The sequence below is a fragment of the Patiria miniata genome, unplaced genomic scaffold, assembly GCF_015706575.1.
Source record: "Patiria miniata isolate m_02_andy unplaced genomic scaffold, ASM1570657v1 HiC_scaffold_1, whole genome shotgun sequence".
Taxonomy (NCBI): Eukaryota; Metazoa; Echinodermata; class Asteroidea; order Valvatida; family Asterinidae; genus Patiria; species Patiria miniata.
In genome coordinates this window covers 21,143,089-21,431,446 of record NW_024037047.1, presented here as the reverse complement: position 1 = coordinate 21,431,446, position 288,358 = coordinate 21,143,089, and the positions used below count along the sequence as shown (strand labels likewise).

At 41.1% G+C, this 288,358-nt stretch overlaps 6 protein-coding genes across 8 annotated transcripts; 4 read left to right on the top strand and 2 right to left on the bottom strand.

Annotated features, from left to right (window-relative positions):
- The first annotated feature begins 41,367 nt into the window (after positions 1–41,367).
- Positions 41,368–41,901, top strand: LOC119731650 (uncharacterized protein K02A2.6-like). Its single transcript, XM_038204856.1, has one exon. The coding sequence runs from the start codon at positions 41,368–41,370 to the stop codon at positions 41,899–41,901; it is 534 nt and encodes a 177-aa protein (XP_038060784.1).
- A 59,891-nt stretch (positions 41,902–101,792) lies between these two features.
- On the top strand, positions 101,793–104,903 carry LOC119731622 (lactadherin-like). Its single transcript, XM_038204824.1, has 4 exons — positions 101,793–102,102; positions 102,280–102,424; positions 104,121–104,304; positions 104,757–104,903. The coding sequence occupies exons 1-4, from the start codon at positions 101,793–101,795 to the stop codon at positions 104,901–104,903; spliced, it is 786 nt and encodes a 261-aa protein (XP_038060752.1).
- A 78,998-nt stretch (positions 104,904–183,901) lies between these two features.
- On the bottom strand, positions 183,902–249,566 carry LOC119725430 (liprin-beta-1-like). Of its 3 annotated transcripts, none has more exons than XM_038196839.1 (23): positions 249,495–249,566; positions 234,851–235,046; positions 231,978–232,216; positions 223,152–223,340; positions 213,887–214,018; positions 212,414–212,476; positions 210,926–210,988; positions 207,774–207,822; positions 205,653–205,714; positions 204,453–204,653; positions 204,109–204,321; positions 202,238–202,487; positions 196,513–196,645; positions 195,521–195,655; positions 194,138–194,288; positions 193,356–193,556; positions 192,451–192,573; positions 191,507–191,554; positions 187,394–187,519; positions 186,465–186,653; positions 185,262–185,456; positions 184,509–184,592; positions 183,902–184,211 (listed from the first exon to the last, which is right to left on the bottom strand). In XM_038196839.1, the coding sequence occupies exons 2-23, from the start codon at positions 234,930–234,932 to the stop codon at positions 184,164–184,166; spliced, it is 2,976 nt and encodes a 991-aa protein (XP_038052767.1). In that variant the 5' UTR covers positions 234,933–235,046; positions 249,495–249,566; the 3' UTR covers positions 183,902–184,163. The 3 variants fall into 3 exon arrangements, with proteins under 3 accessions (XP_038052767.1, XP_038052781.1, XP_038052774.1); XM_038196853.1 differs by having other exon boundaries at positions 202,343–202,487; XM_038196846.1 differs by lacking the exon at positions 191,507–191,554.
- On the top strand, positions 217,058–221,962 carry LOC119725452 (monocarboxylate transporter 14-like). The gene is made up of 4 exons (XM_038196863.1): positions 217,058–217,637; positions 218,659–218,802; positions 219,879–220,853; positions 221,701–221,962. Exons 1-4 carry the CDS (start codon positions 217,454–217,456, stop codon positions 221,841–221,843), a joined length of 1,446 nt encoding a protein of 481 aa, XP_038052791.1. The 5' UTR covers positions 217,058–217,453; the 3' UTR covers positions 221,844–221,962.
- Positions 249,567–250,664: 1,098 nt separating the features above from the next.
- Positions 250,665–270,023, bottom strand: LOC119725419 (12S rRNA N4-methylcytidine methyltransferase-like). Its single transcript, XM_038196828.1, has 5 exons — positions 269,946–270,023; positions 268,486–268,598; positions 267,676–267,815; positions 251,636–251,827; positions 250,665–251,433 (listed from the first exon to the last, which is right to left on the bottom strand). The coding sequence occupies exons 2-5, from the start codon at positions 268,528–268,530 to the stop codon at positions 250,812–250,814; spliced, it is 999 nt and encodes a 332-aa protein (XP_038052756.1). The 5' UTR covers positions 268,531–268,598; positions 269,946–270,023; the 3' UTR covers positions 250,665–250,811.
- Positions 270,024–271,608: 1,585 nt separating this feature from the next.
- On the top strand, positions 271,609–288,064 carry LOC119725409 (kinesin-like protein KIF18A). The gene is made up of 21 exons (XM_038196816.1): positions 271,609–271,729; positions 272,778–273,081; positions 273,556–273,742; positions 274,270–274,427; positions 275,537–275,641; positions 276,514–276,624; positions 276,832–277,032; positions 277,188–277,364; positions 278,024–278,098; positions 278,677–278,777; positions 280,350–280,515; positions 281,260–281,415; positions 282,086–282,207; positions 282,941–283,197; positions 283,937–284,089; positions 284,563–285,114; positions 285,965–286,163; positions 286,293–286,459; positions 286,653–286,731; positions 287,750–287,848; positions 287,988–288,064. The coding sequence occupies exons 2-21, from the start codon at positions 272,845–272,847 to the stop codon at positions 288,040–288,042; spliced, it is 3,357 nt and encodes a 1,118-aa protein (XP_038052744.1). The 5' UTR covers positions 271,609–271,729; positions 272,778–272,844; the 3' UTR covers positions 288,043–288,064.
- Positions 288,065–288,358: the final 294 nt, after the last annotated feature.

Genomic DNA, 288,358 nt, shown 5'->3' with positions numbered 1-288,358 from the left:
GTTTTTAAGTGTACAGATTTTTGACCGTTTTGATTATTTACAACGTCTTCTAATTTAAACGTCTGCTCGTTTTGTAACAAGTGAAACGAATGCATTTATTTTAAAGGTTTTTTATATTAAAACTAATGAACGATTTTATGTTGAAAATAAAAAGATACAATTGATAGCTGATGAGGTATACTAAAACGTTAATCGTCTCATAAAAATCAAATTCTTTGAATATGTTTAGGTTATATTGCTCTTTGTGTTTACCAAATTGCATTCCCACTACCAAGTTCGCGGGGGAGGGGGCAAAATCGCTCATCTGCGGCCCGAAAACTCAGTCCTTTTAGAGTTAAATATGTCCTTTTCAACACGTTTTCACATATTGTTTTAAAACATTGATTTTCCATTTAAAACATTATTCACTTTGAATGAGATATTTACAGACAATTGGAAATGTACTCACAGACCAACAACTTGTAATTTTTGCTTCTGAACAGTCTATACATGCAGTGGTGATCTGCCTCTACGTGTAGGCAATCCAAAAGACGCAAAAGAAAAAAAGAGGTTTTTTTTCCGGTGTTAAAATCAAACACGAAATCCCCTTTAAACTAGTATAAATGCCGATCCATACCTCATGATGGGAGTGCAGTTGAATCGTGTTTAAAAAAAAAATTGCGAATTCGCAGCGCGGAAACTTGACGGACCTCACAAATTTGCGATTGCGTTCGCTTTCGCACTCTATGAGCCAGCCTATATTTGTACCTACCTAATAGAGATAATGACGAGTGTATGAATATTTTCGCATCCTCTTCTGCATTTTCATGTTGCCCCAATTCTTCTTGTAGAGAGCGGATAAAAACTTTCCATGATCTGTTGTTCACATAGTGAGCAATGACGTGGAGGTAGTTGTTTTCCATGGCTTCATGACGCCATTCATAGTCCAGTAAACTGACTCTGGTATTATTGATTTTAACTCTGCCGTCACCAATCACAGTACTGAGCCACACAGTGTGCAACTTGTTGTCGCGGGAGTTGTGAGCGATTTTCACGTCGTTTTCGGAAATATCGATGACAAGTGCCCACTTGTAACCCCGCGACCCATCACCTTGCTCTAGCTCAAGAATGTTCAACAGCTTCGCTTTTCTCTTCAAGTCAACGATACCGTCCATGTTGTACCATACTCCCAATTCGTAATTTTCTGCGCTTGTTATATCAAGGAAACGAAATAGCAGATGTACGCATAGGCCTACTTCAAAAGTCTGTACCAAACAAATAACTATATATTCAAGAATCAACAAAACTGTTTGTAGCGGATCCATTCTTTCAAACATCCAGTCCTGACATCAGGGTCTCGTGTAAGCATTCTCGAAAGAAATTGAACGAATGTACTGCGCATATTATTTACAGCAATGGTGTCAGTCTCTGTGTACATGTTCACGTTAAGTATTAACATAAATAAGTATGTAAGTAGCTACATGTAATCACAACAGTAATCATTAACGATTCACAGCTAGTCTTCGCAAATATACTGCATTGTACTTATATCAATTTAACATGATACGCGGCACCCTAAATAAAGAACAAAGTGCAGAGAGAGCAAACAGTAAACGTTGCAACCACAACAAAGGTCAAAATCAGTCGTTCGAACCAATGTAATGGGGGGGGGGGACGTCAACACATTAAAAGACCAAATGGTGAAGCAATGAATCAAATCTTGCAATATCGAGAGATGCCGTAATTTAAAGTATAATAGGGGGAAGAAATGGGGTCAATTTCACGAAACTCTAAGACGCGCCTCATTAGGAAGGGAATTTCCTAGGAGTACCGAGGATCGCAAGCGACCAGACGTGCTCTACTTTAGCTCCCGATCGTCAAGCAAATTAAGCCTTAAAAACCTGTTTTTTACTCGTGTACTTGCAAACATCGAAACAATCACAGTAAGTGAACAATCTAGACTTGACATAGAAACCAAAAATAATAGTGTTTTCACGATATTAAAGGTGAAAACATCATTCGACTGGAAGAAATGACGACATACGCCAGCGCAATGAAAACGGGGGCGCCACTCCCAACATCACAAGACCAGTATTCTTTTTACAAAGATCAGTCACGTAAGCAGAAGGGTACAGCAAATTAGATATGTATGAGATCTGCACAGCTGCTGAAAAGGTTTCTGGCTACAACACCCTAAAAGGAGCCCAGCTAGTTCGAGGCTTGTTGCGAATCTACCCTACGAACAAGGAAGCAAGAGCTACACTACTTGCCACTGGGATATCACTACGAAGGCAACACGTCAAGCTCCTTGATAACAACCCTTTTCTGGCTGAAGATGACCAGTCCACAAAGGTGACAATTTCAGACCTCCCTATCTCAGGGTCCAATGGGGACATAGCGCCCGAACTGGGAAGGAATGGGGCAAGATTACCATATGCGAAGTTCACTAATTTTCTTCTGTATTGACTAACAAGCCCCCAGATAGCAATTTCATGTCATCAAAGTCAATTTGAGCAGTGAGAAAATACAAGCATTTTCTTAGAAAACACTTAGAATTTTTCAGTCCACTCTCATAGGGTTTGTACATAGAGTGTTGAGTGAACTTCGTATATGGAAATCTTTCCAGGAATGGGGCCAAGCTCTTGTGTGCCGTCAAGATGGAGTGCGCACGGGACGACAACGGCAGACTTACTCGTTTCAAAACAGGTAAGCGCTTTGTATACATCACCATCCCAGCCAAGCCTCTTCCTAAACGACTAAGAATATCTGGATTTAGTGCAACCATCTACCATAAGGAACAGAAAATCAAAGAGAGGGAAGACCGCATGAAAGATCACGTGTGCCTCAACTGCCTCCAAGTTGGCCACGATGGGGGAACTTGTCAAAATCCTCCGACATGCTATGAATGCCACCAATCGGGACATAGGAAAGGCGACCCCTGTTGCCCGTCCTTTGATGAAAGCCATCCTGTGTTCAGACCTCCACAGCTGATAGAACGCCCACAACCAGAAACCCTGCAATCCAGCATGCCAAACAAAACCCACCCACCAACAGAACAATCCAAATCAACAATGTCGTCACCAGCTGAAGACAATACAAACAACACAGCGGACATCGCTCCAACGACTCCAAACACAGCTGACGCGATCCGTGTTATCGAGTCAGCCTTTCAATGCCACATCGAGAAACAGCCCCCGCCACCAACACCTTGTCCCACTGAGACGACTGTTACCCCGAAGAGACCTCGACCAAGCCCAACAACCCCTGTCGAGCATGAGGAAGGAGCAGCAAACAAGCCAGAGAGACGAAGCAAACGGAGGAAGCGTCACAGCAAACGGAAAACACCAGTACACCAAGGAGCACGAAATCAACCCACAGAAAGCCAGTTTGACACGGACGAGGAAGAATTCATTAGGTATAATACCAGCTGAACCTACCCATAACTAAGGGACAAACTTCAAGATAAATAACAAAGACGGTCTGATATCCTTCCTTTACTATGACGTCTCTCCATGTAATTAGCTTGAATGTTCGGGGATTGAGGGATAGAAATAAACGCCTAGCAATATACCAATGGTTTAAAGATCAGAAAGCTGATGTCTTCTTTATTCAAGAAACACACTTCACAAAAAATATAACAAGTATTCATGATATATATGACTTACATGATGGAGAAAGTTTTCATTCACATGGTGACTCCTACAGTCGGGGAACTAGTATAATAATTAACAAATCAGCTAATATTGAGATAAATGGTATACACTGTGACTCTTTTGGAAGAATATGTTTAATTAACACAATTCATGAAGACAAAAGTATTTCGTTTATGAATATATATGCCCCCAACACTTGTAAAGAAAGGGTACAATTCTTTAAAAAGGTAGAAAAATGGATATCTCAATATATTACTAACAATAATGAACTTATTTTAGGTGGTGACTTTAACTGTGTTTTAAACCACAAATGTGATAAAGAGGGATGAATTAAGATATGTAAGCGAGATACAACCTTCATTAACGACCTTTGCAAAAAGAAACTCTTAACAGACATACGGAGAGACCAAAATCCAAACATGTATCAGTATACCTTCAGAAGAAAGAATCCAGTAATAGAAACCAGAATTTACTACTTTCTTATTTCCAGTTCGCTGGTAGACATGGTCATATCAAGTGATATACGACCAGGCATTAAAACCGATCACCAAGCGATTTCGATGAAATTTATTGTAAAAAATATTCAACGAGGACAAGGATACTGGACATTTAATAGCTCACTTCTCAGTGATAACACTTTTCAAAACAAAATGCAATTGTACTTGGATAAGTTGTCAGAAGAGCTAATAACGGATTTTGAAGATGAAAGATGTCGATGGGAAATTTGCAACATAAAAATCAGTGACTTTACTATCCGTTATTCAAAAAGGAAAAAGAATGTAGAAAACTTAGTCAAAGAATCGATAAAAGCCAGAATAAAAAACTTGAATAAAGAATTTGAAGACAATTCTTTTGAGATAAACAAACTTCAAAGCACATTAGAGCACATGTATGATAAAGAGATTGAAGGGCAAAAGGTTCGATCCAGAGAAAGATGGTCTGAGGAAGGTGAAAAGAACAGTAGATACTTTTTAGGTCTTGAAAAACGCAATGCCTTGAGCAAACACATTACACAGCTGAAGAGTGAAAACGGCAGCATAATAAAAGATCAAATTGAAATACGCCATGAGTAGAAAACCTTTTACCAAAAACTTCACTCTTCAAATATTGTTAAGGCCGATCAAATGAACGAATACCTAAATGACACAAAATTTGACTTTGTGCTAGATGAAAAACAAAAAGAAAACTGTGAAGGAATCCTCACTGAAGCAGAATATGCCGAAGCATTAAAAACTCTGAAAAATAAGCCCAGGTATAGATGGTCTAACCGTAACCAGGTATAGATGGTCTAACCTTAATGTCAATTTGAAGTTGGCCGGCCAACTTCGAATTGAATTTGTATTCGACACGGCAGTAGCACGACGTTTGAAACCGCGCCGTGCTACTGCCGTACTTAATTGATAAGCACGGCAGACCCTCTCGAGTTAAAGTCTTCTGCCGAGCCGAAATCAAAATTTGTTTCAAACGTCGTGCTTGTGCCGTGTCGAATAAATAAAATTCGAGTTTAATTGAATTCGACACGGCATAAGCACGACGTTTGAAACAGGCCTCAGTGTTGCTTCGGCAAGTTCAATGCTGCGCCACAAGGCCAATATTGGTGGAATTCAAGGTGAGAAAAATAAAGGCCTTGCCCGTGTTTGTTGTAGTTTGGACCCCGTTCAAATGAGTTGGCTATTAGTCAGGTGGCTTAGACCCAATATTTGACAAGATCGTGACCAACTGGTCCAAAGCAACAAACTTAGCAAATATGTTGTTATAGCCTTAGAGAAGATATTTTGAAGGGGTGACACCTGAAATTCTTTTGGGAAGGGTGCCTAATTTGCATAAATCGTTAATCCCTAATGTGTAATACATAATCAGTGGCGTAGCCAAGAATTTTTCGTGATAAAGTACCGTACATCGAAATGTCTCGTATATTACCAATATCGTTTGTTAAAGGCATATATCATTTGCATTTATCCGAAAAGTAAATGCCGACTAATTATCGACAAGCTTACTAAGTCTTGGATTATAGACTAGTACCGTACACCCCGTGAAATTTATTGTAGGTGAATCCCAACGATCAGTTAATATTAACTGACGTCTGCAAAAAAGAGTGCTATTGCCGAAATCGTTTGTCGCGATCATGTGTATTGTTTTTGTTTTCTCTAAAAGTGTACTATTCACTGAGCTGAAACTTCAACAGAATTTGAGTGGTGTTACCCGTTTTATTATTGGAAACAACCAATATGCATGAAAAGCAAATGACCCTAAAGGCTTTTTATAAGTCCATGCACACCCTGCCTATGGGGAAGAAAGATTCGAGCGTAGGAAACAGAGTCCGAACAAGCAACCTTGCTGAGGAGGGTGGGCGGGACAAAAAAAAACACCAGGCGACCTTTTATGTCCAAACTCGAGAGGATAACTTAAATCTCCTGTACCTTACCGCTTCTGCTTCACCTCACGGTTTATCCCTGCCACAGCCGGTGCAGCATGAATTTAGGTTTTATGAAATACGGACTCATTGGTGATATTGCGCATGCTCATGCATAGATAATGAGGAGGGGGACGGGTCACGTGAGAGGGTTTAACCAATACAAGGGGAAAAGGGTCCGATTTTAATACGAGTCCGATTTTCATATGACACCGGATTTAACTTCTGATGTACACTTGTCCGCCCTCTACGTCGCTAGCGGTGCAAAAAGGTTGAAAATACCAAACGCGAGTATGTAGGCCTACATCATCATCTAGCGGTCGCAACCGGGATCTCGTTCACAACGCCTCGCCACAGTTTGCTTTATTTATTCGCATGCATGCACATGTGCTGCAGGAGTCTGCGTGTGCGTTGTTGATTTGATTTTCTCAATACATGCACATATTTTTGATAAAACCGAAATTCAAGGGATAATACGGAAGCGTATTTAGGACATGACCGAAAAAATTTTTTTAGGCCCACTACTTCGCTCGGGCGGATTACTGTTTCGCCCGGGCGGATTACTATTTCGCCCGGGCGGATAAGTATTTCGCCCGGGCGGATAAGTATTTCGCCCGGGCGAAATAGTAATTCGCCCGGGCGAATTAGTAATCCGCGCGGGCGAAATGGTAATCCGCCTAGGCGAATTAGTAATCCGCCCGGGCGAAATAGAGGGCCGGATTTTACATAACATACACGTCATGACAAGGCAAATATCGGTGCAGAAGCACGGAGTTATTTATGTGCTCCATGATCGGTGCGGTCATCGAGGGGTGATCGACCATCGGTCTCCGTATAGAACGCATGGATTCATTAGCTCTCTGATCTATTATTAACACAATTCCTCCCTGGTTAAAAAAAAATCATCGGACTATACCGTGCAAGTACGCTGTTCACAGGTGAGTGTTTGTTTACTACAAATACATAAATTATTTTTTTCAAACTTTTTTAAAACTCGACCAGAAGAAACTTTTGCATGTCTGTACACGTACACGAAATTGTTTCTTTCTTTCTTTCTTTTTTTGGAAGGGGGGAAGGGTAATGGTTTACTGCAGCAAAAAATTGTAAGCGTTATGATCAATACCGCAAAATCGACAGGCATTCAATAATCGTTTAATCGTGGCATTTTTATATTCGCGTCGTTTCCACTCTATAAGCGCGTTAAAACATTGCCCCCCATTCACAAAATTTGTTTTCCTCTAAATGTCTATACATAGCGGCTCTTGATAGACCGAGATTCTTCATTAACTTCTCCCAAGGTCGCTCGCACTCTCCATTTTTACCAGAGTAAAAACATTTTTTTTCACAAGATTCCCAGCTAGTCGGCTTAATTGGCGCTCTGTTGGTGTGGCCTGCATTTTGTTTTTATTATTCACTGTTAGCACACTGCTTTTGAATGAATACAAATGATAGTCTTGGTCATTTTAAACGTTTGACATTCATCTTTGTCCGATAATCCGGCTCCAGTCTCCATTTTGTCCGATAATCTGGCTCAAGTCTTCTTCTGCCCTCTACTCCAGTTCAAGTCTCCCTTTGTCCGCTATTCCGGTTCAGGTCTTCCTCTGTCCGCTATTCCATCTAGAGGGGTGGGCTGCCCCCCCCCCCCCCCTTTGTCCAATATTCCAGTTCATGTTTCCCCCTTGTCCACTATTCCAGTTCCAGTCTTCCTCTGTCCAATATTCCATCTAGGGGATGGTTTCCCCTTTGTCCAATACCGGGGCCTTTTTTTAGACCCGTCCCTTGTCCGGTAAAACTTACATACGCCCATGCACTCTTTTATTATGCTAACATCATCCATCGATTTGCTAATTGGTTTCATTGATATGCAAATGAGTCAATTGTCTTTGTGCATTATGCATAAAATTATTTTGTCTTGTCCGATGAAGACCCTACTCACTACTTGTGCCTTATTCACAGTTGGCCATTTTTGTCGAGTTCCCTGAACGTATTTAAGTGTTAATTGTTCAAAGGAATGGCGTTCGTGCAGGCACAATGATTTTGTAATTACAAATTAAAATTATTCATTGAAGCAGACTGGAATTAATTAGGAATCAAAATGCTGTCATTTCTCTTCGGAAGTTCCAAAAATTAAGGTTTTACCTCACTTTTAATTCAGTATGGCCGACTCGTGAATAAGACCCATAGGCTCACTTTTGATGTGTGTAAACAAAACATATGGGAGGTCTTTCTAACAAACAAAACAAATAAGCAAATGAGGGAATCATACTGGGTCCATAATTGAAGGTGTTTGCAAAGAATATGCGCGCGCGTGCGTGTACAACCACTGCCTTGTAGGGAGGTACCCCACAAGGAATGCCCACCGACTTGCGGGCTACCGTTCTGGTACCCCACAAGTTTTTCACGAAACAGATATATGGATTTTACTCAAAAACTAGGAATTTCCAAGATCGGTTGATTTGTCGCAAATGGAAGAGTTTTAGAAAAGGGGTATGAAGTCCGAATTTCAGCCCATAAAATTAACTATGGTTAAAATAAAAGCATTTTGACATAAGTGTGCGACGTTGCAAAATTTGAGTACACGAGAACAAAGGAAGTACCCCACTTCTATGTCTATGTAAGCGTGCGTGTGTGTGTGGATATTCCAAAATATTAATGATGGGCATAAAAGAAGACAAATACATCACTTGTCTTAATCGTTTATTCAGAACTAGAAATGACGATCGTGTTTAGTGCTATAAATAAGAAGTTTTCCCCGTGAATGGGAGCACATGGGGATCTTTCTGTTTTCCTGTTTTGTTTTGTTTTAACCATCAAACTGACGGTGAAAAGCAACACATAAATTTAAGTCCTCAGTTTATTATCAGTGGAAGCACAACTACACAATGGAGAAACCTTTGCAATGATAAATGACGGGGTTTTTTTTAATGACATGAGTATTACTTTCAACACTGTCAGAATATGCTTCTCATCGACAAAACATGTACTACTCAAATCACTGTGTTCTCCTAGACAAAAAAAGTATTGAATTTAAAAGGGCCGTTGCCACACCTTTGATTTAATACGTTGTTCACACCCATAATATAAACATGATTTTCAAATTGTCACTAAAGACCTTCCACATTATTTTCGGCTTCTTACAAATTGTGTCTATCTGTAAATGTGTATTAAATTTCATTGCATTTTCAAATTCGGTAAATGTTTCTTTTTAATTCTCAATGTGCACTGTTTTTAATGTAATTGCTGTCATGTACACATTTCAATTCTAGTCAATGGTGCTGCTAAAGAATGTCCCAATAGAAGGAATATTTCGATGATTTAACTTTCGGTGAAGTCGTGAGCACAAATTTATAACCAGTTCTTCAAAATTACTTACATCTCGGATTGTTTTTTATGTCATTTTAAAACATGCGAAGTGCGGTGTTATAACTATTTCCTTTTTGAGACAGGTTACAGCCAAAATTGGTTTTTATTTGCTATGGTGTTCAATAAATGTAGTGTCACATTTTTGGCGTCTAAAGGAATTATTATTCGAAGTGATCTGAAAAATGCAGAAAGACAAATTCATGTCTCTGAAATCGTTGCCAAAGCTTCTCGACGCTTGTATGCTTTATGCATTCAGAGAAAATCAAGTGTTTCCATCCAAGATATGGTATCTAAACGCAAATCCTACATAAGGCCCATATTAGAATATGGCTCACAAGTCTGGCACATCGCCATTACTCAATGCAATTTAATAAAGTAGAATTGGTATTAAAAAAAGGCAATTTATACTTGGACAGAAGTACATTTACACTGAAGCTCTTGATCTGATCAAACTTCCATCTTGGATTGAACGAAAACTAACCCTCCAAATCTGATACCAATTCAAGAGTCTTGCGTTACATGTTTGTGTTTAAACACGATTAAATGCAACACAGAGAGTTACAGTTAATAAACTGTTCCACAACTAGATAAAATCCTGAAAAAAAAATTATCTGTCTCCCTTTCCCTACTCCATGTTTGTCCTAGACTATGGTGCTTTGCATATTTATAGTTAATTATTTTGTTTAAATTTGTATTATATAACTGTCTTATTTTTCATTGATTTGTTTAAACTTTTATCACGTTTTAATTATGACCTAATGTGCAATTTTGTTTATGTAAGTGTATTTTTATTGATCTAAAGTAACCCTTTTAGCTGGTACTGTTGATCATTGTGTTGTTGTAAACCAATAAAGTAAACAAAAAAAATGTCACGGTAGGATAAACCATACTTGCTTGCATGAATATAGTCGCTATCTGAATTCGTATTTATTTAATCATAATGTATCTGACTATGATAATTGTTTACGAATTGATACATGTAAAAAAATTAATTACAGTAAATTTGGTATGCCCAATGCGTTTAATTGTACTTTTTGCAGAAAGAAGTCCAACCCTCCTGTACAGAGGTTATTTGATTTGTGCACACAATGATTAATGCATGCTGATGCACTGGCCAGCATTTTAGACAAGGTTCAAAGGCTTTTTGTATACAGCTGTATTAATTAATGAATATTTCATGCAGGTTCAAACCCAGTTGGCATGCACACCAGTGCAGTACTTAGTGTGATTTTTGTTGTCTACACCCCAAGCGGGTATCATTTCGAGGGACTGCATGGGGATGAGTGGAGGCTTAAGCACGATGGAGTTGAGGAATTGTTTTCAAAGAATTTCTCATTCTCGAACTGATGGAGCGAAACGGCCCTGTCACACTGTCTGCGATCTTATATGCGCTCTCAATGCATCCTTAAAAAAAATAGCTGGGGCGCAAAAAAACTACTAGATCGCAGCGACAGCTACATAGGTCGCCAGATGGGCGCCAGAGGGTCTTAATGGTCTCCGAGGAGCGCCAAGGTCTTTGAACATGCTCAAAACAATCGCAACACCTCTGCGCTCTGGCCAGGGCGCCGCAATGACGCATCTCAGGCACTGTGCAAGCGTGAATCGTGCGACGTTAAAGTGGCATTGAGGCAGCCCATAGGCGCAAGGCAGTCGATGTAGTCTCCGTGAGAAAGTAACTCGACTGCGATGAACTTGTAGAATATTTTGAAACTGGACTGTACGTGTATTGACCGTTTTGACGTGGTATTTATACAGCGCAAGTGACGTCACATGAGCGTATTTTGGTCGAATAGAGAGCGCGACGCATGCTACTAGGACGTATCAACAGCGAGCAGAGCGTATAGTGGGCGCAGTGACAGCGCAGCGGCAGCGACTAGATCGATCGAGTAATTGAGCTTGACAGGGGCGCATAGAGAGCGAGGTGAGAGCATCGTAAGCGCGGGAAGAGCAAAGTATGAGCGTAGCTTGAGCTTGAGCTTGAGCTTGACAGAAAGTTGTCATTTTCTTGCGTCCTTGCTGCGATTGTTAAATTTCCGAAATATTTTTGGTCGCCGTAAGGTCTCCTATGAGATGGCATATAATGTGACAGGCCCTTAAGATTCGTCAAGCTATGGCCTCGGCACTCAGTCCGGCCCGTCAACCAGTACTGTGACTGCAAATGGGCAAACAGGCCTGCCAACTAGTGGCATAGCTGCAGATGAACCAGGCCCATCCATCAGAAGCATCCTATTCTAGCTCTCAGTGCCTAAAATATTAATGGGTCAATTTAATCTCAAGCCAACTGAGTTTTCAAACCAGTTTGCATTATGCAGTCTGTATTGTAATCACGTGCACATACATGTTCACGTTTATGTATTTGAAACAAGAGTAATAACTTTCCAGTCAATATGGTCAAACTTGCAGAAAATGAAGCCAATTCTTGCATATTTTAAGTGACAATTTCATCTGTAAAATACAGTACAACATGATAGTTTAATGTAATGTGAGTACCTGTACCAATTATGAAATCTTGTTTATTTTTTGTGCGAATTATAAACCTGGATGTCAGATTACAATCTACAGCCAACGCTCAGAATAATAACATAAATAGGGTCCGATTCTAAACATGGAGTTCACAAGGCATCACTTGCTGAAGTTGGACACTTAATAGGTTTCAAACATTTATTTTTTAGTATTTTGTTTAAATTATGGTTATTTTTATTAGGTTTTAAGGCATTTCAAAAAAATTCTGAGTCCGATGAGAGGAGGCTTGTGTCCCCGGTTAGACATTGTAAAATATTCCACATACAATATGTAACTACAGCCTATAGTTATTTGGAAGCGAGTATGTATTTTTGCTGATGATGCAATGCCTTTGATTTGAAGCTTGAGTTGGAAATTTCCTCCGTCGGGTTTTCTGATGTAGACTCATTATTATGAATACTGACTATAATCTGCAAGGGTTTGTTCATTTAGTGATCAATTATTAACTACGGCATTGTACATGCAGCGGATCCTATACGTGGGCTACGTGTGTCCGTAATTGCTTTTAGGTAAATTGTGTTTCCTGCAAAACAGGCAGACAATAAGGTTTAATGATTAATGATAAAAAAACAACGCATCGAATTTGTCCCAGCTTGGAATTTTCATTTTCAGCGTGTGTGCATATTTAAAAGGGGGGAGAGAGTACATTATACAAATGCATAATTTGCAGGTACAAATTAATCATTTATCAGAACTAAAAATGCTGATCATATTTAGTGCTATATAATACAAGAAGAGTTTTCACTAAAGAATGTTTTGGGAGTGACGACCTCACAATGTTTTTAAATCGCCGAGTCTTTTATCAGCTTTTCATAAGTTAAGGAGTTAAATTAAGGGGGGCAACAAAGGAGGTGATAAACCCATTGGCCAGGATTACCCGAAATATAAAAACAGGGGAAAATAGAAAGACAAAGTGATCATTCAAATTGAACATTACATGTAATGAAGTATTTTTGCGTCCTGATGAAAATAAAGACAAAAGGGTACAAAAGTACGTAAAAGCACCCTTTGCGTACGACAGGTTTATTTCTATATCAACAGAGGGCGCGGTTTTTATGGGTTTTTTTTTTTAATATTTCTGCATTTCCAAACAAACTGTGGATGCGGAAACAAGGCTTATACGACAGTACACCATAATTTACATGTCTGGAAGGTTCTATAAAATTTGGCGTACCAGATCTCCTACTTCAAAACCTAATGCAAAAATTGAAGTGCTTTCAGCCACTTGTCCCACTCATTTTGCATGTTTCGGTACAGAACTGCGATACTAGGTACACATGCGCAGCGGTCTCTCACGTTCAAACTTTCATGACTTTGTGGAGCGGCTGAACCAAACGCCACGATACTTGTCAATTAACTTTCATGCGCATCGGAACAATTACAAGTATATGCTAGCTGTGCGCATGACCGATATTGTTGGTCAGCATGGAGGCTATCTAAATGATTCATGAGTATAATATGATAGATTACATAGAAGGTAATATCTATTACTCATGCATTAACAATATATATTATTAATATATGAAAACTGTATAAAAGCTTTTAACATGCAAAGGTTAGGGGAACTAAAGGAAACGGGGTCTACCCGATGTTCCACAATACCGATGTTCCCCACTACCGATGTTCCCCAAAATCCTTAGGATTAGGGTTAGGGTTGGGGTAAGGGTTAGGGTTAGGGTTAAAATTTAGGGTTATAGGGTAGGGATTTCGGGGAACATGGGTATTGGGGAACTTAGGTATACGCTCAAGGAAACAACATTTACAGCAAAATGCAAACTATAACTAACACAAACAAGTTCTCAAATGAACCCCAAAGGGGAACTGACTTGGTGAATTATAACAAATGAAGGAAGCAACATTTACAGCAAAATGCAAACTATAAATAACACAAACAAGTTCTAAAAATGAACCCCAAAGGAACACTGACTGAATTATAACAAATTGGAAAGTCTAACAAAAAATATTGTTCACCCTAGAATAACGCCCAAAAAACCGGCAAATGTTTAAGATAGTTTTGTGGAAGCCTTTATACAAATGTCTAATGTGTTCTTTGCAGTTGATATAATTTTGCTTAAAACTAGCTTAAAACTAGTTTTGTAGCCCTATTGGACGCCTTCCAGGAGGCAGTGCCCATTTAAATCCAATCGTTTGGATATAGCTGTTAAATTTACAGAATGAGACTGTACTACGTAAGATACGTTGGAAATGCCCAACTCAACTTACAAATCAAATGTATGGAACCATAAAGAACATTCCCGACCCTCTTCCAACATATCCTTTATCTCATTACTACTTGTTATGGTATTAAAAGTGGTGTAACCGGATTAGGGGGCACGAGCCTCCCAAGTTTAGATCGTCTCTCTCAACCCCCCCCCCCCCCCCCACCCCCACCCCCACCCCTCTACTCCCCCGCCTCAACTTCCCCCGTGGACTAAGAATTGCAAAAATAAATAACGGAAAACGTTTCAAATTGAGTGAGCATCTTCGGAAAATGAGGCCTCAAAACTCGTCCCTTGAAATTTGACTACATGCTTGTTTCATATCGTTTACAAATGATTTGCTATACGTTTTATACAATAATGACTTTAAATCAAATTATTTAGTTTGGATTCATATTGCAAAAGTAAAATTTGGGACCAGCCGAGTAAATATCGAACATCACTGTTAGTTTGGACAGAAATTTATTGAAACTTGAGTGAAACCTCAATCTATTCGATTGCATGAATTTCACTCTAAAAGTTTTGTCCCTAGTTTCATTCGGTGGGAGTAACTTGGTCCTCGCATGTAGTGAATTTTCACTCTTGGAAAATAAGAGAACAGTCTGCACAAGAACGAAGAAAAACCTGTAGTCGTTCCCGTTATTTAGTATTCACACACAATAAGCAATAACGGTATATGTCATTCTTCTGTTTAATCAGCAACATTGCAAAAATATCTTAATAGCAGCAGATATGAATTCCAGCCAATTGCCAGCAGCCGTTTCCATTGGCGCTCTGTTATCTAGAACGGTTGCTCTACCTCAACTCAGCTGTACCTGGATGACTGTGAGAGTCGCCGTCTCCATCGTCGCGGTGCGCCTACGACGTGACGGGCCATGATGATGATGATGATAACGTATAAAGAAATTTATTAATTACTCCAACATTTGTTGTTAAAAAGATATATGTTTTCTCCAGTTCCTCATGCCAACATATCCAAAGAATGTGGTAAGAGCATCTTAAACCAGAGGTTAACTATTAACGTACATAGCGCGATCCTGGTACCATGCATGAAAAATGCCATACAACGCAAAAATTGGCATGCAAATTCAATCATTCTGCCAACAAGACTAGTCAGCAAGCTCATGTCACGGCCTTGGAAATCTTTTGAACACATTACAACCTATATTAGACCGACAAGAAATGGCTCGGGGAATTTTTCATCCCTATTATTACGTCAACTACCGTAGTACGGTCCTGTGCATAAAAAGGCCGATAGTTAAGTCTTCCTCTCAAGTGGCAGTGTGGGTGTTAGCCAGTCTGGTGCAAATGTACTAGGGTTTTGACCCTCTGAGTCCAGTCAAAAGCTTCGGAAATCTGTGATCAGGACAACGTTGGGGTGGATACTCTAAAAACACAGTGTAGCCTGAAGGCCGAAGTAGTCTTCACTGCTCCCGGTCATTACCCCGCATTCTGGTTTATAAAGGGGCCTATTAAACACAAAAAAAAAAAAAAAATATTATCAGGATAATTGCCACAGCATTCAACGGAATTAAAGTGTGTTTTTTTTCTTGAACACTGAGGAACAGTGAAAGTGTGGGTACTCGTCATCGCTCTTTAACGAAACAAAATGCACTTATCAGCCGTATGGTTACGAAGGCAAAGCGTCTGCCGTTGATAAGCAACGCTAATCCGATTACGCACTTGGACCCTATAACAGAGCAGTGAAATTTATGCACCCAAAAAACATGACCTTTTGAAACATTGTGTTTCTCAGAAAATATGCTCAGTATGATTAAATTGTTAAATTATAACGGGAAAAGAAATTCTAAACTTTATATCAGTGACACAATCGCCGTCATCGATGCCGAAGCGTTAATACATGGCACTGGTAAAGCTGACCTTAAACTGGGGAAGAAATTGTTCGAAAAGTCATCTAATTTATGTATTTATATTCATTTCTAGGAATTTCTCCAAGTTGTTATTTCACGATTAGTTGGACACTTATATCATCTAAAAAAAATTTAGAATTTCAGGTTAATATGTTGTTACAAAAGCTAGTGTTACACCTTGAACTATCTCCAAAGAAAATTTCAACGAGGATATTTGGCTGACCCAACCCACTTGTTTGGTTCAACGAAGCACCGTAGGCGCTACGGGTTGACCGATTTCGGCCCGTCACCACACTGACAAATGCATATTCAATAGAGTCACTCGGCGTAATTTGGCGTGGGTCTCGGTTTCGACCAATGGAAGCCGGCAAAAAGAATGATATTTATCAATCAACAACTTGTGAAGGAGGCATTTCTCCAAATGTTTACTGTACACCATAATGGATAGGAACCTTAGTAATATTCGCGAGGCTTGAAAAGATTGACGGATATTGCAAACGCCATGTGTTACAACTTTCCAAAATGCACGTAGCCAGGCCTATTTTTCCAATTTCAAAGAAAAGTAATGCACATATTACAACAATTTTTGGCACATACTTAAATAGTTAGAAGGGAAATAAACCCTGAAAAAATTGCATTAAGATACGGTCTTTCAAACGAGAGAAACTAAGTTTCAAAGATTCGGCCGCCTGTGTGAACATGTCTGTTTTGTGTGCATGTCGTTTCATTCGAAATAAAGTGTCACGTAACCTTTAGAAATCTTTCTTCGCAACCATACGGCTGCTATGAGCTTATACATACGCAACCGATTTGTCACAAAGAAAACCGGCTTGACATCATGTCAAGTGGAAAGACAAGATCTTTTCAAAAAAAGTGCACGGCCCGGCACGTTCTAAATAAGACCAAAGATGATTAGATGCAAGAATTCTCGCCAATCTGTAATTAAAGGAATTCAGTGCGCGAAGGCAGTCTTTGATAGTGTGGGTTTTTTTTTACAATGAAAGAAAAACAAGAAAATATTATTTTACGTAAACATTATCGATTTCCTTCACTCATTAAAACATCGGTTTACATAATGATAATGAACTGTTTGGGGACAACTAAAGTATGAAGTTTGTATTTGTGTTCATTTGCATTTGTAAGTTCTGGAATTCGCCGATGAATAGTAGATGGCGCTTTGTGACCCCCTTCGAAAGGCCTATGGGGAGTGAAGAATGCTGAGGTTAGTAAGCGGTTCAACAAAAATTGCATGAGTTGGCACATTATAAGTTCGGGTGATTCACAATGCAGTGCGTCACCCAGAGTTTGCCATGGACATGCCATTTTTCGAGTTTACGGTCCACAAATCATTGCCCTTTTGTAAGAGTGTCAATTGACAGCTTGAGCTAATATGTTGTAGATTGGGGCATATTGTTCTGCCGCCTTACAGCAAAACATTCCAAAACAAATTATTGATAAAAAGAAAAATAAGGGCAAATATAATACTCGAATCATACGCTCGCAAAACTACTGAGCGGGAAACAAACAAGTTCAAGGGTCCGGCGCTGCGCACTGCATTGTAAATCGCCCAAACTGCGTGTGGCGCAAAGAACGCAGGATGTTTAAATGCAGCACTTTCTCCTTAAAAAAATTATATCGTCCACTTACCTACGAATGGCATATTTAGAATTTGATCAGAGAAGTTCTTGCCGTACCGAATTCTGTTGACCAAATGCTCGCAGTTGTTTTTAAAAAGATTGTACTCCGGGTGTTTTTTGATACTTTGCTCAGTGAGATGTTGGATGATGTTAGTAACGACGTCATTCAGTGACAGCGACCTCACATCGTTTGTAACGTCTCGGCTGTTGTTGATCCTCACGTAGTTGATACCGAGTGGTTTCTCAACCGAGTCAATACGGTAGGCTGGTTTATCCTTCGCCAAGGGACCGCGGCCGAAGGGCAGTTTAATCAAATAGTGCATTCCAGTTCCGTCGCAGAAAAAGTGAAAAACTAGCAATATTTTTCGCAGTTTGCCGAGGAAGATGCCCCAATGACTGTAGCACAATCGGCTGAATTCAAGCCTGTCACCCACACACAATCGACACTTCAATTTCCAGAGACTCTTCTTTCCCAACCATGTATCGCTGACTTTTCCGATATTTAATTCGGTACGGCCCTGACAATTGCGTCCAACTAAACCTGTTGATCGAGATAAAGTTTACGGGAAAATGAAACAAATTATACGATGCAATTAGAAACAGGATAACATATAGTTAGTATTTTACTCTGCTTTGATCGGGCTCAAAAGTCTTATTGGGAAGAGAGATGCAAGCGTAGAAACAGGAATCCGAAGCAATAACTGCGGAGTGGATGGTTGCGGGTGGCAGGGGGGAACTAAAACAACCGATGAACTTTTGAGCCAAGACTTTCTGAGGATAACTGAAACTGCTTTACCTCACCGTTGACCATCTCCTCCACCAGATTAGATGGTGATGACTTACGCTTCAGCTCTCTTAAGGGTATTTTCGAGCCTAAATGGGCTGGCCTGCAAGTTACTCTCTAAACTCCAAAGAGTGAAAATTCACTCCATTCGAGTGAAGATTCACTCCCACAGTCAAAAACTAGGGACTAGACGTTTTAGAGAGAAATTTCTTTAATCGTACAATCGAGTTTTTACTCGAGATTCGACTGAAGTGGTTCTTTTTTCGGACTATATCAATCGAAAATGACAGTGATTTTCACTCTAAAACGTAATGTCCATAATTCACTCTTTCGAATTTAGAGAGTACGCGGAGCAAACACGAGACTCGTGTGGCCATGGGGTAACCAGACTGATGATTATCCCTATCAAGTCATATTTCATCGCTCATGCATTGGTTACCACACTTCTGTGCACACAATTTACGCTCGCACGAGAGAGAAAATTGTTTAGCAAACTTTCAGTGTAAAGCGCCCTCACTAGACAATATCATCAAAGGCCACTATTGCCATTACACATTACACTCCCAAAATTATGACAATCACGACATTAATTAGAAGACTACTGACCAATTTTAATGAGCACATAAAATTATAGAAAACCATTTATATGAGCTCTCATATCAGACCTTGCGGCGACCAAAAATGTTGAATACATTTTTACAATCGCATTGAGGACGCAAGAAAATGACAATTTTCTGTTTCAGGTTGCCAGAAATTAGCTAAAGGAAAGCTCATGCTGCGCTCATCCTGCGCTTACGATGCACTTAACTCGCTCGCTATGCGCCCCTGCCAAGCCCAAATACTCGATCTAGTCTCTGCCTCTGCGCTGTCACTGCGCTCACACTACGCTCTACTCGCTGTCTGTACGACCAAAAATACGCTCACGTGACGTCTCTTGTGCTGTATATACCAACTGCATTTGTGCATCTAATTTCAAGACAATGATGCTCATTGATGCATGACTCAGAAAACCTTAACACGGTATCATTGAAAAGTATAGAGAATAGTCAACGCTTTCAGATGATACCATTTTTGTAGCCAGTAAACATATTGTCTGTCCATACTCATTCTTTGAAGCTGGGTTTCCTTTTTTTAAACACCCTATATACTAACCTATCAACAGAAATAATGCCGATTCTATGAATTTCTTCGCATGCTGTTCTGCATTCTCATGTTGCTCAAAGTCTCCTTTTAGATAGCAGATAAAAACTGTCAATGATCTGTTTTCCAGGAAGTGAGCAATGACATGGAGTCTGTTGTTTTCCTTGGCTTCATGACGCAATTCACAGTTCAGTAAACTGACTCTAGTATTATTGATTCTAACTCTGCGGTCACCAATCACAGCACTGAGCCACTCGGAGTGCAACTTGTTGTCATGGGAGTTGTAAGCAATTTCCACGTCGTTTTGGGATATATAGATGACGAGTGCCCACTTGTAACACAGCAGCCCGTCACCTTGCTCTAGCTCTAGAATGTCCCACTGCTTCGCTTTTCCCTTGAGGTCAACGATACCGTCCATTTTGTACCATAAGCTGCATTCTTTATGTTTTGCACGTGCTGTTGGAATATCATAACAAAATAACAGAAGTAGGCCTAGGCCTAGGCATACCAATAAAGGCAGCACAAAATGAATAGGTTCATAATCGAGAATCTTGAATATTGAAACTGTTTGCAGCGGATCCATACTTTCAAACATCCAGTCGTGGCATCAGGGTCTCATATAAGAATTCGCGAAAGAAATTGAACGAATGTACAGCGCATATAATTTTGCAGCAATTGTGTCGGTCTCTGTGTACATGTTCACGTTAAGTATAAACGTAAATAAGTTGGCTAATCAATTAGTTACATGATAAGGCGCAGCAACCAGTAAACTTTGCAATCACTTCAAAGGTCAAAATCAATCGTTCAAAACCAATGTAATGGGTTTAAGGGGGGCGTCGACGCATAAAAATACCAAATGGCGAAGTAGGGAATCAAATTTTGCACTATCGAAAGATGCCGTTAAAATTAAAATAGGGGAAAGAAATGGGGCTGATTTCACGCAACTCTAAGACGCGCCTCATTAGGAAGCGTAGATCGTCTCAAGTCGCGACTTCTCCAAGGATTGATTTCACCAAACTTAAGACGCTTCGACACGTCCTAACTTCCTAAGCAACGAGGCAGAACTAGTCTTAATTTAAGATTGGTCTTGGGGTCGTTTTATCTTATGGATATAATAAAAAATGTTAATTTGTATATCGTCCGGACATCATTGCACTGTTTCCTTCGAGTGCCAGTCTAACCTGTGGTTGGTAATTTTGATAATAAACAACATATTTACACAATTTAATTATTGGCCATGCATCTATTTTGTTTTAAATACAACACTTTGGGTTTTCAAAACGAAGTGATAAACTGGGGATCAAGTTGTGTAGTAATGACGGTATTAATGGCTCTATTTTTTCTTGTATCGGCCGACATTGCGTGTTTTGTATGGTTATTTTCAACGACTATTTCGTCGAGCAGTAAGAGCCATTAAATTGGTAATTTTGATGAGTCTTGGTTAAGGGGGTTTTCCCGATGTTCCCCAAAACCGATGTTCCCTACAACAGATGTTCCCCGAAATCCTTAGGATTATGGTTATGATTAGGGTTAGGGTTAGGCTTATAGGGTAGGAATTTCGGGGAACATTGGTATCGGGGAAAATTGATATTGGGGAACATAGGTATGCACCCTTGCTTAAGATGCGTTTAGCATATTAGGTCTCAGGACGCGTTTTATAATAGGATCGATCTTAGAGTGGGGACTCGTCTTGAGTCGTACGATGAGTCGTTAGATATGAACAGTTTCGTGAAGCCGGCCCTGCTGCGTCTGGAGCCGACGAAGGAAGTCGTACCAGCCGTAAGGTTGCGAATGGCGTTTTCTAAGGTTACGTAACACTTTATTTTGAATGAAACTACATGAACACAGATTATGTTCACGTTGGCGGGCGAAACCTTTGTAACTTAATTTCTCCTGTTTTGAAGACTGTATCGTCGTACAACTTTCAAGGTTTATTTCCCCTATTATTATCTAATTATGTGCTAAAAACCGTTGTGGTGTGTTTAGTTTTTCGTTGAATTTGGAAAAATAGGCCTGGCTACGTGCATTTTTGAAAGTTCTAAAGCCTGTCAATCTTTTCAAGCCTCACGAATAATCATTACTTATACTCAAACTCCAATAAAGTAGACAGATTCCCAAGTTGTGTGTGTGTATGTGCCACAGCTTCAAATTTAATTTAAGAAAATTCACCGGAATACCAAAACGTTGGGCAAACCGGAACATAAGGCGGTACTCCTGACCACCGTAAATCATCAATGAATCATGATATCTACAGGATACATGTATCCGATAGTGATACCAATACAAGATTACCGGAATACCAAAAAAGGAAGGGCAAACCGGAAACATAGACGTTACGCCCAAACTCACAAAGGACTCAATGATAACAATAGTCACTACATGTATATGGATATTGATACCCAAGACCACTATCCACACAAAGCATCAACAAAGAACGCAACAATGGCTCAATGGTAACAGTAACCACAATAATAGATAGTGATACCCATGACCACTATCCACACAAACCATCAAAAAGGAACGCAACAGTGTGAATGTTTTCTACTCAATAGGAATCGCTACTGTAAAACTATAGACCATAAAGATCAACAAATTATTTATTCCAGAAAACTTTCTTAGAATAGTAAATTACAATCAATTCGTCGCAGAGCTGACAAACCGGCGAATCGACCATTTTGGCGATTTCGATTTTTTGTTATTTTTAGGCTTTATGAAGGTTGCTCTTTCAAGTATTTATGCCAACATTCTTAATATTTGTCTGGATTTTGAGATTCAGAGCCCCCCTTGTGGCGAATCACTCACAGAAACAAATCCATAATTTGACATAATGACGAATACGAAATTTCGCTGGTAACCAGCTTATGTAAGGTGTGCGTTCCAAGTACCAAACGAATGTTATTCGTCAGTTTGTCGGATTGCGCGTGCGTGCACGCGCGATCCGACAAACTGACGAATAGCTTACAAACATTTCGCTGGTAACCATATTATGTAAGGTGTGCGTTCAAAGTACCAACGAATGTTATTCGTCAGTTTGTCGGATTGCGCGTGCGTGCACGCGCGATCCGACAAACTGACGAATAGCATACAAACAGTGTGAAGAACAACCGGATATTGCAGATTAATGTAATTTGACAAACTGACGAATGCGTTTACGATCAAATAAAATCATATCGCACAACTTCTCTGATTAAATAAGTGACCTGGTGGATACTTAGTTTCATATTTTATTCAGAATATATACTAACAGTTTTTTTATCGAAACTTTAAGGGTAAAATACGGCGCCCGGAGAAGTGTCCAACTTCAAACGCGAATTACTCCAAACAAGGTTTTTGCTTATTCGTCGGTTTGTCAGCTCTGCGATGAATTGTTCCAACCGCTGGAATATGCGGCCGGTATAATCCGTGTGGGATGTCACGGGCTATTTGTTACACATTTATGTTAACAATAAGGATAAACTCCCAGGTATGATAGGGAATGGGCCGTCACGGCGCTATATTGTTACATTACAAAAGTACATCTAGCACATGAAACTTTAGAGGTACATGTACAAGCGAAATGTCCCATCCTATTGAAGTTAGCTAATTCCATATCCAAACAAGATTGTGTGTTCGACTTCTTATTTGGCACGAAAAAACGCCATCTCCTTCTCAACGGAACCAGTCGCAACACATTACAAAGGAAGGATTGTAGGGGAGGAGGAGGGAAATTATTTTCAAACTAAACTTTCATGTTTGTCTTTTGCAGCCGCGACATAAAATGAAACACATCTATCAATACGTATACATGCCTACGGATTGGCCTAGCTTTTTGGCGGCAACCCACTAACGATGATTGGCTGCCTTCAATCCCAACGCTGATTGGCTGCCTACAATTCGAGCTATTCATATTGCGTCTGCAATCGTGAGATATAAGACGGCTAGCATGGAAATTTGCACACGGCACCAAACCAATGTTTTCTGTTGAGTATTATGGATTTTATCATTTACTTGATAAAATTTCCAAGTAAGATTCATTTCCATTATGGTGTGCAGTAAACATTTTCGGAAAGGCCTCCTTCGTTAGTTATTGATTTATAAATATCATCCTTTTCGCCGGCTTTCATTGGTTGTTACCGAGACCCACGCCAAGTTACGCCGATATGCTGATGTGCGCTTCGTCATTGGGCCGAATTCATAAAAACTAGTTATTGCTACTAAGCAGAGGCACAGAGCAAAAGCAAAAGTTCATCAAGAAGAAGCTGAATGCAAAACTATTGCTTAAAAACATAAAATAACCTTTTGCTTCGACTAATTGCTTTTTTCTCAAGCTAGCCCAGCAATGTAGGTTCTTAATAAAGCGCTATTCATGTGCGATGACGCATGCGTAAATGTGAAGCTTTTTTATAGTCAGGTTTGCTTTCTTCACACAATTCCCAAAATGACGGCACAGAGTGATGATCAAACTGCTATCAAATGTGATCAACAGGTGAGTGCAGTTTTGGTCAAAATCATCCAAAAATGACCTGTGCTATTTAGACAAATCTCAACTGCCAAGTAGCAAGGAAAAGAAATTGAGGGCACTTCAGAATGCCAAAGCAACTATTGCTACAAACACCGGGAAAAACATTGATGATGGAAAAAATTGAAGAAGGTGGCCAACATGAAAGCACAGGTCAAAAAGAAAACGGACGCAAATGAAACGGGTTATCGTATGATCATCCAGTGTTCCTGTTTTCGACGCACTGAAAGGGCATGAGAAATCCTACCATAAACAATATGGCTTCCGCAATTTCAGCGGGTGTTTGTTTCTCCAGTTGTGCTTCTGCTGATGCCTGCTTTGGTTTTTTTTTCCTTCTAAAGTTGTCTTCTTCTTTTTTTACTGCTATTTAAAAATTGTTAGAAATGATTTGATCAATATTCTTGCTTTTTACCATTCTATCTTACTAAGGGAATAAATGTGTGCTCCGGAGGTTTTTATCACTCGTTTAATACCGCTTAGAGTCTGGGTGCTGATAATTACCCGAGCCGGAGGCGAGGGTAATTATCAGCACCCAGACTCTAAGCGGTATTAAACGAGTGATAAATACCGACCGAGCACATATTTATTCCCATTCATAAATACCTTATCCGTAAAAAAAATTCAAATAATTCGTTCAAAAAATCCCGATTTTGTTCAACAAGTTCACTTCATGCTTTTTGAAACATCCCTCTAGCAAAATAATGGACTGTTCAGCTGGCGAGTAAGATGTAAACAACCCTTTTATGGAGATTGACGCGCGCGTAACATGTTCTGCGCGATGTCACGCAGAACGCACCTGGGGCGTTGCGTTTTGAATTTAGAACTATAAAATTCTGACTCGCTTGTAGTGTTGCGCATGCCTACGTGAGGATTATGAACGTTCAACCAATGAAACGGTAAGAGGCACTGGATTTTTAGGAGTCCACATTTTATTGTGACACTGGAAAAGTGTTTAAGACCAGCTAGCCATGTCTTTATCATCCGTTTAATACCGGCCACGTGACGGGCTCTCGACCAATAGGAATAGCTAAACTGTCTGAGGTATTTATGAATGAATATTAATTCCCAACCATTTTGTAGATAAATCTGTATTCCACAAACAAAAAAATAGCAGTTGCATTACTTTATACATCAACTTAATACTATTTTAATAATGACAAATCTGTCCAAAATTAAACATACAAATAAGACAAAGATATATTTGAACCATTCTCTAATATGCGTTTTTGAATTTTCAATATTGTACTCAATCTATATTATATAGTTCTAAAGTAAGTTTAGGCATCAAAACTAATCATTATGGGAATAAACATGATGAAATCTTCTCTGATATCTGTATATCACTAACAATTGAAAAATCAGGCTACCATGTGGGGATCTTGTAACACTACCAGCAATTGCTGAATAACAAACAAAGGTTGTTTTTATACATGCGTTTTTAGGCAATTGCTATTTTAAATCCAGATGGCATTTGCTTGCAAGAAACAAGCTTTTGCTTTAGCTTAAAACTAGAAACTTTTGCTTGCTAGCAATTGCTTATTTTTATATATATATATGTTGCTGGACTGAAATCGGTCAACCGGAGCGCCTACGTTGCTACTGGATATTATCTGAAAACCATGCACGTGGGTACCTTGTGGGGGGAGGTAAAAAAAATCCTCGTCGAATTGTTTTTGTAACGCTTACGTTTGCAGATTAAGCTGAAATTCGGAATATACTTGAATGATATAAGTGTTCAACTACTTGTGAAATAGCAACTTTCGAACATTCCTGGAAATTGATATAAAACATAGATTTGGGGACATTTTTGAACAATTTCTTTTCGACTTGAGCGTCAGCATCACCAGTAACCAGTATTGACGTTTCGGTATTGATGACAGTGATCTTTTTTTTTTATTGACATGAAGTCTTGAATTTCTTCTTCCGTGTATATTTTACCATTGCAATCATACTGAGCATATTTTACTGAGAAACACAACGTTGAAAAGGCCATGTTTTTGGAGGATGCATGAATTTCACTGCTCTGTTACAGCGTCTAATTACGTAATCGGATTAAATTTGCTCATCAACGGGCCACGCTTCGCCCTTGCAACCACACGGCTGGTACTTGTGAGCAAGATTGCACTTGTTTGGGGAACTAAAACGTATAGATAGACCAGGCTTTTTCGATAATCTCACAATGGGGGGGGTGCATTCCATTCCACCCCACCCCTGAACTCAAACGTGAAGCGACACAATTTTGCTGTAGCTCTATAATTCCCCACAGCTTCGCATATAATTATGCATTCGTCATGAGTGATCTGCACTGAAATAACAGAAGTACTATATACTTAAATCAGCAGCAGTGGAAAAAATATCACCTGCAAGCGTCTGCAATTGGAAACTGTTTCAAAACCAAGTCCTGACATTATGGTCCCATGCAATTCCTTAAACACTTATCGAAATATGTTGAATAAATGAATTGCACACAGCATTTTTCAGCAACGGCGCCGGCTTCTGTTTACTTTCTCAGGTCAAGTATTACAGTAAATAAGTTTATATAAATTACCAACTGATAGCAAAACAGTAATCATTTAATGCAAACATATGGCATTACGAAATTCGTAATAAAAAAAGACTTATAGACTCGGATTCAATTGGACAATTGCGATCGATTTATATCAATTAATCATGATACGGCATTCCCAAAATAAAGGTTTTGCAGGTTCTTTTCAACGACTGGTTAGTCAAGCGGTAATCACAAACACGAAACAGCCATCAAATTAGGTTTGATGCGTCTTGCTTAAGCCATAAGGACTGTTGAGTCGTAAGATATGAAGAGTTTCGTGAAATCGGTCCGGGTGTCTAGAGCCACCGAAGGAGATCCTACCTGCGGGCAACATTGTAGTTGTTTGGAAAAGCTAAACCTGGATGGACCAGGCTTTTAGGATCATCTCACAATGTGGGGTTGAACCCCCCCCCCCCGAACTCCAGCGTGAAGCAACATAATTTAACGATGTGGTCCAATGGCTACATGGTTTACGACTCATGCGAAGTTGTACGTAGGTTCGAACGTAGGTTGGGGCGCTGTGGTCCAATGGTTACGGTGTTCGACTCGTGTGCCGTGGTGCATGGGTTCGAATCCTGACCGTGGGAACATGGTGCTTGTGCTCTTGAGCAAGACACTTTACCATTATTGCTTCATCCTTCGGATGGGACGTAAAGCCGTAGATCCCGTGTGTTGTGTAATGCACGTTAAAGAACTCAGTAACACTTATCGCTGAGAGAAGGGGTTTTCCCCGGTGTTTCTGGCAGTGCAATGTGCGCCGCAGCACCTTGTAAACCATTATAAGGTGCTACATAATGGGTCTCATATTTCTCATAAACTTTATTTACCTTTCTTTGATAATTGACATAATTTCCAGCGCCTTGAGTAACTAATTGTTGGTAGAAACGTGCGCTACATAAGACTCCGTTATTATTATTAACCCTGCCGAGGGATATGATGACTGTTCCTGGGAAGGACACTTTATTAAAGTACCTGTCTCTATCAAAGAATTCAAATGAGTACCTGCGAAGGGTAGAGATCAGAATGCGCTGATTTCGAGCTGCTGCAAAAGCGGTAATCATGGCCTTATGAAAAGGGGTTCTAATTGTGAGCATTTCGTGTAAACACTTCATATAAGTGTTCACGCTCGAAAAAAACGTTGTTGTTTTTTTCGTACTTTGTGGGATGAAAGGACTTGGTGAGTAATTAATCAAAATAGACTTTTTAATTCAATATTTGCCCGTTGCCATGGTAACTGGCAATTGTGTGTTTTGGCCATTTTGGGGCAATTTTGAGGCTGCAAAAAAAATCATTCTTCCCAAAGGTCATCAAGGCAAAAATGCGAAGTAATGTCACAGAAGAAGCTATATCATGAAAAAGTATCATCCTTACCCTTAGAAGAAAATAGAAACACTTTTGAAAATCACATTTATAATATCTTTAGCCAGTGCACTACAGCATGTTTTGACAACTATCAACATTGAATTTTTTGCACCATTTGTAACCCCCCGAAATTCCACTTGCCAGGGCACTCAGACTACCTTTTCTTTGGTTAGTGCAGACATTGGTCTCTTCATATCTGGTGACAAAAATCTTGGGTTACTGTTTATCCCCTGTACAGTAGCGTTCCACTCGAAAAATTGTAATTTTCCCAAAAATCTTAAAAAGTGCATTTTCATTTTTCCCGTTGCTTTGAGTAATAACTTGTATAATTGGAATTTTACCTGATTGTAGCACATTTTTACAAACAGAATCACACCGTGTATCATTGTTAGACCAGTGGATTAATAGTAGCTCGTGTAGTTTCCTCCACATCCTGTTGAGCCCGCCCACTCCTCCTTTGCCACCGAATTTAGATTCTACATCGTTTTTGATATTCACCTCGATAGCGCAGCGTGACCAAGCGTGTTCATTGTGCTGCTGAACCTCGCGACGTCCAGACGTGACTTATTGTCCGTAGCGAATAGTTTCTATACTTTATGCACACAGCATGGCTGGACAACCGACTGAGCACTGCAAGTTGACCCTGAGCCCGGAGGATGAAGAACTGTTTGCTCTCCTCTCACCTCAATCTTTTAAGTTGAATAGTCCTCGGAGCTCTGGGTTTCCTGAGGCGCTCTATGGGTTTCCACCCGCGCAGCCTGGTGGTGGCCAGGAATGGCGCACAAAAACAGGTAATACTGTTAATAAAAAAGGAAGTTTCCTCAGAATAAAAAGCGAAGCTATGAAGAGAACACGAACGAGTCGCAGTTGGATAATTCCGAAACTGTACAAAAATGTTCCCAAGACAAAATGGCTGTAGGCCAAATGATGAAAGGGGCGATGGAATCAATGCAGACAAGCTCCACTAAACAATTCCAAGAATTTACCCATATGTTCATGGCCGTGCAGCTACAGTCTAATGACGAGGCTGAGAGCAAATCTGCTCACAAAGTAATGTTGCCGGGAAGCAAACGGCAAAAAAAATGGATGATGGAAATAGAAGCCATATGACCATGAGTCTAGCGTTGCAAGACTACTTAGGGAAACAAACCCTGACACAGCAAGCACAAGTGCTGTAACGCCAGAAAATAATTCTGAACAAAATGAGTTACTTACAAATATTGCACAAGATTTTCAGATAGATGAACAAAGTTCTGATGCAGTACATGCTCAGTTGGCATTAATTTCAAACTCTATAATGCGGACAAATTGTCAGATGACAAAGTAAAAGACATGTATAAAACGTATAACAGACCAAAAAACTGTGAAAAGGTGAACAAACTCATTTAGGACAATATGTCCAGCAGTACCCGCTCTCAGGATGTCAAATTTCAAAAAATTCAGACATCCGTCATTAAGTCAGTTGTACCTGTGGTTCAGCTTTCGGAACAACTGCTCCAAGCATCTTAAAAGAGCTTGATAAACTTGACATAAAACCACTGCTGCGTAACGCAACAAATGCAATCGTACTTATGGCTAATGCCAATTATCAGCTAGGGAATTTATCAAGCAAGATATTAATCCCAATTTTGAACATCTTTGTGATACTACTGTTCAGCTCGCTGAGCAACTTTTTGGGGATGACCTACCCAAACAAGTCAAAGATATGTCAGAAGTGAATAAAGTTGGCTTAAAATTTAAACATTAAACGAAATGATATTAAATAAAACTGAAGTTTAATTGGAATTCTACCGAGTCACCACAAGCACTAAAGGATTTACGTGAGATTGCACCTGCCACCGGTAATCTATCATCACACTTGAGAGAGTTCATTATTTTAACAAAAGAGAGCGCCCCTTTATAACGGTGCCCCGGCACATACGCCTCAGTGCATATTTGTACATAGAACGTTTGCAGTCAGCCAACGGGAGGGCATCAGAGTCGAGTGCCTCAATTTTGTCCCGTCATTTATGACTTGGAAGGGAACGTGAGTCCTTCAGTGCTAGTGGTGACTCGGTAGAATTCCAATTAAACTTCAATTTCATTTCATTTTATTTCGTTTAATTTTTGAATTCTACCTCGTCACCACATATCACCTCGGCCTTGCGTGAGATGTTTGGAGCAACTCTGAATGCAAACCCAGTAAAGCGAACAGCAAATGTTCACCAAATACATGTACAATTTTCAGAAAGTACATAGACTTCAAAACACATTGGGTTAGTGGAATAATATCTTTTTCCAGTGGATATTGTATTCATCATACACGTGCATAGCACTTCCTGTATTCTCAGTAGTTCTATTTTGAACATTTTCAAACATAAGTTGAAGTTAGAGCGCCGGTCCTTACACGGCATTGATACAAAGTTTCGTTCTTAACTGTATTTTCAGAGAATAATACATAAATTAAAGTTGCTTTAATACAAAAGTAAGTTCTAGCTAATTCTTGCCAAGAACCGCATCAGCATAAGCGGAATCTCCAACAATACTTAATTTCCGACAATAATTTTGACCACCAAGCAGTTTTCATAATTGTATTTAATGACACTCCGTACCTGAAAGCGGTACTACATGATGCTGATCTGGTACTACGAACAGTTAATTTGTCAACATCGATACCAGCTGCTTTCAATGTACTTTTGATCTAACGGCCTATAGTTTCTGAACCTACGGCCTTGTGCGGCTGAACATAACTTAAGAATAATCGTCTCTCAGTACCTCTTAGATGTTGGGTTCTTTGGAGATATGTTTTTAAAACATTAACAACACAAAGTAAAACACAAAGTAGACGATCCCGTAAGGGATGAAGTCTGTTTAAAATGGAAGGGTAAGCAAGTCAGGTCAAGTGGATAAAATGCAAGGTTTATGTACAAGTAATTTCGGCATTTTAGGAAACTGTGGTTGTGTGTGCCACAAAGGTGCCACAACAATACCCTTTGCTTTGTCTTGCTCAATTATTGTTAGCACTCTGTCAATCAGGCTAAATGGCGGGAATGCATAAAAGCATGCATAGGCAGACCAGTCAATAGTGAATGCGTCTATATGCGCACATGATGGGTCTGCTTGCCAAGACACATATGAACTCACTTGGTAGTTCAATGAGATGCAAATAAATCATTATCTGGCATTAGAAACATTTCTGTTAGTCTTTGAAACATAAGGATCTAATTTCCATTCCAAAGCGTCCCTGAAGTGTAGGGACGCATAGTCGGCTACAACGTTTTTTGAGCCCGGGAAGTGCGATACTGTAAGCCAAATGTTACGGTGCATGCACCATGTCCAAATTTCTCTGGATAAGGAATTCAGCAGTTCTGATTTCGAACCGCCAAAATGCTTTAAATAAGCTACTGTTGTGGCATTGTCTGATTTCAAATGAATTACAATTCTGCCATGGCTCGAAAAGATTGATTGCAGAGCAAGGAAGCAAGCTTTAAGTTCAAGATAATTGATATGATGAACAACTTCCTGGTAAGACCATTGACCCCAAGTAGTGCGGCCATTACAATGGGCACCCCAGCCTTCCATTGAGACATCAGTTTCAATTACATAATGCCTATGCATTGGAGCCGTCAATGACGGTAAGGTTATTGACCACCAATGTAAATCAGACATGGCCTGTTTAGATTTTGGCCTCAAAATTTCCACCATTTTGAGCTAGCATTTTGTTTTTCGTTTTCGATTGTATGTCTGTACATTGGACCATATGTAACTGCTAATTCACATGAAACCAACAGGCCAATAATGCTAGCAACATCCCGAATTTTCGGTGTTTTCATCTCAAGAAGTTTTTGGATTGCCGTATGGGTATTCTCAACTTTGGTTGAAGGAATTGAGATGGTCATGGTCACTGTGTTTAGGTTAAACCCGGGGAAAACAATTTCCTGGGTTGTGTTAAGATTGATTTCTTAGCATTAATCGTACACCCAAGATTTTGAGTAAGGGTTATTCTTGCGTGTACATTATCAACACATTCTTCGGCTGTTCGCCCTACAAGTAACAGTCATCAATGTAATAACATGATTCGTGCCGCATTTGCCTTTGTGAAGCGTCAGCCTCTCGATTTTTCACAAAACAGGTGAAGCCAGTTTATTCAACTCTAAGAAAGAAGGGTTTTTTATCAGTTGGTTATATTGATGACTCCTACTTACAAGGAGACACAAAAGAAGTATGCACCTAAAAATGTTCGGCATTCAGCCACGTTGTTCACCAATCTGGGGTTCCGAGTCCACCCCGACAAATCTGTGTTCGAACCAACACAACACTTAACATTCTTTAGATTTATTCTAAATTTAAATAGTATGACTATTCAACCAACAATTGGCAAAGTTGAAAAGGTCTGTAACCAGATTACATCTGTGTTAAGCAAAAACCTGATTACCATTCAGGATGTTGCATCCATTATTGGCGTCCTAGTTGCCTGCTTTTCAGGGGTTGAATACGGACAATTGTTCTATAGAAGCATGGAAACAGACTTTGAAACAGCTATGCAAAAGAGCAAAGGCAATTCTTTGTGTTTATGCGGTTGTCTGAGAAATCCAAATAGGGTTAAACTGGTGGCTTATTAATATAAGGGGCAGTTTCCAAGAAATTTCTCATGGAGAGCCAGACTTGGTTATTCAGTCAGATGCATCCAAGCTTGGTTGGGGGGCAGTCCATGAATCTCTGCATGCAGGAGGCTAATGGACAACCACTGAGGCTACTCAGCATATCAATTATCTTGAATTGCTAGCAGCACACTTGGCTTTACGTTCCTTTTGTTCCTCGTCAAGGAATGTCCATGTGCGTATCCAGATGGATAATGCCACTGAAGTTGCTTAGGTAAATTCTATGGGTGGTATAAAATCTAAGCCATGTAATGAACTCGCACAAAAACTTTGGTTTTGGTGTATAGATCAGAATATATGGGTATCTGCTTCTTTTGTCCCAGGATCGCAGAATGTTGCTGCGGATAAGCAGTCCACATTATTTAATGATAGGACTGTATGGATGCTTAAACCCAAGATTTTCAATCGCATTCAATCCCTTTGGAGCGATATAGCAATAGATTTATTTGCATTCCGACTGAATAAACAAATCGTTCCTTATGTTTCATCAATGCCAGATCCGGGCGCTCTCTTTGTAGACGCCTTTTCAGTGTCATGGAAACCTTATTTTTTCTATGCGTTTCCTCCCTTCAGCAGGATCGCCAGGTGCCTTCAGAAGGTAGATCAAGAAGAGGCAGAAGGGGGTCTGATATTTCCGCTCTGGACAACCCAATCGTGGTTTCCCAAGCTCATGGCGATGCTGGTAGGCAAGCCAGTACTGCTGCCAAGACACAGGAAATTGATGACCCTACCAAGCAGCGATCAACTTCATCCTCTACGGAACAAGCTTCGGCTGAATGCCTGCCACTTATCAGGAAATCCTTCCAAATGCAAAATGTTTCTCAACAAGCAACCGAAATCCTCATGGCCGCATGGCGAGAGGGAACCCGAAAACAGTAATCTGGCTTCCTCGAAAGATGGATTTGCTTCTGTCGTCAAGGACAGGTTGATCCAATATGTTCCTCTGTAAACACATTTTTGACTTTTTGGCAGAACTATACCATTCTGGCCTTGGCTAAAGTGCACTTAATACCGCTCGGTCTGCACTCTCAGCTACGGTAGTGACTAATAATTCCACTACTATTGGTACTCACCCTTTAATTTGCAGATTTCTTTGGGGTGTATTTCAGTTAAGACCGCCCCAAACAAAATATACAGAGGTTTGGGACGTCAGTATCGTCTTAAGATATTTAAAGAGTCTTTACCCAGTAAAGAGATTTATTTTAAAAGAAGTGATCTTTAAGTTAGTTACTTTAATGGCTTTGGTCTCGGCAAAAAGATGCCAAACTTTTAATTTGATGGACATTAAGAATATGACTGTATATGACTGAATATGACCGGATTATACCTTCTTTTTTGCTATACTTAAGCAGAGCCGTCCAGGTCTGCCAAATGTAAATGTTATTCTGAAGCCTTAATTTGACTGATGCCAGTCTGTTTGTTGTTAAGACTCTTGAAGAGTACTTAAGCCGAACAAGACATCTCATAGTCATATAGGAGAGGAAAGTCAATTGTTTATTTCTCATTCTAAACCTCAAAAAAAGGTTACCAAGGAAATTATAAGCAAATGGATTAAACAATTATTGTCAAACTCTGGAATTGACGTGTCAGAATTCAAACCGCAAGGTACCAGATCAGCTGCAGTGTTTGCGGCAAAAAAGGCTGATGTTACTATTGTGGCGGGACTGTTCCCGAACCAAGTTATTCCTCGGACCAGGGACTGCACAAAGCAGTCTAAAGGCTAAGGATGCAGGCTCGTTTTGGGTGGAAATCTACCGCCTTAGGAATTGATCCCTAAACCTTCTGTTAATTAGGCAATAACACAATAACAAGGACAACTGGCAACTGAATGGTCGGTAATCTCCAGTATTGACAACGATGATTTATTTCAGAGACAACTATTAAATGATTAAATGATTTGGGAGTATTTGTCTTGGGTAGCTTTATTACAACCTGTGGTTTTCGAATATGAGCCCTATTTGCAATACACAACTAATATCGCACTGCTCACTCCAATAATCACTGCACGAACTAACACTGCATTACAGGAACGCTCTAGCCATGCACAACCAATGCTGTCATACATGAACGCTATAGCAATGCACAGACCAATGCTGCAATATAGAAACACTACAGCAATACAACAACCAATGCTGAAATACACGAACGCTATCGCAATGCACAGAACAATGCTGCAAAATAGAAACACTACAGCAATGCAACAACCAATGCTGTATTGCCTAAACAATATCGCATTGCATAGCTCAGTGCCACTGTGGAGATATGGTTCGCGCGCACGTAGCACTACGAAACCATGGGCCCAGCCCCTATCAACCACAATGCACCCGCATTGGAGACCATGTCGTGAATATTGGCGTCAATATTGTCGTCAATATTTGCGACTTGGGTCCATGTCGTGAATATTGACGTCAATATTTGCGACTTGGGTCCATGTCGTGAATATTGGCGTCAATATTGGCGCAAATATTTGCGACATGGAGGCCGTGTCGTGAATATTGGCGTGAATATTGGCGTCAATATAAATATGCGATGTCCCTTTAAAGCCACCATACTTGCCTGAAAGTCCCGCGCGTACGTGCGTAGCAATCTACCTAAGCGCATACATAGCACATGCACTTAACCATTATGATGCACTAAACCTATGGGGCTTTGTTAACCGATCGCGTGCTTGCATACACGCACACACTGGTTGCTAAGCCACGCCCAGTAATAGTAGGGGGCCAATGTACAGATTAGGGTTCCCGTGGAAATAACATGTTAATTTATGGCAACCATTATAAATGGAAACTTATGAGTCCTGAGAAGAAAACAAATCGATGCTGCCATTTTTTCCATGGACCTTTAGTGACCTTGACCTGAGGTCAAAGTTCATGGGTCATTTTCACCTAAAATTTGCCTATCGGAAGGGTGTGTGAAGATTTTCGAGGCAGGTGAGCACATATCGTGTTTGGTTGAGAGTTTCTCCATCATAATAAATGTTATTTTAAATGTATTTAAAGCATGAGCAAATGTCACTTTTACCCGAAAAGGGCCGGGTGTTATGACCATCTTACACGGATTCCGCACTCCCCCTCCCCCCAAGACCTCGGCCATCGAGTAATAAAAAATTATGAAACTCGGTACATGCATAGAACAATTTAACATGAACATACCCAAGAAATTTTATAATAGGTAAAAGGGTTTTGGAATTGTGGCTAATTAATTATTCATAAGCACGTATGGTAATTCAAATGTGTACATTACGTACCGGTTTATGGGGGAATTCGGTTTTGACGGTGGGTAGCGCCGAAAATTGTTCACTGCACAACCTGTGGTCCAAATTTTATGTTTTTGGTATCAAAAGATGTGCAAGACTCGAGGCTAAAAAGTCAGGAAAGCTCTGGCCACGAAATAAATCATTTTGTAAGGGTATCGCGGAAAAAATTGAGGGGTGAAAATCTGCCCCCCCCCTTTTAGGGCTGATGTTGATTTTGAGGACTTGTATTTATTTAAATGCAAAATACGACCAACCCTTCAGTGCTTGGCATCCAAATATGAAGGTGTTGTACAGTGTCCTCTGAAGTACCGCACTCACACAGGGTGTTTGTCGGTTGGGGAAAAGCCCCACATCTTCATAGTGCTTTTGGTGCAAGCCACTCCAGATCGGAGGCGATGTAAGCACCTCCAGGTCTTCCATCCTGCATTGGACCCTGTAGGTAAGGCTTCTGTTTCTGTTTCTGTTTCTGTTCCATAAACGTACAAACACCTAGAAGGTTGTCGACGTACGTTGGTCAGGGTCAGGTGTGCAGCAACTAAATTCTTGATTGGGTTTTGGAAGCCAGGTCTTGAATATTGATGTTGTCCAGAGCCAGTTTGAAAGTCTTAATGTCAGGTGAAGAGCGGATGTTTGGGTGAAGTTGATTCCATTCTAGGATGGTCTTTGGGTACATTGAGTAACGAAAGCAGTCCTTATTTGTGGTGATGACTCTATATGAGAAAGGTCCGGTCTGTCTAGTAGAAACCCCCCTTGATGAGTTGACGATGTTCAGATAATCTTCCATATTACTCGGTGTAAGCCCATGGGTTTCTTTGTAGAGTGTGACTAATCGAACTTTGGTCCTTCGATCTTGAAGAGTGTCCCATTTGAGTTTATTCATCATTGCTGAGATGCTTGACTCCCTGCTGTAGTCTTGCATAACAAATCTAGCTGCTCTGTGTTGAATGCTTTCTAATTTCTTTTTATCCGACGCATGATGAGGATCCCAAATGGCGGAAAAATATTCTAGCCTTGGTCTGACTAGTGTCTGATACGCAATGGACTTGGTATTACTGTTGCAGTGGTGGATGTTTCTCTTGAGTAGCCCGAGCATACGATTGGCTTTAGAGATGATCTGATCAATGTGAGTGGACCACTTGAGATCATTACTGAGTTCAACCCCCAGGTAGGGATGGTGTTTAACCTCTAGTAGTTTGGCATTACCCATGTGATAACTGGAGTTGACTGAGTTCTTCTTGTGGGTGATCTTCATGCTGTGACACTTGGAGGCATTGAATGACATGTGCCAATCTTTTCCCCATTTTTCAAGTGTGTTGATGTCCTGTTGAAGAATGCAAGGGTCTGCTGCAGTTTTTATTTCCCGGTACATGACACAGTCATCTGCAAAGAGTCTCACATGCGATTTGATGTTCTGTGGCAGATCGTTAATGTATACTAAAAACAGGAGAGGACCCAGCACTGTCCCCTGTGGAACCCCAGAAATGACCTTCAACTTGTTTGAAGAAGTGCCCTCCAAAACAACTTGCTGGTGACGTTGAGTGAGAAATGAGTCAATCCATTTCAGAGCATTGTTCCTGATGCCGATGTTGTGGAGTTTCCTCAAAAGACGTTGGTGAGGCACCGAGTCAAATGCTTTCTTAAAGTCCATTACAATTAAGTCAGCTTGACTCTTATTGTTAAGAATTCCAGCCAAGTCGTGGGTCACAGCAGCCAACTGGGTGTCACAAGAGCGACCTCTGCGAAAACCATGTTGGGCATCCGTCAGTACTTGATGTTTGTCGAGATGAATCATTATGTGATGATATAAAATATGTTCTAGTATCTTACATGGAATAGACGTCAACGACACAGGTCTGCAATTACCAGGATTTTTCCTATCACCTTTCTTGTAAAGTGGAGCGACGTTTGCTTCAAGCCAAGCTTTAGGTAAACATCCAGTATCCAGTGATTTTTGGAAGATCTTGGAATAAAGTGGTGCAAAAGCTGAGGCGCACTCTTTCAAAATTCTAGGAGGTATGGCATCAGGTCCTGGTGCTTTGCTTGGTTTCAGATCTCTCAGTAATTTCTCTACCCCAATTGGATGTGTTTGAATTTCTGGCATGTCGGGTATGTCCAAGTCTGGTAATGTAGGGAAACTGTCCAGGTTTTCGTTTGTGAAAACTGAACTAAACTGTTAGCACATTAGCCTTGTCAATCGGAGAGATCACAGTGGCACCAGATGAATCAGTCAATGTGGAGATTCCAAACATCTGCTGCCTTTGGGCTTTGATGAAATTCCAGAATGGTTTTGTGTTGTTGCTTTGGAGACTACAGCCAATGACATCATGGATGTATTCTTTCTTGGCTTTCCGAATTTTGCGGTCAGTCGTTCTACGGTGTTTTTGAAGGCGTCCCATGCAGAGGGTGTATCACGCTGTCTAGCTTTCCTGTACAGGCGCTTCTTCTTACATATGTCCCTTTTGACAGAACGGTTTATCCAAGGCAGTTTCCACTTGGTTGATGTCATTTTGGATGGAATAAATTTGCTGATGGAATCTTGAATGACATGGTCAAGTTCATTCACAAGTTGATTAACGTCCTTCTGAGCAACGTAGTCGGGTGTCATTTTGTTGTCAAAATCCTTAATACAGTCGGCAAAAGCAGCATAATTGGCCTTGGCATACAGCAGTATCTTCCTTCTTGCAGGGCGAACTAATTTTAGTTTAACTAGTATGTTAACAACAACCGCTTCATGGTCGCTTACACCTTGGATGACATTGGCACTCTACACAAAGGAAGGGCAGTTAGTGAAGCACAAGTCCAGTATGTTATGACGTCTGGTAGGTTGCTTTACTTGTTGACTCAAGTTGTTGTCAAGGGCAATTTCAATCATGGTCTTACTCTGTCCAGCGTAAGACCCTCCAGGGTTGAATTTATACTGATCCCAGTTCACATCAGGGAGATTAAAATGCCCAAGTAACCAAATTGATGCATTACGAGGGATTTTACTGAGGGCAGAATCCAGATTTTTTATGTACTCCACATCCGATGTAGGGGGACGATAGAAAGCACCTACATACAGTGGCGAGACACCATGAACACGTATGCTAGCCCATATTCCTTCACAGTCAGTTTGGAGATCAATCTCTTCATTAGCAATCAGTGTATTTTTGATAGCGAGGAAGACGCCACCGTGAGAATCCCCTGTCTGCCTATCCTTTCTGAATATCTGGTAAGACGTTGGGAAAATTTCTCCATTAGTAATGGTGCTGTTTAACCATGATTCGGTACCGGTAACTATATCTGGGTAATAGTCAGGTCTGCCGTCATGTCCAGGATCTTCTGAAGGAGTCGGCAATGGTTAACAGTGTTATAAGCAGCTGTAAGATCAACAAAGACAGTGCCGGTGATCTATTTTTTCTGATGGAAGCCGTCCTCAATGTACTGAGTGAGATTAAGAAGCTGTCCAGTTGTAGATTTGTCTGGAGGAAAGCCTGCCTGCCTGCCTGCCTGTTCCTGTATCAGTTGTTTCTCAATGAAGAGGCAAGACGGCTGAGGAGGGAATGTTCCAGCAACTTGAATATGTGACTTAGAAGGAATTTGGGAAGATAAGTTTTGACCTGCAGTGGGTATTTCCCGGGTTTGAGGAGGGCGTTGACCTTCGACTCTTGCCACACTTTAGGTATTGTTTGTGTGGCAAGGCAGGTGTTGAAGAGCTGGAGTAACCAATTTGAGGCGTTTGGTCCAAGATGTTTCAATTATTCGGTGAAAATGTTATCCAGTCTGGTTGCTTTCCTGTTCTTTATTTATATTAGTCGCAAGTTCATTAGTAGAGATGGATTTTGTAATGTATACATACATGTATTTACTTTATATAGTTGTGAGCATGCGCAGTGCAACATTTCGTAATAAAAACACCCCCTTGATACTGGCACCTATTGCGTGTATTAGTTCATCATTTTGCTCTACGGATATTACAAATTGGCGACGAGGCCGGGATGTCAGACTGAAAACATTCACAGTGTTTTATTCAGTGAACTTTTCTTGCACACCGGCGTTTTCTGTACGTGTGTGTGCACGCATCACGTGTGTGTGGGCAGCGTGCGACGGGAGAACTCATTCATTGATTCCTCGATCGCGACCGCGCTGATCGTTGTGCACGGGTCAAGGGTCACGCGAGCACCGGGACAAAATGGCGGCGTCAACGTGCTACATCGGAAACCTCGGCACTTACGATAAATCAAGGGAGCCGTTCAGCTCTTACATGGAGAGAGTGGACATGTTCTGCAAGGCAAACAACATAATGGAAATCAGCGGTGAAGGAGAGGCAGTTGCCGCTACAAATGAGGCCGTTCGCGAACGCATGAAAGCGATTCTGCTCACGGAGGTCGGTCCTGCAGTGTACGGCACAGTTGTGAATCTCCTCGCTCCTAAGAAGGCAAAAGATGTCCCCTTCAAAGACATCGTGGACAAGTTGAAGGAACATTTCAACCCAAAGCCTCTCGAAATTGCTGAAAGCTACACATTTGGAACCAGAAACCAGAAACAGAATGAGACAATCAGTGAGTACATTGTTGCCTTGAAAAAGTTAACTTTGCACTGTAACTTTGGAACCTTTCTCAACCGCGCATTACGGGATAGATTTGTCTGCGGGTTAGTGGATGAACGAATTCAGTCCAAACTCCTGAACAATCCAGATCTCACATTTGAGAAAGCATGCAAGATCGCGACCACAATGGAAATGGCATCAAAGAATGCTCGCGAGTTTCGTCCACCACAGATTCCAGCTGCTGTTCACAGTCAAAAAGCAGTCCCAGTGGCCAAACCAAAATGGGCCAAACCAAGACAAAAACATGGTGGGGAGGCCAGTGCAACCAGTTGTTATCGTTGCAACGGTAATCACTCGCCCCAGTCGTGTCAGTTCAAATCGGCCAAGTGCTACAACTGCCAAAAGAAAGACCACATCGCCTCAGCATGTCGAGCAAAGCCAAAAGCAGAATATAAGCAACCTGTGGGGAATAAGCGGCCAAACCAGAAAGGAGTTCACAACCTTGAGGTGAACCCAGATGGAGATGAACTTGGGTTGTACACCATCTATGCGGCTGACATAGATAACACCACAGCCAGCCAAGGCAAGGATTTTCAAACCCAACTTCTGGTTAACGACAAGCTTATTACCATGCGCATCGACACAGCAGCAGACTGCTCCGTCATGAGCCACGACTTGTACGAAACAAAGTTCAAGCAGATACCTCTTTCACAGACTAAGGTTAAGTTGAAAACCTACTCTGGTGAAATCTTGGATACCCTTGGACAAATGAACTGCACAGTTCAACACAATGGTCAGTTAGCAACACTGCACATTATTGTGGCCAGATACAACAATAGACCAACCCTTCTTGGAAAGGACTGGCTGAGTAAGCTAAAACTAGACTGGAAAACATTTTCAGTGTCGACTCCTCAAAAACACGCCTCGACAATCTGCTAAGCAAACATGCAGATATGTTTCCGGACAGCTACACAGGGATAACAGGGTATACTGCACATATTCGACTTAAGCAAGATGCACAACCCGTGTACTATCGACCAAGGCCTGTACCATATGCACTGAAACAACAAGTGGAGGAGGAACTTGACAAGTTGGAGCGCAATGGAGTACTCGTGAAGACAGACCAGAGCGACTGGGCAACGCCAGTTGTGGTCGTGCCCAAAGCCGACAAAACCGTTCGACCCTGTGGTGACTACAAGGTAACAATCAACCAAGCAGTTGACGACGAACAGTATCCCTTACCAACCTCGCAAGATCTGTATGCGGAACTTAGCGGAGCAAGAGTCTTCACCAAACTGGATTTGTCACACGCATACGCCCAACTCAACGTTGACAAGGAAAGTCAACCGTTCCTGACTATCAACTCACATAAGGGCTTGTATTCGTATACAAAGCTGCCCTACGGTGTGAAGATCCCCAAAGATCTTCCAGTCTGTCATGGACAAAATGCTGCAAGGCATTCCTCATTGCTTGTGCAACCAGGATGACCTGCTGATAGCAACAGAAGGGATGGAGCAACACCTCGACATCCTTGAACAGGTTCTCTCAAAACTGGACAGCCACAATGTGAAACTGCGACAAAGCAAGTGTGACTTCGCGCGGTCAGAGGTGGTTTACCTTGGACTCAAGGTAAATGCGGATGGACTTCATCCTGTCCAGGCGAAAGTCGAAGCCATAGTGAATGCTCCAAAGCCCAACAACGTGTCAGAGCTACGATCATTCCTCGGTATGGTGCAGTATTATGCACGATTCCTTCCAGACCTCGCGACGTTGCTGAAACCACTACATCATCTGCTAGAGAAAGATGTGAAATGGAAATGGGAGAAGGAACAACAACGCGCATATGACATCTGCAAGGAAAACTTGACAAGCAACACAGTCCTCGTTCACTACGACACAACACGCGAGTTGAAACTTGCTTGTGATGCTTCAAGCTATGGACTGGGTGCTGTGATCTGCCATGTCATGGATGACGGACAGGAAAAGCCCATCGCTTTTGCATCTCGCACCCTATCACCAAGTGAACGCAACTATGCGCAGATAGAGAAGGAAGCACTTAGCATAGTGTTTGGAATCAAGAAGTTCCACCAGTTTCTTCTGGGCAGACCATTCACACTCGTGACTGATCACAAGCCGCTACTAGCGATACTTGGTAACAAGTCACCTGTACCTTCCATGGCAGCATCCAGGATGCAACGCTGGGCAATCCTGCTATCCCAGTATGACTACAAGGTCGAGTACAGACGTTCCAAGGACAATGCTGTCGCAGATGCATTGTCCCGGTTGCCTCATGAGAACTCTGACATGGGAAGTAAGAACTCAGTCTACACACTGCAAGTCGTAGATGAAGACTTTCCAGTGACTGCAACAGAAATTGCAGCAGAGACACAAAAGGACACTTTGCTGAAGACCGTCTATGAACAGACATTGAATGGTTGGTGTGAGGTTGATAATGGATTGAGCACAGAATTGAAGCCTTTCCATAATCGACGCCATGAATTATCATGTGAGCAGGGATGCATAAAGTGGGGTCATAGAGTGGTTGTACCTGAGTCCTTGAGAAACAAAATCATGTCTGAACTTCATGCCGAACACCCTGGCATAGTCAGCATGAAGTCAATTGCCAGAAGTTCTGTGTATTGGCCTGGTATTGACAGTGATATTGAATCATTGGTGAGCAAATGTAGTGTGTGCCAAAATTGTAGAAACAAGACACCCAAAACACCATTGCATCCCTGGTCCTGGCCTAGCAGACCATTCCAAAGAGTCCATGTTGATTTTTGTGAAAAGAATCAGGATCATATTTTGGTACTGGTAGATAGTCATTCCAAATGGATTGAGGTTAAGTACATGGGGTCAAGCACTACTACTGAGCGTACCATAAATGAATTGAGATCCATATTTGCATGTCATGGGTTACCTGAAGAACTTGTTTCTGATAACGGGCCTCAGTTTCGTTCAGAACTGTTCAAAGAGTTCATGCAGCAGCATGGTGTAAAACACACACTAGTTCCCCCATACCATCCAGCCTCAAATGGGGCAGCGGAAAGGTCTGTCAGAATTGTCAAAGAAGCCCTCAAGAAACAGGTTTTGCAGGGTAGTTCGAAGCTCAGTATGAAACATCGTTTGGCTAGTTTCTTGCTGAAGTACCGAACCACGCCACATACTACAACGGGTTACTCACCTGCAGAATTGTTAATGAAGAGAAGGCTCAGAACACGCCTAAGTCTACTTCAACCCAGTTTGGCTTCAAGGGTTGAGGAAAAACAAAGAAGTCAAAAGCGCCATTTTGACTCCCACAAAAAGGAGAGGAGCTTCAAGCCAGATGAGCAAGTTCGTGTTCTTAGCCCTCCCAACAAGTCCAGTGCAAACAAATGGGATGTTGGTAAAATAGTTGAAGTGTGTGGAACAAAAAGATACTTAGTTGAAGTTGGGGACAAAATCAGAAGTGTTCATGTTGATCAAATGATTCCAGCTAGAGATGAACCACCTAAGCACGAATTCTTAACTCCTGAGTACTTACCTGAAAGTGAGTTCGAAAATACCACAGTAGTTGAAACACAAGGTTCAGTTAGTACAGACAAAGATGCAGACTCCTCTAGTCCAGGTCAGTGTACTAAAATAGAGTCAGATAAGTCTACAGTGGAATCAACACCTAAACCTGACACTGTCAGACGATCAAGTAGGATCCGTAAACCAGTAGTTAAGTTAGATTTGTAAAAACAAAAAAAAGAGCCAGTTTGAAACGCAGTTTAAGAGAAACAGTTTATTTCCAACAACTCATCACCCAAGTACATTACATGTGAAAAGAAAATGTGTAGCGTTTACAAAACAAAAATATAGTTGTAATCTACTGTTCCATGGTTTAATGTACATTTAGTCATAAAAAAAGTGGGCTCAAGGATAAATAACTCTTGTTTATAGCAGCCATTATGACAAGAAAATTCTGAACAAGCATTTGGGTTTAATACTTAAAAAGGGGAGAGCAGTGTAATGTATGCATACATGTATTTACTTTATATAGTTGTGAGCATGCGCAGTGCAACATTTCGTAATAAAAACACCCCCTTGATACTGGCACCTATTGCGTGTATTAGTTCATCATTTTGCTCTACGGATATTACAGATTTGATGAAGCCAATGTCGATGGCGGGTCTTTCTGGCGGAGCTTGGGTTTTCGGTCGCTTAGGAGAACGTGGCACTTTACCATTTTGTTGTGGGCCATTTGGTTGGTGGTCATGTTACAATGCTGTTCACTTGGCTCTGTGCGGTCATTGCTGAGCTTTTTTATTATACGCCAGACTTGGAGGCCATTGGCTTCTTGACCATAATGGTGGTTACCACAAGGGTTTGCCAAAAGGCTTTGAAGCTGTTCTGATGGCTGTTATTAATTCCGTCCCAGCTGAGATTGTATCGACAGCAAGAGGTTCGTTTTCACTCAGGCGTTTGTATTTCCTGTAAAGTTCAGCACTTCGGGATGCTAAGCCTGGAATGTAATCAGTGCGGCAGCCCCTAGAGATGTTCTTGCACCACTACATCAACAAACCAGTGTCATAGTTATCGGGAGTTGGATCAATCTCAGCTATAGATGGTGTTTGAGCTTATTGGTGAAGCCTTCCCAGTTGGCCTTACTAAATTAAAATGGCGGCGGAATGAAATTGTTGAGGAGAGACAGCAGCAGTCAATTTGATTCCAATAGGGCGATATAGGGTCTTTGTAATGGGGTCAAGGACCATCTTCTTGCTAGGCGAGGCGATGTTGTGCCTCACAAAGGCTAGAGCAGGGTTGAAAATTTATCTCCAGCCTCAACTGTGGAAAGACTTCGGCCGAATAAGGCTCAGTTGACTTGCTTCGGCCAGCGATTCAAAAGCGTTGCCGTGTGTGATGGAATGATAGCCAATGATGCTGCTGTGGCTATTAAATCCCCGATAATTATGGAATTGGAATGGCTTGGAATGTTTGTGGATGGTGGCGGTGGCATTAGGAAGGGGCTTCCGGATGGTTTGTAGACAGATGTTGCTACTCCACCTTAGCTCAGTATTCAGGACTTTGATGTTCTGGTCATCAGATATGGAAGTTGACTGGATGACAGTCCCAGTTTTTACCCCTCCCCCCAAAAAACGCACTCCCATACTTCTCGAAGGGGCGCTCATCATTGTCAGTGTCATACCGTGAATTTTTGGTCTGTTGGTGGGACCATGGTGCATTTCTTGTTGTTGGAACCATGGTGCATTTCTTGCTGGTAAAGGACACCGCACCTGGTGTTCTTGCAGATATTGGCAATAAGGTAGTCTTTGGTTGGCCATATCCCCTCAAAGTTAGCAGATATTACTGTCAGCGCCGGCCTTAACAAAGGCCCACTGCTGTGCCCTGCTGGGCTGGCAATGACATTTGGAATTTGGAGAGACATCAGGAATTCGGGGAATTATCTTCTTCCTCCGTCGATGTTAATCCAATGAACAGCTCTTTGGTTGAATTTGTTTTGTTTCTTTGGTTGGAGTGGCACTGGGGCTAAGAAACATGGAAATACAATTGGCACCAATAATAGCCAATGCCGATCGGCGCCTCCTTAAATGCAGGCCTTCATGCTTTCACTGGAGGTGAGCAGACGGTCAAGTTTGCGGTGACGGGCATGCTCGATTGTTGGCAGACACTAAATTAGCGTTCTGCTGAGGTGTTTTGTGCCTTTGCTGTGTTGGGAGCTGCCTGCAAGCTGACAGCCGCAACAGTTGGAGGCATCGAGGCATTTGTATGCCAACCTTTCACGTTGCTCGAGTAACGACGATGATGAAGAGGATGATCCTTCAATTTAGTTCTGACACTGCAGTTTGTACTGCTGGTATGGTCCGCCATGAACACGATCCTTTATAAACATTAGAGATGAACATGTGTTTGTTGTAAGATCTAAGAGTGTATGTACATGTAATGTTCTAGCAAAAGACGTCATGTTAATAAATAGTCGAAAATACGTTGATATTTTACAGGAAAATTCAGCTGTTTATACTCCACACACTAACAGGACTTTAAAACGCACGCAGAGTAGTTACTTAGTATAAGAAGCATTATTTAAAAAAAACAAGGGGTAAATGGATACTTAATCAATACTTCAGCTCCTATTTCTAACACTATATTGTGTGCATTTTAACCCGTTTTTGGTGTATATTATGGACAATAAGATTAAGGTATCCGAAAATGGTCAGAAAAAATGGCAACATCAATTTTTTGTAAGTTAAAACATCCCGGAAGATGTTCCAACCAATTGCCAAAAATTAACATTTCATGCCAATGGAAGTACATTGGCCCCTCCACTAGTAAATATGGTGGGGGTACGGCGACAAAACCAATGATCTCCCCCGTCTATGCCCCCGTCCCCGCCCCCTCTCCTCCCCCTCCCAATGATCCCCCTCCCAATATCTCAGTCTCAGCCCCAGGCCAAAAACGGGGCACAATATCTCTCGTCTTGAAGATCTCTCTCACCAGCCGGTGAGTCTGATCGCTTATAAATCCAAAATAATGACCTCATCTAAGATTTGAGGCTTTGCATGGTGGGGTATCGGTATCGTTTCGGTTTTGCGGTGACACCATGTGGTAATAACTACTGCTTAGAAGATATTAGTTCTGAGAAGAACTTGTCCTGCTTATTATCAACTTGCTAAGTAGTTTTTGTTCTGTTTAGAACAGTCCTGCTGTAAGTTCTAAAAGAACTTGTCTTTGGTCTCAACGTTTCGACTAGCCTGCTCTAGTCATCGTCAGGAGACTGAAGATAGTTGGAGATGCTACTCCTTAAGTAGGATTTGTTAGGATAAGGAGTGCTTGCTGGGCATGCCCTGCTCGCTCGGGTGTGTCAGTTGGTTGTGAGCCATGGGCATTGTGTTGAGGGATGCCCGCTGAGCGTCCTGCTCGCTCGACTGTGTCAGTTGGCTGTGAGCCTTGGGCATTGTGTTGAGGGATGCCCGCTGAGCGTCCTGCTCGCTCAGGTGTGTCAGTTGGCTGTGAGCCACGGGTGTTGCAACTTGGGATAACTGAATGCCATATGTGGCTTATGAAGTAGCCGATATCTTGTGGGACAGTGTCATGTTTGTGGATCTCAATAGCTTCTCTGATACGACGGGTGTACCAGTGTTTCTCTGGGGCTATGATTTCTCCTGACTTGCGTAAAGTCTACGTACTTCCAATGGAGAGACAATTACTATCAACAGGCTTCAAGCACTCCTATGGGGTCTCCAATTTCCCCAGTCCTGGCTAACATCTTCATGGAAGATTTCGAGCAAAAAACTTTGGCAACAGCTCAATTCAAACCTAAGTTATGGCTTCGATACGTAGATGATACATTCATCATATGGCCACATGGCCCGGACAAGCTTGATGGTTTCCTCCGCCATCTCAACCAACAACACCCGAGTATACAATTCACCATGGAAACTGAGACATCCGATTCATTGCCTTTCCTTGATGTACTCATTTCCAAACGGGCCGATGGTTCACTTGGACACTCTGTGTACAGGAAACCTACACATACAGACCGATACCTCAATGCTCGTTCATTCCACCCACCATCAGTGAAAACCTCGGTGAACCGCACCCTACTTCGAAGGGCACATATCATCAGTGATGATGAACATCTACAATCCGAACTGAAGCACCTCAATAAAGTGCTAAGAGACAATGGGTACAGACCTAAGAATCACAGCCTCGCACCGGATTCGAGCACGTCTCAGACCCTGAACACACCCGATATGCCGGTTGCAGTCCTTCCGTATATTGGCCATGCATCACACAAGATCCAGCGAATCCTCCGTGAAGCCAATATTAAGGTCTACTACCGAACTCGCAATAAACTCGAAACGAAATTGTACACCCACAAAGACAAGCACAACCCGAGAAGTCAAGCAGGAGTTTACCGAATTCCTTGCTCATGTGGCAAAGTGTACATTGGCGAGACTGGCAGAGACCTCACTACCAGGCTTAAAGAACACATAGCTCACGGCCGCAGAGGGGAACTTGACAAATCGGCAATTGTCAAACACTCTGCTGATCTGGATCATGTTGTTGATTGGGAACAAGCGGAAATCATAGCCCCAGAGAAACACTGGTACACCCGTCGTATCAGAGAAGCTATTGAGATCCACAAACATGACACTGTCCCACAAGATATCGGCTACTTCATAAGCCACATATGGCATTCAGTTATCCCAAGTTGCAACACCCGTGGCTCACAGCCAACTGACACACCTGAGCGAGCAGGACGCTCAGCGGGCATCCCTCAACACAATGCCCAAGGCTCACAGCCAACTGACACAGTCGAGCGAGCAGGACGCTCAGCGGGCATCCCTCAACACAATGCCCATGGCTCACAACCAACTGACACACCCGAGCGAGCAGGGCATGCCCAGCAAGCACTCCTAATCCTAACAAATCCTACTTAAGGAGTAGCATCTCCAACTATCTTCAGTCTCCTGACGATGACTAGAGCAGGCTAGTCGAAACGTTGAGACCAAAGACAAGTTCTTTTAGAACCTACAGCAGGACTGTTCTAAACAGAACAAAAACTACTTAGCAAGTTGATAATAAGCAGGACAAGTTCTTCTCAGAACTAATATCTTCTAAGCAGTAGTTATTACCACATGGTGTTACCGCAAAACCGAAACGATAATGACCTCATCTACTAAAAAAATTAAAAAATATATATTATATTGATATATAATAAATGGTGACTTATACGATCAAGCCAATCGTTAAGGGATTTTCTAGATGGAATAAAGCGACGCTTCGCGACTACGTCCAGCGATATAATATACCCTACAATCAAAATGTTGCTATTACGCGTAAAGTCTACATCAACGGGATAAAAAAACTACGAAGCTCAATTTAGAAACTTGAGGAAAAAGAAGCTACATGAGCTCAAACAGATTGTAGACGATTACGATCTAGAATATAACCCGTCGGGTTATAAAGGTCGATTTTTGAAAAAAAAAGATTTACTCTCGGCAATTCAAAACTCTAGGCAACCCGAGGATTTTCAAAAGGCTGAGTTTAGAGCGACGAGGAGATTTAGAAACAACTTTAACGACTTTTTAACGACGATTTAGTCACACACAAAGGTCAAATTGTAAATAAAATCAAGTCAGAATTGAGAGAGCTGAGAGGTTTAAAAATGGAGCTCACAATCATAATAAAATACGAAAAAAACAAACCGGATGGTATGATCGAAACGATCGAAGCTACACATTTTACTGATCAGAGAGTCGTTTTAAATCAAAGTCAAATAAAACAGGTTTTAAAAGAAGACATCGACTAGCTATTTAAAAAGGATGAAAGGTATACAAATCAAAGATCGGGTTTGGTTTTTAAAAAGATAATGGCGTTGTATAACAACATCAACAGGTTAACCCTGTGAGGGGTAGTTCGTACATAGACCTACCCCCGCATATTACAAGAAAACAGGCGATGATAAACATCAAAAACAAAGACGACGAGTGTTTGAGATGGTGTTTAAGAGCTGCTCTTGGGTTGTATCGGATAAAGTAAAAAATAACATAAAAAACGATCCCAAATATAGACCTCGCGAAGACAGACCTAGTATTTACACCAAAGACGACGGACTCAAATTTAAAGGCGTAGACTTTCCAACACCGATCGACCAGATACCAAAGATAGAAAGACAAAATAATGTAACGATAAACGTATACGGTTATGCGGGGGAAATATAATCGTTATACGTGTCTAAAAACTACAAAGCAGAGTCACGACCTATCGATCTATTTTTGTTTTCTGAGGGCGACAAGCATCACTACTGCTGGATAAATAATTTTTCGAGATTGATTTACAACATTACAAAACATAAAAGTAAGAAATATTTTTGTCGAAGGTGCCTGTGTCATTATAGAACGCAAGTAAAATTAGATAGACACATGACCGATTGTAACGGTATAGATACACATCCGTCAAAGATTTTATTTCCTACCGCTAAGCGAAAATATGTAAATAACGAGTGGATAGTCGACGAAAACAATGTGCCAATATTAGAATTTAAAAACTACAGGTTTAAACAAAAAGCACCGTTTGTAGTTTATGCCAACTTTGAATCGATATTAGAAAAAAAACTCGGACGAAAAAAAGGACAACACGCAAAAGACAAACATTCACAAAGCTAGCGGTTACTCGTTGGTAGTAGTTAGATGCGACGGCACCAATGCGTATCAAGAGACTTATAGAGGTAAAGATGCCGCATCAAAGTTTGTAAATAAAATGTTATAAATACAAAGCGACATAAATTGCATATTTAAAAAAAAAAACCCATGAAATTTAACGAGCGAGCTAAAGAACATCATGATAAAACAAGCACGTGTTGGATTTGCGAGAAACCAATAAATCCCAATTACTCAAGCAACTGTCAGTGCCAGAAACCCAAAAAACCAAATACAAAAAAAAAACAAATAAAAGAACTTCAGTACGAAAACAAAAATGGATTTACAGAGTCTAAATGCCTCGAATGCAATAAGAAAATCAACACATTTAGAAAGGTGAGAGATCACTGCCACGTCACGGGTAGATATAGAGGTGCCGCGCACGCCTACTGCAATCTAAAATTACAAGTTAAATCAGGTTTTACCCCCATACCGGTCGTCTTTCACAATCTGCAAAATAACGACGCTCATTTGATCATGCAGAGTATTTCAGAGTACGATGACGAAAAGGAAATACAAGTTATCGCTAGAAATTCGAAAAAGTATATTTCGTTTTCGATCGGAAATATGCGATTTATAGACTCGTTTAATTTTATGGCGCCTTCGTTGGATAGATTATCTAAAGCATGTCCAAGAGAGTCGTTTAAACTACTCAGAGAACATTTTAATCGTCAAAACATCGACTCGTTGTTACAAAAAGGAGTTTAAGCGTATGAATACATGGACTCGTTTGACAGATTTCAAGAGACCAGCCTACCCCCCGTCGAACAATTTTACAGCAGCCTAAAAGACGAACATATACCGCAAGAGGACTACGACAGAGCTAAACTGACGTGGAACGAGTTTAAAGTTAAAAACATGGGGGAATATCACGATTTGTACGTCACTACCGATACGTTATTACTGGCTTGCGTATTTGAAAACTTTAGGCAAACGTGTATTACAAACTACGCGTTAGATCCGGCTAATTACTACACAGCACCAGGATTGTCGTGGGATGCCTTGTTAAAACACTCGGAAGTTAAACTCGAACTATTGCAAGACGTAGACAAACATTTATTTTTTGAAAAGGCAAAAACAGGTGGTATCTCGAGCGTGGGTGGTATGAGATACCACAAAGCCAACAACAGATACCCATCCGACCATAATCCAAACGAGCCGTCGAGTTACATCACCTACCTCGATGCAAACAATCTGTACGGCTGGGCCATGAGTCAATACCTGCCGTACAAAGACTTTAAATGGGCGTCTACAAAAACGTTTACCGAGTCCAAGATATTAGCTCTCAGGAAAACGTCAAACACCGGTTACTACTTCGAAGTAGACCTGGATGGCATCTTACATAGACAAAAACACGCAACTTAGAACAAAAGCGACCTCTGATTTTGAGAGTGACTTTTTTAAACTCATGAATAACAGCGTGTTTGGTAAGACGATGGAAAACGTCAGAAACCGGATTGACGGTTACCTACTCAGAGACAGTAACGATGACGATCGAGATAAATACGAATAAATCATACAGAAACCGAGCTACAAAACGACGACGTCTTTTCAGAATGCAAATTGTCATTTGTCGAAAAGTACAAAACTAAAACCGTGTTAAACAGACCGATCTATTGCGGAGTGAGTATCTTGGATCTATCTAAGACGCTGATGTACGATTTTTATTACAACCATTTGAAAGACAAGTACAAAGAGAAAATCAGGTGGATGTACACAAATACAGACAGTTTGGTACTCGTAGTGCACACTGACGACGTATACAAAGATATGCAGAAAAACGGGCAACAATACGACCTTTCAAATTATCCGACGGATCATCCTTTGTACGATCCAACCAATAAGAAAGTGATCGGTAAATTTAAAGACGAGTTTGGAGGTAAAATAGTCAAAGAAGTCGTTTGCATTAGACCTAAAATGTACTCCATTTTAACCGCTGACATCAACCTGAAAAAAAGCCAGGGGAGTCACAAAATCGGTCACCTCTAAGAAATTAAAACACCGACACTATTACGACTGCATCTTACACTAGCTCTTCTCGAAGAACCCCCCTCTTGCTCGCCCGGGAAATATAAATATCTAACCATGGCGTCTTGCGGTAATTGTTGCTCTTTTGTTTTAACGGGGTTAGCCGGCGATTGCCGGACCTGTTCTAGTTTAACCGCCTGTGACGGCGCTTTAGATATTAATCTCGTCGTTTCATCGTTTATAGCCTTGATCACGCTGGGTAATCGCTCGACCCATTGCGTGTTTCTACTCTCGGGATTTAACATTTTTTGAGCGTACTGATGACCAAACAGTCTCTCGGCTAGCGTTCGATTAAATATTTCTACGATACCCTGCGATCGGTGGTTTCCGGGTTCGCCGACGATAATCTAAAAGAAAGTCGTCATCATGGCGTCATGATATGTGTCAGGTTACGTCACATTAAAGATGCATTGTTTCCCTATGGGTTTTGTACACGTTTTTCTTCAAACCAAACACTTTTCCACTTCTATATGTCTGATTGACTTTACAATTGTCAGACACTAGTAAGACCGCAGCCAAAGATGGTCCCCAGTGAGTACATAACGATGACGTCATCATGTGTCACGTGACATGACATTTAATGAGCATTTCTTTGAATCGCTATTCTTTTATAGGCCTATATCTACAGAACTATAATGTTGGATTTGGTTGTAACTTGACATGTACGTATTATAATGTGCTGTTATAGATGACATTTACAGTGACGTTACTGATTGTTCGTCACGTGCACAGAGTATTTAAAACATCCGAAACAGCTTGTGTTTGTCCACAAACACATTTCTAGTTGTCTTTGTCTTCATCTTGGTCAATAAAGTGTTATATAAACGGCATGGGGTCCGGGGCCCGCTTAATCAGTTGAGTCAAGACCGAAACACTAATTTTACTGTCAGGTTTTTGTTTTGAATATTAGGTACAAGTCAACACCATCTTTCCACTGAAATATCGATTGCGATTTTTGTCTATTTTCCATTGCAACTTTTCGTTCGTTTCACAAAATTATGAAAAAAACTGTCGCCCCGACCTAAAAATTGTCAGCATATTGACAACATGTTTATTTATTTGTAAATGTTAGTTAATGGTTTTATGAGTTGACCCTTATCACTTCTTATTCATTTCATAATTTTAATGCCAATGCAGTTTTTACTCTCCCATTTCTCCCTTCAACCTCATCAATATAGCCAGAAGCTTGAACATGTTGTGTTATGGCATTTGACTATTCCATACCATACCAGGGGGAGAGAGCAGGTAGAAGGATCGTACTAATCGTTACCATGGTAAAAGTACCGAGGTTGCTGAACTCACAAACCTGCAATGAGTAATGAATTAAAGGCTGTATTTAGAAGAGATGGGCAGTTTTAAAGGCTTTTTTTTATGATGGTGCAATTCCTTTGATTTGTAACTTCAAAGGGGAATTCCAATGTATTGTTTGTTTCGTGGTTCAATGATTCTAGGTATCGTAATTAGTTTATTAATAGGTTGACACACATAGAATAAACCAAATATTGCTGTATACATGGACAGTGTAATCTCGAAAAGTCAAAACCAGCTTACTGTACGTGAAGTCGTTACCTGGACTTGTAATATAAAGCTCTATAATCTTGATCTGATTCTTACCCGTATGGAATCATATTTTGTATGCGCCTCTCTAGCAGTCTCGTACATTTGTGAATGAATTGGCTTTGTTCAACTTCGATTTCTTTGAGTTGCAAAGTAGGCCTACGAGCATTTATTAAGCACATTATTAATACTGTAGCGTAGACCTAGTTGGGTTCTTGTCCCCCAATTTAGCAAAACGCCAGAAAAGGGGACGCAATTGACTCAAGGCTTAAAGCAAAACTCAACTTGTTTCGTTTTAATGCTCTAAAGACCGGCTACCTGCCGCAATGCTTCCAAAAACACAACTGAACATACTCAGCATACAAAACGCACTGTCTGAAAAAGTATACATTTGTAACAACTTAACCCAGCCCTGGAATGTATCCAAACCCTTCCCGCGTACCCAAACAAAAGAACCCAATTGAAGTGATCTATTTACAACAACCTATTTCCGGAGCGCGCGCCGGCCCAGACCCAAGACCAGGCCAGGTGCGCGCCGCCGCAGGCACTCCGCCGGCGGCGGTAGCGCCGTCTACTACTGGTAACTACGGAAAACAAACTGTCCGCTACAATACTGATGATCTAATAAGTGCCAAATTGCAATTTTATGGCATGCTTAGCAACCACATTTCTGCTCGTTCGATGAGAGATATGGTACCCCACGTCCACCCCAATCACGATACTGTACCTGAACCCATATACTAATAATGAGGTATAGGCTATACGTGGAAGAGATTTGTTTTTTTTTCTTAAAAATAAGATGGGAATTTCCAATATTTATATTTTGTCACGAGCTACAATCGCATTCTGTTAATAAATCTAATGAGTTTACTTATTGATAAACTAATGAACTCTGTCGTTTGTCGGGGTTTTTTTTGTTGATACAATTGCTTCTATTTGGACTTTGTGCATTTCTGTGATATTAAGGGCACCGGAAAATTTTTGATCCTACAGGATCTGTGGTGCAATCTGAGGCGATTCCTGGCCCCTTTCCTCCTGGATTATTTGAGCACAAGTTTTAAAAACATTTTGAGAGGAAAAGGCATTACATGAATTTCGGACAGACAAATACACATCCTCGTACAATATGTAACCTTTAAAAATAGACATGTGCATGTATTTCCATAAACAGCTGATACACAATAGATAATGATTGATCATCATACAGGCATACACTCCGAGATGGAAAATTTAGAGACCTAAAAAATCAGTAGAGGCGATGCTGATATGGAGGCATATTCAGAAGACCAAGAGTCTTGTCATGCCTTTACAGACGAACAAAACAAGACAAAGACAAATAAATTTAACAACATTACAAAATTACGAGAACAGATTGTACGTATTCTATAATGATATAAAAAGCACAAAATAACAGATGATTGAAAGGGCAATGTTTAAAGAGGTTGTGGAATGCTCGAAGACATTTCCGTCATTTTTCGGGTATATGTAGCCTAGGGTGTGATGAAATAAAACGACTATTGTTTCTTTCATGAAATGGATACAAAAGGTACTTTTGAGAGATGTTTTTTCAGGTCCTGTTTCAACCCGAACGTGCAATTTGTGTAAAAGTCGTCCTTGGGGGCAGCAAACAAAACATAGTAAATCGTGACGTAATAAACAGGACTCCCGATGCAGCGTAGTTCCAGCAAAACTTTTTGCAAATCACTCCGCGCAACGACATGACTTTGTTTACAATTACACTGAGCGACATTTTGTATGGGCAGCCACATGCTCCATAAATTCAACCGTAGTTGGCAACACCTTTTACCCCCGAAATTCTAATGGGCAAGTTCAGAATTTAATAGAAAGATATCTCCATTGACTTTTTGGTACTGTTTATTGATTATTCAGTGTTTTGATAGTTACACATCATTTTATTTATAGATCGGGGATCATTCTTTTGTGTTTGCCCCAACGGCCAACCATAGTAAGAAATGTCTGCGTAATACATCAACATCGTTCGATCGTTCACATGCACATCGCATCACATCACCGTGACACGCGCTATGTAAAGCTGGCTGGAAATTCACGGGTGTACTTAACTTGTGCCGCTGGCCCGGCCGCTGGGACCGTAGATTTTGACACCGGTAAATGGTGTTGGAATTTCAAAATAATTCATTGTTGATACGTGTACGGGTAGCGAACGCACTATGCCAAGGCAAACCTATATACCTATAATTGTGTCAGTCGCTGGCTGTAATCACACCACATTTTGTTTGCAATAAATATCCAGCTTTCCCGTCCGGGTGTCTACCATGCAGTTTGTCCGAAGGGTACCGTGCGAAAACACGAGATCGGATTTCAGCCAAATTAACGGACAGAGCGCTGATCATGCACTGTACATTTTGTACGGCAAGAGTCTTCTTTTCTCAAGAGATTTGTTGAAATTGGACAAGAAATAATAGAGATATGATTTGTTAATGATTTATAGGGAAGACTGTTTTGGACCATCTGTCCATTGCCAATCTTGAAGAACCGTAGACCCGTTCAAATGTATCCTTGACCCTCCATTATCTGCGCAGCATACGCGCACGCGTTGTCACACACAAATTGAAGGTAAATGCGTAGAAAAAAGGACCGCGTATTTTCCTTACGTTAGTGCTGATTAATGTGACAGGCCTCCATTTTCCCTAGAACCTTTTTTTGATCGAATGACAAATTCTCTGCCACTGGAATTTCTTGAATAAAGTCGTAATTAGGTACTGAAAATAATGATAGTGCTCGTTGAATTTCGGGACCAGTGAATTTTGTTTTCAAGTTATTTCTCAAAACAAAAAAAAAACTGAAAATACACTTTTTTAAGGTTTTGGTGGAAATTACTATATTTGGAGCGCTACTGCACAGACGATATACAGTAACCCAAGACTTTCTCAACAGATATTTAGCGACCAATGTCTGAACTAACCATAGCCAAAAGGAAATTCTTCTGAGTGCCCTGGCAAGTGGCATTTTTTGAGGGTTGAAAATGGGGTAAAAAAATTCAATTTTGATAGTTGTAAAAACATGCTGTATTGTAGTGCCTATAAAATGTGAATTTTAAAAAGCGTTTCTAAATTTACTTGTCAGGGTAAGGATGAAACTTTGTCGTGAAATGGTTACTTTTGTGACATTACTTCGCATTTTGGCTGATGACGTTTGAAAATAAAGTAAAAAATGAATTTGTGCAGCCTCAAAATACATAATGGCCCATTCCCATGCCAACGGGAGAACTATTTGTTTAAAAAAATCTGTTTTTTTGGTTACTAACTCCCCAAGTCCTTTTATCTAAAAAAGTATAAAGAAAAAAATCGATTGTATGAGCGTGGACGAAGTATTTACACGAAATAGTTCTTAAGACTCTTCATATAAATTGCTATGTAAAAGCACTACATCAGTATAAAATGCAAAGAAGTTTGGCACAAATTTAAAGTATTGAATTATGAGCATATTCCAATAATTCGATTTTACTAAGACAGTATTTTAATTATCACCACATAATACACTGATGTGTTTAATTTTATTCCTTAATTAATGTGTTCTAATAAATGCATAAAGAAATTCATTGTTGAATCCAGCATAGTTCACACTGCTTTGATTATGATTAATTTTTTTGTTATATTAAATACAAAGTTACTAATAACTAATATAGCTATTTAGCAGATATGTAAGTATTCCATGGATTGCAATTCTTTATGATCGAGAACAAAAACCTACGTGCACAATTTGGTGGAGCTTTCAGTCACAAAATAATAGTCGGTACTTACACTTCATGACTAGGCTTGTGATTTAGGATGAACATCTTACAATCAACAATTATGCAAATGTATGCAGAACATCTTATTTACATGCAATACAGATCAAATTAGGCTTTGCCCTTCACCGACGTAAAAACACTGTATACTCAGTGTGTTTTCTCCCGAGTGAAAATTGGGAAAAAATCACCCGGGTGGGACTCAAACCCACGACCTCCTGCTTTCTAGTGCCGATGCCTTACCACTCGACCACCGAGCTAAAGGGATCGGTTGGCTGGTTCGAATCTGACGTAAATAGCAACGCAAAACCTAATTTGATTTACATCACCTTGACGCAGAATTCCATCTTATGAGTATACAGAGTTCACCAGAATTAAAGTAGATGTTGTGGTACCTGAACAACCACAGAGCTGTTCCCAACATGTTTTTGATTGTCTATTGGACAGGAGAAAATAATTTAATTTTTTATTCGAAAATCTGTGACTTTTAAAATTAAAAAATTGTAATCTTAAATAATTGCACTTCCGGTGAAACCGGAAAAATGGATCACCTTACCTTTACAAACAATTTTCCGTGTCTACTATTTACATGTACCAAGTTTGAGATCAATCGGTCAAATAGTTTCATAGTTATAAGACCATACTGATTGTCTCATTAAATATTGGAAATATCATTACGCGAGAACGATCAATAGCAAATTAATAGCAATGTTATTATAATTAGTATTTATTCGACCAAAACAATACATAATGATGAAACACGGTATGAAAAACAAAAACTAAACAAAAATGTATGCAAGCTACGAAATACAAAATAAAACAAAATAAACACAAAAGACGACACTGTGTAAGTGTAAGTGTAGGGGCCACAAAAACAACGCATAATATGAAATGAAAACATCCGAAGACAATATATAAAAAGACGATATGTGGGTCAGGGGTCACAAAAGTAAATTCAATTACTATTACCCACAGGTATGTAACCCCGCACATATTAAGCAGACAAACGCAGACAAGAAAAAAACAAGGTACAAGAAAATAATGAAAATATTAAACAGCAACAAGAAAACTGACCCCTGTTACAAATTACACGCAAGCAAGAAGACTAATGCAACGAAGCCCAAATCATGTGAAAGTCACGTGAAAGTCCCCACCAATTAAATGCAACAAGTATATGAAAACACTAATGAGGATAATGAAATCAGTTGTCTGAGAAAAGTAGTTGCCGAAGATTCCTAAGGAAAACAGGTAGAGTGTCCAGTACTGCAGAATCCCTAATATGGGGTGGAAATTGGTTCCAAAGTCTTGGAAGATAACGAGTAGGAGAATGATATAAAGCTTGTGTACGAGAAGGCAGATGACGGAAGGTAAGGGATTCTGGATGGCGTGCATTTATGAGAACATTGTCGTTGATCGACTCGCACCTGCAAACACCAGATAAACACTTGAAAGCAAAAAAGCATAGTAAATGATCTCTTCTAGATGAAAGAGAAGACCAGTTTAAATGACCCAACCTATCCTCATATGGCATTTCACCGCGTCTTTGTTTCAAAGCAATGCGGGTGGCAGTGCGTTGTACGCGCTCATTCTTTTGCTGTTGAGAGAGAGTGTGAGTACCCCACGCTGGAATGCCATATTCCAGGATAGGGTGGATCAGAGATTTGTAAAGGCAGAATATGGCTTGACTTGATGCTCCGCCAGCAATAGCACGGATGAAACCCAGGAGGCGATTTGCACGTGAGACAAGTGAGTCAATATGGGAATTCCATTGAAGATTGGAGCTAATAGTGACACCTAAATATTGAATAGAGGTAACTGTAGACAGGGCAGCATCACCAAGTGTGTAAACTGGAGGATGGATATTTTTGCTTCTGGTGACGAACATAACCTTAGTTTTGGTTGTATTGAGTAGCATGTCATGATTTAAACACCAGTCTTGCATATTATTTTAGTCGTTCTGCAGCTGGAACTCATCCTCAACCGACCGGATGACTCAGCGAACAGAACACAGCTAGAGGAGACACAGTCGGGAATGCTATTGACAAACAGGTTGAATAAGGTGGGTTTAAGAACGCTACCTTGAGGAACGCCAGAAGAAACACTGACCCATGGGGAAACACTACCCTGGAAAAGAACACGTTGCTTCCTGCCAGTCAAAAATTATCTGACCCAACGCCAGACCACACCCTGGATGTTGTAAACCGATGAAAGTTTAGTAAGCAGTTTATGGTGTGGCATCCTGTCAAATGCCTTTGACATGTCTAGGAAGACGGCGTCAATTCGGGGAGGGCGTGGAACATCAAGAGTCAGTGCCCATTGATGCATAACATTGACGAGTTGGGTAACACAGCTTCGGCGTTTTGTGAAGCCGTGTTGATTGCAAACATACCCACGTGATCTGTTATAGCAGCCGCAACGACACGCTCTAGAATTTTACACAGAACGGATGTCAGTGCAACAGGTCTGTAGTTCGACAGAATGGATTTATCGCCCTTTTTGAAAACGGGGGTAATGTTTGCACATCGCCAAGCATCGGGTAATTTTCCTGAGCTTAGAGAGGTGTTGAACAGCAAGCACAGAGGGATGGATATATACTTGACAAGAAATCTTCTTTAATATACCAGGAATAATGCCATCAGGGCCAGGAGATTTGTTGGTGGGTAGATTACGTATAATAGAATTAATCTTACCTACAGGCACATACAGTTCTGAAAGACCAGGTAATGGTAGTAAACAAGGAGATGGGTCATTGGGAACCAGACCATCAGGGTTAAACACAGAGGAAAAGTATGCATTGAAAGCGGATGCAACAACACCAGGTTGAGATAATTTAACATTGTTATGAGTGAATACAGGAGGTGGCGGGGATTGTTTTCGACTACGGACAAAAGACCAAAACCTTCGCCTGTTATCAAGTGAGGAAAACATGTCATTTATAAATTTCCAATAAGCTTTCTGAGTTTGACTCTTAACCACATTACGAGTGATTTTGTACAATTGCCAGTCCCTTAACAAACCAGATCTTCGAGCAAATCTAAAGAGCTTATGCTTTTTGTTGATGAGTTTTTTTAGTTCCGTGGTGATCCAAGGTGTAAATCTGGTCTTACGCCTTGTTGTGGAAGGAATTGAGTCCCGTACTGCGGCGTCAAAAAGATCCATAAAAGTTTCACATGATTATTTGGGATCAGATGGGTCCAAGAATGCAGACCAGGGTATGAGGTGGATTAGTGTACCAAGGTGCCCAAAATCCCCACGGTGAAACTGTAAAAAAGAAGGCAGAAGAGCTGGTCTAGGTGGAGGTTTATTGGAGCGAAACACAATGTGTACAACCAGGTGGTCAGATGTGATGAGACTCGGGCCGGTAGAGATGGAAGCAAAGCGGTCAGGGCGATTGGAGAATACCAGGTCTATAGTGGATCCAACAGATAATTGTCAGGATGAGTAGGATGTGTAACAGAGGTGACAAGTTGTTAAAGAGAGAAGTCAGACGAAATCTCCAACAGTCTAGTGCGATGGGGACTCGATCTTTCGGATGACTTAAAATCAACATTAAAGTCGCCCAAAACGAGGCATCCGTCAAAATCGTCCATATTTACATGTTGAAGAACATCTCTGAGCTTCGGCCAGTAAGCAGCAGGTGACAACGGCGGACGGTAGATTAAGCCTACTAGCCAGGATTCACTTGCAAACTTCACAGATGCCCACATGAGTTCCATATCGTCCTGCTCAAGATTGCCCAGCCTACATGGTGACAGAGAGGCATTGAATGCACCAAGAATACCGCCACCATGGCGTCCGTGGCAACGATCTCGTCGCAGAATTACGTAATCGTCAGGTAGACCAATAATGGAGTCATTGTCGTGAGGGGTGAGCCAGGTTTCTGTGAAAAATAGAATATCTGGGAGCTGATTCAGATGCAAATTGGCCAGCAGTTCGGGTCCTTTGTTGCGAAGACTACGTGCATTGCTTGGGATACAGGATATGTTTTTATGATTTGGCCGATCGCGGAAATAAATACCGTGATCAGGCCCGATGTCAGGACCAGGAATTAGTTCAATATCACCACAGGCAATCAGTGTGTAGATCAAAATGCAGGTGATCCCACAAGAGCGAAAATCACGTTTGAAATTCCCGCCCCCAGTGACCATAGTCCGAGACCCACCTATGGTCGGCAGTTGAAATCCATATCCAAGACCTTGCAGCATGAAATCAGACAGATCTAGATGAATCCTGCTACTGATTTCAATCAGAGTCAAGCCAACATGATCCAGAGTGTTCTGATGACCAATGGTAACAATATGGGCTTCTGGCTCAAGCCAAATTGACGAAAAACAAATCAAAATTCGGAGAGCCAAACAAAGCGACGTGCATGTCGCCATCTTGCGATGTAATATATGTATCTGGTAATTATATCAGTAATTATATTGTATCTGGTAATTATATCAGTAATTATATTGTTGTCCTCCGTTATCTTCTTCATTCTCACCATCACGTGATCAAATTTGTCAAAAATGAAATAATGGCCATAATTCATATACTATTCTGCCGATTTCAAAGAAACTTGGTCAGTAGTGGTCATTTAATGAATATTTACAAAATGCTTCTTCTCCCACAATCTTGACCCAATTAATGTAAAACTTGGTCAGTTATATCTTTGGACCAAGCCTCACAAAAGCTGTTCACAGAAATTGGCCAGTAGTCACCTATTGGTCAGTAGGGGTGAATTTATTAAAAACAAAAAGTAAAAAGGATGTTTCACATTTTAAATCTTTGCAGATGTAGTTGAGTGTATTTTTTTATATCTTAATCTTAAATGTCATACTCCTGACTTGATTTGGTTGTCGAGTTATTTTAAGTTTATTATTTGTAAAATGTACGTAAAAACAATTTTAAAAAACATAGAATTTCTGGAAAGGTTTCTTCAGGCATGAACTAGTGTTTCATGAATTGTCTCAGCGGCTATTGAATGTAATGTTTCGACGGGCTTAAGGTAAAATTAATGTGGCAATGTTCTGTAGTGACCTTACATCATTGATTTTTTACGTTAATTCAATTCTAATTCAAGAAACATTTATTTCATACTCCTTTAGAGAAATACATCAATAAACAAAAGGTATCTGGTACATAGCAAAATAACGAATTCGATAAATGTGTCACACACAAAAATGTAATAAAAGTAAACTGCGCTATTAACAAGTGTAAAATTAAGTTTGGTTTATGTACAGGAGAAAATAGGAGTTTGGGGCTGTTTGAGTAAGCCGATGCTTGTAAGAAACAGCCTTTACAGACAACAATAACAACAGAAAAACAAAACCATAACGAGACACAGAATATACAGACAAGACAAAGGTGACACGGCTTAACCTGACATGATATGAAAGTACAAAATGCGTAAATAATTGGAAAAGCAATGAATTTGAAGGAGCTACAAAAAACATGATGAAAATAATAAAAACGATGAAAATGCATAGAAATCAGGTTGGGAAGCTATGCTACATACGAAGACAGGAGGAATTTCTTGTACCGTGAATTAATCGCCCCACGGAAGACAGTGTTCTAATGCTGGGATTAATAGTATTCCATAATCGGGGACCATGGTACCGAAGAGTGTTAAGGGAATAAAGAGTGCCATTGAATGGAATGTATAGGCTACTGCTTGATCTAGTAAAGTGACTATGGGTGTTGTGTACTGAAGAAAAGAAAGACGAAAATGTGCTGGGGAGAAGATTGTTAGTGAATTTGTACATGAATATAGCAGTGTGAAATTTATTAATATCAGCAAGAGTAAGGGTGCTTAACTGTGCAAATAGATGTGAACAATGTTTTCTAGGCGATAAAAAAGTGCAAATCCGAACAGCCCTTTTTTGTGCAATTTTTAGTGGATAAAACTTGGTATTACTGGCACGAGCCCAGACAATGTCGCAATAGTTCAAATAGGGTAAGATGAGAGTATTATAGAGGAGGGGCATAGAGGACGTGGGGAGAAAATGGCGAATCCTAGAGATGACGCCAGAGTTGCGAGAAATGGTTTTAGTACTAAGAGAGATGTCGTTGGACCAATAGAGTTTGTGATCGATGAGAACGCCTAAGAATTTTGTAGAGAGAACCCTAGTTATGGGCTTGCCATCCATGACAATAAAAGGAAGGTCAGTATTTTGAGGGTTGTTGAGTTTGCTGAAGAAAATGACGTTCGTTTTAGACAGGTTTAGGGAAAGCTTGTTAGCCTTAAACCAGAAAGAGATTTTGATGAGTTCTGCATTAAAAGTGTCAATAAGAGAAGTGATGTCTGGATGAGAATAGAAAATCGTTGAATCATCGGCAAATAGCGTAAAAGATAATAGAGATGAAGAGTAATGTATGTCGTTGATGTATAGTAGAAACAGTAGAGGACCAAGAATTGATCCCTGAGGGACACCACAGTCTATATCAAGGCGATCAGAATTGCACCCTTTGTTGGAAGTGAACTGGCATCTATTGGATAGATAGTCAGCAAACCATTGATGTGGAATACCCCTAATACCATAATGATCCAGCTTCGATAAGAGAAAAGAGTGGTCGATGGTATCAAACGCTTTTGAAAGATCGATGAAGATGCCAATAGTGTAAAGTTTCTTTTCCAGAGCATTGGTAATATAATCGACCAGTTCAATAAGCGCCATATCAGTGGAATGTTTAGACCTAAAGCCAAATTGATGATCGGACAGGATATGAAAATGAGAGATGAAATGAGAAAGTCGATTATAAACAAGCCTCTCAAGGAGTTTAGAAAAGCAGGGAAGAATAGAAATAGGTCGGTAATTATTGATGTGATGTTTATCGACGTTTTTGAAAACAGGAACAATTTTAGCAACCTTGAGATTAAGAGGGACAGATCCAGAAATGAAAGAGAGGTTGAAGATATAGACAAGAGGCGCAGCAATAGAAGGCAGGACATGTTTAATCACCGTGCAACTTTAATACCATCGAAGCCACAGCTACTCCCGTTCTTCATTTTCCTTCCTACCTGTATAAGTTCAGAGATGTCAGTTGGATTGAGGAAAAAAGAAGAGGCGTTAAGATGAAGGAGCGTGTCAGAAAAGTGTGAATGGGAAGGGGGAATTCTGCTAGCCAAGGAGGAACCGATGTTTGTAGAGAATTGATTAAACGAATTGAAAACTGTATCAGGTTGAGAGGAAAATTGTACACCAAATTGTGAAATCATCTGGGAGCGATGTCTTCTTCTGCGTTCCTAGAATACCATTAATCTCACGCCAAAGATGCTTCAGATGGCTTTTTTGAAGATCTAGCTTATGGGCGTAGTATTTTCTCTTGGCTTGGCGAATAGTAGCAGATAGTCGATTGCGATAAGTTTTGTAGTGACGTTCATTGGCTTCAGAAAGGCTGCGTAGAAAGCAGTGATGTAGTGCCTTAATGCTGGGCCTTGGCCTTAAGGCTGCCTTAAGGCTGGATTTTAGGGCCTTGGCCTTGGCCTCGAGGCTTGATGGCAAAAGCCTTGGCCTTTGCCTTGGCCTTGAGGGTTCAGGGCCTTGCAATTTTGAGTCAAGGCTCTTCAAGGCCCATAAATTTTTGCAATTTCTAGATAAATCTGTTCGAAATTTTGCTGTTACCATTTTAATCGTACTACCACGGGAGGGAAGCACCCTGTAGATTTGTGTGTTGGGCACACTTCCACTTTTGTAGCATCACATTTTGTTACCATTGTAGTAGATTTGCTGCAAAATAAATATTCCGTACACTTGTGGGGCTAATGAGATTATCACTTTAATTGCATATAACTATGGAATAGATCTGATTGGTTGTATTTTGCCTCCCTGATAAGTGCTAAAGATTTGCATGTATCTGTTTTAGATAATGCTGATATTTCTGACCATGTAGGGCCAGCAAATAAAAATTTCCCAAATCAGTTTCTTGGTTCCCCTTTTTGTTACACTTGGGAGAATTGTGTGTCAATATAGAAGTAAATCATTATTTTGATTAGTTAAACCATATTGAAGACCTGAACTTATACTTTAATAGATACAGTGCAGTCATAAAACGGTGTAGGCCTATGCGAGCATGTTGATTGCAATTAAAGAAATGTTGTTCTTCGTAACGAGCAATTCGTGATGATAAGGGCGGATCCAGGGGGGCCAAAAGGGGCCATGCCCCCCCCCAAAAAAAAAACACGAAGCCATTTATTTATGTGAGGTCGTAATAAAGGCAGGCAATGAGTACACCACCATCTTTTCCTAAAAAAACATCGGTTAAAATGGTCAGAATTGCCTCAGATCGCACCACAGAGCATCTCGAATCCAATTTTTTTTCGGGGCCCTTAAGCGGGCCCCGAAGCCCAAGCCGTAATTTTTGACCCACTTTTTTTTTGGGGGGGGGGGACCAAAATGTCTTTGCCCCCCCCCCCCCCGGCCCCAAAATTGTGTTCTGGATCCGCCCTTGCGAGATGATGTGTCACTCATGTGACTATAATTAGTTCTGGTCATTTCATAAAACAGGGCCTTGGCCTTGGCCTTGGCCTTGAGGGTTAAGCCTTGGCCTTGGCCTCGAGGCTTGAGGGTCAAAGCCTTGGCCTTAGCCTTGGCCTTGAGGGTCAAAGCCTTGGCCTTGGCCTTGGCCTTGAGGGTCCAAGCCTTTGCTCCAACACTGGTAGAAAGCGCCGATGTAGTCTGTTTTTGAAAAGGCAAGAATTGATTATAGACTGGGTAATCCAAGGCTGATTTCTTTTCTTGTTATGGCTAATCGTCTTGGTAATGGGAGGAAAATGGTGATTAAAATAGGATAAAAAGATAGAAAGAAAAGAGTCATAAGCAGCGTCAGCTTCCTCTTTTATGTACACGTCACTCCAATCCGCGTCGTCAAGAGCAGATCTGAATTCATGAATTCATGGGAAGAGTCATTGTTTTCTCTGGTAACGAATGTTCTCGCAGGTTGCTCAGAGTCCTGTAGGCAGGAAGTTGTTGCCTGGAATAAAGGATAATGGTTGGAGATATCCAAGTACAATAGTCCAGCTGATGTCTCACCTGTGTTTGAATTGGTTAGTATGTTATATATTAGTGTGGCAGTGCAGGGAGTAACACTTGTAGGTTTGGTAATCAAAGGACGGAAACCATATGCAAAGAAAGAATTCACAAAGTCTTCTGTGGGCTGGTGATCCATACAATCAAGTAAATTCAGGTTGAAATCACCCATTACGTAGCACAGCTTCCCTTCCTTTGTGACTTTATCTAGACAAGAATCAAAAGACCTGTTAAATGTATCAAAAGAAGTGCAAGGAGCCCTGTAGACATTTCCAACAATCAAGTTGCAGGTGTTAGCCCTCTGAATTTCAATGAAGATGGCTTCAAACTCATCATGTGATGGCATCAAGTCTTCGGGAAGGTGGAAACTCAGCGAATTGCTCACAAACATGGCAGCCCCTCCGCCGGCTCTTGAAGTACGAGATGAATGAACAAGCTGGTAGTTATTCATGTGAACGTCCGACGGAGGGGTTTCTTTAAACCATGTTTCCGTGAAGCCATAGACAGAAAAACAATGGTTAAGTGTGGCTAAAAAATCTTGAATTGTGAAGAAATGTCTACAGAGACTCCTTGCATTCATATAAAAAAAATGGAAAACAATCTGGAGAAGAAATGTTGAAATCATTGAACTCATTACAATTAAAATATGCACAAGTTTCATGGCAATGGAAATTAGGTCGGTATCATTATTAATATTATCAGTAGAAAGGGTCCTAAGAAAATCAAGTAACATGGATAGGCACAGGTAAATAGTGACAGGTAGGTTGAAAAGGGAATAAGCAAAATGGAAAACACAATATATAGAAGTAACTGTTTAAAAAGAATTGAGTAGCAAAACAAACAACAATAACTTAGAGCAAATTACAGTAATGAATGAAATGAACAAACAAAAAGTAGTACGACAATTGATATTTAGGGTGTGCAAGCCTCGAGCTAGTTAAATAAACTAAGGAGAATGAATGCGCTAATAAGGCAGCGGAAAAACAATTACAATAAAGCCAAAAAATAAATAAATAAAGGATGATAAATAAGGGGATAAAGCTGAACTGTCGAAATACAACACAACTGAAAAAAAGACAGCAGGATAACCATGGAATTAAAAAAAGGAAATAATTACGCAGAAAACAAAGCAACCAAATCGGTGGCGAAGAAAATAACACATGCACACATGCAACAGAAAAAAAATGTCATAATAATTATATTCAATATGTGCTACATGAAAAGTGATAAGCAAAGGAGTAGTTTACAACCGTACAATGCGTGAGCCATTGAATCATTTTCTCGATCGCTGATTGGTTCCCTAGGAAAGCGATGATGCTGGGTCACCGCATTAATAAGCCCGCCAGTGTTTAAAACCGTCTGGCAAGCCACTGAATCATTTTTTTTCGATCGCTGATAGTCGGCCCACTGGTCTAAATGTTGTGCCATTAGAGCCAAAGGAGCTATATTTATCAAGACATTTTGGTCGGTATAAAAACAAATATTCGAAATAGTATCTTAACCTCTTCTTTTCACTCACTGAAACAAGACTCTGTGGAATATTTTGCCTAATATCCAACAACCGATCAAAGAGGTTTTAGTTTTTTACCGCCAACTCTGACCATTGTATCATAATTATACAAAGGAGAAAGGGCTTAGGTCAGCCGGGGATAAAAAGTGGCGGCCGCTGTACAAAAAAAAAATTACAAGTACACAAAAATATATTCACACTTTTTTATGTGGCGGCCGCCACTTATTATATGTGTGAAAAAAAAGTTGTACAGCGGCTGCCAATTATAATCTGGCGGCCGCCACTTATTATATGGCGGCCGCCAGATAATAAGTGGCAGCCGCCAGATAATAAGTGGCGGCCGCTATACAAAAACACATATTTTCACACTTACAAAAAAATAAATTCACACTTTTTTTATGCGGCGGCCACTACTTATTATAAGTGTGAATATCTTTGTTTGTATGTGTGAACATATTTTTTTGTACAGTGGCCGCCACTTATAATCTGGCGGCTGCCAGATAATAAGTGACGGCCGCCACATAGTAAGTAGCGGCCGCTGTACAAACAAATATTATCACACGCACCAACAAATATATTCACACTCATTGAATGGCACTATCCGTCATCCGTAAAGCAATGATATATAATGACATATTATCGATCCAACGGTACTTATGCCGCCTATTGATCGAATGAAAGATATAGACTACCAAACTTGTCAAAGACGAAATTATATTCATTTGCTACGTGTTTCCATCCGTCTGATCAGTTGGCCAGATTTAGCCCATTCATTGTGTCATTACGCAAACAATCCTATGAGATAGCACTGGCCGACTCTCTTCTCCACACAACGACAGGGCTAAGTCACAAAAGGAACAGTCATTAAGGCAGTCGATCAGTAAAAAGAATACAATTGAAGCAAAGCTTAGGTCGTCATTTGGGACAAGCAAAAATCTGATGCAAAGCGAACCTGTCTGTACACGTGGTGTGTCAACTGTTCACCGACGAGGTCTGTGGTCCAGCGCGCCTCCTCTGTGACTGGAGTATTCCTCCGACAGTTTGAAGGCTGAAATCAAACCATATCAACAAGTTAAGCTCTATGAGCAAGATAAGTTTTTTAAAGGACGCATGCATTGTATTTTTATTAACACAAAACTTCAAATGGCGCTTTTTTGTCCATTTAACCTGAGTTTTGATTTTCGTTTCCCATTTTCAAGGCAATTTGTGTGCCCTTTTAATTATTATGCTGGTGTAAATTTTGATATTCTCTAGCAAAACTGCAAAGATATTCCAGGCAAAAAAATTTCCATGTCACAGCTATTTTAGCACAAAAAGGTCTTGAATTTTGAATACTTCTGCTGTCGGAATAATTCTTTTCTTTTGTGATTTGTTGTCGTGTCAGACGATCAGTGTATTTTAGCAATAAGACAATGAGCGCACCTTTTTCACATATATTTTCAATGAACAAACATTGGGCGCAAAATTTGAACAAGAAACACTAACACTGACCAGTGTCTTCAAAATGACATTAGAGCAACAGCTCTCATAAGTCAAGAAAAGAACGGACAATTTTTATATTTGATAAGATATATCAAAATTATTTTCATACATTTTTCACCGTTTTCAGTAGCGAATTTCATGAAAATCGTCTGTTTTTCGAAATTTGGTTTTTGGTGAAACTGAATAAATATCTACAACCTGGTGAGGCTATACTGTCAAAAAATATAATTCCAATCTTAATTAACCTAATTAACGAATGGGCAAATCTGGCACTAGTGCCGTTTTGCGTTTTCACGAAAGGGCGAATTTCCGCACTCTATGGTATTAATAAATTTTCAGTAAATAAATACACTGTAATACAATGGCGCGTATATCACGAAGTGGCGAATTCCATGCGCTCGCAATAAAACGTTTTCACGAAGGGGCGAATTTAAAGGCGCATGCGCAGTGGGGCAGAAACTTCGCGTCCTGTACAACAAATGCATTGACTCAGACCGCAGAAGGGCAAAATCTGCGCGTAGTCTTTTTAGCGTTTTCACGAAGGGGCGAATTTGCTAATTGGTCTTTTTTCCGTTTTCACGAACAGCCACTTTTCTTAATTGATTAATTTTGCAAAACTAATCACCTATTTTTCTTAAAGTTTGATACATTCAGGAAGATTAGAAGCTCTTCTTTCCTCTGATACCTAAATCTTACATATTTTATGCATCTTTATGTTTAAATTGTCAAATGAAAGAAGACCAACTTTAAACGCAATTATCTCGAGTGTTTGTTCAGACAGTGAAATACTTAATTCGCCTCTTCGTGAAAACGGTGACGATTTATGAGGACTAGAAGTCGCAAAAAGTATTTTCCTGAGCAAAGTTCATAGCATAGACCTTTTAAGACTCAATTGGAACGTTCTTGAGTCTCGTTTTCTTTATAGAATATCTCTCCTCCAAGCAGGAAAGAAATCTACAAATCTTGTTTTGTATGGTCGTCAAAGTTAAGTTTTTAGTTTGTTCAGGAATACAGTAAGGGAACGTAGCCTTTTAGTCGTTACATACAAGGGATATAATATTGGGGGCGTGTGGAGCTAATAATATTGGGCATCCTCTCCAACTTTTTGAAAGTATAATAATTTGCAGCCCTCCTTATACATTTTACCGACGTTGTTGAAGCTTATATAACAAAAAATCAAGGGAAGGAACTTAAACCATCAATTTGTTCAGTTTTCAATTCATCCAATGGCCATAAAAAAAAGTGTTCCTGACCTTTTCATCAGCCAAGGTAGCCATTCCATCTGCTCGCTGTGATGTATACCATACCGACAATGGTTCACAAAGTGCTCGCAGTTGTTGGAGAAAAGATGGTACACCGGCTTGTAGCAGGCAAATTGACTTTTCAACTGACGCTGGAATTTATCCAAAGTGTTTGTCTTGGCTAAGGGTGGCCAGGTCTGATCTCTTTTGTTGTTGATTCTAACCTTATCGGTTTCGAGAACTTCCCAGATGCTTTGTGCATGACGAACCGAACCAGAACGCTTCCACAGGGAGAAGAATTGTATGTTTTTGAAGGTCTGGCAGAAGTGGACTACTTGGTGGCGAGACTTTCCCCATAATGTGCCGACGTAGATGCCCCAGTGCGAGTACGTCAGGGCGGTGCTACTAAACTCCAGCCTGTCACCCGCGACCATTTCGGGCATTGACTGCGGGTCATCGAACCAGTCACTAACAAGTCCGAAATGAGCATGCCAGTCATCGTATCGACAGTAGTTTACAAAGTCTTCACTATCTTTGAACGAAATCTTGCATGCGCACCTGTGCGTCTTGCCCGGCAACTGACGATTGATTTCATCCAAAATGTCATTCCTCATTAGTGGTGGCCGAGTCCGGTCTCTTTTGTTGTTAATCCTGATCATGTCATTTCCGAGGATTTCGCAGATGTTATCTACACAGAGTACTGGTTTGCCTTGCACAGAGGATCCTGAAGACAAAGTCTTCTTCTTGGAGAAAATGTTCCCGTTGCCGTTGGCCGGAGCTAAGTGGACTACTTGGTGGTTGTCATCCCCCCAATCGCCGACATAGATGCCCCAGTGCACGTACGGCCTGGCAGTGCGAAAGAACTCTAGCCTATCACCTACATGCAACTGAGGCAGTGACTCCCAGGCACTGTCTTCATCGAAATTAATGCGCCAGTGATCGTATCGAAAGTAGTTCACACAGTCCTCACTCTTTTTGAACGAAACCTTGCATGCGTACCTGTGCGTCTTGCCCGGCAACTGACGATTGATTTCATCCAAAATGTCTTTCCTCATTAGCGGTGGCCAAGTCCGATCTCTTTTGTTGTTAATCCTGATCATGTCATTTCCGAGGATTTCGCAGATGTTGTCTGCACAGAGTACTGGTTTGCCTTGCACAGAGGATCCTGAAGACAAAGTCTTCTTCTTGGAGAAAATGTTCCCGTTGCCGTTGGCCGGAGCTAAGTGGACTACTTGGTGGTTGTCATCCCCCCAATCGCCGACATAGATGCCCCAGTGCGTGTACGGCCTGGCAGTGCGAGAGAACTCTAGCCTATCACCCACATGCAACCGAGGCAGTGACTGCAGGGAACCGCCCCCATGCAACCGAGGCAATGACTGCAGGGAACCGCCCCAGGCACTGTCTTCATCGAAATTAATGCGCCAGTGATCGTATCGAAAGTAGTTTACACAGTCCTCACTCTTTTTGAACGAAACCTTGCATGCGTACCTGTGCGTCTTGCCCGGCAACTGACGATTGATTTCATCCAAAATGTCTTTCCTTATTAGAGGTGGCCAAGTCCGATCTCTTTTGTTGTTAATCCTGATTTGATCATCCCCGTGAACTGACCTAATGGATTCAACACAAAGTTCCGGTTTATCACTCGCTGATGAACCAATACCGGTGGAAGTTATGACTGACTTGGTTTCTTTATTTTCGTCGCTTGGTTTGAAGTGCACTACTTGCTCAAGATCTTCGCCCCATTGGCCGATGTAGATGCCCCAGTGCTCGTAAAGACAATTGCATTTGAACTCCAGCCTATCTCCTACGCGAACTTCTCGAATCAAGTCCCTGATTTTAGCCTTACTGTACCATTTGGTGACTTTTTCGCCGTTGAGAAGGCACATGAAATGTTGGTGATCTTTATCGTATCGACAGTAGTCCACAAAGTCCTCACTGTCTTTGAACGACACTCTGCACATGTAGACGTTCACTTGCTCGAATACACACCTCTTGTGTAATTCTCTGAGCTGATAAGAGATTTCCTTGCAAATATATTCCATGCATAGTGGTGACCAGTCTTTATCCTTCACGTTGTTTATTCTTACTTTGCCGTCTGGCAAACTGACAAGTGTATAAATGGTGTTAACGAAAAGAACATCATGACTCGATGGGAAACTAACGCTCAAACAAGTCTTCATGTCACAGTATGTTCTCCCCTCTTCGTTGCCAGGAATGTAGTGGACTACATTCCAGGGCAAGTAGTTCAGTTCATCGATGAAGATGCCCCAGTGCTTACACGGCAGAATGCTACTCTCAAACTCTAGTATGTCCCCCACTCGCACTTTACCTTCTAAGCTCCAGATATGGTTCTTAACACACCAAACGCTGCGACCTCCAGAATTGTTGTCGCTGGTAAGGCGATCGTTCGGTTTTATATCCCAAAATCCATCCATCAATGTTTGCTTTGATCCCGTACTCTCCGCCATGTCCAATTATCGAAGGTTTTACTACAGAAATCAAATTGTCCGGTAACTTAGAATGCAAAACGTTCAGCGATTGCAGATGAGAAAACCACATAACTGGCTGAAAGGCCTCTCTTCTTTGTCAGTTAATAATGGCTGCACTGGCAAAGCGTACACAGTTGACTGTGAAACCTGATTCCTGAACGGTTCCTGTTATAGGCTTTTGTAATGATTAACTTGCAAAATAATGATTTACAAGATGTGCATACTATGGACTCCTGGCAACCACTGTGTTTGTTTAGAGTGTTCTACCAAACACAACAAACGTGCCTGGAATATTTTTTTATAAACTCGCCAAATTGCAAGACTTGATAAATATTTGAGTTCAAAGTTCGGCTGTATTTTTGTTTGCCGACTATATCACAACCTGGTAAAATAGCAAAGTCGAAAGAGGGCGACATATTTCAGTTTATTTTGAAGCTTGACTTTGCGTTTCATTCAAACTATATACGATTGATTAAGTTTCACCGTTTACCATCCGTAGATTTTTTTCTAAAATGTGTATCACATTAATTAATTGCAATCGATCATTCCAGTGAGATGTTAAAAAATAATTAATCAAAAAACAAAATCAAACCGCTAATCATAGCAGATTTTGAATCAATATTATGAACTGCACATCACATCGGTATTGCATTAAAACTTTGAGACATTGATTTGAAACCGTTATGAAAGAGAGGCTAGCTGAAAGAAAAAACGCTCCACCGTGAAAGAGAAAGAAGTACCTGGCCCTTAATACCGACTTCTGTAGAAACATCCCTCAGTGTTTGCCCACAAACAAGAACAATCTTGATGTACCACGATCAAGTTTAATATTACCGTGCTAAGCACAGTCGACCTATGACCTCGTGTCGCGAGAATATTGTGCTTATTCCCATTTAAATTGTCACATAAATTGTTGCTAGTGTAACCGGGGAGAGTGGGATTTATTAGTTTTAAAATGTGGCACTCTCCTTACAACCGAGTGGTTCCACTAAAAAAATGATTTGGGTAGAGCGAAGTTTTCTGTTGTCTCAATTATATCAAATGTTTTATTTACAGCACAAATATGAGACAATATATATATACAAATTATTAGGTATTTACAAAAGAATTACAGTATATATATGAACTTGGGTATATCAAACGAAACTTTGTTGGGTATATAAAAACGACAGTCGAAAGAAGGGAAATAGGCTAATGAAGTCGCTCCAAGGATATTATCTGAAATGCATAAAAACAATAAATGACTAATGAATTATGGGAATTACTGTGGCATAAAACGACTGTTGCCCGAACAGAAGAATTATTTAAATGGCCATTATGCAAGAATATGAATATTTTATATACATGTAGTGTAATTTTAAATCCGAAAATAGAAATGAATTATTAACCAAGTTATGTTATAAAATGAAATAAGAATATAATACCATGCCCTTATAACGAATTCCCGAATGATCATACTACTTTAAAGAAAACCGACAGTTTTGGGAAAATGGGAAAGTCTATTTTAAATGATAAATGAGAACGTAAATATTATAGCAACACTAAAATTTAAGTTGAAGTTTGCGTACTCGTGTTGCTCAGAAGTTCCAATTTGTGTTTGTTTCAAAAGGCAAAATGGAAATTCACAAAAAATAAAGTACCTGATAACATTGTCTTTCGGAATTGCCGAAAAATATTAAAATAGTAGGAAATTGTACGTGTTCAAATACATCGACCTAGTTTACCCGAAATGTTCAAAGTATAAAATATAGTCAACACAAAATCCTTTTTGCCATCTCATGCAGGAATTAAATAGAGAATCATTAGGGAATAACTGAGTCTCAAAAATACTTGCAATCACGACAACAGATTTATTTCTAGAGTTACTAATCAGTCGTGATTACAAGACAAATTTCCGGCCGTGTCCGTTTTGACGGCCTTAATTTCTGGCAATAAACAAAGCATACAAAAGACCAGAATGTTGCATAAATGATGGCATAAAAATATTCAGGCATAAAAAGGGTTTAGGCATAAAAAGGTTTTAGGCATAAAAAGTGAAATATCAGACAAGGAATTTACTCACCACTTGGGATGGTCTACGTTCATGCCTTCTCCGTGTCCGATGTCAAAATCGAAGTTCAGCAGTGAAAATAGAGGAAAATACTCTACTGCTATAGGGAGCCTCTCTCAAAATTTGAAGGTATAAGTGGAAAGTGTAAGAGCTCGCAAAATATGGTCTGAACGCAACAAGGTGTTGGATCGAAATCAAAGTTATTTCGCAGCTAGCCTTACAAGAAAACTGACCGAAACGCCCGGAATGTCAGCTATTTCTCTGAAACAAAGCGCGGTGGAATGCAAACCTCGCCTGCTCGCTATGCCCATTGCATAGTTGAGCAAAATTCTAGGCGGCGCGCGCTGTAAAAACAAGTTTAGTTGGCCGCGAGAGGGCGCTAGGCAAAAAGCATGATCGCAATGGCTGCTCACATGCTCACATGTAAATCGACTCAAACACGAAGTTAAGAAGTTATGAAATGAATGCTGGAGTAAGGAACCTGTCGGGTAAAAGTAAGTACTGAAACCCGACCTGGTAACACTAGAAACTGGAAAGTATAGCCATTCTCATCAAAACACGCTCGGTAAGTATGTCAAGAAGCAATTATTTTGTCGGGGCGAGGGAGAGGGGCATTCGAAAGAAAACAAGCTAGGATTTGTGTCATGTTTGTGCATTTTGGCAAGAGTGCATTTGCGTATAACGGTATAGGCGAGTGCTAGCCCATTAATGTGGCTGAAGACCTGGACTTTCTCAGTATTGAAAGCCACACATCAGCCATACAGTATTTTTTCACTTGATATTCACCATGGAAGATGCTTTCCAGGAAAGATTGAATTTTGTTATAAGTGCTTATCTAGCCTGTACTTAAATTTCAAGCAAAACTTGCAGTGAGTTTGGCCAAAGAGGGGTTGCAGTGATTGTTGATTCTGTGACACAGGTCAAGTTCCTTTGACCATTTGTTTCACCCTGGTTACTAACAAGGGAAAAATATTCTACTGTTTATATGAAGTAAAAAAAAGGCTGACTTTAGTGACTTTGCCCCACAAAACAGTGTATTACCTACGGCCGAAGTCCAGCATTTGAACAGTACTGAGGACAGGATTAAACAGTATTGAGGACAGGATTACGTCATTAAAAAGCACCTATTCATTTGCACACCCGTTTACGTCGGTTGCTATGTGTTAAAAAAAATAATTGAGTTTCAAGATTATAGATCTAGGAGCTTGATTAGCAACTTTAAACAACATGGCATCAACGGACTGTAACGGCATTAGCACTTTTCAGATATTTCAGATATTTTAGCCTCCAGTTTGTAGTATAGCAAAGCCCGTTTCAAGCCCTTGGGAGGGGGGGGGTGCACCGAGTGCATGAGAAATCCCTCAAACCGAAAAAGAAAGTGTCCACTGAAAAGTTTGCCTACTTCATTGGATGTTTGTCATTTTGTTGGTGGAATTGTTCACTACATCATTTATAGCAAGTGACATTGATGCATGACCACATGCCTTTGATAAGAACTAGTAGACCATTGTCATAATCATTTGCTCTTTATAGCACCGCTTTCTCAATGTGTTGGGATTGTTAACAATATCAGTGATACCCTGTAACATTCCTGCATGCCCACATGCTTTTGAAACTGACTATGACGGTTGTGCTCGACTTGGCTCGGCTGGGCTCGGCTGGGCTCGGCTGGGCTCGACTCGGCTCGGCTCGGTTCGGCTCCAAGTTGTTCTTTATTGTATTATAAATTATTTTTACAGCCCTGTGTACATTAACCTAAAACAGTTGTTTCGTTATATTTTGCTTACAGTCAACAATACCCAGTATGCCTTTGGCGTAATGAACAACAGTGCCTTGGCGCATCCAGCTGCGTATCCGGCTTTTGATCTCAGGGGGAAGGGGCAACCGCCCCGAAATGTACACATGTGTTTTCTCCGGACACTTGCTCTCCGTTAAATCAAAAAGGGGAGAGGGGGAGCTGGTACCCATCTTCCAAATGGGGCGCTCTTCAAAACTGACCATTATTATGTATACTATGTATTATATGGACTTTTTCACGGCGCATTGTTATGGTGGTTGAGCGGGTTTTCTTTTGTGGGATTGATGTCAGAAGAACTCTATAACACTTTAAATCATTGCTGACGAAAAAAAAATGTCAAAAAATCCGCGAGGCCCCCCCCCCCCCCCCCACTGGATACCTCACTGGGTGCATCCAGGACTTGCATACTTAATGCCATGTCTGGCTTGCTCTTATCGTGAAGATGAAACTATGTCGCTTTTCTGGAACAAATTAAACAACAATACTGCAGTGGAGACATAAAAAAGAAATATTTAAACAGCTAAAGAAACAAACAAAATCTAGACAGCGCAAAATATTCAACTGTGTGTTATTTTGGCCTCCTCGTCTAAGTTATTGAGGGAAGCGATGGTGGAAAATACATGTGCAAAGTCCACTGGCATTGCACGGAGTACATAAAACATGAAGAGGCAATCGACATTTAAGTTTTTGGTAAGACCGCTGACAAAATTATCTGATTAACTTACAATATTTGACATAGAAGATAGGCATTGAGCATTGAGATGACGTTACATCTGAAGAATCTTAGTTAGTTTGTTCCGAAATTGAATTTCTCCAGAGACTATTCAATGAAAAAAAATCATAGCCTTTGCCTGTCTGAGACCAAACTATATTTGCATTTACATAAAACGATTTTTAGAAACCTGATTTTTCTCTCGAATTAGTGTTGGATAAATCTTATTACATACGTGTATACAACGAAATCAAAGTGGATGCGGCCCAAGAAATGAAGGTCACAAAAAAACCTGTTTTGTGCAGATATCCATGCGTTCTTCACTACCTGGATTGCATTAAATAAGGGATCATGTTTTTTAATGTCAAATGCGGGGGAGGGGTATTCACTGGAGGATACTGGTTGATTCATGAAATTCACTTCACAGTGTTGAAGCTGGGTCTACGGATTGTTGATTAAAGCCACTTGAATGAGAAGTCACAAAACTTGGTTTGATTCATAATCGCAGGACACACGTTTCCACATGGGAGTTAGGTTGTCAGTGAGGAATCGCCCCCTTTTCGTCTTGAACTCTCCAAGGTGCGAGTTTTTTCTGATGGTACTACCCTGCAGATCTAACCTGGCGCCGATTATAGCATTGGTAGCAAAGCTTCACTTGCAAACAACTCCCAAAATGAAATACAAGATACAAAGAGATTTTGGTGTTATGTGTGACAGTAAGATGGCGCACTCCATATGTAACGGTCGGCACTTGCACCCGCAGGGTAACTTTCATCGTCGTCATTTCAATCGTAAATTTCAGTTGTACCGCCGTTAGGGGGGGGGGGGGAGGTCCGCAAGTGTGCTGAATGGATTGAGGTCTAATGAAGTCAAATAAATCAAGCACAAACACAAGGGTCGCGACTGAAGCGTTTAGGGTCATTGTTCTCATGGTACTTCTTGGATATCACAGGCAGTACATCCAAACTAGGTTCGCAAATTCCCAAAAGCTCCTAAAGCTCTTCAAACTCAAAGCTCCTAAAGGACTCTAGAAAGGCTTCTCAAAGTTCCCGAAATGCTCCCATAATGGTCCGTGAAAACTCCTTGCGTGCACTGGATTTGTAGTTGACGAAAGTTGGTAATTTCTGACGACTTGTTGCGTTTCTATCGCTAATAATAAAACAAAACGTTGCTTAAGATGGCGACCTCCATGGAAATGAAGACCATGCCTCTGTTCGTTGGTGTTTGAGAGAGGGCGCTATAACAACTTAGTGGCAAGTTACATTTACACCATAGGTGTTCCACTGAATTTCAGGTATTACAAGGTTAACTTTCAGATCGTTCGTTTTGCAGAAGGTAAATGTGACAAATATCAAAGCACTTGCTATCGTAAGTCACCCTTTCCAACTTCATGGTCACTGCTTGGGCTGTCCCGAAAATACCAAATTCTTGAATATGCAATCATCACTGGGCGTCGCCATGATGTTTTCTAAAGCGTGGCAAAGCACAGTAGCCCCCAAATCCCTGTACTTTTCCAGCATATTCTCAATTTATCATTTTTTTTGAGCGTGGGCAGTATGCATTTGCCCACCCATTAAATCAATAGCATTATGAGATCCCACATCTTTTTCTTTTTTTCCTTTCTTCTTTTGCTTTTAGCTTTTCTTGCCTCCCCCCCCCCCTTGCCCCCTCGAAACGCCTATGTCATCATCAACCGAATATTCAAAAAGTTTGTTGCCGGTTTGAATATTCGAAAAAAACAAAATATTCAAGTACACACGACTGTGATTTTCAATTTATAAAGTTGGGTTTTTTACGTTAGATGTCTCTTTTTGTAGACGGTAACTTTTTTGACGTCCATTTATTGTTCCCACTCTTTTAACTGTGTAAAGTCCCTATTTGTTGTACAGTACTTAATCCAAAACACGTCAGTGGCCCATGCTATCCGACAATCCCTGACGGTCGCATCAGGGCGTCCGGTCAATTGTTGCAAGGCCAGCGAGGCACGCCTCAACAATAACCAGAGTAAAGATGGGCACTATCGTGAAGGTATCAAAGAGAAAAGCTACACCTGACACTTCACTCTTATATTGCTATGCACTCTACAATATTTCATTTATGGGCATGGAAGACGGAACAACCCAAGGTGATCGAATCACGGCGTCAAGTCAATTCTACACTAACTGTTGTCCTGCCACTGACGCACGCCTCAACTATACACTGAAAATTTGCCTGGGTTAATTTTACCCCAAATTGGGTTTTGCTTTACCCAATTGTTTGGGTTATGATTTCAGTAAAGTTTAACCAAAACTTGTCGTAATACAAGACCAAATTTATTGTATAACCACAAGCTTTGGTTGAATTTAACAAAAAAAATAACCCAAACTATTGGGTAGAGCATAACCGAATTTTGGGTAATTGCAGCTTTCTCTCTTGCTTTGGTAAAATTAACCCAGGCAATGTTTGAGTGTAGCAACATATTGGGCACCAAAGGTTGGATGTAGTTACCAGCCAGCCTTGTGTGATGAACCCAGTTACCACTGTGCTCTCACCTAGGTCCACCTCGATAAAGGGATTGGAGTCTGTACTGTACACAGAGTAAAGTGAGGACAAGGAACAATGAAATAACAATTTAAAAAGGAGCCCTCATTCTATGAACAAGTGACAGATGGAAACGAAAACTTCAAGGTAAATGTCAACCTTTTTGACTGAAACGGGTATTTATTCAACTTCAACATTTCAGTCTTATTTTTCTTATTGTCTGTGTACCTGTTGATCCTTGTTAAGCTCATCGTTTGTTAATGGATTGGTGCCTGATTATTAACAATGAGTGGAAGCGAATCGAATTCATGCTACATCTATGAGCCTTTTTTAAGGAGAACACTTTTGAAGCCAAAATAGAAACTGAAAAGCACCGAAGGGGTGCACCGAGTGCATGAGAAATTCCTCAAACCGAAAAAGAAAGTGTCCATTGAAAAGTTTGCCTACTTCATTGGACGTTTGTCATTTTGTTGGTGGAATTGTTCACTACATCATTTATAGCAAGTGACATTGATGCATGACCACATGCCTTTGATAAGAACTAGTAGACCATTGTCATAATCATTTGCTCTTTATAGCACCGCTTTCTCAATGTGTTGGGATTGTTAACAATATCAGTGATACCCTGTAACATTCCTGCATGCCCACATGCTTTTGAAACTGACTATGACGGTTGTGCTCGACTTGGCTCGGCTGGGCTCGGCTGGGCTCGGCTGGGCTCGACTCGGCTCGGCTCGGTTCGGCTCCAAGTTGTTCTTTATTGTATTATAAATTATTTTTACAGCCCTGTGTACATTAACCTAAAACAGTTGTTTCGTTATATTTTGCTTACAGTCAACAATACCCAGTATGCCTTTGGCGTAATGAACAACAGTGCCTTGGTGCATCCAGCAGCGTATCCAGCTTTTGATGTCAGGGGGAAGGGGCAACCGCCCCGAAATGTACACATGTGTTTTCTCCGGACACTTGCTCTCCGTAAAATCCAAAAGGGGGAGGGGGAGCTGGTACCCATCTTCCAAATGGGGCGCTCTTCAAAACTGACCATAATTATTTATACTTTGTATTATATGGACTTTTGCACGGCGCATTGTAATGGTGGTTGAGCGGGTTTTCTTTTGTGGGATTGATGTCAAAAGAACTCTATAACACTTTAAATCATTGCTGACGAAAAAAAAATTGTCAAAAAATCCAAGAGCCCCCCCCCCCCCACCTCTGGATACGCCACTGAGTGCATCCTGGACTTTCATACTTAATGCCATGTTTGGCTTGCTCTTATCGTGAAGATGAAACTATGTCGCTTTTCTTGGACAAATTAAACAACAATACTGCAGTGGAGACATAAAAAGAAATATGTAAACACCTAAAGAAACAAAACAAAATCTAGACAGCGCAAAATATTCAACTGTGTGTTATTTTGGCCTCCTCGTCTAAGTTATTGAGGGAAGCGATGGTGGAAAATACATGTGCGAAGTCCACTGGCATTGCACGGAGTACATAAGACATGAAGAGGCAATCGACATTCAAGTTTTTGGTAAGACCGCTGACAAGATTATCTGATTAACTTACATTATTTGACATAGAAGATAGGCATTGAGCATTGAGCTGAAGATACATCTGAAGAATCTTAGTTAGTTTATTCCGAAATTGAATTTCTCCAGAGACTATTCAATGAAAAAAAATTCATAGCCTTTGCCTGTCTGAGACCAAAATATATTTGGATTTACCCAAAACGATTTTTAGAAACCTGATTCTTTCCCTCGAATTAGTGTTGGATAAATCTTATTACATACGTGTATACAACGAAATCCAAGTGGATGCGGCCCAACAAATGAAGGTCACAAAAAAAACCTGTTTTGTGCAGATATCCATGCGTTCTTCACTACCTGGATTGTATTAAATAAGGGATCGTGTTTTTTAATGTCAAATGCGGGGGGAGGGGTATTCACTGGAGGATACTGGTTGATTCATGAAATTCACTTCACAGTGTTGAAGCTGGGTCTACGGATTGTTGAATAAAGCCACTTGAATGAGAAGTCACAAAACTTGGTTTGATTCATAATTGCAGGACACACGTTTCCACATGGGAGTTAGGTTGTCAGTGAGGAATCGCCCCCTTTCCGTCTTGAACTCTCCAAGGTGCGATTTTTTTTTCTGATGGTACTACCCTGCAGATCTAACATGGCGCCGATTACAGCATTGGTAGCATAGCTTCACTTGCAAACAACTCCCTGAATGAAATACAAGATACAAAGAGATTTTGGTGTTATGTGTGACAGTAAGATGGCGCACTCCATATCGTCACCGACACCACGAAGTAACACTCTACCGTGTTAAAGCATATTTTTTTGGGATTTTCAGTTTTTTGGATTTTTAAACATTATTCATCAAGGCCTACCATTGCACGAAGTTTCAAAGCTTCAAGAGCTTTACTTTAATAATTACGCTAAGTATCCATGGCAACTTTTGCGCAAAAGTGACAATTTTCGTTTTCACGAAGTAACACTCAAGTTCCATTTTCCATTGCAATGCTAGCGCGGACTCTGCTCATAAGTGAGCAAAACGTTTTCACGAAGTAACACTCTTCTTGTAACAAGTTGTATGAGTGCGCGCGCGCTGACCTGAAGTTGCACTTTCCTCGTGTTAAAGGTAGAGTCCATCATTTGCAGCCATCCGAAAAGTAACTGGCGTAATTATTGTTCAAAAACTAACTTGGTTGAAAGATAGTAAGGAGACTAAACTCCCTGTGAAATTATTCTTTCTGGGAAGCTGTCATTTTGAAGTAATCAACGAAAGAAGGCATTTCCAACGGTGATTCTTAAGAAGCACCGTAGGAAAATTTAAATTAGTAGTTCGTTTTGTTATTCAGCGCAGTGCGCACAAGTATTCGAACGACGCACACGCGCGCGCGGTTGTTATAATTCGTCGGATCAGTGCGCGACGTCGCGTATAGTTGCAATTCAAAACAATTCAAAAACATGATTCAGCAACTTTTGATTTGAAATTGAGATCTTAGAATGCTGTTTTTCTCAGAATGTACAGCTGAAGCTTAGCTGAAACTTCATCAGGTTAGTTGCTCTGTATCCTTCATTAGATTTTGAACTCTTTTGTTGCTTCAAACGAACAAAATGCACACATTACAAATGATGGACTCTACCTTTAAATACATTGAAGAGTGTTACTTCGTGAAAACGAAAATTTACAGTTTCGCAGCTTTTTCGGTTTCACGAACTAACACTCATCTTTTTTCTCTTATTTCTTGTTTATTTAATACACAAATGAGTGAAAAACAGCAGATTTAATAAATTCAATTCATCAAGTGTCCACAACTTCGTGGTGTCGGTGACGATATGTAACGGTCGGCACTTGCAACCGCAGGGTAACTTTCATCGTCGTCATTTCAATCGTAAATTTCAGTTGTACCGCCGTTAGGGGGGGGGTCCGCAAGTGTGCTGAATGGATCGAGGTCTAATGAAGTCAAATAAATCAAGCACAAACACAAGGGTCGCGACTGAAGCGTTTAGGGTCATTGTTCTCATGGTACTTCTTGGATATCACAGACAGTACATCCAAACTAGGTTCGCAAATTCCCAAAAGCTCCTAAAGCTCTTCAAACTCAAAGCTCCTAAAGGACTCTAGAAAGGCTCCTCAAAGTTCCCGAAATGCTCCCATAATGCTCCGTGAAAACTCCTTGCGTGCACTGGATTTGTAGTTGACGAAAGTTGGTAATTTCTGACGACTTGTTACGTTTCTATCGCTAATAAAACAAACGTTGCTTAAGATGGCGACCTCCATGGAAATTAAGACCATGCCTCTGTTCGTTGGTGTTTGAGAGAGGGCGCTATAACAACTTAGTGGCAAGTTACATTTACACCATAGGTGTTCCACTGAATTTCGGGTATTACAAGGTTAACTTTCAGATCTTTCGTTTTGCAGAAGGTAAATGTGACAAATATAAATGCACTTGCTATCGTAAGTCACCCTTTCCAACTTCATGGTCACTGCTTGGGCTGTCCCGAAAATACCGAATTCTTGAATATGCAATCATCACTGGGCGTCGCCAGGATGTTTTCTAAAGCGTGGCAAAGCACATTAGCCCCCAAATCCCTGTACTTTTCCAGCATATTCTCAATTTATCATTTTTTTGAGCGTGGGCAGTATGCATTTGCCCACCCATTAAATTCATAGCATTATGAGATCGCACATCTTTTTCCTCGGTTTTTTTCTTTCTTCTTTTGCTTTTAGCTTTTCTTGCCTCCCCCCCCCCCCCCCCTTGCCCCCTTGAAACACCTATGTCATCATCAACCGAATATTCAAAAAGTTTGTTGCCAGTTTGAATATTCGAAAAGAACAAAATATTCAAGTACACACGACTGTGATTTTCAATTATAAAGTTGGGTTTTTTTACGGTAGATGTCTCTTTTTTTGTAGACGGTAACTTTTTTGACGCCCATTTACTGTTCCCACTCTTTTAACTGTGTAAAGTCCCTATTTGTTGTAAAGTACTTAATCCAAAACACGTCAGTGGCTCATGCTAGCCGACAATCCCAGACGGTCGCATAGGGGCGTCCGGTCAATTGTTGCAATGCCAGCGAGGCACGCCTCAACAATAACCAGAGTAAAGATGGGCGACATCCTGAAGGTATCAAAGGAAAACGCTACACCTGACACTTCACTCTTATATTGCTATATGCACTCTACAATATTTCATACCTGGGCACGGAAGACGGAACAACCCAGGGTGATCAAATCACGGCGTCAAGTCAAATCTACACTAACAGTTGTCCTGCCACTGACGCACGCCTCAACTATAAACTGAACAATTGCCTTGGGTTAATTTTACCCCAAATTGGGTTTTGCTTTACCCAATTTTTATGATTTCTGTTAAGTTCAACCAAATCATGTCGTCACACAAGACCAAATTTATTGTATGATCACAAGTTTTTGGTTGAATTTAACAAAAATTATAACCCAAACTATTGGGTAGAGCATATAATCGCCGAAGAAAGTGTTAAAATCAGATCGACGATTTGATTTGTTTCATCTGTACCGCAACAGAGTCTATAATGGATAAATGGCTATAGAGATTCCCGCCAGTTTGACCAAAAGGTTTGATTTAATATTTCATATTTCACTGCCTACTGACTTTGGTGTATTCTATGCAAACATCTTTGGGAACCAAAGGCAAAATATCTTAATTGCAATATCCGTAATATTTTATTGTATATACGGTTGTGTAATTATCTAGACCACCTTGATTGCTGCTGAGGATTCTGTGTTTATTACCGGAAGCCGGTTCCGCTCGTACACGGTGCCGCAGCGTTTCATATCGATCCGTGACTGTTTATTACCGTGATGGGTCTTTATTGTTCAATTTCAAGACGATATTTTGTTTGATTCAAGATGCTGGTTTGCTAAAATAGGAATTATAATTACCAGCGACTACTCATAGCTGCAACATTAGCCGCGTCTAGCATTAGCTCCGCCAACACATTAAAATTGAACAAATCAGAAAAAAAATCTGCCTTCGTTGCAAGCTGAGGTTCGTTGTTGATTGGCTAGGCTTGCTATGACGTAAGCATGTCGTGGTCTGCGGCTGCTTTGCTGCAGAGGCGAGCAAGCGGCGTTTGTGTGCTTGGTGATATACGATCGACACTAACGGAGCCTCAGTAATTTCGTCAATCAGACACAGTTTTGAGCTAAGGTCTCAGTTCAGGATTTTGACTGGTTCCTGCTCAGAGCTCTGCATGCTTAGCTGCGTTGATGTGTAAATTGCTGGTAAATAAGACTGACTCAAGGATTCTGGATCATTGCATCAATCAGATAAAGTTTCAATTAAGCTTATAAGTTAAGGGTCTTTCCTGATTGTTGTCAAGTTGTCCTCGTGCGCAGTTACCTATTAATTCGCATAGGTGTGTGGGACGTTCATGTGATAAATTTATACAGCCCAGTGGATCCGTGTTCAGAATTCACCTACATCTTGGACAATGGACGGAGCAGCAACTTTGGTTCTGATTATTTTAGCAGTGGCAGGTAAGTTTAATATATATCATCTTCATAACAATCTCGCATGTCTGACCGGATCACTTTCATAACGTCCTCAAACGTCTGGCTGTTTTGGTGGCAAACGTAGCTTAGCCCCGTTGGAGTTTAGAAACAATGTGCATCCCCATTACGACGCAATTGCTGAGACCATCTGTATAATGTATAATTTTCCAAATGATGAATCAATGTAATAACCAAAAATCTACCCCACATGTAATAATTACAATTCCCGTAATAAAGTCTGAATTCGCTAATATTTAAAACAAAAATGGCGAATTTACTTTTACTTGATAATCGGGTATTTTTAACGTCACGTTTCTGGGTGTTTGGGCGCAACCAAATCGCCGTTTGAGAATCGAATATGTTTGTTCATTTTTCCTGACAAATCAATCTCATTGAATTTCCTGTAAAATAGTTCATATCATAAACTATAAAAAAAACTCTGGACATCAATCCTGATACAGAGGACTGTACGTTACAGTGATGTTGTTGTGAAATCATCATGTATTGAATTAATAGCGATTTTCATTTTATACATGGAAACCTTTGCTTATGTACAACTCGTGAACAAAATGATTCTCCATGTTCATACGTTGTAATTATGATTAATCGTAAATTGATACATTATATGTGACATGAAGCCAAAGTCGCTTGTCCTCTACTTCAGAATTCCGGGGCTACCTGAAGGTCCAATTCGGGTGAATTCCAAATCCTCAAAATCAATAGAAAACAATTTTGGGTCTGAAGATAAAACAAGAATGAAGATGGAACGTGGCATGAAGATGTACCCTGGTCTGAAGATGTGGGGGATGTTTGACGTCATCGGGTATCAAATAATGTGCGAATTAAAGGGAATGTTCATCATTGGCTGTTGCTGTTAATTTCAGAAATGAACTATTTGAGGGGTTAGTATAATAGATCAAATATTGTTAAACCGACATGTTTGGAATTTTATGTTCGAAAATGCTAAAAAAAAACAAGAAAAACTAAAATGTTCAGGTAGTCTGGTTCCCTGACTCCACTAAAGATAAAATGGATCACTTTATAGATGCCAGAAATAAATTTGTAATGTAAGGGGATCCAGTCTAGCTGACCTGCACCTGTTCATGAACATGTAAGCAATAGCAAACAAAATTTGGACTGAAAAAAGGGTTAATTTGGAGCAGAAGTCGAAAAATAGTTAGGTTTACAAAAATACAATTTTCTTGAAGATGACTTCACACCAGGTGCCATAATTGTATAGGCTGCTTTAGACTGTCATTTACCAACATCCTAGTAAGGTATTTCGTACAAACTTGGTAGTTTTATTTTTCGATGTTTGCAAATGTTGTATATTTCCTTTAAGGTAAAAGCTTACAACATACTTTGAAGTATAATTTTGCACTGAATGGAGTGTTCGTTGTTTTGTGATGTGGTGAATATTGGGCAACATGTAGGGTTCCCGAGAACGAAACTGTTCGCCTACCAATCGCTTGGCAATATTTCAGAACAGTGTTGTAGGTCTCGAGACCGGTCTCGGTCTCGGTCTCGAGACCACTTTTTGCCGGTCTCGGTCTCGGTCTCGGTCTCGGGAGCTGTGGTCTCGGTCTTGGTCTCGGTCTCGGTCCCCTTTGGTCTCGATATTTTGGCTGGTCTCGAGTCGAGACCAGCCAAAAAGTGAGGGGGTGGATTCCGCCCCCGGCCCTTTTAGGGTTAAGTAAAGAATCAGTTTAGGGCAAATGTGACTGCAGTGTGATGCTAATGGACATGTCTCTCTTCACTTTCTAGTGAGTGAGGCATAGTCCAATAACCATTGCTCCACTTCTTATTTCTCGTTTTTATGGTGGGATGATCTATTGAAACAAGCACTTTATAGCCATCCTCATTGTTTCCAAATACAACTGAGATTTAAATCTTATGAATCAAGACTGAAACATTATTTTTACCGTCAGATTTTGTATTTTGAATATGGGGAACAATTCAACTCTTTTTCCCTAGAAATATTGGTGATGTTTTTGTATTTTCCTTTTCAATTTTCCTTTATTCGTGGAGGCGGGAAAACGGGTTTTTTTTTTCATTATATTTATTAAAGCTATAGTCCATCATTTGCAGCTATCCCAAAAGTAGCTGGCGTAATTATTGTTGAAAAACATACTTGGTTGAAAGATAGTAAGGGGACTCCCTGTGAAATTATTCTTTCTGGCAAGCTGTCATTTTGAAGTAATCAACGAAAGAAGGCCTTTCCAACGGTGCTTCTTAAGACGCACCGTCGGAAAATTTAAATTAGTAGTTCGTTTTGTTATTCGGCGAAGCGCGCGCAAGCATTGGCACGACGCACACGCACCCCCGGTAATAGACCGCTTGTAGACGCGATCGATATTGACGCGCGAAGGTGCGCGACGCCATGTTGTGGGACAAAATGTGCATGGATAGATATACGCCTGTCCCACAACATGGCGTCGCGCGCCTTCGCGCGTCGATTATCGAACGCATCTGCAAGCGGTCTATTCGTATCAGTGCGCGACATCGCGTAGCTGCATTCGGCTCAGCGAGAACGTGTCTCGGACGTTGAATTCAGGCGCAATTCAAAACATGCTTTAGCAACTTTTGATTTGAAATTGAGATCCTAGAATGCTGTTTTTCTCAGAATATACAGCTGATGCTGAGCTGAAACTTTATCAGGTTAGTTGTTCAGTACCCTTCTTTAGATTTTGAACAAAATGCACAAATTACAAATGATGTACTATAACTTTAATGGATATTCGTCAATTCGTAGACCGTTAAATTTGTATTAGTGGTGGACAGCTGAATTTTGTGATCTCTTTATTAAAATAGACACGACTTGGGAATACAGTATTGTAGCGGACTTTACCAGGCGGCGTCTGCCGCTGACTAAATAATGGGCTTCGGCCTCCACGACGAGCGGTAACCGCAGAGGCCTGAGGGGCGGACTCGTTTTGGGGGAAGTCTACCTCCAGGCGCCTAGGTCTGCACACCACGCACACACGCTCACCACACAAGGGTAGACACGTCAAAGATTATGCACCACACCAGGCTTATATACTTGAACTGGTTGATTTATTCAAGGTAATTCACAGGTTCCTATATAGGCGCTAATTACAGGGTTGATTCGTACACCAACGATGATTATCTCTTGGGGACTTTATAATTAAGAATCACAAACAATCACCAATCGGGTAACTACAATAGACATCGGGACCGATAAGCCTAAGACGCAGCTACTCACCCCGCAACCAGGGTTCACGGGGTACAGCCTAATCCCACCAATCCAACAGCCAGCGAGCAACGACAGAGCGTACTTGCTTTCGTCCGCACGGAGCAAGAGCAAGCAGCGGAAAGACGCCCGCGACGCACGTGCAGCGCGCTTATATACACTGCACGCAGAGCACCAGCGACGTGCACTGCCGCACAGAACGCAGCCCGCGTACCAGCGCTCAGCAGCTACGGAAGCCCAGTGCGCGAAGCAATATTTCGTTACACAGCCGCACCTCAAGGCTGGTCAGTCCCCTTGACCATTCAGCTTAGCAAAACTTTAAAAGAAATATTGCGCCTTAAGTAAGGTGTCCTAAAGTCTCTTAGGTGTTTGTTTAAACAAGAACAATACTGACCTAATTTCAAAAAGTCTTTAAACTTCAGAAAACTACGTAAGGCTGTCTTATACAAAAATAAAAGGCTACAAATCTCTTTCATAAAACTTTAGGTAAAATAACAATAAGACCCTATCCTCAAGAGCCTATACAGGTTAAATTTTAAACCTAAGGTCTTTTACAAAAACTCTTTCATAGAACTTTAGTTAAACAACAATAAGACCTTATCCTTATAAGAGCCTTTACAGGTTTGACTTTAAACCTGAGATCTTTTCTTAGAAACATTGACGCCTAACGCTAAAACGCATAGAAGGTCGAACTCGGCAACACTAAAAAAGTCCTTCAAGGTGTTAACATCAAACTTAAAAGTTTAAACGTCCCTGTACAGCTATGGTTTTCTGTTCACTGCAACTCCCGCCTGGAAACTGCAGTCGAAGACCCGCTTTGTCTTGTCCTTCGTTACTCTCTCTCCATCCACGTAGACTTCCCGTACGTCAGTCTCTGCCACCCGCTGAACATTGCCGATCATGGCGTCAACTAGGTCGTTATTCTTTGTTGGGTGCTCCTGCTTGGTCACCCTCCGTCCTCACCAGGTGTCGACTCTGACCAGGTGGTGCGGTGCCCGGCTCTTTCCCCTTGGAATCCACTTGCTCAGCATAGGGCCGTAAGTAAACAACATCGAATTCTCGAGACGTTTCACCTTTGATTACCTTGTCGTCGCCCTTGTATAGGTAGGTCTCATTTACCTCCCTCCAGCGGACCATTTGTCCAGGCAGCAGCTTGTTGATCTGGAAGGGTGTGGATGGCATGCGCAGGCCCTCCGTCTCTGCGGCGCCTTCCTCGGCATCTTCTCCCAGACCACGAATCAACCTCATCATGCTTAACGGTTTTCCTCCTGGCCTGACAGGTCGCCATTCTCGCTGTGGGCTCCCGGACCCCTCATTCTCCCACATACTCGGTGATGCAGACACCATTATCTCCGGTACACTCTCATCCTCACCATCCGCTGCAGTTGTGGGTATCTCGACCTCTGTGGCCGCTTGCGGCACGTCCGTGCCCAGCAAATCACCTCCTGAGGTGTTTTCTGCTGCTACAGATACCACCACCTGTGTAGGTGACTCAGCTTTTTCCTTTGCTTTCTCAGAGCTGGAGAGCTCCATCGCCTCGTCGTCGGGGGCACGAGAGATCGTGGAAGGAGCCCTCACCCTGCGCGCCCTTGTGGCCGGTCGCTCCTCCTCAACCTGGCGTTCATTTGGTGCTCTTGACACTGTTGCTGGGGCACTTTCACCTCGAAGGCGCTTCTTTGATGGCTTGTCTCCGGCATCAGTCGCTCGGCTACGCTTTCTCTCGTTGTTACCGGCGTCCGGGTGGTCACTTCCCCGTCCAGAAGAGCCTGACTTTGTCTCTGCCTTGCGTCTGGCTTCATTATCCCTCTCGGCTGTGGTAGGGTGGTTCTCGTGAGAGCGGTGGCCTGACTCTTCGATTTTAGAGCGCCTAGCACGCTCTCTGGATTCGTACGTCTCAGCTCTAATCTGGCTTACTTCTCTCTGTGCCGATGGGTGACAGTCGCGATAGTGGGCCCGTAGGTTATCCCGTCTGTTGTTTCTGTGCTCACATTGCCCACACCAATAATATTCTTGCGGGCCATGCTCCACCTTGATGTGTCGCTCCAAACTGCGCTTGTGCAGAAACACATCATGGCAGGTGGGGCACTCCACTGTCGCTGCTTCATCAAGGTCCCTTGGTGTCTTCTTCGGCGGTGAGTTTCTCATGATGATGACTCTGTCGACAAATTACAGAATGAAATTACTGTTAGTCCTCACTGCTATCTTAAACCTTTAGGGTGTCTACTTTTCACAACTCATTCACTCTCTCCTCACTCATCCACGCCTCAGAGGAGGTGATTCCCTGGGTTTACCCTACGTAGGTCCCGCTTTCTATGTGTGATGTTACAAGTAACGTTGTGGTTTACGGCGATTCCTAAGTGGATTTCTTCTCCCGGCTACAGGTTCATGAGTCTCTCTTTGGCTTTCTTCTTGTACATCTAGGGTTTCTTGTATTTCTTGCCCTGGTTCACTAAGCTCCCTAGCTTCTTCCGCTTCTACTTCCTCATATACAGTCTCTTCTAACGCCTCAGCGATTTCCACTCCTACTATCTCTGATTCTCCTTCTTGTCTCTGTGGTTGACGAGGTGTTCCATGTGGTTCTGTCCCATCCCAAGGCACGAGTGGGCGGCCTTCATAGGGCTTTAGTCGGTCGAAATGAACAACTTTCTTCTTGCCCCGTCGGTTCCTTTGAATTCTGAAAGTGACCTCCGATAGCTTCTTCAAAATAAGGTAAGGTCCCTCCCACCTCCGTTGCAACTTAGGTGACAGGCCTTTTTTCTTACTCGGGTTGTGTAACCAAACAAACTGCCCGGTCCTTAGCGTCGTTGAACTTGTCTTGTGGTCGTAGTATTTCTTCTACCGCCTTGCACTGTTTTTTAGGTGCTCCCTAGCCTTTTCGTGCGCAAATCGCATTCCTTCCCTTAAGTCGTAAGCATAATCGCTTCTGACATCTCCCTCATCCTTGTCTGAGGAAACCATAGTGGTCAAGTCTAGAGGCAAGAGCACCTCTCGGCCTAACATTAGCATGTTAGGTGTTTCCCCCGTGGATTCGAGTGGTGTTGCCCGGTAGGCGAACGTTGCAAGTGCCACCTTCTCATCCCAATCGCGTTGACGTCGATGGGGTTCTATCATCACAGCAACCATACTGAGCAAGGTCCGGTTGAAGCGCTCTATCATCCCATCCGATTTTGGGTTGTATGGTGTCGTACGCGTCTTTTTAATCCCCAGAACCTTGCACATCTCTCCAAACACCTGGGATTCAAAGTTACTTCCCTGGTCTGAATGTAGCTCGACGGGGACTCCGAACCTACACACAAATTCCATAACTAACTTCTGAGCCACAGTCTCTGCTCTCTCGTTAGGCACTGGATATGCTTCTATCCATTTGCTAAAGTAGTCGCCAACGACTAACACATATTTGTTGCCACGTTCGGTTTCTGGAAGAGGTCCAAGGATGTCCAGTGCCACACGCTGCATTGGGGCACCAACTACATACTGTTGCAGTGGGGCTCTTCGACGTTTAGTAGGCGACTTCTTTGAGGCGCAGGTGTCGCACTGCCTGACAAAGACCTAACATCGGCATTCATCCCAGACCAAAAAAATCTTTGGCGCACCTTTGCCAGTGTTTTCTTCTGACCAAGGTGTCCTCCTGTCAGTCCCCCATGAAGTTCGTCCACTACCTCCTGTCGATGTGGTTTTGGCACAATAACCTGGTATCTTATCCGCCATCATCCGACTCCCACCTCTTACACAAGAGTCCTTTTCTAATTTCTATCTGGTCCCACCGCAGCCAATACGACTTCACTGAAGACGAACTTGACGTAATCTCTGACCACTCTGGTCTAGGTGTGGCAGCAGCCTTCGCCCTCAGGATCCAACCAAGTGTTTGATCGTCCTCCTGTTCCCGTCTCCATGATTCGTGTGCTACTGTTGGCTCTATTGTCAGAATTCGTACTGTAGGTTCTTCCACGGGTTTCGTCTCGTCTCCTCTTTGGTTCACGTCGCCTGGATAGGTCTTTGCTGTTATATCTCTGTCATCCATACCACACTGTGGACACGGCCGGCGCGAGAGACCATCCGCGTTTCCATGGGAACGTCCTGCCCTGTGAACTATGGTGATATCGTACTCGCTGAGTACCTGTAGCCAACGAGCTATTTGGCCCAGTGGATCACGGAAGTTGAGTATCCACCGAAGTGCCCCGTGGTCAGTTCTTATGGTGATTTTCTGTCCGTAGATGTAAGGCCTATACTGCTTCAAAAAGACCACAACTGCCAATAGCTCTTTGCGTGTAACGCAATAGTTCTTCTCTGGTTTACTCAGGGCCCTGCTTCCATAGGCAATGACTCTTTCCTGTCCATCCACCAACTGAGAAAGAACAGCGCCTATGCCTACGTTGCTGGCGTCTGTATCAAGGATGTAATCTTCTTCAGGGTTAGGGTAAGCCAATATAGGTGCCGCTTGGAGCAGTCCCTTGAGCCGTTGAAACGATGTTTCACAATCGTCGTCCCACTTAAACTGCCTTCCTTTCTCCGTCAAGCGATGCAGGGGTCGGGCTATGTCGGCGAAACCCTTCACGAAACGCCTATAATATGACGCCAATCCTATGAAACTTTGCACCTCGGTTACAGTCGTTGGAGTCGGCCAGTCGCGTACTACCCGTATCTTCTCTGGATCCGTAGCAACGCCCTCGCTTGATACGACATGCCCTAGGTACAACACCTGCTGCTTGAACAACTCACACTTTTTTGGCTTTAGTTTCAAACCCGCGCCACGAAGGCGTTGAAAGACCACCTCAAGGCGTCTTAGCTCTTCTTCTACAGTCTTGGCAAAGATGATTACGTCATCGAGATACACTGGGAGCATGTCCCATTGGAGGCCCGCCAAAACCCGCTCCATTAACCTCTCAAATGTGGAGGGGGCATTGCAGAGGCCGAATGGCATGACCCGCCAGCAGTACAGACCACCGCGGACCACAAATGCTGATTTCTTCTTGGCCTCGTCGTCCAGCTCTACCTGCCAATACCCCGCAGCGAGATCCAACGTGGAAAACCACTTGGCCCCTGCCAAGGTGTCTAGTGTATCATCGATACGCGGTATTGGGTATGCGTCCTTTATTGTCAATGAGTTCAGGCGGCGATAGTCAATACAGAATCTCTTTGTCCCGTCTTTCTTGTTTACAAGCACGACATTGGATGCCCATGGACTGTCTGATTGTTCTATCTGTCCACCAGCAAGCAACTTCTGCACTTGACGTGTTATCTCATTTTGTTCTTTTGGCGAATATCTTCTCGGTCTTTGCTTCACAGGCGCTGCATCGCCCGTTTCAATGTGATGCTTGACACAGTCTGTCCTACCAATGTCCTCATCGCCTCTGGAGAACACATCTTGGTTATTCTGCAATAACTTAGCAATGTCGTTGTGGTATTTTTGGTCCACTCCCTGCTTGCATCTGCTAAATAAATCTGCAAGGTGATCAGGGACGTCTTGTGATCCAGCCGCTTGAGAATGTGCGCCTTGTGTCTCCTCTATCTCGTCCACCTCTACAGGCGTAAGGTAGCCAGCCATAGTCCCTCTACGGACTACGCATTCACGCCTACCCGGGTTAAACACACGGATCGGCAGAACACCCTGTTCTGCAGTCACCACTGTCCGTGCCACAAGCATTCCCCTGTCGGAAATATCATTTCGGTCAGCCGGCTCAATTACTCCAAAGCCGTTAACCTGCACCTTGCCAGTTACGTGCCCTTGTAAAATTGCTTCGTGTCCAGCAGGCACCCTTGTAGTCCGTCCAATGACGATTCTTGCACAAAAGCTGACCCCATTCCATCACTACACTGCACCCGCTCGCCATTGACGGATAGTTCTAGTGTTCTGAAGTTAAGTGTTCCGCACGTCGGTAGCAAAAAATCCATGCCCAAGATGCCATCCATTGTCGGACAGGCTCCAAATGTTGCATATACAGCGTGCGTCGTCTTTCCTACCTGCACCTCCATCCAGGCGCTGCCCAGTGTCGCTATAACTGAACCATCATCATTCTTAATGTGCGTTCCATCTGCTTGAAGGTGGGGTCTTCGTTCGGGTGAGATTTTATAATACAATGCGGATGAAAGGAATGTGTCCGTGGCTCCGGTGTCTATTAGCAGTTTCGCATGCTGTCCCCGTATCACTACAGGAACATACATGCCTCCCTTTGCGCTCGCCTTTGGCAATATTGTGTTTTTGTCTGCGCGCTCGCCTGTTACTGGTCGTGCGTCTTGTTGTTTTGGCCCTCGTCTCCAGGCAGCTTTCCCTCGGGCCTCTGGGTCGGCTGCAGCCCGTTTCCCGACTTCTTCCCCTCTTCCGCAGTGGCTCTACAATTTCGTGCGAAGTGCCCGTTTCTACCACACCTGTAGCACACTATGTCCGCCATAAATCGCCGTCTATGATAGGTGTTACTGTCTTCGTCTTGTTTCTCCTTCCGTAGTCCGTCCGTAGATGTTGCCTTGGCAAGCTGGTGTGTCACCCAAGCTCTTGTTTCGACTTGCGCCTCTTGTATGGCCTGAGTTGTTCTCCGGTAAATATCATCGGCAATCCCCTCCAGTCCATGCTGCAGCGTGTCTGTCTCCCCACCGAGAACTCGAGCGTGTTTCTGTCTATGACCACTCCGTTGTTCCTCTATTTTCAAGAAACTCTCCGTCGCCATGGCCGCTCTGATTGCCTCATCGAGCGTATTTGGCCTCGCCCGAAAAATCCCCTCCCGTATGGCTTGGTCCTCAATTGCATCGGAAAAATGGCCTCTCGCTAGGCGGTCTTTCCCCTCGTCTGCAATCTCCGGATAGGCTAGTGTAGCTAGCTCCCTTATCGCCTGACCAAGTTCCCTTAAGGTTTCTCTCGGGCCTTGCCGCCTACAACGAAGTTCCATTAGATGATTTTCGGACAACTGCCCCGGACCAAATCTCCTTTCTAGTCTGTCCTTTATGTCTTTATACGTCATTTCTTCACCAGCTGGTCCGTTACTCAGCACCTTCACGGATGTCCCCTGCAGACTGGCAGCTAAGAAAACTTTCGCCTGTTTGTCATCCCATTGATTAGCAAGTTTGCATGCCTCAAAGTGGTGCAAAAAATCTCTCCATGAGGTTTTCCCGTTGTATCTATCCGGCACAATATTTGGTAGGTCGTTCTTTCTGTTAGCTGCAAGGAAGAACTCCTCTCCATCGACGAACCAATGTTCATGATGTCTTCACCGCCTGCTCCGTCGACATCAATTACTGCGCCCATCGCTGTAGATGATGAAACTGGTGAATTAACTGGTGTCGGCCTGCTCCTTGGCACAGGTGTAGGTGATGAACTGCTCCCCGTGTCTCCATAGTTCGCCAGCGTCGAGGCCCTTCCGGTATAATCATCATTATACCCTCCTCTTGAAGGTGGTGATTCAAACTTCATCGTCCCTTCCGGTACTCGTGGCCTCTTGACATCTATTTCACCTAACTGCACCCGTAGTTGGTCTAACTCTGAGTGGAGCTGCGCATACAACTTCTCCAACTGCCATCTCTCTTCAAGGGACCGTTGGCTAATCTCCAACCCCTCAGCCCGTCGCCTCTCATCCAGCGACGCCGTCTGTGGTCCTTCCGCCCCCTGCTGCTGCTGCTGTTGTTCCATAACTCGCTAGTGTCTAATGTAGGTCCTAAACAGGCGATTGATTTAATTTGTCCTATGCAGGTGAAGTAATATTGTGTGTCCTATACAGGTGAAAATGATTGTGTCCTATGCAGGTGAAGTAAAATGTGTCCTATGCAGGTGAAGTAAAATGTGTCCTATGCAGGTGAAGTAAACCCAACGCCTATCCCACTTCTGACACCAATTTGTAGCGGACTTTACCAGGCGGCGTCTGCCGCTGACTAAATAATGGGCTTCGGCCTCCACGACGAGCGGTAACCGCAGAGGCCTGAGGGGCGGACTCGTTTTGGGGGAAGTCTACCTCCAGGCGCCTAGGTCTGCACACCACGCACACACGCTCACCACACAAGGGTAGACACGTCAAAGATTATGCACCACACCAGGCTTATATACTTGAACTGGTTGATTTATTCAAGGTAATTCACAGGTTCCTATATAGGCGCTAATTACAGGGTTGATTCGTACACCAACGATGATTATCTCTTGGGGACTTTATAATTAAGAATCACAAACAATCACCAATCGGGTAACTACAATAGACATCGGGACCGATAAGCCTAAGACGCAGCTACTCACCCCGCAACCAGGGTTCACGGGGTACAGCCTAATCCCACCAATCCAACAGCCAGCGAGCAACGACAGAGCGTACTTGCTTTCGTCCGCACGGAGCAAGAGCAAGCAGCGGAAAGACGCCCGCGACGCACGTGCAGCGCGCTTATATACACTGCACGCAGAGCACCAGCGACGTGCACTGCCGCACAGAACGCAGCCCGCGTACCAGCGCTCAGCAGCTACGGAAGCCCAGTGCGCGAAGCAATATTTCGTTACAGTATGCAAATTACGTGATATGTTCACAGTTACTACTCCATAACATGTTCTTTATCCCAATTATATTTTTTACAAAATGGAGCGTGCCATTTTTTTTTATCATACGGTCACTTTCTCTTTGACTCGCCATGTATTAATCTTTTCATCTGTGATAAACACAAATTGAGCTACTGCCTTGTACGCACAAAAATAGAGTCTAATTGCCTGCCTCGTCTCCTTCCTAAATGTCAATTGCATTTGCATAAGTCGAGAAGAATTGTGTTCCATTAATCGCTATATGCTGTTTACGGCCATCACAATAAACTATTAATAAATTGGCAACATGTCGTACTTGTTAATCACTAAAATATTCAAGTAAAGTGCCCAGCAAAGTAGCTGATGCGTGCGACACGATGGCACGGTACAAAATACAGAGAGGCGTGGGCACTGAGCCATGAATCCTAAAAGTACATCTCACCGATCCTAAAAGTACATCTCACCCACCACATTCAGTTTGTGACAGCGCCCTTCTATTGTGTCGGCCATATTCTCAAATAGGCTAATGACGATGATGACGGCGGGCAGAAGATAGATCAGGCAAATATGGTTCATCAATCTTCTATAGTATATGTAACGTTATTGACATTTACAAAAATAAAGTGGCATTACATTTCAGCTTTAACCAGGCCTTCTTCAGAGGTAAATGACAGAGGAACAAGAAACAAACATGTAGGGGACACACAAACATGCAGGGTTGGAAGGAGAATCACAAAGAGGGATGGGGGGGGGCAGACCAATCCATATCTGGCTACCATCTCTCAATTTTTTGGTCTACATGTACAAATCTATATTCCATGACTGAAATTTTAAAAAATAAATCAATATTTTCTTGCTCCAATTTTTTTTCGAATCAGGTTTACAAGGTGGTCCAATGTTAAATTAAAGTTGCATTTAAATATCCGTTAGTGGTCATTGCTGAAACCAAGGGGTGGCTGTGGAGTTTAGGGTCCGAGTTCCTATAACGGATGAAACATCCACCTTTAACTTTTTACTTTTGTCAAGTTTCAACATATTCAAGTTTTGTAAAAACTAGTACAAATTTTCGTACTCCTAAGTTAGAGTTTCTCATCAGATTTACACTTTATAGTAGTCAAACAATATTTTAAAAAATATATATTTTTAAAAAAGTGGCAAAAATATATGGAGTTCATCAAATAAGGTTTTCCCCTTCTTTAAATTAGGTTGTTTCCAATTTTTTTAATTGATTGTGACAATAACAAATTCTGTTGCCATGTTGTAATTTATGGCATGAAGCAAACACGAAGAGCACTCGCATGACACAATTAAGCAGGTACAAGTGATTCCTAACTTTCAATCACTTCCTTCACATCCCCATAAACATCAACATCTCAAGGACAGACTGTTCAGCTGAAATTAGTGTCTTGTTGTTTATTTAGATTATTGTTATTTATCATCCGCGGTCTCGGTCTCGGTCTCGGTATCGGTCTCGGACCATTTCGGTCTCGGTCTCGGTCCGCCATGAAGGGGCTGGTCTCGGTCTCGGTCTCGGTCTAGCAACTTCAGGTCTCGGTCTTGGTCTCGGTCTCGGACTATCCAGTCTCAACTACAACACTGTTTCAGAATGATGACACTGTCAGTCCTAAAGTCATCGTAGAGAGGAATCGAGTAACGATCAGTCTTTTCTCATTCATTATAGGTTTTCCCGGACAATTTCACCAAGTTTGCATTCGATTCTGCGCCTGGCTCATTGATTTTAGATTGAAATTGAAAGATCACGCAGATCGTCATTCGACAATCAAAAAGAATCATTCAATTTTAATATCCAAACGTTCTATCGTCTTTTAGCTGCACTCGTCCTTGTAATTTGTTTAATACAAAATTAAAAGTATGGTGTTGTTTTTTTCAATTTCATCTGAACCAGCAGCAAGGGGTTAATCGGGCATTAATTTTCATAAATGGGCAAACATATTTCACATTTCGTCAACCATCTTTTTACGACTTTCTGCATATATCAGAGTAATCACATGTGCAGTCAATTCGTACATGCAAACCTCTCTTTCATAATCAAAGGCCTGTGCACTGATTTTTTTTGTCTGAGGAACACATTTTGTGCAACTTTCTCCTCCTATTAAAAGTATGAACATTATATATGACACATTCTTATTGCAAAGTGCACTTCTTTAATCATTTAAAAGTCTCCATGCTTATCCAGACTACTGAGCACTGTTTTTGTGAAGTCATTTGAGGAAGACATTGTTCAGTTAAAGGAGTTTTCTGTTCAAATTTTGAACCCAACATATGCTCATTGAAAACATTTTGGAGAAGGGGTTGAATGCGTCAACCGTCAAAAGATACACAAACATATTTAAAAATGCTTTCAAATTAAGTATTGAATCCACCAGACGAAATGTTATGCCCCAAAACTAAAACAAATATTCGGAGAAAACTCTTTGGGGCCCAAATATTTCGACTTTGCCCCAACGATGAAAAGAAACTCAATTTTAATAAGATGTGAAAAAACACGCGAAATTGAATTTCTGATAATGAAAATGATTAGAAAATTTCGGTAATTGGCCGGGGAAAAACAATATTTATAAAACATCGTTGAATTCGTTCATATTCTAACCACACTCATGTGCGTCCGTATAATGTTTACGTTTTAAATTATTTCATAATTTGCATGCATCCCGTCTTAACTCAATCAACATTCAATTTGCACATTTTAGCTGACTACGTCATCCAACAGGATGTTACGAAAATATGAAAATACGATATGAAATATCAAAACACCAAATGATCCGAAAATACTGAACTTTGCAACTCTTTTCCTTTTTCAGCTCTTGCATAAAAAATATATAGTTGCAACTGATCTGGACATTGTCATATGAAAAAAGTTGCATGCCCTATCACCCTGCGTGTATACACAAAAATAAACGCAAAATATCAAACGTCAAAATTGTATTTTTTTTCACGAAAACAATTCCTCCTTCTTCTTAAGCGGTAAACAGCATCAACTTCAACATTTGGCCACACATAGACCTTGTCTTGTCCTAGACTACATGCTCAGTCTTCATGTATATATGCGGTCACCGTACGTCTGCATGGGATTTCATTACTTCACATATTAAGTGTTTTTACTTGAGTACTGCATAAAACTCGAATGCCAGTGGCTCTCGATAGCTTGTTACTCAGAAGTAGTACTCACATAAAAGTAATCGACTGCAACACCGTGGGAAAAAGTCATTGGTATTTATCAAAATCTACGCAAATAAAGTAACGACTCCTACTGTGCCCGATGTACTAAATGGCTAATGCTGTTGTGTTTTCCTTGCACACTTACATTTTAGTGATGGTCTCATGCCATCAAGTCTGCTTCATCGGATCGGAGTACAACCCACAATCTGGTATCCCACCCCGTTGGTTCTTACCGTACAAAGATCCCTGCGAATGCACCGCTATACGTCTCGGTGGGATGCACATCCCTGCTTCGTCATACTGCGAGGGGGCGCCCTACTACCTTGACGAGCTTTTCCTGAGTGAGGACCCCGACGAAATTCAAGCTTACTTCAACTGTGAGCCTTCCGAGGAAGGTGCAGGTAAGAAATTAGTTTGTAATGCAACACAATAACACCTGTTGATATTATTGTTGCAAAACAAGGAAATAAAGCATCCTGACGTCCGTTAGGAAACAAATCCATAGTTTTGGACAACTTGGAAATATTTATCAGATATTTAACAATATCAGATTCTTTTATTTCAGTAACATTTTCGTTTGTTTTCTCGTTTGTTACCAACAGAGTGTTCTAGTCCAAAACCTCTTGGGATGGAGGACGGGACAATCCAAGATGATCGCATTACGGCGTCCAGTAAACACAAAACTCAGTATTCAGCCTGGAAGGCACGCCTCAACAATAACAACAGATGGATACCCTCGAGGTAGGTATAAAAAGGGAAATATCACACCTGACACTTCACTCTAATATCGCTATGTACTCTACAATATTTCAATGCCACAAAACGCACCGGACCGGTTTAATTAATTAATGTATAATTGCAATGGTGCTTTTCAATTCGTATTGTTATGGCCTTTCCGCATGGGGTGAACAATTTTTGTTTTTGTTAATTTTGTTTTTCCGCAAAACAAAGTCATGTTCCCATAAAACATAACTTTTCTTAACTTGTTTCCTGAAGAGTTCTGAAGAGTCAGGTCATGATGACGTCAACACGGGTCACGTGACGACATCGTAAATATGTTTTATTTTAAGACACTAATGTAGAGAACTGTGAGTCCGATTGGGTTGAAACTTGATAAGTTGACCTGGATGTGTTATAGGTACAAGTTCTTATGATGACGTCAGTTGATTTTTGTTTTAAGTATTTTCACTCTAAGCCTAATCTAATCAACAGAACATGCTAAATTAAAAATACCTTTTATCATACGTTTGTAAGGTCATAGATATTTGCACACAAATGTGAGAAATGTATGACGTCATGATGGCTGTATCAAAAATGCGGGTTTTTTTATTTGTTTTTTAAATGAAGGGTATGTCCGACCGTCATGAAACTTAGTGGGTAGGTAGATATTGTAACTAGTATGTAATTCAAAGTGACGTCAAGATGACATCATCACCTGATTTGTTTAAGGAATTTCTAAGCTTGTTTCATTTTTTCTACTAGCACATTTCACATGAAATACAATCAGATTGACCTCACACCACGCACAAAGACCCCAAGGTTAATTTAGCCCTTGACAAGTGATGTCGTGAAGATGCCATCAATGGTCATCTGGGGTCATGAATGGTCATCTGGACCTATGTTCGTGCAACATGCATTCATACACAAATCATAGTGCGAAAAAGCCCATCGAACAGACAAAGATTGAGTTTTTACTTTTCCGCATAGTTGAGGAAAACCTTTGTTCCTGCTCAGATTGGTTTTCCGCTTCCTTGGGCATAGAACAAAGTTGTTTACCAATTAAACTTAACATAAGCATAGACCATATAGAAAAGCTGTATCTCGACAAATGGCGTGATGATGACGCCTTCACGTGCCACGTGATTTCATCATGGAGGTGCATTTTACAATGACCTACATCTAGAGAACCACAAGGCCCATTTTGTTGAATTTTGAAAGTACATGGACAGGGATGTGTTATTGATGTAAATTGAGGTGACGTCATGATGAAGATAATTAGAATATCTTACGAACGCAGCATGATAAATACAAAAAATCCCTAAAGCGTCGCCCTTTTTCACAAAATGCTTACACAGCTTACATCATATAACAAAGCACTGAAATTTATTAAAGCAAGTAACTTGGTCACAGTGTTTGAAAATGTTGTTGTGATCAGTTGACCATTGTGCAGTGAGCCAAGGGGGAAATTAAACAAAACCAAAATATACTTCGTTGTTTTGTTGTTATTTTTAATTTCATTTTGTTTTATTGTGTTTTACATTGAGCTTCACTTTGTTTTGCTTTTATACCAAAGATCCATCATTCCCGAGCCGGATGTACAACTGAATTCAACACTGTAACGGACGAGTTTTGAAAATTGTGTTTTCAAATACATTCACACTATAGGATTTGCAGAATATTGTTGTTTTATTGTTCCTCCCTTTTACTCTGCCTGTAGAAACGATACCCATCGCTGGATTGAGGTTGACCTCGTTGAAAGTACAGTGGTGACTGGTGTCATCACACAAGGCTGGCAGCCGGCTCCAGAAAAACCTCGGTATGTGAAGAAGTACAAGGTGTCCTATCAGAAACAACCCTCATCTGACTATGAATACGTGAAAGACAACAACGGAAACATCAAGGTAAATATCAACCTTAACTTGATACAGACTTGTATTTATCTTCGAAATTTCATATAATTGTTGTTGTGATACGTCAGACTGTTTGCTGTTCCTTGATAACTTAATTCTGTACGACTTTGTTTGATTCCATGATAACACACAAACTATTTTATAAAACAATCAGTGAAACAAATTCATATATCATGCTACATTCTCTTCTAAGAAGGTTAAACATGACGAAATTAGCCCTTGTTGAAATACAAATGACCTTTTATCAACGACAAAACTTGGTTTTCTAATTGAAATAGAAAATCAAGGTCGAATACAATACGAGGTATACATTTACCTTAAAAATGATCCCGGAACTGAGGTTAGATGTATATGCGGTTAATTCAAGTTCTTGTTAAGGAGAAAAATGGTATTTCGACGAATGGTATTATTGATGACGCGGAATGTAATTGTTTTGGTTTCAGGTGTTCATCAGTAATACTGATTACCAAACCCCGGTCACTAACCTGTTTGATGAGAGTGTGGTGGCGACGGTAGTGCGCATTGAGCCTACTCAATGTCACACTTGGTGTAATCTGCGCTTGGAGCTGCTTGGATGTCGTCGTGATTAATTCAGCTGAAGCATCCAGGTGATTCTGTTCGACAGCACTGACAAAACTTCATTCAATACCAAAATACGTGGTACAAGTAGATGATATTTGGACTGATTATATAAATACAATACTTGCATTTGGTAGGAGGAACATTTTATCAGAAAGCAAGAACACAGCGTTGTGAAAACATGAAAATGTGAAAACGCATCAGGGTAATTCCTTCATGAAATGCAGTTTCCAAAACATATCGGAATTTTGAACGGTGTTCATATATCTAACAGCAACAATCACCTCCCAAAAACGGAAAACGAAGGCTGTGTTTACTAAACTGATCGTTGTATATCTTTGAGTATCTGTGAGGCTTTTTTGGTTTACTATTGCTCTAAATAGAACCTATTGCGGTTCTTTGTTGCATAAATCAAACTTATAATTAGAAGGTGCTCAGTGTGCTGCCGTCGTAAATCTTAAATCGCTTCAATATTGTGCTCAAAATAAATAACTCTATAAAAAAAATTTAACGTAATCCATAATTGACAAAAAAATATATGCTCAAAAACATACAATTTGGTAAGACTAACCGCCAATTAATTTCTTTCTTTTTTCTTTTTTTAGTATTAAATGTGTTTTGAGTAGGGCCGGTTCATATTTCACGCGAATGAGATATTGGAGCGCATTTTACGTCAGGAAACATTCGATGTGAAATTCGCCCGGGTTGAAAATGTGTTCAAGTGTTGCGAACTCGCAGTGCGAAAACTTCATAAATTTGCGTTAAGTTAGTTATCGCCTGTAGCATGAACCGACGTTAAATGTAGCCTTTGCCTTAAACATATAAGCATATCATAAATTTTTGTATTATTATATTTTTGTTGCTGTATATATAAGAAAATTTAATTCACGACATCAAATCATCGTACAATCATTTAGGTGTACAGTTTGGTGTGAGATGTATAGTGTGTTGTTACGGTAATGTAACACTTAATGAACATTTTAATTACTGTGTTCGAAAGAGGACATAATCAAATCGATATACTTGTATACATCTAAGTGTAATAATGTTAGTACAGTGTTAGACAATACCTTGTCACAAGTTTATCATTTCCATACTTTATTGCAAAGGGTGTGCAGGTATAACAGATTACTCCAAATACCATTATTTCGGGGTCATATAAAGTTGAATACTAGTTTATGTGGATGGCGAAAATGCAGGTAACTTTAACAAAAAAACGAATAATTCCAAATATTATCCGTGCCGTTTGAAACTAACTTGCTGCCAAATTGTCGTAAAGAGAAGCTAATAGGCAGCCAACTTGGTTTCATTGAGGTTAACGTTTTAAAAATATTGTAAATTTTTATTTAAAATGTTGCTGCTGCTTTGTGATTGTCTTTGTGTTTGTGAAATAAAAATGGCTATAAAGAAAGCATGTAAAAAATAAAAAAAACAATAACAAGAACGTATTACGCTTTAATTCCGCACATTTCGCAATGTCTCGTGTAATTATATTAAGGAAAATAATAAATAATACAGGAGATTTACAGAGCACAAACATGACCACCGTAAGTAGGTCAAAGCGCCAGAAATGTACAGGCGGGAAAAAGTAAACAAAATCAATATAGATTTACATAAAACAAATTAAACAGACAAAAAGCCGACACTCTGGCAAACAACAGAGCGTGACAACAACCAATAGAAGTGTTAAATGAAAGCTATTGACATAAGATGAGTTTTGAGAGATTTTGTGAAGGACTGGGTGTACTGGTTTATGAGGTTTTTTATGCGAATACCTTGCCAAATCCACAGACAAGGTGCTGCCATATAAAAGGCCCCGTCTCCCCACATACAGTGTGATTTTGGCTCATGCATTAAATGTCTGTTACTGGAACGAAGACTGTGGGAGGGTGTGTAAGTTTAAAGCATATCCATGATGTATGAGGGGGCTTTGCCATTGAGAGCTTTGTATTAAAATCAACAACGTCAGTTTATAGATTATACGATCGGGGATTGGTAACCAGTGAGGCTGGTAAGTTGTTCTTGTGGGAGACAAAACAAACTGAAATTCCCCATGTCCAGCTTTGCAATGACAAAATAATGAATAATTTGTTCAGTTGAGTTGCGTCGTACTCGAGATTGCTCATCGCTGTTAAAGTAGGAAGGTCCGTTCCTGTCAACCTCCTTCCCACAGTCCACTTTCAATCACAAGAAAGCAGCTAACAGTAGCGTACAGCTTCCATAGCGCTGGGAAGAACACTATTTTCCCCATAATACCGCCAGAGGGCACCATGCAGTATCACGATATCAGAAGTGTAGTTGTCTTGACTTTAAATTTAAACGGAGAAACAAGCGTTACTTTATCGTTTGTTCTTTTCTTATCATTGTCGACATTACGGGCAGAATTGGAATCGCATTGAAAATACTTTTCTCCAAAGGTATTTGCACATAATTATTGTTATTTTAAAATGGAATCACGAACTGGGCTTACAAAATTCCCGAGCACTTCATATAGGCACCAGTAATTGTCATTTTTCTACAATGGAAAGATTAATTTCTTGTTAAGATTGAATGAGGACGCCCTCTCTCAACTGGTCGGCCTACAAATCCGATATGCTTAGCCTTTTCAAAGAAACAAACTACATGTACGTGCAAGCAAATATGGTATTTTCAACCGTGTTAATTTCTCATTTTTTATCACAAAAAAGTGCGAAATCCAAATGGGAGCCATTCTTTGAAAGCACGACGGGGTTTATAAGTTTATCATTTACATAAATCCATTTACGATGCGACTTTTACCACGCATCACATGATGGAAATTCCCAACTCAAGTTACAAATACAAATCACCAACAAGCATTGTATGTAGGATCTTTAGGTATTTAGGTTCAGGTACTGGGGGGGGGACAGCCCTCATCAGGAGTATTTTTCCCATGTTGTATTCGCTGAATTAGTTAAACACCCACAGACAGGCCTACCTTACATACCTTATGTGGACATTCCTTTGTTTTTTTCACAGTTAAGGATGACTGAATGAAAAAAATAATTTACTCACTCTGTGAAAATTCTCTCCACCCAATTTTTTTCTATGATTACCTTTAGTGTTTCTATTCATCTTGTGACGGATAAACCTAATCCAAAAATGCCTCTAAACCTGTTTTCCAGAGAGGAGAAACCTTATGTGGACCTGGCTTAGTCCACACAAGGTTCAAACAACCTGCATTATGTGGACCTGTTTTGTTTAGTCAGGTCCACATTAAGATGGTAAGTCTAGTGAGTATTTGCCTGCAATCGGGGACCCCCTATTGTCCCTCTTTTGTTTGCACTCTAACTTTGACCTCCCATATATTTTGTACACGATTGTAAATTGAGGACCTTCGAGAATTGGGGACCCTATCGTCCTCTATTGTTCATCGTCCCCTATTGAATTCAAAAATAAACTCACAAGGCCTAACACGGATTTTCTTTTGTTCCTTTTCCCTTTTCCTTTGTTTGTACACCAATTTTTTTTGCAACAGATCTGATTGGTTTTGTACACGTTTAATAACCGAGGAGTCCTCGATTTGATTCCTGTCCTCGATGCCGTTGCACGTGGGTGTCTGCGGTTAACACCATAAACTAGCGCTCATCTTACATACTGTGAACACTCTTGTGTTCGAAAAACCAGTCAAAAAGTCATTTTACTCGTACTTTGAACACTCTTTTAACCCATTTTTTATCATGATTTTCTTGTGTGTTCCTCTTCATTTTGCGATACATAAACCGCACCCCAAAATTCCTCTAACCCTGTTTTCCAGAGAGTATGCAAGGTTACAGCAGATGTGTAAACACCTTCAGTCGTTGACCCCTATTGTCCTTCTTTGGTTTGTACTCTTTAGGAAGACATCAAATATGTTTTGTACACAATCGTCAATGGTGAACCTTTGGGAATAGAGGACAATTGTCTTTTATAGTTAAACGTTCCCTATTGAATGCAAAAACAAACTCCTGCACAGCCAGTTTCGTTCAAGTGAAAATCGAGGATTTGTTTAATGTTCCTTATCTTCTATCTTTTGTTTATATTATTTTTTGTAACAGCTCTTATTGGTTTTGTGCAAGTTTTCTAATCGAGGTTGCCCTCGATTTGACTCCTGTCCTCAATTACTCGATGATGATTAGCATATGTGTCCTCGATTTACAACACAAACACTCGCACAAAAACACACAACATACGTCGGTTACGTTATTTTAATTCCATGGAGCAAGCAAGAAAAAAACTAAAGCAGAGCCAATTGGCTTGTTTTCTTCTTTTTTTGGCCACAATTATTTCACATGCACGAACATAATCACAAACCGAAAACAGCAAGTTGAATTAAAAGTGAACAATATTTAAAGAATAACATCAATACGTTCAGGATGGCTACTCTATGGACTGGGACTTGGCATCAAGTGAAAATCACACCAAGCCATGATTTTTTGGAAAAATTCATTTTTTCCTCATCCCTCATCCTTGTAATGCATACAAACTGGCCCTCTACTCTGTCGACTCAAACAAATTAATAACTAGTGTATTTTGATGTACCTGTTTGCCATTATCAATTATGCATGGCCAATGATTACATTTGGTAAAATGACAACACCCCACTGTGACTAAAATGCTTAAACATTTTAAAGCAAAAGGCAACATTTAACGCCGGTTGCTATTTATATATCTATGGTGAAATCCGAATAAAATCAGTCGTGTGTTCTATAAGCGGTCAAACCAGTACTAGTACGCAGTATGTCCTATCCAAGCATGTGAATAGTTTTCGTTTTGCAGAACACTTACCTTTTTTGTGATCCGTTGTTAAAACTTTAAAACGGTGTTTGTGTTCAAAATTCCGTAACTTGAAAAGAACGCAAGTAATGATTCTGGTAGTAAAAGAAAGCTTATTAATTGGGCTTTCACGTCCTAGATTTAAAGTGGTACATGCAGAACTTCAATACAAAAATGGTCCTGACATTTGGGTTTCATTGTTTTTACTCATGGTGATGATTTCAAAGTTTGTTTCTTGTTGTTCGATAGGCTGAACGTTTGGTCAGCACTTTTACGGTGAATGCGATGAATGCTCCAGCGAAATTATTCACGGCGACATCCAAGTAACTCCAATCGCAGACTGCCATAACCACCCTCCCACTCTGTGGGTTCAATGCGCACTACCGTCGCCACCACACTTTCATCAAAAACGTTAGTGACCGGGGTGTTGCCATCAGTGTTCCCGACGAACACCTGAAACGAAAACGTTTACAGCCGTGGTAAACAATTGGTCGAAGAGGGGTTTCTTTTTTAACTCACATAGAATTTTAGCCAGATTCTTAATTCTAAGCAAAATTTAATCCATGGATTTTATTCGGCTCTCTGGATTCTTTTTCTAGACGAAAACAAGTATAAGTAGTTTAAAAAAACTCTTTTATATTTCAATAGATCTGATTCCTTCCTATCGAACCTTTCCAGAAGACGACATGGCATAACTTCTCATTTGCATCGAGTGATTGTTTACAATCAGGTACATTTTTAAACGGATGGATCCATTTCGTAGTTTGCTTTACCATGGAACCAAACCTTGTCGTACAGAATGAAGTTATCACGGATCAACAAACACTCCAACAAATATCACAGTTAGTACTATGCATGTTGAAGATGGATAGAATTCCGTATCATCTTTGGGTTGATTTTTACCTTGATGTTTCCGTTTTCATCTGCCACGTGTTCGTGTTCAGACGAGGGCTGCTTCTGATAGGACACCTTGTACTGCGTCACATACTGACCACTGTGGCCTTGTGTGATGACGCCTGTCACCACTGTACTCTCAACAAGGTCCACCTCGATCCATGGATTGGCGTCGTCCCTGTACACAGAGTGAAAAGAGGATGAGGAACAATGAAATAACACTACCCTGTAACTCAGGTTATAATTATTTTTTTTGAAAGGGAAAAATACAAAACGAACCCAAAAAAATCATTGGTACAACTTACTGTTCACGAATAAGCCTTCGAGTTCATGACATCACGCTTTGTTTACCCGTGCGCTAAATTTCCTATGTGGTAGACGATCCCTACTTCGTATGGCGTCCTGACTTTGTTGCCATAGGAAAACGCATATGTTAACAAAGCCATTACGTCATTAGGTCTGCGGTCTATTAAAAATAGTTGTGGGCGTTTATTAGTAACGTTATAATCAGATCGAGTGCCTAACGATATGAGATTGAAGTGTCAAGTGTGATATTCCCCTTCGATACCTACATCGAGGTTATCCATCTGTTGTTATTGTTGAGGCGTCCCTTATGGGCAGGACAACAAGTAGTGTACAATTGACTGGAGGCAGTGATGCGAGCGTCGGGGATCGTCCGGTCTTCCATTCCCAAGGCGTGACTCAAACACTCTGCTGGTAACAAACGATGGACGAAAACAAAATGTTACTTATATTAATACTAAAAGGTACCAATATCGTTTGAAAGTTATTTGTTAATGAGGTTTAATTAGGGGCAAAATGCAGAATCCTGAAGGCATTTTTGCCTTAAATCTGAACGATTACAAATAGGCAAAAAGCATATATATATTTGGCACTAAAAATCATTTCAATTTATTTTTTGAGGACATATAAAGAATATATTCCAAAGAACCATCGAAGTGACGTCAAGATATTTCCTTAGTTTGTAATAATGATATCAAAGGATTTATGGTGTGCTATTAGTAACCCTTAATGCAAGACACTATCGGTCTGTGATGAAACAATCAAATTGTTGCATGTCCTAAAATCCTTTGGTTTTAGAGCATTTTGGGGGCTATGAATTTGAGGTTTAAAAAAAGAAAAGAGTTAAAGACATGCAAGGGAAAGCCAGCTTTCATTTCAATAGAATTTGGTTGGATGAAATATAGCTCCAACATTATTCATTTTTGGCATTGGAGTATAGGCTCTCTTTTTCAAATGGCGATGGGCTTCAGGACTATTTTTAGGGGTGATCATCTTTAGACAGAATATTCTCCCAAAAGTTATTGATTAACAATCAAACAATTTCCGATATTAATTGTCCTTTGCAGCCCTCCGTTAACATTGCTAATAATGTTCAATCTCAATGCACTATGTAGCTTGGTAAAAAAAAGTAAATCCTCTTCCATCATGGTGTAGAAACTACAGGGTATGGGAGATCATAGGTAAACTTACCAGCTGGGGTAGGTTCCATTCCCGTGGTAGTATGACCAGCTTGGGTAGGTTCCTTTACCGTGGTTGTATGACCAGCTGGGGTAGGTTCCTTTCCCGTGGTAGTATGGCGAGCTGGGGTAGGTTCCTTTCCCATGGTAGTATGGCCGGCTGGGGTAGGTTCCTTTCCCATGATAGTATGACGAGCTGGGGTAGGTTCCTTGCCCATCGAAATGTGACCAGCTGGGGTAAGTTCCTTTACCGTGGTTGTATGACCAGCTGTGGTAGGTTCCTTTCCCGTGGTAGTATGACCATTTAGGGTAGGTTCCTTTCCCCTGGCAGTATGGCCAGCTGGGGTAGGTTCCTTTCCCGTGGTAGTATGGCCAGCTGGGGTAGGTTCCTTTCCCATGGTAGTATGACCAGCTGGGGTAGGTTCTTTCCCCACTGTAGTATGCCCAGCTGCAGTAGGTTCCTTTCCCATTGTAGTATCAGCTGGGGTAGTTTCCTTTCCCATGGTAGTATGGCCGGCTGGGGTAGGTTCCTTTCCCATGGTAGTAAGACCAGCTGTGGTAGGTTCCTTTCCCATGGTAGTGTGGCCGGCTGAGGTAGGTTCCTTTACCATGGTAGTATGACCAGCTGGGGTAGTTTCCTTTCCATTGGTAGTATGGCCAGCCGGGGTAGGTTCCCTACTTCCCGGGCAACGCTTCCGTATCTCCTGCATGACTTGCTTCATCCAGTCATCCGGATTATCAGGATCAGGTTCCGGTCGGGGACCGAAGTAACACACCCTCTGCTTGCTCTCAATACCAACCAAGAGCGCTTCGGAATTGATAAAAAAAAAAATCATAAACCCTGAATTTGTGGGTTAAGCGCCCTCTATATCTAGTGGTGACTTTAACAGCCGAATGTTGCTTGATTAATATTGGTCCCAATAATGCTGTTCTCTATTGGAAGCATTTTGATGAAAATGGAGTGGTGGCGCTGTTCCTATGGCGACACAGCTCATCCGGTGCTCTATGTATTCTTCTGCAGTTTTTGAGCCTTGGAAGTGCCCAAAATCAGGACTTATAGGTCAGCTTTTGTATTCACTACACTTCAGCAGAGCGACGTGATATTCACTCACGCCCATTGTCTGCAGTCAAACCCAGACTTAGTGCACGTAAATATAAGCCGTATCTACCTTCTGTGGTCATGGGCAATGTGCAATTTTTGAGAAACAAAACTAACGAACTTATGCAAATGTCCGTTATTTACCCGATTGAAGAACTATTTCTTTTGTGACATTCTCATAAGACAAGGTTAAAAGCTATGGATGCGGATGAACATGTGGCCATTCATGGTTTCAAATGGTCAAGCGGTGACAGGCATGAGCGTCGCGAGGATTTTTTTCCAGGCGGGGGGGAGGCAAAGCACATTTCCCCAAAAAAATCTCAACTTTTTCCTCATACTATCAATTTATCATTTTCTGAGCGTGCGCAGGGGAACATTTTCCCTACCCCGACCCCCATGAAATTAACAGTAATATGGCTATTCACGAGTAGCCAGCCCCTTCTCGTGTCGCGCAACATGCAAGTGGTGGCAAGCGACTTCGCTCGAAGATAATTTATAATAACCTCATAGACGTTTTCTCCTTCTTCAGTACAGACGATAAACTGATAATTGGTTGTCCTTATTTCTACCTATTTGACCTTTTTTTACGTTTCCCAAATCAAAAGGAACTTGCTATACGCGCATAGATAGGTTAATTTTAAAATATTCTTTTCTTCACCAGGTCGATTATCACTTAAACATGAAGTTATTAAACATTGCATCACAAACATCAAAAGTCATTTTTCTGTCGAACCGACTCATCGTTCCAGATCACCACATTCAATACCGATCGACTGTTTCAATCGGAGGGTTTACGTGCCAGAGCGTGCTACAGGTGATGCATTAAATCTTACCTGCCATAGCTGACAGCATCAGAACCAAGGCTGATGCTTCGTTCATTGTCGCATATATCTGATGAATCCTGATCAGAAATGCGTTAGTGGGTATTTATCAAAAACTCCCACACCAACGCCAATTAAAAGGCAACTACGCACGCAGACCACAAACAACAAACTGTCGGATTGGATGAAAAGATGGACAATCAGTTAAAGTTGTTCGTTTTAGTCTGCGATTCACACATCACACAAACGTGATCTACTAGGCAGATACGTATGTAGAGCACTGAACGGCGATCAGCAACAAGCCTACCAAGACCATAGCGCAAAACCGTGTTTGACGCAATGATCCAAGACCTGTTAGTTTGATCAGCTACGCAGCCATAGACCATGAAACAGACTGACATCATAGCGAGCCCAGCTAATCAACAACGGGCTCGACCAAGAAAAGACGGTCGCACCTTTCTGAATGGATGCAGTTTCTTCTCGATATGAAGCGACCTGGCATCGCCAACCATCCGAAAAGTCTTCCAGTAAACAGAACCCTTTGTGTCCATGCTTGCTTGGTCGCATTACAGAAACGCCTTCATAATGAACATTTAGGAAATTCAATTAAGCGAGAGCGCAGGTATTGCAATAAACAAGCTTTGTCCTTGATATTCACGGCATATAATATGCTGACGTGGTCAGAATGCTTTAAACAGGCGAAATATTGAATGCAATTTAGCGGGGGAGATCTTTATATTTTCACTGTGAATAATTCTTCACACTGATGCAATAGAATAAGGCGTCGGTGCAGTTTTAGGTCTCCTTGTTTTAAGTTCGCATTTTGACGACCTACATAGTACACTGGTTATTTATATAACGTTTTCATGCAATACTGCAGATGTTAAATTTCGAAAGGGAAATCCAAGTGTTGGGATTTTAAAGATAATAGAAAAGAAACAATGCATGGATGTAATTTATGTCACTATATACTTATGATAATAATAACAGAGGAACCCACTGTGGCCCAGTAAAGAGAAGACAATGCGAAGAGATTACATTTTAGACGTTGGAGGAAACCCCAGAAGACTTCACGGTATCAAGAAGAACCCACGGAATCAGGCAGGAACTGACAACCCAATCCAGGTTGGAATTGAACCTGGGACACAGCGGTAGCCGAGGAAAGTACACACCTCTATCAAGACTCCCCCATAATTTTGAACTATCGACATTGTGACGTCAACCTCTGCTGACGAGAGGTCGTAAGAGATGGAGTGTTTGTGTGTGTGTGTAACAGGGAAACTTTATGAGGAGTACGTATATATTATCTCATATTGTCACAAACATATGTGGCTCTTCGTGGAAACGGAAATCTCATTTGACCTACTTTTACGTTTTTCCGTACAATAGGTTTTGTACGCGTTTAAAGGGCCAAAATGTATTAGGCTCTTCGTGAAAACGCAAAATGCATTTATCGAGATTTTTGCCCGTTGCAACATTAATGTAACTTGGACATTAATAATGTTTTACTTACAGAAACATGTAAAAATGGTAAAGTACATTGTTTAAAAAAAGAACTCAACATTTTTGACATATGTGGCTCTTCGTGAAAATGGTGACGAGTTTTGTTCATGTTAAAATCGAGGATTTCTTCTATCTTCTATCTTTTGTTTATACTCTTTTTGGTAACAGCTCTCATTTGTTTTGTACACGTTTTCTAATCGAGGTCCTACTCGATTTGATTCCTGTATTCAATTACTCGAGGATGATTAACATGTGTGTCCTCGATTTACACCACAAACACGCACACACACCGTTACACAGGCATAGAAGGTGGGTACTTCCTTTGTTCTCGTGTATTAAAATTTTGCAATGTAGCACACTAATTTCAAAATGATCTTATTTTTACATGAATTAATTTCCTGGGCTAAAATTCGGACTAATATCCCTTTTCTTAAATTCTTCCATTTGCGACAGATTAACCCACCTTCGAAATTCCTAGTTTTTGAGTAAAATCCATATATCTATTTCGTAAAAAAGTGGTTGGGTACCAAAACGGTACCCTGCAAGTCGGTGGGCAGGTACCTCCCATTGTTCCAGTACCTCATAAGGCAGCGTTTATACGTTCACAAAAACACACAACATCCGTCAGTTCAGTTATTTTAATTCAATGGAGCAAGCAAGAAGAAAAATTAAGCAGAGCCAATTAGCATGTTTTCCTGTTTGCCACATTTATTTCACACGCACGAACACAATCACAAAGCGAAAACAGCAAGTTGAATTAAAAGTGAACAATATTAAAAGAATACCATCGATAAGTTCAAGATGGTTTCTTCTTAGCTTCTCTATGGACTACGGACTTGGCATCAAGTGAAAATCACACCAAGCCATGATTTTTGGAATTCTTCTCATTCTTCTCATGCATAAAACTGTCCCTTTATTCTATTGTATTTTGATATACCTGTTTGTCCTTATCAATTACGCATGGCAAACGATTACATTTTGTAAAAAGACAACACCCCACTGTGATTAAAATGCTTAAACATTTTTAAGCAAAAAGGCAACATTTAACGCCGGTTGATATTTATTATATGTCTATGGTGTAATTTAAAAAAAAATGATCGGATGTTCTTTGCGCTATACACGGTCGAACCAGTACTTGTTCGTGGTGAGTCCTAGCCAAGCATGTAAATTGTTTCGTTTCGCTGAAAGAATACTTGCCTGTTTTGTGATCCGCGGACAGAACCTTAAACGGCGTCTGTGTGCAAATTCCGTAACTTGAAAAGTACGCAAGTGGTTTAAATGATTCTTGACAAAAAGAAAGCTTATTAATTAGATTGAAGTGCTACATTGAAAACTTCCATAAAAAAATGGTCCTGACAATTGGGTTTCTTGATTTTACTCATCCTCTGGTGATGATTTCCAAGTTTCGGTTTGTTTCTTCTTGTCCAACAGTCTGAACGTTTTGTCAGCGCTGTCAAAGTGAGTGTAATGCATATAAGCGATGAGTGCTCCAGCGAAATTATTCACGGCGACATCCAAGTAACTCCAATCGCAGACTGCCATAACCACCCTCCCACTCTGTGGGCTCAATGCGCACTACCGTCGCCACCACACTCTCATCAAAAACGTTAGTGACCGGGGTGTCGCCATCAGTGTTCCCGACGAACACCTGAAACGAAAACGTTAACAGCCGTGGTATACCATTGGTCGAAGAGGGGTTTCTTTTTTAACTCATATTGAATTTTAGCCAGATTCTCAATTCTAAGCGAAATTTATTCCATGGATTTTATTTGGGCTCTCTGGGTTTCTCTTTCTAGACGAAAACAGGTATAAGTAGTTTTAAAAAACTATTTTATATTTCAATAGATCTGATTCCTTCCTATCGAACCTTTCCAGAAGACGACATGACATAACTTCTCATTTGCATCGGGTGATTGTTTACAATCAGGTACATTTTTAAACGGATGGTTCCATTTCATAGTTTGCTTTACCATGGAACCAAATATGGTCTTACAGAATGAAGTTATCACGGATCAACAAACACTCCGACAAATATCACAGTTAGTACTATGCATGTTGAAGATGGATAGAGTTCCGTATCATCTTTGGGTTGATATTTACCTTGATGTTTCCGTTTCCATCTGCCACGTGTTCGTGTTCAGACGAGGGCTGCTTCTGATAGGACACCTTGTACTGCGCAACATACTGAGGAATTGCTGACGGTGGCATCCAGCCTTGTGTGATGACGCCTGTCACCACTGTACTCTCAACAAGGTCCACCTCGATCCAGGGCTTGGCGTCGGTACTGTACACAGAGTTAATAGAGGAAGATGAACAATGAAATAACAATACCCCACAAGTCAGGTTGTGTGATGGATCTGAAAATCGAACAGCTGGGCTTCGATCGGAAAATTTACTGTTATAATTTTTAAAAAGGGGAAAAATACAAAACGAACCAAAACAAATCATTGGCAGCAACTAACTGTAAATGAATACGCCTAGACCTAATGACGTCACGTTTTGTTTACATGTGCGCTTTCCTCTGTGGTAGACAGTCCCTACTTCGTCTGGCGTCCCGACTTCGTTGCCATAGGAAAACGCAAATGTTAACAAAGCCATTACGTCATGAGGTCTCAGGTCTATTAAAAATATTAAAGGGGGTCACTTAGTGACGTTGTAAGTGAAGTGCCAGGTGTGGTATTCCCCTTCGATACCTACCTCGAGGCTATCCATCTGTTGTTATTGTTGAGGCGTCCCTTACGGGCAGGACAACAATTAGTGTACAATTGACTGGAGGCATTGATGCGACCGTCAGGGATCGTCCGGTCTTCCATTCCCAAGGCGTGACTCAAACACTCTGCTGGTAACAAACAATGGACAAAAACGAATGTTACTAATATTGATACTCAAATATACCAATATCGTCTGAAAGTTATTTGATGTTGAGGTTTAATTTGGGATAGAATGCAGAATCATGAAGGCACTTTTGCCTCATAAATCTCACTGATACTAACAGTGTAATGATCGACTGCATTGTGACTTTAGAAAGGATTGTAATCTAAAAAACAAATAACGTACCAAGCGTTTAATTAGGGGCAGAATGCAGAATCCTGAAGGCATTTTTGCCTTAAATCTGAACGATTGCAAATAGGCAAAAAGCATATATATGTTTGGCACTAAAAATCATTTCAATTTATTTTTTGAAGACAAACAAAGAATATATTCCAAATAACCATCAAAGTGACGTCAAGTTATTTCCTTAGTTTGTAATAATGATATCAACGGATTTATGGTGTTCTATTAGTAATCTTAATGCAAGACACTTGTATTAAACAGTGGAATAATCGACATGCATCGTGACCTTAGAAAGGATTGTCATCATTAAAAACAAATAACGAACCTACTGCATGTTTAAACAAATATGTGAGTTTTAGCTATTAGTTACCTATTAGATTCTGGTAATTGATTTTGTTTATCTTAATTTAGATGTTGATCACACAAGTTGATGATTGAAGTTGGTAAATACACTGGTTTAGCTCTACAGGAAAGGTTGCGTTCACATTGTCAACTTGATGTTGAAACCAAAATGTAGTTTCTTTTAAAATGTCCGTGGTAGAACCATTCTAATCTTGTTTAGAGATATTTTAATGTCGTCTACAGATACACGTATTATTACATTGTGTTGCTAGATTTGCTTTGTTGAGATGCGCCCAACGGGCGGGGAAACTCTCCCAACTACTAAACGAACTGTTGTGATCTTCGTTGATTTCCCTGCTCTTATTTCCAAGCGATCGTTCTGTGATGAAACAATCAACTGTTGCATGCCCTAAAATCCTTTGGTATTAGAGCATTTTGGGGGCTATGAACTTGAGGTTTGAAAACAAAAAGAGTTAAAGACATGCAAGGGAAAGCCAGCTTTCATTTCAATAGGATTTGGTTGGATGAAATATAGCTCCAAAATTGTTCATTTTTGGCATTGGAGTATAGGCTCTCTTTTTCAAATGGCGATGGGCTTCAGGACTATTTTTAAGGGTGATCATCCTTAGACAGAATATTCTCCCAAAAATTATTGATTAACAATCAAACAATTTCCGATATTTAACGTCCTTTGAAGCCCTCCGTGAACATTGCTATTAATGTTCAATTTCAATGCACTATGTAGCCTGGTGAAAAAACAAATCCTCTTGCATTATGGTGTAGCAACTATATGGTATGAATGATCATAGGTAAACTTACCAGCTGGGGTAGGTTTCTTTCCCGTGGTAGTATGGCGAGCTGGGGTAGGTTCCTTTCCCATGGTAGTATGACCAGCTGGGGTAGGTTCCTTTCCCATGATAGTATGACGAGCTGGGGTAGGTTCCTTGCCCATCGAAATGTGACCAGCTGGGGTAAGTTCCTTTACCGTGGTTGTATGACCAGCTGTGGTAGGTTCCTTTCCCGTGGTAGTATGACCATTTAGGGTAGGTTCCTTTCCCGTGGCAGTATGGCCAGCTGGGGTAGGTTCCTTTCCCGTGGTAGTATGGCCAGCTGGGGTAGGTTCCTTTCCCATGGTAGTATGACCAGCTGGGGTAGGTTCTTTCCCCACTGTAGTGTGGCCGGCTGAGGTAGGTTCCTTTACCATGGTAGTATGACCAGCTGGGGTAGTTTCCTTTCCCATGGTAGTATGGCCGGCTGGGGTAGGTTCCTTTCCCATGGTAGTAAGACCAGCTGTGGTAGGTTCCTTTCCCATGGTAGTGTGGCCGGCTGAGGTAGGTTCCTTTACCATGGTAGTATGACCAGCTGGGGTAGTTTCCTTTCCATTGGTAGTATGGCCAGCCGGGGTAGGTTCCCTACTTCCCGGGCAACGCTTCCGTATCTCCTGCATGACTTGCTTCATCCAGTCATCCGGATTATCAGGATCAGGTTCCGGTGGGGGACCGAAGTAACACACCCTCTTCTTGCTCTCAATACCAACCAAGAGCGCTTCGGAATTGATAAAAAAAAAATCATAAACCCTGAATTTGTGGGTTAAGCGCCCTCTATATCTAGTGGTGACTTTAACATCCGAATGTTGCTTGATTAATATTGGTCCCAATAATGCTGTTCTCTATTGGAAGCATTTTGATGAAAATGGAGTGGTGGCGCTGTTCCTATGGCGACACAGCTCATCCGGTGCTCTATGTATTCTTCTGCAGTTTTTGAGCCTTGGAAGTGCCCAAAATCAGGACTTATAGGTCAGCTTTTGTATTCACTACACTTCAGCAGAGCGACGTGATATTCACTCACGCCCATTGTCTGCAGTCAAACCCAGACTTAGTGCACGTAAATAAAAGCCGTATCTACCTTCTGTGGTCATGGGCAATGTGCAATTTTTGAGAAACAAAACTAACGAACTTATGCAAATGTCCGTTATTTACCCGATTGAATAACTATTTCTTTTGTGACATTCTCATAAGACAAGGTTAAAAGCTATGGATGCGGATGAACATGTGGCCATTCATGGTTTCAAATGGTCAAGCGGTGACAGGCATGAGCGTCGCGAGGATTTTTTTCCAGGCGGGGGGGAGGCAAAGCACATTTCCCCCCAAAAATCTCAACTTTTTCCTCATACTATCAATTTATCATTTTCTGAGCGTGCGCAGGGGAACATTTGCCCTACCCCGACCCCCATGAAATTAACAGTAATATGGCTATTCACGAGTAGCCAGCCCCTTCTTGTGTCGCGCAACATGCAAGTGGTGGCAAGCGACTTCGCTCGAAGATAATTTATAATAACCTCATAGACGTTTTCTCCTTCTTCAGTACAGACGATAAACTGATAATTGGTTGTCCTTATTTCTACCTATTTGGCCTTTTTTTACGTTTCCCAAGTCAAAACGAACTTGCTATACGCGCATAGATAGGTTAATTTTAAAATATTCTTTTCTTCACCAGGTCGATTATCACTTAAACATGAAGTTATTAAACATTGCATCACAAACATCAAAAGTCATTTTTCTGTCGAACCGACTCATCGTTCCAGATCACCACATTCAATACCGATCGACTGTTTCAATCGGAGGGTTTACGTGCCAGAGCGTGCTACAGGTGATGCATTAAATCTTACCTGCCATAGCTGACAGCATCAGAACCAAGGCTGATGCTTCGTTCATTGTCGCAGATATCTGATGAATCCTGATCAGAAATGCGTTAGTGGGTATTTATCAAAAACTCCCCCACCAACGCCAATTAAAAGGCAACTACGCACGCAGACCACAAACAACAAACTGTCGGATTGGATGAAAAGATGGACAATCAGTTAAAGTTGTTCGTTTTAGTCAGCGATTCACACATCACACAAACGTGATCTACTAGGCAGATACGTATGTAGAGCACTGAACGGCGATCAGCAACAAGCCTACCAAGACCATAGCGCAAAACCGTGTTTGACGCAATGATCCAAGACCTGTTAGTTTGATCAGCTACGCAGCCATAGACCATGAAACAGACTGACATCATAGCGAGCCCAGCTAATCAACAACGGGCTCGACCAAGAAAAGACGGTCGCACCTTTCTGAATGGATGCAGTTTCTTCTCGATATGAAGCGACCTGGCATCGCCAACTATCCGAAAAGTCTTCCAGTAAACAGAACCCTTTGTGTCCATGCTTGCTTGGTCGCATTACAGAAACGCCTTCATAATGAACATTTAGGAAATTCAATTAAGCGAGAGCGCAGGTATTGCAATAAACAAGCTTTGTCCTTGATATTCACGGCATATAATATGCTGACGTGGTCAGAATGCTTTAAACAGGCGAAATATTGAATGCAATTTAGCGGGGGAGATCTTTATATTTTCACTGTGAATAATTCTTCACACTGATGCAATAGAATAAGGCGTCGGTGCAGTTTTAGGTCTCCTTGTTTTAAGTTCGCATTTTGACGACCTACATAGTACACTGGTTATTTATATAACGTTTTCATGCAATACTGCAGATGTTAAATTTCGAAAGGGAAATCCAAGTGTTGGGATTTTAAAGATAATAGGAAAGAAACAATGCATGGATGTAATTTATGTCACTATATACTTATGATAATAATAACAGAGGAACCCACTGTGGCCCAGTAAAGAGAAGACAATGCGAAGAGATTACAGTTTAGACGTTGGAGGAAACCCCAGAAGAATTCACGGTATCAAGAAGAACCCACGGAATCAGGCAGGAACTGACAACCCAATCCAGGTTGGAATTGAACCTGGGACACAGCGGTAGCCGAGGAAAGTACACACCTCTATCAAGACTCCCCCATAATTTTGAAATATCGACATTGTGACGTCAACCTCTGCTGACGAGAGGTCGTAAGAGATGGAGTGTGTGTGTGTGTGTGTGTAACAGGGAAACTTTATGAGGAGTACGTATATATTATCTCATATTGTCACAAACATATGTGGCTCTTCGTGGAAACGGAAATCTCATTTGACCTACTTTTACGTTTTTCCGTACAATAGGTTTTGTACGCGTTTAAAGGGCCAAAATGTATTAGGCTCTTCGTGAAAACGCAAAATGCATTTATCGAGATTTTTGCCCGTTGCAACATTAATGTAACTTGGACATTAATAATATTTTACTTACAGAAACATGTAAAAATGGTTAAGTACATTGTTTAAAAAAAGAACTCAACATTTTTGACATATGTGGCTCTTCGTGAAAATGGTGACGAGTTTTGTTCATGTTAAAATCGAGTATTTCTTCTATCTTCTATCTTTTGTTTATACTCTTTTTGGTAACAGCTCTCATTTGTTTTTTTACACGTTTTTTAATCAAGGTCCTCCTCGATTTGATTCCTGTATTCAGTTACTCGAGGATGATTAACATGTGTGTCCTCGATTTACAACACAAACACGCACACACACCGTTACACATGCATAGAAGTGGGTTACTTCCTTTGTTCTCGTGTATTCAAATTTTGCAATGTTGCACACTAATTTCAAAATGATCTTATTTTAACCTGAATTAATTTCCTGGGCTAAAATTCGGACTAACATCCCTTTTCTTAAATTCTTCCATTTGCGACAGATTAACCCACCTTCGAAATTCCTAGTTTTTGAGTAAAATACATATATCTATTTCGTGAAAATGTGGTTGGGTACCAAAACGGTACCCCGCAAGTCGGTGAGCAGGTACCTCCCATTGTTCCAGTACCTCATAAGGCAGTGTTTATACTGTAACGGGTCTGGTTGCGGTCAAGAGCTTTTCAGGGCGCATTTACTAGGGAATATTAGGTCGGGTGCTTGTGACAAATAGCTACGGACGTGGACGGCACACAGACAGACAAATGGCAAAGTAAAATAAACACGGACACAGATGTTGGGTTCAGGAACAATTCTTCTTGTGATCGATATAACTTTATTCCACTTTATTCCACTTACATCTTTCCTGTCAAATAAGTTGCACGAGTAACTGGTCTGCCGCACAAGCTGTCCGAATCGTTAGCACGATCCTCTCAGTCCGACGCCCAGCTGGAAAGTGAGCGCGCCACTACAAGCCCACGAAAAACCTGGCTTGTTGCCCAGTAACACAAGTACAACGCGCGTGTCACGTACGCAGCGCGCAGTGCAGACGTGACCCGGCCGTGTTCGTTACACCACCCCCTCCTTTAAGGGAGATGTGTCCTCACATCGGCCAATTTTAATTAATAAGCAAATCCAACAATATTTTTATTTTATTTTTAAGTGACTCGTGCTCGATCGTTATTTTTAATTTTTTTTTACAAACATCAATTATTTCTCTTAAAAATCAAGCAACAATTATTCTGAACTATTGATAAACTCCTTATACTGGCACAAATTTTAATCAAAGTCTAAAGCTCAAACACTTAAATTTCAAAAACTTTAATGAATGACAAGTTTTCCATCGGACTTTCTCAGAAGAAATAACTGAAACTGCTTTCTGAAAAAAATATGCCAAACATTTGGTTCTCAAATATAAACTTCTTTTGCTTAGGCAAGACATCAAAATAATTATTTTAGAAACGTCTGAAAGAACATTATTAATCAAGAAAACCTCTGGGAAGAAATCTGTCTGTTAATTCGTGTGGGCATTATTCGTAAACAAAACGTTCCTTGGTGATCTTGGCTACGACAGTCTTGCCGTCGAACAGCTCTTGTGTGGTGCGCTCCACACTTCGTCCTTAACCATGCTCTGTCTGCACTCCCTTGTTACGCGTCTCCACCGAAGCCGTTGAAAGAGTCCCCACCATCGATGTCATAGTTGTCACTCTGCGTACAGGGGGCGGGCAATCGTCATTGCGAGTCTCCACGGCCCGACGATCAGCATTGTCTGGGTGAAGTTGCAAGACGTCGAGGTTCCGTCCAGGCGTACGGGGAACCTCCGGTTCTGTCGAGGACTCGTGTGCGGTCTCCCAGTGGCGATCTAAGTCGTGCTTGCGACGAAAGAGGCTCGGACATGACGGACACTTCAACTTCCCTTTTTCGAGATGCTGCTCATCGATGTGTCTTCGCAGGCTGGCTGCACTTGTAAACTGCTTATGGCAGACTTTGCAGGTATGTTCGCCTCGAGGAGAACGGCTTCGAGCTAGGTCTCGTCCCATCTTTCTGAAATGAAATAAACGAAAAGAACCTCTGGCTATGTACATGTATAATTTCTGGTTGGACTTTCCTGCTTGTCTGCATGATAGGCTATAACTGCCATTCTCCATACCGCTGCGGGGGCCGCCGAGGCCGTTTGTGCCTTACTTCTACTACTGGGTTACATTGCAAAGCCAGGGGACCACCCTCATCTTGAGAAATTGGCTCGGAACTAGCGGGTCTGTCCGGGGCCTCAAATTGACTGTTATTCTCTGGGCCTATAAGGTCGGGTCCTCGGTCTCCTCCACAGACATCGTCATTTTCCTTGTAGTCACAGTCAGGGCAATTATCACTGAGCCCATCAATATCGGAGTCGTCGTCATCCGGGCTATGCGGTGATGAATTATCTCCGGGGTTTGGTACTGCCCTGTGCTTACCCGTCTGTGGTTTTAACCACGTTCGGTCTACGTCACCGTGGAATGGCTTCAACCGATTGACGTGAAGCACTCTTGGCTTGTGTCGGGCACTTTTCTGGACTCGGACAAGTACATCATTGAGTACCTTGGTGATAAGAAGAGGGCCGTCCCATTTTGGCTGCAGTTTGGGGAAAGGCCGACTTTATTTGTTCCCACCCTCTCCATAACGGCTCCGCCAATCTCGTAGCGCCCTTTTTTGGCTTTGTGGTTGTAGTTGCGGCGCTGGTATTTGGCCGATTTCTTGAGTTGTTCTCTGGCTAACTCATGGATGGCATCAAACGTGTCCCGCAGGTCTATAGTCTATGGGCACTCTGTCGGATTCTGGCGGGAAACTGCACATCAAGTCCAGCGGGAGCTCCACCTCTGTTCCGAACAGCATCCGGTTTGGCGTCAGGCCAGTACTTTCGTGCACTGAGGCACGATATGCCATCATGACTAACGGAACGTGATTGTCCCAGTCCTTCTGGTTAGCCGCTGTATATGAGGATAGCATGGTCTTTAGCGTCCTGTTAAAACGTTCGACCTGACCATCGCTCTGTGGGTGAAAGGGGGTTGTCCGCGTCGTATCGATTCAAAGTAAGGCACAAATCTCCTGGAACAACCGACTTTCGAACTGTCTCCCTTGATCACTATGAAGTTGGCGGGGAGTTCCAAATCTACAGACGAACTCCTTCACGAAGATTTCGGCAACTGTCCTTGCATCCATGGTGGCCATCGGATATGCTTCTGTCCACTTTGAGAAATAGTCAGAGATCACCAAAATGTACCGGTTACCATCGTTCGTCACTGGTAGTGGTCCTGTAATATCTAACGCCACTCTCTCCAGTGGCACACCAGAAATTTGCTGCTTTAAAAATGCCTTCTGGTGTTTAGCCGGTAGTTTTTGTTTGGCACATTCTAGGCATTTTCTGCACCACAGATCCACGGACTCCTTCATCTTTGACCAGTAGAATCGTGCTTTCGCCTTCTCGTACAGCTTCTTGGCACCAAGGTGCCCTCCAGTTGGTGAGTTATGTAGCTGTTGCAAAACTTTCTTTTTGCAGTTTTCGGGGTACGACAAGTCGGTAACGGACTTCATCGCCGGTATCGTCTTCCCACTTCTTGTGCAATGCACCCTCCCGAAGGCAAAGTTGATCCCAGGCACCCCACATGCTCTTTAACTCGGCGCTCTCCGGAGAGACTTCTGTCCATTTTGGTTTTGGTTCTTTAGACTCGATCCACCTGATAATCATCCCAAGGCTTCGATCTTGTAATTGCTGTTGGCGCAACGTTTGAGTGGTCATGCTTTGCAGCCAGTTTGGCTCCACAACCCGGGCAACGGCAAGCCTTATCGACGGTTTCCTTGTTGGACTGCTGATTCCTTCCTTACTTTGTGGCATGTCCGTCTGCTGGTCATTTTCTGAAGGCTCCATTCCTGGCTTAGATGGCAACAGTACTTCGGTAGTGGGGCAGTCACTCTTTACCTCATCATGATCAGTGACTTCACCAGGAACCCATTCACACTGCCTGCACGGCATCCTGGACATGGCATCCGCGTTCCCATGCCTGCGCCCGGGTCGGTGTTCGATCTGAAAATCGTACTCCGCCAAAACCTGAAGCCACCTCGCCACCTGCCCAACGGGTTCCTTGAATCCAAATAACCATCTTAACGCACCGTGGTCCGTCCGGAGCTTGAACCTCTGTCCATACAGGTAAGGCCGGAAGTGCTTTACGAAGAACACCAGTGCGAGCAGTTCCTTCCTCGTTACGCAGTAGTTTCTTTCGCTTTTCGTTAAGGCTCTACTGGCGTAAGCTATGACCTTTTCAGTTCCGTCCTGTCTCTGTGATAATACGGCCCCGATTCCATAATCGCTGGCGTCTGTGTCTAAGATGAATTCGCCGGTCGCTGAGGGATACGCAAGGACTGGCGAGATCAGTCGAAGCTTCAGAGCATCAAACCCCACCTGACATTCCTTGGACCAGACAAAAGTATTGCCCTTTTCAGTAAGTCTGTGGAGGGGTCTGGCCAGCTCAGCAAAACTTGGCACAAAGCGGCGATAATAGGACGCGAGACCGAGGAAACTACGGACTTCATGTAAGTTGCTCGGGACTGGCCAATTCTGTACTTTCTGAACTTTTTCGGGATCTGTCTTGACGCCCTCGTTTGACACAATGTGACCTAGGTAGGAAACCTGTCGCTGCAGCACATGACATTTTTTCGGCTGAAGTTTTAATCCAGCTTCCTGAATGCGGGCCAGTATCTGCTGCAGGCGTTCAAGATGTTCGTCAAATGTCCGGCTGTAGACAATTATATCATCAAGATAGACCAAGCAGGTCTGCCATTGCAGACCACGGAGGACCCCCTCCATGAGTCTTTCGAATGTGGACGGGGCATTACACAGCCCAAAGGGCATTACCTCGAACTGGTAAAAGCCGCAGTGGGCTGCAAATGCCGTCTTGTCTTTGTGGTCTTCATCCATTGGCAGTTGCCAGTAACCTGAGGCAAGGTCCAAGGTTGTAAAGTACTGGGAACCCGACAACGTGTCTATGGTGTCGTCTATGCGTGGAATTGGGTACGCATCTTTTCGAGTCACTGCATTTAGGCGGCGATAATCCACGCAGAACCGTACGCTGACATCCTTTTTCCGGACTAACACGACTGGTGAAGCCCACGGTCCAGAACTCGGCTTGATGATTCCCTTCTTCAGCATCGACTGAATTTCCTCTTCCACTACGGTCCTTTGTCGGATTGGCAGTCGCCTTGCCGGTTGCTTAATGGGAGTGGCAGATCCTGTTTCGATACGGTGCTGAGCTAGCTTCGTACAACCTAAGTCTTCAGAGTTGGCAGAAAACTGATTTTGGTACCTGACCAGCAATTCTTTGAGTTGCATTCTTTGCCCGGTGTCTATCTCTTTAGAGCCTTGCTCATAAAGAGTTTGAATATGAGCTGGTACCGCAACTTCTACGTCCTGGTAGCCTGCTTCGCTTTCAGCTGTAGAGACCAAGTTAACGCGCTCTATCACATTTGTCCGATCGGATTCTGTGTCAATGGCGGGCCCTACTGCATCCACTGTCAGGAATGTCCCTGCTGTGGCACCCTTGTAGAGGGTCACATGGTCACTGGTTGGATTCCACAGTCTCACTGGCACTGTCTCTTCAGTCGTGCTCACGAGTGACGAGGCCACAATGAGGTTCTCTCTTTGCACCATTCCAGGTGTTGGCTCTATTAACCCATAGACCACACCTACGTCACTTTCGCCAAGGCTCCCGACTATAACCATCTCAGTCTGTGGTGGGACAACAACTGTTTCCTTCACAGTCACGCGGCAACACTGCAGTGGCTCCGCTGTATCCCTTAGAGAGAGTTCAGTCCCCCTCCACTTCAGACTCTTCCCGTTGATGTCTATAATGCAATTCTCCTCTCGTAGAAAGTCAAGCCCCAGTAGCACGTCATTGCTGACATCAGCTATGATGAACTTGTGTGCTATTAGTTGACCTCCCAACTGGAGTTCTGCTCGTACCTCTCCGATTACTGTCAAGTCCTTTTCATCGGCGAGGTGAACCCGGACATCAGATTTGGTTATACCAGCCTGGGCCTCGACAGGCCACTTACTCACGACTTTCTCTGACAGAATAGACGCTGTTGCCCCAGTGTCAATCAGTGCTACGACGTCCATTCCGTTGATGACAGTGTCCATGTGCAATCCTTCTCCGACAACAGTAACACTCCGGCTCAGTAGATCTTTAGTAGGCCCCTCCCTAATAGCTGCGTCTTGGGCCACAGACACAGCTCCTAACATTTTTCCGTGGGTTTTGTTGGGTTTGAAACTTGAACTGTCGCCTCCCCCTTCTCCTCACTTCTGTCCTTAGCAAGCTGGGGACAATTTGGCTTAATGTGACCATATTCGTCACACTTGTAGCACCTAGGTCCCTTTCCATCGGCTCTTCGATTTTTGCCTTTGTTTCGGGTGTTTATGGACTTCCGCAACTTGTGCAGTTGGTCTGCCAGTTCTTGGACTTGTTGTTGAAGGGCAGTTGGTGTTGGCTGAACATCACTACTGCTTTGCCTTTCTGGAATTACCTGTGCTGCGGCGGCCCGTACTTTCTTAGGCTCAGAGGTGCTGCGAGCCTTTTCGGCCTTTTGTAAAGCTTCTAATTCAACTGCCGCTGCCACTGCGTCGTCAAGGGTAGTTGTCCTCATTTGAATGACCCGAATCCTGATTTCGCTGTCTTGTAGAGCGTCCAGAAAATGATCCCTACCCATGCGGTCTCTGCTGTCTGCCGAGAAATCGACATAGACTTTGTCCACCAATCGCCTTATGTCTTCAGCCATTTCCACCAATACAAGCTCTCTGTGTTCTTTTGCCTGCGGCTCCTTAGTTGTGCTCTGTGCAATTCCAGTCTGCCCGTAGGGTCGAAACGTGCCTGCAGAGCCTTTACCAACAATTTGTAGTCACTTGTTGTTTCCTTAGGCAAACCACCTAATATCTGTTGAGCAGGACCATTTAGCAACACTGCCAAGTATTGAAGTTTGTCGCGCTCACGCCAGCCGTTCAGTTCGGCGCACAGTTCAAAGTGCTTGTGGTAAGCTGTCCATGATGTCTTTCCGTCGTAACGGTCTGGTTTCATCAAAGGTCTCTCCCGCGGTTGGTCTTTCCCTTTTGGTGTTTTTGGATTTGGCTGACTAGGCTTTTCCCGATCTACCGTCGGCTCAGTTGGTGTTCCTTGGGTTGGACTCAATCTTGACACTTTTTCACAACCTCCTAACGGTTTCGCGATAGGCCTATGTGCCGTTCCTTTGTCACAGTTAGCAAGCTGCTGACTGCTGGTGTAGAAATCCGGTGTCCTGCCTAGGTTACGCTCAGGCTCATGCAAGTAGCAAGACGGGTCGGGAAACAGGGTCGTCCCCAATGGTGCAAACCTCACTGGAGGTTCTATCCCAGGCCACGTAGCGTCAGCAATTCTGTCTGCACGGCCTGGCTCTCTACCTGGACTGTAACTCATATACTCTGTGAGTTGAGGCAAAGGAGGGAAAATTTCGGTCAGCGCCGGCCCTGGTTTCTGGTGAGCAGAGGTAGACTCGCGGGTCGAGGTATTTGTGGCCATCAAATCACGGCGATTTCCGGCCGCTGCATTCAAAGATGAATGGTCAGCTTCCATGTGATTTGCAAAGGCTGAGCTCGCATTTCCAGACTGTACACCGTAATGCCATGGGTTCATTCCGGCCGGCTTGCCGGCACCGGGGGCTCGGTCAGCTGGCGCTAGTTGTTCGCCGGTGGAACGACGATCACTATATTTGCTGGAGTGCATTTTGTCAGAACGCAGTCCAAAATTGATTCCGCTGTGGTCTGTAGCACGTGATTTTCCAACCTGCACCTCTTCTGCGAAATGGGTGTTCGCTTCTATGCAAGCATCGGGGCTGATGTGGTCCCGACTGGGTAAACTTTGGGTTGGATCCGCCCGGAAAGGTTGGTAGCTCTCCATCGGCGGTGAATCAGGAACATAGCTAAACCTTGGTTCGGAGCCTGCGGCGGAATGACTGGAAATCCTGGAATCTGGAACACCATATGGGGTGCTCTGTCGAGGCGCCACTTGCTCTATCGGGTCTAGCGGACTCATTTCCGCTATTCAAGAAATATTGGTGCGGCTGTGAAGCACCACTGGGTTCCTGTTGCATGCTTTTGGTGTTTACTGACTCATATTTGCTGGCTATAGTTGCCGTCAGGGTTTCAATTTCTTTACCAACCTCTTCTAACTCTCGGGTGAGTAGCTTATACAACCGACTTTGTCCCTGTGGTGATGAAAGCAGGTGGAAGTCAGTTCCACAGTTCATCGCAAAGGCCATCGTTCTTTCTCTCACAGCAAAATTAATTTTGTCTTTTATTTATTTAGCAGACTACAATGTAGGCCTACAGTATGTCTTTCTGAGCAATTTTATGATTTCCGGCCGGTTCTGTGATTCTCCGGGCGGCTTTGGAATTCCGGCCGGCTGTCTGGCTCTCGATCCGGGCGGCTTTGGAATTCCGGTTGGCTGGCTCTCCGGGCGGCTTTGGAATTCCGGCCGGCTGGCTGGTTTTCCGGGCGGTTTGTCGGACACGGGGGATTTCGTTTGAAAATTCACTACAACCTACGTTCTAAGCCTAGCTTCGATTAAAATCATAACACAAAAGAGTTCATCTCACGCCGCTGCCACCAATGTAACGGGTCTGGTTGCGGTCAAGGGCTTTTCAGGGCGGATTTACTAGGGAATATTAGGTCGGGTGCTTGTGACAAATAGCTACGGACGTGGACGGCACACAGACAGACAAATGGCAAAGTAAAATAAACACGGACACAGATGTTGGGTTCAGGAACATTCTTCTTGTGATCGATATAACTTTATTCCACTTTATTCCACTTACATCTTTCCTGTCAAATAAGTTGCACGAGTCACTGGTCTGCCGCACAAGCTGTCCGAATCGTTAGCACGATCCTCTCAGTCCGACGCCCAGCTGGAAAGTGAGCGCGCTACTACAAGCCCGCGAAAAACCTGGCTTGTTGCCCAGTAACACAAGTACAACGCGCGTGTCACGTACGCAGCGCGCAGTGCAGACGTGACCCGGCCGTGTTCGTTACAATGCGTTCACGAAAACACACAACATCCGTCGGTTCAGTTATTTTAATTCAATGAAGCAAGCAAGCAGAAAAATTAAGCAGAGTCAATTAGCTTGTTTTCATGTTTTCCACATTTATTTCACACGCACGAACATAATCACAAAGCGAAAACAGCAAGTTGAATTAAAAGTTAACAATATTTAAAGAATACCATCGATAAGTTCAAGATGGCTTCTCAATGGACTAAGGACTTGGCATCAAGTGAAAATCACACCAAGCTATAATTTTTGGAAAAAATAGTTTTTTTTTTTTTTTTTACCTTCCTGCATTCTTCTAATGCATAAAATTGTCCCTCTATTCTGTTGACCCAAACAATTGGTAACTATTGTATTTTGATATACCTGTTTGTCCTTATCAATTACGCATGGCAAACTATTACATTTTGTAAAATGACAACACCCCACTGTGATTAAAATGCTTAAACATTTTTAAGCAAAAGGCAACATTTAACGCCAGTTGATATTTATTATAATGTCTCTGGTGTAATTTTAAAAAAATGATCGGATGTTCGTTGCGCTATACACGGTCGAACCAAAACTTGTTCGCGGTGAGTCCTAGCCAAGCATGTTAATTGTTTCGTTTCGCTGAAAGAATACTTGCCTCTTTTGCAATCCGCGGACAAAGCTTTAAAACGGTGTTTGTGTGCAAATTCCGTAACTTGAAAAGTACGCGAGTGGTTTGAATGATTCTTGTACTAAAATAAAGCTTATTAATTAATAACACCATTAGCCTTTTGAGATCAGACACAGGTTGCTACTGTTTTAGGTTAATTTGGCTAATTATTTGCAGTTTTACTTTATTCATTAAATTCTCAAGAAAAGTTCCCCGAAAAGGTCTTTGCTATATTGTTACTGGCATTTCGATGTATTGAAAGCGAAACATTGCCTTAATTACCTGAAAGAGAAATAATTATATCGTGCCAAAATTTACATCTCACTGCGGATAATCTAAAAAGAAACATTCCGACTAGTGCCATACAAATGTACATCCTTAAATTGATGTACGTAAGTAGAGAAGAATTGATGCAAATTTGGTTGTCAGTTGATGACAACCAAAGTGAAATAGAAGACCAATATACCATTCACGGTTTTCATCGTCAATAGCATTACATTGAAGGACTTAATAAGTACTTGAAAGAAAAAACATAAACATAGTCATTTATCGTTTGAACAATGCGATGCTTATGTAATTGCACTCGTGATCTGCTCTGGTCAACTCTACTATATCTGGAACCCATCGGCTGCATTAGATATCTCTTGGTGGTGTTCAGCTTTCTCGTCATTTTGAAAGTATACGAAATATAAACACTAACGCACAGCGCAAGGAGACATAGGGACCACAATACCGGACATGGCATGAAAGGGCAATGCGTGTGCAAATTTACAGATATTTATTATGATTTGGCTTTGGATTTTAAAATGTCAAAAAAATTCACGCACTAAAAGCCATGCGAAAAAAATTCTGATACATAAAAGGCTACACGTATTTCATAAAACATTACTTTAAAAAAATGGTTCAAAACACGGATTTGCAAGGTATTGGCCATCGAACCAAGATTCTCATTAAAAATATTACATTTCCAAACATAATGCTTTTATGAGAATTTTTACAAATTAGATCGAGGATAATGGCATGACGTCATCAAAAATTTACCCCTCGCTGTATTACTGTGGGGAAATGGATTATGAATATACATGTAGTACCTTTCAACTGAGATCTAAACTGCTGCTTAATAAGGCGAATCGTTTACAGCGCGCACATCACCTCGGGTGCGGTAGTCGCTTTCCCCCAAACAAGAACTAGTTCTGGATCATCCTATGTATGTAACCCTTATTTGATCTATACTTCATCTTTTGGTGATAACCCTATGTGAATTGAGTTCAGACAAGTTGTTAAATACATAAGTTGTTAAGTAATACGGCCTCTTTCAGCGTCCCTAGAATGGCGTGAGGAAAAGGGCTCACGGTGAGAGACAATTGTATTGAATTTCTGCTTATATTTAATGGTTTTCCAACACTCCTTGTGTTTGAAGGATAGCATCATATTGAACTGATATCATAGGTGTGGTTTTGGAAGGGTGAAGCCCAGGGGTTAGTTCAGAAAACAGCTGTAATTCTGCGCTCATGCCAGCCGGCCATGCGATCTATTTCATCAGTGCGTAGCGTGTACATGTACATTTCTATACGTGGGCTCGCGTTGTGTGCGCGTGTCTGTACGTACAATGTACATGAACTTGTAAATAAGGGTTGTCATTTTCACCTAGTCTGTGTGGCCCTATAAATGTTTTACTGTTTTTACGCATCAAACATTGTGTTTTGGGGCATTCGCGGAGCATTTACATGTAGTTTACTGATTGTTTTATGAATTGAACTGCAAGATTATTCAAGCACTTATTTCATGTATTAGTTTAATTGTAATTTCTGTGTGATTGGATTGTTTCCTTAGACCGCTAGCTCAGAGACATTCCTCCATAATCACATACATGTAGTACAGCCAGGGTCCTGTTTTACTGAAGGCTCAAGCCTAGTGTTGGGTGAGCATCTCATGCTTATCTTAATTAAATAATTGAACAGAGACTTTGGAAATTTATTCCGACAAGGTTTATAATTTATTCTTTATTACTTTACAATTGGCAGTGAAATCAAGACTTATAATTAAATAATTTCTTGTAATTAATATGCGTGTAATGAAACAATAAAGTTTATAAATGTCATTTCAGGGGTTTTCTTTTCTTAGTCAACAAACAATAAAACCGAGACAGCAAGTTTAACAACCAAGAGTTGGCGTGTTATATTTTTTGGACAAGGCTTACTGCTCCCTGATCCGGGATTCACATCCCACACCGTTGATTCAGTGCAAGCTGACAACACCAAGTTGTCCCCCATCGTGGGATTTACTACATTACCGATTTGGTAAGACGTGAAAAGAACAAGCCTACCTGCTATTGCCGACGCCAAAATCCATGCTACTGCTGTGTTCATTCTCCCAGATGCAATGAATGAGAATCCGTTAGCGTTGATCGTACAAAGTCACGAATGACGCGGCATCGAGCATACCATACCAGCTCGCCTCAGCAGCTACTCGACCACCGAACAGGGTGACGTCATTGCCAGCCAATCGGGGGAGTGCGAAAACTTCCCTGCGCAGATGTACACAGTTCCTATTGGCTGGAAGTCTCCCTGTGGGAGGGACGTTTGTGGTATGCGTGCGAGTAGCTCCCAATTCAGTGTTAACTATAAATATGCCTACCGAAAGGGTTGACAAAGATACGACCTTCGCTGCTGCGGAAAATATCTAAGAATCGATAAACGGCGCGGCGTCCATTAAAATGCAAACAGCTCTCACCTGTAATAAAAGAGGTATATACAGGGTGAGTCAAAACGAAAGTGACATGGTTTCATGAATTATTTTTATTTTGAATATGAGGAACAATTCTACTCTTCTTTTTCTGAAATATTGATGGCGATTTTGGTCTGTTTTCCTTTGCAAGGTTTCGTTATTCCTGAGGGTGGGAAATTTGTTCCCCTTGTCTTTAATGGATATTTATCAGTTGTAGAACGGTAAATGATCAATTGTGGAAAGCTGAATTTTATTATCTTTTTATTAAAATAGTCATAACTTGGGAATAGAGTATGTAAATTAAGTAAATTTTTCACAGGTAATTGGTCTAAATGAAGCGTAGGAAAAAACAATGTTCACAATGACAATGGTCTTCAGATAAAATATCGCAGATATTAAACTTGCCCTTATGTATAATACTGAGTCTCATTCTCCATCTCCCTGATATTAAGAGAAGCGACTGTTATGCACTTGCCTCGCAATATTGAATCCTTGGCATGATTAAATGCTTGGCAATTATGAACGCTCTCCATAATAACGGAGCGAAAATATCGCAGGTATTAAACTTGCCCTTATGTATAATACTGAGTCTCATTCTCCATCTCCCTGATATTAAGCGAAACGACTGTTATGCACTTGCCTCGCAATATTGGATCCTTGGCATTATTAAATGTTTGGCAATTATGAACGCTCTCCATAATAACGGAGCGAAAAGGCATTGAAAAGGCGTTCTAGCTCCGTTTTGCAATAATTACCAAAGCCTTGTAAGCAACGAACATCACATTCGACCATTTTGTGTATCTAAAATTTTTATATCCAAAATTATACAAATGTAAAATGCAAAGATGCTTATGATCATAAGAGAACTCTTGTCCTTCCTTGGCCTTGCAATTAATTTTGTTAACAAAATTCACCGGCGGATTTCTCAGTAATTTATACTGTGGCTACTCTCGTTTTTTGAGACGGCGGTTGAAATTATATTCAACCTGGAAACGAGGTTGCTAAACGGCCTTATCTCCGACACAAACGCTTGGTGGCGTTCTTATGAACTGTTCGTAGACACGGGTACTCGGGCCAACTGGGCAATCGAACCTACACCTGAAACGCCCACACCGGTGTCATATGAACATCGGACTCGTATGAAAATCGGACTCTTTTTCCCTTTTATTGGTTAAGCCCTCTCACGTGAGCATGCGCAATATCACCAATGAGTACGTATTTCATCAAACCTAAATTCATGCTACACCGGCACCAATACAGTCAGTCCGGCGATCGGACCGCTAGATTTTGTACATGCAGCAGCATTCATTTTCCCATTCACGAACCACACTCGGTCCATGAACCGCACATAACGGCCTTGGAAATGTGGCATTACAATCGGGAGTGCCTTAATATGCAAAATACCGGCGCATGGGCGTGGAAACAAAATAGGTGTTCCGAAAACCGTTAGTAGGTGATCAACATACCATACACGTGCAATTTATGACCACGGCATGGCACTGCCATGGCACTCTGACTTTCAGGCCTCATCTCATCAACTTAAGGAAGTAAGTGTCAGCTAGAGGCAGCTTTATCAGAAGACTCACTGGCACTGGCTGGAGTGCCAGTCCAGTCAGCCTTAGGGTATCAGCAACTGCCTTAGTTCTTGTTCCTGCAGAGTGCAGTGCTCCAGTATGGACCCAAAGTGCCCATATTCACCACGTTGACACTGCTATCAACTCTGTTAGTTCTCAGTGAAATTCAGGCCCCCTCCCAACATTCGCACAGACGCGTCCACCCTCTAACTTGGTCGACGTGCCCTGGCACCTCTTGCACATGTTCTGCGTAATGATGAAGGCGAAACCGTCATCAAACCTCAGCACGTTGTGTCCAGAAAACCCTTCAGTGCATATGAATTTGCCACGAGGAGATGTCAGGAGGAATGGAAACAGCTCGGCACCAGCCTCCATCGACCGGGTCATTCCTGAGCCTAGCAAACACGTTGAAGACGGCAACCTCCCCAGTAGTTGAACCAAGCTCAATGGGATCCGTAGTGGTGTCGGTTGATGGAGATCCAACCTGTTCAAATGGGGAGTGGTGAATGACAATCGTTGTGACTGCGGACTCGGAGAGCCGACTCTTATTCACTTATTGGATCATTGCCCGAGACACCGTCTTCCACATAGCGCCACTGTTTTGCAGCTGCTGGACGCTTTATCTGTTAACTGGCTTGATAAATGCACTGACCAGTTTTGTTGCTGGTGATCTTTGTCATGATTCGGATTTGTTGAAGATATACTGTATTATATTATAATTACATTTAAGTGACATCTATTTAAATTTAATTAATTTAATTAATCAAGTTATTGATAAATGATTTTATTTATAGCTATAATTATTGTAAATTTCACATTTTTTTCACAAACGGGACAAGGATCTCAAGACTTCTTCCTGGTTCCCCTATCTGTCACTATTAATTTTTTAATTAATCAATGTGTTGCATTAGCATTCTATTAAGTTGAGTTATTGTATTAATGAATTGTTGCATAGCATTCTATTAAGTTGAGTTATTGTATTAATGAATTGTTGCATAGCATTCTATTAAGTTGAGTTATTTTATTAATGAATTGTTGCATAGCATTATAATAATTTGTGACAAACGGAAAATAAAACAATTCATTACAGTTATAGAATAATCATGTCCTAGTGGTGTGTATTGTAGGAATCATGTTTGAGTGGTGTATAATCATTGTGGTATTTGATGTATAGTTCTGTACATAAGCATACCTATTAGAAGAAGAAGAAGAAGGGGGTCTCAAAAGGTCTCAATATACCGAGAAGAACGCACGGAATCAGGCAGGGACTGAAAACCCAATCCACATATTGGTTCAGGTTGGAATCGAACCTGGGTCACAACGGAGGAAGGCAAGGAAGAACGCTTCGCCAACCTGACTGCAATCATTTTGAACTATCGACATTGTGACGTCAACTGCAAACGAAAGGTCGTAATAAATTGAGTGTGTGTGTAACAGGGTAACTTTAGTATATGAGGAGTACGTACTATCTCATAGCCTAATTGAAACATAGAGACGCCGTGAACAGAGAGTAACATTCTCATAACACTTTTTCCTCTTTGTTATTATTGTCATAAGTATAGATTGACATAAATTACATTCATAATTGTCTCTGTTCTATTATCTTTAAATTCCCACACACTCGAATGTCCCTCTTGAACTTGAGTATCGCCAGGATCGCCTGAAAACTTGAAATGAAAAACCAGTGTACTATAGGTTGTCAAAAAAATAATAAAACAAGGAGACCTAAAACTGCACCGACGCCTTATTCTATTGCATCAGCGTGAAGAATACACTGTGGGAATAGAAGGGCCCTCTGCCATCTTTAGCAGGTAAATTGAATTTAATATTTCGCCTGTACAAAGCATTCTTACCTAGTCAGCATATTCTATGCCGTGATTATCAAGGACAAGCTTGTTTACTGCAATCCCCACACTCTCGCTTCGTTAAATTTCCTAAATGTTCATTATGAAGCCGTCTCTATATTGGGACTAGGCGTGTTGACTGCAGAGGGTTCTGCTTTTATTACTCGAAGACTTTTCGGATGGTTGCCGATGCCAGGTCGCTCCGTATCGATTTTTGATGGTATAGGACTGCAAAGGGCTTTATTGTTCAATATTAAGAACAAAAGCTGTAAAGCCAGAAACTGCATCCAGTCAGGAAGGTGCGACCGTCTCCCTATGGTCGTGCCCGTTCTTGATTGGCTGGGCTCGCTATGACGTCAATCTGTTCCGTGGTCTACGGCTGCGTAGCTGCTGAGGCGAGCTGCATGTCGGTTTGTGTACTCGGTGATATGTACGATCAACTTAACAGATTTTGGACCACGGTCTTAGTAGGCTCGTTTCTGATCGCCGTTCAGTGCTCTGCATGCGTAGATTGTTGTTCAGTGGCCTGCGTGCGAAGTGGTCTGCCTTTTAATTCGCGTTGGTGTGGGAGTTTTTGATAAATACATCCTAACGTATTTCTGATCAGGATTCACCACAGATTTGCGACAATGGACGAAGCAGCAGCTTTGGTTCTGATGCTGTCAGCAATGGCAGGTAAGATTTCATATCTATCACCTGTAGCACGCCCTCGAATCTCTGACTGGTTGGTGAGCAATAGCAGACAAGTGGTGGCGAGCGACTTACTCATGGACGTCTGCTCCTTCTTCAGAACAGATGATTAATTGAAGAAAGTTAGCCTTTTTTCTACCAATGTGAAACGGCTGTATACGTTCCCCCAATCAAAATGACCTCGCCATACGCGCCTATACAGTGTTAATATTACAATATTCTTTCTTCACCCAGTCGATTTTCACATGAAAATTAAGCTTGTGTAATGACATCATAAACATTACAAGTCATTTTTTGTCTAACCGACTCACCGTTCCAGCTAAGGAACACCAAATTCAATACCGATCGACTATTTCAATCGGAGGTTTTACGTTTCAAAATAAATGGAAGGGATACACCTAGGCAAAACCCCATCTGGACCAAAAGCTTTTGATGGGTTCAGTTTTGAAAAAAAATGACAGCGAACCTCTTCCTCACTAGTGACCAAATTTTAGTCCTGAAACTTAGCGTCCGCCAAAAGTCCTCTAACATTGGCACTCTCGGCTAAAAAAACTGACATGTTAAAGCGATTTTAAAAGACTTGGAGTTCATTGGCATCATCAGCTGTAATTTTCGGTAGTAGTATGGAATTTGATTTTTCCTCACGATATCCACTCATAATACGCATACCTTGCCAAACAACCTTGTGTTTTAGTGAAAAAATCCTCTATCCTCCTCTTGTAGGTGGCTTTACTGCTATCATTAACATCTAAAAGTTCTTTCTGCACTGATTTCAGTTGCCTTTTGTCACCTCGTCCAAAGACTACTTTCTTTGTATTGATCCCATTTTCTTATCCGTGGTGTATTATTTGCAAAAACTTTCACCTTTTGGGGGACCATGATATCAGTACAGAATTGTATGTAATCACTAACAACGTGTGCCAGTAATTAGGGTCCTCATTAGCGTCCACAAGCTGCGTTTACTGCATCTGGGCTCCATTGTTGTTTTTCTAGAACCCGAGGCTTCTTTCTCTGTACAAGGGGCTGAATTATGGTCGGAATGGCAAAGCTTTGTCAAAGGAGAGGCGATATAAGCGTCCTTTACTTTGGAGTACATTAAATCCAAAGTTGCTGTCCCACGTGTTGGGCAATCTACATGTTGATACAATAGACCTGTATCAGGGTACGCCATCTTGAAAATAATAGCGAGGCAAAATATGCAAACAAACATGGCGGCCTAAATAGTGTGTACGGTGAACGAGTGACTCTCGCAAAGTTACAGCAGATTGACACTCTTTTAAATGGATGGTAAACAGCTCAAAATAATCCGAAACATCAATCACCATTCTAGGTAGATCATGTCCCTTCGTATTTTGAAGAAGAATCTTAAAAGAAGTCTTCCTCGGCGAATAGTGGTTGAAATCTCCATTTACCACAATAAATGCGTCTGGAGAAAAATGTTAAATATCGTTGATAACTTGGCCGAGTTCCTCTGCAGTAGGTGCAGCTACACTACGATCAGGAACGTAGATTGTTACGTAAATAACGTGTGATAGTTCCCGTGTAAAACAATAGGGACGGAGACTTTCTGTGAGGATTTCCACAATACGACTACACGAGTAATGTTTATTTGCGGCGTTCATTAGGTGACACCATTTCTCGTTGACAAAAATACATACAACACAGACTTCATATTCACAGTCTCTAGATTTCTGTCACCCCTTAACAATTTGAAACCATCGATGACAACATGTTCATCCGCATCCATAGCTTTTAACCATGTCTCTGAGAATGACATAACACAAATAGATCAAAAGTCGTGTAAATAACGCACAAGTTCGTCAGTGTTTCTCAGATATTGCACATTGCTCATGATCGCATAAGGTAGATACGACTTATATTTACGTTCACGAAGTCTGGGTTTGATTGCAGACCATTGGTGTGACTTAATAGTGTTCATTCGTTTTGAACGTACGCAAGACGGGCATTTACGTTTCAGCCAATGAAAAGCTCTGCTTGCCACGCTCCACCCACAGTTACCGCCCACCGTGACCGTCCACAGCCTTACTTTTATTATTCAAATTGTTTGCTGCATGCAAGAGGATTCCAACTCGTTGAGCGGTACAAAAATCTAAATAACCAAAGAGGATCTCTTACAATGAAAGCTGTCTGACACAATGCCTGCTGAATCTTTCTATCGAAGCAATTTTGCAAGTACATGTACATTGTACATGATGTGTTTTGAACAAAATCTAGTCGGCAAGGCCCAACAAAAAGTCTCCGGTTTCTGGTATGCGTGCGCGTCGCCGTAGCCATGCGCGTCGGCAAAATGAAAAGGCATTTCAATGAAAGATGATGTCTCAAAACCGCCAAACTCACTGGTTTGACTGGAATCCTGCTGCTGCACAATTTTAACGTGTTTTTAGATGGGGTTATGATCGAGAATAAGCTTTAGGTGGCCTCTCTGGTCTCTCATAATATTTGCATTAAGTTTAGTCGGGCACCATTTGCAGTCATCAGCCGACATTTGAAGCAAAAAAAACAGTTTAAAAAAAACTCTTTTTTTGTCCTAAAGCAAACAGAATTACGCACGTAATTAGTTTAGTGCAGGTATATAAATTCAAACTGCAGGGAGACACCATTATAAAGGCTTACGTAGGGTACAGTCAGTATTCAGATTAACAATACACTTGAAACGCAAGGAAAGAATAAGGCTTAGGCAGGGTACGAGCGCTACAATAGACACTATTATAAGGGCTTACGTAGGGTACAGTCAGTATTCAGATTAACAATACACTTGAAACGCAAGGAAAGAATAAGGCTTAGGCAGGGTACGAGCGCTACAATAGACACTATTATAAGGGCTTACGTAGGGTACAGTCAGTATTCAGATTTACAATACACTTGGCACGTAAGGAAAGAATAAGGCTAATAAGGCAGGGTACGAGCGCTACAATAGAAACTATGTAGGATTAAAAAGGCTTACGTAGGGAACAGTCAGTATTCAGATTAACAATACACTCGGAACGCAAGGAAATAATAAGGCTAAGGCAGGGTACGAGCGCTACTTAGAACAACAATAAAAATGGTACATAGGATTATAAATGTTACGCAGGGTACAGTCAGTATTCAGATTAACAAGACATATACATTGCTAAAGGCCACGTACCGTCGGGTTCTTTCACCCTGAAAGCAAGACGAAAGTGAGGCACGATATGGGGAACGTTCGACAAATGTGCCCGTGTGAATATCAATGATAAGGAAAGGGGAACTGGTTTTAATGCATATCGCCATAAGTTTATAAACAAAAAAGAGGTTTATGGAGTAAATCATAGGTTTATAGAGTAAATCACAGTAAATCAAGAAATATTAGTATGTACCGTATTTTTATCATATTCTTTTCATAACTAAAAACGAAAAACTGCAGCAAACTGTTTAAAGAGTACAATGACCTGAAACTACAATCAACAAACTTAGCTGACCCATCATTCGGCAAGTCCTTCCAATTTTTATTTATAATTATTTATTTATAATACATGTGATATAATCGATAACAAGTCTTTTATTTTGTTAATTTCAGTTTTTATTTATCGGAGATTATACGATAGAGCTTCAAAGAAGCAGAGATTTGTTTGAGTTTACTTTTATTGACAGGAAAAAGGGTTGACAAACTTTGTCGAAAGATTTCAACATGAGTTTGAGTTGTACGTGCATTATAGTATCCTATATACGTATACACGTACATGTACAACATTTCCAGTGCATTTCTTCATCACGTCATGTGTCGCCTATAGGTACAGCACTATACAACTCCACTTTATTGTTCCCGATCCTGCCACTTAGACTGTTCTTTTGTTATGTTTAAATTTGTACCGCTCAACGACTTGTAATCCTCTTGCATTGTTATCGTGATTAAGAAGCACCGAACAATTTGAATAATAAAAGTAAGGCGGTGGACGGTGACGGTGGGTGGTAACTGTGGGTGGAGCGTGGCAAGCACAGCTTTTCATTGGCTGAAACGTAAATGCCCGTCATGCGTACGTTCAAAACGAATGAACACTAATAGCACGTAGCTCTGCTGCAGTGTAGTGAATAGCCTTTAGTCAAGTTCCACGCGCCTATACCCGGACCATCCGGACACCCCGGATGCTGGCACATAAAAAGACTAGCACAAGCGGCGAAGCCGCGAGGGCCTTTACTATCTCGTGGAATTAATAACTTATTCATTTATTCACGTAATATAAATCAAGCAATATAAACTAAACACCTAACGGTTGTTTGCAGTTACCAGCAACAGCACGCGAGCCATGGCGCACGTGCTGTCTGGCGCCAGACGACGGCTGGTTTACGTTAGTAATTCTGCATTTTCATTGGTCAATTCACAACGGGTAATGCATTATGCATGTCTACCAAATCGGTAGACAAATGTAAAGAAAAACATAAGCGTTCTCCACGAGATGGTAAAGGCCCTCGCGGCTTCGCCGCTCGCGCTAGTCTTTTTACGTGTCAGCATACAGGGGTGCGTTTTGTTTCCGGGTAAGTGCATGGGACTTGAGTAAAGGCTATGTAGTGAATAACAGAGCTGACCTTGAAGTCCTGATATTGGGCACTTTCACACACAAAATAACACAACTATTGAAATTTAGACAAGAAACAGGCAAGAAACATCAAAAAGTTAAAAGCACCGGATGAGCTGTGTCGCCACATGAGCAGCGCCACCACTCCATTTCCATCAAAATGCTTCCGATAGAGTACAAACAGTGTTGGGGAAAATATCAATCAAGCAACATTCGGCTGTTAAAGTCACCACCAGAGGGCGCTTAACCCAAAACTTGAGGTTTATTATTATTATTTTTCATTAATTCCGAAGTGCTCTTGGTTGATGTGGAGAGCCAGCAGAGGGTGTGTTACTCCGGTCCCCCACCGGAACCTGATCCTGATAATCCGGGTGACTGGATGAAGCAAGTCATGCAAGAGATACGGAAGCGTTGCCCAGGAAGGAGGGAACCAACCTCAGCTGGTAAGAAACCTACGATCTCCCATGCCATAAAGTTGCTACATCATAATGCATGCGGATTTATTGTATCACAAGACTACATAGTGGCAATAGTGCATTAAGTTTGAACATTTTATTTTCTCCAAATAGCGAGGACATAAAATACCGGCCGATGGCAAGATAAGATCTGCCTTGTCGCGGCACTAGTGGGCGGCCTGTTTTTCTATAGTAGGTTTCCTGTATAGCGTTGCAGGCCAGTAACTAGACTGCCATAATTGTAATAGACCTGTGATTCTCCCCCCCCCCCCCCCAAAAAAAAAAAAAAAAAATATTTGAAATACAACTCTCCAAGATATTTGAAACACACATCAAATTGGACTTTATTTCATCATGTTTCATTTTCTGCTCATTGTGTGGTTGTTAATCAATAAGTTTTGGGAGAATGATCACCCCTAAAAGTAGCACCAACTTCAATCATTAACTTGTATAATCAACATCTCAATTAAGATAAATAAAATCAATTACCAGAATTGTATAACTAGCATTGGGCTCAAACTCAAATTGTCTTGCATTGTGATTACTAATAGTACACCTTAAATCCTTTTGTAGGCCTGCCCCGCTCGGGGTAGGTTTCAATTCTGAAAAATGAGCAAAAGTTATGCACACAGGAATATGTTGCATAAAACTGAATATGGAATTTATTCATTAGCTGCTCATCAACGAATGCTTCCATGATGCAATCAACACCTTGATTGCATTAACAAGTTATCAAACAAAATTTAACATTCAAAAAGTCTACGTAACAATCATGTTCAGTCTAAAAGAAATAAACTATATCTACTTGAAGCAAGAAAAGTGTACAAGAAATATTCTTCCTAAATATGGCCAGATTTACATCAGCTTATTTTAAAGGAAACACAAACACCAAATGTAGTGCTCAAATAAATCCTTAATCTGTACATTTTTATATCATCTTTTTCAAACCAAGGAAATACCCTGACGTCACTTTGATGGTTCTTTGGAATATATTCTTGGTGTGTCCTAAAATAAAAATTGAAATGTTTTTCAGTGCCAAATATATATATCCTTCAGGCTTCTGCATTCTGCCCCTAATCAAACTTCATTATCAAATAACTTTAACACGATATTGGTACCTTTAGGTATCAATATTAGTAAAATTCGTTTTGTGTCCATCGTTTGTTACCAGCAGAGTGCGTGAGTCGAGCCTTGGGAATGGAAGACAGGACGATCACTGACGATCGCATCAAGGCCTCCAGTGAATTATACACGGGCTGTTGTCCTGCCATTTACGCACGCCTCAACAATAACAACAGATGGGTACCCATGGAGTGAGTATCAGAGGGGAATACCACATCTGACACGTCAATCTCATATCGTCATGTACTCTGCATTATCACAACATTAATTAACGCTCTTATTTTAATGAACATTTAATTGCACCAATGATTTTTTTTGTTCGTTTTTCCCCCCTTTTTAATTATAACAACAATATTCCCGACCGAAGCCAACCAAAATGTACAACTGAACTGAAGACTGTAATGAGTTTCAATTTTAAATCCATTCACAACCGGATTTGCAGAGTATTGCTACTTCATTGTTCCTCATCCTCTATTAACTCTGTGTACAGAGACGACACCAACTTATGGATCGAGGTGGACCTCGTTGCGAGCACAGTGGTAACAGGCCTCATCACACAGGGCTTTGTGCTACACCGCTCAGGAAGCCATCAGTTTGTGACGCAGTACAAGGTGTCCTATCAGAAGCAGCCCTCATCTGACTTTGAACACGTAACAGATGAAAACGGAAACACCAAGGTAAATATTAACCTGAACTTCATACAGGCTTCTAATTATCTTCAGTGTTCATATTCGTAATTGTGATATTTGTCAGAGTGTGTGTTGATCCAGTTTATTCGGTAGCACCATAATTCTGAAAATCTACCTGATTATAAGCAATTAGTTGATGCAAAAGAAATTATGTTACTTCTTGACTTAGAAACGTTAGGCGTGAATAAATCAGACTTATTGAATTACAAATGTGTTTAAATAAATTGATTATTGAGACCCCGTTCTTTGCACACACTCTAGACGTTTTGTTCTGGTTTTAGTTTTCAAAACTTCGGCAAAGATAAAACTTTCTAATCCTTTTCAACCAATGAAATACCGCATATGTAAATGTTTTCGTTTCAGGTGTTCATCGGTAACACTAATGGCACCACCCCGGTCACTAATCTGTTTGATGAGAGTGTGGTGGCGACGGCAGTGCACATTGAGCCCACAGCATGGGATCGGCTGGGTAGGTATACAAGTTTGCGATTTGAGTTACTTGGATGCCGCCGCTAAAGCATGACATGCAATCACTTCGACAACGCTGACAAAAAAATAAACTTATTTCGATGTTGTTAATTTATGGGCTCTTCTGGGCTCTACGTTCTTTTTTTTAAAGGGGGGGAGGGTCCCCTTAGGCCCCCGCGATGCCAATGCTTTTCGAGTTGGATCCCGTGGTTTGCGCGATAGTCTAAGGCGAAGTAAAAAAAAAAACATGTTTAGCGTCCCCGCCCGCTTCCTTTTTAGAGGCCGCCTCCTTTTTTTTTTCTTTTTTTTTTAAAAGACAAAAATTGATAAATTTTAACGATCTCTGACGAAAGAAATCGTATTTTTAGACTTTCATACCTGTGGAAATAGTCAAGCTGTGGAAATAGTCAATTAGCACGTGCGTCTGCACGAGAGTCTATCATACATTCACCCCGTGTGAAATATTAACTGGTTCTCTACGTCTCAGAACTCATGACTAGCAAATAGCCCGGCCGCGTTGTCTTGAAAAATGTGTCGGGCGGCCATTTTGAAAAGAAAAAAAAAAAAAAGGGCCTCCTCCTTCCTTTTTGTCAAAGAGGCAGGACGCTAAACATGTTTTTTTTTTATTTTGCCTAACTAAAAGTCAATGTTGACACCTAAGAATGGCGGTTCTAAGGGTCGAACACCCCCACCTACCCGCTGTCACCATCAAACTTTAATTTGAAAAAACAAAAATGTCTCTCTCGAAATTTAGTTATTCCATTATCGCCTGAAAACTTAAAATGAGTGTAGGCCTACTGTTTAGATTGTCAAAATGCCAAATAAAAACAAGGAGACGTAACACTGCACCGACACCTTATTATATTGCATCAGCGTGAAGAATTCACAGTGGAAATAGCAGGGCCCCTCTGCCATATTTAGCAGATAAATTAGTTTTAATATTTCGCCTGTTGAACGCATCATGAGCTGCTCAGCATATTCTATGCCGTGAATATCAAGGACAAAACTTCTGTATTGCAATACCTGCGCTCTCGCTTCATTGAATTCCCTAAATGTTCATTATGAAGGCGTTTATATATTGGGACTAAGCGTGTTGGCTACAGAGGATTCTGCTTTTATTACTCGAAGACTGTTCGGATGGTTGGCGATGCCAGGTCGCTTCCTATTGATTTCTGATTGTATATGACTGCAAAGGGCTTTTTGTTCAGTTTCAAGAACAAAATTATCTATAACCAGGAACTCCAATAACCAGAAAGTTCCCATTGTAGTGGTCATGTTTGCATTAGTTTTCCCCGTCCTTAAAACTTAATCCAATCAGGAATGTGCGACCGTCTCCTCTTGGTCGAGCCCGTTCTTGATTGGCTTGGCTCGCTATGACGTCAGTGTTCCGTGGTCTACGAAACACACTGATGACACAAGTATGTGTTTAAAAAAAGCCTTGTGTATTAATTGAATAGTTGTGGCGCTTTTCGTTTCATCACACATAGGCTAATTTTGCTCTAGATAGACATTATTGCGGTACTGCATTGTATAGATAACAAACGTATTTAATTAAGCTACTCAGTGTGCTGTTATGGTAAATATTGCATATATCGTTTCCATGCATTGTCGTGCTAAATAACTCTATTTAATGTTAAAACTTGATTATAATCTTGAGGGAAAAAAGAAAAGTCAACTGAAACTAAATGGAAGTGATTTGTGGGAAAACATCTTGTTATATAGTAATATCACTTTTGAGTGAAGGCCAGCTCATACTTCACGCGAATGCGATTCCGAAACAAATTTGACGTTGGAAAACATCGGTTACGAAATTCCTCTGTTTCGAAATGTTCTCAAGTGTTGGGAATTCCAAGCGCGAAAATTAGACGTGACCTGGCAAATTCGTGTTCGCGCTCGCTTTCGTGCAGAGTCTGAACCGGCGTTAATTAAATGCGACCTTGCTTTAAAATGTATAAGCATGTTATTGACTGTGGTATATGTAGTCTACGTAAGAACATTCAATTTCCGATATCAAATAGTCATTCAATAGTTTAGTGTTATGTATTTTGGTGTTAGGCGTATAGTGTAATGTCGCCATAATGTAACATTTAATTGACATTTTTTATATTTTTGAAAATTTGAGCAAAGACATTGACTGGAACGGGGCTTGAACCTGCGACCCCCGGATAACCATTCTGGTGCTCTACCAACTGAGCTATCCAGCTATGTTGGCGGTTCCCCCATTATCTATATATATAAGAGAGAGTTTAGCTCGGCCTCCGAGACGATGTTTGCTCATGAAAGGATCCGAGACCGCGGGCTCCCGCGGCGCCAGAATCGCTCCACGTCCGTGAAAAAAATGCGGAGGGTGTCTTCCGCCGGGTCGGACACTTCGGGTCGTGCTGATTTTCCCGTACGGACCGGCGATCCGTTTAGTCGATTTTTCGTGACTGCGTTTTGCGCAGTAATTTGCCGTCGTGTGCGCTTTCACGTTGACTGCCTGGTCGCCCCCTGTGCTGGCTTTTTCTGCGTGTCTAGACTGTGCGAGGTCAGCAAGGTCAACGTAGGGGTAGTAGTAAGGGAGGCGGGGGTGCTGGACTTTGTCATAGGTCTGTGGGTAGTACAGGGCCATTAATGAGAAGTCAGGGTACCAGACTTTGTCATAGGTCTGTGGGTAGTACAGGGCCAATGGGAAATCCCCCGATCTCAAGAAAAAAAAAAAATAAAAAAAAAAAATCTAACGGAGAGAGAGTGAGAGAGAAAAATCTGCCGTCGCTAAAATGAGGGGAGTCTAATTATTTATAAATCTAAAAGTCTAACCTCAAAAAAAATGAAGAAAAAAATATTATATTTCCTATAATAAAATGGAGGGTAATATGTTTAGACCGACCGTCAAAGGATATTCTAAATGGAACAAAGCCACGCTGCGTGATTACGTACAGCGGTATAATATACCGCACAATGAAAATGTTTCTCTTACTCGTAAAGTTTACATCGAGGGGATAAAACATTATGAAAGTAAATTTAAAAACTTGAGGAAAAAGACACTACATGAGCTCAAACAGATTGTAGACGAACACAATCTAGAATACGTACCGACGGGTTATAAAGGACGAGTTTTGAAAAAAGATTTAATCTCGGCGATTAAAACATACAGACAACCCGAATACTTTACAGAGTCAGCTTTTAGAGAAACGAGAAGGTTTAGAAATTACTACAGAAACTGGGAATTAAACCCCAGACTTTATAACCATGATTTAATCAAGTTTTTTGATTCGCACAAGGAACAAATAGTCAATAAAATCAAGTCTGAATTGAGAGAGCTGAGAGGTTTAAAAATGGAGCTCACAATCAAAATAAAATACGAAAAAACCAAACCGGATGGTACGATCGAAACGATCGAAGCTATTCATTATAGCAAGCAAAAAGCCGTTTTAAATCAAAGTCAAATAAAACAGGCTTTAAAAGAAGAGATCGAAGAGCTATTCAAAAAGGATGAAAGGTATACGAATCAAGGATCGGGTTGGGTTTTAAAAAAGATAATGGCGTTATACATCAACATCAACAGATATAATCCAGCGAGAGGTAGTTCCTACATAGACCTACCCGAATATCTTAAAATTAAGAAGGCGATGATCAACATCAAAAACAAAGACGATGAGTGTTTGAGATGGTGTTTGAGAGCTGCTCTTGAGTTGTATACGGATAAAGTAAAAAATCAAATAAGAAATAATCCTAAATATAAAATTCATAAAGAAGAACCCGTTGTATACACCAAAGACGACGGACTCAGTTTTAAAGGCGTTGACTTTCCAACACCGGTCGATCAGATACCCAAGATAGAAAGACAAAATAATTTATCGATAAACGTATATGGTTATGAGGGTGAGATATATCCATTATACGTGTCTAAAAACTACAAGGGGAAAGAGATCGATCTGCTTTTGATTTCTAAAGGTGACAAGCATCACTATTGTTGGATAAAAGATTTTACGAGGTTGATATACGACGTTACGAAACATAAATGTAAGAAATATTTTTGTCGAAGATGTCTTTGTCATTTTACCAATCAAAACAAATTAGACAAACATATCAACGATTGTAAGGGTATAGATACACATCCATCAAAGATTGTATTTCCTCTGGGTAAACCAAAATACATAGACGGGCAACCAAGTGAAGAGAGAGACGTACCGATATTAGAATTTAAAAACTATAGGCACAAACAAAAAGCACCATTTGTCATTTATGCCGACTTTGAATCCATATTACAAACAACAACATCCACAGATAAAGAGACAAACACAAAAAAGATTAACGTTCACAAAGCTAGCGGTTATTCGCTAGTTGTCGTCCGATGTGACGGTAAAAATGTATATCAAGAGACTTATAGAGGCAAAGACGCTTCAACTAGATTTATAACGACGCTGTTACAATTACAAAGCGATATTAATTGCATATTTGAAAAACCCCAACCCATGAAATTTAACGAGCGAGCTAAAGACCATCACGATAAAACAAACGCGTGTTGGATTTGCGAAAAACCAATTTATCCCAATTATTCGAGCAACTGTCAGTGCCAGAAACCCAGGGAACCCAAGACGATAAAACAAATAAAAGAATATCAGTGCAAAAACAAAAAAGGATTTACCGAGTCTAAATGTCTCGACTGTAAAAAGAGAATCAATAAATTTAGAAAGGTGAGAGATCACTGTCACGTCACTGGTAAATATAGGGGTGCCGCACACGCTTATTGTAACCTCAAACTACAAATTAAACCCGGTTGTACACCGATACCGGTCTTTTTTCACAATTTACAAAATTACGACGCGCATTTAATTATGCAGGGAATGACAGAATACGATAGCCAAACAGAAATACAAGTGATCGCTAAAAATTCAGAAAAGTATATTTCGTTTTCCATAGGAAATCTACGATTTCTAGACTCGTTAAGTTTTATGGCATCGTCGTTGGATAAATTAGTGAAAGCTTGTCCAAAAGAGTCGTTTCAGCTACTCAAAAAGCATTTTAAACATCCTGACTTGCTATTACAAAAAGGAATTTATCCCTACGAATATATGAACTCGTTTGATAGATTTCAAGAGACCAGCCTACCACCCATCGGTAAGTTTTACAGCAGACTAAAAGACGAACATATATCGAAACAAGACTACGACAGAGCTCAACGCGTGTGGAACGAGTTTAATATACACAATCTAGGAGAATATCACGACTTGTACGTGACCACCGATACGTTATTACTGGCAGGCGTATTTGAAAACTTTAGAAGAACGTGTATTACAAACTACGGGCTAGATCCAGCCAATTATTACACCGCACCCGGATTGTCGTGGGATGCTCTATTAAAACACTCGGAAGTTAAACTCGAACTATTGCAAGACGTAGACAAACATTTATTTTTTGAAAAGGCAAAACGAGGAGGTATCTCGAGCGTGGGTGGAATGAGATACCACAAAGCCAATAATCAATATCTCGATGACTACGATTCAAACAAACCCTCGAGTTATATCGCTTATCTGGATGCCAACAATCTGTACGGTTGGGCTATGAGTCAATATCTACCGTACAGCGATTTTAAATGGACACCCTCGAAACCGTTTACCGAAGAAAGAATATTAACGCTGAAGAAAACGTCAAACACCGGTTATTGCTTTGAAGTAGACCTCGATTACCCGAACGATCTACACACCAAGCATAACGATTTTCCCCTAGCACCCGAAAACATCATCATACCCCAAGAGTGGATGTCTGATTATCAAAACGAATTATTAGATACCGAACCTAGTAGCGACGTACAAAAATTAACGTGTACCCTCAATCCAAAACAAAAATACGTGTTGCACTACGTCACATTACAATTGTATCTCAAACTTGGTTTGAAACTAAAAAAGGTACATCGCGTGTTAAAATTTAAACAAGCGCCTTGGATGAAATCTTACATCGACAAAAACACACAACTCCGAACCAAAGCGACCTCTGATTTTGAGAAAGACTTTTTTAAACTGATGAATAACAGCGTGTTTGGTAAGACGATGGAAAACGTTAGAAATCGAATAGACGGTTACCTACTGAGAGACAATAACGAGAGCGATCAAGAAAAATACAAAAAAATAATTCAAAAACCGAGCTATAAAACAACAACGCCGTTTCCAGAATGTGACCTGTCGTTTGTCGAAACGTACAAGACTAAAACCTTGTTAAACAAACCCATTTACTGCGGAGTGAGTATCTTAGATCTCTCAAAGACGCTGATGTACGATTTTTATTACAACCGATTGAAAGACAAGTACGGAGATAAAATCAGGTTGATGTATACTGATACGGACAGTCTGTTGATTGTCGTTTACACGGATGACATATACAAAGACATGCAATCTCACGGGCAACACTACGACTTTTCAAATTACCCAACAGATCATCCTTTGTACAATCCAACCAATAAGAAAGTGATCGGTAAATTTAAAGACGAGTTTGGAGGTAAGGTCATTCAAGAAGCCGTTTGCATAAGACCTAAGATGTACTCGATTTTAGCGGATGACAACAACATCACTCTTAAAAAAGCCAAGGGGGTCACAAAATCGGTCACTGACAAACAATTAAAACACCGGCACTACTACGACTGCATCTTTAAAAATAAATCTAAAACAGAAACGATGACTCACATTCGATCGGAAAATCACATCCTTTACACAATATCTCAAAATAAACTATCGTTGAGTCCGTTGGATACCAAGAGGTACATTTTACCGGACGGTATAAACACGCTCGCTTATGGTCACCGCAATCTAGATCTTAATTAGGCGGTAATTGCGTGTCCTCGGGTACGACTTGAAGCTCTTGTCTCACAAAACTCCTTTTTGGACCGTTTTGAAGGTAATAAAGAGTAGGACCCGTCGTGACTTTTTTACCGTTAATCATTTTAAATTGACTCGTTCTTTTTTCTACGTTATAAATGTCTACGCTCCAAATGGGATCCGTGGCTCTTCTCGAGGTTCCACCCTCTTGCTCGCCCGGGTAATATAAATATCTAACCATGGCGTCTTGCGGTAATTGTTGCTCTTTTGTTTTAAGGGGGTTAGCCGGCGATTGCCGGACCTGTTCAAGTTTAACCGCCTCTGACGGTGCTTTAGCTATTAATCTCGTCGTTTCATCGTTTATAGCTTTGACCACGCTGGGTAATCGCTTGACCCATTGCGTGTTTCTACTCTCGGGATTTAACATTTCTTGAGCGTACTGATGACCAAACAGTCTCTCGGCTAGCGTTCGGTTAAATCTTTCTACGATACCCTGCGACCGGTGGTTTCCGGGTTCGCCGACGATAATCTCGACGTTTTTTGAGGTCATCCATTTTTTAAATGCGCCTTTAAATTCGGTACCGGCGTCTACTCTCAACGTTTTAGGGTAACTCAAAGGAGATCTCGCGTAAATCTTGACGATAGCATCTTGGGTGGAATCTGCCGTTTTAGAAACCAAAGGTTCTGCTTCGTGGTATCGACTCGCAACGTCGACAACCGTCAAAGCGTATTTATAAGTCTTGCGTTTTACTTTATCCCAGGGTAGGTATAGCACATCCATTTGGTGAAAGTCGTTTGGTGTTTCAAACTCTTGCGATGTACTCGTAGGCCTGGGTACATATGCAGGACCCGGCAGATAAATTTGCCAGATCGCTTGTTTTTTAAGCCAATCCCTGATTACCTTTTTATCGATTTTTGTTTTATCGTGTAAATGGTCGACGGCGCTTTCACCTCTCCAATAACCGCTTGGGCTATAATACAGTTTTTGAAGTTTATCCATCATTTACTATAATAATAATTTTAAAAGGCTTTATACATTAAATAGATGGCGTCAGCTGTTGTAATGATGGTTGGAGGTGCGATCATAAACGCCTTAGCTTTTTCGGGTTCAAACTTTTTATTTTCAAGTCTAAGTGGTGGCAGCGAAGAGCGTAAGAGACACGATTTAGCGACAGAACAACTCTCGGCCGCCAAATATCAGTGGCAACGAGAACGAACAAAACGACTCGATTTTCTCAACGAACGTATCAGAAAACAAAATGCCTCTAAACAAACATTTTCCAACATAGACCAAGCGTTGCGTTACTACAACGAAATGACCGGAGAAAACGTCGAGTTACCCCGCGAACCCAAACTCGAAGATTTTTACGAGCCTAGCGACCAACAAATAGAAAAAGAACTGGCGTTTATCGCGGGAGGAACGCTATTGGTGGGCTTCTTGGCTTACAGATATCTTTAAATTTAAAACTCGTATAAATAAAATGAATGCGTATGGAAAAAAGCTCAATCCCAGCAGGCTATTAAAAATACCTAGATCTATCAAGGGTGAGAGAAAAGAGGTGGTCATTACCCACAATCCTAGTAGTATATCGGCGGGGCAAACGCTGAGAGTTAAGTTTCCTCAATTGGGCGTAGACGACGTGATCGTACCCGACACTTGTAAACTAGCTTTTAATTTAGAACTCGAAGGTGCAGGCGACAACAATAGAACCATTTTTAACAATTTGGCCAGAAATTTAGTCAGTGAAATCAGCGTCAGACTTCAAGGTCACGAAATTATAAGTTATCGTAACGCCGACGTATATCACAACTTTAAAGATAATTGGATTAACAGCGAGGCAACTCGAAACATGGCGTACTCGGGCATAGAAAAAGAAAACGTGTCTAAACTAAGAACGGGGGCAAATGATGCTAACGCGGGCGCCAACAACGGTAAAGATCAGGCTATCGCGGATGCCTATGGTAACAGATATTGTATCCCCCTAGACATTGACATACTGACTTCGCATCACCCTTTTTACCCCAGCGGTTTAAAACAACCTCTGACGTACGAGATAAAGTTTAACGATCACGATAAAGTAGTCAACAGTTCAGATACGGCGGCGATGTACAGTATCTCAGACTTGTCTCTCGAATACGAAGTGGTGACCAACAGAGACCTAGCCATCACCATCAGGAATAAACACAAGGGGTTAATGCAATATCTGTTTGATAAAATCCACTCGCTAGAAGTTAGATCCGTCAACAAATCGGACACGCTTTGGAACGTCAGCGTCAATCAACCCATCAGGAGTCTCAAGGGTATTTTGTTTTTGTTTAAAGATCCCACTGAGAAAAACCCGCAGCGATTTTATAATCCAAAACTAACCAAAACATCGGTGACTGTAGAAGGTAAACCCAATCAACTCTACAGTCAAGGCATGTTTCAATATCAACACTGGTACGAAATTAACAAGTTCTTTGGAGACAGCGATACCGAAAGCGGGCGCGGAGTAGCTAAAGACTTAAATTTGACGGGTTGTGACCTCGGAGACTATCTAAAAAACAAGTACGGTCTGTGGCTCGATTTTAGAAGTAACGACGACAATTCCGCTCACGGATCCGGTAGGAAACTCGGAGACGGAGGAGGCATCAACGTTCAATTTAACAGAGAAGCCGAAAGTCAAGGTGACCTCACGATGTACGTCTTTTTGGTCATGGATGCTCAATTAAACTTGGAAGACGGAAATTTTAAATCTCTGTTAAGTTAAAATGACACAACCGCATTGCGCTTTAATCGTCGGCAAAACAAATTCGGGTAAAACCAAATGGATTTTGGATCTGTTAGAGTCAGACTATAAAAATACATTTGAAGCGATAGTCATCATTTGCCCTACCATATTTAAAAACAAAACGTACATCGAAAGAAAGTGGATTCAAGCAGATCCCGAGGTATACCTCTGCGATCCGGAATTGTACAAGATGACGCTCAACGAAGCGATCGATTTTTACAGTAAAATATTCGAAGGTGTTGCTACGCTGTTTATCTTGGACGATTGCTCTTCGGATCAAGAGATTAAATATCGTAAAAAGACGTGCGCGCTAAGCAAGATGGCGTTTAGCGGAAGACACATAAATCACAGCTGTTGGTTATTGACTCAAAAGTACAACAGCGTTTTAAAAGATTATAGAGAAAACACGGCATGGTTAGCGTTATTTTACTGTAAAGATAAAACATCGTTTGATCAAGCGTTAGATGAAAACGACGTCGTACCCATTGAAGAACGAGATTATATAAAACGACGTTTAAGAGATGTGAAATATAGTAAATTGGTCGTATACACCGAACCTCCAGTTAGTTACGAGCTACTTGAGTAGGTCAATAACATAGCTCATCAACAAATAGGACCTAGCTCATCAACAAATATGACCTAGCTGCTTAACTAAAATAACCTAGCTGCTTAACTAAAATAACCTAGCTGAGTAATAACCTACTCAACAAGCTACACAGGTATTACAATTTGTTAATCAACAAACGTCAACAAAATACATTTTGCTGTTAGTAAATGATAGCAATATTCGAGTATTTGCAGTTTTTGGCTATTATCGTCATATCGATTAATTTATCGTTTTACACCTACGAGTACCTTTGCCTTTGTAACAAAGTTGCAACAGCCACAACAAAATTAAATTCCTTTCTAACTAAATGGAGGACCTAAAACTGGCTTTAACGAACGAACAAGATCACAACGCAGAACATAAAGATCGTTTGTGCGGTGTCATAGCAGCCGGAAACTCTAGAAAGTACTTGGGAAAGGAATACACCGTTAAACAAATCGAAGCTCTTGACAGCAAAGAACTCGACAAATTATATCATCTGTACGAAACTAAATTTGGAAATGAAATTGTTAAAACCGTTGGTAAATACACTTTAAGTCTATTTTCGAGAGTGTTAGCTGTTGTTACACCCGTACAAGTTTTAGGCTATAACGTCACTATAGATTCTGAAGAAGAACTCACCAACGACTTGAGTTCTGATCCTATTATAAGCGCGAGTATGGCTGGTATGTTGAGCGACGTTTGTTACAAGTACGGAACTTTTATATCGCCCCTAGTTGCTACGATTATCACAACAAAACATTTGAAATTTAATAAACCTCATATAATAAATGGAAGATCAGAAAGCAACGACAGCACCGATCGCAGCTCAACCAGCAGAGACAGAGACGCCCCAACCGATAAAAACAACGTCATCACCGACGGTAACGAGAGTGACCAAGACTAAAAATCCTAAACGAATACAGCAGGGTAAAGCTTTAGCCGAGCACAATAGACAGATGAAATTAAAATTAGCAAAAATGAACGTAACATCGGACGAAGCTACGAGCTCACCAGACTACAACTCTTGGGTGATGTGGGGGGCCATAGCGTCTATAATAGGAGTGGGGTTGCTGGTACTAACAAGAAAGACAACTGCGCCGGTAGTACAGCCAGTGCCGATAGTCACACAACCCACTACACCCAGCGCCCCCAAAACGCTAGACATGGAATAGATCAGACCTTTTAGGTCTGTAGCTAAACCAGCAATTTAAAAATTGTTATATTAAAAACGATGAGTAACTTTGACACCAACAGAATAGCTAATACGATTTATCACGGAGCCGTCATATCGGGTCTGGTGATGGGATACGCCATGGTAGGAGCTAAACTACTCAAAATGAAAGCGCCGGATTTAAGCAAACTAAGCGTAGAAGATGCGGGTAAATTGACGGGCATTATAAGTGGAGCTCTGGCCACGCAAAATTGGTTGGTGGCCCAGGGTATACTACCGGGCAGTATAATGAAAACGGCATAATTTAAATAGGTTTATTAAATAAATGGCCGAGGGAGGATTTGAACTTGACCCCGTTGATGATTACGATTACGATGACGACGATGATGTAGCAGAGACCAATCTGGACGACAATCCTGATACTCCTGCACCACCAATCCCCACTACCGACATAGATGACGTTTTAGATCAAGGAAGAAGCATGGTCACTAATGGGCGCGTTGATGAGTTTTACGATACTTATAACATATACAATGAACCAATACGTCCTAGATACGAAAAATTTATTCTCAAAACAGATGGTTTATTTTACAAATCTGATAAAGGTGATGTTAGGTTGACAGTTAGAAATGATCCAAACAGATTTTTGACTCTGAGGACTATCGAGATAAATGTAAGGAAGATTGGTTTAAACGGGAGAGATTTTATTAGAAACAAATTAGGCTTTACGCATTACGAACGTAAGACACTCAGTGACGATCAAAGTCAACAACTGCGATCGATACAACCTGAGAGTATCCCCATGACAGAACTACCCAGAGTCACAGATGAGATAACCGAGATTATAGACGATTTACAACGCGACACCAGCGCTCAAACGGAAGGATTAAATTACAGAGAACTCCAGGGTTTAGACAAACATCTTCAGACGCTGAGAGGTAGCCTAGAACTTAATTTAGCGCGTCTCTCAGAAATAGACCAAGAGATAGCAGACGCGAGACAAGAACTCGACGAATCTCACAGCGAAGAAGAACGACTAGATTTAAGGATTAAATTAAGAGAGCTAGACGATAAAAGATCACCCAGATTAGAAGCCGCAAAAACCGACTCAGAGGGACTTAAAAGTCAGATCAATAGAATCAAAGAAACGATTAATAAAATATTAAACGACGACACGACTCTAGCGGAAAAGATTAGAACTCTGTTTAGAGAACAAGGTGTGACCGTAGTGAGTATTTTAGCAGCTTTGAGTTTAGCCATCAGCACGATAGTGAGTAGCATCGTCGCTAGCGTGAGAGGCGGGGGTGCCCCACCCGCACCATCACCAACACCAACACCAACACCAAAAGGCGGTATCAAAGAGTGGATTTCAAAACAACTCGCTAATTTTGCATCTGCTCTTCAAAAACTCGGAGTGAGCGCGTTGGGTGCTCTGCCGGGCATCATAGGTAGCATACTGAGTTGGCTATTTAACGCGCTGAGTAAGTCCGTATCGTGGTTGGCCGAACACGTGTGGGCTTTGTTTTTGGGTGTGGGGGCCTTGGTGTTTGCATACCTGCAAAAGGGATGGTAGTTGTAATCAAAGTTAAAAACAAAACAACAAAAAAAATAAGCCTTACCAGCACAAAGTTGGTAAGGCTTATTTTTTTTGTTGAGATTAGAGTGTGACTTATCGCGTTGCCTCGTAAGCTAAAATACCCATACCCATAATAGCTAATATTCCTACCGTCAACGATAATTTTTCGTCTTGGTGAGTTTGTAGTTTCGTGGGTTGGGTTAAAACTGTAGGTGTTGGTGCTGGTGCTGGTGTTGGTGCTGGTGCTGGTGTTGGTGCTACAACATCGGTCATAGGCTCTAGGGGTGTTGGTGGCGCGACGTCATCGGTGTCATCAAAAGAGTCGTCCGGCTGAGGTTGTGAGTTTAAATCTGGCACCAAACCAGTGTTCATACTCTGGGTAGCGATTTGAAGATTGTTGTTATAGCCGTCGTGCGTTCCAACCCTCAAGTTCATATCCGATGGAATTAAATATAACCCCGGTTTCACGACAAAATTTAAAGGCGTTCTGGCATACTGCAAAGAGTCTTGAAATTGATTGATACTCGTTTCCATGTCGTCTACTGCATTGATGATATCTTCAACGATGACGTTAAATTGTCTCTGAGCGTCTAATCCGGTGCCCGGTGATAATACGCTCGTTTTTGTTTGAGCCTGCGCACCGAGTAAAGCATATACATAAGATCTGATCGATTCGTTGATCTTTATGATTCCCGCGGGGGTAAACGAACTCTTGGTGGGTATAAAATCTAACCAAGCATTTTGTACCGATTCATTTTGTTCGATATAAATAATCGTGTAAGGAAGGTAACTGTTTCCTCTCTTTTTAGGACTATCTAGACCCCCGTAGCCGCCGCTGCCGTAAAGAACCTTGGGGCTGTTGGGTAGTGCTCTATAATAATCGCCAACCGCCAAAAACTTGCCCTTATTAAAGCTATACGAGTTACCCAAACCGTTAGATATTGTGTCTCTCGTCTGTTTAAAAGACTTGTTTTGATCTATGCCAAACAACAAACAGGTATCGGTAAATGCTCTGTGATTATAACTGTTGTCTAGAGCGTTAAATGCGTCATCTCCCGGTAAAGGAGCGGCAAAGTCGTACAGGATCTTTCTAACCGTAAAATATAAATGAAAGTTAAAGATGGCCCAAACGTACTTGTTGCTCGCGTTTAAAAGATCAAATCCAACACCGCAGCCCGTAGTAGCGCAGTAGATCGCAAAATTTAACTGATTTTGATAAAACGACATGGGGTGTGATTTCCAACGATCTACATCCTCATCCGTTGTGATGCGAGGCAATTTATAGTCCGAGGTTAAGTCGGGAAACGAGCTTAAAAACCCGTTGGTATTATTAACTATAACTTCCAGTTCACTGGGTTTAGTGCTGTTTAAAAACTTTGCTTGGGACGCAGCTTGATGCTTTGGCTCGGTTGCCTTGGCTACATTTTGATTTACTTGTTTCGTTACCTGATCAGCTATCGATTGTATCTGCTTTTTTAACAACATAAAAGCAGCCATTATTTTAGTTTCAGTTTTAATATAAAAAGACTTTAAAATAAATGCATTCGTTTCACTTGTTTCAAAATGAGCAGACGTTTAAATTAGAAGACGTCGTAGATAATTTAAACGGTCAAAAATCTGTACGCGTAAAAAGGGTGATGTTTAACCCTGGATATTTTAATATTTCCAGCGCCACGGAGATTGATTGGTATACGCAAATAGATGGGAGACCCGCTGAAAGACTTGGTGATACTAGTAGAAGTTACGAACGGGTTAACCCAGATCTAGAAGTAAGAACAGATAGAGATTTTATTGCGCAATTGGTACCCGAGTACCCCTACGACTTTTTAATTAGAGACGAAAATACTTTCAATAGAGTTATAAACGATCTTATAGAAGCGTATGAAGAAGATAGACTAGACTCTGCTTTAGAATCGATCAAAAAAGAACAAGAACAAATATCTGAAAGACAAATAAAATTACACGTTAAAAGTCAAGAAAGAACACTAACCGACGTACAACGCAATACGATTATACTTTTAATAACAACTTTATTTGAAAGAATAGACTTCATCGTTGAAGGTAAAAAGATAGCGCTAGAATATATCGAAGGTATAATAAGCAAACCTAGAGCGAGAGTAATTAGACAAGCTGGTATAACAATACGGGGAAGTCTTATCGTGTCTGGTGATGATTTAGATTTTATTTCTCCGAGTCATTTAGTGCCGTTACCAGCCGGAGTCACCGGTTCGGTCACCATCCCACCGGGGTGGTACGACGTCGATTGGTTCGATTTCATTTTAAACTCTATACCCGGGGTAAGTTTTCGAATATTTAGAGAATCTAAAAATGTGACGTTGGTGGTAACCGACGTAAATCTCAAATTGCGTTTAAACAGAGAAGTCTCTCGATTACTCAATTTACCCAAAGGAAGACTGATACCCAAAGTGGTATATACGGGGTCTTACGACATTAATCCGTTTAAATTTTTGTTTATTCGCTGCCCGCAATTAAGTACGAGTGAAAACTTTTTTGATGGCCGTCCGTCTGACATCTTAAAAATCGTACCCGTGGGTACGCGCAAACCCGAGCCTGATAGAGTCGAGGATTTCAAGAAACTTAAAAACGGTATAATCGACAAACTGACATTTTCAATCAGAGGTGAAAAAGGACAGATCATCAACAACAAGGGTGTGAGTATCATGATAGAGTTGGAGATCTTTTAATTTTAAAATCTTTTTATATTAAAAACATGAGTGTAGATGGTAAGGCGTTATACCCCGATATTTCTGGAGATGTACTCCGATTAAATAGTAACGAAGAAACAAAAGTGTACAGACTTAAAAAGATTGAAGAGATTCGATCTTTAATCTTAAAAGAGAGAGACCACCGAGAGCACACTTATAAAAAAATAAAGAGAATGATCGACACTATTAATTACGTAGAGATAGGATTAGAAGGATTGGGGGCTATAGCGGGGGCTGTCGGTATTCCCGCTCTCTTGGGTGTTATATCAGCCCCCGTTGGATTGGTGCTAGAAGGAACGTTTATAGGCGCTTTTGGTGTAGATATTCTGCTTAGAATCGCGTCTAGGCGATTATCCGCCAAGCTAAAAAAGCACGACCAGATTAAAATATTAGCAGACTCCAAACTTAACACGATTGAAGAATACGTGTCTCAAGCCATCAACGACGGAGATATATCGCACGAAGAGTTCTTATTGATTACGAGAGAGCTCGCAAAATTTAACGAGCTTAAGCAAAAAATTAGAGCAAAGACCAGCACAAAGCTTCAAAAAATTAAAAACGATACAGACTTTGAAAAAGAAGTTAAAAAACGGGTAGACGAACGGCTGGCAAAAGAAAAAAAATCTCTTATCGAAAAACTTACAAGTTCAAATTCTCGGTAAATAAACATTATGAAAGCGAACCACCGAGTTATACCTCTATTTCACCTCTTAGGGTGTTACCCTCGGCCCCGCCTTTATTGTAGTGGTCATCGTATATTTTTAGTGCCTTATTAAATTGATTTTGAGTCACTTTAAATAAATCTCTAACTCGTTCTTTGTCTAATCCAACGACGTGATGATAACACGCCGCTATTAATGACCGTTTAACGCAACCATTTCCCCTCAATGTTTTGTAATTAACGAGCTCGTTATATTTATTGATTGTTTCTTGGACATCTTCTAAGTCTTGCTCTGGGCACACAGACAAAATAAGTTTCTCCACAGTTTTTCTTTTGTTTCTCTTTAAAGTTGACCAATTGATACGATCTTCTTGCGCATTTTCTGCCGAAAAATCAAAGTAACGTGAGACTATTTCACCGCACGTTTCACAAACTAAAAAACCATTCTCGATGATTATATGATGATCGCACTTATCCCCAAGTTGTGACGTCCCAAAGTATTCCATCTATTTAATAAAAACCGATATTATTTTTTATTCATTTTTCAAATACTCGTCGGTCTAAACATATTACTCTCCATTTTTATATTAAAAAACAGCTCCTCACCTTTTACAGGGTAAGGAGCTAATTTTTTTCTTTCTCTCACTCTCTCTCCGTTAGATTTTTTTTTTATTTTTTTTTTTTTCTTGAGATCGGGGGATTTCCCATTGGCCCTGTACTACCCACAGACCTATGACAAAGTCTGGTACCCTGACTTCTCATTAATGGCCCTGTACTACCCACAGACCTATGACAAAGTCCAGCACCCCCGCCTCCCTTACTACTGGGGTTACGTTTACGTGTTCTACTCTGCCGTTTTGCAAAAGAGTTCGCCAAACGTTAGTATGAGGTGACCTTGGTAAAATATTTTTTGTCCATGGTGCGTGGCCACCAAGTGTCCCTATTCTTTCATATGCTTCGCTTGCTGCCCCTGTGCCGAGTGCAACGAATACTCAGAATGACTATACATTAGTATGCCTAGCGCGGTCTGACCAATCGAAAGTCTACACTGCGTGGTACTTCCCGGCTATGCGTAAAACCGTCACTGGCAACGCGTACTGCAGCCTGCTCCACACCCTGGAAACGAGGTTGAGTCTACGGTGCTCGCTATGTGAAGCACAAGCATGTGACGTCGCGTGATAAAGTGCTGTTGCTTCCATAATGTGTTTACAGCTCCATGCTTCCACCACCAAGGCTGAGCGTTGTGAGTTCGCTGCCCGCCACGTATAATTCAGTGTCGTGTTATAATTTCGGGGGCCTGTTTGGGGTCAACGAAGGATCGATGCATTCACAAAACAATTGACGAAAAAGTGTCCGACCCGGCGGAAGACACCCACATTTTTCCACGGACGTGGAGCCATTTTGGTGTCAAGGGAGACCGCGGTCTCGGATCCTTTCAGGAGCAAACATTTTTCGGAGGCCGAGTAAAACTTGCTCTTATATAGATGGTTGAACCAAATTCAATAAAAGTTAAATCGACTTTTTCCTCGCAGACGGTCTCGCAAATTGTAAGAAGTTCAAGTTTACGTTTGTTGAAGAGTCCAATACTGAAACTTAATTATGACCTTCGTCCATGATTCAGACCGTTTGTAATTTTATGGTAACACTCAACATTTTCATTTCAAATGACACCTTTACGTTTTATTGCATTATGATATATTGTCGAAACTGTACAATCAGCCTTCGCCTGTCAATCAGCCTTCCCCATTTTAAAGCGGGGGACATTGTTTGGTTCCCCCCCCCCCCCACTTTTTCTTCCCCGAATAAAAATTGTAGCCTACAACAATGATTCTATTGCTCAGAATACATGTAGCTGATTCAATTACTCCAAACTCAAAACTTTAAAAGATGATCTATTGCTAAAATTGGTTTTAATGGTCAGAAATTGCCTCAGATCACACCACAGAAATTGCTTTTTTATAACTGCATGTCCATCCCCATTTACATTTAACTCCCCAAAATTTTCATCCCCAACACTACGCCCTACCCGATCTATGATCGGGTAAATCAGCTTGCAGTCAATAAGCTTGTTCAACGGGCGCTATAATCAGAAGGCAAAAATCCGTATATGCCATACAGCCGGAGATCACGCCCAAAGTCATGATACAGACCTGGGAAATAGCAAACGGTATCACTCAAGTAGGATACGGCTTGATATTTCAATTTTTCATATGAACCACAAAGGAACACTTTATTCACTGTATTCGATATAAAATATAATTATATGTATATACATGGACATATTTGTGATAATGTAAATACTGTGTGGTACAGTCATTTTGAAATATCTTTGCCATGCTACATTGCTACGGCTGTACAAGTTTATCAGAGTATCCTAATTTCAAAGTTTCCGGGGCAACTAGAGTGGAGGGTACAGTAATGTGGATGAAGAGGATTCAGAAGTAAAAAAAAAAAGTGTAATTCCTAAATATTCATATATAGTTCGGTATGATGTTCACCTGATGCCGAGCTGCCATAAAGAGAAGCTAAGAGGCAGCTATCTTGATCTAATTGAAGGAAATACTACAATTTCAATTCAAATCGTGTGTTCGCTTTGTGATTATGTTTGTGCTAGTGAAATAAAAATGCCAATAAAGTAAGCATGCATTGTTTCGGCTTGTTAACGTTTTGCTTGATTTGTTCCACGATCAAATCACAACTCTAATCGGATCAGATGATGTGCGTTACGATAGGATGAGATGGTTGCATGGATTTGCGGCCAGTGCAGATATTATTGTCTGCCAACGTCACGACTATTTAGTAAGCAAGACAATTTGTATTTTGGTTTTCTTTCCAATTAACTCGCAGTATGTGAAGTCAAGTTTTCCTAATTATCGTCATTTCTGCCACTCGAATGATCCGTGGCAATATAAAATGCACACAATCCATCCACAAATCTGCTTTTTTTTTAGTACAAGAAGGGTACTTAAAAAAAATTCACGTACAATTCAACTTGACAAAATAATACGATTTGAAAGATTCTTTCTCTGCATCATAAATTTGGCAAGCGCTACATGCAGAACTTTCTACTCACCCTGTATTTAAGAGATGCGACGAAGGTTACGCATACTTTGCCAGGTAGAATGAATAATAACAGATAGAAGCTCTTCATTCATTATTTCTATCATCACTGCGCTTCAGGGAATAGCCATGTAAAAAAAAAACGATTAACAGACACGAGGTCAAATTTCCTTTGTGTGTATTCCTTTAAGTACAACATAAATAATGACACATTGTCGGGAATACTAATGAGTCGTTAGCATGGACGTCGTCAGAGTCGGGATTAACAGCATAATGAAAACAGAAGTAAAAGAAGATGGTCCAAAAAATATTGTCTTATAAAAAAGATCCATATTGAGCAATCTATAAGCCAATTGCTGAAAAGGCTATTGCTCCTCCAACGCCCATTGTCCGTTAATTAAACGGTGAGAGGATTGGACATAAAAGGTGTACATGCTGACAAAGGCCTACATTTTGGATAAGCACCTCTTTAGTAAGGTGTCATTTTTCCCCGGCCCCTTTTTTCGACTTTTTTTAAACTGTCGATCCTCCAAATGCTGACATGAAATCGCCACTGCTGCTAATTGTCGGCATACGGGTGCTTTTGCAACTTAAACCCATACAACGTTATCCCCTTTAAACTTCTATATAATTTAAACTTATTTCCAATTTAGGAAACTTTACGAATTGTCCCTAAAATCTTAGTCGTCAGGAACAAAGTCTAGGCTATTGAAACACGCACTGTGATTATCACACAGGGCACATCTTGCTCAAATAGCAAATAATCAGTACAGAAAATCCTTAGCAATCCAGTCATAATCTTTATTTAGTCCAAAACAGTGATAATGTGTACGAATTTATGCAATTTATGACCAATGATACCGAAACAGTTGCACTTTTGTATACGTGAAGTTTGTGGTTCACAGTCACTTTGCACGTATACAACTTAAGTGCAACTTTTTTCGGTATATACCATTTGTCATAAATTGCATACATTTGTATACATTGTCACTATTTTGGGCAATACGAAGAGCATGGCTGGATTGCTAAGAAATTTCTGTACTGATCAGTCGTAATTTGAGCAAGATGTGCCCAGTAGTTTTTTGAGTTAAACCAGAAAGTATTAAGGGGGACTTTCTTTTTGGTTGAGTGTATGTACATCTCAATAGCGGGCGCATTATAGACAACATCTAGTTTGGGCTTAGCATATCTCTATTTGCGTATTGAGAACTCTGTGGGTAATTGAGCTTAGTTCGATAAATGCTAACGCATGATGCTGAGAGCTCCGTAGCTTGAGAGCTCATTTGACCTACTGCAGCCAGTTGTAGTTGTAGTAGAAATGGCGCCTACGTCACATTAAGCTGTGGGTCCTTTGTGCCATCAGCTGTGCGTTGGTATACATCTGCTCGAAACAAAAAAAATCGATACTGGTATAACTTAGGAGTTGTGCGGAATCAGTCGGGAATCGGGAAAAAGAATCGATACTAGTAAAGCAAAGAAAGTGACAAAAAGAGGGTAGGTTTATTCAGTGAGTAAAAAGCGAATAGGTAGAGAAGAGGTGTTCGTAATCTTCCTGACATAGCGCCACGGGGTAGGACTCCCGGCTGGCCAGACTGTTTCTCCTGCAGTTTAAGGGCCCGGGCCGCGCCCTGCCGGTACATTTGCAGGTCTGCGTATCCACGGGTGATGATAACTCGACACCATGTCAAATCAATCATTCACACACCCCTATCCCCATCTCCCAAAACATAATGCAATATCAATTCAGTTTGAGAAGTATAAGTCTGGAAAAACAGGATGGTTAAATCATGACATTACACTTTTTAACAAATTTAAGAATGTAATTACAGTTTTGTTGATCGAGAGTCATTTGGTCATTTGAGATGGCATAATTGCAATGGACAATCTTGAATGTGCGAATTTGATATCCTGTTGTGTTTGTTAGCGAGGCCTAACCTGTAATTACTCTGTGAAACAGACCTTTTATTGCATCACGGCAAGCGTCTATGACATGCCTGCAGATTTAAGCAAAACAACACATCAAACAATTCATCGGGCCCCTTCTATCGTATCGTCGGTAACTCTTTGCTGTTTTAAGGGGGGAAACATGCAATCTATAGACCAATCAATAGCTTTGACCGAATTGTTCCTCCAAATGACGGCGCACCTCAGAAAGGCGGCTCCGATTGGCTGGCGCGCGGGATCGCATACAATGCATATAAACATAGTGTTGCTCTGCACAAAGCAGCAGTAACGAAGATACAAGTGTATGAAAACGATCAAGCTCATGTTCGCGGGTAACGGATGCACTCCGACAATTATCTAAAATAGCACACCTAGTATAATGTTGAGTATCGGCAGGAGATTAGTTTAATTCAGTTCTGCATTTTTATCTTCTAAAGTCGTGCACGTGAATCGGTTTTAAAAAACAGTCAAGCATTTCGGCGTGCTTCAGTCCAAAATGACAAGTTTGATCACTTCAATGTTTCACGCATGAATGGCCCTGTTAGGCTGTTACAGAGGTGAGTATCTTCAATACTGGTAGGGTCTTTATACTGGGATAATACTGGTAGGGTTTCTATGGTTACTGGATGCAACAGGCAGGCTTTTTTGAATTTAATTTTAGTAAGATGTATTTATGACTTCTTTGAAGGTCCCGTTCATTTTTAATATTGTGTTTTTAAGCGTGTACTGCCGCACGGTACCGTTACTTATTCATAAAGTTTATGGTCAGGGATATCGTTCAACTATGTTCACGGATTAGTGAGGCATTTAACAAACCCATTAGCAGCTTAAACCCAAGATCACTCGGTGGCTACTTAGCACACGCATGCAGCACTGGCGTAGACCACATGGGTGGCTTGCCTGCCAATTGCGTCAGCCTGCATGTTCGATGGTCTACGTGGCTCTGCCTAGGCGAGTTAGTGTGATTTGTGTACTCGGTGATCATTATACGATCACTTTATTGACGGATTCTACATCACATTGCATCAGGGAGAATGGACGGAGCGGTGGCTTGGATTCTCGTGGTACCAGCCCTGACAGGTAGGCTCAATTTCTCACAACTTTAATACCAAATCCCGGTCGACGAACTGAATCATTATCATTTTTTTTCAGGGAGTGAACGCCTTCAATTAATTCACCAATTTCGTTGAAGGTCATATTCCTGTCAATATTCATATGTTGTGTCTGTTCATCTTACACATGCACAAAGATTTTAGACTGTCAGTCTGTTCGTTTGTCTTGTCTGTCTGTTGTGTGTGCCTCTTAGCCTGTTGTCTACGTCTCTCTGTTGTGGCCGTCATGCTATGTACGCTATTTACATTTTGTACTGTGCGTGCTGTGTGTTAGTTCATCTGCCTGTCCATCGTTTGTTTCAAGCTTAATTGTCTGTTTTTGACAGTTTGTCTTCTTATCAACCAGTATGTGTGTCTTTTCTACTGTTGGTCCGTTCATCTGTTCGTCCGTGATCTGTCCGTACATTGTTTTGTACGTTATGGCTGTCGTGCTGTTAATTCTCTCTGTCATGGTCGTCTCTCTGTTTACTTGATTGATGTTCTGTGCCCGTCCGTTTATATCTGCCTGTTTTAGATCATTTTAATTTGTACACCTCTTGTATTTTTAATTTTAACTGGTATATCCGTATTTATGTAAAGCGCCTTGAGCGTCAATTTTTAACCTTGTGCTGTCATGCTGTATTGCATTAATGTGTTTGTAGGACTGTTCATTAGCCTGTCCATCCGTTTGTCTCATTCTTATTGTCTGTCTTGACAGTTTTGGCTGTCTTTTATCTACCAGAATGTGTGTCTTGTCTATGGTTATTCTGTTATCTGTCTGTTTCGTGTGTGTTTCCCACTGTTTGTGTAAGTCTTTTCTAAGTCTCTTTATCGTGGTCGTCTCGCTGTTGCTTTACTGTGTCTGTACGTTTTAACCTGCCTGTTTTAGACAACTTATTGCAATTGTTCACCTAGTTATTTTAAAGGTTTTGCTTTGTATAAGGCCAAAAAAAATAAGTGTCCGGTTTCTGGTATGCGCGCGCGTCGCCGTAGCCATGGGCGTCGGCAAAATGAAAAAGTTTTTTTTTTTTCAATGAAAGCTGATGTCTCAAAACCACCAAACTCACTGGTTTGACTGGAATCCTGCTGCTGCACAATTTTAACGTGTTTTTAGATGGGGTTATGATCGAGAATAAGCTTTATGTGACCTCTCTGGACTCCCAGATTTTTGCACTAAGTTTAGTCGGGCACCATTTTGCAGTCATCCGCCGACATTTGAAGCCAAATAAAAACAGGTTAAAAAAAAAAAGCCGCGTCGCCGCACCACTTTTTGAGACTTTTTTTTGGCCTAAGTTTCAGTTTGTTCTTAAATTTGAACTGGTTCATTTTTATTTCTGTGAAGCGCCTTGAGCGTCAATTTTGACGGATTTGGCGCTATACAAGAATTAAATATTTTTATTATTATTATTATTGCTCCATGATTTCAATGGAAAATTTAAAAGCACTTAAAACATAGCTTGGGTCTCACCCCAACTTGGCAAGGTTTTGGCTACCAAAAATTTCACAGGGAGTACAAAACCAAAATGTGTCTGTTCATAAAAGTCCCAGGGATAAGGCCGCAATATTTAATGATGAATCTTAATAATATTTTGTTACTACTGGGTTTTTTTCTTACTATTGGTTGGTTGGTTTGGCTTGGGTTGGAGTTGGGGTGGAGTTTGTTTCTGCATTCAATGGGGAACGTTGAACAATAGAGGACAATAGGGTCCCCCATTCCCGAGAGGTCCCAAATTTGGATTTGTGTACAAAACATATGGGAGGTCTTCCTAGAAAGTTCGAGTACAAACAAAAGAGGGACAATAGGGGGTCTCAGATTGCAGGAAAATTTATGCACGTACATCTTCACCGCGTGTACGCATTTGATATCAAGTTTGCTTGGAGATAAATTGGTTATAAATCCCACTTGCGCTCGTGGAACACGGAATTATGTAGTGCATCGAGTGGCATATGGGTCAAAGCAGCATTGCATTATTTCATATTCCCAGCGCGCTCGTGGGATAACTAATTATCAGTGGCACCCAGGAGGGGGGGGGGGGCTTGAACCCAACCCCAACATTGTCAATTTGTTTGTTTGATTTTAGGCTAGTTTTTGTCAGACCAATCTTTTACAGAAATTTGAACAAAAAAAAAACGATTTATGACCCCCCCCCCCCCACCCACCAAAAGCCAAATCCTGGGTTCGCCACTGCTGATAATTTACACTATGAGTCTGGTTAGACCTCATCAGCCCTCAGAATGAGAAATTCACAAACCAAGATATATTTTAGTAACTTTAGAAACAGAATAGTAAGTTGTGTTGGTGTATTTCTTATGTAAAGTCTATAAATTGACTCATTTGTAACCTACCAACTGTACAAAAAAAGTCATAAAGTTGTAAATTTTGAAGACCCCAACTGATTTTTAGTAGATTCTGATAGAGGAAGACATGCTCTAGCAAGTTATTTTTATTTCGTTGATTTTCGGAATGATACATTATTACAAAAAATGGGTCAAAGGTCACGATAGCATATTAAAGGTCATGTGACCTACTTTTCACAAAATTTAATTTTGACAAAAGAAGTGCTTTGAGCATGCAATCCTCATTATTTTAATACCAAATTCACATATATTCGATGAAATTGCCATAGTTTTGACATATTTATACCAAAAGGGTGGTATTTTACTATAAAAATGCCATTTTTTTGTGGCTTCTGCCCTGACCACATAATAGGTCGGATCTGGCAAAAAATTGGTGTGTATTCATTGCTCATTAGGACCTACAAGCACAGCAATTTTTATCAAAATCAGAAGACTGAGGTAAAAAAGTGAGTTGGTCTGACATGGAATGACCCAAAAGTAACTGGCGTAATTGTATTGTTGAAAAACAAACTTGGTTGAAAGATAGTAAGGGAACTAAACTCACTGTGAAATTATTCTTTCTGGGAAGCTGTCATTTTGAAGTAATCAACGAAAGAAGGCCTTTCCAACGATGATTCTTAAGAAGCACCATAGGAAAATTTAAATTAGTAGTTCGTTTTGTTATTCAGCGCAGCGCGCACAAGTATTGGAACGCCGCACACACGCGCGCGGTTGTTATAATTCGTCGGATCAGTGCGCGACGTCGCGTATAGCTGCAATTCAAAACGTGATTCAGTAACTTTTGATTTGAAATTGAGATCTTAGAACAGTGTTGGAGCAAAGGCTTTGACCCTCAAGGCCAAGGCCAAGGCCAAGGCTTTGACCCTCAAGGCCAAGGCCAAGGCCAAGGCTTTGACCCTCAAGCCTCGAGGCCAAGGCCAAGGCTTAACCCTCAAGGCCAAGGCCAAGGCCAAGGCCCTGTTTTATGAAATGACCATTGATATAGAACTAATTATAGTCACATGAGTGACACATCATCCCGCAAGGGCGGATCCAGAACACAATTTTTTTGGGGGGGGCAAAGAATTTTTGGCCCCCCCAAAAAAGTGGGTCAAAAAATTACGGCTTGGGCTTCGGGGTTAAGGGCCCCGAAAAATTTTTGGATTCGAGATGCTCTGTGGTGCGATTTGAGGCAATTTCTGACCATTTTAACCGATGTTTTTTTAGGAAAAGATGGTGGTGTACTCATTGCCTACCTTTATTACGACGTCACATAAAAACAAATGGTTTCTTTTTTTGGGGGGGGGGGCATGGCCCCTTTTGGCCCCCCTCGATCTGCCCTTATCATCACGAATTGCTCGTTACGAAGAACAACATTTCTTTAATTGCAATCAACATGCTCGCATAGGCCTACACCGTTTTATGACTGCACTGTATCTATTAAAGTATAAGTTCAGGTCTTCAATATGGTTTAACTAAACAAAATAATGATTTACTTCTATATTGACACACAATTCTCCCAAGTGTAACAAAAGGGGGATCCAAGAAACTGATTTGGGAAATTTTTATTTGCTGGCCCAACATGGTCAGAAATATCAGCATTATCTAAAACAGATACATGCAAATCTTTAGCACTTATCAGGGAGACATATACAACCAATCAGATCTATTCCATAGTTATATGCAATTAAAGAGGTTGTGGAATGCTCGAAGACATGTCCGTCATTTTTGGGGTATATGTAGCCTAAGGTGTGATGAAATAAAAACGACTATAAATTGTTTCTGTCATGAAATGAGTACAAAGGTTACTTTTGAGAGCTATTTTTCAGGTCCTGTTTCGACCCGAACGTGCAATTTGTGTAAAAGTCGTCGTTGCGGGCAGCAAACAAAACACAGTAAATCGTGACGTAATAAACAGGACTCGTTTATGCTATGCTACTCTGCATCGGGAGTCCTGTTTATTACGTCACGATTTACTGTGTTTTGTTTGCTGCCCGCAACGACGACTTTTACACAAATTGCACGTTCGGGTCGAAACAGGCTTGACAGGACTTGAAAAACAGCTCTCAAAAGTACCTTTTGTACTCATTTTATGCCAGAAACAATAGTCGTTTTTATTTCATCACACCTTAGGCTACATATACCCGAAAAATGACGGAAATGTCTTCGAGCATTCCACAACCTCTTTAAAGTGATCATCTCATTAGCCCCACAAGTGTACGGAATATTTTTGCAGCAAATCTACTACAATGGTAACAAAATGTGATGCTACAAAGGTGGAAGTGTGCCCAACACACAAATCTATAGGGTGCTTCCCTCCTCCATGGTAATACGATTAAAATGGTAACAGCAAAATTTCGAACAGATTTATCTGGAAAATGAAAAAATCTATGGGCCTTGAAGAGCCTTGACTCAAAATTGCAAGGCCCTGAACCCTCAAGGCCAAGGCTAAGGCCAAGGCTTTTGCCCTCAAGCCTCGAGGCCAAGGCCAAGGCCCTAAAATCCAGCCTTAAGGCAGCCTTAAGGCCAAGGCCCAGCATCAAGGCACTACATCACTGTCTTAGAATGCTGTTTTTCTCGGAATGTACAGCTGAAGCTTAGCTGAAACTTCATCAGGTTAGTTGCTCAGTATCCTTCATTAGATTTTGAATTCTTTCGTTGCTTCAAACGAACAAAATGCACAAATTACAAATCATGGACTGTAGCTTTAAAGCAAATGATAGAAAGTACGGAAGTTGTTTATTTGAATGTTTTGTTTTTTGGCGCCTTTCCTGTGAAAATAAAATGGATTTACCCAAAATTTTACAGGAAGTACAAAACCAAATTGTATCTGTTCATAATAGGGGATAGGGCCATTTATTCGCCAAATATTATGATTAATCTTAATATTATTTGTGTTACTACTGTATTTGTGTTACTATTGGGTTAGGTGAATTCAGGCGCGGCTCTACGGGGGGGGGCTTGGGGGGCTTTAGCCCCCCCAAAATTTTGTCTAGCCCCCCCCCCCCAAAAAAAATAAATTCCGTAAAAAAAAATTGCATTAGCAAAAAAGAAGGATTGTGGATGTACATGTGATGTACACGGTCTCCCCTTAAGAAATAGTCGTGACAAGGGTGCATTTGTAGTTAATATAGTGTGAATGATTGTAGGATTTTATTGGCGCTCCCCATTGAAAATATGGCATGAGCTCCCCCCCCCCCCCACCCACCCACCCACCCACCCACCTATTGATTTTCGGAGGCCTAAGTGTCTACATTTCAGCACGCCTCCCAGAAAAAAATCTGGATCCACCCTGCTAGCCCCCCCCCCCCCCCCCCCAAAAAAAATGGTTCTAGAACTGCGCCTGGGTGAGTTGGGTTGGGTTGGGTTGGGTTCGGTTTGGGTTCGGTTTGGGTTCGGTTGGGTTGGTTTTTGTAAAATACCCCGGGCGGGACTCATTGGTGTCACATCACGCATGCTGTACGTTATGCCCCCCCCCCCCCCCCCCCCCCCCCCCCCCCGGGCTGCCCCGCACCCAAGACGTGGGGATTGTCACTTTTGAAGGGACAAAATCCCCACCCCTCGGGCAAAATTAAAGTGACAAGCCCCGACCATGCCCCGACATACATACGTGGGGCGCACTAGTGATTGCCTTTCCATATAGTATGCAAATGGTAACAATGTAATTTGAGTGACCAAAATCCCCACCCTGGGGCATCGGACCTGAGGCAGCGAGAGGGGGGAGGGGGGGGGACATTTGATAGGCGCATTATGCACTGTACGTGTTTCGTGAAATCCGCTGCTAATGCAGTAAATATAGCCATTCAGAATCAATTTACACAAATCGTTTGCCTCCCAACTCCTCATCTAGAATGACGGTCTAGAATCACTCTACTAGGCTCGCCTATCGTCTTGTTTGACTGAAATACGGTGTTGAATGAGAAGACGACAAAAACAATTTGAGGCTGACAAAAAATGGGAACGCCTTACAACACGCCTGAACAAAAGATCATTTTCTTTCCCTTTTTTGATTGTAGCTTTGGTATCATGCCATAAAGTATGTTTCATCGGATCGGAGTACAACCCACAGTCTGGTATCCCGCCCCGTTGGTTCTTACCGTACGAAGATCCGTGCGAATGCACCGCTATACGCCTCGGCGGAATGCACATTCCTGCCTCGTCATACCATCAGGGGGCGCCCCGCTACCTGGACGAGCTCTTGCTGAGTGAGGACTCCGAAGAACTTCAAGCTTACTTCAACTGCAGTGGAACGACTACTGCCAGTGGAACGACTACTACTGCTGGAATGACTACTGCTAGTGCAACAACTACTTCTAGTGGAACGAATACCGCTAGTGGAACGACTACCGCTAGTCGCACGACTACAGTTAGTGAAACGACTATAGTTAGTACAGGTAATACTTCCGGTTCTAATTATTGCTTCACTTCAAACCATAGTCACCAGCAAACATTTGTTTGGTTGTTGTTTCTTTATCTAATCACTTTATGTCGTTCCAACTCGTGTTTAACTTATGAATGCTTATGCTTTTTTCAGTATTTGAAACGCTGTAAAAACGTAAGCGTTTATAAGTTAAACACGATTTCAAGTGTGCAGAAACAGAAGCAATCAACTAATACCACTAATAGACCGCTTGCAGACGCGTTCGATAATCGACGCGCGAAGGCGCGCGACGCCATGTTGTGGGACAGGCGCATTGATCTCCATATATACACAGTCTCTGTATATGGAGATCAATGTACAGGCGTATATCAATTCACGCACATTTTGTCCCATAACATGGCGTCGCTCACCTTAGTGCGTCAATTATCGAACGCGTCTGCAAGCGGTCGATACCACGAGGCGTTTACAATTTAATCGGAAGGTTGTATGATGCGTTTTTCAAGTAGTCAAACTTCATTTACATGCAGCCGCAAAACTTCAACCGGCTATTAAAGGCTTTATACTTTTCGCGGTCATGTTGGCCGATGATTTATCATGGTCGACTTTTAGTGTTCTTAGTGTACACACAGTCAGGAACATAACCTTACAGCTAGTCTCCGTCCAAGACTGGATATAGATTAATATATTTTAGCCTAATTCATTGACTCCCGATTCGTGGCGAGCTACCAAGTACAGTCGATGACCGTAATGCGTATGCGTCGGGTGGTAACGGAATGGCTCTTGGACGTAATTTCCCGTTAAAAATAAAATGTCTCCGAGACAATCTCCAAAATGCCCCAGAGACAATCTCCAATAGCTCTGAATCAGAAACGAGGTGAAGTCTATTTCATCGATCAGCAGGACTTGACAAATCACAATTAAAGAAAGAAATTTCAACTTTTGGGAAAATAATTTTAAAATGTCGTGCATTCGAGCCCGCAACATGCAACACTGTGACAATGCCACCTAACGCATCAAGCACTAAGAGTGGTGATGTACGCTTTCCGCCATGGAATCTAAACCATGTGAAGTTACGTCAAATAATCCCATGACAAGCGTATTCAATCTTGTGATTTTTGTTCACGCATGCGTATTAACGTAAACGACTTCAGTAAAGTAGCCTGCAAAACATTGCGACCAGCTGTAGGGAAACAAAATCTAAATCCAGCCTTGGTCAAAGTCTAACTTACAGCCGTTGGATAGTCTCCGTTCCCAGCTGAAAATTTAGGTTCACATAGATCCCCAGGATTTACCCCGTGCTTTGCTAATTCGATTCAGTTAATTTCAGTCTAAGAATACTAATGCCCGAAACAGTAATGTTTTACACGCACACGAGTCAATCGGGATTAGATGCCTACAGATGTCAGTTTCTGAATCCTCCCCCTCCAAAAAGTGGGGCGAGTTGACACTTATACATCGATATGGTTTATTTTCTCGCTTTGCAGCAACAGCTGAGTGTCCGAGTCCAGAGAAGCTTGGTATAGAGGACAGGACAATCCCTGATGATCGCATCAGGGCGTCCAGCGTCTATGGTGTCTGTTGCACTGCCAGGAAGGGACGGCTGAACGGTGTCAGGGCATGGGTACCATTGAGGTAGGTATCAAAGGAAACCAATGTTAACTACGACAAACTACACTCAACACCTAAATCTCTTTATGATGCTCCAAAGACGAACGAAACTTTGTTAAATTCGATATTATATTCGTTCTTGTCGACATAGTGGTTTATTTAATTAAATGAAAGCAACCCACGCATTTCTAAGAAAATGCATCACCCACTTTTCGGGGGAGTTAGGATTTCAAATAAAATGGGGGCACAAAATGCTGTCACAAATGTTTCATTAAAATTGACTAGGTTTTGCATTATTCGAACAATATCATATCAAGTCAAACTAGTACGGATAGTCAACCATGAATAGCTTCAAGTAACCTTAACACAATAAGTGTGGAAACATTCATATTAAAAATCTTGAAAATGTTTCAGTGGTTTTAAAGGGGCCAGTTTTGCCAACCCTCTCCTGATAAGGCGGGTTTGTTTGCGGAGCATGTTTATTTCAATGTTCCTCACGTCCCTTCAATCTGTGTTCACAGCAATGCCGATTCCTGGATTGAGGTAGACCTGGCTAACAGTACTGTGGTGTCTGGCGTCATCACAAAAAGCTGGGAGCCTTACTCTGGGTATGTGACAGAGTACAAAGTGGCCTATAAGAGGCAGCCCACGACTCCATACGAAAACGTGACAGATGGAAACGGAAACGTCCAGGTAACTATCACACTTATATTTCTCCTTGGGCCCCCTGGCCCCTCTTGCCCACTTTTTTTTTTTTTTTTTGGGGGGGGGGGCTTTTTTTCATATAATAGAATCAAAGCATTCGCGATTAGTGCCAGTACCCTTTCCTGCTTTAGCCTATCCAATTGTAACCAATGAAAAGAAATTGAAAAAATATTATTTGATGAGTGCCCCATTTACTGTTAGGTTGTATCCAACCCCTTCACGCTATTTTACATTGCGGCGGTCGGGTGAGCGGAGACGAATTCCTGGCTACCTTTTCGCACAGTGGTCTGTCCGTGAACACCCCCCCCCCCCCTCCACCCCCGACCAAACCTGGAAAGGTATGAAACTGATAAAAAATTATGTAAGTTTGGTTCCCAACTAATCTCTCTTTTTCTTCTTAATATTTTCCCCAAAAAAAACCACATGTATTGATTTGCTTTTGTTACAGGAGTTCGTGGGTAACACTGATTATGACACCCCGGTGACTAACATGTTTCATGAGAGTGTGGTGGCGACGGTAGTGCGCATTGAAATCACTGAGTGGCATTACCGGGTTTGTCTGCAATTGGAGTTGCTTGGGTGTCGCCGTGAATAATTTGGCTGAATCAGTGGTATTCTGAAAACTAAGTGCTTGAGCCATTGCATTGAAATTAGACATGTAGATTTAATTCATTACCAAACTACCCAGAATATCCACAATACACCTTAAACGTTAAGGCAAAGCTATAGTGCAATGGTTTTGCACTGCTTGGACAAGCATGAGTAAACCTGCCGTACGTTCATTGTTAGATTTAAATAACAAAGAACACATCTGAGATAGCTGAACGCATAAGCTCAATAAAAGGGCAGCAATAGTGCGATAGATCGTTTGGTGATATTCTAAGAGAATAATTGAACAAGGTCATGTCAATCAGATTTATATACTTTGAAACATTTAACCATTGAACAACATGCACAAGATTCGAAATTTGGGTTGCAATTATTTGGTAATTTTACCTTTTGGAATCGATTTTACAAACTAAATGTATACATCATACATACCGCATAACCCAAATATAATTATGACGCAGCACAGGTGCATGAATTTCGTTTCGAGAATGCTCTCGAACATTGTTGGCAAGTTTAGCGCTTTTCTTCGCTGGTGCAAAAAATGAAGCTGGAGAAAAAATAACCATAGAAGCAAACGACTAAACAATAATTGAAACAAACACCAAGAAATAAGCAAAAACAAAGGCACAACCAAAACACTTGAACAATTCAGTGTGAGTTAATTGACTGTAATGTTAAATGAAATAAGTTTCGGTTGACCTTAGTTTTTGATCTGGAAAAACTGTTTAAAACAGTTTGTATATAGTAATATAATCTTTTTCACATAAATATAACGTTAAAATGGCTACTGTATCAACCTAGTGTAAGCAAATCTAATATCTTTCAGTATTTCAATGCACAAATTTTAATAGTCTGGCACTAAATTTTGCAAAATTTACTATTTAACGAGGTGAAATTTACAAAACAAATGCACTTTAACAACATTGGATTTGTTCGGTGAAAACGTTCACTCAATCTCAAAATGTTGTGGCAAAGGTTACTGTAATACATGTTTAGTTCAAATGTTATCGTCTTATCACTAGTAAAGATATCATTAATACTTAATAACTATTTATATTATATTTATGAAATTGTTAAGCTCTGTAGAATCAGAATAAGATGAAAGTACCGCTACGCCAATGTGACTCCCAAAAAAGTAGTGCTAGTGTCACATATCCATATTCGCGTTCGCTTTCGTGCCGAGTATGAACGGGACTTTACACACAGGTTTATAAACAGTTTGAGTGTATTAGTTTAAATCGGGGAGTAAATGTGTGATTGGGCGGTATTAAACACTCTATTTAAGATCAGTTGGAGTCTGGAGGCTGATAATCACCCGAGCCGAAGGCGAGGGCAATTATCAGAACCTAAACTCCAAATGTCTGAAACACAATGTTTAATACCGACCAAACACATTTTGTTTCCATTCATAAATACCCTTTCGGTCAAAAAATATAAACTTATCCGTCCATCACAGTAAAAACAGATAAAAACATTTCAAACGATTTCGTACTGCGTGATGTCACGCAGAACAAATAAGTACCGGTTATAATTTCAAATATTTTGGGCAAAAAATAGATCGATTTGTTGTGTTAAAAAAAAAAAATTTCACTGAATTTGGCCCAATTTTTGAACGCCAACATTTCCTTTAAAAACATGGGAGTGAAAAATGCACACACCAACAAAACAATAAAATCGAATCAATGCAGACATTTTTTTCACAAATATTTATTTACAGAAAAGCAAGTAAACGCTTTGTGAGGTACAGAAGTACAATAAACAAGGCTTTAAAAAAACACTACAGGAATTACATGTATACCAGAAGGTTAATGTACGATATTTGCATTATGAATTGTTTACTGTTCTTTTTTAATTTATTTACAAGAATCAATAATACAATTCAGATTTTGGCTCTGCTTTAGTCAAGGTCTTGTCCAAAAATGGTGGAAATTTTTAAAGCTGTACTAGCATGATTAAGTTAGGAATTTAAAAAAAAAAAGAATAGAAGTGGTGAAACGAAAACGTTCCAGACTTTCGATGATTATGTCAAAAGGTGGCGCTCTTTGGCGCTTATTTGCAGAAAACGCAAGTTAATCTGCTTTACTTTCAAAATAGGTATCTACGCTTTAATTGTAACATTTAAAATTCGACAACTTTTGCATAATTTCGCAGCGGTTAAAATGGACTAAAAAGGTTTTTCATGAAAAGACACGGAACAGTACAAATTTGACAAGTTTATAACTCTAGGAAATCGTCTAAAAATAGATTGCATGAAGACAAATGCTGACGAAAATAGACAACTTTTGAGTTGAACCCTGTACGTTGAAGCATTAATTTTGGCAAATGTTTAAGTTGTGAGAAGATGTGGTTTTGTGCAATTTTCAGATAAAAGACATGTTAACAAAACAACCCAAAATTCAATATTTGTTACAAATATTGAAATGCGACACTGTTCTTCAGTTAACCTGCTGTATTTAAAAAAAAAACCAAATGTTATTGTGGATTTTAGAAGAATGTTAATTATCCAAAATGTGTCATAGCATTAATTTAGGCAAATGTTTAAGTCGTGAGATGTGGTTTGGTGCAATTTTCAGATAAAAGACATGTAAACAAAACCACCCAAAATTCATTAATTACAAATATTGAAACGCGACACTGTGCTTTAGTTAACCTGCTGTATTAAAAAAAATAATGTTATTGTGGCTTTAAGAAGAATGTTAATTATCCAAAAATGTGTCATAGATCTTTTGAATGTAAATTTTAATTTTGGCATTTTTTCACTTTGTCTTGATCATTAAATGAATTTCTCCCCCCCCCTCCCCCAACGTAATTCTCATTTCGATAGAGCAGAAAACAACTGCAAATCGTCTCTGAATGAGGTGTTTGTATCCAAGCAAGCGCATGCTAAAACTGGAAGTAAATCTAGTTCATAAATAGTATTAGTATATAAGGATACCTTTAGTATAAACCTGATGATGATTTTTGTGCAGTTTAAACATATTTTGTTTTCTATACACATACAAAATGTATTAAATTGATAGAGGTTAGACGTTACAATTTTCAAATAAAAACTTCAATGTATATGTAGTCTGTAAATATTTATCAAATGTAATTTCAATACATGTAGATGTAGTTCTCCACAGGGTGAGTCAAAAAGAAAGTGACTGAATTAGGAAAAAAATCACTTTATAAAATGTGGCTCGCTCCATTTCATAAAAACAACATAGGGATAAACTACGTGTTACAGACTACTAACTGTGAACATTTCACGTCATTTGCATACTCTGTTCCCAAGTTATGTCTAATTTAAAAACAAGATAAAAACAAATCAGCTGTCCACGACTGTTCGTTACCGTGGTATGAACTGTTGAGTACCCATTCAATACAGTGAAAAATGGAAATTCAGTGAAGTGAATGAACGAATCACCATCAATATTTCAGGGGGGAAAAAGAGTCGACTTGTCACTCATATTCAAAGCACAAAAGCTAACAGTAAATATACTGTCAATCTTGACTCAACCAATTAAAATCCCGTTTGTATTTGAATGCCTGTGTGATCACTAATTCTCACTCAGCTCAATAGCTTCCAATGGCATTCCACGAACAGTTAAAAAAAAATTTGTTTCAGTAAAACAAGTATAAATTCCGACATCATGACTCAATTTCAGTAATTCTTTTTTTTTTTAGAGGAGTAGAAGAACATGCTTCAAAAAAGAATAAAATTTGATTGTTTTTTAAAGAAAAAATCATTTATGCAGGTCACTTTCTTTTTGACTCAACCTGTATAAGGTCCTCAGAAAATAGTGTTGGAATTGAATGCATAGTTTGACAAACTGGGGGAAAATACACATTTTGAGACTATATAATGCTTCACTTTATCAGTACCTGTATAATGTTAGTCATATTTATGTTTTTTTTTAATTAAAAACATTTTGCTAAACCATTCCTAAAATCAGGGATGCCAATTTTAGGCTATATATTGAATTCAGGCTTTTCTATGTTAAGGAAAAACAAATACAGACATGCCATCCCATCATAGGCTGAAAACAGGTAATCCTTGTGCAGCGACATGTACACCCATACTGTAATTTGTATCAAGTGTCGAGTTTGAAAGCGTACTTTCAAAATGCTCCTTTTGTAACCAGAATTAATTTCCTGGGCTGAAATTCGGACTTGATATCCCTTTTTATAAAACTCTTCCATTTGCAACGGATCAACACACCTTGGAAGTTCCCAGTTTTTGAGTAAAATCCATATATCTATTTCGTGACAACCTTGTGGAGACTCATACATCTATAGAAATGGCCTTGTGGAGACGTATAGTCTTTTGTTCCCTATTGTGTGCATGTCTCCAGAGGGCATGGTGTATCAGATCACTTGTGGTATTGCATTTGTGTTTATGGTGTATTGCAATCGTTTTGTGCATTTTAACTGTCTTTCACATGTCAAACCTTCTCAGGCTGTGGAGCAAAAACCCACTGGCATCCCTGCTTAACTGCGTAGAGCTTAGAATTAAATTACGTCTACAAATCTACATTTTGTTCAGATGTTCATTGTCCAATTTCTGCTCGATGTTAAACTATACAAAATCTCCAGTATCAAAAAAATAAACTACAGTAATATCAAAACTAGTTCTTAATCGCACTACTTGACTCAATTCAAGTCGTTTTTGCATGACCCTCACAGGATTAATGCTAAATTGAATATAAAAACGGATTAAAATAGCATTACCACTCTCAAATGACTTCCTTAACAGGCAGTAAATAATTTACAAATAATTATTTTACACAAGAGTTTAAGATGATCATGGCATAAATAACTGTAAAAAGTAAGGCAGAATTAATCATTGCTACATAATATCCTAAAACGCAACTGATTTAAACATTTAAAACAATTTACGGTTGAAAGGCAATTGTATATTCGTTAATTCCAATTGAATAATTGAAGAGTTCCCCCTTTTAATACTGGCATTCTAGTGCAGAGCCACACTACGAACGTCTCATATATCCAAGCATGCACATTTTATGCGACCCCACGTTCCAGCCAATCGTAGTCGACTTTAGAAATTATTTCGATCAGAAATGAGGACTAGGTGTTGACTGGTCAATTAGTCTGTCATGGTTTTGAAAAACAACAACGGGTTACCGAAGACCCAATAAAAGGTGCTCGCTAAATGAATCTGAAGGTCGAGACACAGTCCTGTTTTGCATAATTAATCGCCGAATCTGCGCGAATATCGCCGATGTACAAATGCCCGTGTTTTAGTTTTGGAAGCCCAAGTTTGTAGAGTCCTGTTGAAATTCTGTTACTTTTGTTCCCTGATGCGTTGTTCATACAGTAGTGCCGCCATTTTCAGCTGGGTCATCATTCAACATGTTCTGTAAAACGGAAAAAAAAAAAAAAAAAAAAAACAATTACAGGACCCTGTCATTCAGACATGCTGCATTGACCACTAAGATCACATCTTTTTGATCAGGTGACAACAGAAGCTCAGTCAAACACGGTCAAAATCACTGTGAGAAATGTACACCAACTACAGGTGGGGAGGGGGCTTATGGCCAGGTAACTTGACTATTTATAGATCACCTGTATTTGGTGAATGTTATTTTCATGGGAAAAAATCTGATCTACTCAAAATTTTACTTGATGGGAAAGAAATCAGGAAAATTTCTTACCGTGAGGGTATTAATTTCTTCCGAGTAGACTCCGATCTGACTGGGTGGGGTCCCATCAGCCGAGTCAGGGGAACTCGCACTGGTCTGCAAAAAAACAAAAACAAAAAAGTCACCACAAGAAGAAAACCAATTCCATTCCTCCTCCCTTCCACTTCCTTCCCAATTCTTTTCCCATTCCAGTTTCCATTCCTATTCTCATTCCTTTTCCTATTCCCATTCAATTCCTATTTGCATTTCTATTCTGGTTCTACTTGCCCTTTCCATTCCCCTTCACCTTCTCATACCCATTCCAATTTCCATTCCCGTTCTCACTCCCATTCCCATTCCCATTCCCTTTCCTTTTTCCAATCCACTCCCATTTTAATTCCTACTCAAGTTCCCCTTGCCCTTCCCATTCCCTTCATCTTCCCCTTTTCGTTCCCATTCCCATTGTCACTCCCTTACCCATTCCCATTCCAGTTCCCCTTGCCCTTCCCATTCCCTTCATCTTCACCTTTTCGTTCCCATTTCCATTCCCATTGTCACTCCCTTACCAATTCCCATTCGTATTCCATTCCTATTCCAGTTCCCCTTGCCCTTCCCATTCCCTTCATCTTCCCCTTTTCATTCCCATTTCCATCCCCATAATCACTCCTTCACCCATTCCCATTCCATTCATATTCTAGTTCCCCTTACCATTCCTCTTCACCTTCAAATTATCAGTCCCCATTCCCACATCCATTCCAATTCCCATTGCATTCCAGTCTACCCTACCTCATCTTCCTGCTTGTGAACCTTCCCGGCGCTCCGTACCTCCACCCGGTAGCTAGGGGGCATTTTGGTCCCATTCTGTACCCCTTCCCTCAACCCCTGCAGCCCTGGGGGTACCTCAATGTTCATGGGGCACACATAGTCGTCCTCTTCCATGCCCTTTTTCTTTGGGCGACCACCAAAGGGGCGCTTTTTCGGCTGTATAAATAGCAGGAAACAAACATTTTAATAATTTACGGTTAGTTTCTTAAACTGCTCAATTACCATTTAGTGACAACACTTTTCTTAAAATGAGATGAAGTACCAATACCACATCTAGAAAACCCAGAAACTATGATAACAGGGGTGTGAGTGACCACTGATAAAAAATTGCTGAAAACAGCTGGAAAAGTTGTACAAAAGCTGAACTTTGGAAATCTCCTATACTTTTGTACACAGCAAGTGAGGAAAAAACCCTGAAATCTAAAACAAAAAAAGCTGAAATCCAAAACAAAAAAAGCTGAAATCAGCTTTAAAGCTGAGATTTCACACCCCTGTGATAATAATGAATTTACAAATTCCAATGCACGGGATTTTTCACATTCAAAGAAAAACAAAATTATAGGTTTCAAAGATGATATCCGGAAAAAAAACGATGTTTGCGAAAGTAAACTTCACGTTTTGCATGACTAACTGACATTACAATGTATGTATGGTGTTGTCATGGCAAATTCATACCAAATTTTCAACAAATTTGGCCAGAGTTGAAATGTGCTTAATTTTTGAGACCTCCCAGCACAAATACTTTCCATGACGTCACAATTTCAGTTGTGCTTGCTTCTGTACTAAGTACAAACCAGGGTTCGACTTTAGCGGTAGCCTGCTAGCCAAACGCTTGTCCAACCAGCGGAGGGCTAGTCAAACTTTTCCTCAAGTAGCCGGCTAACGAGTCAAACATAATTGGGCAACAGCAAAGGCTTTGAACATGTGGAAACCCTGTATAAAACGACCTTCAAGCTAGTTTTTAGCCTTGTTCATAATTGGCCCAAAAGCCAACATGAAGACGAAGTTGTGACGTCACCAGTATACAGATGGCCAGAATACCCACTACAAGTTGCAAAAGTTGAAAAATTGTTTATCCCCGGTGAATTTCATTGCGATTATTCCATAATGTCGCATTCGTTTTGCATTTGCATTCACATGGGTTTGAACAAGTGTCCATTCTACCTTGACTTTGGAGAGTGCGCTGAGTGGTACATAGTTGGACGCTTTTTCCGTTTCTCGTTTCTGTGCTTGGATCTCACTGCCCACCAGAGAGACAAAGTGAGTGCTGAGGTGTCTCCTGAGGAGGGACTTGGCATTAGGGATGCAGAGGGTGGTGGCTAGGGTCTCTGCGGTGAAACGGGGCTCCAAGACCTGAAAACAAAGGCAAAAATTGATGACAAATACTAGGTACTTGTGACAACTACAAGGTTTGGTGACAAATTCAAAGTATTTCTGATGTTTACAAGATATTGGTGGCAACTCTTGGTGACAATTGCAAGATGTTGGTGACAAATACAAGATGTTGGTGGCAAATACAAGATCTTGGTGACAAATAAAAGATATTGGTGACAAATACAATTACTCATCGTTTTCCTCCCATCTCTTGAACAACACTTCATTGTGCTGATGGCTTAGCCCCACTGTATCTGAAGGAAATGGTTCAACATCGTCAACTGAGACCAGGTCTGAGGTCGTCGTCATCCAATATACATGTACTGTTTGTCCCGAAGACTCGTTTGGCGACCTACGGAGACCGTGCATTTTCCAGCTGTGCACCGCGTCTCTGGAACGCGTTACCAGACGAGTTAAGGGCAATACACCAATTATCTCTCTTCACACGCCAACTAAAGACCCACCTCTTCAATCAGTTTCTTTCTCACACATAATGACCTCTACCTTCACACACACACACTGACTTTTCACTGACCGGCGCCTTTGAATGACTATTTTTGTCAGATACTGTGCGCCTTACAAATGCTTTGTTGTTATTATTATTATTATTATTGTTCTCCCTCCATGGCTTTCTTCAGGCTTGTAAGCTTGTTTCACACTTTGCACATTTTGTTTTAGTGTGGGGATTGGATGACCGCGCTGTGGCTACTGTTGCTTACCATAAGGGCTCCGTGGATGCCACTGCCCCTGAGGTTTGGCGCGTACTCTGACAGGTCCACCGTCCGTAACCATTCCATGACCCTGTGGTTTGTCCATAGCAGGACCTCACGTCCTGCTTCGTAAGGCTATACACCGGAGAACAAAATATAACACAACCAAGGGGTAAACACTTTAGTTTCTACATGTAATTGACCCTTAAGTCACTGTTACACCCGACACTGCTTGCCTATTTATTCACTGTAGCGCCTGAAACCGCCCACTCGATCCTATGGTTTGTAGGCCCTATTGCTTCTTCAGTCAATAAACACAATGTACTACAATGAAGTCCAGAAGCTGAGGGTGCTTAAAGTGTTGTACCTTAACCATAACCTCCTTGGTACGGTACATGGAAAGTGGCGCTGCTTAGGTCAAATTTTTGTCAAAATTGTATCAAGGAGGTTATGGTTAAGAAAAAAAACTTTAACACCATTAGCACCTGTACATGTACTACACTGTATTACACTGTTTTTATTCACTAAAGAATCAATACATTTATTGTTTTCGCTCAGCAGCTCCACTAGAATGAAAATTAACTCAAACTTTCTTTTGTCTGAACTGGGAACAGGGCAAAAGGCAGTTTCTGGCATGTACATGTTGACTTTTGCGCTCAGAATATGTTCCGGACAAAACCTGACAACGGAAGTATCAGCTTCGGGATAAATACACCATGACATGTTAATTGTCCACATTTTAACCTTTTCAAAGTCTGATGGAGTTCAAGCAAAATCTAGTGATTATTATATTTAACTTTAGTATCAAACACCAGATATATTGCATGTACAATCTGAAACCAAATGCCATGGCAATTACCTTGGCAGATGCCGATGCCAAGATAATGACAATGGAAGACTTTTGAGAAGTTGGTGGCAGCAAACACATCTGTCCTTTTCTATTGTCTGCATCACTTTCAACATGCACACATTTACATGTAATAGCTGAACCCTTAAACCCTCCAGGTTTTTTGGCTAGAAACCAAGCCAAACACAGCAACATGCAACACTTGTCTATAAAGTGACAAGCTTGCCGAGTGTAGCAAGATCCATCAGGCAAAGAGTCTCAAGGCCAAACTGCCTCAGAGTCTATGGTCACCGAATGCAGCAGGATACAACTGTGGCATTGTTCTATGGGACTAGCTCTCATTGTCTCAGAAGTGGTCATTTATGCACTGGTGTTGGTAGCTGAATGCATCCAAGTGCACCAGACTTTTCCACCTGATGCACTGTGCTGCGTCTGGCAAGGTTAGGGTTAAGTCAGTATTCTGCTGCTCTCAAGTGGCCGTCGTTGGATTAATTGATAAATATTGTCAAAACAAAGGCTTTGTAAAGCAACAAAAGTGTTGTTCTACAATGCACCTCTGAACCATGAGCATCATTTATGTCGCTTCACCTCTAAAAGGGTTGAATTTGACGTAAATAACTGAAAAGGACCCGTGTGTTTTTGCCACCAAGCATCTCAGAAGTCTCCCATTTTGTAAGATTGATGGTTGAAATGGGGAAGGTGACAAAATGATGAAAATGAAGATGACTGACGACACAATGGCAATAATAATGAGAACGAAAATGGTAATGTGAATGGCAATGATGATGACAACATTCAATGACAATGATTAACCCTCCTAGTCTTCTGTGCTTCACAACTCTTCAAGTTTTGCGAGACCACTTTTGCCCATACCAGTATATTTACAGTATCACCCAAACTTCAAATTCCTTGAGGCAATGTTCTGTGGAGTGTGGATATTTCCGTGCACAATTCTGCGTGGTTAAGCTCAGGGCAAGCAGGCAGGTTCAGTAATGCTTCACTGCTCTCCAAGGTGCTGTTTTCTTTGTGTGCAGTGACTCTGTGTGTGACACAGTTATAAACACTTTGTATCCCTTCACTTGAAACTGACCTGCTGGATTTTTTATAATAGGTCAAATTACATATTGCTCTAAATATTGGCTTTCCACTAGGAGGGTTAATATGACAATGGCAGCGATGAGAACGGCATATAACCCCTTGACGCCAGTTTGGTTCGGCAACCGACAACTGCACTTTGAGTGGAATGTGTACATGCAGGCATTTGACTATTGTCCTTGAATGGCCAGCAGGAATGCGGCCACAGCGTTCCCCGGCTCATTGCCCTTCATTGAGCTGCGGTCACCGCAGTCAGCCGGCATTAAGGGGTTAAGATGATGCCTAAAATGGCAATGACAGCAGTGACAATGATATGACAATGGCGATGGAGATGGTAATGAAAAACAATAGCAGCAATGACAGACATTGGTATTGACGACAGTGAAAAAAAAAGCAACTGTTACAAAATGACAATTAAGGACAAAAAATACGAGATGCAAAAAAGACAAATTAGAATTGGCAATGACAGCAAAAGTACATCTAATAATGCTTTGGTTGGGCACTAGATCACATTCTCAGGGATACAAATTGCAAGATGTTGATCATACACTATGATAACCACAAAGAGCACAACAGATGACACTGCAGAGATACATTGATGAGTATAAAGTACTGAAGGTCAATAAATTCTGAACCTACAAGTAAAGGTCTGTCCACAAGGCATTCAGGAATACATGTAAGTTCCTGTGAAACCATGCAAAGTAGGGTCACAGTACACAATGTGAAGAAGGCTATTCTATTCCCTACTCTGTACATATAAATCACATCATGATGCTGAGCACTACTGCTCCCAAACCTCCACACCACTAAGATCACTGTTCAGTGTATAAAAATATTTCCACTTACATGTATAACTTCCTGTTGAAGTGGTCATAAACCTTTCATAAATGTACCGGCATGTTTTCTAAATGTAAATTGTCTGGATTTTTTTTCATTTTCACTCTCGATTGAAATATTTATTACACTTCCTCCAATGCAAGTACACTTTGAAACCCCACTCACAGACAAGTAGAACAGGCAGTTCCTTTAAGCAATGCATACACCATAAGTACAAATGACACCAAAGTATTAACTGTGCATTACCATATTACTGAATTAAAGGGACTGTCTGTGGTTTGAAAACCTGATCACCACCAAATGAAGCAGGCTGGTCCAAAAAACAAGTGCAACTGCAGGCACTGAATCTCATCTGTGTACTTATTTTGGTCTTTTTTGTAAAGATACAAAATAGACACAGTCGACAATTAAATCTAAACATAACAACTACATGCACCAGTAGTATATAAGTTTGTAATTTTTGGGACTTTCCAATGAAATTGGACAATATTACACAGAACGCCACCAACACAATCACAGATCTCAAAATAGGATAATTATGAGGCAGTAATTTCCCAAATTCAGGCTTAAATGTGCGCTGGAATGCAACATAAACTTTTTCACTTGTTTAAACTTAATTTGTTCAGTTTTGCCGTTTAGAATATTCAGGGAAAAAGTAAAATACGCATATACCGGTACACACACAGCTGTGATGTTATTTTATCGTAAAGTTGCGGTGCTTTAATTGTCAGGTGCCACTCTTTTGTCAACTTCAATTGTTTTTGGCTGACGGCAGTTCATTGTTAACATCATTTTAGCATTAAACCCCTAAAAATAATTACTGCAAACAACTCCTGCACCCCATATCGATCGCCGCACGCAAATTTTAACTGGCACGCTCATCTTGCAACATTTGAATGGCGCAAGCACGAAGTAGCAGCTGGCAGTTCTGAATATCCAAATACTCGGCCTGACGCAGTTTGAGTAATCGAATACTAAATTATTCCAAACTGGAAAGCCCTATTCTCAACCTGCTCATGGCAGAGAAAACCAGTACAGTTACATGTACATGGAGAGCATGTCGCAAATGACCTTAAAAGCTCTGTGTAAATTACATGACTACGGCTTTCTATTACACATGCCCCTATAGACGTGGCTGAAGCCTTTTCCCATAGAAGACATGTGGGTTTTTTGCCAGTGACAGCAAAGAAATTCTTGCGCAGCCTAACTTTGCAGGAGGATGTCATGGCTTGTTAGCCCAAAAATCCATATTTTGAGATCTGCGATGTAACAACCGTGCAATAGCAACAACCAACTCCACACTGAGCATGCCCCACTAGCTGTTTGTTTGTTTGTTTGATTACCAATTCTGAACTCCAAGGGGGCATTGTTTTAACCTCAGTAAACCAATTCTGTGAAAGAAAACAAATGGTCATGAGCTGATATGCAACTGCCAACTGGTACAAATCTGAAGTAAAAAAAATCATCTGTTTATTTTACGTAATGCTGAGTCATAGTCTTAAACCTGATTATCTGTGATTTATTGGAGGAATTGAATACAAAGTTCGTCACTCAGTTCTCAAAGTGAAAAGACTGTTTACTTATAAGCCCAGGCCACTCTGAACAGGAGAAACAACACTAGGTGTGTGTATCGAAACCGGATACTCGAGTATCCGAGCGCTGATGTCAGGATCCGAATTCCGAATATGGGAGTGGGTACCCATACCCAACTTTATAACCAAAACAGATTTCACATTCATGTGCATTTCAACGTACCACATACTCGCAGTTCCAGTTTACACCGTTAAGCTATATATCCACTCTGGCAATTTCCAGGATTTGAATTTGGGGTTGGGTTTCTTTTACGGGTACCTGGGTACCTGTGTTTTACTTCAGAAGGGTACCCGGTTGTCGTTTTACCCGTTAATGCACACCATTAAACATGTACACCTCTCCAGTGTTGCACTGTATGTTCCAGCTGCACATTATACACAAGTGCAAATACTGGATTTTCGTCAGACTTTTGGTTGCACATTCATGGCTGTAATTGGTCAAAGCATCAAAGGGCGTGGCTTAACCGATCGGTTTATTATCCTTAACGGTTAACAAATGCTGCATGAGCTTCAGGCATTCTAACAACCATTACAATTGATGCTGTGATATGGCCTTACTCAATACTACACAAAATTACTCAAAACAAATGTGTTAATGTTTTGTTTATCTTCTGAAAGTTGTAGTTTCTTGGCATGCTTGGGACTTTCCCTTTACGCTGTGAAAGGAAGGGGATTAGAACGACACATATGCTTACTTCGTCTGTCGGTCGACGTCGGAGGCAATTGGGCTGGAAGTTGTACAGCCTTAGGCACTGGATTCCCCGCATAATACTGACATGGTGCATGCCGCTAGTAACCCGCATCAAAAGAAGGTCATCCTGGAATAATGAATTATTCATCAGGTCAAAGTAAAGGAACCAATATTATTGTACATCATCAAGTCATCCTGGAATAATTACATATTCATGAGGTCATAGCTCGACAATACATATCTTCATGCATTTGATCATCCTGAAGTAAATATTCATTAGGTCATAATGCAAGAACCAACATTGTACATCATCAGGTCATCCTGACCTAATTGAATATTCAGTAGGTCATAGTGCAAGAAACAATATGTGTATATATGCATCATTTATAAGACAACCTGAACTATTTATAAATTCATGAGATCACCGTGCAAGAACCAATGACATTGTCATGACATGGTTGCAATGTTCACATAATTGGATGAATGACTGCATGTGTGCCACATTTCAACCAATCTGATATCATTAAGGTTGAAAATTGGTGACTGTTATGTAACTGACTTCAAAGATACAAAAATCTAAGAAAATCAAAAAAGAAAAAAAAACCTATCCTTACAAAAACTGTGGGTGTTCCAGCAAGTTTGCCAAACTCTGTGTAGAGTGTTCTCTGACTTGATTTGAAAGTTGAGACAGTGTTGAGACATTCCCAAAACTTAGCTCTGTCTTCAGCTTTGGCTCCAGGCTCAAATTTAGTTTAAGCTCCTGACTTGAAGGCAACTTTGGCTCAATACAGGTCCAAGTTCTGCTCCAGTAACATCAAATTTTATTATACAAAGGCCAAAATTAAGAATAATTCCATACAGACAAAGCCAAAGCTGGAGACAAAGTCTCGGTTTCTCTGTAACACTTACCACAGTCAGGTAGTGCAGCATTCTCCCATCAATCCTGGCTTCATTGAAGGCATCCTTGTACTGAGGTAGACCCACGTCGTCCAGCCATCTGGTCACCCAGTGGTAGTCCAGCGTGCTGAATCGGTCCTCTTCTTCCGAGCCCATGGCCTGAATGGCTAACTGGAGCTTCTTGCGATGGAGGACGTTCTTGACTCCCAATTCCTGCGAACACAAAGTAAGGCAGGCCTGGTAAAGCTGGTCCCAAAGCACACACCATTCTATTCAATTGATTCAGAATGCCTATTCACTGGAAGTCTTTTCATGCATATGGTCTACATAATGGGCCGGATTTAGCTCATTGCCGAAACAGGGTAATCCTATACAATAGTACTGCCCAGCTCAAAAGTGGCTGTCAGTCGGTGAGTCTGTCAGTCAGCTATCGGGTACAGGGAGGATACTGGTACCTCTGGAATAAACCAAAAAAGGCCTGGTATTTGTGAAATGTGCCTTTTAACAGATTTTTGTACCCTTTTTCAGCCCTTGTGCTAAAACTACTTGCTCAATGTGCCGTTTCATGGAACTATTCAGCAGAAAAGTTTCTTTCTTGATGAGAAAGAAACAAACTGGGTACTAGTAATGAGTGATACAAATCCAATGTCATTTCTGCTGGAAACTTGTCATTTGCTGAAATTTTTTATTTTGGCACTAAGCAAATTCATGTTCAGAGCATCTTAAGGCAACTTTTTTTAGCACAAGCCTTATTCGGAAAGACAGAAGTCAGTGAAGTGAACAAATGGTCTCACCCTCTCAAGGTCCAGGGGCGATGCTTTGAGGAGCGTGGCTCCGTTCTTGACCCAGACGCGACACATGGACATGTACTGGCTCAATCCCATCTCATGCAACCAGGCCGCTACCTGGTCACCCTCCCACTTGGCGAAAGGGGCGTCGATATCTCTGCAATTGAAATAAAAAATGGTACTACATTAGAAGTTCTCTATAATCAATATAAAAGGGTCCACCAAATGCTGTTCGGTATAGTGGTAGCAAATTTGGTAGCCAATGGTCAATAATGGCGTACAGTGGAATGCCTCTATAACGAACACCCCGGGATCCACAGAAATTGTTCGTAATATTAGCGATCATTTGGTATAGCGATTTTAAGCTGCCGGTGCTCCGGTACTCACTTTTCAACAAATAGCGCCCTTCAGAACTTCACCCTGCCCGCCCTGTAAGACGACTTTGAACACGTGCCGACTATTGAATTATGTAATTACACAGTTTTTGAGCCTACTACCTACAGCAATGGGTGGCTTTCCCCTTCTATTCCTTGGGGAAATAATAGCCACTTGTTGCTCTTCTCCTGACATTTTTGGAACATTGTTAAAAAAACTTGTACGTTTTTGTACACAACAATCGGTAGCCAAGGATGGTTTTCGGTATAGCCAAAAGTTTGTTATAGCGGTGTTCAGTATAACAACGTCCCACTGTACATAAACTGTGGGATCCAAATGGGATGTCTGTCATAGCCAAATATTCTGTATTGCAGCGTTTGTCTTAGCGGCGTTCTACTGTTCATCAGACAGAACTTGCAAACCAACCACAGCAAGCTCGGTGGTTGAGTGGTACTAAAGACATCTCCACCAACAAGTAGGAAGTCGAAGGGTTTGAGTTCCATGCAGGTATTAGCTAGTGATTTGTTTTTCTTGAGAGTAATCAGACAGCAATGAGTATACACTACTTACTAAATTATGTCGGTCACGGTTTAAATAAAAAGCAATCTGAATTTACATGTCCCTAACGCAAAAGTTCCACCTGTCCAAACAGTAATTGATTGAAATACCAGCCGGTATATCAGATTCAAAACCTGCCATATGATAACAGCAAGATTGGCAGTCAAGTGGCAAGATGTCCGTATTGGATTTGAGTCCCAACAACGACAATTTTGGATTTTGTGTTTTTTACAGCCTCTTGTACAACCTCATGTTATACCAGGCAAGTAAAACTGCATCAGCATAGGAATAATCTATCATAGTCATTCCCTGCCTTTGAGAAACAGTCAAAATGTCAAGTTTTTGTTTTAAACATAAATCTTTTTTAAAGTCATTATTAAAATTAACTTCTTCCAGAGGCAAAATTCCACTGAATGTCAATTAAATAATCAACCCTTTCTTGTCCTTTCAACTGACCTATTTACACGAAGCCCAGGCAAGCCAAGTCTCGGACCAGCCGTCGCCCTGAAACGCCCACCACGACGGAACTCCACTGGCGCATCGTCATCATCCTCCTCAAAGGTTAAGGATGCAGAGTTGCTTCTCTTCAACCTACCGAGAATGTTTGTTTACCAAAGCTTCTTTCAGATACATGTTGTACCTACTGGGCACCACACATAGTACATACCAAATTCCCCACAAATTATTGAGAAGGAAAATAAATTGTAGCCTGTTAAAAAATAAAATCCTCGTTAAGTTGTAGTCTTGAGACAGATCTGTGGCATTTTGTAGTGTGACCAGTCGAATAATAGGTATATTACTACAGGCCTGATACACTTACAAACTCACATAGTCGTTTTTTGCTATGCTTCCGAGGATTGGCTTTGTGTTTTCCTTTGTCCCTGTAATATAACACTCTCCCATAGACTAAGCACACAAACCTGCGTTCGAGGACAATAGGCACCTTCCTTCGAGGATCAATGGCCCCTTTGTGCTCCTTTTGTTGTCTGTCCTCAGGCGTAATGCCATGCAGGAACAGACAAGTGTGTATTTGCCTGCTATCGTGGATCCCTCTATTGTCCCTCTTGTGCTTGTACTTTTTAGGAAGACCTCCCATATGTTTTGTACGCGAATCCAAATTGAGGACCTCTCAGGAATTGGGGACCCTATTGTCCTCTATTGTTCAACGTCCCCTATTTTAATGCAGAAACAAACTCTAGTTTTTTTCCCTTCTTTTTACCATTCTTCTTTCTTTCCCAAACTTACTTACTTTCCAAATAGTTTGTTGATGCCCACTTTCTTTTAGGAAGACCTCCCATATGTTTGTACAAGAATCCAAATTGGGGACCTCTCAGGAATTGGGGATCCTATTGTCCTCTATTGTTCAACGTCCCCTATTGAATGCAGAAACAAACTCTAGTTTTTTTCCTTCTTATTACCATTCTTCTTTCTTTCCCAAACTCACTTACTTTCCAAACAGTTTCTTGATGCCCACTTTCTTTTTCCTCCTCTCGGTGGGCGGGGTTAAGTGCGATGGGCAGTCGGCAAAGTTCACCTTCCTGTTCCGTCGGACGATGTCCTCTCCGTCCGATTCTGTGGAAGCTGGTTTACCATGGCAACAGATCCAGTTATGACATCGATAAATTCACAAAGTGTCCAAATTTTAGAAATGTGTACAGTGCGCTTTTATCAGATCAACAATAATTATAACAACTTCAAGTGTGCTTTTATACTGGATGCCAAAATTACTTGTATTCATCAACATGAAACGAGAGAAATCAAATTTTTCTACTAAATAATTCAAAAATTATGTAAAAACTTTCATGCAATAGATGCTTACATGTTTAAACAGTGAAGTTGGAAAAAAAATTTCCAACCAACATTTATCCCAAAACAATTCCGGTTTTCTGTTTTTCATGTTTGTTATTTCTGATGAAATAAATTGTTCTAAAATGTGGTACTATCTGAAGCATTAATAAAAGGGTACTTGAATAAACAATTACTTGTTACACCAAACCTTTGTTACTTTATTCCATTGGATTAAAGAAAAAAATCCAAGAGTTAATAATAAAATCATGCAGGACAGATTGCAAATAAAAGCATACCAAGCTTGCAACAATCAAAACGCATGCAAATACAAAAGAAGTTAAATTCAACACAACATACAATGTGTTGTTGTATGTAATAAAAGCTTGTTACAACAAATTATAACCCCCCCCCCCCCCGTAAAATATAGCCCCACCCTTTATTGAATATTCAGGCCCTGGCTGCTTTGCATAAAGTGCTGACATGTGCTTTGGTGACTTTTTATGAATATGTATGAGTGTTTGCCTAATTTCTACATGTGCAGGTGATGTGCAAAAGCATTCTGCAAATGTCACTCCTCTCTTGATGAATATGCATCAGCGATCAAGTGCATTCTTCAAACCCGGAAAAAAATGTGCCTGGTTGATACTGGTACATTGTAATTCAGTCTTGCACCCGATTTCACGAAGCGCTGCGACGCGTCACAACTCGAGTAACAATGTGTAACATGTCGCAACTCGCGACGCATCGTATCTTCCATTTCACGAAAGTTGCGATGTGTTTAACGCGTCGTAAGTTCCTTGACAACAGCTTAAAACACGTCGCAAGTTACGACGTGTCTAGTGGTCATCACAAAATAAGAAGAGTCCCTTTTCTTAGCCAGTTTAATGCCATAAACATTACATAAACGAGATATAATACCGAGGCAATGTCTGCAAAGTTGTAAATAAAAAATTCATTAAATAATTATAAATTAGACTGGAATATTGCAGTTGAAATTTCAAGGTAGCTATACAGTCCACTGAGAGCTTATTTTTCTTCAAAATTGCATCGCACGACCGCCATTTTGTCTAACGTTTTCACAAATTTCGAGCTGAGATCCGACGACTCTTTGTTGAATATCAGACGGCTATTTACTGTACGCTGACTAAATACATAAAACAGTCACCCAGTTGTGCTATAAATACACATACGATGCGTCGCATTTACGACGTGTTTTGTGAAATGGATCGTTGGACGCGTCGCAGCTGCGATGCATCGTAGGGATACGACGCGTCGCAGCGCTGCGATGCATCGTAAGTTACGAAGAGTTTGATGAAATCTGGTGCAGCCCTATTAAATGAATAATGCATGAGATCTGATCAATTTGCATATGTGTTTGTAGAGTATGTGACAATACTGACAATATGTAGAGTAGAAACCATCTTGTGCTCTTCTTGATTATCATGATAATTTGCATAAAATGCGATGTGCTCATCAAAGTGTGCATGATGTACAGAACTGCATGAATAAATGATGGGGGAGGAGGGGAAGAAGATTGGGTTGGAGTGGGGGATAAGGTTGTGTGGGGGCGGGAAGAGATGGTTGAGTGACGGTGGGGGATGGGATGGGGAGAGAATGTTGGGTGGGGGTGTAGGATGGGCTGAGTGCGGGAGAGTAGGGTGAAAGAACCCAGAATACCCGTTTTAAGCTAAGGTCAAAGCATGGGCGGAAATGAAGACATGAAAATGGGAAGGGATCTCAATTTTGTATGCCTTTTCTTTTGGTTGGAAGGGGGGGGGTGTTATACCACATCTGTACACACCAATATTTGTTCCGTAGTTCTGGGGACTACACAGGAGTTGTCCCATGGTACTATGGGGACTAAATATGCTGTGGGGACAGGAGAAAGTCCCCATTACTCGGTCCCAATTGACCTATTGCGATAGAATCGTGGAAGAATCAATGCAATTTGGGAAACATTGTCCAATTACATGATATGCAAATTTACAGACGCGGAACCCGCAAAATCTGAGACAAACAAAATTTAGTGTGCAAAAACTCCATAGGGTTGTCTAAGGGGCGTGGCTAACTCACAAACAGCGATAGGTCAATTTGCCTAACAATAAAAACTTCCCCATAACGTGATGACGGCCCGCCCACGCTGGTTCGCTAGTGCAAAATGCACACTGCAGGACGAATTTTCAATGTGCACCAACCCAGAGGACGAGCACATGACGGACATGATTCTATTATTCAATCAAACACAGAAGCACAAAGTCCAGAAAACGGGAAGAAATACAGAATGGGAGTGATAGCAATCAGGACTGGAGCAGGGGTGGTGAAATCTGCTTGTGCAAGATGTGCGTGATGGTGGATGGTGCAAGCAGATATCTTGCTCATGGTAGCGGCAATTCTCAACACTGCAATCACTTACCACACCTTCCAGCTTGATCATAACTTCACTTTTAGAAAAAGCAAAGTCTGTGCACCATGAATTGTGTAGATGTATTTCTATGGTTGTTTCAATGAACTCAATACCTGTCAACTGCACACTGTACATGTACTGAATGTATATTGTTAACAATTTTCTAAAATGGAAAGGTTTACTTGCCAAATTGTCTCCAGACTTCTCAGAAGTACAGGAAAATTAAAAAAAAATATGTTTCACAGGGGAAATTTAGAACCCTAATTTGTCAACCACCGCTGCCCGACTGCATGAACATACATGTATCTGTTTTTGTGTGTGCACAGAAAGTGTCACAGCCATTCCAAGGAGATTAAAATGGTTTTGAAAACCAAGAACTAGACCTACACTCAACCAAAAAAGAAAGTCCCCTCTTCTCAATCCTTTTTTGTCTAACTCAAAAACTACTGAGCAAATCTCTTGCTCAAATAACGACTATTCAGTACAGAAATTCCTTAGCAATCCAGCCATACTCTTAACTGGGCCCAAAACAGTGATAATATGTACGAATTCATGCAATTTATGACAAATGATACCGAAAACCGTTGCGCTTTGCGTGCATGTTGTGGTTCACACTCACCTTGCACGTATACGAAAGTGCAACCTTTTCTTCGGTACCATTTGTCATAAATTGCATAATTTTGTACACATTATCACTGTTTTGGGCCAAATAAAGAGTATGGCTGGATTGCTAAGGAATTTCTGTACTGATTAGTTGTAATTTGAGCAAGATGTGCCCAGTAGTTTTTGAGTTAGACAAAAAAGTATCAAGGGGGACTTTCTTTTTTGGTTGAGTGTAGATTGTTTTTAGTTCTTATAAAGGAAATTACAAATTTGTGAATCTGTGCTTTGTAAAAAGAAAGTTTTTAAAGTGCAATTGATCCGTACAATTGAGGTTTCATGCCATGCAAAGTGTACTGTGCTGGTGCAGTTTTTTTTTTCTTCACTTCCTACATACCTTCGTGCAGTGTAGTGTGGTGTTACATCATGCAAACAAAGTTTAATCTTATTTTAGTGATTCAAATACATACATACCTCCAGGCAGGACATTACAAAACCACCATGCCACTGATAGACTGTACAAACGTACATCCAACATATCAAGGGATAAATATACAGATGAGGGTGATACTTTTTTTTTTTAGTAATGGTGACCGTCCTCCATCAATTTGGAAAAACGACTTTCACTTTAACACCTTGTAGTTTACTCAGCGGTGTAGCCAGGGTTCTCATCATGGGGGGGGGGGGGCCTTGAGGTTACAATGGAGGGGCGCCCAAATATTTCATCAGTGCTGAAAGGTAGACAGGGTCTTCTTTTTTTCACTGGGACTGGACACCATCTTCCCATGGGGGTGGCACTGTTCAAAACGTTTATCATGGCTACATTGCACAATAACTACCACTATTCAGTTTCCAAGGGATGTTACAATAAACAGCCACTCGAGGAAAAAAAAGAGTTTTGGTGGAAAATACGCACAAAATCGCATAAAAAAAGGACTTTATGTTCTTCCAGCTAATCACGGTAACTGATATGGCTGTGCTTTTCTCCGGATACCAAATTTTCAGTGGGGGGGGGGGGGGGGGGGGGGCGGACTGGGGGCGCTGAGTTTATTCCAGATCAGGATGGAATCGGTCAACAATTTGGAAACATACATACCCTCGGGGCAGTGTAGTATATCAACCATGCTACAGACACTGAGGTAACATTCCACGTTGAAATGTATAAACACGATGAACACTTGGACGACACAACATTGAATATCAAGCAAATAAAGACAGATGATATGTGTTAAGTGTGGTCCGAGCTTCCAAGTGCAATGACATCTCAGCTTAAACAATTCTTTTCAAATTTGATATCTAAAAACCACTGGAAAGGCACAGTAACTTTCTGGTGTTCAGTTTTAGATAAAATATCATTTTCACAACCCAAATAAGTCACAGAAGAGTGACTAATATTTATTTGAAATCTTTAGTGAAAGACACATTTAAATAAAAGTCCTCACTTTCCAATGAATGTTTCCAAAGGTAATTCTCCGTATGTTTATTTTGGGATAGGGTAGGTTTGGTAACTGTTTATGGATTTATTGGCAAAACTCAAGTGTAAAAAGACATTTTTTTTTCTTCAAACAACGTTTTTTTTTAATATACAGGGTGGATTAAAAAAAGGAAACCGAGATATTATTGCTAATTGGAACAGAAGTAGGGCACATGTGAATCAAAGGGAGATATCCTCTGTTAGGGTTAAATCGCCTCTTTAAAATGACACGCTGATCATGTCATTACATTCACGGTTGACTGAGCAGTGACCAATTTTATAAAAGGGTCTCTTTAGAGACTTGCGCCACTTTTCATCGTGAAATCTCTTTTTTTCCCTACCCGCCTTGTTTGGCAACCACTCCGTGACAATTGACACAACAAAAACCACAAATGAAAAGTGGCGCAATTCTCTAAATAGACCCTTTCATAAAATTGGTCACTACTCAGTCAATCGTGAATGTAATGACATGACCAGGGAGTCTTTTTAAAGAGGAGATTCAACCCTAACGGAAGATATCTCCCTTTGATTCACATGTGCCCTACTTCTGTTCCAATGAGCAATAATATCTCTGTTTCATTTTTTTTATCCACCCTGTATATTTGAAGAAAACATTTTTAATGTACCGGCACACCAGAAAGCCTTGGCTTGATGGACATTTATCAAAGTAATAACTAATCTAGGGTTTCATCAGTAAAATGAAAACAGTTTATATCTGAAGCAACATTGAAAGGCATGATGTTTTTCACATCAAAAGTTTCAGAACCAGTTTCACAGAAAACTCTTTTTGGTTTCATGATTAAACCAGAAAATACACCTGACATGTCGTCAGCATTTGCTAGCCCAGACCACTCGGTGGGGTGCAACGTGAAAATGAGTGCAAGCATGCAAAGCCATGGGCCCTCACCCAAGTTAGGTGCGCTGGAGGTCTTCTTAGAGCCCCGGACTTTAAACAGCCCCCGACCGAAGGACCCGGACCGGTCCTTACGGCCTTGCCTAGTGTCTGGGCTACCTTGTAGGGTGGCAGCGTGGGTGGGTGGCTGGGCGTTGATCGGGGGAGGGGCGGCCGGCTGGGCGAACTGGAACTCCCGGGTCTTGTTGCGGGGGGAGGGGAGGGTGCTGTAGCCCTGCTGGTGGACTGCCGAATCGGAATCGTTCTGAAAAATGGGGGGAAACAAGAGTTTGGCATATATACTAATCTGGGATGCGTTCCAGTCGCACAGACATGTTTGTGTTCAATAGCTGGGCCCTGCTATGAGGTGAGTTTCCCTTTTAAAAGCTTGGGCCCTTTTTATACCAGGGTTTTGGATGTTTATCTTTGACTGAGCCTTGTGTAACATTATCTGGTTAATCCCTTAAGGCAATTAGTTACGCCACAGGAGGCCAGTCCACGCTCTTTGGGTAGGTATTCATACACTCGCATTCTGCAATTTACGCATGCGTGAACGTAAATCATGTGCCGCAGCGACCACACTTACAGTCTGACAAATTCAGGATTTCTGTTGTTTGTGCATCAATTTAAACAATAAAAAAAGAAAACATGGTTTCATTACTCGACGAAAACAAATAGAACGTTGGATATTAAATTTATGAATAATCCATGTGCTAGGCCTCCGCGGAATGATTCAGGCATGCCTAACAAGGCGTTCAGTCAAGCGGTACTAATTGTTCCCTGCTGGTGGTAGGCATTCAACAGGTGCTAAACTTCCCTAAGGAGATAAACCTTGAGATAAGAGAGATCAATAAGCCTGGTTCAGTCTTGATGAAACGTCAAATATAACTGGCCAAGTCGGGTGCTCTGTAAAAGAGGATTAATGGCATGAGACGTGTCAACCCCACATGGAACGATACTGTCATTGAAAAATTGTCAAAATGGCGGCGCCCAGTATGCCAATCCTACAACAGTCAGTGTTTGGATAGCCTTGACAGAATCATTACATTAATTGTGTCTGTTGCCCATTTTTGAAAAACATAGCTAATGGCTCAGAAAGACTGTTGGCCTTATCTTGCCAACATTCGCCAACGTTGGTGGCAGACAGTAGGTTCCAATTGTACAAACGTTGCCAACGTTGGCAGATGTTAGCCTGGACACCATCTGCCCTACTTGGGGACACAATCTGACAATATACAATCAAACAATATACAGTGTGTACATGTATATAAAAAATGCAAACAAAATACAACAGAATGTCAGACGTAGCATAGAGAATATAGGTATCGTTTGAAAGATACGCCTTTCCACTTGAAAATGAGACATCAAACGTCCAAATTTGAGAATTTTTGACAGAGTTATGAGTCATTTTCCGAGAGAGGTCAAATTGACCATGGGACCAAGTTTTGAATTTTGGGCATAGGGACAAAGGTAGACTAATTGCCTCTGTGTGGATAATTGCCTGGCCTACAAAAATGTGTTTGGCTAGTAAACACAATTCTAAACACTTTCTTGCTATCAGTTTGTAAACATGTTTACATGCTAAACTTTTTTAGCATGAGGCGATAGCAAGAAAGTGTTTAGAACTGTGTTTACTGGCTAAACATTTTAAAGTGGAAAGGCATATCGTTCAAACCATACCTATCTATGTTGGTTCCTCATTCTACGTCTGGCATTCCGTTGTATTTTGTTTGCATTTTCTTTGATACACACTGTATTTACCAACGTTGCACACAAGATTTTGCCAACACGTTGCAATTTGCCAAACGAAATGATTACACCCCCCCAGTGATGCCCATGTTCCTAGACTGGCAGTGGGTATTAGCCGAGTAAAGCTTCTCTCTCACCGTAAAAGCCAACGCTCCTGGTTTGATATCCTCCAAGCTCGCCGACTTCCTCTTCTGGAAATTCTTCCTGTCATCCGACGGCCCCCGCTGCGATAATGGTTCGCTCCTGCCAGCGTCAGCACTCCCATCCGTCGGTGTGGTGACAGGCGAGTCCACTCTGAGGGCGACTTCAACTTCGGGGGTGGTTGAAGCGCTCACTGAATCAGTAGGAGTCTGTGGTTGGCGATATAAAAACCAAAAATAACAAAAATTCAACCATTTATGTTTATGTTCACAAAGGAGGGACAAAACAAAAGAACAAACAGACAGACAGATAAACGGAGAGGAACAGACAGACAGCTAACCTCCGGTTGTCTATCTTTGATGCTGGGGCTTTCTTCCGTATCAGCCAGACCCACGGAGCTACTCGTGGAGAAGCTGTCGGATCGAATCGCCTCGTCCTCCAATGAGTTGACGTCAAGTTTTCGTCCCTGGGCGCCCATCATGAGTTCCTGCACCTTCTGGTGCCGAGCGATGCTCTTCTTTAAATCGTCAATCTTTCTGTCCTGGGAGGAATTAATGAAAACATCCGTTGCCGCTTTGAAGTTAATCCTACATGTAACAGTCCAAGGGTGTATTGGCTAGCAACCCTGCCATTTGTCAAAGTGAGAAGCCTGCCCAAAGGAACAAGATCCATCAGGTCAAATGTCCAAAACTGCCTCTGAGTCTCTGGTTGCCAACTGCAACAGGATTCAACTGTGGCATTGTTCAATGCGACTAAACTTTAATTGCCGCAGAACCGACAGTTAATGCACTCTTGTTGATTAATAATAATAATAACAGATAATTTTATAAGGCGCACAGTATCTGGAGAACCATTCAAAGGCACCAGTCACTAGCAAATCACTGTGGTTTAAATGATAGATTAAAAAGATGAGTCTTAAGATGGCGTATCAGTTGTGTCCCTTAACTCGTCTGGCAAGGAATTCCAGAGACGCGGTGCACAGCTGGAAAAGGCTCAGTCCCCGTAGCTTGCCAGGCAAGTTTTGGGAACAGAAAGTATCTGTGATGAAGAAGATCTGAGGCCTGGTCGCATGTTGCGAAGTTGTAACAGGTCTCGTATGTAGGATGGAGCTACACAATGTAATAAGGTTCCGCACACTTTTACGCATCTGTTGCATCTGGCAGAGCTGGGGTTAATAAAGATCTAATATGCGCGTAAGCCTATGGTCTTCTTGAGGTCGAGTCTCAAGTCTTTGTGGGCTCGTCTTCAAAATTGAAGACTGTGAAGTCTACTCATGCTGCTCTGTATTCGTCTTAAAAGATTTGGGATTTTTTTCACTAGGGAGGTACATGTACAAGGGAGGTATGTTTCAATGTCACCGTATGGAAGGATTTCACCTATTCATGACTTCCAACAAGCATGACAAGGAAGGATATGTCCTCAGTTGAGGTCGGTAAATTACCAAGTTTTTTAACATCCCTTGTCTTTTTTTAATTCTCAAGAGAAGTGTTTTCTTGTCTCAAGGGAGGTGGTTTTTTTTTAAGTACGAAACAATTTTTACCTTCTCATGGTTTGCAGCCAGGAGGGACTCCACAGCTCTCTTCAGCTTCTCAATCTCAATGGCTGCAAACAGTAAATAAGAACACGACAATGAATTAAAGATGTAAACGGAGGCAGCGAAAATTCAGTATGGGCAATTTCTCAAGCCACGGCATCGTTTCTAGCCTTGGCTTTGTCTCGTTGCAATACTCAATTGGATATTATTTCCTATTACAGCTGGTCCCTAAAAAGCATGATATATCAAGAAAATCAATCAAATCAAAACTTTCTGCTACCCAGAAAAATTCTGAGCACATTGGTAGCTCATGTACCTCACGTGCATGCATTAGCTTGAATACAGTGTATGTGAGCATATATTTTTTATTTGTAACATACTGTACACGTACCGGTACTTTGGCCATCAGGCCACGAGATGTATGTAAATAAAACCAAACCAAACCAATGTACCGGTAGCTCCCATACCTCAAGTGCGTGCATTAGCTTGAATACAGTGTACGTGAGGTACATGTACAAGTAGCTCACGTACCTCACGTGCATTTATTGGCTTGAATACAGTGTATGTGAGGTACATGTACCGGTAGCTTATGTACCTCACGTGCATGCATTAGCTCGAATACAGTGTATGTGAGGTACATGTACCAGTAGCTCACGTACCTCACGTGCGTGTATTAGCTTGAATACAGTGTATGTGAGGTACATGTACCAGTAGCTCACGTACCTCACGTGCGTGTATTAGCTTGAATACAGTGTATGTGAGGTACGTGTACATGAACCGGCACCTCACGTACTGTACCTCACGTGCATGCATTAGCTTGACTACAGTGTATGTGAGGTATATGTACCGTTAGCTCACGTACATGTACCAGTACCCCACGTGCGTGCATTAGCTTGAATACAGTGGATATGAGGTACATGTACATGTACCAGTATGCTCAGAATTTTTCTGGGTAGCGCTGCCGATTCTCCCAAGACAGAATTTGATTCATTTTTATCAATGGCGAAATTGTCCATGGTTTTACTGCACTTTTAGGACTGGTTGTATTCAAAATCTAGTCTTGGACCCACACTACATTGCCTCTGGCTGCCAGACCATTTGTGTGCCTCAGGTTCACATTAAAGGGAACAATTCCAGCTTGATTTCTACTATAGAATGATGAGCCAGGATCTCCAAAGTTTAGTACCAGAAATCATGAAGCTCAAGTCCACAGCCAAAGCTTAAATCACATCCGGGTTTTGAAATATGGCTCAGGTATCTCATTAATGCATGTTTTGTTGGGTTAGAAGTTCCTCACCAGTAATTTATTTACTCAAGTAATTGGTCTAGACATTCTGTCTGGCTCCCAGATCTGTGGCAACTTTGCCAAGGGCAGAATTTTTTCACTTAGCAAAAGTCAGTCGCCGGGCAAAATACTAAAGCCCTTTTCACACGTGAGCCTCTCAACCTGGGCTGAACTCAACCCTGGGCGAACCCAGTGCCGCCCCAGGTTGAGTTTTGGATTGTTCAACGCCGCATCGTTTTCACACTTGTTTCATGCAAATCAAGCTTATCATGCTTAGTTACTACTGTTTTAAACCCTGGCAAGAATTTCAACCTTGAAAATTTTCACCCTGGTCTGAGTCCAACCCAGGGCGAAATCAATCTTGGGTTGACGCAGGGTTGAAATTCTTCAATTGTGAAACGATGCATGTTTTCAACCCTGCATCATCTCTGCCTATACCGCGAGATTTGTCTAGTGTGAAAAGGACTGATAATGTCATGTCTATTGCTTGTGAATGATTATCAGCTGATTTAAACTGAGCACATTAACTTACTAAGCCATATTTACTGCCTCAAAAAAATTGAAATTTCATCCTGATTTAGCGTCTACCAAGAATGTAATGTCGATTAAGGCATTGAACAGAATTCATTCTTGGGACTGCAGATAAATTCGATTCAAAGGATTGACTTTTTTTTTTTATGAAGTCAAATCTTAAGGCATTTCATTGCTCCATAACCAAATTAAACCATTTCATAATTTCACTTTGCGTAATATTCTCATTTCTATTGCCACATTGCTGGTGCTTCAAATGGAGAAAATATATACACGTAAACTATAATGTCTGAAAAAGCTGATGCACCCACCATAGTCTGATTCCTTGGTCTTAGACATGTAGAGTCGCTCATTCTCGGCCTAGAAAACACAAAACAAATATGTTAAAAGAAAAATCTGTACTCATAAAATACAACCGCTGTCTCTGTACAACTGAACACAATAGATGCATGTATTGAGTTTCTCCACCGTTCTTGTTTTTCTTTAAATCGCTGTTTTACCTTCACTGAAATGTGATTAAAGTGTAACTAAAAAAATTATCATCGATATACATGACGCCCCCCATGAAATATTCCAGCCCCCCAGCCCCCCCCCCCCTGAAAAATTCATGGCAATGCCACCTTCCCATCCCCCCCCCCCCCAACTGAAAAATTCATGGCTACGCCACTGGACAGTATGAAGGACACTGCTCTGGTTCACGAATGCTATTTATTGTTAATATACATATAATCTACAGTATGTTTCAAGATGGCGCTCACAGGTCCTTCAATATCAACTGAATCCTCCAAAATGGACTCTGTGCGTAAAAACACGAGGGCGCTGTCACCTAACAATGAGCGTATGAAGATCACTTAACTGGTTCCCGCATACTGTTCATGTACATGATCCATGTATGTGCCACAATTGTATATTTGCTTATAATTATATTGTTATTTCTTGTATATTCAATTGTGCTGTGCAGAATGGAAATAAACGTGAACTGAACTGAACTGAATTTTTCTAGCATGCATCTTTTCCAAGATGGCGCTAAGTGGTCCTTCAATATCGGCACTCTTTCTAGTTTTCACAATTCAGAGGGGATGCATATCAACTGTTTCCAGGAAATTTAACTATGAAATTGTGTTTGAAGGACACTATAGGCTGGTTCCAGTTGGAATTTCACTGTTTACATAATCTACGTATTCCTGCATAAATGCTGCAATATTGCCGCTCTTTCAATTGTTCAGTATCGGGGGTTACATGTACTTGTTGACTGATTCCATATATTATAAACCTACCGTACATCTGTGAGTCTATATATAAATGAACCCACGTCATTTCATGTCATGCACGTCATTTCCCATGCAATGTCAAAAAATTGGAATAAAACCTCCGACCATAACCTTTCATGGCACAATGACATTTCCGCGCAATTTGAAAATTAATTCTAATCGCTTTGGACTTAACATGTAACGCATGAGTTATTGAAACTGCATTAACACATTCATAGAACACAAGTTAACAGCACGGTCACACCTTTACTAATTATGAGCTGAAGGTTACTGGAGACACTTTTGGAGAGGACTTTTCCAACCTAATCTTGTTTACATGTAAGTCTATTTAATTTGCAATTTTTCTTTAACAAAATACCTCAATGTACAGGGTTAGTCAAAAAGAAAATGACCTGGATTCATGATTCCTTTTTTCTTAAAAAAGCAATCAATTTTGATACACCAATGAAGTGTCTTGAAAGCATGTTCTTCCACTTATCGGAAAAAAGAATTACTGAAATTGATCCATGCTATCAGAAGTTATGCATGTTCATTTACTAAACAAACCCATTTTTATAGCTGTCCATGGAATGCCATTGGAAGCTATTGAGCTGAGTGAGATTTACAGATTACCAGGCATCCGAATACAATAAAATATCCCAAATTTTCCAAAAACAGACTTCTCAGTGTGTTTTTAATGCATTCCTACCGCTACCTTCCTAACAAAGTTCTTAGAAAATTGTCATTCTTTTTAATTTACCCAATTTAGAAATCTTTCTACCACAAACAAAAAAACCTCACACATTTTCATCACATTTCTTCACGTGATTTAAATTTTGTGAAATTTTCCAAAATTGTTCCCACTTCCCCTGAACCATGCATGCACCCATGCAAACTAAGAAAGTCCACGATTTCCCCTTGTATTCTAAGAAAATGTTACCAAACCTAAACTCAACACGAAACAAAACTTTCTCCAAAATGATACATGCACAGTGCTTGAACCCATGGCAAAAGAAAAACTAATTACGACACAACGCATGCATGCACACCGCACGCCCACTTCACTTACACTACATTGCCGCAGACGACATTTGATCTCCGCACACTCAGACTGTGTGCGGACTAGCTTGACCTACGTTTTACATAGAAGGTCATCATTTACATAGGGCAAGGGTAAAACAAAACAGGTTGATTTGCACAGAAGGTCAAACGTAAAATGAGACAAAGAAATGGAAAAGAAAAAAAATTTAAAAATGTATTGAAGTTGGGGAGAATACACAAGAAAGTGTGGATTCTTAGATTAAGAATCCACACTTGCGAGTGTATTCTTCGACTTAAACCATTGCGCCAAAAGAAGTGTTGTCATTAACAGTCCAGTGGGTGGAGATGAAAAGACTTGCATATCTGGTGTCAAATCGTGGCCATTAGGGTAATTTATAAGGGAGTTTTTCGAGGCTCTTATACGTAATGAAGCATTATGGCGTGTTTAGCATGTGTATCGCCACACCCGTACAACCAAGTCATTTTGTGTGTAGGCTCCTTCCGTCAACATGGATAGTTCAGACGACGATTATTCTGACTCAAAGTGGTTTTTGCAGTAACGGCGGAGAATTTGACAGTGAAGATGCATTGGTAATTTCTGAAGAAAGTTTTAACACAGACGGTCCTATTAATGCTCATTATGGAGAACAATTGTCTGACGTGTTCAAAGTGTGGATTAGTAATTCCGAATCCACACTGTACTAAAGATTCTTCGTTCCGAATCCACACTTTGTGACCAGTGTGACAGATTCGTAGTTCCGAATCCACACTTTTAACAATAGTGTGACGTCATAGCAATGGTTTAAGGACAGCAGAAACAACATCCAATAAGAATGACGAAAGCACACAAACACAAAGTAAAATGTACACATGTACAATTTACATCCATACATGTAACAATTAAGATCCTAAAAAATAATATCTACTTCTGGTACTCATGGAGGAGTGCAGTAAGCACTGCTTTAAAATCAGGGGGGGGGGAAACCATTTTGACCAAAAAATAAAACTATATTGGCAGTGTTCTAAAATACTCATTTCCATATTTTGAAATTATCAAAAATGTTGCAGAAATTGGAAACTTTCTTATTTCACATTACATCTTTAGAAAGTTTGTGACCAACAGTAGTCAGCCAATTTAAAAGATGTGATCCTATTGGCTGGTTTATCCTCACCTGTCCCTGCATGTATTTCTCCTGCCAGCTGTTGGATTCTGCCTGCAACTCGGAAATTTTGCTCTGTAATATGCGAGACACAAAAGTTGGTTAACATTGGAGAAAAATTGCTGGCTGTTATAAATGTCTCACAAAACAAAATTTAAATGAAAACATAATTGGTGCAGATATATACCTGCACAAATTATGTTTTCATTTAAATTTTGTTTAGTGATTGATTTTTGATGACTTGTGACTGACTTGTGATGGGCATGTGACATGTGTGATTGACTTTGTGATGGACTTGCAATTTACTTTTGATGACTTGTGACTGGCTTTGTGATGGATGTGTGATGGACTTGTGATGGACTTGTGATGGACTTCCGACGGACGTGTGACATGTGTGATAGACTTTGTGATGGACTTGTAATTGACTTTTTATGACTTGTGACTGACTATGTGATGGACTTGTGATGGACTTCCAAACGGACTTCCAACGGACGTGTGACATGTGTGATAGACTTTGTGATGGACTTCTGATGGACTTGTAATAGACTTTTGATGACTTGTGACTGACTTTGTGATGGACTTGTGATGGACATTGCCAAACGGACTTCCGACAGACGTGTGACATGTGTGATAGTCTTTGTGATGGACTTGTGATGGACTTGTAATTAAATGTTGATGACTTGTGACTGACTTTGTGATGGACGTCTGATGGACTTGTGATGGACTTCCGACGGACTTCCAACGGACGTGTGACATGTGTGATAGACATTGTGATGGACTTCTGATGGACTTGTGACTGACTTTGTGATGGACGTGTGATGGATTCTGATGGACTTATTAACTTTTGATGACTTGTGACCGACTTTGAGATGGACTTGTGATAGACTTGCGATGGACTTCCGACGGACGTGTGACATGTATGATGGACTTGTGGTGGGCTTGTGATCTGGCCTTGTCATTTTACTTTTGAAGACTTGTGACTGAATTTGTGATGGACTTGTGAGGGGCTTGAAGTGGGCTTGTATGGACTTGTACAGTAAGCAACTTTTAATGACTTGTGACTGACTGGATGATGGACTTGTGATGGACTTGTGATGGACTTGTGATGGACTTGTGATGGACTTGTGATGGACTTGTAATGGACTTGTGATGGACTTGTGATGGACTTGTGATGGACTTGTGATGGACTTGTGATGGACTTGTGATGGACTTGTGATGGACTTGTGATGGACTTGTGATGGACTTGTGATGGACTTGTGATGGACTTGTGATGGACTTGTGATGGACTTGCAATAGACTTGTGACATGTGTGACAGACTTGTCATGGGTTTTTGATGGACAAGGGATGGACTAGTGATGGACTTGTTATTGACTTGTGAGGACCTGTGCAAGACGCGACTGCCGCACTGCTTACACATAGAAATTTATGTAAATGATGGCACATCCTGTGCACTTTTTTGTGTACGTACATGAACATGTACGTCTGTTCTGAAAACATACCTGGCTCTGTTGATATTTCAAAGACAACTCCGAAGACTCCATTTGCTTCTCTTCAAACAGGCTCTGTGCATTAATACAAAGAAAGATAACCTGAAATACCAAATTTAGTCCACGTTTGCAAATAACCATAATTTACCCAGCAAACTAGTGAGGTTTGCGGTATCGACCTCCTCCATCCGCTCTCAATGGTTTAACCAGAGGAACGTTTTTGGATGACTTTTTTTTATTAATTACCGATACCCTCGCTTGTTCCAATGACAATTTCCTACTCGTTGGCGACTTCAACATTCATGTGAACAGTCAAAATGGCACTGAGAGTAGGAACTTTGCAAAAACTTCTAGAGAGTGTCGATTTAGTTCAAGCATGTGCATGGTCAAACAACCTCGTCTGGACATATACTTGATCTTGTCATCATCACCAGGGCAGGTTCAGACCTCAAAGAATAATGGTGTGCATCGGGTCAGGTTGACCAGGCCAAACCGACCCGAAACATTATAGATATTAACTGAATCCAAACCAAAACTGATCTGAACTCCCCAAATCAGACCCGACCCGGCCTGACAAACATCAAGCCAAAACCAACCTCATAAAATAATGTTGGGCATTGGGTTCAGGTTGACCAGGCCAAACCAACCCAAAACATTATACATGTAGATACACATGTAAACCCAATCCGAACCAAAACTGATCTGAACTCCCCAAATCCGATCCCGACCTGACCCAACAAAAATGAAGCAAAAATTGACCTGAACTAACCCAAACCGAACTGACCCGAAAAAAACCCAAATATCTGGCTTGAGCCTGTTTTCGTATGGTACATGTACAGTGAGGACTCTTTACAATGTACGTTGCCTACTGGTGGACCTACCGGTACTGGTACACGTTACAGACTGTGTGTGATAGACTGCAAACCACACGCACATTCGCGCGGTGGGTTGACGTTGGTCGTAGCGGGCATAGTACATGAAACTCTGCAATATTATATTCCACCGTGTGAATTTCCAAACTGTTTCGTTTTTGTTTCGGTTTATTTTGGGGGGTTTTCAAACATATAGCTTAACCGAACCGACACAACCCAAAAATCGCAAACGCAAAACCTAAACAACATTATCATAAAACAGATCCATGTTGGTACATTTCTATACTGTTGGCAATGCATTGGATTGTCTCTGCCAGTGGTCTCCCCCAACTCTCCTTTTCTTACCGTTGAGGGGGGTACTTGTACACTGAGCCCATATACATGTACCAAAGGAAATGCATACAAGTTTAATTGATGTTGTTGCATTGGTTGCACAACTATGTTCTGACACACCTACATGTACATTATATGTTCCGACTGCACATATTCCTAACCCTAACCCTACCCAGGAGTAACACAATCTTATGTGCGGGTTGTCGGAACATACATGTACAATGTAGGGGTGCCGGAACATAGGGGTGTCGGAGTATAGAGCAGTCACTGTTGCATTTACCTCTGCTTTCAAAGCCCTGTCCTTGTAGCTACTGAGATCGTTGTCTGCCGAGCTCAGCCGAATCCTCAGATTGGACAGGTCTGTCATCTGGTTCAGCTTGGCAGCTTCTAGTTCCGCTCTCGCCGTCATCTCCTGTTGTCAGGAAATGGGGGGGAAAAAGAAAAGAAAACACAAACTATTTGAGTGGGGAAATTCACAACAGTCTCGTTCAAAATATCTACATGCAAAGTGCACTGGTACATGTATGCTGAAAACCTACACATGTATACATGTGTAGGTTTTCAGCATACATGTACCATGTATACAATGTACATACATGTACCAGTACATACATGATATGTAGATGTAGTTATTTTTGGCTGATGAATTCTATGTTCATGTATTCCTGTACAAAACAAAACAAAAGTTCTGAAATTCTACATACCGGTACACAAAATGTACAAGCATACAAGAAAATGAGGCCCATCTCAAATGTATGCCAAGTGCTGTTCTGTGGATACCATATATTTTTGTACATTGTACAATGAGCAATACAAGACATTTAAAACTGTTTAGAAATGCTTCATGAAATAAAGTACATGTACATGTAAATTACAAAAGCAAATCCAACATTTGAAGGGGCCTATTTGTCCAAAAACAAAACCAATCTAATCATTTTAGACATTTTAACTCAAACCAGGAACACAAAAATCCACACCACAATCACACTCACCTTCCCCAACCAAATGAAAGCAACAAACTGCACACAAATTTAACATACCAGTACATGTAGCATTCAAACCTACTGGTACAAAATGTACAATAGCATTGGACATTCAGGAATTACAATGTTTGTTGACATAATAAGCACCCGCTGAGATTTCCTGAGGGCCTTCAAATACCCACATCCTGTGTTGTGGTGTCGTGAAGGATGGCTGTTCAGTGATTCAGGGTTCATAACCCACTTCAGAAAGGTTCAGGTCTAATAATAAAACACTCCGAGCCGGCTGATTGTTCATCGTCTGGTGCGATGACGATGAGTCTGCAAAGGACCACTTCAAAGGAACAGAAGGGGACCTTTGAGCACGCCAAGCTTTCCTATGCACTTTGATGTATCATGTAAAATACAGGGCGAGTCAAAAAAAGCGAAACCCTAATGTCTGGACCATTGTTTTAGTGAAGCTCGGCATGTAGCATTTTCAAAATCTAGGGTATGAAAGCCCAATTCATAAGCTTTCTTTTAGTGCAAGAATCATTCAAATCACTCGTGTACTTTTCAAGTTACGGAATTTTTAACGCAACCACCGTTTTAAGTTCTGTCCACAGATCACAAGAATGTAAGTGTTCTTTCAGCAAAACGAAAACAAATCACATAGGGTTGTGTGTGAATTGTTTTCGTTCTGCTGAAAGATCGCGCACCTTTTTTGTGATCCGTGGACAGAACTCTAAAACGGTGCTTGTGTTTAAAATTCCGTACACGAGTTATTTGAATGATTCTTCTACTAAAAGAAAGCTTATGAATTGGGCTTTCATATCCTAGATTTTCAAAGTGCTACATGCAGAACTTCACTGAAACAATAGTCCCGATATTTGGGTTTCACTTTATTTGACTCACTCTGTATACATGCAGGTCCCACCATGCAAATTGCCCTCCCATATTCTACAAAATCATGAGGATTTGAAGGACTTACTATATGTAATACTATTAGTTATCCCGCGAGCGCGAGTGGAACACGGAATACTGTACAGAAGTGCGTCTGTATCCCACATGTGGGACACAGACACACTACATTTTCCGTGTTCCACGAGCGCGAGCGGGATAACGAATTTATCTTCAAGCAAACTTGACACACTAAACAGATTGAACACGCATGCTGTACACGAACTTTTCAGCGGTTATCCTATTACTCGTGCTTGTTTGTACGCTTGTTGCCATGGATCGACCAATCAGGATCGAGGGTTCAAGTTTACTTGAAGATAAAATGCACATATACCGGTAGCCTATATGTACTATAGAACGCCACTATTTATAACGAACACAAACAAAAATGTTCCTTATAGTGGTTGTTCTTTGTAGTTAGTTTTCATAAACTATTTCGTAAGCCAAAGAGGCCGGATGTTTGTTAACATCCTACTTTTGATCCTAATTAACTCTGTTTTTTTACCAATGGAATTAAACCAAAATTTCAGATCATGTAAACAAGGCATGACAAATTTTATGGGGCAAGTTTTATCAGCTTCGTGCAAGAGAGTGAGATTTAAATGCCACACGTAAAATTTTACGTGTACATTTACAGAGTGTAACGGTATTATTACATCCTCTTCAATGAAGTCATCGGTACCAGCTCTTCACTGGTCCCGTGACGAGCATGTACATGTACAGTACATGATAATCACAGAAACATGACCACTATGAATGCATTCCCTATAGGCATACATCTTGTCCTGCCCCAGGTCACTGAATCGGAAATTTTACCGGCATGTGCGATGCACAAAATCCAATTACGCAATTATCCTATTTGTGGCCGAAAATGCCAAAGGGGCAAATCAGCCCAACTATTCATAGAATCCAATCATTAGTGCAGTGGGCAAAGACTTTGATTGCATACATATTCATGAAGCGATGATCATTCTACTAAATTGAAAGTTTGTAATTTACAAACCTGACCAAAACTGAGAGATGTGAAGAGTTTATTGCCAAAACATGTCATTTTGTTACTTATTGGAATCCCGCTCAAGAGATGCCAAGATCCCACAAAAACTGGGAGTAAAGTGTGACAGTTCGAGCAGCAAAGGCCATCATAATGTACAGGCATGCAACTGGAAATTTAGGGGAAAAAACGAGGGAATTCCAAACCAGTCAAGACTATGTTTTTCAATCTGTAATGGCATTCATGAAAAGTAAAACGAATCAGCAGATCCGAAGAAAAGTTGCATGCCTGAATGTAACCTTGGCTGGCCCTGGGGACGAGGGTGTCTCGTTTGGTCCATGGCGTTGGGGGTCGTACGGTATTTGCGACCAAAACCAGAAACATGTTTGACAAGACCATCATTCAGGAGGTACCATGCTTGGCGGTGCCATACAATCCTTGCACAGAACCTGCACTGTATCGTCAAAACACTGAACCACGGAAAATGTAGAACATAACACTACCCAAAGTCAGTACACCTACCAGTACACAAACTCCAAAAGTGGCATGAAGATATACGATCTTCAGAACGGGAGAAATTGACGTTCAAAGATTTTGCCCGCGAACATCAAAAGGTCTGCACAACACTAATTTGAGCTCGTTTCATTCAAAATATGCAAAAAATGGCAGAATGATTTTATACATGTTATGCACAACAGGTGTACTCCACACTTGACCGCATTATACTTCCGGTATTAGGTGGTTTACACGTATATCGGTCAGAACAAAATGACTTATTCATGACAACCTTTAGATTACATGACCTGTAATGTAATCTAATTACAACAAATGTACTACAAAGAGGTAGCACTTGCCACACAGTCACAACTGTATTGTACAAGAGGTACAAAAATCCAAATCCAATCTCAGACTAAGGCCTTATTTCCTTTGCAGCACCATGCCTTCCTCGGAGATCCAGCACTGGCCCATACTACTGTCCAGCTTCACAGTGATCGGTCTGACCTACGGTCTGGCCAGCTGCGTTGGAGTATTCTACATTGAGTGGTTTGCGGAGTTCCCGGAGAGCGCCGCGCTGGTCGGCGGGCTGTCTGTGTCTGTGCTGGTCCTGCTCTTGTGTTCCTGTAAGTTCCATCAAATTTCTTACGTTTTGTTGCCTCTAGACAAGGCACAGAGTTCCAGAACTAAAAGCCTCTTCGTGCCACCGTCTCAGCTATTCAGAACTGATTCCCATCAAACACAGTTAGGCATTCAAAAATAGGGTACATGTACATGTACATGTACCGGTAGGTACCGGGTAGGTAGGGATTTTTGGGGGGCAATTTTTTTTTTTGTACGAACATATGGAGACGTCTGCGTGTAGTCAAGGGTACAAATGTACATGGTAGGAATTGATGGTTTGGGGTGGGGTTTTTTTCTCAATTTTTTCAATAAAAAATTAGAGTAGGGGCTGTCAGTCAGTATAGGGTAGGCAGGGCAATCAGAAGCAGAACTATAATTTTTTTTTGGGGGGGGGGGCCTTCTAACGCAAGGCGTACAAATGTACTACCGTTCATACCGATTCTCACACCAGTTTGTACATGGGTCAGCTGTAGATTTTGAATTTTCTACCCGGGTACAGCCTCTAAACCCTAGTCCTGATGACCAAGGTGGATTTTTTCCCGTGTAGAGCACTAGCTGGCACCATGTAGAAGCCGTGTTGGATTCTTGTTACTTGTACTGTAAGAGGGGTTCCTGAAATCTTGTGTTAAACCTGGGTCCAACACGGAGATTCTGGACAGTGTGAAAAGGCTCTTAAGACTGTTTCATCTAGTGTTTCAAGTTCTTTTGCATGAAAGAGAATGGCTCAAGAGTCAAGGTAACCTCTGGTTATTTGAGCTGTGTTCACTCTCTGAGCTCAACTTTTTTTTTTTAAAGTTACTGCAAGTGATTTTCAGTATTTACATGTACATTGTGTAGTGATATTTCTTGCCTTTTTCTAAGTCATACTGCAGTCAACCTTGAAAAATTGTGATCACTGCAGAATTGGCACATTAATGTGCAGTACTAGTCCTAACATACATGTACATGTACATGTACATGTACACGTCTTATACATTGTACTTAAGGTTACCCATTATTTCTTCTTTGTCTTGTACTGTTCAGCCCCATTTGCCAGTGCACTGGCTAAGTTCTACGGTGTTCGTACTGTGGTGGCGGCTGGGGCTTGCTTGTCATTTGCTGGACTTCTTTGCTCATCATTAGCCCACGAAGTCTACGTTTTATTCATCACCATTCCATTCATGGCAGGTACGTACGGTCGGAAGAATAATCATAGGGGAGAGTGACCTGTATGTCTGTGAATCATGAATCATATTTTGTGTCCTTGGGCAAGCCACTTAACTCCAACTGCCTCTCTCAACCAAGGAGTATGCATGTAAATGGGTACCGAAAATATCCTGCTGAGTAACCTGTGATGGACTGGCATCCCATGGAGGAAACAGATTGTACCGGTATGTACAGTGGAACGTCCCCATACCGAACATCGATAAACCGAACATTCGGCTGTACCGAACATCATCTTTGGTTCCTGGTTTTTGTGTACAAAACGTACCAAACATTGTTGTTGAAAATGTCAACAGAAGAGCGACATGTGGCTATCATTTTCCCAAGGAATAGAAATGAAAAAGCACCCGTGCAAGCTCAAAAGCATAATGAAATGATTCAATAGTATTTATTGAAAAGTAAGTACTGGAGCACAGGAAGCTTGAAATTGCTATACCGAACGCTGACTATTACAAACCATAGATTTATAGTGGCGCTCCACCAAGTACACCAGAAATAAACTGTTACATGTACATCAACCTGACCAGGTGCGGTTCTACGAAAGGCTAGGAGGGGAGCAGTGATTGCCAAAACAGCCATAAACAAAAGTACAAAAAAAATCTTAACAAAAACAGGTTGCCGAAACAGCCAAAAACAAAGGCTGTTTTGGCAAGTTGCCGAAAAGTTGCCAAAACAGCCCAAAAAAAAGAGAAAGATACATGCTGGAATCTGCGCTGTATACCGGTAGGTTGCTTTTCGAATCCCAAAATGAAATAGCACTTAGCGAAAGTTAGCCCCCCTAAGATATTAGAGCTTCCAGTAGAACCGCGCCTGAGCCTGATTTATAAGCCTTATCGGCTTATTTCATTCTTTTCACTCTTAACGAATAATCACTTGATTATTTATACAGGTAGTTCAGTTTTACGTACATGTCAGTATCCACTTGACCACAAAGTTTACAGAATGCTTTGTTTTGATTGCAGGTACTGTGATTCTAAATCTATCAAAATTAAACAAAACTTGCTTGATTCAATCATGCATTCATTTTTTCTGTTGTTCAGGAATTGGCTTTGGGTTGTCCCACATGGGTGTCCTCATCATAATCAGTGAGTACTTTCACAAGCACTATGCCATGGCTAACGGCATCGCCACGACAGGTGCCAGCGTGGGCATGATAGTCCTGCCCACCCTCTGCGTCTTCCTGATCAAGCTGTATGGCTGGCGGGGCGCCCTCAAAGTCTTGAGTGCAGTGCAGGCAAATGTGTTGGTGTGCGCCGGGCTGCTGAAGGCACCGGTTGACAGGAGAGACAAGCGAAAGCTAGTTGGAGATGGACAGAACAGGAACAGTACCGGTAGCTACGGCAGCACAAAACTGTCGCATCGGGGAAGGAACGGGGAGTACGTGTATAGTCAGCTTCTCAAGAATGAAGGAAGCTCTAAAGATGTGTCGCACACAATGAATGAATCACAGAGTGACTGTGAAACTGTCCAGGATGTTGAAAATATGTTAGAGAAGTCAGCTCAGGGAGGGAAATGGTGTCAGAGGTTTGCGCATCTCCTGGACCGCTCAGGGCTGTCACTGCTGTGGACCAATCGTGTCTTCATGAGCTTCCTACCGGCAGTGTTCACCAACACAAGCATCTATGGCGTCAGCCTCGCCTACATCGCCGCCCGGGCGGAGTCGGTGGGCGTGCCGAACCTCCAAGCCACCTCCCTGATCTCCACGATCGGCATCGCAAACATCGCCAGTCGGTTGACCCACGGGCATCTTGTGGATGCTGGACTGGTGCAGCCAGCGTACCTTTACGCCATCTTTGTCGCGTTGGCGACGATCGCTGGTCCCATCATCGCGATGATCGAGAGTTATCCAGGGTTCTTGGTTTGCGCGGTACTGGTGGGGTTGTCGGCAGGTGTGTACGTCCCAATGCAGAACACCCTCACACGTCAGATTGCCGGGCAAGAGAAATTCCCTGAAGCATCCGGCATTGGTTTGGTGGTATCTGCTAGTGGAGACCTGCTGTCGGCACTTATGGCTGGTAAGATGCTCATTTATGGTAGCAGTTATATACATACTTATTTTATACACGTGCTTTCAACTGCGCAGATGTTCACTAAACTAACAATATTCGATAGCTGAAAATATGTACATGTAGGCCTATCAGTACTAAAAGACGAACACTGACAAAGGCATTCTGTTGTTGTTCATGCTCCTGTTGCTTATGACTGGATTTGTAAATGGAGTTTTGTGACTGGACATTTGTGACTGGACTTGTGATGGACTTACGGTACATCTACCACATGCATGACATGTACGTACAAAACTGCCTTTCTGATCTTTGACCCTGAACCATCTCATTTGTTAAAATTCACATGTGAATGAACATCCTGAATAGAGCATGTAAGTTGACCTCAAAAACCTGTGAGATTATTATGATAATACAGCACATCCGGGCACCTACAATTTATTAACAACAACGTGTGTAACGTCCTGTTTTTCGCATGTTTTGTGTCCTGACTGGGCCCATCCAATCAGGGGCAATACATGTATATGGGTATTCCAATATAAAAGAAGGCATTACAATCGAGAACATAGTAAAAAATAGTGCACAGTGATCGGATGACTATTATTACATTCAAATTGTTTACCTCAACTTCTGATATTTATATTGATCACATAAACAATGTAGACAACAATCGGGTAAATTCAAACATGGGAGTCTGTGACAAGACCAGTCAGCGTTTGGTACCCAGACGTTCACATTAAAAGTGAACTTGGACTGGCGAGACTTACACGCTCTATTAAAAAAGGAGGTACAGGAACCAGACTAGAATTGTAAGGCAACCCTGACATGCATGTATGTCTGGCTTCTGATCCCACCCCAGGCTACTTGCATGATGTGACCAGCAGCTACAGCGGAGGGTTCATCATGATGGGTGTAGTATCCGGACTCTGCGTAGCCCTGACGTTAATGCTTCACCTGATTTGGACCAGACTAATCCCAGATGATCGCTGGCCGAGAGTCTAGTCTACGGATTGATACGGGAATCTCAGCTGGCTGGTCAGAGTTGAAAGCTATAGTCCATCATTTGCAGCCATCCGAAAAAGTAACTGGGGTATTATTGTTGAAAACCATACTTGGTTGAAAGATAGTAAGTGGACTAAACTCCCTGTGAAATTAATCTTTCTGGCAAGCTATCATTTGAAGTAATCAACGAAAGAAGGCCTTTCCAACGGTGCGTCTTAAGACACACCATAGGAAAATTTAAATTAGTAGTTTGTTTTGTTATTCGGCACAGCGCGCGCAGGCATTGGCACGACGCACAGGCGCGCGCGGTTGCTATAATTCGGATCAGTGCGCGACATCGCGTATAGCTGCAATTCAAAACAATTCAAAACATGATTCAGCAACTTTTGATTTGAAATTGAGATCCTACAATGCTGTTTTTCTCGGAATATACAGCTGAAGCTGAGCTGAAACTTCATCAGGTTAGTTGTTCAGTATCCTTCATTAGATTTTGAACACTTTTGTTGCTTCAAACGAACAAAATGCACAAATTACAAATGATGGACTATATCTTTAACAATCAGTTCAAAACTTTTTCAAAATACATTGTAAAGGTCAGAGTTTAAAGCTATAGTCCATCGTTTGCAGCCATCCTGGCGTATTATTGTTGAAAAACATACTTGGTTGAAAGATAGTAAGTGGACTAAACTCCCTGTGAAATTAATCTTTCTGGCAAGCTATCATTTTGAAGCAATCAACGAAACAATCAGTTCAAAGCTTTTTCAAAATACATTGTAAAGGGAGAGTTTTTTCTAGACCTGTTATTTATAGGTAACGGGACACTGTTCCTGTACAGTTTCAGCACTTAACAAATGAACAGTTTGCTTGAACATTTATGTAAATGTTAGTATCTTTAATTATGCATGCACCGGTACATGTATTAGACGTTATTACTGCTATGTACACGGTAGTTAGGTATTGGGCTACCTTGTGTTACAAATTATCATGACTCTGTTTTGATATTGATCAAATTTAGCAGATTGTGAGTGATCTGCAGTGGTCGTGAGTAGTAAACATTAAAGGTTCAACAAATCTCAGCTTTGTATGTTTTGCAGCACTCTCCAATTTGACGATTTTAGTTTTAGTCCGCTGGCCTGACAGACTCCAACCCAAACAATTAGTTTTTCTGCTATGCAACCAATGCAGTCACACTAGGCCAACGGTTGGTGTATTTTCACTGGATTTGAATGCAGCAGGATTCTTGTTGGGATGGAGAGTAAGCCAAAGCTGGAGCCAGGTTTTAATAAATGCTCTAAGAAAAGGACCCACCTCTTGCAGCATGGCTTCCGCTTTGGCCAGCTTGCTTGTCTCCTCCACCAGTCCCCTTTCCATTTCCTGGATGGCCTCAGATTGAGCCTCCACCTGGTCATTCAGGACGCTGATCTGCAGCAGGAGGGACTCTTTGTCGCTCTCCAGACGCTGGACCTGGTCCGGGGATACCGGGGGTTGTCCATTCACCTGTTACAAAAAAAGAAAGGAACATTTATCAGGGTTGGCCAAAGTATAGCATTCAGGACACTGATATGCAGTACTAGTAGGACGGACCTCTTGGCACTTTTCAGACTATACGGAGCCTGTTTAAAGGACCTGGTCCGAGGACATGGCCTCAGGATATCAACATGATCAAGGAGTCCCAATCTGTGGGTCTGGTTTTAGGACCAATCCTGAGGACCTGGTCTTGGACCTGATCTTAGGACCAACCGCATCCTTAGGACCTACCAGTATAGTCTTAGAACCTGGCCAAACATGAAGGACAACATGATTGTAGAACCTTTCTTTAGAACCTGGTCTGAAAATCTGGTCTAAGAATCTGGTCTTAGGACCTTGTCTCGGGACCTGGTCTCAGGACCTGGTCTCAGGAGCTGGTCTCAGGGCCTGGTCTCAGGGCCTGGTCTGAGGACCTAGTCTTAGGACCTGGTCTGAGGACCTTGTCTTAAAACCTGATCTTAGGATCTACCGGTACATGTAGTTTTAGGACCCATCTGAGGACCTACCGTAAGGACCCATAGTCTGAGGACCCATGTGTAAATGTGTCCTTAGGACCTGCTCTGTGGACCTTTCTTGGGGGCCTATCCTGAGGACACATTCCAGGGAACCTAGGTAGAGAACTTGATGGTACCGTACATGTAGGACTTACATGTATCATAATTAGTCTAAGGACCATGTTTGGCACCTGGTCCTAAGAACCTGAGGATGTACATTCATCTTGCTAAGGACAATTGAGGTGTTTCTTAACTTCTCACTAAACACCAACATACATTAATTTAACATCATTATATTGTCCAAAGTTATCATTCAATATGCAGTATGGACATTTCAGGAGATTGTCTGAGGACAAAAAGAAAGTCTTACAAAGTGACATACAAAATACACATTGGGACAAAATGTGGGATGTAACCAGTAACCTCCCTGCTCAATTAATCAATTAGTTATTCAATTACGTTCAGATTAATTACGAGTCAACATACCGGTACCAGACTGAGTCTGTACTTCTTGTATTTCTCTACTTGTCCCGGAGAAACCGAATCCTTGACAAGGGAGAACTTCTTGCTCCGTCGGACCTGAATCTTCCCGGGTTTGGTTGGCATCTGACCCATAATGGCCTTCTCTTCCTTTTTAACAATTAACTGTGGTTGGTGGAACGCTCGGCAAGCAGATGTTTGGGGTTCGAATCCTACCCAAACCTTTTAACTGCAGCAAATTGCTTAGTGCGGTTGGATAAATAGGCCCCTACATGTACAAGAAGTTGATCCGTCCAATTTGTTTGATGCAACACTCAATACACCACAAGGGTTGGGTTCGAATCTTACCCAAGCCACAAACTAAGCTCCTCAGGGTGGTTGACTTTCTGTGCATGTAAACACGGAGTGACAGGTACCGGGTACTTCCAATCCAACTCAAATTTCCAGTCTGTTTGACTAATATGATTGGATTACATCAATACATTTCCTTTGTAAGAAAGTCATGCAGTTAATAATGCTGAAAAAAATGGAGGGTTCACATCCAACCCAATGTCGAGGAGAGATGGTTTGTTTATCTTGCAGTATATTCAATAGTGTTGAAAACTGGAGAAAACAGCATTTGAAGACAGGTCGGTGGTTCGATTCCAACTAAAATAATTTACAAGTGTATTTTCCACTCCTTCCACTGGCCTCACATCCAACTTTTTACCAAACAGAAATTCAGGGGGTTCACACCCAAACAAAAAAAAGGATCAGTCAGTCTGATAACCTCTGTTGTGTGATCTGTGAACAAAACTCCACCTTAGCTTGCCATCCAAAACCAAATGTCCTCCGTCCACATCAACATACAGTATTTCCAGACACTCTGATGTAACTTCAATGTGACACCGTCTGTTCTTTGGAAATCCTTGCCTCTGTTATCAAATGTAATCCATTCCTACAGACAAAGGTTTCCTCCTTTTAAGAACTCATGCTAACTGGAACAGATGAGAGAAAATTGTATCTTGAATGTGAGTCTCTCATATATTTTGTCCATTGTCTTGAAGTTTACATGTATCATGAACAACATTTAGTCATAACCACAGTGATCCAGCATCTGATTAAACTTTCCTTCTTGTTCCAAGTCAGACCGCAAAATGTCTGAGCAGGTTCAGACAGTCAGGAACATTGAGTACACGTCAGGTTCCTGTGCCGGGTTTCGGACTGGGTTTGGGGTCTTTATTTACTGGAGTTGTCCGTCAAGAATCACACCCACCAGCGGTTTACAGACACTGTGCAGTTGGATCAAACCTTGTTCCTGTATCCTTCCAAAAGTTAAGATCCAAGTCACATTCTTCACGTCTTGAAGTTGCTGATGACAAAATAAGCATCTTCGAGTATCAGGAAGTTTCCTGTGCGCTGAGCACTTTGGATCAAACTTTTTCCTGTATCGATCCAAAAGTTACATTTTAAGATCCGAGTCGCATCCTGTAAGTCTTGAAGGTCCTGATAACAAAACGAACGTCTTCAAAGTTTAGGAAGTGCCCTATGAGCTGAGAAGTTTGGATCAAACTTTTTCCTGTATTTATCCAAACTATGTTCCTTTCTTTATGATCCAAGTCGCATCCATTAAGTCCTTATGGTCCTGATGACAAAATGAATGTCTTCAAATATTAGGAAGTGTCCTATGCGTTGAGAAGTTCTATCAAACCTTTTCCTGTGTCGATCAAACTTTAAGATCCAAGTCCCAAAGTCTTGAAGATGCTGATAACAACATAAATGTTCTCGGATCTTCAGGAGTGCCCTATGCACTGAACAGTTTGGATCAAACCTTTTCCTGTAACAATCCACAAGTTATATCCAAGTTGCATTCTTTAAGTCTTGCAGGTCCTGCAGTGATGACAAAATGAACGTCTTCAAGATTTTTGGGGCGTGTTCTTGCCAAAAGGGGCACATGTAAGTTCTGGTTTCCTACTTTGTTTCCTGTGTTTCTGGAGAACCAGGCTAGTCGAAAACCTCAAGTTGGTCCAATTCTCCCCGGGGTTTCAACCTCTAGTACTTGACATCCTCGTGGAGCAATCGAGACTGACTCGCCAAGAGGTGGAACTCCAAATTCTGTAATTGCCAATCGCCAGTCTCACTTCCTCTTAACATGCTTAAGAGTTTATAAAGTCCTTTGATGAGTCGGGTGCAACTGACGACTATGATTCAGAACCACTTCCAAAATGATGACAGGTGTGGCTTGCCCATTTCCCCAGTAATGCGAGGAACAAGCTTTAGAATTTGTGAGTGATGAAAGACGGAAATAAATGCAAAAGATGCAGACATGTACATGTACTGTATCTAACGTACATCTCAGTACATGAATGTATGAGTTTGCTCTACATCTCATTATGTGTGACCAATCGGTTTAAAGGAAATGTCTCAAAACAGATGCTTCGAAGACAGACAATGTTACACATTCTTACTCACACCAGACACAGACATTTGCCAAGAAGCCCAATGCTGCTGCAACTTGGGCACTAACAAAAGCCCTCATTTGGCTGTGGCTTTCCATTCTTGTCATAAGCATGTGTGACTACACTCAGCCATAGCCATTAACAATGTTATCTTATCCTACCGATGACAAAGCCATTTTGATAATCACTTGGGCTACAAACAGAGCTGACTTGGGCTGGGTGGCATTGCCTGTTTGTCGCAGTCGTTAATTGGTCCTTTCCTATGCAGGGTGCATCACCTGCGCGTGGTCTTTGTGATGAGGAAACAAAGTCACAAGTCAGCGTCTTCAAAAAAAAACTGCTGCTGCCACACTTCAGAAAAATGGCTGATCTTTATCAGTGCTTTAGGCACTCATCCTTAAGGGCCACTTGTTTTATGCCGCAAGAGATAAAGAGGGGAAATCGTTTAAGTTTGAGAGGAAAAGAGACATCAGACAGTCTAGTACTCAAATCAGACAGGATTATTTAAACTGAGTCCACTAAAAGTGCCTGGGGCAGCAATCGAACCGGGGCCACAAGGGCCCAATTTCACTGCTCTGCTTACCGATAGCAAAAAATCCCTGCTTAATGTGGCAGAGAATTCCATGCTTAAGGTTAGCGAGGAATTTTGCTGTTGCCCAAGCGTATGGTACCAGTACATCCCGTAACAGAGGATTCTGTGCTTACATGTACACGGTTAGCGCAAGCTAACGCTGTTAGTGCAAAATGGCGATCGTAAGCGTGAAAGTCTGTGGTTAGCAGAACCATGAAATTGGGCCCAGGATTGGACAAAATTGAAGTCAGTGTGAAGTTTAGGGTCAGTGTCGTGTAGATTATGGTTAAAGTGGTGTAAAGTTTTGGGTCAGTGTCGTGTAGATTATGGTTAAAGTGGGGTCAAGTTTTTATGGGCAACTGGCATTCTGACAACTGACCCTCTGATTGATGCTAGGTGACTGAGACTTCAGGTTGAAATGCTAGAAATGAAATAACCATTTACAAATGAATGTAAAATCCACCTAATATGTACTTGTACACGCATACTGAAATTTGTATCATTGTGGAGACATTTCTTTGTTCTTGTGTAGTAAAGTTTTCGAGTTTGAAAGGGAAGTTTGAAAATGCTCTTATTTCAACCAGAATTAATTTCATTGGCTGAAATTCAGACTTAATATCCCTTTTCTAAAACTCTTCCATTTACGATGGATCAACCCACCTTGGAAATTCCCAGTTTTTGAGTAAAATCCATATATCTATTTCGTGAAAAGCTTGTGGAGACGTATTCATCTATAGAAATTGTCCTGTGGAGACGTATACAATCTTTTGTTCCCTATTGTGTGCACGTCTCCAGAGGGCACAGTGTATCAGATCATTAGTGCGCATTTTTAGCTCCTTGAACATTTAAGTACATACGTACATATAGGCCTATTTGTGCAACTATCCGGTGAACACTGTTTCACTTACTTATATTATTCACATTTTGTATACTCTACAGTGATACGCAGCATCTCCACATTTGCTATTTGTGCATACTTGTACAAGTTTATATGTGCACATTATTATTGTTTGCTCTGTTCAATAAAAAATACAATGTTCACATTTTGTACATGTACCATGATGACAAAACACAACGGTGTCATGTACTCTATTTCACACCCTCTGTGGCAGCTGAAATTATACCTTATACCCGTAGCTTGTTATAAACTTGAGGCAATCAATCTTCTCCTTGAGTGACAAGAAACGATTCACAGCTACTGGTACCAGAGGAATGCAAACAAGCAGCACCGGGCGTGAGGAAAACAAGGTTGGTCTTGTCAATAGCAATTGCCTTGGGACACAGGGGTGAGATCAGGGGACATGAAAAATCCATGAAATAATCTGCAGAGGGTTTGAGGGTCATCCCGGGCCCTAGAGCAACATAGGGTCCATGCTACATGTATGCATGTAGCAGTGATAGAATTTGCCTTTTAAAGGTAATATTAATACAACATTTGCAAACATCAAAAAACAAAACCACCAAATTATTATCAAATACCTTACTTGACTGTAAGTGATAATAGTCTCAAGCATCATGTGAAATCATGGTACCTGGTGTGCTGTCATTTTCAAGAAAAGTGCAAATTTTGCATCAATTTCCAACAATGGTCCGCTGACCGTCGTTGGAAAAACACTGACTTTTTTTCAAATAATGCCCCCAATTTACTCGGCATTTTGTTTGCAGTCGGGTGACACATCCGTGAACAGAGGCACTGCAAGCCAGTAGTCTGGTTCCCTGACCTGACAATTCCTTGACGTGTATAAATTTTGCTCCGTTTCATCTGAAGTATGGTCTTGAACAACATGAACAACATCTTTTCCATGGTTTTTCCAGCATCTATGAACACAAAACTTTTAACAGGTCAGTGTAGCAATATTTGCTTGGAAATGTACTAATCGTAAAATCCGTCCATTTGTAAAAATTACAGCAAAAGCTAATGTTGTACCGGTATATTACCTTTAAAGTCAGCCCTTTTAGCACCCATTTGTTTTATTCTTTACCAAATGTACAGAGAATTTTATGGCAAAATCTCACAAATTCTATATTCCAAAAAAAAAAGGATTTTTTAACCCCAACCTTACCAACACCATCAAAATCCATCCCCCAGTTTGGGGGATTTCGGCAGATTAAGCCAAATCCAGTTTTAAGATTACATGCAAGTCAATCAAAATCCACCAGCACCAGTGGTAAATTTCAATGGATTTGGTCCTGAAGCATTACATTGTATGTGAAGCAGAGTGATAGTGATGGATTTTAATGGACAAGGTCTTCTACATACATGTACATACCTCCGTGGTCAAACTAAGTAGGGAGTTACATGTAGGGTTAATCCTGGAATCAGGAGAAATCCTGTCAAATCTCAACCCCGAGGACGGGATGAAAAAATTGGGGGGGGGGGCAACAAAGTGGTGACACATCAGTCATATGAAGGTGAGGGTACTCAAACGATGTCAGATGTCCCCGCAGCTGGGCAGCTTTGCTTTGAAGAGGTGTCGGTATTGACGTGTGATAAACTCCACTCATGATGAATCATGTATGTACTTGTGACCCTTCATCACAAAATGCACTTTGGGTTCTGTACTGTCTGAAGCCATGTTCAAATCACATTGGCTGTGGCTGGCAGTCACACACGTGTCTATGGGAAGTGGCTTTGGCTCATTGTACCTAGAGGCATGTGTAAATTGCAAGCCGTAGCCAAGAAATTAATTTGGGAGTAGGGGTGTGCATTGGAACTGGGTGCTGGGTACTCGACCGTCGATCCCATAATCTAGAACCTGTTCCTGAAATCACATTGGCTATGGCTGGCAGTAACACACGTGTCTATGGGAAGTGGCTTTGGCTCATTGTACCTAGAGGCATGTGTAAATTGCAAGCCGTAGTCAAGAAAATCAGACAAGGTTTAATTTGGGTGTAGGGGTGTGCATTGGAACTGGGTGCTGGGTACTCGACCGCCGATGTCAGGAACAGGTATTAGATTATGGGATCGGGTACCTGTAAAAGGTTTTGAATGCCGTTTGTGGGGAATGTTCAGACGAGCTAGGTTTAATTTGGGAGTAGGGGTGTGCATTGGAACTGGGTGCTGGGTACTCGACCGCCGATGTCAGGAACAGGTTTTAGATTATGGGATCGGGTACCTACAGGTACAAGGTTTTGAATGCCGTTTGTGGGGAATGTTCGGAAGAGCTAGGTTTAATTTGGGAGTAGGGGTGTGCATTGGAACTGGGTGCTGGGTACTCGACCGCCGATGTCAGGAACAGGTTCTAGATTATGGGATCGGGTACCTGTACAAGGTTTTGAATGCCGTTTGTGGGGAATGTTCGGAAGAGCTAGGTTTAATTTGGGAGTAGGGGTGTGCATTGGAACTGGGTGCTGGGTACTCGACCGCCGATGTCAGGAACAGGTTCTAGATTATGGGATCGGGTACCTGTACAAGGTTTTGAATGCCGTTTGTGGGGAATGTTCAGAAGAGCTGGGTTTAATTGGGGAGTAGGGGTGGGCATTAGAACCGGGTACCCCGGTACCCCGGGTACCCTGCTGTTAATGTCAGGAGCCAGTTCTAGATTATGGGATCGGGCACCCGTAACCAACTTTACAAATTACTTAGTAACTTCTCCGACTGTGAAAAAAGAAAGGTTTTGAATGCCATTTGTGGGGAATTTTCCAATGAGGTTTACTTTGGAAGTAGGGGTGAGCATTGAACCCAGCTACCCAGGTACTCGACCGCTGATGTCAGGAACCGATTTTAGATTATGGGATCTGGTACCTTTAACCAACTCTGAAAATTACTTAGTAACTTCTCTCACAACGAAAAAGAAAGGTTTTGAATGCCATTTGTGAGGAAGTTTCAGACGAGGTTTAATTTGGGAGTAGGGGTGAGCATTGGAATCAGGTCCCCTGGGTACTTGACCGCTGGTCGTTTTACGTGGTCGTTTGCTTAAAGATTAATTCGTTTTCCCACTCGCACTCGTGAAACACGTGTAGTGTGTCTGTTTCCCACATACCACTCGGCCATCGGCCTTGTGACATGTGAGGCTGAAGACACAGACACACTACATTATTTGGTGTTTCACTCACGCTCGTGGGATAACTTATAGCATCAGTTGTTCTTTACTAAATGTTTCATTTTACATGTAGCGGTACATCTGAGGACACAACATATGTTTCCCTCTGTTCCTTTATTCACTCTCCCACAGACTATTAAGCACAAAGACTGATGCCCTAGGACCGTTCTCGACAAAAGATGTACGTTCTAGGACAACAAAGTTGTGTTATTCTCTCTGTGTCTTACTGTCCTCAGGCTGTATGAAACACATGTGTGCATGTGACACTACCATTTAGGGGGGTACAGACGTTACAGACAAAAATACCGGGTAGGATTGGACTTTTTCAAGAACGTTATTCTAAAGGTCTCTCTCAAATGACGTCATTTCCTACAGACCAGCCACGTGTATTGGCATTTTGAGCGTCAACTAGCATAACGCGCATCGGCTGCATCGTATTTCGCACACATTTCGAGCAACAAGTGCGCGTGTTTGGAACAGTTTCAACACTGCGCAATGCGTGCTTGATTGTGTAAAATACGCAGTTGCAGTTCTCCTACAGACATGGCCGTCTTTGAGAGAGACCTTTTTCTTCTACAAACCTGTACTGAGTTGCCCTGCAGCCATTGTACGAGCACCCGCCGCGTGTTCTCCGGCACGCCCTCCCGCGAGATCCCTGCCTCCCCTTGGTCCTTGGCCAACTCCACGGAGTGTTTCAGCTCGTCCGCCAGCTGGGCGATGCCGAAGTGGTTGACAGACAGCGAGGAGGCAAAGTTGGCGTTGTGGGAGTCCATGGTGCCATTGTGCAGGCTGGACGTCTCCGAGGACTGGTACCTCGTGCCTGGGAACCAATCGAAAAAAACTGAGGTCATTGTCCCACGACTCAGCTACATACCGGTATGTACGCTTCTTGTTTTGGTTCCGTCTTTGGTTCTAAAGGCATTATGGCCAAAAGCCTGAATGCCACATATTACTCATACGCAAAAAGATCCAATTAGTCAACTTTTCTATGGGGTGGGGATATTCGAGGGGAGGGGAAAATGGAAGGCGGGGAAGGGCATCAGAAGGGGGAGGGGGCATTGGAAGGGAGAGGGAACAATGGAAGGGGAGGAGGCAATGGAAGGGGACGGGCATTGGAAGGGGGAGGGGCATTGGAAGGGAGAGGGAACAATGGAAGGGGAGGAGGCAATGGAAGGGGACGGGCATTGGAAGGGGGAGGGGCATTGGAAGGGAGAGGGAACAATGGAAGGGGAGGAGGCAATGGAAGGGGACGGGCATTGGAAGGGGGAGGGGCATTGGAAGGGAGAGGGAACAATGGAAGGGGACAGTGTTGGAGCAAAGGCTTTGACCCTCAAGGCCAAGGCCAAGGCTTTGACCCTCAAGGCCAAGGCCAAGGCCAAGGCCAAGGTTTCGACCCTCAAGCCTCGAGGCCAAGGCCAAGGCTTAACCCTCAAGGCCAAGGCCAAGGCCAAGGCCCTGTTTTATGAAATGACCACTGATATAGAACTAATTATAGTCACATGAGTGACACATCATCACGCAAGGGCGGATCCAGAACACAATTGGGGGGGGGGCAAAGAAATGTTGGTCCCCCCCCCAAAAAAAAAAGTGGGTCAAAAGATTACGGCTTGGGCTTCGGGGCCCGCTTAAGGGCCCAGAAAAAATTTTGGATTCGAGATGCTCTATGGTGCGATTTGAGGCAATTTCTGACCATTTCAACCGATGTTTATTTAGGAAAAGATGGTGGTGTACTCATTGCCTGCCTTTATTACGACGTCACATAAAAAAAAATGGTTTCGTTTTTTTTGGGGGGGGGGGCGTGGCCCCTTTTGACCCCCCTGGATCTGGCCTTATCATCATGAATTGCTCGTTACGAAGAACAACATTTCTTAATTGCAATCAACATGCTCGCATAGGCCTACACCGTTTTATGACTGCACTGTATCTATTAACGTATAAGTTCAGGTCTTCAATATGGTTTAACTAAACAAAATAATGATTTACTTCTATATTGACACACAATTCTCCCAAGTGTAACAAAAGGGGGATCCAAGAAACTGATTTGGGAAATTTTTATTTGCTGGCCCAACATGGTCAGAAATATCAGCATTATCTAAAACAGATACATGCAAATCTTTAGCACTTATCAGGGAGACATATACAACCAATCAAATCTATTCCATAGTTATATGCAATTAAAGTGATCATCTCATTAGCCCCACAAGTGTACGGAATATTGTTGCAGCAAATCTACTACAATGGTAACAACATGTGATGCTATAAAAGTGGAAGTGTGCCTAACACACAAATCTATATGGTGCTTCCCTCCTCCATCGTACATGTAATACGATTAAAATGGTAACAGCAAAATTTCGAACAGATTTATCTGGAAAATGCAAAACTCTATGGGCCTTGAAGAGCCTTGACTCAAAATTGCAAGGCCCTGAACCCTCAAGGCCAAGGCCAAGGCCAAGGCTTTTGCCCTCAAGCCTCGAGGCCAAGGCCAAGGCCCTAAAATCCAGCCTTAAGGCAGCCTTAAGGCCAAGGCCCAGCATCAAGGCACTACATTACTGGAAGGGGAGGAGGCAATGGAAGGGGACGGGCATTGGAAGGGGGAGGGGCATTGGAAGGGAGAGGGGACAATGGAAGGGGAGGAGGCAATGGAAGGGGACGGGTATTGGAAGGGGGAGGGGCATTGGAAGGGAGAGGGGACAATGGAAGGGGAGGAGGCAATGGAAGGGGACGGGCATTGGAAGGGGGAGGGGCATTGGAAGGAGAAGGTGGCATTGGAAGGGGGAGGGGCATTGGAAGGGGAGGGGGAATTGGAAGGGGAGGTGACTTTGGAGGGGGAATGGGGGAAAATTGGAAGGGTAGAGGATATTGGAGGGGTAGGGGATATTGGAAGGGTATAGGGAATACTGGAAGGGGGAGGAGGCACTGGAGGGGGAAGGATAATTGGAGGAGGAGGGGTTGATGGGGAGGGGTTCTGGACGGGCACTGGAGGGGGAGGGGGAGGGGGCACTGGAGGGAGAGGGGCACTGGAGGGGGAGGAGGCACTGGAGGGGGAAGGGTAATTGGAGGAGGGGTTGATGGGGAGGGGTTCTGGATGGGCACTGGAGGGAGGAGGCACTGGAGGGGAAGGGGGAACTGGAGGAGGAGGGATTGATGGAGGGGGAGGGGATGCTGGAGGGGTAGGGGGCACTGGAAGGGGGTGCTTGAGGGGGAGGGGGCACTGGAGGGGGAGGGGGACAGTTACATTTGTACAAGCTGCAAAAAAAGGAATGTCTACATGTACATGTCAGAATCTTTAAGCAAACTTTGTCTTTTAGTCATTAACTTGCGTGTGGAGGGGGGAGAGGATGGAAATGAATCACGATCCACACAAGACCCATCTTTAAACGTCTGTAACAGATCCCTCTGTCTTATCATTTTATCTTTCTCAAATGTCAAAACATCTTCTGTGTCGGGGACTCACCAGCGATAATGTCATCCATCTGTTCCAGGGCTGCAGCCAGCATCTGGGTGGCATCAGTGGCGAGCGTCGACGTGCTCGTCATGGCGCTGCCACGGACCAAATCACTTCCACCGGCAAAAATAAAGATTACGTCTCAATTCCGTTTGTTGTTACTGAGGGTCAATCGGTCAAAACATTGACAAATGGGGATTCTCATCTGCAAAGGAAGTGAAGATGTACGATGATAAGAAAGTGTATGCATTAGGGGGAAAAAAACATGTACCTAAAATTACAAAATGTGCAAGAGACGACGACAGTACCCTGTTGAAACTTATTCAATGTACACTGAACTTACAGTAATTAACCCTAACCCTCCTCAATGCTCCACAATTTAACCAGGCAGGTTTTGGACTCTTGGAGGAATATCGGAATATTGAGGCTGAATGCCATTCTTTTTGTGCCAGTTGATTTTGGAGGACGCATTTGTGTCAAGGTCTACATTGCATAAGCAGAACCTTGTGTTGTTTATGCTTAGCCATGCATAAATTATGCCTACTATACAATGTACCGGGTATCATCCGCACTGATATCATCGGCAATTTCCCATTGTATCAGAGTGATTATTGGAGGATTTTGAAAGATTGAGGCTGAATCCAATTTTTACATGGTGGCATTTGGAGGAATTTGAGGGATTGAGGATGGATCCTAGCTAAAAAGCCAGCGGGCATACGGTTAATCATGTACTACGTATGTATGTACACTGGACTGTGAATTAATGACACCATCTAACTGTGTACTACCGGTATTAAAATTTAAGTGGGTACACCACTTAAACTTAAACACTATTTAAGCAACATTTACAATGTAGAAATCCTTTATCAAAAGTCTAATCCTTCCTCCCTGGTACATGTACCGGTATGTATGTAATACATACATGTACATGTACATGTACACATAACATGTACAGATGTCCTGGTACATGTACTCTAAGATTTCTATGTGTCTGAAATAGGTTGTAACCACCCTGTCGGACAACACATGTGTCAAGAATGTGTGGCATGTTTGAGAAGTGAAAATAACTTTCACCTATTAACACCTAACCTGTACCAGTACATGTACAAATGTAGGTGTACCGGTACACGTGTACATGCACATGTATAAACACTCTACACCCTACATGTACAATGTACAATGTACATGTACATGTACGTTGTTGCGTATGGTACCGGTACATGTATGGTACATGTATGTCTTTTATACATGTACACATATTTTCTACATGTACTGTACATCATAAAAAAATAAATGTGGGCCTATTCTCCTTGAAATCCTGCACAAGACCTTAACTGTACGTATACTAAAAGGGACAGGACATGTACAAAATATGCTGTGTGGCTTGTAAACAAAACACTGTACCAAGAACTTGGCCTTTTTGAAATTGAGAAATTGCTCGCTCAAGCATGACACACAAGTAATTACTCCCTCCTGACATATCCAGTGCATACAATTGACTGATTCTACCACACTGATGGGTTTCATATAAACAGTGCATAACACAGTGCAGCAAAGCACGACCGAAATAGCTGAACATAAACACTGGCTTGCATTTTGCTTTTCCTAGTTTTTTGTTGTTTTTTGTGTTTGAACTAATTTTGTCTGTAAACAAGGAAATAAAAGTGTAATGGCAAAGTTACTGGCACACTGGTATGTGTGGTTTAAAATCTCTTAGGGTCTGGCTGCCTATGAAATGGCCGAATCTGAACCCCGTTCATATGTTTTCGGTCAAATATCTATTAAAAAAGGTTGAAAATTTCACAAATTTTCAATGATTTTCTTCTACCATTTTACATTACCGGTATGTTGCTCAATTGCTATCCGTGTTCGGCATGTGCCTCATATGCATGGGCTGCATAGGCAGTGTACATTTTGCTTGGTTAATTGTTGCCAACTGGTGTGCACTGCACATGCTGTGTACAGTATACATGTACCGGTACAGTGTGCAGGGCCAAGCCATTTTAAAGGGAATGTACAACATTTGTTCTTGCTGCAGTTTTCAGTAGTAAATAGATTTGGGGAATTAGAATGTTATAGCAGATATTGTTAAACTGACTTGTGTCACGTTTTGGGCTTAAAGATGCTGGAAAAACCAAGAAAACCAATCATGTTGAGTCTGGTTCCCCGACCCCACTTAAGATGAAACGGAGCAGGGGAATTGTAAGGTCAGAGAATCAGTCTAGAAGACTTGTACATGTAGTTGTACCGGTTGTACCCCTTCACAGGTGTGTAATCAATTGCAAAGAAAATGCGGAAAAACTAATTATGAAAAATTCAGAGCAGTTTTTGCAAAAAGCCAGTTTTCTCCAACGCTGGTCGGCCGACCAGCGTTGGAAAAATACAAAGTTTTCTTGACAATGTCAGCACACCAGGAGCCATGATTTTACAGGGTGCTTTAGAATGTCATTCCCGAACCATCCAGTAAGATATTTCGTGATAATCTGTTCATTTCGTTTATTGATGTTTGCAAATGTTGTATCTTCACTTTAAAGGGTCCAATATGAAATGAATTTTTCTCATGAACATATTTTTTTGCAACTTTCTACTCCTCTTACATACTTGGATTTTATAACAACTATTTGACGTCCCTTTTCGGTTAATGTTATTGAAAAATTCACTTCCTTTTAAAACATTAAAAATTGTTCATGCTTTTCTGGAATTAAGTGAGGGTGCTGTTTCTGTGATGTCAATTCAGGAAGACACTCTTCAGTTTAGGGGTTTTCTTTTCAAATTGTGAATCCAAAACTTGCCCACTGAAAACATCTGTGAGAAAAGTTTACTTACTGGCTTACTGTGTACTGGCACAACAAATCGCCACAGAAAGGAAAATACATTGTATCCAAAATTCTGGCAACTTTTGGTGCTCAAGTGCATTGTAGCTGTAACACAGTTCGTTTCTGCCTGAAATGACATCACACTTTTGCTCATGAATATGGAAATTTGCACTTTTACATGTAGCATAAAAACCAAAATGGCACCAAAATACCAGTGAAAATGGCAAAACAAACACTGAAAATAAGGTTAATCGGGGGGAAAAAGGTGCATTTTCAAGGATTTTATTGAAGGCCTCGACCAATGAGAATTTTTTTTATCCCAGTTTTTTTTTACAGTGCATGAGTAAGTATTAAAGTGTGAATGCAAACTTGGGTGACAAATGGTACAGACGTTCCCATTCTTGTGTGGTCTCTTAATGGGGGAACATTTGTTCATGGATACATCTATTGATGTTGTATGTATGGAACACAATACAGGCGACATTGCAACTCGGAGAGGTGAGGATAGAGCAAAAGGGGTGAAATTTCTTTTGTCACAACTGTATGAGTGACAGTGTTTTGTACAAAAAGATGCCTTCAGGCATTTTACCTGCATGAAAAACACACACAACGGGCCTTGAATTTCTTACAGTCTTTTGTTGTTAATATAAATACAACTTAAGGCCGCTTTTCCTGTATTCTGAGAACACCCTCATTAAGCATACATGTAGTTGTACACTGCAACTATATGTAGGTATTTGAAATGGAAGCGCAAGAACCTTCCACATCAATCGATCTCTGATGCTGCACAGGCTGGTCTCTTAACAACGGGCAGAGCATACATGTAGGCCTACTGTCCAAAACATTGAATTTTCCTTTGTTCTTTTCAGAACTTGACAAAGTTATAGAGATTTGTCACATGGCACTACTGAAAATCTTTGTCTTATTGCTACAATGTACCTCAAATTGTGTACAGGTAGCCCTCAATCATGCAAACCTTCAAAACTTTGAGTATAGTTACTTATTTAAATGTTTAAACATGTACCAAAGATGGGCACACAAAAATTGCCATATACGGTATTATGGGCAAAACGTGATCACCAAATTTTATCTCTGCAGAGATGATTGATTTTTCTTTAAACAACTGTAAATGTTGAATTTTACTAACGATGTAACTTGTAAGGGCATTGAAAATAATTTTCCATCATCAGTGCGCAGTGTGGGAAAAACTTCAAACATGTACCGGGTACTGTACATGCACCGTAGTACGTATTTAACTTTTTCCATACATCCTTTTTGTGTAACATGAGATTCTGATAAACTGTCAAACCAACAGAAATTTACTATGTTATGAAAGAAGTTCATCAGGCTGGTGAATTTTCAACTTTGTAAATGAATTTTCTATAAACACAGCCAGTTACTTACGTAGTTTCGTTTACGTTTCGACTAGTTTCACTAGTCATCCTCAGAATGAAGCACCACCAGTCGGTTGGTGGCGCTGTTTCCTGTTTCCAGACCACCATCTAGTGGCCGCAACAGGAAACAGCGCCACCAACCGACTGGTGGTGCTTCGTTCTGAGGATGACTAGTGAAACTAGTCGAAACGTAAACAAAACTACGTAAGTAATTGGCTGTGTTTATAGAAAATTCATTTACAAAGTTTACTACATGTTGTACATGTACATTGACCTTTTTTCTGGTAATTTAATGATTAAATTTAAAGAGATCTTCTGTAAGAAAAATCTACCCCAAGGTTTTAACAGCACAGAGTAGACGGAACACCTCATCCAAATTCAACGTGAGTTGCATACCATGGAACTGCAATTATATTATCATATCACAACTTGGTCTTAGATTCTCGTTCAGTTTTGTGATAAATTTATGTTTCATCTCTTAATTTATAATATACCGGGATCTTCTTTCTGTTTGTTTCTCAGTTATTTATTTTAAATATTCGAAATGTTCATGACTACCGGTACATTTGTTAATTGTATGTAGACCACAGGTATTAAATTTCAGCTTTTAAGGTTTTTTTTTGGGGGGGGGGCTCAATTTTTGTGTTAAATCATTTTCTAGATTTCCCAACTAGATACATAAGCACAAATCTCACAATTTGTAGGATTGTTTTTTTTTCATTACGTGTAATAAGCTTAAACCGATAGAAAAGGCAATGTCCGTGACTGAACCGATCAACCATGATATCTACGGTAATTGATCAATGATTCAGAGAAAATGATCTAAAAGTCCTAGTCTGTAATCTCCCTGACATTTTACCAGATGACGGATGTACCGGTACTTGTACATAAAATGACATTAAAAAAATGCCTTGCATACAAACACGTGTCACAACCAGAACACTGGCCAAAACCAGGGCAACCAAGGTTGTGACCTGACAACATCAATTTTCTGGACCTCAATTATTACTTCCAAATTTAGCCCAGCCCTTTGAAGAAAAAAATACAGGTGACAAGTGCCAAAAAAGCAAACCAAAAAACCCAGCTGAGGACAGATGGTGTTTCAGGCCATCAATTAAGCTGGAAGGGCAATGCCTGAAGCTCATTCTTCAATACAGGCGATTCAAAACAAAACATAAAGAAGAGAAGAAATTAGCTGCTTTGATATTAATTTTCTAGCAATTCTGTGTCACCACAGGGAAGAGGCCGTCACCAGATGCCGACAGCTGTTAAAGATGTCTGACAGGATGGCTGATCTCCAAGTTCTAGTTGTGTATTAGAAAATGGGGGGGGGGGGAGGCAGTAGTAGGGTCCAGGGGCCAGGAGTGAGAAATATTCCTGCTTCCTTATTTGGGCAGGGGCAGATAATGTGTCTCATGTTGTTTTGTTTTCAGTCAATTTAAGGGGCACTTAATTGTAGATAATGTGACATTTGTTTCTAAACGTGCATGATGTGCTTACATACATGTACATGTACCGGAACATGACACAAATTTACACTATTATGAAACCATGAAAAATTAAGATGCTCATTATTAGGCCGCCAATGTTCGTAGTAGCATTGTCAAAAAAGGAAGGGTACATGTAGGTATGTGACTACGTGTAGGTGGATTTATTTTAGAAACTAACGTTTGAAACCGGAAAGAATTACACAAGACTGCATACAATCCTGGTACATCACGTGTCAATTTTGAACCTTACGATTTACATACATGTACACCTATCTGCACCATATTTGTAACAAAGTTCCAGCTAAAAGGACTTTGCAACATGGTGTACAAAATAAATGACAGGACTTGTGGTTCAAGCGATTTTGCAATGATTAGAACATGACACAGCCTCAGGTAATACTGTGACAGATGGTCAGTAGTTTATTGCTGCACCCCCTTGTTGTTTACCAGCCAATATTGTATTTTATTTCATATGTAAGAAAAATACAGTAAACTGTCGTCCAACATAATATACCTGTACATAAAAAGTCATATGGTCACCATGCATGCACTTTAAAAACTCAAGTTGTTTTGTAGCCTTGACCAAGGCTATCAGCTTGTTCCCATATGAGCTTGTTCCCGCTACCGCACACCGCGCGCGCAGCAACACAATGTTGTACTATACCGTTAGCCCCAACGACCCTTGCTTGTGCTTTGTGTGCATGTACGTACGCCCCACACTCACTTCCGCAAACAGCCGTACAGTAAATCGAGGCAGACGATAGCCTTGACGCAACCGTGTATGCTGAATATGATAATTAGTACGCGCTATGGTAAATAGTCTTCTCTCATTGGATAACGGCTGACAAAAAAATGAATATTTATTAAATTGCATAATGCGACCAAAGGTTTATAAACCAGACGGCCTGTGGTAACAATAATTATTGTAAACACCCCCTTAACCCTTACCCTACTTGACCCTCCAATGCATGCCAATTGTGCCTCAAGAAAATCTCCTATGTTTTTTGCATGGCCCTCCAATATCTGCCATGTCATTTCAAGGGTAACTGGACAGGCACTCCAATACATGCCACAGAGAACAATGAGAGTCCTCTGATAACAAAGTGAGTGCCCCCAGCTGGTCAGTATCAGGCACCCTCCAGGGCCTCCAACTCCTGCCAATTGGAGCCTTCACTGTTAAGACTTGTTATCTGCCAAATAACTGCAGCTGGAGGGCATTGGCATAACCAACTGACATGCAGTAAACTACCCTCAGAGAGTAAGGGTTAAAATCTTAAATAATAGTAGAATAATATTTATAAAGTTACACATAGTTTGGGTTGAAAATGAAATGAAAAAGGATGAAAAATTAGACCTTCAAAAAACGGCAAACGGTACAAAACCGCACGCCGGCAAAAACGATGTCACCATGCACAGAGGCCACGTTGGGGCCGTCCACTGTAGGCACCGGCCCGGCTGGCGCCATGCAGTGAGACACGCTGCGCTTTCACGTTCAGCGGCCAAAAAAGCGCTCACACTGTTGAGTATATCTACCGCTGACTTTTTTTGGGGGGGGGGGGGGTATTTCTTCTAAGCTGTCAAGGGGATATGGGAAAAAATATCTCTCCTTCAGCAAACTTATTCTGTAAGACTGATTTTAACTTGTATGAACAACTTATAAGTTATAAGTCGTATGTACAACTAATATATCAACAGGGTACGACATATATGTCGACAGAGTATGACATATCAAACATATGACATAATGTACGTCGACAGGTGCATAAGTCGAGTCGACAGGGTACGATATATGTCGCATACGACAAAGTCGTATATTACGACTTAATATCTCGTGTGTACAAAATATGAATTGTAACTCGTATGTTCGACTTGTTTGTCGATTATGTCGTACCATAGAGCAAGGACAACTCTATGGTCGTACATACAACATTTCTTGTGAGAACGACTTGTATCTCGTGTGATTTACATCTAGGACTTACATGTCGTACGTATGTCGTAGGTACGACATACGATTCATACGTAGGCGTTAAAATACATGTGTCGTACGTATGAGATGTATTTTGCACATGGTACGAATTCAGGGAGAGTTTTTTTTTCACCATGTACCTGACAGTTTCGTATATTTCCATCCCAAAGTCAATAGCTCGTTTCTTGCAGTTAATTCATACGGGTGCTTATAGATACGAGTTAACCTGCATTCGATTAAATGGGTACGATTTGACCTGGGTCCGAGTTGACCTGTTCCCTACATTCGCTGTCAGAATAGCACGGGCAGGTAGCGGCGTGATAATGTACGCTGTTGCACCGACAAAACGTCGGCGGACTGTCTTGAACTGTCCAATTCGTAATACATTGGAAATAGTATCATTTTGAACAATTGTTCACTCATATAGCGGCATATTTCATTTGTTTGTAATAAAACTGGAGAAATGGTTTAAAATGGGATTGAAATACCTGGACATACCATGGTTTGAGTGAACATACATGTACGTGGTGTATACAGTAATTTGCGGGTCATGAATATGTATGTCGCGGGTCAAAGTTTACGGGCTTTGATTGGATATCGTGTAATATATGCGCATCAGAAATTTTCGGCCGATTTCGGTCGAAACTATAAAGAAACACATAAGAATTCGCCACGGTTGCGTCAAGGCTATCTGCCGCCTCGACTTACTGTACGGCTGTTTGCGGAAGTGTGTGTGGGCGTACGTACATGCACACGCAAGGGTCGTTGAGGCTAACGGTATAGTACACTAGTGATTGTGTCGCGGCGCGCGCAGTGTGCGGTAGCGGGAACAAGCTCGTATGGGAACAAGCTGATAGCCTTGGTCAAGGCTAGTTGTTTTGGGGTTATCCATGTACATGTACACGTACACATGTACTTGTACACACATACAGGTGTACAAAATGGGACTGTTACAAGGTATTAAAAAGGCAAAGAAAATGGGAGAGAATTAAAAATGTGTGAGTTTAAAGAAAGGATACAACATTTGCAAACATCACAAAACGAAATGATCAAATTATCACGAAATACCTTTGTAAGGGAATGACAGTCTAGAGCATCCTGTAAATTCGTAGCTCCTGGTGTGCTGTCATTCTCAAGAAAAATGGGATTTTTCCGACACTGGTCGGCCGACCAGCGTTGGAGAAAACTGGCTTTTTTGAAAAACTGCTTCTCATATTTCTTAATCAGTTATTCCGTGTTTTCTTTTCAATTGATTACACACCCCCTGTGAAGGGGTACAACTACAAGCCTGCTAGACTGATTCTCTGACCTTACAATTCCCCAAAGTCTAGATAAATTGCTCCGTTTCATCTTCAGTGGGGTCAGGGAACCAGACTACAAGAACATGATTGGTTTTCTTGGTTTTTCCAGCATCTACAAGCCCAAATCGTGAAACAAGTCATTTTAACAATATTTGCTATAACATACTCTAATCCTCCAAATCCATTAATTTCTGAAAATTGCAGCGAAAGCAAATGTTGTACATTCCCTTTAATGAAAATTGCATGAAAAAAAACCCCAGAAACCTTGTCATTGACATTAAATGTACCTGACTACGGCACGGCTGTGGTCATTGTCAACATGGTCAAAATATGAACATTTAGAGGACCCCTCTTTGTTTTAGTTCTTAAACTTATGTACAGTATGTACACGCACCCGAGACAAGGTTATTTTGGGCTTGGTTTACATGAACCTGTATCAATGTCAGTCAAAAAAAGGAATGCTTTGCAGTAACTTTTTGTAAAGAAATGTGTAGGCCCCTGGATATGAGCTCCGTGCGCTACCAAAAGAGGGCGCCCTTCACCTAACAACGACGTCCCATGGGCGGGACATTTCGCTGGTTGACGCACACCGTTCCTTGTGTGTAACGCACGTACACCAGGGGATTTGTACTATTTACACGCAGTTGCCGCGCTTCGCGGCAAATGAATTGCAGTCAGGCAAGATGGCGTCGGTCGGTCACCCCCAACTGTACTTCCTTTGCTGGTGAGGGGGTACTTGTTAACAGAGTGGATAGACTTAAGTCCAATAGACTGGCCCTAGACTGGGGCTCGGTGAGTACAATCATTATTTTCATGTCACGTTAAAGGGGCACTAAGTCCTGAAATGCCCGAAAATGTCATGTTCTGGATTGTTTTGAAAGGAAACCAACCCACATGTAATGATACACGTTGTGTGTGTCACTGTCACATGGTACTGGTAATTTTACACACAGCCACATTTAGTATTCTGTGGTACATGTACATGTATTTGGTACTTGACCCCAAAGAGCCCTTAAGGGATTTAGCCTGCTTTCTTTCACTAAATGATATTTAGCCAGCTAGATTGAATTTGTACAGCGCCCTCTTTTGACGGTAGGCCTATATGATTTAGAAAATAAAAAGTTAGGCCAAAAATATACTTCTGCTTCCGATTACATGCCTTTCAAAAATAGGGTCGGTAGGTCGGAAACAAATTTTTTTTTTGCCAATTTTTTTTGGCTGATTGAATGGGGTATTTAATTGCAAATTTCAGCCTGAACTATTTCCATTGTACAACGAAAGCTACCCGTATACAAACAGCTACAAAATAAATTCATGAACATGGAAAATACATACACAGACAAGAGAGATCAAATACTGTGAATTAACTTGCAAAAATGTTCTTTCTCCATCGACGTTTTCTTGACATTTTTACGATGTCTAAATCCGACCTGCAACTGCCATGACTACTCTGCAGTGCACTGCAGCTGTGAATAGACTGGTTACCGCATTTCCATCATGCCTTCTTTGGCCTGTTTAGTGCGCGGCGTGGTGGGAACCAGTCATCGCTGCATTGAGCATTATTTTTTAAATTTGTTTTTTGACTTGCCAATAACATTTTCAGGGTCGCAGACTCGCAGCCTAAAAACGGTGTCGGTCACGTGACCGGAAGCAGAAGTATTTTTGGGGGGGCCTTACATAGATTTTTAAAGTCCCAAAAAAAAGCCACTGCACATGTTCAGTGTACATTGTACATGTAGGTACGTGACGAAAAATTCAAAATCAACAGATTCTAATAAAACTTAGATCATCTTCCTGTTACATAAAAAATAAAAAAGTCATGACGTTTTGAGTCCAGCAATTTGAGGCCCGTTTCGGTCAAATTTTTTATAAGGTAAAACATATCAATTTGACTTGCGACACGTTTCCCAGAAATTCTAGGATTTTTTGGGATAATGTGGAACTTTCTTTACATCGATGTTTGGGAATCAAATAATGTAGGTCTAACTGGGGATCGTCCAATCTACATGTACCTCAAAATTTGCAAAAGTAAGTTAGAAAATGAATGTAACAAAATTGTTATTGTTGTGGTTTGATAAAGTATTTTCATCACCTTTGGGTAAATTGTCTGAGGTTTTGATGGGAAAGAACAAACCCAAAATTTGAGACAAAAATTTTAAAACTTCACTTCACTTTATAAAGTTCTAGGGCCTACATGTAGACCTACATTGTAGTTGTCAAATTAAAAAAAAAATCAAAAAAGGAGGTGGAAGAAGAATACTCCTAGGTGGACCAAAAGAACGCCCTCTAGAGAAACGTACATGTACCAAAGCGATATTACTAGTATACAGCTACACAGTAACACAGTCTTCGCCATGTGCCACAGCGATTGATCCCGAAATTGAGGCCGAGGCCGAAGAGTCATTGAGAGAAATAGTGGCAATCATAAAATATCATTTACTGAAACATGTGTTAAAGAAAGCCGTCGCCAGCTAAATATACACTGCCTTTTCTTTTTATTAAACTAAAGTAAGACTAAAGTACTGGTAAAATAAAATAGTGATCGTGTAGTGTAGCCTGTAGGCATGGTAGGGCCTGGTTCCTAGTACAGTCGTTTTCCTAGTTCCGGATTTTTCCTAGTTCCGGATCGCTTCAAATAAAAACCTACCTCTTTTGGATTAGTCTCCAATAAAAAAAATTCTGACGGAGTGCATTTTGAAAAGGAATATGTAAGCTTCTTGATACCCAAAGATCATTTCGATAAAATCCTGAGAAAAGGCATTTTTGGCCAGATTTCCGACTCGCACTTCGACATGTTTGGACGGTTTAAAGAAAATCACGGCAGCTGCGAATCGACGATAAATTTTCTCCTCGGTATATCTCTCGTACCGTGTGGTTTTGAATATTTTTTTCATTCACTACAATTGTATAAACTCTTCCATCAAATGTTTGTTCAATCAAAGTAAGTTGTAGCGTCTCTAATATTTGAAAATTTGCAAACGAATGACCGTATGCTTTTGCCTAGTTCCGGATCGCGCGTGCACTTACGACCCAACTACACGCGCGTTAATCGATTTTGTGTGACGTATTCTGTGCCGTGTGCAAGGTTTTCGGTCCGTGCGTGAGTTCGTGCCGTTGCGCTGCAGACAAAAGTTTCAAAATTATTTACGTTAATTGTCTTTTGAAAATTTGCTGGAATTCTCTTGAATGAACTATTTTGGAAATTTAAATAATACTTTATCAGAAAATGTGCTTGATTCGGGGTGGTTCTGGCTGAAAACTTGATTTTCTCGCGTGATTTTTTTTTCTCGCACGAATCAGTTTTTGATCGATTCGGAACTGATTAAACCAATCCGGAACTAGGAAAAGCGGCATCGGTACTTTTGACGTCGTAAAGTCACAATAAAAAGAGCATAAATTTTGAAAATTATTTTGTAGTATCTCCATCACTCAAGGTAAACTTTTAAACCAATGTCACTTGAATTCGTGGAGTAGTTGAGCCGAAAGTAGCCTGAATGATGTTTGCTATCCGGAACTAGGAAAATGACTGTATAAGGAAATAAAATCCACTTTAAAATTATTAGACCGACCAAACTAGTTGGCAACATTCTCAATAAACATTTAGGACTACATTGTATGTCACTCAGATGTATGTAGATAGAGGGCAGGGTTTTGATTTTTTGAGGGAAATTTGGGAGTAAACAATGTTTTACATGGTAAAATGACGATGACAGCGCGGCGACAACGTGCGACCCGAAAATAAAGATGACGATCACCGCGCGATGCATCGTGAGCACGCACGGCGTGCTGAATCGCAAGGCAAACAGCCCAGGAAAATCGTGATTTCTACCCCAAGATTAATTAAATAAGAATCTGTTCAAAATTGCAAAACGTACTCCTAAAACTAGTCCGAGTAACTTGGACCCAACTTATCGCCTTTTTAAAAACGAAGTGGCTATCGTTACGGCACTCGTTGTTTAGCGCCCTCTACGATATTTTTTTGGTACGCACGCAGGTATATAATTATTTGTTTCCACACGTCTGATCGAGCAGTGCGCCAGCTCAGCCGATAGAGGGTAGGATTTTGCACCGCGAGGTTGCGGGTTCGGATCTCAGTTTTGCACTCGAATTTTTTTCCTTTTCTAACCTGAGGCTTTGGAGGATTTTTTTTAAAAGGGAAATAAAGTCCGAATTTCATAAAGTTCAAATTCACTTTTTTCCTTCTAATTTTATATTTTCTTGTCATGTTTTTTTATAAAAGTTGCCAGGTTGCAGTCTACCGTAACGATAGAAAATGGGAAATGCATTACGGCTGCCGTAACAATAGCCACTGCGTTTTAAAAATTTGGACATGGTCTGGCGATAGTAGGGTCCAAGCCCATTCCTCGACCTAGACAACACAGTCACTGACAGTCCCAAAAACCAACATTTTCCAACAAAAAACATCAGATTTCACCTTCAAAACGGCCTCCAAATTACTAGATATGTCACCTGAGGTACAAGTAGACATAGATGATTAAGATGGTTGTACTTAAGTTTACTTACGATCCGGAAAAAAAGTGAAATTTTCCGTTCAATTCTGGAGACCCCCTCTGCCTAGGTTGTCGTTGTTGTGCTCACGTTCAAAACTGCATGATAATGGCGTCTGACCTCGACCTCATGCAAATGTGGTGCGGCGCGCTTGCGCATAATGCACTGCATGCATACACGGCAGATTCCCCTGCGCCGCGCCGACGACTGTTTCCTGATGTAGAGCGCTGTGTAAGTTCGCGGTACGCCTGGCTAGCCAGCGCGACTCCCAGGCGTACCGCGAACTTACACAGCGCTCTACATCAGGAAACAGTCGTCGGCGCGGCGCAGGGGAATCTGCCGTGTATGCATGCAGTGCATGTATGCGCAAGCGCGCCGCACCACATTTGCATGAGGTCGAGGTCAGACGCCATTATCATGCAGTTTTGAACGTGAGCACAACAACGACAACCTAGGCAGAGGGGGTCTCCAGAATTGAACGGAAAATTTCACTTTTTTTCCGGATCGTAAGTAAACTTAAGTACAACCATCTTAATCATCTATGTCTACTTGTACCTCAGGTGACATATCTAGTAATTTGGAGGCCGTTTTGAAGGTGAAATCTGATGTTTTTTGTTGGAAAATGTTGGTTTTTGGGACTGTCAGTGACTGTGTTGTCTAGGTCGAGGAATGGGCTTGGACCCTACTATCGCCAGACCATGTCCAAATTTTTAAAAAGGCGATAAGTTGGGTCCAAGTTACTCGGACTACTCCTAAAACTAAGTAAAACTATGATGCTCACGCCACGCGGAGCATCATAGTTCTAGGAGTATGCAAAACGGGCGTCATTAGAATTGAGAGAAGTCTGCTTTTGATTGTTAAGGTGATTTTTGAGCAATAAAAAACATTTTTGACTCTAATTTGATCAAAACAAAACAGGGGCCCTACGCTACACGATCGCCAATAAATAGTAAACATCAAATGGGGCGACTTGGTATTTGGAATCAACTCTCAGTCATACAGCGTGACACTCGCTCGTTGTCCGTTCAGTGGTAGCCTACCTCTCAAAAGTCAAAATTACTACATGAATGAAGAGTAAACTAACGTGAGAATCACTCCTCATTACAGACTTCATCAGAAAGTCTTCAACAGTCATACTTTAAAAGAAAAAGGCGACAGGAAATGGTGTAATTCTTACCGCATTCTTGCACAGTCTTGCCCGTCACTTGTCGGAAATCGTGGCCTCATTCATGTCAATAGAAGAAATATCGATAGCCCGTTTTCAATTTCTCGAGTCTGAGTATCGATACTTTCTGGATTTGACCTGTGTCCTAGTCGTCTCTGCGATACTGTAATATCGATTCTTTATTTTCGATACACTGTGCTCTCATGCAAGTAATCGGATTTCCTACAGTCATCGTGCTGTCACTACTTTGACCGTGCGTTGACATCTTGATAACAAAAGTAATCCATTTTAAAGGGGCTCCACGTTTTCCCCTCTAACAGTTTTATTTTGGCCCAAAAAGTAATTTCAAAAATTTGTATTCCCCTATCTGATGCTTTAAAAGGCCTCTCTGTTTTATAATAAATAAGAATTCATGCCGAATGCAATACTTTCGTTTCCGAAAAAGATAAATATGACGTGTCTGTGCAAGCTGCGAAGGCCTTTAATGTAAACAACTTTTAAAGGAGCAGTTATGACTGGAGAAAAATGAGTCACTTTAAAGGGAATTGCAAATTAAACATAATAACCAAGACAAGATTGTTTTATCCACGTCTCGATACAAAGGCACAAGAGAAAGTAATATATCTTATTTGTGTACTTTTGGTTATTACCTTTTGTTTTTCTTTTGTTTTCTCCTTTTTAATTGGCAATGCAATGGGAATATATGTAGAAAAATTTCACTTAAACACATTCCAGCTTTTTAAAATGTTTTCATTCAAATTAAATTTTTCTGATTAAATCTAATGGCAAATAAGTAAAGCTTTTTTCATTTCAACAGAGGGCGCTATTGAGCTAACCAAGTAAAATTCAATAAACAAGGTTGTGATAGCAGCTATTACAAACTTGAACCTCCCCAGCCACACACACATAAACAAAGACAAAGAAAACAATGAAAACGACTGAAATTTAGTTTTTAACTTTTATTCAAATCTCCTGAAAAATAGTTTTGGGGGGGATTTCAAACATTAATCAACATATTTAACCTAAAAGCTGCCACAATATTGCGAGGTAAACTGGCATTTTTTTTTTCAATTTCCAACCAACTGATTTTTCAATTTTGGTGTCGGTGTTCAACTACACAAAAGTCGGACAACCAAGACACGGGGGCCAAGAAGATATTTATCTCATTTGTATTTTTGTGGGTTTTTTTCTGATATTCACTCAGAAGAATACCTTTGGAATACATTTGACTCTGACAAAAGTCAGGCACTCTAACTTCTATATTTGACAGAATTTTTTTGAGAACAAAAATCTGCTTTTGTCTTCATAAACTTGTCCAACCTTTCAATGTCATAGTTTTACAGCGACTCTCAGTTTTGCTGATCTTGATCTCGGATTCTCTTCTATTTCCTCTTCGCTGGGAAGTATCACTTTGTTCCTGTTCATTGGAGCCCATATTTTGGACTCGCCAGTTCTTTCTGGTTCTGAGTTTGTTGCAAAGTCTCTTTGAAGATGTTCCCGATGCTTCTGGTGGATGCTCTTTCCTCTTTCGTTCACTTCTCTCCCCTGGAAGAACCTCTTGACGATCCGATCCTCCAAGGAGTGGAAAGTCAAGACAGCGAGCTTCCCTCCGGGTTTCAAGAACTTCCCGGCAACTTCAAGCCCCGTGCTGAGCTCGTTCAGCTCATTGTTGACGAAGATCCTCAACCCTTGGAAGGTCTTCGTCGCGACGTGGGCCTGTCGGCCGAGCTTGTCTTTGTTCTGACGTGACTCAGTGTGCGTGAAGGCGCAAGAGATGATAGTGGTCAGCTCCAGGGTGGTCCTGATTGGTTGATAATTCTGGCGGTACTCAACGATTGCCGCCGCTATTTTCTTAGCGCGGGGCTCTTCCCCGTAGGTCTTGAAGATCTTGGCAAGGGTCGGGGCATCAAGGGAGTTGACGACATCAGCTGCTGTTGGTTGGGAAGGAAACCTGGAAACAGGATGAAAAACAAATTAGTGAAATTTAATTCGCCACGGCTTCTTTGACATTCAGTCTGAACAAACTTTAACAACTTTTTTTGGTATTGGGTGTGTTTTTTTTTTTTTTTTTTTTAAATGACCTGCTCACATTTAAGGAGCACCCCCATAAAAACAAGCCTATAAGGTCTGAACGCTAAAGGAACACAACTCACCTTGTGCCATCCATTCGCATATCCAGTGGCCCGTCCTTGCTGATGGCAAAACCACGCTCAGCTGTGTCAAACTGGATCGAGGAGCACCCTGCATCGATGAGAATCCCATCAACTGAGTCTGTGCCTAGACCCTCACTTTGAAGGAGGGTCTCTAACTCACTGAAGCGACCCAGTAGAGGATGTAATCTCCCGCTGAGATTGAAAGAAACAATATTTGTGATAGCATGTAACGTGTCAATTTAAAGAAATTAATAAAACCTTAGTTCCGAACTAATTAAAGGAAACTGGAAATCCATCAAGAGATCTTTATAGAGGAGGTGGTCAACTGACTCACTGCCTAGACCCCACCCTCAAGGAAGGTCTCCAACACGCTGAATGGATCAAATAGTGAATGCAGTCTGCCACTTAAATTAAACAGCAGGCATACCAATTTATGTAGCCACATCATGTGTGGCTCAACTAACTTCACTAATGTGTAACAGTCAAACCGAATGGGATTCTAGGTGACCATTAAAAGATCTTTGAGAAGGCAGTCAACTGAGCTGTACATACATTTTTTTTTCATTCAAGACCCTCAAATACATAACAAAAGTTCTGTACATTAGTGTAGGGCTGGCTAAGGCCAAAAAAAAAAAGTCTCCGGTTTCTGGTATGCGCGCGCGTCGCCGTAGCCATGCGCGTCGGCAAAATGAAAAAGTTTTTTTTTCAATGAAAGATGATGTCTCAAAACCGCCAAACTCACTGGTTTGACTGGAATTCTGCTGCTGCGCAATTTCAACGTGTTTTTAGTTGGGGTTATGATCGAGAATAAGCTTTATGTGGCCTCTCTGGACTCCCATATATTTGCACTAAGTTTAGTCGGGCATCATTTGCAGTCATCAGCCGACATTTGAAGCAAATTTGAAGCAAAAAAGTTGGGTAAAAAAAAAAAAAGCCGCGTCGCCGCACCACTTTTTTGACAAGCTCCATACCAGAAACCGGAGACTTTTTTTTTTGGCCTAACAAAACAGAGCATATTTTTATTCACCCTGACACAATTTCCATCTGACTAACAGTTTGGTTGCGGTACCCGCTGCTACATGTACATTAGACTTGGACCGGACAGCCAACTCCGGCAAGCTCGGTAGACAAGTGGTAAGACGTCTGCACTAGTAAGCAGGAGGTCATGGGTTCGAGTCTTACCTGATGAGAAAGCTATTTTTATAAGATGGGAGGGAGTAGTAAGGGAGGCGGGGGTGCTGGACTTTGTCATAGGTCTGTGGGTAGTACAGAGCCATTAATGAGAAGTCAGGGTACCAGACTTTGTCATAGGTCTGTGGGTAGTACAGGGTCAATGGGAAATCCCCCGATCTCAAGAAAAAAAAAAAATAAAAAAAATAAATCTAACGGAGAGAGAGTGAGAGAAAGAAAAAAATTAGCTCCTTACCCTGTAAAAGGTAGAGGAGCTGTTTTTTAATATAAAATGGAGAGTAATATGTTTAGACCGACGAGTATTTGAAAAATTAATAAAAAATAATATCGGTTTTTATTAAATAGATGGAATACTTTGGGACGTCACAACTTGGGGATCAGTGCGATCATCATGTAATCATCGAGAATGGTTTTTTAGTTTGTGAAACGTGCGGTGAAGTAGTCTCACGTTACTTTGATTTTTCGGCAGAAAATGCGCAAGAAGATCGTATCAATTGGTCAATTTTAAAAAGAAACAAAAGCAAAACTATGGAGAAACTTATTTTGTCGGTTTGTCCAGAGCAAGACTTAGAAGATGTCCAAGAAACAATCAATAAATATAACGAGCTCGTTAATTACAAAACATTGAGGGGGAATGGTTGCGTCAAACGGTCGTTAATAGCGGCGTGTTATCATCACGTCGTTGGATTAGACAAAGAACGAGTTAGAGATTTATTTAAAGTGACTCAAAATCAATTTAATAAGGCACTAAAAAGATACGATGACCACTACAATAAAGGCGGGGCCGAGGGTAACACCCTAAGAGGTGAAATAGAGGTATAACTCGGTGGTTCGCTTTAATGTTTATTTACCGAGAATTTGAACTTGTAAGTTTTTCGATAAGAGATTTTTTTTCTTTTGCTAGCCGTTCATCTACCCGTTTTTTAACTTCTTTTTCAAAGTCTGTATCGTTTTTAATCTTTTGAAGCTTTGTGCTGGTCTTTGCTCTAATTTTTTGCTTAAGCTCGTTAAATTTGGCGAGCTCTCTCGTAATCAATAAGAACTCTTCGTGCGATATATCTCCGTCGTTGATGGCTTGAGACACGTATTCTTCAATCGTGTTAAGTTTGGAGTCTGCTAATATTTTAATCTGGTCGTGCTTTTTTAGCTTGGCGGATAATCGCCTAGACGCGATTCTAAGCAGAATATCTACACCAAAAGCGCCTATAAACGTTCCTTCTAACACCAATCCAACGGGGGCTGATATAACACCCAAGAGAGCGGGAATACCGACAGCCCCCGCTATAGCCCCCAATCCTTCTAATCCTATCTCTACGTAATTAATAGTGTCGATCATTCTCTTTATTTTTTTATAAGTGCGCTCTCGGTGGTCTCTCTCTTTTAAGATTAAAGATCGAATCTCTTCAATCTTTTTAAGTCTGTACACTTTTGTTTCTTCGTTACTATTTAATCGGAGTACATCTCCAGAAATATCGGGGTATAGCGCCTTACCATCTACACTCATGTTTTTAATATAAAAAGATTTTAAAATTAAAAGATCTCCAACTCTATCATGATACTCACACCCTTGTTGTTGATGATCTGTCCTTTTTCACCTATGATTGAAAATGTCAGTTTGTCGATTATACCGTTTTTAAGTTTCTTGAAATCCTCGACTCTATCAGGCTCGGGTTTGCGCGTACCCACGGGTACGATTTTTAAGATGTCAGACGGACGGCCATCAAAAAAGTTTTCACTCGTACTTAATTGCGGGCAGCGAATAAACAAAAATTTAAACGGATTAACGTCGTAAGACCCCACATACACCACTTTGGGTATCAGTCTTCCTTTGGGTAAATTGAGTAATCGAGATACTTCTCTGTTTAAGCGCAATTTGAGATTGACGTCGGTTACCACCAACGTCACCTTTTTAGATTCTCTTAATATTCGAAAACTTACCCCGGGTATATAATTTAAAATGAAATCGAACCAATCGACGTCGTACCACCCTGGTGGTATGGTGACCGAACCGGTGACTCCAGCTGGTAACGGCGCTAAAAGACTCGGAGAAATAAAATCTAAATTATCACCAGACACGACAAGACTCCCACGTATTGTTATCCCAGCATTTCTAATTACTCTCGCTCTAGGTTCGCTTATTATACCTTGGACATATTCTAGCGCTATCATTTTACCTTCATTGATGAAGCTTCTTCTTTCTGCTATAAGTGTTATTAAAAATTTAAGCGTATTGCTTTGTTCTTCGGTTAGTGTTTTGTCTTGTCTTTTAAAGCTTAAAATTCTTATACCATCTACAATTTGATCCATTTCTTCCCGGATCGATTCTAAAGCAGAGTCTAGTCTATCTTCTTCGTACGCTTCTATAAGATCGTTTATAACTCTATTGAAAGTATTTTCATCGTTAATTAAAAAGTCGTAGGGGTACTCGGGTACCAACGATTCAATAAAATCTCTATCTGTTCTTACTTCTACATCTGGGCTAACCAGTTCGGGTCTTATACCATCATCAGGTCTTTCAGCGGGTCTCCCATCTATTTGCGTATACCAATCAATCTCCGTGGCGCTGGAAATATTAAAATATCCGGGGTTAAACATCACTCTTTTTACGCGTACAGATTTTTGACCGTTTAAATTATCTACAACGTCTTCTAATTTAAACGTCTGCTCATTTTGAAACAAGTGAAACGAATGCATTTATTTTAAAGTCTTTTTATATTAAAACTGAAACTAAAATAATGAGTGATTTTGAGTCGTTAAAAAAGCAGATACAATCGATAGCCGATCAGGTAACGAAACAAGTAAATCAAAATGTAGCCAAGGCAACCGAGCCAAAGCATCAAGCTGCGTCCCAAGCAAAGTTTTTAAACAGCACTAAACCCAGTGAACTGGAAGTTATAGTTAATAATACCAACGGGTTTTTAAGCTCGTTTCCCGACTTAACCTCGGACTATAAATTGCCTCACGTTGAGACGGATGAGGATGTAGATCGTTGGAAATCACACCCCATGTCGTTTTATCAAAATCAGTTAAATTTTGCGATCTATTGCGCTACTACGGGCTGCGGTGTTGGATTTGATCTTTTAAACGCGAGCAACCGTTACGTTTGGGCCATCTTTAACTTTCATTTATATTTTACGGTTAGAAAGATCCTATATGACCTTGCCGCTCCTTTACCGGGAGATGACACATTTAACGTTCTAGACAACAGTTATAATCATAGAGCATTTAACGATATCTGTTTGTTGTTTGGCATAGATCAAAACAAGTCTTTTAAACAGACGAGAGACACAATATCTAACGGTTTGGGTAACTCGTATAGCTTTAATAAGGGCAAGTTTTTGGCGGTTGGCGATTATTATAGAGCACTACCCAACAGCCCCAAGGTTCTTTACGGCAGCGGCGGCTACGGGGGTCTAGATAGTCCTAAAAAGAGAGGAAACAGTTACCTTCCTTACACGATTATTTATATCGAACAAAATGAATCGGTACAAAATGCTTGGTTAGATTTTATACCCACCAAGAGTTCGTTTACCCCCGCGGGAATCATAAAGATCAACGAATCGATCAGATCTTATGTATATGCTTTACTCGGTGCGCAGGCTCAAACAAAAACGAGCGTATTATCACCGGGCACCGGATTAGACGCTCAGAGACAATTTAACGTCATCGTTGAAGATATCATCAATGCAGTAGACGACATGGAAACGAGTATCGATCAATTTCAAGACTCTTTGCAGTATGCCAGAACGCCTTTAAATTTTGTCGTGAAACCGGGGTTATATTTAATTCCATCGGATATGAACTTGAGGATTGGAACGCACGACGGCTATAACAACAATCTTCAAATCGCTACCCAGAGTATGAAAACTGGTTTGGTGCCAGATTTAAACTCACAACCTCAGCCGGACGACTCTTTTGATGACACCGATGACGTCGCGCCACCAACACCCCTAGAGCCTATGACCGATGTTGTATCACCAGCACCAACACCAACACCAACACCAACACCAACACCAACACCAACACTAACACCAACACCAGCACCTACACCAACACCAGCACCAACAGTTTTAACCCAACCCACAAAACTACAAACTCACCAAGACGAAAAATTATCGTTGACGGTAGGAATATTAGCTATTATGGGTATGGGTATTTTAGCTTACGAGGCAACGCGATAAGTCACACTCTAATCTCACAAAAAAATAAGCCTTACCAACTTTGTGCTGGTAAGGCTTATTTTTTTGTTGTTTTGTTTTTAACTTTGATTACAACTACCATCGTTTTTGCAGGTACGCAAACACCAAGGCCCCCACACCCAAAAACAAAGCCCACACGTGTTCGGCCAACCACGATACGGACTTACTCAGCGCGTTAAATAGCCAACTCAGTATGCTACCTATGATGCCCGGCAGAGCACCCAACGCGCTCACTCCGATTTTTTGAAGAGCAGATGCAAAATTAGCGAGTTGTTTTGAAATCCACTCTTTGATACCACCTTTTGGTGGTGTTGGTGTTGGTGTTGGTGTTGGCGTGGGTGGGGCACCCGCGCCTCTCACGCTAGCGACGATGATACTCACTATCGTGCTGATGGCTAAACTCAAAGCGGTTAAAATACTTACTACGGTCACACCTTGTTCTCTAAATAGAGTTCTAATCTTTTCCGCCAGAGTCGTGTCGTCGCCTAAAATTTTATTAATGGTTTCTTTGATTCTAGCGATCTGACTTTTGAGCCCTCGTTCGTCGGCTTTTGCGGCTTCTAATCTGGCGGATCTTTCAGCGTCTAAGTCGCTCAATTTATCGTTTAACTCTCGTCGTTCTTCTTCGCTGATCCTATGATCACCTAAATCATGTTCGGCATCAAATATCTCTTGGTCTAGTTCTGTGAGACGCGCTAAATTAAGTTCTAGGTTACCTCTTAACGTCTGAAGACTTTTGTCTAAACCCTGGAGTTCTCTGTAATTTAACCCCTCCGTTTGAGCGCCGGTGTCGCGTTGTAAATCGTCTATAATCTCATTTATCTCATCGATTACCTCATCGGCGGCTCTGGGTAGTTCTGTCAAGGGGATACTCTCGGGTTGTACTTTTTCAAGTTTATCTTTTAGTTTGGCAAGTAGTGTTGGTTTATAGTCAGCGATTTTGAGGGTGTCGCGAATAAATGCGGTACCATATTTACTTTGTAAGGTACTTAATTTGTAATATATTCTTTGACCACCTCGTCTATAAGATAATGGTTCTCGACCTTTATATGTTTTAACGTATAGATTTCTGTCTTTACCAATTTCAAAATCGTTGGGGTCGATAAACGCGGGGTCTATATTATTTTGTTTGTAAAATGAATCAACATCTTCTTTTATTAGTTCTATAGATAAACTGCTTATTGTACCCGTGCCGAGGACGCTTTCTGTGTCTACCGGTGGTGTAGTAGTATCAAAGTCGTCATCTAGATTGGTCTCTGCTACATCATCATCATCGTCATAATCATCTGTTCTTTCGTAGTCTGGATCATAAAATCCTCCCTCATCCATTTATTTAATAAACCTATTTAAATTATGCCGTTTTCATTATACTGCCCGGTAGTATACCCTGTGTCACCAACCAATTTTGCGTGGCCAGAGCTCCACTTATAATACCCGTCAATTTACCCGCATCTTCTACGCTTAGTTTGCTTAAATCCGGCGCTTTCATTTTGAGTAGTTTATTTCCTACCATGGCGTATCCCATCACCAGACCCGATATGACGGCTCCGTGATAAATCGTATTAGCTATTCCGTTGGTGTCAAAGTTACTCATCGTTTTTAATATAACAATTTTTAAATTGCTGGTTTAGCTACAGACCTAAAAGGTCTGATCTATTCCATGTCTAGCGTTTTGGGGGCGCCGGTTGTAGTGGGTTGCGTGACTACCGGCACTGGCTGTACAACCGGCGCAGTTGCTTTCTTGTTAGTACCAGCAGCCCCACTCCTATTATAGACGCTATAGCCCCCCACATCGCCCAAGAGTTGTAGTCCGGTGAGCTCGTAGCTTCGTCTGATGTTACGTTCATTTTTGCTAATTTTAATTTCATCTGTCTATTGTGCTCGGCTAAAGCTTTACCCTGCTGTATTCGTTTAGGATTTTTAGTCTTGGTCACTCTCGTTACCGTCGGTGACGACGTTGTTTTTATCGGTTGAGGCGTCTCTGTCTCTGCTGGTTGAGCTGTGATCGGTGCTGTCGTTGCTTTCTGATCTTCCATTTATTATATGAGGTTTATTAAATTTCAAATGTTTTGTTGTGATTATCGTAGCAACTAGGGGTGATATTAAAGTTCCGTACTTGTAACAAACGTCGCTCAACATACCAGCCATACTCGCGCTTATAATAGGATCGGAACTCAAGTCGTTGGTGAGTTCTTCTTCAGAATCTATAGTGACGTTATAGCCTAAAACTTGTACGGGTGTAACAACAGCTAACACTCTCGAAAATAGACTTAAAGTGTATTTACCAACGGTTTGAACAATTTCATTTCCAAATTTAGTTTCGTACAGATGATATAATTTGTCGAGTTCTTTGCTGTCAAGAGCTTCGATATGTTTAACGGTGTATTCCTTTCCCAGGTACTTTCTAGAGTTTCCGGCTGCTACGACACCGCACAAACGATCTTTATGTTCTGCGTTGTGATCTTGTTCGTTTGTTAAAGCAAGTTTTAGGTCTTCCATTTAATTAGAAACGAATTTAATTTTGTTGTAGCTTTTGCAACTTTGTTACACAAGCAAAGGTACTCGTAGGTGTAAAACGATAAATTAATCGATATGACGATAATAGCCAAAAACTGCAAATACTCGAATATTGCTATCATTTACTAACAGCAAAATGTATTTTGTTGACGTTTGTTGATCAGCAAATTGTAACGCTTGTGTAGTTTGTTGAATAGGTTGCTATTAAGCTAGGTCATATTTGCTACTAAGCTAGGTAATTTAACTTGAGCACCTTGCTTATTTTAGTTAAACACCTAACTTATTTCACTTGAGCACCTAGGTTATTTTAGTTGAGCAGTTAGGTTATTGACCTACTCAAGTAGCTCGTAACTAACTGGAGGTTCGGTGTACACGACCAATTTACTATATTTCACATCTCTCAAACGTCGTTTTATATAATCTCTTTCTTCAATGGGTACGACGTCATTTTCGTCTAACGCTTGATCAAACGATGTTTTATCTTTACAGTAAAATAACGCTAACCATGCCGTGTTTTCTCTATAATCTTTTAAAACGCTGTTGTACTTTTGGGTCAGTAACCAACAGCTGTGATTTATGTGTCTTCCGCTAAATGCCATCTTGCTTAACGCGCACGTCTTTTTACGATATTTAATCTCTTGATCCGAAGAGCAATCGTCCACGATAAACAGCGTGGCAACACCTTCGAATATTTTACTGTAAAAATCGATCGCTTCGTTGAGCGTCATCTTGTACAATTCCGGATCGCAGAGGTATACCTCGGGATCTGCTTGAATCCACTTTCTGGAGATGTACGTTTTGTTTTTAAAAATGGTAGGGCAAATGATGACTATAACTTCAAATACGTTTTTATAGTCTGACTCTAACAGATCCAAAATCCATTTGGTTTTACCCGAATTTGTTTTGCCGACGATTAAAGCGCAATGCGGTTGTGTCATTTTAACTTAACAGAGATTTAAAATTTCCGTCTTCCAAGGTCAATTGAGCATCCATGACCAAAAAGACGTACATCGTGAGGTCACCTTGGCTTTCGGCTTCTCTGTTAAATTGAACGTTGATGCCTCCTCCGTCTCCGAGTTTCCTACCGGATCCGTGAGCGGAATTGTCGTCGTTACTTCTAAAATCGAGCCACAGACCGTACTTGTTTTTTAGATAGTCTCCGAGGTCAAGACCCGTCAAATTTAAGTCTTTAGCTACTCCGCGCCCGCTTTCGGTATCGCTGTCTCCAAAGAACTTGCTGATTTCATTCCAGTGTTGATACTGAAACATGCCTTGACTGTAGAGTTGATTGGGTTTACCTTCTACAGTCACCGATGTTTTGGTTATTTTTGGATTGTAAAATCGCTGCGGGCTTTTCTCAGTGGGATCTTTAAACAAAAACAAAATACCCTTGAGACTCCTGATGGGTTGATTGACGCTGACGTTCCAAAGCGTGTCCGATTTGTTGACGGATCTAACTTCTAGCGAGTGGATTTTATCAAACAGATATTGCATTAACCCCTTGTGTTTACTCCTGATGGTGATAGCTAGGTCTCTGTTGGTCACCACTTCGTATTCGAGAGACAAGTCTGAGATACTGTACATCGCCGCCGTATCTGAACTGTTGACTACTTTATCGTGATCGTTAAACTTTATTTCGTACGTCAGAGGTTGTTTTAAACCGCTGGGGTAAAAAGGGTGATGCGAAGTCAGTATGTCAATGTCTAGGGGAATACAATATCTGTTACCATAGGCATCCGCGATAGCCTGATCTTTACCGTTGTTGGCGCCCGCGCTAGCATCATTTGCCCCAGTTCTTAGTTTAGACACGTTTTCTTTTTCTATGCCCGAGTATGCCATGTTTCGAGTTGCCGAGCTGTTGATCCAATTGTCTTTAAAGTTGTGATACACGTCGGCGTTACGATAACTTATAATTTCGTGACCTTGAAGCCTGACGCTGATTTCGCTGACTAAATTTCTGGCCAAATTGTTAAAAATGGTTCTATTGTTGTCGCCTGCACCTTCGAGTTCTAAATTAAAAGCTAGTTTACAAGTGTCGGGTACGATCACGTCGTCTACGCCCAATTGAGGAAACTTAACTCTCAGCGTTTGCCCCGCCGATATACTACTAGGATTGTGGGTAATGACCACCTCTTTTCTCTCGCCCTTGATAGATCTGGGTATTTTTAATAGCCTGCTTGGATTGAGCTTTTTTCCGTACGCATTCATTTTATTTATACGAGTTTTAAATTTAAAGGTATCTGTAAGCCAAGAAGCCCACCAATAGCGTTCCTCCCGCGATAAACACCAGTTCTTTTTCTATTTGTTGGTCGCTAGGCTCGTAAAAATCTTCGAGTTTGGGTTCGCGGGGTAACTCGACGTTTTCTCCGGTCATTTCGTTGTAGTAACGCAACGCTTGGTCTACGTTGGAAAATGTTTGTTTAGAAACATTTTGTTTTCTGATACGTTCGTTGAGAAAATCGAGTCGTTTCGTTCGTTCTCGTTGCCACCTATCTTTGGCGGCTGAGAGTTGTTCTGTCGCTAAATCGTGTCTCTTACGCTCTTCGCTGCCACCACTTAGACTTGAAAATAAAAAGTTTGAACCCGAAAAAGCTAAGGCGTTTATGACCGCACCTCCAACCATCATAAAAAAAGCTGACGCCATATATTTAATGTATAAAGCCTTTTAAATTATTATTATAGTAAATGATGGATAAACTTCAAAAACTGTATTATAGCCCGAGCGGTTATTGGAAAGGTGAAAGCGCCGTCGACCATTTACACGATAAAACAAAACTCGATAAAAAGGTAATCAGGGATTGGCTTAAAAAACAAGCGATCTGGCAAATTTATCTGCCGGGTCCTGCGTATGTACCCAGACCTACGAGTACATCGCAAGAGTTTGAAACACCAAACGACTTTCACCAAATGGATGTGCTATACCTACCCTGGGATAAAGTAAAACGCAAGACTTATAAATACGCTTTGACGGTTGTCGACGTTGCGAGTCGATACCACGAAGCAGAACCTTTGGTTTCTAAAACGGCAGATTCCACCCAGGATGCTATCGTCAAGATTTACGCGAGGTCGCCTTTGAGTTACCCTAAAACGTTGAGAGTAGATGCCGGTACCGAATTTAAAGGTGCATTTAAAAAATGGATGGCTTCAAAAAACGTCGAGATTATCGTAGGTGAACCAGGAAACCACCGATCGCAGGGTATCGTAGAAAGATTTAATCGAACGCTAGCCGAGAGACTGTTTGGTCATCAGTACGCTCAAGAAATGTTAAATCCTGAGAGTAGAAACACGCAATGGGTCGAGCGATTACCCAGCGTGATCAAAGCTATAAACGATGAAACGACGAGATTAATAGCTAAAGCACCGTCAGAGGCGGTTAAACTTGAACAGGTCCGGCAATCGCCGGCTAACCCCGTTAAAACAAAAGAGCAACAATTACCGCAAGATGCTATGGTTAGATATTTATATTACCCGGGCGAGCAAGAGGGTGGAACCTCGAGAAGAGCCACGGACCCCATTTGGAGCGTAGAAATTAATAATGTGGAAAAAAGAACGAGTCAATTTAAAATGATTAACGGTAAAAAAGTCACGACGGGTCCTACTCTTTATTACCTTCAAAACGGTCCAAAAAGGAGTTTTGTGAGACAAGAGCTTCAAGTCGTACCTGAGGACACACAATTACCGCCTAATTAATATCTAGATTACGGTGACCATAAGCGAGCGTGTGTATTCCATCCGGTAAAATGTACCTCTTGGTATCCAACGGACTCAACGACAATTTATCTAGCGATATGGTGTAAAGGATGTGTTTTTCAGATCGAATTTGAGTCATCGTTTCTGTTTTAGATTTATTTTTAAAGATGCAGTCGTAGTAGTGCCGGTGTTTTAATTTTTTGTCAGTGACCGATTTTGTGACCCCCTTGGCTTTTTTAAGAGTGATGTTGTTGTCATCCGCTAAAATCGAATACATTTTAGGTCTTACACAAACTGCTTCTTGAATGACCTTACCTCCAAACTCGTCTTTAAATTTACCGATCACTTTCTTATTGGTTGGATTGTACAAAGGATGATCTGTTGGGTAATTTGAAAAGTCGTAGTGTTGCCCGTGAGATTGTATGTCTTCGTATATGTCATCCGTGTAAACGACAATCAACAGACTGTCCGTATCAGTATACATCAACCTGATTTGATCTCCGTACTTGTCTTTCAATCGATTGTAATAAAAATCGTACATAAGCGTCTTTGAGAGATCTAAGATACTCACTCCGCAGTAGATTGGTTTGTTTAACAAGGTTTTAGTCTTGTACGTTTCGACAAACGACAGGTCACATTCTGGAAATGGCGTTGTTGTTTTATAGCTCGGTTTTTGAATTATTTTTTTGTATTTTTCTTGATCGCTCTCGTTATTATCTCTCAGTAGGTAACCATCTATTCGGTTTCTAACGTTTTCCATCGTCTTACCAAACACGCTGTTATTCATCAGTTTAAAAAAGTCTTTCTCAAAATCAGAGGTCGCTTTGGTTCGGAGTTGTGTGTTTTTGTCGATGTAAGATTTCATCCAAGGCGCTTGTTTAAATTTTAACACGCGATGTACCTTTTTTAGTTTCAAACCAAGTTTGAGATACAATTGTAATGTGACGTAGTGCAACACGTATTTTTGTTTTGGATTGAGGGTACACGTTAATTTTTGTACGTCGCTACTAGGTTCGGTATCTAATAATTCGTTTTGATAATCAGACATCCACTCTTGGGGTATGATGATGTTTTCTGGTGCTAGGGGAAAATCGTTATGCTTGGTGTGTAGATCGTTCGGGTAATCGAGGTCTACTTCAAAAAAGTAACCGGTGTTGGACGTTTTCTTCAGCGTTAATATTCTTTCTTCGGTAAACGGTTTTGTAGACACCCATTTAAAATCGCTGTACGGTAGATATTGACTCATAGCCCAACCGTACAGATTGTTGGCATCCAGATAAGCGATATAACTCGAGGGTTTGTTTGAATCGTAGTCATCGAGATATTGATTATTGGCTTTGTGATGTCTCATTCCACCAACGCTCGATATGCCTCCTCGTTTTGCTTTTTCAAAAAATAAATGTTTGTCTACGTCTTGCAATAGTTCGAGTTTAACTTCCGAGTGTTTTAATAGAGCATCCCACGACAATCCGGGTGCGGTAAAATAATTGGCTGGATCTAGCCCGTAGTTTGTAATACACGTTCTTCTAAAGTTTTCAAATACGCCTGCAAGTAATAACGTATCGGTCGTCACGTACAAGTCGTGATATTCTCCTAGATTTTGTATATTAAACTCGTTCCACACGCGTTGAGCTCTGTCGTAGTCTTGTTGCGATATATGTTCGTCTTTTAGTCTGCTGTAAAACTTGCCGATGGGTGGTAGGCTGGTCTCTTGAAACTTATCAAACGAGTTCATATATTCGTAGGGATAAATTCCTTTTTGTAATAGCAAGTCAGAATGTTTAAAATGCTTTTTGAGTAGCTGAAACGACTCTTTTGGGCAAGCTTTCACTAATTTATCCAACGACGATGCCATAAAACTAAACGAGTCTAAAAATCGTAGATTTCCTATCGAGAACGAAATATACTTTTCTGAATTTTTAGCGATCACTTGTATTTCTGTTTGACTATCGTATTCTGTCATTCCCTGCATGATTAAATGCGCGTCGTAATTTTGTAAATTGTGAAAAAAGACCGGTATCGGTGTACAACCGGGTTTAATTTGTAGTTTGAGGTTACAATAGGCGTGTGCGGCACCTCTATATTTACCAGTGACGTGGCAGTGATCTCTCACCTTTCTAAATTTATTGATTCTCTTTTTACAGTCGAGACATTTAGACTCGGTAAATCCCTTACTGTTTTTGTACTGATATTCTTTCTTTTGTTTTATCGTTTTGGGTTCTCTGGGGTTCTGGCACTGACATTTGCTCGAATAATTGGTATAAATTGGTTTTTCGCAAATCCAACGTGTGTTTGTTTTATCGTGATGTTCTTTAGCTCGCTCGTTAAATTTCATGGGTTGGGGTTTTTCAAATAGACAATTAATATCGCTTTGTAATTGTAACAACGTCGTTATAAATCTAGTTGAAGCGTCTTTGCCTCTATAAGTCTCTTGATATACATTTTTACCGTCGCATCGGACGACAACTAGCGAATAACCGCTAGCTTTGTGAACGTTAATCTTTTTTGTGTTTGTCTCTTTATCTGTGGATGTTGTTGTTTGTAATATGGATTCAAAGTCGGCATAAATGACAAATGGTGCTTTTTGTTTGTGCCTATAGTTTTTAAATTCTAATATCGGTACGTCTCTCTCTTCACTTGGTTGCCCGTCTATGTATTTTGGTTTACCCAGAGGAAATACAATCTTTGATGGATGTGTATCTATACCCTTACAATCGGCGATATGTTTGTCTAATTTGTTTTGATTGGTAAAATGACAAAGACATCTTCGACAAAAATATTTCTTACATTTATGTTTCGTAACGTCGTATATCAACCTCGTAAAATCTTTTATCCAACAATAGTGATGCTTGTCACCTTTAGAAATCAAAAGCAGATCGATCTCTTTCCCCTTGTAGTTTTTAGACACGTATAATGGATATATCTCACCCTCATAACCATATACGTTTATCGATAAATTATTTTGTCTTTCTATCTTGGGTATCTGATCGAGTGGTGTTGGAAAGTCAACACCTTTAAAACTGAGTCCGTCGTCTTTGGTGTATACAACAGGTTCTTCTTTATGAATTTTATAATTAGGATTATTTCTTATTTGATTTTTTACTTTATCCGTATACAACTCAAGAGCAGCTCTCAAACACCATCTCAAACACTCGTCGTCTTTGTTTTTGATGTTGATCATCGCCTTCTTAATTTTAAGATATTCGGGTAGGTCTATGTAGGAACTACCTCTCACTGGATTATATCTGTTGATGTTGATGTATAACACCATTATCTTTTTTAAAACCCAACCCGATCCTTGATTTGTATACCTTTCATCCTTTTTAAATAGCTCGTCGATCTCTTCTCTTAAAACCTGTTTTATTTGACTTTGATTTAAAACAGCTTTCGGCTTGCTATAATGAATAGCTTCGATCGTTTCGATCGTACCATCCGTTTTGGTTTTTTCGTATTTTATTTTGATTGTGAGATCCATTTTTAAACCTCCCAACTCTCTCAATTCTAACTTGATTTTATTGACTATTTGTTCCTTGTGTGAATCAAAAAACTTGATTAAATCGTGGTTATAAAGTCTGGGGTTTAATTCCCAGTTTCTGTAGTAATTTCTAAACCTTCTCGTTTCTCTAAAATCTGACTCTGTAAAGTATTCGGGTTGTCTGTATGTTTTAATCGTTGAGATTAAATCTTTTTTCAAAACTCGTCCTTTATAACCCGTCGGTACGTATTCTAGATTGTGTTCGTCTACAATCTGTTTGAGCTCATAAAGTTTCTTTTTCCTCAAGTTTTTAAATTGACTTTCATAATGTTTTATCCCCTCGATGTAAACTTTACGAGTAAGAGAAACATTTTCATTGTGTGGTATACTATACCGCTGCACGTAATCACGCAGCGTGGCTTTGTTCCATTTAGAATATCCTTTGATGGTCGGTCTAAACATATTACCCTCCATTTATTATAGGAAATATAATATTTTTTCTTTTTTTTTTTTGAGGTTAGACTTTTAGATTTATAAATAATTAGACTCCCCTCATTTTAGCGACGACAGATTTTTATTTTTTTTTTTCTCTCTCTCTCCCGGCGTCAGATATTTTTTTATTTTTTTTTTTTTTTTCCCAGCGTCAGATATTTTTTTTTTTTTCTCTCTCTCTCTCGGCGTCAGATTTTTTTTTTTTTTTTTCTCCCAGCGTCAGATATTTTTTTTTTTCTCTCTCTCTCTCTTTCTCTCTCTCCCGACGTCAGATTTTTTTTTTTTTTTTTTTTCTTGAGATCGGGGGATTTCCCATTGGCCCTGTACTACCCACAGACCTATGATAAAGTCTGGTACCCTGACTTCTCATTAATGGCCCTGTACTACCCACAGACCTATGACAAAGTCCAGCACCCCCGCCTCCCTTACTACTGAGGGGCATTCAATTTTACTGAAGTTACATCTTCTTTGCTTACTTGTACTTCTTGGCCATATTCTGAGCCAATGTGTGTGCCGCTGGGTCCCTGTCCAGCGCATACACCTGTGCGGTAGCAGCACCATGATTCAAGAGTGCCCTCGTGTGACCACCTGCTCCAAAGGTCATATCAACGAAGATCTGCAAAAACAAATCGTACAAATGGTCTCCATAGCATTAACATCATCAAAACAAACCTTTTCTCTTTTCTTACCAAGTTATATTTTACCGTCTGAAATACTAAATTCTACAGCAATAAAATGGAAAAACTTTACCATGGCAAAAAAGGATAGGTAAGAAGTTTTGCAGTGACAAACTTCCAAACTAAGGTCAAAACTAATGCAGCATGGCAAAATTCAATATTGACAGTGACGGGCGTGGATCACTTTGGTGCAATTTGGAAGGGGCAAGGAAGATTTTCTGACCAACTTGTAGTTCACGTCAAAGCAGAATAATGCCAAGGGTGCAGATTTAATACTACCGTGAGAAAATACAATCTGGCACTAAGGCCAAGTAAAAAAAATAAACCAAATTCATACATGTGCAATATATTTTGCATATATACATTGTCAACAAGTTGTCTTTTTATTTGTTTTCAAAAAATTGTAGCCATGTAGATATATTTCTATCTCAGCAAAAGAGTTTAAAAAAAATGGAAGAATCAATCCGCTATCTTGCAATTGGAACATTTGTCATCTTGGGGGGGAAAAAAGCATGCTGCGTCCTTTTTTTTTTAAATCCCGGACACGAAACTGGGCTTTTTTTTACTTGGCCTAAACCGACCAATGAAATTGAGATATTATGATAGTACCTGTTGATCTTGAGGTGATAATGCCTCTATGACCTCTTCTTTCATAACAGGAATGTGACTGGTGCTACTATCATCATCTTCATCATTTTGGTCGTCTTGGAATTCCAGGCTTCCTGGGTAAAATTGAAAAAATTAAAATGGAAACTTGAGAGGTATTTAACCAATCCAAAATCCAAGGATCATTTGCATTTATCCTAAAAGTAACCTAGCAAATTATTATAAAAAAAGCTTACTTGGTTTAAAGATCGTACTGGTACTAAACATCCGGTGAAATTATTCTGTCTGGCTTGCTGTCGTTTAGAAGAATCAAGAATAGGCCTATAGGTGATTTCCAACGATGGGACTGATGATTTAAAATAAAGAGAGCTATTCGGGATGGACGACATCGTGTTTCATGATCAAAAGGTTGTGCAAGGTTTTTCACTGTTTCTTCAGTCGAGAAGTGTAATATTCACTGAGGTGAAAATTCAACTGATAATGTTTTGAACATTCTTCTTTTGGATTTTGAGTGGTGTTACTGGAAACCAACAAAATGCAGGAAACAAAAATGATCCTGTATGACTATGCTTTGAAAGATGCTTGCTGAAAGTTTTGCACTTTTAATTGTGACCTTAATGAAGGCCAATGAAAGCCCTTTAATGTTACTTATCCACAAGAAATTGCTTTTTTTTAAAGTCTATTTGGAAATAGTTCCATACCTGGACATACCGGTATCACTTGTCACCCTGTGCACTAACCCTATGAGACTGGTCTGAAAAATTCCAAGTGTTTTCTCAGTAAATGATTCAATATTTTCCCTGCTAAATTTGACTTTTTAGGACATGTTGTCGCTTACTGATGGCTGATAGGTCACTGCAGGGAAAAATTGGTCATGTCCATGTATGGAATTCTTCCTGACTTTTTTTCCCCCAATTCTATCAAATTGAGGAGTTAAGTTTTGATTTCTCTGTTACTACTGCAAAGGACTTGCACCAAGCTAAAATGGCAGATACACGTATCATGAAAAAGTCACAATTTGTTTTTCAAAAAGTGTCAGCAAAAATTATGATTAATGAATTTAACTGCTGCAAACTGCTTACTGACTGAATTAACCTATCACGGTAAAAACGCAGCTTGTGAAATATTGAAACGCACAAAATCTGAGACAAACAAAACTTAACGTACAAAATTCCATAGGGTTGTCTAAGGGGAGTGGCCACCTCGCAAACGGTGATCGGTCAATTGACCTGAATTATATATATAAATAAAAAAATTGAGGGCTTAACATTTTGATCCTTGCAGGACTTTTCTCAAAGGCAAAAATTATTATCTTTTTAATTAGCCAAACAGAAAAGGGTTTTGGCAAAGGAGATGATGAATCTAAGGTGTATGAAAGTTTCCATCCACCAATTCTTATTTTTATTTTTTTTAAAATCATGTCAAACAATTAAGACAACAATTCCGGTAGGAATATCCCATACCAGTTCTTCTAGTGCCTCTCGGATGTAACAATGCTGCAGCGAGAGACAAGGATCTCCTTCCCAGAAGCAAGGGTGCCACTGGCACTGACAGTACAGGATGTCGAAGAAGCTTCTTTGTCATTCTGGTGACCCAAGATGGCCGGATTTGAAGACACGGAGATGATGACCGAAGAACATCAATGAATTTAAGTCTGTTGGCAAAATCTGAAAATGTCAGTTGGCTAGTCATGCTGGTTCAGACATTTAGATAGAAGAGGCTTAAGTATCACCAATGCCTCTGAGTCTGAGATAAGGTAAACTTGCTAACATTCATTCAACAAAACACTACATGCATGTTGGGTTTTTTTTTGCCAACACACTACCGGTACAAATTACAATAGTCCGAGTAACTACATTGTACAGTGTAGGACTCTACAAATTGCCCTGTGCATGGCTCCTGCTGGACTGTTTCCTGGGCCCCCCCAAAAATATTGGAGTCAGAAGGACAATAGGAACAGGGAACCAGACTAGCTCATGGCTAGCATCAGATAGACCAATCACAGGGCGCTTCGATTTGTCACCTGGATTGGTCGCCTCAATGGGCCAATCACATGGTGTCTCTTGTGAGCGGTTTCACGGCGACCAATTAAAGTGCCCTGTGATTGGTCTGTCTGATGCTAGCCAGGAAACAGTCTAGCCAGGGGCCATGCACAAGTAAATTTTTCCTGAATTCAAAATGCCTTCTTTTTTCTAAAAAAGGGCAAGATTACCATATGCGAAGTTCACTAATTTTCCTCTGTATTGACTAACAAGCCCCCAGATAGCAATTTCATGTCATCAAAGTCAATTTGACTATTTTTGAGCAGTGAGAAAATATTACAAGCATTTTCTTAGAAAACATTCGAATGTTTCAGTCCACTCTCATAGGGTTTGTACACAGAGTGTTGAGTGAACTTCGTATACGGAAATCTTTCCTAAAAAAGTTCTAATTTTATTTTAGTACTTCAAGACTAGGCCTATAACTTATAACCTCATTCTCAAACAAATAATAAAAAATAGTGTGAAGTCAATTTTAATGATTACTTGAATGGCAAATTATACAGGGCAGGGGTAACAGAAACACAAACAATGTCACACTTTTGGAACCCAAATTTATGGAATATGACACATGATCAGGATGATGATTCATGGGCATTGTGATCAAGACAAGCTGACAAGTGTCACAGAGTCATGAGGGTGTGTACTCCAACTATGAGGCTAGTGTGCTTGTCGTCTGCACTTCTCAGTTCTCTACTCTAGTTTTGTCCTAAAACAATCCTTAAATTTAAAATTAAAAGCATTATCACTCGAGTTTATCAATGTAATATTAAGTAATGTAGCATGACCTCTTCCCTTGCAATACTTACAGTTACAATACAATGTCCTCTTTAACAGTTAAAAAAAGGAAATATTCATTGCCGTTTTACATTTCACCAACCAGGCAACAGTGATTCAACACTCATGAATTGACCGATTTTACCGATAGAGGGCGCACTTCCACATTACCGTCGTGCGATTCTTTTAAAAGATTTTTGTAAGCGTTTGGCGCTCCATACTAGAACGGTCTGACAGCTTAACCAATCAACAACGACTTATATTTTTACTGACCAATCAGCTCTCAGCGCACGGCGGCAGTTTTCGAATGAATGAATGCTGAGTAGTAGAGGGTATTTAAATCGGACAGATCGCTTCTTCTGCGAATGGATTGTTGCAAAGAGAAATAAATACTGATTTCTGTCATCGATATTGGAAGATCAAGAAAGAAGGTAAGATTTTATAGCTCCTTGAATGTATTTTTCCCTTGGATATTTTGTAAACGATCATGATTTTTTAGGTTGTAATAAAATATCGTAAAAATCGGCCGTCGTTCTCGTTTGCATGCATTTCTCGCATTGACCAGTTGCAATATAAACTGTACATACGTAACGTCACTGACTGTAATTGTTTAACTGTTGATTTGTTGATCATGTTGATTGCACTGCGAATGTGATGATCGGGTGAATAAAATACCTTAAACTTGAGACTGAGTGAAGACTTCTTATTTTTTTTTCACAAATTGTAGGGCCTAGCCAACATAATTTTGTGTGTGTTTGTTTGGGCTTTGGGGGGTTTTTTTTATTGTTTTTTTTTTCTTTCTTTTTTCGGGCATGCCGGGGGGGGGGGGGGGGGCTGGGTGGCCGGGACGGATTTTTTTCTCCCAAACGACATCCGCATACCTACACGATATGGCGTTTTAGACTTAACTTTTTTAAACAAAATGAAATTAAAGAAAATATAAAATTAGAAGAAAAAAATGAATTCAAACATTTTGAAATTCGGACTTTATTTCCCTTAAAAAAAAAATCCTCCGAAGCCGCAAGTTAGAAAAGACACAAAATTTGAATGCAAAACCGTGTTTCAAACTCGCAACCTTGCGGCGCAAATTCATGACCCTGTATCGACTGAGCTATCGCAGTGGCGCTCACCAAATAGTGGGGAACAAATAGTTACATACAATGTACCTGCCTACGTATCATAAAAGTATCTTAGAGGGCGCTAAATAACCATGTATGTGGATGTCGTTCGACCCGGGGGGGGGGGGGGGGGGGAGGGGAGGTTGTTAGACGTATTCAAGTTGTTTTTTGTATCATTTTTTGTACAGAAATCAGGTTGTACCTCTGGAGAGAATACAGTGCAGCAATACCGCGGCCACACCGGTGGGACTATTATTAACATTACATTAAAATATACACATATGTTAGGGTGGGCCTAACAAAACTAATTAATTTAGCCTATATTTGTCTTTTTAATAACATGTCTAATGCTCTCTCACAGGTTGAAGATCAAAAAACTGCAATCAATTGTTTGACAAGTTCTGCTAAATGTAGCAAAGCCTAGGACGATGCCGTCATCTCACCGTCGCAGAAACAGCCGTGGTCATGGTGGTGGGCCACAGAACAACAATCACTCCGTGGTCCGCCATGCGTCAGGCAACGGCAATGACGACTCCACCAAAAACGGCAACATTCGAGTAGTGGTCCGGATCCGGCCACCCAATGCAGCCGAGCTGGCGGCAGGGTCCGCGTCCAGACAAGTGGTCCAGATGCTTGATGACAGAGTCTTGGTCTTTGATCCAAAGGTATAATTTAAAGGCCTTTGGTCAAGCCTAGGATTCGTCATGGCTTCGGCTCCATCTTCCTGTCCCAAACTTTGGAGTTGGTGGCATAATGTGAATCAAGTTTTCTGCTACATGTTTATTATATAGCACATCAGATCCCAGACTGGGGGCTTGAGTGCAGAAAAAACATGCAAAACAAATGCAAGCCAACATTACTCCCTTTACATGTAGTTGACAAAATTCTCCAAAATTTTCATGAGGCAGAGAAAATGTCCTCTGCATTTCAAAAGCCAAGTTTTAGGTCTGAATTCAATTTTTAAAGGAGACTTTTCTTCAACATTTTGCGCCTACAATTAAGCCAAGTGATTTCAATTTAAAAATGAAGACTATAGTATTATAGACTGGTTCATGTCCAACTTTTTGATTAATTTTTTGTTGAATTTTTTGTTTTAAGTTGAAGTTATTTATCACACATTTTGACTATTCCATTCGCAGGAAGAAGCAGCCCCGAGCTACTTCCACGGTCGGCGAGTGGCCAGGCGCAACTTCATGCAGCGTAAGAACAAGGACGTCAAGTTTGCGTTTGATCACGTCTTTGGGGAGAGAGTTACGCAACAGTTCGTCTACGAGAACACGACCAAGAAAATAGTGGAGAGCGTACTAGCTGGGTACAACACTAGTGGTAAGTCAAAGTAGAAGTTGTATGTTAAATTTGAAGTGATTTCTGTTCACTGTGCAGAATCACTAGATAGGCTCTGTAAAACAAAACAAGGACAGAATACAAGATTAAACATGCAGTAAGCTGGTTGAACCGCGAGGTACCTCATAGAACCTCAGAAAACCTCGACATAAACCTCCGTTGAATCTTGCATTCGCACCGAACTTTCTGGCTGTCTCATCATATGCAACCAGTCACCACTGCAGTTCCACAGGCTAGGACTGTTACTGTCAATATTAAGGGGTACTTTTTTTTCATTTACACCGGTGAGGGCGCTTTTGTCTAATTCGCTTTTCAGTGTTTGCCCACAGAGCCACAGGGGCAGTCAAAACCTTCAAAATGTTCGACACGATTTCCATTACAAAAAAGTTGAACCAAAAAACGGATATACGGCAACTTGCATGAGGCAATGGTGCCCACTGGTCCTTCAATATCATCATCCTTTCTCATTTCCACCATTGATGGCGCACTTTGTCTAATTCGTTTTGCAGTATTCGCCTACGGAGCGACTGGGGCAGGCAAGACCTTCACGATGCTCGGCGCGCCGGACTGCCCAGGAGTCATCTTCCTGACGATGGTTGACCTCTACCGACGGATCGGAGAAATCGCTAAAGACAAGCTGTGTGATGTTGCCGTGTCGTACCTCGAGGTACTGTCAATAATAATATTTCTGGGGTGATAGCTGAATTTACACAAATATAATTCTAAGATTTGGATAATACACGAATATTGACTGCTTCGAATATTTGACTGCTTCCAGAGGTGATCCATGGAGCATCCTGTTTAAACCCAAGGGGTAGCCGAGGGAAATGGAATGCACCATGGATCACCAAGGAAGTCCAGTTTTACCATGCCATGAGTTTAAAGCAGTCAATTCTTGTTTTAATATTTTTATGCAACACCTGAATAAATCCCTGTCATCTGATTGGTGGATCGTTGATCACATGTCATTGAATTATTCGTCCCAACGCACCATTCGTCCCAGCGCAGCGCACAGTGCAATGGAAGTTCTATTGCACGGTGAATAGAACTTCCATTGCACGGTGTCACTGCTGCTGGTGGTGGCGCTGTTTTAAATCGAGATAAATTGAATTTGATGGTTCTCAACCTGTTGAACAGTTTGCATGAATTAAATATGATGAACTTGTCGAACTTTCAAACAGTTTTTAACCTGAATAAATTGGCTATTAAAAGTCAACCAATTAGATGACAAGGATTTATTCAAGTGTTATATAAAACAAATAATGAATGTTTCACGTTCGTGCAATGGAAAAGATAATTTCATTCGGTGACAGATGAAATGTTCCATTCCACTCGGCTTCGCCTCGTGGAATGAAACATTTCATCTATTACCTCATGAAATTATTCTTACCACTGCACTCACAAATATTCATTATTTCTATAATAATGCCTCACCCACAGATTCTGCTTGATTTTAAAAGATAACTGATTAATTTAACCAAAATCCAATTAAAATGTAATTGTTTGTCAAAATGAAATTTACTTGCACTTTTCCAAAACTACCATTTTGTGAAATGTTTGAAACATATAGTGCTAAGGAGTAATACTTCTGCTATCTAATGATCATTATTAAAAGAAGAGTACGCTTTGTCCACTCGCACTTTATCTATGTATGAATTTAACCATGCATATCTTTACTAGCCTACCAAATTTTATAAAAATCATTCATTTGGTAAAAAGAGCAGTTTCAACTTCAGTATTAAAATTGATCAAACTCTTTTCTTTTCTTTTTTAAAGGTGTATAATGAGAACATTCGTGATCTGCTAGCCCCGTCCGGCATACTAGCCCTCAGGGAAGACCCACAGAAGGGAGTTGTGGTCAGCGGACTGACGCTACACAAGGTAAAATTTAACAAAAACCCTGGCCAACAAACTGTGGCTTCAAAGTTCTTGATGTAGTCCCTCACTTCTGAGACTTACTTTGGGCATGTTGGGTGCCTTTTTAATAGTCGTAGTGCTTAAACAGCGCTTTCCATCGTATCAACAATCTGAGAGCGCTTTACAAATATTTTTTTGGCTTCAAGATCATCACTTCCTGTAATACAATGGCAAAAGTTGGAGAAGTTTTATTTCAATCTATGAAAAATGTGCATTCTGTGCTAATTTTGAGTGTCACCCTCAAATTGTCTCTCTTTTGTTAACTTCTATTTTCTAGCAATGCTAAAAGTCAGCAACTTTTGAAGAAGATATTACAACCTAACCCCATAGGGCCTATTGCTAGGAACCATCGTCAATCCTCTAAAATCCTCCAAAATTGTACACTTCTGTTCAAATGAAGGACACCCAGCGCCTCAATCCTTCAAAATTGTCAGACAGTCCTGCCTCAAACAATGCAGTCATCCTCAATCCTCCAAAATCCTCCTCTTCTTCAAACACCATTCATCCTCAATCCTCCAAAATCAACCGGTATTGAATTTGCATTCATCCTCAATCCTCCAAAATTGTATGTTGCATTCGTCCTCAATCCTCCAAAATCCTCCTCTTCTTCAAACACCATTCATCCTCAATCCTCCTTAATCCTCACGTGCTAAAACATTGTCCTCAATCCTCCAAAATCATCATGTTTCTCAAACACCATTCATCCTCAATCCTCAAAAATTCTCCAAAACCGCCATGAGGATTGTGGAGGATTGAGGATCGAGTTGAGGATGGAGTTTTCACTAACTCCCAGGGTGTGTGAAAAATGATTTTTTTTTTTGTTATTTTTTTTTCAGCCAAGAAGTGCAGAGGAGTTACTTCGCATGCTGGAGTTTGGCAACGCTAATCGCACCCAACACCCCACAGATGCCAACGCACAGTCCTCAAGATCACATGCTGTTTTCCAGGTAATAATCTCCTGTCTTTGGACGATTCATACCTCCTTCAATGAAAAGGGAATTCATCGGGAAAACCGTGAATGTCCCATAACTTCCATTGTCAACTTTGTGGTATTTGCTTTTCACTTTCACATACCGGCCGCTTCTCTCCTCTCGTAATGCATCAAAGATCCGAATAATGTTGAGTCTTGTGTCGCATTGTTTTGTTCTCTTCAGGTTTTTGTGCGGCAGAAAGACCGCACGGCCAACATCAGCACCAACTTTCGCATCGCCAAGATGTCGCTGATCGACCTTGCCGGCTCGGAGCGGGCCACCGTCACCACCAATCGGGGCTCGCGCTTCCGCGAGGGCGCTAACATCAACCGCTCTCTCCTGGCGCTCGGCAACTGCATCAACGCGTTGGCAGACGGAAACAGGGTATGTTACACATTGCTGCTCTTTTTTTTTTCAATCTTTGCAGATCAGAAACATATCTTTTTTTTTAAATAGGAAGACCGATTTCTATCACACTATGTAATTTGAACACCTACCAATTGGCCATCAGAATATTTGTTCTTGTTTCTCCCTGTCAGTCCAAAGGCCAGCACATCCCGTACAGGAACAGCAAGCTCACTAGGCTGCTCAAAGACTCACTGGGAGGCAACTGTCAAACAGTCATGATCGCTGCGATCAGCCCGTCCAGCTTAAACTACGAGGACACGCTCAATACGCTCAAGTACGCCAACCGAGCCAAGAATATACAAACAAAGGTAAAGAGACTTGCTTTATGGAGTACATGTATGATTTGTTTAGTGCTGTGGTCCAGTGGTTACAGTGTTTGACTCATTTGTGATAGTACATGTATGTGGGTTCAAAACCTGATGGGGAAACATGGTGATTGTGTCCTTGGGCAAGACACTTTACTACAATTGCCTCTCTCCACCCAGGAGTATAAATGGGTACCTGTGAAGGTAGAGACCAGATTGCGCTGATGCTTGTGTTCTTGGGCAAGACACTTTACTACAATTACCTCTCTCCACCCAGGAATATAAATGGGTACCTGTGAGGGTAGACACCAGATTGCACTGATGCTTGTGTTCTTGGGCAAGACACTTTACTACAATTGCCTCTCTCCACCCAGGAGTATAAATGGGTACCTGTGAGGGTAGAGGCCAGGTTGCACTGATGCTTGTGTCCTTGGGCAAGACACTTTACTACAATTGCCTCTCTCCACCCAGGAGTATAAATGGGTACCTGTGAAGGTAGAGACCATTGATCGAGCTGCTGCAGAAATGTGGTCTCGTATGGCCTGATAAACAGGGGTAAAAATTCTGAATATCACCCAATTTCTGAACATTAATAACAAAAATTACTTCGATTAGAGTTTACGTTTTCTAACGTTTTTAAAATCTTATTTTTCTTTGTGTAGCTGAAACAGAATGTAGTGAATGTAGACTTGCACATCAGCCGCTACGCACAGATTGTGGAGGAACTGCGAGCCGAGGTAACTTAGAATCTGTATTTAAAAAAATATATTTAAAGGCAGACTCTACATTTTCAAAACCAAATAGGTCTGTAAGTAGACTACCGGTACGGTGTTCCAGAGGCTGCTGGTTCAAATCCTGCTCCAGTCAATGTCTTTGCTCATCCCAATACGTATGTCTGTGTTAGGGCTGGGACGATTACTCTGCTACTCCAGTAATCGATCGATGTATTAATTATTCGGTTACAAAAACCTCATAGCAAATCGCAAAGGTACAAAAAAAAGTGTGCTTGCTGACAAAGTATCGAAACTAATATTTTGAAAAGGGATTCGAATCTTTTGATGCCAATACCATTATTTATAATTAAAAATATTGTGAAATCATGATAGCTGGCCAAGATTTTCCTTAAAAAAAGGGTTTTAGTAGAGTACACAAACAAGAAACCACTATTTTAATTTGAAACCAATTTGGATTTACCTCTGAACCACTAAGCTGGCTTAATTTCCAGGACTTGGAAAAACTGAGAAATAAGTTGGGTTTTTGACAATTAAATTTTTGTTTTGTTATCATGACATTCCTCTATGCCTGTACTTTGTAGGTGTCTGAACTGAAGGGCAAGTTGCAGAGTTACGAGTCGGGCGTTGTGAAAGTGGATCGGTCAGTGCCCGCACCTGCTGACAATGAGGAACAAACTCACAGGTGAGGGGTACAGGACCACTGAATAAATTAATATGTATTTGACAGAGTCAGTGTGAGAGACACATATATACTGGTTCCAACACGCATAGCTTGGATTATATGCACAACGGATTTTTCAACGTCATCAGTGCAGGTTGCCAATGGCGTTCAATTTTCCATCATATTTTTGATCCGTCTTACCAATGGGGTTGTACTTGTGTATCAAAATCTATCAAATGTAATCTATCAAAAGAATGCTATGCGTACATGCCAAAATTATTAAAGGGAAAAATTCAAAATCATACACAATTTTTTTCAAACATTCAAGCAGAACCCAATTAAAAATGAAAGACCTTGTATTCACACAATCTACCGTCAAGGTTTATTTAACCAAAAAAACCCCAAAGATGTCTGTACATGTAAACATCTGCGGGACACTGGAAATATTTGCATTTGCTGTAATTTTCAGAAATTGATGTATCTAAGGGGTTAGTATTTTATAGCAAATATTGTTACACTGACTTGTATGAAGTTTTGTATTCGTAGATGCTGGGAAAACCACCAAAAAAAGATTTTCCAATGCTGGTCGGCCAACCAGTGTTGGAAATTGATACAAAAATCAAACTTATTTTGAAAATGACAGCACACGAGTTGCAACAATTTTAGAGGATGCATTAGACTTGTCATTCACTGGTATTTCATAATAATTTTGTAGTTTTGTTTTTTGATGTTTGCAAATGTTGTACAGTAAACTCCAGCTAAGTCGGCACTCTCGGGACCCGAGAATTTGTGACGACTTATGCGAATGGCGATATCTGCTGTAAGTCGTCATTTTGCCGACTTACATGAATGGCCTTTTGCACACATGCTTCATTGCACTAATTGACTTCGATTTACCCTGGTTTATCTCCTTAATGCTTGAGTTGAATCCAGCAAATTAATCCTCAAATTGTATCATCTTGTTTGGGGTATTGCTAGTGGAGACCACGATACATGTGTACGTGCACAGTAACAAATTAAATGCGTGCGTGGTCCGGTTTATGGTATATACCACGCACGCATTGACTGCAGCAGTAGTCATTCAATAAGACGACCCCCAAAATGGACAGAGCGCATGCGAACAGCCTAGAGGGGGTACTGGTATTGATATGCTCACGATGCATATATGCGATGTATGCAGTAGGACACCCTTTTTCGACACCGATGCATGCAGCGATCACAGGCCGTGCGAAACCACTTTTCACTCAACACTTTGCCAACCGCAGTACATAAATTCAATGCCAATGCGTGATTTGTTGAATGCCGACTTACACAAAGGATTTTGTAATGCTTTTTATGGAAAGGGGACCGAGAGTAACACGACGACTTGAGCGAAATGGCGACTTATAAAAGCCGACTTAGAAATAAAAATTTCAATGGAAATGTATTACGGACAATCGTGACTTTAGTCAGACGGCCGACTTGAGCGATTTGACGAGTTGTACGATGTCGGTTTAGCCGGAGTTTACTGTATATTCCCTTCCAACGGTGCATGAAAGTTAACATTGATTCCCATCTTTACTAAGACCAACTCAATATCTGTTCTACTGCCAGGCTACAGTTGGAGCTGCACAAAGTCTTCACGCAGCGAGGCAGTGTCCGCAAGGAGTTATTGGAGTTAGAATCCTCAGACCGACATCTGACGGTCATGATCAGCCGCAAGCAAGCCATGGCAGAGAGAATCAGGCTCATCTATGGAGAGTCTATGCAGGGTGATAAGGTATGGAGAGCCACAACAATCTTATTTCCAAATTCAACTTTATGTTGTTGGTTATGGTATTTGATTCTAACCCATAAGTACCTTATAACATTCAAACATCAATGGTTTGTGGATCCCATTCTGTTCCTTATAGTAACGTTCTGTTGTATTGAGCTTTTTCACAGCTTGTACAGGGTGAGTCAAACTGATCTGGACCCAAATTAAATAATTTATTAAAAACATGTAGCAATTATGAAAACAAGTGCAAATGAGATATGTTATAGGCTGGTATTTTGGACATATTTGGTAAAAGGTTCATGTATATCCATTGTACCATGTTTCACAAAAGCTTTAGCAAAGAACACACATTACAAACACTTTGACCACGGTTCCATGGTTCAACAAATTTGCGTACTGGTGTGAAGCAGTGAAATAATAGATCAAAACCTAGTCATGGTGACTGACTCACTAGAAGTTATTGACATATTTAAAAAAAAAAAAAAAAAAAAAGGCAAAACCAATTCCATCTACAGACTGGAAAATGCGCCACTTCAATGAAAATGGAAACTCCTCACCACAGCCACTAAAATTGAAAAATTCAAAATTCCTGTAGAAGACAAGGTAATAACCATTCATCTGAAATGCTCAGTTTTTTTCTAGATACATGTATATACTCTATTTGCCACCAAAAAAAATTGGTGAAACCTACCCTGTAGTGCCATAGACAAAACAGGTTTAAAAAGAACCACTTTGTTTTTCTTTCAGACAATGGGTCGTTTTGAGCGACACATCGCAGCGTCCAGCGCCCGGCAGGTGCGACTCCGAGATCGGAAACCGGCCGTGGAGGAACGCATCAGAACGAATGAGGAGTGGCTAGAGAAGGTGCAGGGTGAAATGAAGATTGATGGAGAGATGCCGGTGGTACGTTACACACATATAGGGAACAGTTTCACAGGAAAGAGTTGATTTGCAGAAACAGAACACCAGCCAAAATAATATGAGAAAAACAGGGTGGTTCCCAAAAAAAGTTCACTTTTTTAGACGCAGATTTCTCAAAATGGGGGAGACACGTTGAATTTGTTTAAAGGTATTCGTAAACTACAAGATCTTGGTTGTATATGGTGAAAACGGCTTTGAACATAAAGCCCCAATAAAGAAATGGCGGCCATTTACAGAAAAGCGGTCAAAAAAACAGTTTACCACACGCGTGTATGAGATATGGTCATCTTATTGCAGTTTTTTTGTGCACGCAGTGCCATTGTTTTGACCAAATGTCTCATAGATTTGTACTCGTCATGTATTGTTAAGCACCCGTCTTTAGATTTTGAGCACTTTTGCTGCTTCAAATGAAATAAAAGCACAAATGACAAATGGTCCATTCTACCTTTACAGCGGGCTAATACTTCATTTCAATTTCAAGTCGCAAATTCATTAGGGTCATGGCTAATGTCACAATAAAATGTCAATTGTTGACGTTATGAACTTCACTTCGTTCACGCTTTGAAGTGAAAAATGAACTGGCCTTTACACAGCCAAATCCTGCCTAAATTGTTTGGGTTAAAAATCTTGTTTGCTTTCTTTTTTTTGATAGGTATTTCAAGAGAGTCTTCGGACCAGACATCTAGAGATTGAGTTGAAGGATTGTCGTCGTCAGATCAAGCATCTGAAGAGATTTGCCAGGCAGCATGATAACCACCAACAGAGCTCAGAGAGGTATATACTCCATGGCCTTTTTCTCAAAATTATTTGGATTTTTTTTCTTCATTAGAGAGGTTAACTTATGAGGTTTCGCAATAAAGTGTTCACCTAGCTAGACCCTCGTTGTGTCATGGATATATGCGTTTGCAGCACATTTACAAGTGCTGGCTTGCGGTATGATATGCCAAACAAATTATTTGGACGTTCCTTGTAACGTGAAGGCAGGGCGGTATAAAACCTCTTCATTTCTTATGCATGCAAACATTTTAAAGATTGAAAAAGAAGTTTTATCAGAAGTCACTAATCTACCGTCATCATCAATAAACTTGAGAATATTATCTCAAGATACTTTTCAACTTTTAAAAAAGGTTTAGCGGACACAGATTCTATGAAATACCTGCTTATATATTCTTTTCCTTAATTGTACACAAACAGGACACGAAGCTTAAGTACACGTTTCTGTGCGCAACGTGAAAGCCCAATTAATAAGCTTTCTTTTAGTACAAGAATCATTTGAATCACTCATGTACTTTTCAAGTTACGGAATTTTGAACACAAACACCGTTTTAAAGTTCTGTCCACTGATCACAAAAAAGGCAAGTGTTCTTTCAGAAAAACGAAAACAATTCACATAGGGATGTACATTGTATGTGAATCGACGTCGTCGTGTCTACAAGTATGGAGTGCCATTCTACAGGTCCTTAAAAAAAATTGTAAAAGTGACCAATTGCAATTTCTCTTGTGCTAGGTTGATCTTAAACCTCCTTGCGACCGTCCGCAAACAGTTCTACCTTCTGAAGGGCTCGGGCTTAGCCACTTCAGACGTCGCGGTGGACTTTGAGTCCATCCAGAAACAGGTCGAGGGGGATCGGGAGGTAGCCTGGGCTGATCAGAACGGGTCAGAGGTCACAGGGTTGGAGGTGAAGCCTGGCGGGGCCACGGAGCCAGATCTGAACTATCTGCTGGAGTTGCCGGTCATGAAATGCGTGGATGTTACCCCGAAAGGTAATGTTTACAAGTACCGTATGATCAATGTTAACCACTCTGGTCTTTTCCCCCCTGACGAATTTGCAACTTCTATGCTTTGTTTTTAACTCAAAACTTTTTTGGTAGCTTTTGCGCACAAACACATCCGCCCTGCGAGTAGACTGGCGCATATCACTACATTATCAATGCTGACAGGGGAAGGAACAAGTCTGAAATTTGTACAGAAATTATTTGAAGACTTCACGTGGGTCTTTTTTTTATTCTGTCTCATTGCTAGAAAGAAAAAAAATAAAGATATTTTTGTGGGGGAAAATAGCTCGAACATCTCTTTAGAGTAGCTTTAATATTTGGGTGGGACTTGAATGCAAGACCTCTGGTTTTCTTGTTGAAAAAAACTCAAAGATTTGACCATTGTCAAACAAGAAAATAGTACAAATTTAGGAGTATTTTAACTGTCAATTAACACATGTACACTTGCTTTTTTAATACTGATTTAAGGAACAAAATCAATGTAATGTTGAAAGAGAAATACCTGTCGAAATTTCATTCATCTACACTTTTCAAGAAAAAGTACTTTCTGTGAGTTGCATGCTGACAAAACCTCTCCCCTTTTTACTACACCGTGAAAAGTTAAAAAAAAGCGGGCAATTTTGGACAACCCCTATATCATGTTCCAGTATTATCCTTACATCCAAAATTCCCCAAACAATCCATTCGCAATTTGTAATACTTTGTCTGTAATACATTTGTATTATAGCACCCTCAAGATCCCCGCAGAAGAAGCGGGGACGGAATTCGGCGCCGTGCACGCCTGCGAGAGTGCCGAGCACACCAGCGCAGAACCAAAGCTCTGTGCTCCTTGAACGAACGCAGACGCCGACACAATACAGCACACCGCAGGCGAGGAGAGGTATGGAGACATTTTTGAAGGAGAAAAACAACAATCTAAATTTTGGCAGTGCAAGGTTGATCAGCACTTTTATTGAGCCAATGACAAGTCGTGACATGTACATGTACTTGCTTTGTTTGCAGCATAGCATTAACTCTAGTCAGAGCCAAGGGTTTTGCTTAGTAACGATCAGTCGGATTCTGCCTCCGGTCGAGTATACCCCACTTACTGGTAAACAGATGGTGAAGGGGAAGAATTCGACCAGATAAGGAAAACCAGCACTGCCTAGTGTAACTGAGAGAGTGAGATCTTAACTGTTATTACTTATAACACGACCACGCACCGACGCACATACTTTGTATGCAGCATGTATTCAACCCTAGTCAGACCCAATTAAGGTTTGTGCTTAGCAAGTGGTTAGATTCTCCCCCCCCAGTCGAAAATACCCCCTCTTGCCCTACATGTGTATGTATAATTTTTTTTGCTTTGAACAGTTGTGCCCTGTGGAAGAGTAGCCGTTAGCACGCCCCCATCGCGTGTACGTGTCCTAACTCCAAAAGCAGCCACACCCTGCGCCGGGCGGAACACCGACATCAACGCCTTTCAGCCAATCGAAAATGGTAGAACTCCGCTGGGTGCGATTGTTTGCAACACCGGACTCGGGCACGGCATCCCACAATGCATCAATGAGACCGTTACCAAGGCAAAACCCGACCATCCCAATTGTCCGTCACAGCCAGTTGACGGGGAGGAGACAAAACGCAACCTTGCGGGAACTTTTGAAATGGAAGGCGTTTGCCCGTTGCAGTCCCCACAGCCAAGTTCGTCATCACAGCCCATTCGAACCGCAATAGCCAACACAGAAAATTCCCGTGCGACCAAAACTGACCAATCAGAAACGTCGTCCCTCAACGCCACATTTTCTGCAGAGAGCACAGAGTCGACGCATCGCAGTGTCGAGCAGGGCACCGAGAAACCGGTTGCCAGAACGATAAGCTTTGATCAGGAAAACTCTATGCCCAATCAGAAGATCAGCCCAGTCACAGGTAGGATATTTGCCTCCAACTTTGGAATGTTCTGAAGAACTACAGGTCTGATTGGGTTGAAACTAGGTATGTACCTAGACTGGGATATGTTTTAGATGAAAATTTAAGCGACATCACGATGACATCGTCACATGACATGTGACAGCCTTATATACAGAACTATTTCTCCGATTTGGTTGAAACTTGGTAAGTACCTGCACTGGGATGTACTGTTACAGATAAAAACTGAAGTGACATCATGATGATGTCCCAGCTCACATACATGTACCATGTGACGTCACATTAAAGGTTCGTTTTTAAAGGCCTACATCTACAGAACTATATGTGCAGTTTGTTTCTAAAGGTTCAATTTTCAAAGTCCCGTTTTATTTTAATGCCTTGGCTACTGACGCAACATTGATGTTGCAATTTCACAGTGTGCTATCTTCAGAACTATACACATCTGATCATTCTGCAACTTTCTACTGCACATGTCTGTCCTATCATAACATTCATGACATAAACATGCAATAACAAAATGCAGAAACAGCTGTACATTTGTCCACAGACACTAGTTTTTCCTTATTACTATTTCTGCTAATCTTTCTGACTTATTAAACTAAAATACATTTCGAGTTTACTTTCGTTTCGAATTGATGAACAAGTAATTCAAAAATTGTTCACAACTTTTAACCAAACTCAGTAGCACATGGGAACGTGCACATTAATGTTGGTTTCTACATGTACATACATGTATAGTACGTACTTGCCATAGCGAGGCTGTCGCTGTATATAGTCTCTTCGGCTGTGCAGTATAAAAAATAAAAAAAACATATCTTATACCGTGTGACTTTACCATTTGTTTCTGCAGGTCGCGTTATGTCGTACGCAGAAGTCTTGACGACTCCTCAGCGACTGGACACAAATGACCAACAGAGGGCTCCCCTCGCAGCCCTGACAAACAATTCCCCTCAGCTCCAAGACAGACCCGTCAAGGGGCAACAGCGGCTCAGCGTGTATGCAGGGAACCAGTGGAGGGGGAGCCAGCCGACATCCGGTACAACAAAAAGGTATTACCTAATTGACGTCATATTTGCTTCACATCTGTATTCGCGTGAAGTTAAACAGCCTTTTACTCAGTAGAATTTTCACATGAATTGACATGAACCTTAATAGCGAATCCTATTGTTCAATTTCAGGAACCTTCAGCGTCGGGGCACGTTCACCAAGCACACCGCCCCGCTGCATCACCGGCGCAGCAAATCCCAAGGTGTCCTCGGCGAGCGGCCGTTCCCATTCCAGGAGGCGAAACTGGCAGAGACACTGCACAGATTTGGCCTCCCCTCGATGTCGGATCAGCCAACAGGTATTTAGAATGCATCAGATATTTACTTCATTAATTTAAAAAACCGAAATACGCTGCACATATCCTGCGGAGCTTAGAAGACAGTTGCAATACCAAACTTGCTTGTTGTGGAAGGTGTGACAAGGGCTTATATGGCAAGTGATTCACAAAGTAAAATGTAGTTCACATAAAATATGTCTTTTGTTTTTTTCAGTTGGCGGAAGAAAAGCCACCCCAGCATATATGTCAATGACAGCATCGGCAGCCAACAAACGCAGGAACCATTCTAGGGGGTGAGTTTTTAAATTTGTAGCTCGATTTGCACCTCAATTTAAAAAAAAATTGAGACAGGACTTCTGTATCTAATATCCTACCAAAGTTTTAGGCCAGATCACGTTCATGCAAATGCGAATGCTAAACAATTATGAAACCTTCGCTATGAAATTCGCCGTAGTTGAAATGTGTTCAAGTTTTGCAAATTCACCGCGCAAAAAAAGCTTTCCTGACGTCACAATTCAGAGCACAAAACGCTTCCCCGTCATCACAAATTCATGTTTGCGTTCCCACTGATAATGAACCGGCCTTACAGACAAAGACGTTGAATTAAAAGATGTTCATTGAAAAAGAAAAAATGAAGTCACGATCATGTCACCATGTGCCTCCTGACACTAACATCCCAATATATGTGGAGCTCTGTGGTCCAATGGTTACGGTGTTCGACTCGCGTGCCATGGTGCGTGGGTTCCAACCCCAACAGGGAACATGGTGCTTGTGTTCTTGGGCAAGACACTTTGCTACAATTGCCTCTCTCCACCCAGGAGCTAGTATAAATGGGTACCTGTGAAGGTAGAGACCAGATTGCGCTGATGCTTGTGTCCTTTGGCAAGACACTTTACTACAATTGCCTCTCTCCACCCAGGAGTATAGATGGGTACCTGTGAGGGTAGAGACCAGATTGCGCTGATGCTTGTTTCCTTGGGCAAGACACTTTACTACAATTGCCTCTCTCCACCCAGGAGTATAAATGGGTACCTGTTAAGGTAGAGACCAGATTTCGCTGATGCTTGTTTCCTTGGGCAAGACACTTTACTACAATTGCCTCTCTCCACCCAGGAGTATAAATGGGTACCTGTTAAGGTAGAGACCAGAATGCGCTGATCTTGAGCCGCTGCAAAAACTGGTCTCATGGCCTGATGAACAGGGGTAATAATTGTGAAGCGCTTTTTGACCTTAGGTATAAAGCGCTATATAAGCACCACATTATTATTATTATTATTATTATGAATTTGTTTTTATATTTTCTACGACTAGATTTCTGTCTTCTCAAGAGAACCAGCCCCCGCTGAACAGCAGAGGTCCGATGCGTACGCACAGAACAGAAAGCACGATCAAGCCTGCTGTCCGAATACCGTAAGTTTAAATCGTTTACAATTCCGTTTAAAACGATAAATCCTGCAGGATGCACTGCGCTTTTGCAGTGTTTTCATGATTGATTTTGGAAGCCACTTCATAACTTCCTTTTTTTTCTGTTTTTTTTTTTATTTTTTAGGACTTTCAGCAAGAGTAGATCAGCTGGTAACCTGCATGGCAAAATGAATCCCTGAAGAAAATATGAGATAGCGATACCAGAAAGGCAGAAATGGCAAACTTCTACCCAAATGCTGTCCGCCACTTTGATATTTCCAGATCCCAAAAAGACTTTACAATAATGACAGGAATTCTTCATTTGTATTTTATTCAAAAGTTATTCGAAGAGTTAACTCCCTGCCAAAAAAAATCCCCTTTAATAATGAAAATGAAATTGCTGCAATATTGAAGGACTATTGGCAGCCATCTTGCTTCATTCACACTGGTGCACGTACATGTAATTGATAGTTAGAAGGGCATGTGAACCAGTGCAGTGTCCTTCAAAATAACAAA

Bases quoted from the DNA above. Each gene is read 5' to 3' on its own strand.
- LOC119731650 (XM_038204856.1), top strand. From the start codon at position 41,368: ATGTTTCCGGACAGCTACACAGGGATAACAGGGTATACTGCACATATT.
- LOC119731622 (XM_038204824.1), top strand. From the start codon at position 101,793: ATGGCTAATGCTGTTGTGTTTTCCTTGCACACTTACATTTTAGTGATG. The intron at 102,425-104,120 runs GTAGGTATAAAA...CTCTGCCTGTAG, and splicing joins AACAGATGGATACCCTCGAG to AAACGATACCCATCGCTGGA. The intron at 104,305-104,756 runs GTAAATATCAAC...TTTTGGTTTCAG, and splicing joins ACAACAACGGAAACATCAAG to GTGTTCATCAGTAATACTGA.
- LOC119725452 (XM_038196863.1), top strand. From the start codon at position 217,454: ATGCCTTCCTCGGAGATCCAGCACTGGCCCATACTACTGTCCAGCTTC. The intron at 218,803-219,878 runs GTACGTACGGTC...TCTGTTGTTCAG, and splicing joins CACCATTCCATTCATGGCAG to GAATTGGCTTTGGGTTGTCC. The intron at 220,854-221,700 runs GTAAGATGCTCA...ATCCCACCCCAG, and splicing joins GCTGTCGGCACTTATGGCTG to GCTACTTGCATGATGTGACC.
- LOC119725430 (XM_038196839.1), bottom strand. From the start codon at position 234,932: ATGACGAGCACGTCGACGCTCGCCACTGATGCCACCCAGATGCTGGCT. The intron at 210,989-212,413 runs GTATGTTTTCAG...CGCATATTACAG, and splicing joins TGAAATATCAACAGAGCCAG to AGCAAAATTTCCGAGTTGCA. The intron at 202,488-204,108 runs GTGAGAGAGAAG...CCCATTTTTCAG, and splicing joins CAGGAGCGTTGGCTTTTACG to AACGATTCCGATTCGGCAGT.
- LOC119725419 (XM_038196828.1), bottom strand. From the start codon at position 268,530: ATGAAAGAAGAGGTCATAGAGGCATTATCACCTCAAGATCAACAG. The intron at 267,816-268,485 runs GTACTATCATAA...TTGTTTTTGCAG, and splicing joins TATCACCTCAAGATCAACAG to ATCTTCGTTGATATGACCTT. The intron at 251,434-251,635 runs GTGAGTTGTGTT...TCCTGTTTCCAG, and splicing joins ATGCGAATGGATGGCACAAG to GTTTCCTTCCCAACCAACAG.
- LOC119725409 (XM_038196816.1), top strand. From the start codon at position 272,845: ATGCCGTCATCTCACCGTCGCAGAAACAGCCGTGGTCATGGTGGTGGG. The intron at 282,208-282,940 runs GTATATACTCCA...CTCTTGTGCTAG, and splicing joins CACCAACAGAGCTCAGAGAG to GTTGATCTTAAACCTCCTTG. The intron at 285,115-285,964 runs GTAGGATATTTG...TTGTTTCTGCAG, and splicing joins GAAGATCAGCCCAGTCACAG to GTCGCGTTATGTCGTACGCA.